The sequence below is a fragment of the Stigmatopora nigra genome, chromosome 10, assembly GCF_051989575.1.
Source record: "Stigmatopora nigra isolate UIUO_SnigA chromosome 10, RoL_Snig_1.1, whole genome shotgun sequence".
In the NCBI taxonomy this organism is placed as follows: domain Eukaryota; kingdom Metazoa; phylum Chordata; class Actinopteri; order Syngnathiformes; family Syngnathidae; genus Stigmatopora; species Stigmatopora nigra.
In genome coordinates, this window is record NC_135517.1 from 4,354,561 (window position 1) to 4,633,707 (window position 279,147).

Below are 279,147 nucleotides of genomic sequence, written 5' to 3' on the forward strand. Positions count from 1 at the left end.
GTTTCGTCATACACCTGTGTTAGGAGTTAAGATCTATTTTTAGTTGTTGTTGAAATGGGCCTCCATTGTAGTTGGAAATGAACTTGGACTTGTATAGTGCTTTGTAAGGAGGAATGTGGGGTTCAATATCTAGCCTAAGGATGCTTGGATGAGGTCTTTAGGTTGGGGAATCAAACACACAACCTACCGGGGAAGTCACCTGACTCACAAAAAGTCATATGTTATACAGTACTAGGGGTGTACAAAGTATGAGTCCGCTTTCCAGTTTTTTTTTTTATTGGATTGCGGATAGTGGTGGAAATGTTATGAAACATGTTCTACAAAGAAGCTGGAATTCAGCCTTGATTCTTTTGTACTGCTCAGTTTAAACATGTGTCAAAGTGGCGGCTCGGGGGCCATATCTGGCCCACCGCATCATTTTGTGTGGCCCGGGAAAGGACATCATGAGTGCCGACTTTCTGTTTTAGGATCAAATTAAAATGAAGAGTATAGATGCATATTAAATTTCCTGATTTTCCCCCTTTTAATTTAATAATTGTCATTTTTTAATCAATTTTTTTCTGTGTTTTGAGTTCAATTGTCTTAGGGGTCAAAAGCTAAAAATTAGATTTTTAGTAGTATATATTTGGTTTGACATCAACAAATATACAGGTAAAAACAATATGATAAATTGAGCTTTGTTGTGATTTTCATTATTTTTGCTTCTCTTAATTCTAAAAGTTAGTTCAATTAGTATACATTTAAATATATGTAGTTTATTGCAATATGTTTATACCTTTTGTCTTGGGTCTGACTGCTTCTCATTTAAGCAGCAGTTTGTTAAAACTACACATTTGATAATGTGGCAAGCCTAAAGGGACACCTGTAAAATAATCTTGCTGTCTAATCGGCATATGCGAGTTGGAATTGACCATCTGGACAAATGTTGACAAAATTCAAGGCATGTTTGTGGACAAGTGGCACATTCTGTGTATACCTGTCCTGTCGTGCAGTCTCTTTCGGGGCAATTTCACATTGCAATAGCATCCCTGCGTTGTCCCGCAATGACGTTGCTACGCCATTCACCTTGGGCCGCCACGTGATGCCCCTCCTGCCTACCCTCACAACCATACCCATACCGACTCACGTGCGCTCATGCATTCTGCATCAGCACCGCCTCATCCGCCCAGTACTTTTCCTTCACTCTGGTCTCATTTAAATTCCTCTCTCCCTCCCTCCATACTTGCTGTGTTTCTTCTCATGTGTTTGCACTGTCTGGGTCAATCTCAGCGGCTAAAAATAAGACTCCAGCCCATTTGTGCTATTATTACTTTATCGGATGTATTATTTTTCTTTATTAACTCTTAAGTATTCATAATTACAGCAAGGGATGGGCACATAGGAGTGATTTTGTTTATGGGGGCCATGTTTTTAATGCTGTTTCATAGATGTAGGCTACTTTTATTACATTTTTCTTCCTATATGCATGTCTGTAGGCTACTTTAATCTCATTTTTCTTCCTATAAGCATTTTTTTATTGATACGATGTAGAGTATTTAATCTTGGTTCGATTTTACTTTTGCAGTTTGCTATTAAATGGAGTTACCACGGCGAAAATGTTTATTTTCAGAGTTTTTGACATGTTTTAATACTAGTGGCAGATTGCCTCCACCATAAGAACATGTGATCCATAGAGGAACGTCACCAGATGGTCTCTCAAAGAGGGGCCAACTCATAGGGCGGAGGGCAAAGCTGCTGTCCCCATTTTTTTGGACACTATAATCCGCTGACACCACCGCGCAGCAAATGATACTGCATGGTCTTCTTAGTGATGCAACAAGCTACTGGTTTGGATTGACTTTGCAGAAAATCTGGGATTTAATTGAGGAAAATGTTCACAATATCTGCATGAATTGTCCACTTTTTTCATTTTGTTTTTAATAACTGCATGGATATTTCTGTCCTTGCTTTAATCCCTGTGTGGGAGCGCCCTACATACATGCCTCAATGTTTAACCCTTAAATAATCATAATAAAAACAACACAGGAGCTTGAATGTGAGAAAGTACAAAATAATCCTGCTGCAAAATAAGAACAATATTGACTCACTAAAAATGAATGAGTAAATAAGATGCCCAATCCAAATTTTTAGGGGTGGGCAGAGATTAAACGATTGTCGCCATCAATGGCAGTCAATAAGTTAATACTAAAAATGAAATACATTTGAAAACATGTTTTTTAACCCCAATATGTTTAAAAAAAGTGGAAGGATTTAAAGTTGGCTCTTGAATTGGCTAGTTATTACACAGAACTGTTGAGGGTTCCAACCATTAAGAAAAATAATACAAACAATAAATGGGTTGATGATTAGTTCGTTGTTGTTGGTTTATATCACAAAACTTAGAAAAACATTGGAATATTAAAATTGAATGGGAGTATATATGTACGTATTTATCAGATGCTGCCCTCTTGTGGTCATAGTGTTGTTACAACATTAGCCCTTGAGTACGTAATGTACTCTCGCTGACGACCCTTCCCAGTCAAAATGAATTGGACATCTTTCCCCGTCAAAGGCAACCAATGGTTCATGACTGTTCAAAGAAACATAACTTGATAACTATTACAAACATACACATGTTTCATGAATTATATAGTGTAGTAAATACGTAATTTATTTGAATTTTGGAATTTGCCTGAAAATAGGCCACCACATGACTTAAAACCTAGATTTTGTGGCAAAAACCCCAAAACAAAACAAAAAAACTGCAGTCCCGCTGTTTGAAGTCCTTGGGACATCACAAAGGAACGTTAGAGCGTGTGCCTCGTGTCACAATCGTTATCTTTTGTGCTATTTTCAAATATTATTTGCAGGCGACGTCTCAGCCTCTCCCTTGTTTGCGATAGGCGGACTCACTTCCGTTCCTTTTCAGCAAGCCCACTATTCATCCAATCAGAACGCACCACAGACAAAGGAGGCGGAACCTCCGGTACAGTAGTAAAGTATTCCAACATGGCGCTCGCATATCTGGAGTGAGGAGTCTCCTTTGGCCTAGTTTTGAGTTGAAAACTTTCGTTTGATTTCTGATCGTAAAAGGATTTTTTTTCTGCCCACGCGTATCCACTTGGCTCGGACTGGCTTTCGGAAATGAAGGAGAAAGACCGCTCGCCAGTGAGGAAACGCTCTCGGATGGCAGATGACGGCAAAGATCGAAGAGGAAGTCTCCCTAGCAGGCGGACGGGGGAATTGCTGACCGTCGCTAGCAACAACGGCAACAGCTACGTCCCCTGTGGCGCCTCATCCAGGAGAAGCTTACCGGGTGAAAAAAGAGACAGTTATTCGGACATCCGACCTGGTAATGGCTACGACTACGGAGCTCCGCCCGCCGCCGTCGCTTCACGGGGCGACCCGCGCTCCCCCGAAAGTGAGTACAAGACTCTTAAAATTAGCGATCTGGGTTCGCACGTCAACGACGAAGACATCGAAGATGGACTATTTCACGAGTTTAAGAAATTTGGAAACGTGAGCGTTAAAATGAGTCGGGAAAACAATGAGAAGGTGGCGTTCGTCAACTTCCGGAAGCCCGAAGACGCACGAGCGGCTAAGCACGCTCGCGGCCGCCTGGTACTCTTCGATCGGCCTCTCAAAGTCGACTTGGTGTGCAACAACCGGCGCAGGAGCCGATCGCCTCCATCTAAAGACAGTTTCCCACCAGGACAAAGACACGTGCCCCCGCAGAGAACACTCTCGCCGACCTCTATGGGCTACAGGGATTTCCGATTACAGCAAATGGCGCTGAGCAACCTTCCTCCTCCTCCACTGCCTCACCTCACCGATGTTGAAAGAGATGCATATTACTCGCTATACGATGCCAGGAATCACGCTGCATTTCTTCCAGAGTTCCACAACGACAACCTGTCGGCAGACGACCAGCGGGCAAACAGGACGTTATTCCTCGGCAACCTGGACGTCAGCCTGACCGAGAGCGACCTGCGGCGAGCGTTTGACCGCTTTGGCACTATAACCGAAGTGGACATCAAACGAGCCGCCCGCGGCCAGAACTGCAATTTTGGATTTGTCAAGTTTGAAAATTTGGACATGGCCCACCGGGCCAAAGTGGCCATGTCGGGGAAAGTCTTGGGCCACAACCCGGTTAAGATCGGATACGGTAAGCCCACGCCCACCACCAGACTGTGGGTGGGAGGCCTGGGCTCGTGGGTGTCCCTCTCTGCGCTGGCCAAAGAGTTTGACCGATTTGGCACCATCAGGACTATAGACTACCGGAAAGGCGAGGCCTGGGCCTACGTTCAGTACGAGAGCTTGGACGCCGCTCAGGCGGCGTGCGCCCACATGCGGGGCTTCCCCCTGGGCAGCCCCGACCGGAGATTGCGAGTAGACTTTGCCGACACCGAGCAGCACTACAACCAACCGCAGCAGTACAACCAGCCCCCCCTGGCGCTCTCTCATTACGAGCCGGCCCCCCCACCGTTCGATCACCGATTCGCCGATCCCATCAGAGAGCGCTCGCCTTTGCTGCCCCCTCGCTTCCGAGAGCGCGACCTTTCCTCCGCGGCGGCCGAGTGGTCCGGCCTGGCCGCCCACGACAGGACGCGGGGCTCCGCCTTCCCGGCTCACCTGGAGAGACTTTCCCGCGAGCACTGGACGTCGGAACGCGAATGGGAGTTGCAAAAAGGCGACGCCAGCCGCCGTAGACGACCCCCAGAGCACGGGTGGCGTCCGGGCGATCGCACGCCCGACAACGACGGCAGCCCCGCCAACGGAGGTGGCGACAGCGACGGCGAACGCTTGCCTCGCTCCGGTCGCCCGTCCCCCACTAGAGGGCGCCCAAACAGTCAAGACCGGAGGAGGAGGCCCCTCAGCCCCACCGCGGGGTCCTCCAACTCCGAGAGGGAGCGGAAGCGCAAACTCGCTGACAAACTGAGGAATCCGGCGGGGAAGGACGATGTCAGCGGACGTCCCGCCGCTCAGAAGCTGGGTCGGGTGTGGCAGGGCGTCCTCCTCCTGAAAAACAGCAGTTTCCCCACAGCGCTGCACCTGTTGGACGGCGACGCGGCGGCCGTCTCCAGACTTCTCCAAGAGGGCTCCAAGGACATCCGAGCGTCGCAGCTGAAAATCAGCCAGCGCCTGCGGATGGACCCGCCCAAGCTGGAAGAAGTCTCCCGGCGGATCAAGGCGGCCGGACCCGGCGGCTACTCGGCGCTCCTGGCCGTCCCCGTCAATTCGGACCACGCGGCTCCGGACGGCAAAGACTCGACGGAGCGCCCGTTGAAGAACCTGGTGTCCTACCTGAAGCAGAAAGAGGCGGCCGGTATTGTCAGCCTCCCAGTGGGCGGAGCCCGAGATAAGGAGCACAGCGGCGTGCTTCATGCTTTCCCTCCATGCGAGTTCTCTATGCAGTTTATGGATGAGTCTGCAAAAGCTTTTGCTAAATCGGAGGAGGACTACATGGTGATGGTGATTATTCAAGGGGCGTCTTGAGAAAGAAAGAGAAAAAAAATCACACAAAAGAGAAAAGCGACATTGTAAATGAGGTTTCCTAAGCTGTCTTTCATTTTGAGTTTCAATCGGAGGAATATACGCTGCCGTTAGCGCTCGCTGTTGTTTACTGCCTTGGATGCTGTTTAAGCATTAATGCAAATTATTGCCTGTCACTTGACATTGACCAAACAGTTAATTGGACATGTTAACATTTACATCAGTTAAATTGAAGAAAACTATCTTCTATTTCATAAATCAAACTTTTTGCTGCCATTAACTATAAAAGATGTCCAGTCTATTTAGACGATTGGACGTCTATTGCCGTTAATGGCAGTTAAACTTTCAATTCAATGCCAGCCATTTCCATTGATTTCATGTATTTTGCTGTTAACGACTCCCTTGGTTTTTGGTGAAAGAAAAATAGTCTTTAAAATGTTTTTAAGTCGACATGATTTTTGCCCCTCCTCCCCCCAAAAAATTACAATACATGAGAATTAGTTCCAAAACAAATCTGATCCTTGGACATTTTGCACAAAAAAAACAGCCATCTTTAGCTAATGAATGCATTGAAAGAAAAAAAACTAGCTAATTATTTGTATTTTCCTGTTACAACATGTGACGTAGCATTTTTGTGAAATGTCTTCTCTAATCATTTATACATTCAATATTTCCCAATAGACAAACGTTGCCTATAATAACATTTAATATTCCCTTCAGAAAAATAGGACAATGTGAAAATTTTTGTCGGATAACATTTAATGAAGTTGAACCACTCGTTTTTTTTTTTTTTTTTTTAATGAACCCTCTAATGTCCAACTTTGTCATTTGGGTGTAATCAGGAATCGACTGTATACTAGTTAGAAGAAGAAAAAAAATGCATTGGTGCATTTGTGAGATTTAAGCATTGCTCGTAGTCTGGCACTCCACCCACAAATCTGGTTCTGTCTTGTTTTATGGTGTTTTTTTTTTTTTGCTTTCAAATGGAAGGTGTGTGCTGTGTACTCAGGAAAAAGTGGACACTCACACAGAGAGCGGCCATGCTCGTGAGGAATAAGCAAAGTGCACTTCGCAGGTTGTGTCTCAATAAATTTGCTCATTCGTGGGAACCTCGAGGAAAGACTACCTTTGTGACCTTTTCTGTTCTCGGATTTGTTTCTCTGACGCTCAAGTCTGATGGGGCTTTTGACAGTGGGAATCTTCCCGGCAACCAGGAGAGGAAGGAAGTGTTCACTTGACCAGGAAATGAAAGCACTCAAATCAGTGTGTTGATTAACAATTGATTGACCTCATTTTCAATGTGGTTTTTCAGCCATGGCCTTTTTTTGTGGGCCTGGGGACGGTCGACCCCCCCGGAGCAATGGCGCAAGTTGACGCTGAGGCGTGTTTGTTGGCGTCGTCGGGTTTCTCGCATCAAGAACATCTTGCGAGGGCTTTATTTGACATTACCTGGAAATGGAGCAAAATGCATATGAGACCTTTTATCTGATGGCATGAGTTACGTACGCTTTTTGGGGGGAGGGGTGGATTTTAAACCAAATCTGTTGCAAATTCTTGGTGATACAACAGTAGGATCAAACTGTGGGACCTGAGAATCTGGACAAGGACCTGAGAACTGATGCTGTGGTTTGGAGATGTCCTCTTTTCTTCCACAGGTAAGGATTCAGAGACTCAACATTGTGAAGAAAAGTTATTTAAGAAAAAAACAGCAACAAAAAGGGTGATAAACATTTTGCAAAAGTCAATATTTGAGCTAGGACATTGGTTTTAAGTGAAAATTGTGCCGGTAGGTTAAAACTAATTAAAAAAATGTCGCTATCGTATTTTAATGAGTCAAAATAAGGCCGTCTTGATATACACAATGCAATACAGTCATTTTGCTAACTATATTTTACTCTGTCAATGAGCAATTTAAAAAAAAAAGGGTTATTATGCCATGAAAATGCATTGTCGTTCAGCCAAAAACATTTTCCTTATAAGTAACTCTTAATACTTTGCATAGGTAGAAAAAATGGATGTAATAGTTTTATGGTCATATAGTAAGTGTCCAAACTATGTATCATGTTTTATTGAGGTTAGTGGGGAGTTATCAGCAATAGCAATCTAATCCATATCTCTGGAAAAACAGACTTAGTTAGTTGGAAACATGTACAATATGATATGTTGTAATGCTCGTATGAGAATGTTTGCCAAGTTGAAATGATGTTCCTGTTTACAGGCCTTAGGAATTTTAAAGCTACGGATGGGATTTTTTTTGGAAACCACAGTGCACAGAGAAGCTGTTCCCAGAGGTAAGACACCGTCTTTCTTTTAATTTCTTTCTGTTTTCATCTTTTTCAGTATATTACATTGGAGAGATGATTCACAGCTGAGGGGACATCGGCAGTTCCGTTGAGGTAAGTGGAATACGTGGTTTGTCCTAGTTAACGTTTGGAGGAGCTGAAAAGTCATTTTTGGATGGTTTGGTGCAATCTACTTAATCTATAGGTCAAATGCTTTGACTGTTGCTGTAACAATGACAATCAGTTTGGATCTAATATCATATTTTGTACTCCTCATGAGTAGTTGTTGATGATACTTGTCTTAAAGTTCAGAGGGGAGTTTTGTTGATTGTAGTTTTTGTAGTTTGGGGTACCTTTTTTGACCTATTCATTGAATTGTGTACAAACTGCCAAACTCAAGATTAGTTTATTAATGTCTTCAATTAATCAGGTGATGACAGTCAAGATTATGTTGTTACTTGTCCGATATATTGTGTTTGTTTTGGGTTTGCTGTTAAATAAAGTCCCATTTAAATGCAAACAAAATGCTGTCTTTTTTGTTTGTTTTGGTGATGATGAAATGCTTATATTCGTCTTTTTTTAATGAATAGAATGAAGGAATGTTTAGAATGGGCAGTGATCTGGAGTCTTTCCATTGGATTTAAGATAAGAGAAAGATTGCATCATGGGTAAGTTGTATTTTAAATCACATTGAAACAGCCAGGGTTGGGTTTTTTAAATGTATACATTATTTTTTAAGTGTTATTATTATTTTTTTTGCTGTTTATGGTGGTGAAATTTCTCAAAAATATTTACATATGCTTCACCTTTAATATACACAGTCATACCTAAACTTACGAAATTAATTGGTTGCCAGACTTTTTTTCATAACTTGAATTGTTTGTAAGTAGAGCAGTACTTTATATGTAAATTTTGTCATTCGTTCCGCGGTCCTGAAAAATCTACTAACTTAAACCATTCAAAAAATGATCAGTGTCCAGCTTTTGTTGCGAGAGAAAGACAAAAAAAAAAGATTTATTAATGCATATGGTTGTCAAAAAACATGAATAATGCAATGGGAGGGTTTTGGTGTAGTTCAAGAGGGTTGCCGCTAGGTGGAAGCATGCACACTGAGGATGCATTTCATCGTTTAAAGTGCCATTCAAGTTTCATGGAAGATTCCCAAAAAGGACCTTAGAGGAAAGGATGAGTCATCTTCCTTTAAATCCAAATTAAATTGTTCACTGACAACATATGCCATTTCTGCCTCAGGCTGTTACATCTTTTTCTAGCTAGTTCATCTGTTCTTTCATATCCAGGGGATTCCTCTTTTTTGTGATCTTAATTCTTATTTTAGTCTGAAACATGACATTGCTGCATATTTGCCGCACTCACCCTTTATAACGTCATAGGTTATTGCTGAAAAGACCCCCCTCCCCACTCCAATCCCCCCAGAGATTTTATAATGGCGCCCCCAGTGGGAGACAAATAAGACCTTTTCTATTTTTAATAGTCTTTAAGGTTAAGTGAATATTTTTGGTCATTAAAAATATGAGTATTCCTCTATTATTTTAATATCTTGATAAATTAATGATGTATTTAGTGTGTTTTCATTGGACTTTTCAGAGTACATTCGTGGCTAGCTATTAATCATAATTATTATGGAACTCAAAATGATATCTGTGCAACATTAGTAACATTAAAAACAACACAATAAACCAAAATATAGAAGTTCTCGGACTTCAAGAGTTTCTGATTGCTTTTAACTGGCCAGTTGACAGCAATTGACGAATAATAACCTGAAATTATGATGTTCATTTCATTTTTGTGGGCCACGCCACATTTAGAATCTCCTTCTGTGGCCTTCTGTGAAGACAATATAACAGCAATATTATATTGATCCAAATAAGGACACTAAAGGAAGCATATTCAGTCATTTGATTGTACTTGGCATTGGTGCGCTATCCAATTTCACAAGTAGTCAAGATAGTCCATATCAACAAAATATAGTAACTTGAGCCAGTCGGCTTCCCGAACACTGCAGACTGAAGCATGAGATACCCGCGCATCAGGTTAGCTTTGCTCATGTGAAACCTGACGCTGTTTATTGTGCTGCTACTTCTGTGCCACTCTGTCAGGATTGTCGACGCACAAAGCGACTTTATGAAATCATTGGCTCATGATTAAACTAATCAATAGACCCAATCATTGCTCACCATAAAATGTAGAGAAGCACAAACTGGAAGAGAAAATTATCTTTTGCTCATGTTCTTTTGCCCAGTGCTATTCTCCAAAATGTTTTTACTATTATGACAAAATCTCACTGTTTTAGATATAATATTTAGATTTTTTTTTTAATAAATGGATTAAAAGAACTGGCTTAAAATCCCTGAATATTCTGTTTTTATAGATCTAAAACAATGTTTATTGAAGCCTTTTTAAAAATATATATTTTTAGATTTTACTAAATGATTTTTGAAATTAAAACACAGAAAAAATTATTAAAAAATTGAAATTATTGATTTGAAAGGGAGAAAATCAGGAAATTTAATATGCATATCTAATCCATTTTAATTTGATCCTAAAACAGAAAGTCGGCACTCATGATTTACTTACTCGGGCCACACAAAATGATGCGGCGGGCCAGATTTGGCCCCCGGGCCGCCACTTTGGCACATGGTTTTAAGATTTGAGGTTGATTTCTTCAATGATTGCATCTAATTCTTCTCGCCTGTGCGGCAAAATGCCAGGAATCATTACTACATACCTGGAAGAGAATTTTCAACGTTTTACAGGGTGACGTTACTCTTTTAATGTAGAATGTCTGAAGTGATCAGTGGGAGTGAAGAGCATTAATGTTGCCAGATAAAATACCACAGCACTGAGCTTCAGCAGGATAATTGTCAGTGACCTCTTAAATATTCTATGCGCTACTTGCCAAGCTTGCGCCCTGTTTCTATTTATACGAGCTTCTATAGCCTTACCCACCAAGGTCACATAATATCACGGGCATTAAATCAGCATTAAAGAGAACTGATGATGTCATCTTATGAGTAAATTGCATTTTATGGCTACTGTCAAGCAAAAGAAGTGAGGTAGTATTTGAAATTTGCTTATAACGTTGATATTATAATGATAAAACAACCTGTACAGTAATTTTCACGACACATATACATTGAGAAGACTTGTTTAGGGCTTTAATATAAGGTTGCTACATTATAATTAGTGCGAGCATAGTTTCAATGTCTTAGTGCTTGGAGTAGACATTGCTGGTGTTTGGGAATTCAACTCATGGAAATGTTACAAAGGAGTATTTAGGGCCACTCTGAAAAAAAAGTACAGACGTAATGTTAGGTTAATGAATGAATTAACATACAAGTTACAGCCTCTATTTAAATGCCATACATTTGTGTATTTAACAAGGTATGTACTTGTGTTAAATATGCCTTTTATTTCCGCAAATAGTACTTCAAATCAATTGTAAACTTCTAACATCTTTTCTAATTATAGTACTGTTATTACCAGTACATATATTGTCCTTTTCAGTGTGGTCCTCACAAAGTGCAAATACAGCAAATTAACATAAAAAAATGCTACATTGCTACCTAGAACATTTTTTTTTAACATGACAGATTTGTTTCTATAGAGTACCTGATAAAGTAAACAAACCACTTCCACAATTTTCACATGACTTTTTAGTTACGAGAAACGTCTTCATTATAGGACGTTATTTGTGTCAGGGTTTACTAATCTACTAATCTGACTGCTTCTAAGTGTATTGTTGTCTGATCTGCTGTATGTGTGTGGACTGCACTAATGTTGTTGTGGATGTCTGCTTTATTCAGGGTTGGGCACTAATGCCCACAACCTTTCAGGTCCTCTCTCTCTTTCTCACTCATGTCCCATGGGCAAAAAAAAAAAAAGCTTCCAGGATGCCATTAAACAGCCCATTGTTCGAAGGATCATCACTCTTAGTTTACGATCCAGTGATGAGAATCCAAGTCTTTTCGTTTAGGTTGATTTGGTCATTGAAAATGCATGCACAGGGCTTATACAAGCTCTCCCCACTAATATTTTACACCATCATAGGAGTGTCTGAGCTAACAGAGGTGACAGATGCCTTCCTTCTTTTGTTCCCCGCTTTTCTATCCTCTTCACATTTGGGGTTCAACTTCCCATTCTGTTCAAGTGAGTCCTTAGTGTCGTATGGGAAGTCCTTGCCGGCCCCTTCACCTCTTTCTGATCCCATTTGCTGGTGGGATTGAGTGATACTGACAGTGGAGGAATGGAAACTGCCTGTTGGGTTGGTCTTTTCCAGGTCTTGACCTGGACAGCAGAAACAGTAGCAAGGTGTCAGGTAAAGATAGATGAAAACCATTACGATACTAATCAGGCATGCTATAAGGGTGGTGTAGGCAGTCTTTAGGTTCTCCAATCCAACGTCTGAAGTGGTGTTAAAGACCACTACGGTGACATAAAGGGTTTCATTCATGGTGTCGCCAACGGCGTAGCAGGTATACACGCCAGAGTCGTCTTCCTTTAAAGGTCCGATCTGTAGATTTCCATCTTTTAGTACGACCGTGCTTTTGTTCGTTGTCGAGATTGGTACGTCGCCCGGCAAAGTCCAGATCTTTATCACGTTTCTCTGCTTGGTGTCGCAGTCTAGCGCCACAACCTGCTCCAGGTAGGCTTGTCTGTCCATGGTTTTGACCTCACTGCAGTTCAAATAGGCTTTGTCCAGGTCCAAAATGGCTACTTTTTGTCTGGGCTGACCCGGAAGGATGCAAGTGTGCTCGTCTTTGAAGTCCACCACTGAGCTTAGATCTTTTAGATTCCAACGTGCCACCACTTGGAAAAGATCACAACTGCATGGAAGAGAGTTGTTGTGGAAGTACAAGCCGTTTTGGATCCAGGCGGGCAGAGCTTGAAGCTCATGGAATGCCAGCGTTTTGATCTTGTTGGACGAGACATCTAGTAGTGTGAGGGTCTCGATTCGGGTTCGCTCCTTCACTAGCTCCAAGGGGAAGCGTGAGATCAGATTCTGGCTCAGGTAGAGCTTCTTCAGGCTGTCCAGACCCGAGAATGCGGCGGATGGGTCTATCTGTGAGATACTGTTCTTGTAAAGCAACAGCACCTCTAAATTCTCCAAAGGTGCGAACATGTCCTCGTCTAACTGGCGTAGCTCATTGGAGGACAAGTCCAAGTAACGCAACTTGGTCACGTGGGCGAAAGCCTCCGAGGAGAGGAAATTGAGCCCGTTGTGGTTGAGCAACAGCGTGTGGAGTCGATTGAGTACAATGGTCGTCCATTCGGCTCGTAGTTTTGTTATGGAGTTGAAGCTGAGGTCTAGTACCGATGTATACTTTGGAAGTGGGATGGGGGGGCTGGTGAGATTGACTTTGGAACAGCCGATGATGTTGCTGGCGCAAACGCATGTTTTTTGACAGTCCAATGGGATTAGCATGAACTGTCCGTCGGTGCATCGCGATAAAAGCAAAGGGAGGAGCAGGAGGAAGATGCTCCTTCTCAATGTTGACGGAGACGGATTGGGAAATCTTTCCATTGTGTCAGCGGTCTTCATTGTGTAGAAGAATCATAGAGCTGAGGAGAAAAGAGGGATGACTGAGTAATGCGTATGAATCTTGTCCACAGATCTATATGTTTGAATATACGTATGCCATTTTGATTGGGAGGGACGTATGCACGTTCATTCATTCGCCCTTGCCGGTCCAAATTGATTGGACGCAGCACTGGAGGAAAAAATATTAGTTATTATAGGGGTGACCTTACTTTTCGATTATTGCGACCATATCTGGTTTACATTAACCGCGATATTTGAGGGATTACTGTATATAACATGATACATATTCAATTCACATTCATTTCAAGGTTAAATTGATTGAATGTTTGGCTTTCAATGGCTTGTACAGGTTAATTATCTTGTGAAATCAAAAACGGATTATAATGCGAGTTGGGGTTGTGACGAGAGTGTATTTTAGTTTTTAATTCATTTAAATTTCATGATTGCTTATTTTTGTTGCTGCTTGGAGTCGTAGAGGGACAATAGCTGGCTCTAGTGTTAATGTTAGGTTTTGTTATGCAGAGTTAGCCCTGATTTTTTTTCAAGAAATTCCCCTAAATTCCAAAGACTGCTTAAATAGATACCAAAATGCTTCAGCAGTTGTCTTTACCTTATTTAGATGGAACTTTTTTTCATGAACAGCAATATTTATTGCCCTAAAATCATGTGGTCATAAGAGAAAACTTGCCCAATAAACAGTCAATCTCTTCAGATTTTCCATATAAGAATAATGATAATAATAACACAGCCTCAAAGTTAAGGTGCCTCAAAACACATGCAACTACACCATCAGTATTGAAGAATATAAATAAAACCACATGCGATTGAAGACTAAAATAAAATAGAAGTGCTCCACCATGCAGCCAGAGCAGATTTTACCATTCCTTGCAGCAAGTAGACCACAATAAAACCCTGGTGCTTCCTTCAATCTTGGGTCCAATCTCCCGTCAAGCACCCGCGCAGGACGGGACCGAGCAGTGGTTCTCCTCCCGTTCGCTGCAGTGAGTCCATCACTGAAAAAGTGAGTCGCTCTCACCGCAGTGGAGCCAATGCACCATGTGATACTGTTGATGCAATGGTGTCGCGTCACCTCCGCTCTCCTCCCTCCCTCTCTCCCTCCCTTCTTCATTCCAGCCTCCTCTACCTCCCTACCTCCCTCCCTCCCCCCTCTCTCCATCCATTTATCTTAATGCAAGTCAAAACCTTGCAAGAATGTCGTCATTGAACTTTACAATGCTTTCATTCAATTATTTTCATAACCGCTTCATCCTCACAAGAGTCGCAGGGGTGACTGGAGCCTATTCCAGTTAACTATGGGCACCAGGTGGGGGGACACCCAGAATCACTGGTCAACATCAACATTTTAGCACCAGTTTAAATTATACAAAGTCGTGATTTCCCGATACTCTATCAATATCACGCCCGGTACGACTATTTTTTGCCTGTATCGGACACCATTGGATTACTGTTATCTATTTAAATTATTGCACGTGTCAAAGTGGTGGGGCGGGGGCCAAATCTGGCCCGCCGCATCATTTTGTGTGGCCCGGGAAAGTAAATCATGAGTGCCGATTATCTGTTTTAGGATCAAATTCAAATGAAGAGTATTGATTTATATTAAATTTCCTGATTTCCCCCTTTTAAATCAATAATTGTCATTTTTATAATGCATTTTCTGCGTTTTTTGTTAAAAAATCATTTTGTGAAATCTAAAAATATATTTAAAAAAGCTGTATTATTGTGTTTGTCTTTGTTGCTCTAGCCAGTGAATTACCCCCATAGGGGATAAATAAAGTATTCTATTCTAATCTATTCTATTCTATCATATTCGACTCTAAGAGTCAGAATTCACCGTATATCAAGGACACCTTTGTAGCACAAGTCGTCATGATCTGTGCAAAAGAGGAGGAATTAATTATTATGGAACGGCATGACGCTGTTATTGCGAAAGGCCCCCCCAAAAAATAATCATGTGTGGGTGGTGGGCAGAGGTCTTTGAATCCTTTTGTACTTCCATTATGTCGTGGGCATTGATGTCAGCCTAATGATGATGAACTTCCCACTGTCCTGTCTTTCAACTGTGGTGAAGGACAGGGCATCTGCAGCAGTCTTTTTGCTGGATGTGATGTGAAATGCATTTATTTGCATAGAATCTAAGCAGTTTTTAACGAGACATAGTCACCAATTGAATGATGGTCAAAGCCTGAAGCCCTGCCGTAATTATAGGAAGAAGGAAAGAAAGTGTCACCATGACTGTTTAGGGAGGAAGGCTCCATGTAGCAAAGTGTTTAATTAATGGATCAAGATGTCTTTCTCACTGTTGCTGGATGTTAATGTAATGAAACAAGCCAATTCAACTCATCATTCAGAAAAAAAAAGCTTTCTTTAGATTGTGTAGTGGGGAAATTAAAATGCTGAATTTTGCTCTTGGTTGAAGATAAGATAATGTGGGGGAATTTAAAATGACTTTTTCAATGAGGGAGTGGGAAATTTAATTAAATAACAACAGACAGGTGATGCTACTTTGTACTGAAGCTGATTGGGACAGATACTGTCTTTCTCATACATTTTTATTATGCAGATTTTCAAATTTAGTCCATTTAATGTGCTTTTTAATCTGTTTTATTCCATGTTAGTTAACAAATATTGAAATACAAGTGGAGACAAACATTTCAAAATACATGTCTTGTCTTAACAAATATGTTAACCATTTTTAAATGATTATTTGATAAATATGTATTTATAATGTCAAGTCATGTATGTGGCAATCTGTATGCAGTGATTAAAAATTATTATTTAATTTATTTAATTTTTTAATCCTTGAAAATTCAACTTAAAAAAACAATGTGTTCCTTTTGAAAAATTCATTGTAGCCTTGGAGTAAACAAATCTCACTTCTTTGTTAATTTGTGACATATACAACCTTTTGATTGTGAACCATGTCTGTCGATGACTTCCGCCACACGGAGACATGTAATGTGTCCTCCCGTGTCGCTGGGTCGATTTAGTCAACGGCCTTGTAGAAGGACACAAGGCTGTCAGGAGATTTATGCTTGTCTCCTCAATTATAAATGAGCTTGGCCAAGAGGGTTAAAGTAATATCAAATGTGGTCGTTGCTGTCAAGGCTTTTTCTCTCTGGATGATCCGCACCCAGATTGCAAGAACTTTACTGGTTTTGACCATTTTTTTAACCAGCTCACTTGCCAATTGAGAGTTAAAGAAAATCCAGATTTTCTATTATTTATTAAATGTTTTTTTTTTATTTGAAATTAATTGAGACCTTCAGTGAATGTAATATACATCATTTCAAATACGATGATCACAAAAAAAAATGAGAAAAGGAACTTTGAATCAAAGTCTCTTTCGGTATTAAATATTCTGAGCGAGCAGGGAGGCTAAATATGATGTTTTAAATAATATTGTGTGGATAAGGATGATTTAAACCTGTAAAAATACAGTTTTAATATACAAATATATACCTTTTTTTCCTCTCAGGTCTTGTGCACTGGGATGGATGTTTGGAAGACCCTTTTTGTATGAATACTACTATATTGGACCAAGGTGAGTGAGTTTTTGGTCGAATTATAATGATTTTATTAAAGTAATTTCTCTGAAATCCTTGTACACCACCAAAAATTGTACCTTTCAATCAAAACTGATTTTCTTATACATGTAACATACTTGTATATATACTATACATATTACTGCAGTTTGTCACTCTGAATATAGAGGAGATACTGCCCCCATACGTTAGGTTAGGGAAGTTTTGCTAATCTTTGCCCAAAAAGGATGTCTTATTTTTCATTTTCTGAACCGTTTGATCCTCACTAGGGTCGCGGGGGGTGCTAGAGCCTGCCATCCACACTCATACTCATACCTACGGGCAATTAAGAGTGTCCAATCAGCCTACCATGCATGTCTTTGGAATGTGGGAGGAAATTGGAGTACCCGAATTTAAACCCAGGACCCCAGAGCTGTGAGGCCAACATGCTAACCACTCATCCACTGAGCAGCCCTCCAATAAGGATGTATGGTATGAAATTTTCATCTTTTTCAATAAGAAAGTTCAAAAAGTAAAAGTAGACTCCCTTTTGTATGCATACACTTATTGATTAGAAACAGCATAACAATGTTAGAAGAATTTGGGAAATATTTGTACTTTAAATGTTGAAATGGCCAAAAAAGCACACATTTATTTGGACATTTGAATTCTGAGTATGGATCTACTGGAATAACATTTAAAAATATGAATTGTTCCTAGCTCAATCTGTCAAAAAAGCTTCCAAAACTCCTGCAACAAAGCATAACATTCATCTTTGTGACTACTATTTAGCCAGTTTTGGGTCTATGTCCCATTTATTAAACCACCCACATAATAATCACCCCAGTTGAGGTCCCCCCAATTGACTGACACTATCATCAGGTCAACATTATCCCACTCAGGGGCACCTTTCCCGCATCAAGGCTGACTATTTGTTTATGTAGGCGTCAATAAATCTGTTTTGGTAAAAATGCAATGGCACAGGCTCGCTCAGACGTAAGTGCAGCTGATACGGGATTGAGAGTAACGGCACTCTGGCGTCCTTTATTTTTTGCTATTTTTGAGCACGAGCGTAGAGTCTCGCTTGTCGGTTGCCATGGTAACCATTGTATTTTGTCGTAGCCGTGATGAGTGCTGCCATGGGAGCTAGGGATCTAACTGCTATTTTGGTCAGGAGTCAACAGTGCACGCCTCGCACTCACTCACGTGCGGTCGTATACTGAGGCTTAAGCATTGTATCACTAATATTGGGAGCGTTGGTGGCTAGAAAAATGATTTTTATGTGAATATGAGTTAGTTTCATGTTAGATGTTATGTGCAGCTCATTGTCACAGCAGTGGCTGATGTCATAATGCTCCCAATAGTAATTATCGTCATAAAAAATGGATAAAAGCAGCATTTTGGGACTCTTTTCTTTAGTCCAGGGGTCGGGGAACCTTTTTTTGACGAAGAGAGCCACAAATAATTCATATTTTCCAATGTTATTCCTTGTGAGCCATACTATGAATTTAAAAGTCAAAATATATTCATGTAAATGAGTGTCTTTTCAATTTTTTTTTGTAATTTCACCTTTTCTAAAGTGGAATTATTATTATTTTTTAAAAAAGATATGTTATGCTGTTGTCAATCAATGAGGATGTATTCCAGGAGATTCTACAGTAAAGATTAAAGTAGTTCTAGATGTAATATCTCAGTTCTGCAGTTTCCATATTTTAGCTCGCAGGTTAGGAAAGAGCCAGATTCACTCATCAAAAGAGCCACATGTGGCTTCCGAGCCTTAGGTTCCCTACCCCTGCTTTAGTCTATTGCAAATTTAGACCAACGTACGCAGGGGCATTTCAAGTAGAATAGTTTAACTAAAGATGCTAGTATCAGTCACAACTAATCAAAGTGGTCCTTCTCATCCCCTTTAAATGTGGTGCATTCACATGTTGCTTCAGTCATGGAAAAAATAGCACAGGTTCTGCAGATGACTAACAATCAATGGAAAGGAGATACTCCTCATAAACATGAATAACATTAAATTAACTCATGCAACATCAAGTTTTTAAATCTGAGACTAAATGCTTAAATAGTTGATCCTTTTGAGATATTGCAAACTTTGACTGCTGTTTATTCCGAGCTAAGAAAGTATACCGGATTTGAACCTTTAGTGTGCAGTTGTCAGTCTGAGATTATTCTAATGAACCTATTAGTGATTTAGATTAATCATTCCTTGCATGTGAAGTGTTACATGCATGGTTAAAGAGGTGCAATTATCATTAAATGCAAATGCTTTGGTGATCTTACAAATGCAAATAGAGTTGGTAGGACGATTGTTGTATCCACATTCGCTCAGATTTCATTGTCCCTTTGAAAAAAAAGGAAGTAGATGGACTCTATATGAGAAAGATCACCGTGGCAACAAGAGCCCCACTTTGAGAAGGTAGGATGGTGGAGAATGAAGGCTGATCTCATGACTTCCCTTATTCACCCCCTTTTTTGAAGGTTTTGTTGAGCAAACCACCTGTAAATGACAAGAATGGAAATAAACATGTAGAAAAGTGAGAAAATGAGGGGTTTTAATATGTTTGGCTACAGATTTAGGAGGTTTATTTTTAACTTTGCTGCCAAAAAATCTGCAGTGTTTACATTTTACCTCTAGGACAGGACTCATTCTGGTGAATGAATGAATCAATTGTGATTTTTTTTCATATTTCCATATTTTTTTAAGTTAGTATTATATACAAAATATTTTTTGCAACAAGAAACACACTTAGTCAAACTTGCATGTTTGTTTTTTTAGTTATTTTCACAGTTATATCCTATAAATCAAGTATTTCTAGTAATTATATTTTTTTAATACACAAATGATGGATAAATTAGTGTTCAACAAAGAGTTTTACTTAATCAACCACTAGAAGGCAGCATGAAGACAAATAAAGATTTAACTATTATAAATCATTGGATTAAATAGTTCAACTGTCTATTAGTGCCCAGTTTGTGTATCACTCTGGATTCAATTCACTACCACTTGACATAATGTCTCACCATGAATCTATCTGAAAGACATTGTAATTACAATTAAGAATTTCTAATTCCTCTCCTTTCATATTACAATTTAAAGAACCAGTGTATACTCACCTGTAGAGACAGAGTTTCTGTCTTAACTGTTTAAATACAAACACTACGGAAACTGAGACCCTGTGGAGACACAACACTGAAGTCCTCCCTGCAACCATGGGAAGGAGGAAAGGAGGGAGAGGGAGGAGAGTGGGTTGCCTGCCTGATATCTTTGCACACATTCCCATCAGCATCTTTTTGGACGGAACCACATCTGTAGTCAAGCAGGATGGACTTAGCTAAAGAAAGGCCGGGAAGACCAGCAAAGTGGGCCGTATTCATTGCAGGGACATGATGCAACTTGAAGGAGAGATGCACCAAATTCTCGTCCAAACCCAAAGCAGCAGTAAGAGTAAATATTCTTATTCAGGTATATGATGCTCTAAAGACCCCCCTTTTGCCGCCCCCTTTTCCCTTTACACCCTCGTTTGTTCCCCCCAGCTCTGATATTAAAAAATGATGGCCGGGAGAGAATAAATTAAATTGACGATGACAAAAATAGTGCCTTTGCTTCATACTGTGGGTGTAATGTATTAATGATTAACATAAATGAGTGGGTGGTAAGACATGACTAAACCTGGCAGGAGGGTAAAACTGAATTGGGGCATCATGTTGTTTCATACTGTATAGTGAGTGGTTAGGGGAGGCAATTTAGGGACATATTTTTTTCATTTGATTCCTGTTAAAACATAAACCGGCCAACATTTTTTTCCCCTACCACACACTAGTATGTCGTTGTATGTCCTTGTACTCGCTAAGTTGGGGACAGATCTGTCTTGGTATGTAATAGAAAGTGGTTCCAATCCAGACTAGATACAGTATTAGACACTTTCTAATAGGATGCTATGCAGGAGGCATATTATGCCTTTACAACCAGGACATTGTTAACAGCTCCCTAGGGATCATTTAACAATATTGTGTTCCTCATTGTGCCTTTAGTTTGGATTGGTCTTTGCGGAACTGTATCTGGTTTTTAGTTATTGCAAATGCCATGGTGACCAGATATTTGAAATACTACTTCACTACCCCCCAAAAAAATGGTTGCGCCTCATTTGTGGATGGATAGTATAAAGGTTAAATGGATGGCCTTAGCTTTATAAAATGAACCAATGTGGTTTGGTGCAGAACTCCATGGAAATGTACCGTATATTTGTGCCACCTGAGAACTATATCGATGAGAAAGATGGTCTCCAAGTGCCGAGTTGAGTCTGCAGATCTCCATTGGGAGGTCTGTGGTACTTTCTTATGCAAAGACGGTCTAAAACTTCCAGTAGGCCAAATACTTCAGGTGAAAGGTGAGTCTTTCCACCATTAAAGGGAATTGAAGACACCTTGCTGATTGTTTTCAGAAGGAGTGGGTAGAGTACATTCCCATAACCGGTACAATCTGCCCTCTTTCCAAATCCCAGGCTAGAGGCTTTGCAGGCAATTACCAATGTCTCATCTAAAATTTCCTCTCTCCCGCTGGTCTAAATTTAGACAGAGTATGAAAATAGGGCTCGGTGTGTGTTTACAATGATCAACGGCAAAATGAATGGGGGGAGAAGTGAGCCCCCCCCCCAAAAAAAATGTGAATAGATAAGTGAGTCAACGTGAAATGTGTGATTCATTCTCACTGCTATTGTGTCACTAAAATGAGATCTCTGGAAAATTGCTGGTTCATTTGAGGATTGACTTTGATTTTACTCTCTTTCCTCAGGGGGATCTGATGATTGACAGGAGAAGTCAGGATTCTGTAAATGAAACACATTGATAAAATCTTCCTGTTTGTCTAACTTGCAGGGCATCTCCCTACCTATTTTGTCGCCTCTGACCTCTGGCTGTACTTCCTGGCCGTGAAGAATGGGTGATGGGCCAGTGACGGACCCCGCCTACCCACCTCGTCCCACCCTTCAATGGAGCCAGCATGGAACTCCTCCCACACGCCTCCACGGCTCCCATCTAACACGTCTACCTCCATTCTGGCCGAGAGCTGGCCTCCATCCCAGTGGCTCGCCTTGACGGCCATGCTACTCATGGATCTGTTGGCCGTGGTGGGCAACGTGGCCGTCATGGCGGTCATCGCAAAAGTCCCGCAACTCCACAAGTTTGCCTTCGTCTTCCACCTGTGTTTGGTGGACCTACTGGCAGCCTTGGTCCTGATGCCCCTCGGTATGGTCTCCAGTCGGGCTTTCTTCGGAGAGGCCATGTGCCGGAGTTACTTGTTCCTCAGCGTATTCCTGGTCAGCGCCGCCATCCTCTCCATCTCGGTCATCAACGTGGAGCGCTATTATTACATCATACACCCCATGCGCTACGAGGTGAAGATGACAGTTGGCTTGGTAGCGTCTGTGCTAGTGGGGATATGGGTGAAAGCCTTGGCTATGTCTGCTTTACCGCTACTTGCCTGGGTCCTACAAGGCGCCAGGGCACCCCTCTTGGAGGGTAGTGGAGGAGGTGGGGGGGTATCATCTCCCCCAACTCAGGGTCAGAGGCGCTGCTCACTGCACTGGACAGGAGGCGGCTCTAACCGATTGGCATTCATGATCTTTTTTACGTTACTTTACTTTCTATGTCCGTTACTGGTCATTTTTGTCGTGTACTGCAACATGTTTAAAGTAGCTCGAGTGGCCGCCATGCACCACGGACCCTTACCCACTTGGACGGATACCCCCCGTCGCCGTAGATCCGAGTCTCTCAGTAGCCGCTCGACTATGGTTACCAGTTCCGGGACGGGTACCGGGACAGGGAGGGAGACCCCGGGAAGGCCATTGGGCGGAGGGAAAGCGGCGGCCGTGCTAGCTGGTGTTGGCGGGCAATTTCTTTGTTGCTGGCTGCCCTACTTTTCTTTCCACTTGTATTCGGCTCTGGCTGCCAGCCCTCCGGCCGCTTTGGCATCTCTGGAGGAGGCGGTCACCTGGATTGGCTACTTCTGCTTCACCTCTAACCCTTTCTTCTATGGATGTCTCAATAGACAGATCCGGGAGGAGTTGGGCAAACATCTGCCGTGTTTGTTTCGTCGAGCGGGGCTGGAGGTTGAGGATAGGCTGCCTAGCCGTGAAGGCTCCATTGAGGAAAATTTCCTCCAGTTTCTTCAGGGCACCGGCTGTAACTTGGAACCTCAGAACTCGCACAGTACCTCCAGTCCCAAAGGGGAATCCTGCCGCCCAACGCCTCAGTCGCCTGAGCCAGCACATTCACTACCTGCCGATTTTCGTATACCCGGACAAATTGCAGAGGAGACTATCGAGTTTATTGAGACGGAACAGGCAAAAAATAACCATGTAGATACAAATGATTAACTCTTAATATCATGATATCATCGTCATTTAAGCATTCAGGGGTAAATAGTTTTCAACACAGTATTATTGTTAAATAAGTGCAAGTGCAAGACTATGTTTTGCATAGTTTAACATTGAAGCCAATGTTTAGTTTTGACCATTGTTAGTGAGGTTTGACTTGTATTTTGGTTTGGTATAATGTAGTGAAACACAGAGAATTACAACATAAGGTATTGTGACATAAATACTTTAATAATAGTTTCACTTAAAGTTGATTTTATTGAAAAGACAGACTTTTTTTAAACAGCTCTTACATCATCAGTACCCGTAAAGTCCTTGTAAAGTGAAAATGTCCAAACTAATTTAATTCAATGTAAACAAGAATATTAAAAAAATGGAAAGTGTTAAAAAGCAAGGAATTATCCCAGTCAAATCTCAATTATCAATCACCAGAACTGCAGTTTTGTCCAAATTATTTTGTTTAATTTATCCGACAACTAAATTGGTGTGTATTAGTTGAAGTTGCTTTTTTGGGGGGAGCAAGACAGTGCCTATTAGTGAAAATAAGTCACTCAAACTCTTAATAAATGTACAGTTAAATGTACTTGGATATAAAAGCAGTATTCACTTTACTGGGTCTTTTTAACTTGTGTCTTGTAGCTCTCTATTTGTATCAATTTGGTTCATTATTGTTTTCTGAATATATGTGAAAATTAGGTTATATTAGAAAATGAGTTAGACAAAAACTCATCATTTTTAAAATGTGTCTAAGGATAGGGAATTAGAAGTTTCAGCTCTGTACAGTGAAATGATGTTATTATTTCAATTTTTATCTCATGCTGGTATATAAAAAGCAGAGATATTTTGCCTTTGTTTACTAACTTTTAACAGATTCCTCAACTATTGTGCAGTGATCTTCTGCCTTTGGAAATTGCGTATGAAAACAACACGCTTTGTTCAAAATGTAGTATTTGTTTCTCTCAATGATGAGTTTGACAGTTGCGTTTTCATAAATAATAAAGCCTGTCTAAACTCATCAAGTCATTTTGACACCCATTGTGTAACCTATTTCTCATGGAAATTCTACAGTGGACTTTTTTACTTTATTTGATTCAACATTGAGCCAGAAAGACAACTTTTTATGTACCTTAAAGATAGAAATTGAACATTTGATCAGTATGCTTACATTTTTTTTTAATTGCTAAATTATGTAATTGGTAGACTTGTAAGTGTGCTGTGTGTGTACTGTACTGTTTAAACTGCTGTTTTTTTTGTTTTTTTAATTTAATCTGTGGGTGTCCACTACATGTTTTATACTTTATTGCTGCCTTTTTTTGTAAATCGTGGAGATTATCATCATGGATGACAAATATATTTAGTTTTTTTTTGTCTCATCAGGTTTTATGTACATGATAAACTTTGATAACTACTACATGAAGAAATGATCTAGATTGCAGGTGCTTTAATACTACGGACACAGGGTTATTAAAAAGGTTATGTTGTTTTAAAGTGAGAGATCTAAAAATTGAGAATGAGCTTAAGTATAAATATCCTAAATGGTGGATGATGTGGAGCTTTTGAAACAGTATTTCATTGATTTTTTTTAAATATTGTCCTCAAAATGAAAAATGGCTTGCACGTGTGTAGAACATAAAAAGCTAAAGGTTCCTTCAGAACTGTGGTTGTAATAAAGCGTTTCTATGTTTTTAAAAGAACTACTTGCGTTTAATCATATGTGTATATTTTTGCCTTCGTTGGTCTTTTTTGGTGCTTTACAGCCCCTCTATCTTTTTTTAAATGACATTTTAATATTTTGCAAAACATTCCTTTTTTACTTTACTTTGTACTTAATACTTTTTACTTTAATGATGAGTGATGAGTATGTTAATACTTTAGTCCTTTTTTTCTGTTTATGTTTCATATGTACTGTTAACCAATGTACTTTTTTATATGTATCGTATCTTATGCTGACCTGGCCCATCTGGCAAATTTTTAAAGTCAATGTAGCCCCTGGGCCTAAAAGTTTGCGCACCCATGTTATATATAGACTGAACAGTTTTACTGACACAACTGGGAATTTGATGTGGTTGTTCATAATGTTGTATTTATTAGGCCAAAGCAGCTGATAATTTTACATCCTTCATTTTGCTAACTGATCCCTACACAATCTGATTTACTTTTATGTACTTACTAATATAAGAATTGATATTTGCCCATTCACTTCCTCCTGTACTTAAGTGAAGGAGCAGGAAAAGCTTCTTTCTTTTACAGATTCACCTCCACCAGCAAAACACTCAGACCACACGAACTACCAAGTGTCTTTATCTGCATGAGACCCCTAATTCAACATAACCAGAAAATGCCATTACTATACTGATCCACCTATATTGGTCTCTTGACACTTCTTGAAAAAGATACACAAGGTTCCACAACCTTGAGGTTGTAATCCAATGAAGGTTACAGCCCAAGGTATAGAAATTTTACCCATAATGCACAACACAAACAGCGAGCAAAGGTCAGGATTGCTGACATCTGTTCCCAATGCGTTTAAATGTTTCATGTGCTTTGGAAAAAGAAACTCATGGTTTCCACTGATGTAACTTTCTAGTTGGTTTATGAGTCAGGGTCAGTTCTCAAGAGGGGGAAGCGTTCCAAAACAAACCATCATACTGCTGTGACGTTTTCTCCCAAGTACTTCAGATCTAAAGGAGCCTTGCAAATAACCATGGTTGCTCCTTTTGTCTGAAGATTTCTATTATATGACAGGTTATATAGCCAGTTTTAAAGTGCGTACACCACAATTACATGACTTCAACATATAAAGTAGCTCCCTGCAGTTTATAAAAGATGTGTCACCAGTATATAATTTATACTCCAGTGTGATTTATGTGTTCAATTATTCACAGATTATCATACTATTTCATAATGTATTTTTTTCACAGAACCACAAGAGGATATTTTAGGTGTGTTAATAATTGTCGGTGGGTAGACTTTTGACCCTGGTATCATTCAAGGAATATTTTTTCACTCTTTCTCTGCGTCTTGAAGACAAATAAATGTAAAACACAATATTTATGATTGATGAAAGTAGGAAAACTGTCAGATTAGTGAGATTTTATTTAGATTAAAACCCTAAAGATGATCAATACTATGAAGTTTTCAGTGCAAATAATGACTTATTATCTGGGACACATATTGCTGATTATTCTATACATATATACTAAGCAGTTTCAAAAGCACACTGCTTTCAATTGTATAAATTAGTTAATGGGTGACAGTTTATAGTGATGGACTTCAATCACCCAAAGAACAATGTGTCAGCAATTCTTTATATTTTTATTGTCATCATCCTTTTTAAAGTTATTTTATGATTATTATCAGCACCATTATTATTAATATTATTATTATGTTGGTGTCATCGTTGCCTCAATGTCAGCTTCTATTATTTGTATTATTATTTTTTTAATCATCCACTTGTGGATGATGACGTCAAGCAACAAAGTACAAGTGACTTTTGGGAAAAGATAAGAGCGTTACAACAGGAAACACCTAACAGTAACTTCTCGATGGCATCCGTTTAAGTTTATCTACGCAAAGTGAGACTTTCTTTACACATTCAAGGTAAAAGATAAAAAGAAACGATGTGCGTTAGAATTTATTCCAGCGTTATTGTAACATTTGTTTGGACGGTGCAGTCACCATTAGTCACGTGCGAACTCTAGCCGATGGATAATTAAAAAAAAACAAAGCTAAACTATTGCATCTAATGTTTTGAGCATACTTCAAAGTATTTGACTTGTTTACACGGGATTGTGTTATATTTATGTGTTTTAAACAATCAGATCAAACATTGTTTCGCCGTGTTTTGACAGAGACTTCCTGCTTTAGTCAACTGTTTCCCAGACCGTCGATTCATTTGCAACTATGTCCGGGCCAGGGGGTGGTAAGTCACAATATTCTCATACTTTTTACATAAACTAAGAATACTGTGTTATGTATGCTTTAAAGTTGTTTCCGGATCACATCTTTATCGGTCTGTGTTTGCGTTTACATTAGTGTTATGATGTCACGTGACTCATCCATTGTACGCACGCACAAACACACGCGCAAATGTCCATTCATTTTTATTTATTCATTTTTCTATACCATTTACGATCATCAATGTGTGATGGAACGGTCAAATCACAGTTGACTTTGAATGAGAAATAATTTGGATCCCACAGATAACTTATTGTTTAATTTCTCATATTGATCTTGGTCAGGTAGTGCAGTAAATGCAGTAAATGTACTTTGATTGGTAGTATTGAAAACTGCATTGCTCAATATTGTGCATGTTTTACCATAGTTTAAACAAATAGCTTGATATTGATTCTTATGAGGCACACAGAGGTTTAGAGTAATTATAAAACCATCTTTTCCACAAAAATCCTGTTTACCAGGACAGGGTTTTTTTTTCTTCCTTCTTATTAAAACTTCAATTTCAACGTACATCCTCTTGAACATTTACTTCCATACATTTTTCTCATCACTAGATGGTGTGGTTGACTGTGGTTCTTGTTTCAATCTGAGTAGAAAAGCAGTTGACCTTTCAAAATATAATTAATACAATTTTCATCTTTTAAAAATCAGTTTTTGTTTAATTTATAGGTGTTTTTTTGCTCAGATTGTGACCTTTCCTTAGTGCTATTTAAACCTGGATCTATTTCATCAAGAAACACAAGCTAAGACAACTCAAAAACATAAGCGAGCTTCAATAAACCTCATGTAATTTATCCCATTTTACTCAATAATGCAGTAGTATCTGCGGTCTTGGGGTCTGCTTGTGTATAGCTGCTATTTTTAGACCAATGAGGGGTGGGGGGGGGACAACTATTGTCCTTCGGTCACCTTCCTGCTCAGGCCATCTAGTGGTTTTCCAGCTGTCACACACTAGCCACACTCCCCATATCTATGGTGTCCTCTCGGGGCTGGATCCCCTTACATTAGCTCTTTGAAGCATCTTTTCTAGTTGCCAGGACAACCAAGGAGGATGGCCATTAGTAAGAGCTGGGTTATCCGTGCTTTTAGCTCGCCGTTACGTAGCGTTGCTCCTAACCTGCAGCTGGCTAGGAGGAGGAGCCAATTCTGCAGAGGAGCATCTCGTAGCCTCGCGTGGGTCCTGCTACCTCGCTGCCCCAATGTAAGGCAAAACTCCAGTGTCGGAGCTTCTCCTCCTCCCTCTCTTTTTTGGCCACTGCGCAGCTCTGGCTGGATTTTTTTTACAAGCTACGTAAGTGCAGGTTGCAAGATGTCGGCATCTTTTTCCACCAACGATAATTCGGGGAAGCCCAAATCCTCGTTTTGCAAGAGGGGGAGTCTGCAGAGTACTACAAGCCCTGGTGAGTGACTTTGAGGGAGGGAGCTTTTAGGGAAAATAAGAATGGCTAAATAGTTAGTGTTGTTGTTGTTCAGGACTGTTTGCTGATGCAAGAAGATGTCAAAAGTTTGTAGGAATGTTGTTTGTCTATTGATATGTGGGAAGTATTTTTTTTTTTAGCTGTGGTTGATTAATTGTGTTGGATTTTTTTTAAAGAGGAGCTATTTGGACACCTATTCTGGGCTTGTAGTGATGATATTTTTATCTTGAGGGAAAGGATAAGTCCTTATCTTTGTTTACACTTTTGCACAGCTGTGTAAGTAGTCTATCTTGTCCATTTACTTGTCAATGTGTCGACATGAAGGGATGATATTTTCTTCAATTTCAGTCCATTTTTAAGGGAAATTTGCAATTCTTTCAGGTATTGTTTATTATTATTCATCACATTTTATTACATTTTTAACACGCTGTAATTATTTTCTCATGAATAACAAATATTCCTAAATATATGAATATACAACCTTCATTTTTAAATGAATACTATTAGTTGACGTTAAAATGTTATAAATAGCATCATCTTCTTGTTTAAAATCTTCGTTCCAAATATTCTAGCTTCCCATATTTAAAAAAACGATGCATTTTAAGTCATATTAAAAGTCTAAAATGTAAATTATTTAGGCTACAAATACAAGACACTGCATGCCTTTTTAATTAGTTACCACTATTAGTTTATCATAGATCAAATGGAGGCATGACAACACTATGGATAAGTAATGTTTATTGATTTAATTATGCAACCCTATCCTCGCATTGTCTGCTTTAGCCAAGCGCAAATATGTATTTACATGTCTGCTGCAGTAGGTACTGTACAATATTTGCCAAGGAAGCCCATCTTTGCTGCAGTAATAAATAACTTAGAGGTCTCTGCAGCCATTTCCATGCTCTCAATTAGTCGCTTGGCTGAACCGTCTGAATCCCGGCCGGCCGGGTCCGTCATAAGAGCCACATGTGGAGAATTAAAAAAAGTCCTGCTTTACTTTTGGAGGGGAAAAAATGACTACCATTGAAAACATCTTAAGCATTATCTCTTGATAAGCTTATTTTTCAAATTTCAAACTAGTATCAAAATAAAGTCCCCATGGAGAAAACCTAAGCACCTCCTATCTTGGATGAAATGAAATATCTATTGTCTATAGTATTCTTAATTCTGTATAATCTGACCATGGTTGGTTAATTCGGTTGGTAATGGTGGTCTATGGCTTAGAGTACATGATCTTTTCCTTGTTTATATGGGAAATTCAATGCCTTTCTCTGGCTATGGATACTTTGTGTATAACTGAAGAGGTCTGTCAGTGGTGGAAAAGGGATTTAAGGAGGGCCTCAAGTGCAATTACCCTAACAGGTGGAAGAGTGGGATTCAAGGTCGAGTAGATTCTCTGCACATCCATGCTATGCATCTTTTTACCAGTCCTGCAGTTCCAACACAGTTAAAACATATGATCAAATTCATGGCCATTTACTATTATCACGTTGTAGTCAGTGAAAATCATGCCTTTCCATTGTTGTAAATAGTTTTATTGGACAGAATGTCACACGTCAAAACAAACGGGAACATTCATTCACCACTGGCCCCACGAGTGACTCACCGTACAAATCAGGTCATGTCACAGAGTTCTTTTTCAACACGCATGAATATGATTGATTGCCTTGTATTGCTTAAGTGTGGTTAAGCCCAATACTTTGCTTGGTTTGATCCCCTTGGAGATCAATTTTCAGTTTACTGGCATATCGTTTAATCCCAAATGAAGCCGCCGTGTCAGTTGAAGGATGCCCTTTTATCTCACCTTTGCAGGTTGAAGAATGTCCGACAACACCACTCTATTTATTACAAACACATACTTGACTCAATAGTCCTGCAAATGCTGTAAAATGTCCCCTTCAAGGCATAATTAGCTTCAATTTCATTAACTGTCTAATTTAAAAAGAGCATAAAATGTACAAAACATTCATTCTAAATTATTTGTGGAGATAAACATGAAATGTAAAAATATTTCAAGGATATATAATGAAGGAGCCATTTATAGAGTTCCTTTTGGGTATTTAAATTCAATTACTGACAGTTTTGTTAGACGTTTTGCAACTGAAGCGATCGATTATTTAAGGGTAGACAAGTTATGGGATATTCACTGTTGCCACCAGAGCGCAGTGTATACTCCAAAAACAAAATACAACACTTTCAAAGCAAACCATTACGGCATAAAAAACATACAAAAAAAACCTGAAATAGAATTCCTCTTAAACCTGGGATGGTGCATTAAAAATAACTCAAAAGTAAAAGTAAATATTCGATATAAATAGCTGCTATGCCTAAAATATCCTCGTTAGATTATAACCATAATCAATGGGGCACTTAAACCATGAGCTAAATTATTTAAACGTAACTTCAACAAACTTCATTGATATTAATTACTATTTTCTTATTAACTAAGGGTTAGAAAGAACGTCTAATTGGGGAGCCTAATGGATGTGTTGGATCCAAAATTTTAAATACAAACTGCACATTTTAGGAAAGAATGTGTATAATTTGGTCGCAAATTCATCCAGATTTTTTGGTATAGTTTTCAGATTAGCTCACTGCTGCAATGCCTGTTTTTATTCCTTGTATTGGAAGACGAAGTACAACAGCTATATTCCCATGTGCCACTGATTAGCTCTCTGGAAGAACAAGGTCGAGATTAGTGTTTCCCAACCTTATCTGAACCAAGGCTAGCTTTGAAAATTCTCATGGAACAAGACAAAATAAAAAAATGGCACCAAATGAAGATTTTTCACATTTTCTCGCATTTATTTATTCATGAGATGAACTCTAAGCTAAAGGTATGATGTTAAATTCATCTTATTTCATCCAGTGTAAGACAATTAACCTATTTTGTTGACTATTATACATCAAGAGTATAGATAATTCAACAAATATGCATTTTCTGCAGGTAAGCATATGAAATACAGCACTGAGGACCCGTAAAAATGAATAATTTGTAAGATAGTTTAGCAATATGTCTAACTTTAATAGTCTTTTGTTATATTTTGGCTACAATTGTATGTAACAGTTGATGTATTTTAGTGTTACATGGTTTAGGTTGCAAAGTTAAGGCTATTCAAATATTTGTTCCTCTAATGTGCAAAGAAGCAGTGCGTGTTTATTGACTATATGCTATTTTCAGTTCCATGGCATGTTTTTAAACCTTGACATCAATAATTCAATTGAACTTTGGAGGTCTGAAATATTCGTTTTACTGGATACATGCAAAGGAAAATACAATTCTTGTCTAATCATTCAAGTAATGAAAATAATTGGCATGTATCTAAATATTGGTTTGGATTATAAATGCATGCTTGGTTGCATTATGTTTGCAACGGCAGCCAATCACAAGGCACTTATTGACAAACAAGTTTGGACATTTTAGGACAAATGATAGCCTCAAATGAACTTGACATGAATATTTTTGGAATGTGGGAGGAGAACAAAGACAATGCTAGAAAACAAGCACGAATGGGAGAACATATTAATGCAATGTAATGATAAAAACACCTTTTCAGAAAATGCAATTTTTTAGAGGAATTGCATGGGAACACTTCAATTCTGTCCATAAACTGTGGGTGATTTTTTTGGGGTGTTTAATGGTCACCTATTTATTTTTAATCACTTCCTGATTTTAAGGTGATTAAGGGTCCCTTAGTGTTGATTAATTTTGGAGTAAAAATAATAATTGCCTATGGCGATGTTTTTTTTCGGAATCCGAGAAGCTCAAGATGAATTTGGAACAGTGGAAATCAATCAAAAAATATATTTGGATGGCAGAAAAACAAATCTTGGTTACTAGTGAAATGCAGCAGGAAAGTAAACTTCTTGATTGGATGAATAAAATAAGTTCTTGAATGTTTTTGCCGCAAGAAAGAAAATGCAATACAATCATGAGGCAACTTTGTTATGGGGGGAGGGGCTAGGAAGTGGAGGAAAGTAGGAGTGGCTACATGACTAGGACCGCCTCCATTTTAATGCACAATGAAGCCTGGTTTGCTTGCTCTGGGTCCCTCACCCTCCCCTTTTTTTATGCCACGTGGTATATATTCCAGCCCAGTATTTAAATGCAGTAGCTTCAAGACAGTCCTGTTTGTGATCCACTAACCGGTATGATCCGGGAAGCAGCTGAGGGACTCACAGAAGCAAGAGAGAGAGAGCGTGAGAGAGCGAGAGAGCGAGAGGACTGAAAGGAGGGGAATGCCCAGTCCAACTCCATACTGAGAGCATCACAAGAGAAGGAAAAAGAGGGCACATTTTGCAATCCCAGTTCTACAGCAGCACACGATCTGGCAAAGAAAATATCCCGTCTCTCCTCTTCTGACGCTCTCTATCCGCTGTCATTCTCTTGTTGTGCATCGGACCAGCGGGGGGAGGGTACATCGACCGTCCCAGGCCTAGTTAAATGTCCCGGCATCCTGCAGGAGCTCAGACCAGGCCACTGCGACAGTAACTGTGAGAGAGAGAGAGAGAGCAGGACAAGACAGAGCAGAGGAGGTACCGTAACTTACACCACTCGATCATGACCACTGCTCGGTTGACTGTTCTACAAGTTTAAACACCTTCTTTATGGTTGACACAGAAGGTTTTTTGGACTCAAGAAATGTTACACAAGACCCAGATCAGGTGTTAGGAAACTCTTCTGGGTGTATAATATGCTGACAATCTGTTTTCCGTATGGAGAAGGACAGGGAAGAGGTGGCTGCGTCATGCATTTGCTCAACCGCTCTGTTGCTATGATGCTGATCGAAGCAAAGCTGGATGGGGCTTCAGTTTATTGCAGTGGGTGGTGGACATTATAAGGGCATCTGCTTATGGTGGTGTAGTTTCTTTCCTCTCAGTACCACTTTAGAGTGTGGTGAACACACATGCCAGACACCAATGTTGGCATCATTGCTTGAGATTTTGCAGTGTTTTTGTCTGAGCAGTTTGTCATGTGATTTGTATTTGGTAGTCTGATAAAATCAGGCAGACTACTGTGGTCTACTGTTTCCTCGCGGTGGCTGTGGCAATGCCAAACTCCCAAGGACTGGGAACAAAATTACTATGAACAAATTTCAGTTTTGGAAAGACATTTTAGGCAAGTGCACATCTATTTGTTCGGCTGTAGGATTAAGGTTCAAGACGAAGAGCTAAAGTGGAGGTTTATTCTCATCTTTGGTTGTTAAGAAGCATCCATAACTATCCTTGGCCTTATGCCAGAAAAGAGAAATCTCTCACGGGGAAAAAAATAACAATCATAGTATATGTTCCTCTTTTTTTATCTAGTTAAAATTTAACAGTCGATACCATATTGAAAAAGGCCAATTGAACTTTTCCTTTTGTTTTTACACCCTTTTCCATTTTGTAGGGAAGTATTTGTACAGCATTTTAATTTGCTTTGTGTAAAGAAAAAACAACCAGTTTCACATTTTCACTTTAGTTTCTTCCTTGTCCTGATGTGCATTTGACAATAATAATTTGGCAAAGGCGATAATGATATATTTTGCTCTCCACATTTTAACGTATTATTGCAAAACAGGCTGTCAGTGCAAGGGTGTGATAATAATATCTAGTATGTGCCAAGATGCTCTATGATGCATGTGTATAGGAGAATATTTTCTCACTCTAATTAACATCATTAAAAGCATTGGGCTGCTTTTTCTTTTTATGGGACTGTGTGAATTAATTAATGTAAAAAAAAGGTCAGATCATAGCCATTGGCTGCTTTCTATCTATAGTTCCTTGACTTGTTGGTGCAACATTAAAAGCTCCATTTGCGGTTGTACCTTTTCAACAAAAGCCTTGCGTAAAATGTTGCTCCCTTGATAATCATTGATTTGAATACGTTGCCATAAACTAATCACTCAAAAAAAAAGATAACTGAGACCGTAGTGGAAACATTGCTCTTCTCTATAGTGGCCTTTACCCTCTGTAAATAATGATTTTCTCATCGTAGCAAAAGGCAGAACCGCTAGATTTTTTGATAAGATTTTGACGTATATTTGACATCTTGAGTAAGAGTGTACTTTTTGTCCTAGCAATTTGGAGCATGCTTCATTTATACAATACCAAGTTGAACAGTTTCTCATACAATAGCATTAGGAAAGGGTGTCCAGTAGTAGTGTTTTGCATTGATATTGTAAAATGTGGTTTGACAATATTCATTTAATAATTTCCTAGTTTATAACAAAACAAAATTGCTGCTACAATTTGGTAGACAGGGCCTTTCAGTTTGAGCATTAGATGGGTTAAAATGGGCCAGAACAGCACTTAAAATGACGGAACTGGATCATTTTGTTGGAAAATACAAGCTTTTTAAAGAATCAACAACATTCTTGAGGCAAGAACCTTCCTCGAACTGTAACAGCCGATTCATATGAACACCCCAAAAAAGGACCTCGCCAAAAGGAGGAACCAAAAACAATTGGACAACTCTGTTGAATGGCATGAATGGAACTGCTGCCAAGAATATCTGACATGAGTTGTTTACAAATCGCGCAACTTGATTTTCAATGCAAAATTCAACCAGTCCTGCAAAAATACCAAAATAAATTGTTGTTTTTATTTAGTTAGTCTGCCTGTTGCTGGGATGGATGTGTCCTACTGGTACAGTAACATGATGTGACAAAGATAAATAGTGTTGCGGTTACTGGATTAAGAGTCATCTGTGGTAGGCAGGCTGGGGATTACTAGATGCTAAACTGAGGACGACTATCTGTGTGTTGACATGTTTTACGATGTCACTGTCCTCTATTCATCTTTTTAGACAGTAGCTATACACAGTAACATACTAGTTATCTGAGGATGAACTTTCCTTGAAATTCTCTTGAATTGCAAAGACCAAAATAGGAAGACATTTACTAGTTTTTCCTTTAGTTGTGTTGACATTAGTCGAGTAGAGTGCACTCCGTCATCTGTTTTCAGCAGTTCTCCATAATGGAAAACTCCTCTGTGTCAGCTTCAGCCTCACTTTTCGTTTTTTAAGTGTGGACTATACAGTCTAATAAGTGCCGTTTAGGTCACTTTATATGGATTTTCTTGCTGTATTGTAGTGGCTCTTGGTGTCTTGTAGTAGGGCACTTTTTGAAATTCTGTTAGAAGTACACTAGGAAATATAATTGCATATTTGAGCATGAACATTGTTCATATATCGATTACTGCAGGCAGTTTTCAGGCAAAAAATAAATAAAAATACAGCTCTTTCATAGACACATGTAAAAGAAACTATTTTTTGTAGCTCGAAGATATAAGTAAGGCCTGCAAATGAGTGGTTAGCGCGTCTGCCTCACAGTCCTTGGGCCTTGGGTTCAAATCCTGGTTGGCTGGTTGAACACTGTCAATTGATTGTCCGTTTCAGCTGTTTTAACTTCAAACTGACACGGTTTAACTGATTGAAGTCGTTGTGAAGGATTTGGCAGTATCTGGAACACACCATGTGCTTTTACACTCCATTAGTCCACTCAGTTTTATTTATGTTCACTGACCAAAACATTAGTTATTCAAGATACACATTCTCAGCTGATCCAACCCTATCCATCAAGATTCCTTCTTTTACAAAGATTATAATCCTCAAGTCTTTGGATAATAACATCACAAATATAACATTACCAAAGAAAGTATTGCTATTTAAAAGCAGTCTACTTAATCAACTTTTATTTGAATTTTTTCAGATCTTTTTGGTGTGTCTGGGTCCAAACCCCTCAAGCCTCAGCGTTCCCTCCCAGGGACACCTGTCTCTTTGAAACAGTTGCCAGTTGACCTACGAACCTCCATGGAAGAGAAATACAAAGAGATTGCAGAGGTGAGAATCCAACTCTGTTATGTAAAGGTACATTAAATTGTAATGCATTTGATGTCTTTCAAACTTGGGTGGCATTGAATGAGTTAACATTGCTTTGTTTATACTACTTTAAAAAAGACTGTTTTATGTGGTCTATTTTTCAATGATGCCAATAAAGTCTGAAAATTACAGGAATATCATTGGAAGTCAATAATAATAATTAAAATTGGCAGAAAAGTAAACATTTCATTTTCTGAGGATCATGTTACAATATTTTTCTAAGTTATCCTCTGACTAACATGAGACTGCAGCTAAAACTAGTTTAGAAGATCGTAATAAAAATGGGAGTTATTTTAGTGTCTTTTATTCAAGGGAAAGAAATAATTAAGACAATACGGATCCAAGTTAGGACCCTGTTTTTTTAGGGCATCCTGATATTTATATGAATCCAGTTTAGTGAAAAGTAATTGAAAAGAATAAAGTTGTTTTCGTGGTATTATCAAGTATGGCATTTTTATATGTATGTGTAATGTCAATATTTTTGTCGGCAACAACCTTTAATTTTGTTCACGTGTGAATCAAGTTTAAAAAAAAAAGTGAAAACTTTACAAAAAGAACATCTACGCCTTCAAGAAAAAAAATATTAGAAATGCAGTCATGCCAATAACTTCACAAAATATTATGATAAAGATTTGCAAGATACTCTAATGACAATTTTAAAGGATAAATGTGTAAATTTCACCAACAAGTTATATGCTCCTGTTGAACTGTGCCCATTTTGAGAGAAAATGTATGAAATCGCATCACATCATCTTCATCATATTGTGAAATTCTACATCTAGATGATAACTTTAAAATATGCACTTCTTGGACTCTGAGCAATATCAACACGGCCAGTGACAGATGATTCAACCTTTGCCAGAGATCTGGTTTATTTTTCACCGTTCTTCCTCCCATTGACGACTGCATTTTCCTACTGTTGACGTCAGGAACTGTTCACGCGCAGCATGGCGGAAAGCGAGATGCGCAGCGCCCCCTATGAGTTCCCAGAGAACAGCCCCATCGAGCAACTGGAGGAGCGCCGGCACCGTCTCGAGAGGCAGATCAGCCAAGACATTAAGTGAGGAACTTAAAACATGCATACAAAAGCGCAGTACTACTATATCACATCCTTCAGTATAGCAGACGAGTGTTGGCTCCCACTCGTGCTTGCTTTACTCGCTTGAACGTAAACACAATGAGATGACTTGGCGCTGTTTGCATTTCCACCGCTAATCTGATGATTTGGGTCATTATGTTTCTGAAAATCACCTTGATTACTTCAAAATGCTAAAAATGCTTTAAGCAGAAGGCGTGTGCTTGTTTCTATGTGGTTATGGGTGTCCTATGTATAGCAGTATTTAGTCAGTGAGCTTAACTTTTCATCTGCTCCTTGTCCCTCGCCGTCCTTTCCTCCACGCTTCCCTGCGCCGCTGCCTCGCACGCCGCCAAGGCTTGAGCCCGAGATCTTGGTCCGCGCCAAACAGGACCTCCTGAAAATCGACAGTGCTACAGACATCGAGTGAGTGCGCTCTGCTTTACTTTGTGATTTTGCTCGATCATTGACCTGCTATGATTGTAGGTCATATGAGGGATAATCAGGTAAGATGTGGGTTGGAAAAATTGTAGAGTATGGCCAATGTCTGCCTTCTGGAGTCAAGTAAAGATAGTGTTTTAAAATTTATAATAAGATTAAATAGTCACCATGAAAACACTGTCCCTACATCACAAATATTCACCTATTGTAGAGGGTCTTGGAACCTATTAATCATGACAAATTAGGTCAGGGGTGGGCAAATTTTTCGGCCGAGGGGTCACATTGACATTAAAAATTTGCCAGATGGGCTGGGTCCGCACAAGATACGATACATATAAAAAAAGTGCATCCGTTAACGGTAAATATGGAACATAAACAGAAAAAAAGGACTAAAGTATTAACATACTCATCACTCATCATTAAAGTAAAAAGGAATGCATTAAGAAATAAAATAAAAAACATTATTTGGACAATGTCGGCGGGCCGGATTGAAAGGCCTAGCAATAAATTCAGAGTGGCATAGCGATAAATAACTTCTATGATAGTAAAAGGAGATATGCCGGAATATACTTTACTTACAAAGCTCAGTGTTTGACCACTGGAGGACATTTTAAACGTATAATGCCTTAGACCTCCTATTGCCCTTCACTAGGAAGTTGATAGATGGTATTTATTACTCGCTGTAAGGGTACACTCTGTTTATGCGACTTGAAATATTATAATCTGATGAGATAAGGGGAAAAAGGCTTCTGTTAGAGATTAATTCAACAAAGTTCTTAATATGGAATCGACTCATTAATATGTTTGAACTCAGAACTGCCCTTTCTGACTCTATTAAGGTTAATGAAGGAGAAGAGTGTTGATGTTGGTGATCATGGCTTTAAAGCACGGGAAATGCCAATGGAGAGAGAGTATCAGCGGGTCTCAATATCTGGAGAAGAAAAATGTGGGGTGAGGAGGAGGGCTTTGTTTGCAGCATTACATTTTTTAAAGAAATCGACCACCATGGTTTTTCCAGCTAACCTTTATGCTCCTAAATATTTTTTCCCTTCCTTCAGGTGCCTTTCACTGACTTGGTTGATGCTGCCAAATGCGTGGTGAAGGCTTTGTTCATTCGGGAGAAATACATCAACAGATCCTTGCAGTCCTTTTGCAAGACCACAGCTCACGCCTTGCAAGATCTCGGCTTGAAGCCGCTGGACATGGGAATCTACGACAGATTTCCCGAGACTCCCGTCGATGCCGGTAAGTATCACATAAATACTTTAAAACTCATCAATGAGGTTTTAGTTTTGACACTGTGGCAGTAAATCTGGGAAGTCATATTTCAGTGAACTCCTCTATACTAAACTCCAATGCATGGAAATGTGTGTCATTTTAGGAGATCATTTATAATCAAGTCATCTGCCCTCATTTCTTGCTGCCAAATCTGTATTCATCACACCGCATGATTGCCTTCTTCTAACAAAGAATAGTCTTTCTCCATTCAGTTTAAAAAATGTTTTCTTTTATATTTCTTCTATATATCTTGCAAGCCATCCTAATTTCTTACAGTTCTATTCTGCTTTATTTTAAAAGGGTTGTTAAAAATAGTAGTCGTTTCTAATGCAAAAGGAAATACTATATCACCTATTTTTGTAAATGACATTATTGCTATTTGGGAGCACTAAGAAATAACGTGCTATTTTTTCTTTCTTACAGATGCTCCTGTCCACCCTCCCGTTTCTGAGACACACCCTTACGACAATCTGGACCCCAAAAATCTGCCTTCAGATATGGGATATGGTTGCAAAATGATCGATGGGATAATGCATGTCTACACTAAAAAGAACAACATGGAAAAGTAGGTTTTATTTAATATGGGAGGTGAACTTGCAATTGTGGGTTTGAAATTTAATGGACCTCTTTATTTTTAGAGGGACATTATTAGATCTTCCGTATCCTGACTTGAAGGAATATATCGCAGATATGAATGTAATGATGGCTCTCATCATAAATGGCCCAGTGTAAGTATTAGTTGAATGTGTTATTTTTTCAATTCAGTATAGTGTTAAAATTTAGGGTTTATATGTGTACGTTTGCCTTTTTTTGTCAGCAAGTTTTTATTAGATTGTACTATGTAATTTCATTCTAATAAGGGAGTTCTAAATTCTTTACATTATGACGAATTAATGTTTTAATCTTCCATAAAAAGTAATATTTAAATATTTCAAGAATAGTATATCCATTCATAATATAAATACAATATAATATCTGACAGTACCTGCATCATTATGATCATTTTGTACTTTTTGTGTTTATTCATATTTATATTTTTGTTTTTATGTCTTTGCCTCATAATACTGATATTTTATCCTCTATGTTGGTAATGTGACATTTTGGTATTAATATTTCATGATCAGAAACAGTGTAAAATAGAATTTATATTAAGTAACTTAATGATATCATTACACAAATTATATTAAAAATATTGACGTCTGTTTGAACTTTTGATTTGTCCATTTCAGGAAGTCTTTTTGCTACCGTCGCTTACAATATCTAAGCTCCAAATTTCAAATGCACATCCTCCTTAATGAGATGAAAGAACTGGCTGCCCAAAAGAAAGTTCCTCACAGAGACTTTTACAACATACGCAAGGTAACATGAGTACTACAATCCACAATCCGCATAACCAAATGACTCTTCTACTAGAATTGATTCTTTGTCCATATTGAATAAATTCCATCTGAATGTAACTTCAGGTAGACACACACATACATGCATCCTCCTGCATGAACCAGAAGCACCTGTTGCGCTTTATCAAGAGGGCCATGAAGAAATACCCTCAGGAGATTGTTCACATTGAGCACGGACGGGGTCAAACTCTCAAGGAGGTGTTCGAGACCATGAACTTGACGGCCTTTGACCTGAGCGTCGACACGCTGGACATGCATGCGGTGAAAAATTAAGAAAATTAAGACAATATCAGTTTATGAGAGTATAATAATTGTCTGACTGATTTTGTTGTTTTTTCTTTTTCAGGACCGCAACACATTCCATCGCTTTGACAAGTTCAATGCCAAATACAACCCTATTGGAGAGTCCATTCTTAGAGAGATATTCATCAAAACTGACAATCATGTTGAAGGGAAATATTTTGCACATATAGTCAAGGTTTGGAAGAAGTTTCTTACTGCATGTTTTATTTAAAAGTGCTATGAAATAATTACCATGTAAAAAAAAAAAGGAAAATTCCTGCACTTATGTAATTTTACATGTTTTATATTTAGTTATTTATGAGTAATTCAATGAAAACATTGTTTATATGCCTTTAGTGGTGAATGAGTTAACTATATAGTAATCTTCCTTTTCAGTAGTATGTTCAATTTTTTTTTTTTTATCGTGTCAACATCCAATTTAATGTTTATTTGGAATCTCAGACTTTAGCTAATAATACTTTTTTTAAGAACTTTCAATGCAAACATGAACATTTTGGTATTTTTTTGCAGGAGGTTATGTACGACCTGGAGGAGAGCAAGTACCAAAATTCTGAGCTGCGGCTGTCCATCTATGGTCGCTCCAGGGATGAATGGGATAAGCTGGCACAGTGGGCTATAAAACACCGGGTGTATTCCGATAACGTGCGCTGGCTAGTTCAGGTGCCACGCCTTTTGTAAGTCTGACTTTAATGGAAAACCCAATTCACATATTCTTGCTACTGCATATATATCTATTTTAGTGCTGATCTGGTACACAAAATGTGGTACGTTACCATTGAAACTGTCAAACTGTTAATGTTGTTACTGTTGCTGTTACTTGGAGGGTCAAGTGTTCTTTCTATTCTTCTCTCACACTTCAGTGACGTGTATCACACAAAGAAGCAGCTGGCTAACTTCCAGGAGATGCTAGAGAACATCTTTGTGCCGCTGTTTGAAGTCACCATCGACCCCCAGAGTCATCCCGAGCTGCATCTCTTCTTGGAGCATGTGAGCGTCCATTTTTTAGACCTAACTCTTAGTTTGCCAGGCTAATTGCCTTTCCCCATTCTCCAGGTGGTGGGCTTTGATAGTGTGGATGATGAGTCCAAACCTGAGCACCACATTTTCAATCTAGACAGTCCTTTACCAGCCAATTGGAGAGAGGAGGACAACCCGCCCTACTCTTACTACCTCTATTACACCTTCGCCAATATGACTGTGCTTAATCATCTGCGCCGGTGACATTTTGACTCCATGTTGCAATTTAAACCGACTTTCCTGTGTTGATTTAATTTCTATGAATCCGTCTACCACAGGAGACGAAACTTTCATACGTTTGTGCTGCGACCTCACTGCGGGGAGGCGGGGCCGATCCATCACCTGGTGTCGGGTTTCATTCTGTCGGAGAACATCTCTCATGGTCTGCTGCTCAGAAAGGTCAGTTGCACAACAGTATACTAGTGTATCGATGATGTCATTGCAATGTGAGAAAGTCGACATTTTTATTTTTTTATATCTCAATGCACTTGAGGTATCAAACTCAAGGACTCCGGGGGCCAGATTCGGCCTACCACGTCACTTTCTGTGGACCGGGAAAGTTAATCATTGGCATAGACTTCTTTTTTTTTTAGCTAGAATAAAAATATAGTCTGTAGTCTTCAATAAAGGGTCGTAACCTACAGATATATGCAAATATTTACATGTTTCAATTGAAAAAATAAGAATATTTGCTGTTTTCAACCTTAATTTTGAAATAAAATGATGAATTCATCAAAAGAATATTCAGTTACAGCTTGTTTTTAATTAAAAAAATAATACATTACCAACAAGCATTTACAAGTGTTTTTTTCTGAAAAAGAATGCAATTTGAAATAAGAAGAGTATTTATTGTTGTTTGTTGTAGTTGTAGTTATTTGTATTATTATTATTTTTTATGATAAGACAATTGTTAGCAAGCTGAGCATGTGTTGCAAAACTGTGTGACAGCTGCTGCAAAAAAAGTGAAAAATGGTTGAACAGCTGTATTAACAAACGTTTTTGACCCCGCAGGCCCCTGTACTGCAGTATTTGTACTATCTAGCCCAGATTGGCATCGCCATGTCTCCTCTGAGCAACAACAGCCTGTTCCTGAGCTACCACCGTAATCCGTTGCCAGAGTATCTGTCAAGAGGTCTTATGGTATCCCTGTCCACCGATGACCCTCTCCAGTTCCACTTTACCAAGGTCAGCGCCAGTATATAGTTGGCGCAGGAAATGAGCAGGATGAACCAACAGTGTTTGCATGTGTGTGTTTGCCCAGGAGCCTCTCATGGAAGAGTACAGCATTGCCACTCAAGTATGGAAGCTAAGCTCCTGCGACATGTGTGAACTGGCAAGAAACAGTGTTCTCATGAGTGGCTTTTCACACAAAGTAAATGATTCTGAAAATCTGCTTCCGTACGTTCCAGAAAGTTTTGTTTTTTAAAAAAGTACTGTTTCTCCCTTAGGCCAAAAGCTACTGGCTGGGTCCCAGCTATTACAGAGAAGGTCCGGAAAGCAACGACATCCGCCGCACCAATCTCCCCGACATTCGGGTGGCGTACCGTGCCGAGACGCTCTCCGAGGAGTTGCAGCTCATCACGCACGCCGTGCGGACCGAGGAACTGGAGCCCATCAGCGAGGAAGATTCCTTATGCATGGGGCCTTTGCCCAAGTGACGTGCCAGCTTGTCGTAAGGAACTCGTCCTAACCCGCCCACCCGCAACATCCATCCATTGATCCATCCACGCTTATATCGCGCTTTTAGTACTTCTACCTTTTGCGTCAATGTCGGACACGCTGCACAAGCAAAGGTTTTGCGGCTGAAAGCACACAGTCACAATTTACGATTCCTTTGGCACTTCTGGCAGAATTCCTCTAAACATTCCACTGCGAGAGAAGAATGCTCATTCCACATTGACTAGGATTTTGTTTAGTTTTTTTTCTTAAAGATCTATTATTATTCCTTTTGCATGCGTCGATTGAGCTGCCCATAATAAGCACCACGAGTTCAGTGCCTTGTTTGTAGACAGCGAGCTGGTTGTTCAAACTGAAGCCAACTAGTGACATGCAACCATCTGAAGCAGATATTTTACTTCTTTGCATGCTTGCACGTTGACGCAACCACTTGTTTGTTTACAAGATGTAACCTAAACAGAGGTCTCTCTCTTTCTCTGTCTAAAGTTTGGACTCTCAACTCAAAGTTATTTTTGAAGGAAAATTACTGTTTTCAAACGCTGCTGTGGGTCCTGGTTTTTGTTATGACCCAAGGGTGGGAAAACTATTCCAGAAAGAGCCCCAGTGGGTGCAGGTTTTCCATTCTAACCCACTGAAAAGGTAAAAGAAAAATATGTTGGTGAAGTGGACCTGGAGGCTGTGGTTTATAGACTGGGACACCACGAACAACATTGACCGTGTAATAAGTATCCCGCACCAACTCGTAACCCTAATCATGCTCAGTGTTATTCAAGCTATTTGAAGGATGAAAAGCAACTGCAGCAATGCCATGAGATACGAGTGACCTGACTTTGACGTTTTTAGAAGAGGCAAGCACTTCTTTGGAGGTATAACAAATAAGTCGAAAGGCTATTTTATTAATACTTTCACAACCAAAATGATGGGGCTTCCATTTCGTCTTCACTAGCATTTGAGCTATGACGTCATTGACATTTAAACCAATAGCATCAATGTAGCTGTGTTGTAATGCTTCACACTACTGATATTTGAAAAAAACTAAATGCACAATTTATTGATCTGACTTCTAGTCAAAGATAATTAATTCACTGGCTGACATTCACGGTAATGCATGTCTAATCCAATCATCATTAAGTTGAGAAACATTCAGTATTAAGTAAATAATTATTGGATCCTTCATTTTCCAAACTGCAAGAATTCTTGGGGGGTGCTGGAGCCTACCCCAGCTAACTATAGGCACCTGGTGGGGGACACACCCTGAATTGGTGGGCAGCCAATTGCAGGGCACAAGATGGATTACCATTTACGTTTTATATCTTGGGTCAATTTATACCACTCCCTATCCACTGGACCAATAGAGTGAAATTAGATAATCATTACATTACCCCTATAAAAAACATTGAAATAATATATTTTAAGATGCTGATAGAACATATTTTTTGTGTTTTTGAATAATAGTTTTGGGGGGCTGGCCAGTTCTCTTAAAAAAAGTATTAGTTGGCGCTATACATGCACTTGTTTTACACGGCCTGTGAGTTCTAACTGACTCGTTCACTCCGTGTGTAGTTGGAATAATGAAAATCACCCACACTGTGGTATCCTTGCTTAGAAACTCTTGAAACTAGTTCTGGCTTGTTCAGATTCATCTGTGAGATAGATTAAAGGGAAATATTATATTGAAGAATCCATCCAAATGATATTTGTAATATTACATGATTTTTTTGTTTTACTTTAGTTTTCTGTTGGTTTAACCTCCTATGACCTTTTTGGGTTGTCAAACACTACAATGTTACATTTTGGACTACAAAAGCCTGGCGTCTATTTATGATATGGACATCATTTTTCTCAGAAACTTTATTTAAAAAGATAATTCTTTGGTTTTACACTCATCAGGTCCCAATTAGCCTAAATATCAGAGATAAAATAAAAATCTGGGTCTTAGGAGGTTAAAGAAAAAAAATGTCATGAATTTATCGCTCATTTTTAATTGTCAGTGTCCATCTTTTTCTTATTTTTAACAAACATTCTAATTTGATTGGTTATTGTCTGACATACAGAAAACTGTAGCACACCCTACCTCATATGGCTAAATCCTGGAGCTGTGTTTATTGCTCTTGTCACATAAATCATATTCAAATGTCAAAATAGTATCACAATACAACAATTAATTCTGAGGAACTAGTACTGGGATCTAGTGAGATAATCAGAATGAAAGATTAATACGTCTTTGGTGAGAGTTGTCTGAACAGTTTAAATAAAGCACGTTTATTCATGAACTAATGTGACCGGCAATATTTTTATTTATAGGATACATTACAATCATTTTTACTGATAGTTATCAGAAAGGTAACCTTTGTGGTTGAACTTTACTGTAGTAATTAACATTCTTGTGTGGTGCTGATGTTTTTTAGGAATGTAAAACATGTGTATGTAGACACACACATTTCTATTTATTTATAGTCAAGACCTTACAATAATGACAAAGGAAAGTTGTAGTCAGTTTGTGGCGCAGAGGTTTGTTCACCGGACTCCTGTGTGGGAGATTTGGGTTCAAATCCCGGTTGAGACACTTTTTCACTTAATTGTTTCTATGGACTTCTTGTCAAGAAACTCAAATGATTACAAAGAAAAGTGTAGTCACTTGGTTGGCGCAGAGGTTAGATCACTGGACTCCCGTCTGGGAGACCTGGGTTCGATTCTCGGTCGAGACACTTTTTCACTTAGTTGTTTCTGTGGACTTCTTGGAAAGACACTCAAATGATTACAATGAGAAGTGTAGTCACTTGGTTGGCGCAGAGGTTAGATCACAGGACTCCCGTGTGGGAGACCTGGGTTCGATTCCCGCTGCCGTCGTTTGGCTGAAAATACTTGGAAAGAAGAATTGGTCAATGGAATAAGAAGAAGGAAAAAAAAAAAAGAAAAAACTTTTTAATTTATATGAAACACTTAGTCATACTTTTCAGTAAAAGGTTAAATTCCGAACTGCCTTCGGCAGTTCGGAAGACAGTTGAAGGACCTGTCTGTGCGAAAGGCGTTCTCGGGTCGGCCTTCGGCCGACCCTCGACCGCTTGCTTGGTCAGTGAACCGCCGACACCGGGAAGCGAACTCACGTTCTCTCGGTGCAAAGGCGAGTGTGCAACCCACTACACCAACTCGTGCCCCACTTATACATAGGTGTTGAAACGTTTTATCCAAGGAAATGGGGTGAAACACTTAGTTATTTTTTGGACAAAATGCTTCATCCACCATTGAAGACTTATTAAGTTAAACACTTAGGCATTTTAACTTATTATTTTAACTGAATATTTGGAAAATCTTTGCCGGCACTGGGAATTGAGCCCAGGACCACATCGGTGGCAGACTGATGACTTAGCCACTGGGCCACCAAGCTGTAAGGGAAAGCAGTAGTACTTATAGTTTTATCCAAGGAAATGGGGTGAAACACTTAGTCATTTTTTGGACAAAATGTTTCATTCACTACTGAACACTTATACACTTAAACACTTAAACACTTAAACACTTAGGCATTAGAACTTATTCTTTTAACTGAATAATATTTGGAAAATCTTTGCCTGCACTGGGATTTGAACCCAGGACCACACCATAGGCAGACTGATGACTTAGCCACTGGGCCACCAACCTGTAAGAGAAAGCAGTAGTACTTATAGTTTTATCCAAGGAAATGGAGTGAAACACTCAGTCATTTTTTGGACAAAATGTTTCATCCACCACTGAAGACTTAAACACTTTGGCATTAGAACTTATTCTTTTAACTGAATAATATTCGGAAAATCTTTGCCTGCACTGAGATTTGAACCCAGGACTACAGAGGTGGCAGACTGATGACTTATCCACTGGGCCACCACCCCGTGAGAGATAGCAGTAGTACTTGTACTTTTACCTCAATCATTTACCTGAATAATATTGGGAAAATCTTTGCAAGCACTAGGATTTGAACCCAAGACCACAGAGGTGGTAGACTGATGACTTATCCACTGCGCCACCACTCTACAGGATTAGATTGTGGTATTTGTTGTTTTGTCTCTTTTCACTCTCAGATCACACTTTGTACTTTATGACTTATTCACTGGACTACAGGCTCCCAAAAGTAAGCAGTAGTATTTATTGTTTACCCAAATAATATATACATGATATATACATATATATACATATATATACATATATACATATATACATATATACATATATACATATATACATATATACATATATACATATATACATATATACATATATACATATATACATATATACATATATACATATATACATATATACATATATACATTATACATATATACATATATACATATATACTTATATTCATATATACTTATATACTTATATTCATATATATACTTATATACTTATATTCATATATACTTATGTACTTATATTCATATATACTTTTATTCACATTTATACATATATACTTATATTCATATATACTTATATACTTGTATACTTATATCCATATATACTTATATTCATATATACTTATATACTTATATTCATATATACTTATATACTTATATTCATATATACTTATATTCATATATACTTATATACTTATATTCATATATACTTATATACTTATATTCATATATACTTATATACTTTTATTCATATATTCTTATATTCATATATACTTATATACTTTTATTCATATATTCTTATATTCATATATACTTATATACTTTTATTCATATATTCTTATATTCATATATACTTATATACTTATATACACAAGAAATGGACCCTCCTTTCTGTTGATGTTGTTCTCCATGCTTAGATGGGCTTCTGAGGTTAGGTTGGAGCCTACAGTAAAAAGTAATATAGTAAAAAGAACACCTAGTATTACTTTGGAGGTGGCTTCCATGGAAACAGATGGAGGAGTTGTCACTTACAGTAAGGGAGCCGGAGCGAACGGCTTTTAGCTGGAAGAAGACTCTCCCGCCTTCTTCTGGACACACCATCTTCAGTTCCTCTCGGCTCATGCTCAGGAGCATGGAGCCACTCAACACACCCAGACAGCGCACCGTACTGCAAGCACGCAGGAAAGCGTGTGGAAAATCATATCATAGACATTCAACATTGAAATGCCAAACGGTTGCAAATGATGAATTCAAGCAGAAAATAAAAAGCAGTTTCTTGGAAATACAATTGCCTTTGTTATTGTGTGTGGGGGTTTGCTCACATCTTTGTGAAGCCCATGTGTTCAAGCCAGGCTTTGACTTCTGCCGGTTTGGACTTCTTGCTTAAGAAAGGCGAGTCAATACACTGGCAAAGAAGAGAGAGCAAATCGTTATTGAATTCTTGAATTGATGAATTATTTTTATTTTTATTAAAGTGTATACAATATCACTTTAAATCAATCAGACTCTTGAATCTGATCATGGCAGACTTGATAATATCAGCAGATTTAATCTCTTTCTCCAAATAATTAATCCTTTTGTGAGGAAATTTGTCATTATTATTATCTGTACTTTTATGCAGAACATGTTAGGCAAGTTTTTTTTTTTTTTGCCTTGACATGCTGATGTGAAATATGAAATGATAAAAAAATGATCACCTCCATTTGAGCCGGCAACGTAGCATCAGCATTTTCCTTTTCCATGAGTACGTTGTTGGGGACAAAGCCTTCTTCTCCTTGACTGTTCCTCACTTTCCACCACAGCTTTTTCATATCCAACAACTGGATCATGGATAGAACATGTTTTATTATATGATATTTCAAATATTTAGTCAAAATGTTGTGTTTGGATCAAATGAGACGTGAAATACCGCCACGATTTCGCCTTTCTTGATGGTCAGCTCCCTGCTGTTTCTGGAAGTGAAGTTGTGCGTGACACTCATGCGACGTAGATTCTTCTCAGGTATCCTGGGTTGTGGTGATCATATAAGAATCATGAATTCCTCCACACATTATTTTTAGCACACATTAAAGACTTGATCATGATCTAAACTTGTGTACAGGACCATAACAGCCAAGACAAACAGACTCAAGGACAGTTTCCAAACTAAACTCGAGATCTGCACCTAGGAGGACCTATCTTGTAGACTTATTTTGTACTTGCACTAAAACTTGCTCCTAACCACTTTAGCCGCTTTTGTACCAACTTATTTATCTCACCACTTACTCGTGGTTACTACTACTTATATATTTTGTTGACTAGTTATATATTTATCATTATCTGTTCATTTGTTTGTTGTTGTTATTTATGCAATTCCCTTCTTATTTATGTTATTGACTACTTATCAATTCTCAATGAGATTATTTATTGTTGTTTGTTTGTTGTTATTTGTGAACTTTGTGGTGAAGTTTTAAATCTCATTATACAATTTAATGAAAATAAAAGCATTTAATTCAATTCAATTTGAATATCCAATTTTTACCAACTCCTATTTTGGCATGATTGGCAAAATGTACTATATTTAATTGGAAACTTGCAAATGGCTAACCTTGTAGGTATCCTTGGGTTTTGTGTTACTGGAGGAGAATACGGTGTCTTGATGGTGGTGGTAGAGGTACTGGGCTGCACACAGAAAAAGCCAATGACCTCTTGCTGTTTTTTCACATAATTATTTACTAAGACGGGACGGACCTTGCTTGGGAGGGGCTGTCGAACCTCTTGCAAACGGACCGGGGTCTTGGCGTTGGCTGCAGGGTTATCCCTCAGCTCAGATGGCTGCCAGCCATCAAAAAACTCCAGGGTATAGGTCGGAATGTCTTCGTCGTCTTCAGGCCATTTGGTGCTGTGCAAAAGCAAGAAATGCCCAACAATTTAATTTTGCTAATGATAAAAACAGCAAAACCATGAATTGTATGTAAAAGTGTCAGGAAATCGAAGAAAAAATGAGTGGAAACAATCAAATGTGCAGTAAATTCTGGGAAGGTAGCCCAAATATTTGGTTGCCATTGACGTTCAATCACTTTCCGCCCTTCCCAGTTAAAATAGATTGCTATCAATAGCTATTTTAAATATAAATTTGGCTAACTACCACAACACAAGATGTCCCTGAAAGATTTAATATTGTAAGAGAAGTTAGTCCCTCACCTGGGGATATTCCAAGCATCTCCCAAAGACTGCCAAAGCTTGTCCTCCTCCTCGGATGCTTCCTCACTCATTAGGCAGATGCACTGGGGGGTGAATAGGGGAGCCACGATGCTCGGGGGTACATCTTCGGGACACTGGGAGACAACCTGGGAAGACCATGTAAATCAGTGGTGTAAAACCTTTGGTCTGTGGGCCGAATACAGCTTAATTTGAGATCAAGCGGGCCGGACCAGTAAACTCATTGCAAAATTACATAGAACTAACAATAAGCCCACTTTTTCCCTTCCTTTGTATTAGTCACTAATACTAATAATTAGTGCAAAGAATGAGTAAATTATCAAAATGTTTATTAACAGAATTGTCCTTTTACATTGTGAATAATTAATTATGAACAAGAGAATAACATAAGAACATAAATAAAGTATGTGCAATTTTAACAACACTTTTACACAGTTAAACATATATTTATTGTGCTCTGATGCCTAAATGTATTTGATTGAAGCAGAATTTTGGAAAAAAAATTAGGAAATGTGAAGAATTTCCCTTAAAACAATATTGGAATGAGGAAAATATGAACTTTTTTCTTTTAAATGATTTGAGGATAAAGATGATTTGATTTTTTGAAAATTCATGGTCATAAATCATTTAAAAAATCTACTTTTTTTTGTTCAATACTTTTACTTACAAATTGTAATGCAGAGAACAAGGAGTGCACAAATTCGGACACCCCAGGGTTGTCAATCTTCCCCACTAGATTGACCTGTGGAGACAAAAAAAACAAGCTTTAGTCAAGTAAAACATAGCTGGAATTATAGATAATTAAGGAATAATGTTATCAAGGAGACACACCAGATGATTGAAACCATATTTAATCTTTTGAAGACACTCTGCAAACTCTGTCGTTGGAGGCATTCCGGCCAGTGCTGCTGACAAGCAAAATCAAAAAGTCTTTAAGAAATGTCACAACTGAAACGGAACTGGGTCATGTCTGCATTGACTTACGTTTCCCTTTTTTCTTTTTCTTGTTTTTCTTTGCATTTTTCGCTAATGAAGCAGCCACCTTTCCCATGAAGATCTCAACGTCCATGACAATGTGATTTAAAATGTCCTGTTGAGGAGTATGCACAATTTGAATACATCCATTTTTGAAATCAAGGTCCATACTTGTCTATTCCTTTGACTTCAGTCTTTCTACACATTAAAGATAATGAAACTGCAAAAACTGAAAGTAGCCCAAAATATTGTGGTCCACAATGCTTGTCTGACCCATTTTTACATACCACATTTCTGTCCAACTCGGTGTAAGGTCGTGGAAGTTGCAAAGGTCCCTCTATAACTGAAACCTTCTCCTCCTCTTCCTCCTGATCCTCCACTTCCACCTGATTCTCCTCTTCCACCTGATCCTCCTCTTCCACCTGATCCTCCTCTTCCACCTGATCCTGCTCCTGATCTTCCTCCTGATCTTCAATCAGGTTTGGTTCTTCTACATGGGCTACGAAAGCAGGTTTCAACAAATTACTTGCTCCTATTGTGGGTCCTGAGTCTCACCATTGTCATCAGGAGGGTCCCATTCAAGAGGTTTCTCCTTGGCTCCTATTTGACTTGAGGTTGCCACTTCTTTATGAGCTGCACTGTTGTGTTAAATGTGTCACAATCAATTCAAATCCAAAGGACGAACAGAGTGTTCAAATATACTCCAATTAAAAATTGTTTTCACAATTTGTAATGGAATTAAAAAATTCTTGTCATATCGTGTATCCAACTACTCAAATACCAAGTGTATCATATCTTTCACTATGAGATATGAGTATATAAATATATACATGAATATAAAAAAAAATAAAACATAAAAAAATATATAATATATATATATATTTTTTCTTTCTTTTCTTTGTATTTATTTGTATTTTCTATTTTTTTTATTAATGTTTATAACAACTTCCCAGCTTCATTGAAATTGTATTTTAATACATAGATCCAGGTTGTGTATTTTGTAGTATGCTTTGACACAAATACCAACGACTACTACTTGATTTTTTATTGTGTTTGGAAATACTACTATATGATATATAATTTTTGCCTATCATGGTGAACAGGTACATGTGGCTTGGTGTTCCTACCTTAGACGTGCTAATGAGAGACCCTTTTGGACATAATCAGCCTGCAAACAAATCAGGAGATTTTATTATCGAGCTCATCGCATTCATTACCATTGACGGCAATGGATGAACGCTATTTTCACCCTGACGTCCTCGCAGTGGAACAGGTAGATGCTGGTGGTGTGTTTCCTGCTGGATTTGACTCCCACGGCCAGGAGCGAGTTTGATGCTGGAGTATTCAACACAGCTTTCAGATCCAAGACGTCACACAGACGGATGGACTCCAGCACGTCCTTAAAAGAAGACTTACATCATGAGTAATTGTATGGCAGCGCAGACAATGTTGAATTCCCTTGACTCTATATATTGTGATGTAGTGACTGACCCTGCTTTCTATGTCGGTGAGTAGTAGGTCGGGCCCGTTGACCTCCAGCAGCATGTTCTGACCCCACACTCGACCCATCTTGTCGAGCAAATCGAGCCTCTCCAGGCAATCGGCGAGGCTCTGCAGCTCCTGGCTGTCCAAGTCGCATGTAAGGAGATGCTGTCACACAACAACAACAATAAAACCATCAGGACTTCAGATTTATTTTATTCCCCTTTCAGAGACTGATTTATAATCTATTTGTCCATAGGTTAAACATTAATGAATTATCATAATTACATCTTTCCATCTTTTATTCATCCAATAATTGGAAGATACTTTGACTTCAACTACACTTTTCTGTTTTATAGTCATTAACAATAGTTAAGACAATAACATTTTCATGACATGATGTGTGTGTATTTACAATATTTGACATAATTATCACATTGGCCCGAATATAAGACGACCCCTTCTTTTTCAAGAATCAAGTTTGAAAAAATGACTTTTTGGACACCAAATGTAATTATTATACACAAAATAATGATTTATGTTTGCATTTCATGGTGTAGCTTTAAATCTAATTATGACAATAAAGACTTTCAATAAATTTTTTTTAAAGGTATCTGGCTCAATATAGTGTTTTAAATGGGTACAATGTCTACACCCCCCATTTTATCAATAAAGTACAGTAACAGTGGTTGTTAGCTCGTGTACACACTGAATCAATTTTATTCAGATTGTATCACCTACTTGAAATAAAGTCTATATGCAATTAAAACTGTTCGCTATACTAGATCCTAACTTTCTTATAATTTTAAGAGAATAGAACCCAAAGTAACCATTGTGACTCTGCATGAATGACATTTTAGAATCTTACTTCTACTCTGTAATGGAAATATTTGATGGCCTTGTTCATCGAGGTGGCATACTCCTTCCTCCGCACTGTTGAAACATCACACTGTGGTTCATGAAGCAGAAATATGACATCATTTTAAATCCTATGGTAATGTTACTTACAGTAAATTGACTTTGCGCTGGGCTTTGACATGGACGACACCTGTGATGACGCTTCATCTGTGACCGAGAAACTGCCGACACAAGAAATGTTAGAACATGACAGGAGGCCAAAAAAATTCAGAAAAAAACCTGACAAAACACAATACATGAACATCTTTTCTTAGCTGGAATGAGGGTAAAGAAAAATGTCAGTTTTATGCAATACTATTTAAAAAACAAACCTTACTGCATAGAAAAGTAGGCATCAGGAAGTACAAATACTACCAACATTTTTTTAAAGGAATTGAGTAGTAACTGTAAAAAATATGATTTACATCAAAGGAAGTATAAATGTTTCAGTATTGTATAACTTGAATGTTGTGACTTTTTATGAATACTTGATGATTTGTCTGTGAGTGTGTTATGATAAATAAAGTAAAGAATTATTGATTTAGGACAACTGACGTACTTGGATCCGGCATAACTGCTGTTGTCATTCACCAGTGGACTGTCACTCCTCAACATTGCTACACACTTGCTTCTGTTTTTCATAAATTGAATCATAAAAAAAACAATTCAGCAGATAATTTGTACCTTTTTCAACATTGCACAAAATCAATATAATCATAAGTTGTTATTGGCTAAAGAGCTAATACTAAAATAATATCAAAATGTGGAAATAACAGGTTGACAGCTTAAATGATAAATGTATATATCATTTTAGAATGCAAACAAATTGGCTTTCCAACAATTTATCAGTACAGTTGACATGGAAAATAAGATCAATATAAATGTATTCAAGTTTTAACACTTTCAATTCATAACGGGGAAATCATGTTACATCTAGAGCCTAAACAAAACAAAAAATAAAGTGAATTTACAAGCAGCTTACCTTTTTTATTCTAGTTTAAGAAGTGCCTTCCAGGATCTTTAAATTCCAAAATGAATTCAAGTTATAGCCAAAATGAAAACACTTAAGAAAAGACGGAGGACAAAGTCCGGGATACAATAAATGGAAGGACTGACATATGACGCTTGGTGTGGCATCCCACCCGTGCAAAGGTCGCCCGCCTGTTGGATACGGAAAAGATATTGCAAGTTGCAACGTTGCCATGGCAATATCAATGAACTGGTGTGCACAGACACTTTAGCCAATGAGATTTCTGCAAGAAAACAAGAAGCACCTGACAGAAATCCACTGATTGCACTTGTAAAACAGCAGATTGGTGGAAAGATGTCCTATTTATGGATTGGAATGAAAACATGCACCCACTGTGGCCCTTTGTGGAATAATTTAATGAATTAACTGCCTTAAAGAATTTTAGCACCAACAGGACAAGCCTTTTTAGAAGCTTACCATATTTTCACGACTATAAGGCGCACTTAAGTCTTGAATTTTCTCCAAAATAGACAGTGCGCCTTATAATACAGTGCGCCTTATATATATGGAAAAAGTCATTCATTGAGGTGCGCCTTATAGTGGTGAAAATACGGTAATTTCTTGTATTCATTTTTGTAATTCAATTACATCTGTTAGGGTTGTCTAAACAGTCTTTACTTTCAACCAATTCAAAAAAATGTATACATTTTTTTACTTTAATCTTACATGATCTTTAATTTTCCCATCTTTATAAAAAAAATATATATTATTTTTTAATATTATTATAAATATTTTATTATTATTTTTTTACTTGCAACTACATAATGCAGCCACAAGAGAGTAACCGCATGACACCACCAAAACTAGTAGCTGTGTAGTATTAGTCAACTTTCACACAGTAAACGAATATAATATTTAAGTATTCCACACATTTAAAGCTTGTGTGACATTTTATTGTACACAAAATAGGATAAAAGGCGCCACGAAACACCCTAACATAATGTATATAAAATTGAAAGCTGTATTCTAAAAGATTTGCATACAATTTGTAGATTAAAAATCATGTATTTACAGTCAGACTAAATTTTAAAATATATTGTCTGACAAATCCCAACCGCAATATCAGTTTTTGGGTATCTGTACAATAGAAAAAATCTCCTAAAACTTTTTTATATGTTTTATGTGCTGCTTTTAAACTGTGGGGTGGAAAAAAAAATGGAAACGCTGCCATGTTTAGGATTAACAAGGCGATATCTGTTAGTCATTAACTAAATTTAACCAGTCCTGATGGCAAGCAGGACTTTGGCCCATCAATGTTGTGCAATTGCAAACACTAACTGTCCAGAGTAGTGCCCACCCAAAAAAAAAAAATCTATGAGATACTTTTAAATAGGACAGAAACCTTAAAAAAAGCAAGCTGTGTGGAAAAACCTGAATATTGGTCCTCAAAAGGTGCTGCTCACTGGCCTTGAAGGGCCTGGACAAGGTTCAAACCTGTGCCAGGAGGCAAAACCCAACCTTCCTGAGGGCCTTGGTTTGTGTGTAACAGGCAGTAAAGTTGCTTCAGATGGGCCACTATGTTGTCTTTGATATCGGGGATGGAGATTTGAAGTCGCACGCTGCCGCTGTCAAAGGATCTTGTGTTGTCTCCGGAAAACATTTCGGTGATCATGCGAGCAACCACTGGAATGATCTGCAACAAGATGATGTGACTCAAAGCATGACGAGCAATGTAACTTTAGCGGAAAAAGCGCAAATCATAGAAACGTTTCATAAATTTGGCACATTTATAGTCATTTTATATTTCCCATTAATTAGTCTTTTACATAGGGTAGGAAATATATGTATGCAATAAACATTTTGTGCGTTATTTGCTAAGATATTTGGTTTCAAAGGGTTTTAATATCAGTTTTATTTAAAAAAAATATTCTATTGCACCCATACCAAAAATTAAAATGAATCTGTTTAGCAGGAAAAAAATGTAAGGTAAGGTAATACTACTTTTAAATCCCTTATGTAATACAAATTAGCTTAGTCAATAAATTATAAAGCAGAAGTAATACAGACAAAGCGGCTGCTACAGTAGCAAAATTACACTAAATTCAAGAGTCTCGTGTTTATAATTAACATTAGTGCCACATGATGGTAGCAAACCACTAATTTCTTAGAAATTAAATCATTCCTTCACCTAAACATTGATTCCTTGGCTTTAAAAAAAATAAAGTAGCATTTATTATATTCAACAGTAACAGTAAAATATCAAGATTTCAACTCTCACCTGCACCATGATTAGTTTCCTCTCAGTTGGCCTCCCATCAGGCCACTCCTCTCCAAAACAAAGGCTGATTTCAAAATGTGGAGGATTTGGGGTTTGACCACGTTGGTGGGCAATCACACCTGGATAGAAATGAAAATCAATCCAATTTTCAAACGAAGGATGCATCCCATCCTAACAGCAGAAAACAAAACTTACCACTAAGAAAAGACTCCAGGCAAAACAATTTGACTTTTGTCTGTCGCTCGATAGGATTTGGCGTGGAGGGATTGGGCGCGCAGGGGCCTGACCAGTACACCTTGCATTGGCACAGCCGCACGGCGTAGATATCGTGGCCGCTGACCTCCAAAATCAGACCTCGGTCCATCACATCCAGCAGGCGGTTGGTGAAGAGTCTCTGCTTGTCATTGGTGATGTTCTCTGTAGTCGGGAATCGCAACTGCTCCAGGCTGACCGGTCCAAATAGCTCCTCTTGATTGACCATTGGGCCCAGATCACCATAGAAGAGCCTGCAGCCCTGTGGGTTGCTAACGGTGACGGTGGGACACATATCCCTCCCTCTGTACAGGAACCGGACCTCCAGGTCGGTCACTGGGTTACAAACACATGACATTAGGGAAGTTAGAATACTTAGAAGCTGTAAATCTGACACGGACAGTTTTTTTCCCGCATAGGTCAGGACTCTAAACTTGCGGTAACACGACACACAATCCCTTCTGTGTAATAAATTCGGGGTGAGATAATATGAAAAAACGTTAGGGGGTGATCTGCCTCCTACTGGCTGACTGTAGGTAAGTGAAAGACAGTAAGAGGTAAGTGATCCGCTCAAGGGGGGGGGGGTGAGATGTATCCATAACAGCAGAATGCCAAATTACCAGTCTGAAATTATCACTTATTTTGGTCTTTGGCTAAGAAAACACACCTTTATGGAGAAGCACTAATAATTTCATCATACGCAGTTCTGGGTATGATGACAATTAGGCTTTTGTTGTTGATGATGATGATGACGACATATTTTTGATTATTATTATTATGAATCAGAAGCGATGTGGAATTAGTAAAAGGTCACAAGGAAGTGATCCAACTGCAGAAATGTAGTACATTTTTAGTCTGAGTACAAGGTATACATACTTGGGAGGGAGCTGATCCACATCTCCGGAGAGGCAAATAAAGTATCAGGAAGGGAAGGCGCCAACATAGAGGGATCAGCAAGCGGGGCAGAGGATATTTCAGTCATGGGTGTGGGAGTCATCTCCACATCAACAGGCTCCTGTTTTGGCCAGGGTTTAATGGGTTCTGACTGGGGGCAACTTGATGGAGGTGGCATGGAAGACTCTGGGCCCATAGGAGACCATAAGAGGTGAGGAGAGGGACTTGTGCCTGGTTGGGGGGGAAATTTGAGACAGCAGTGAGAATCAAACTCAATTCAACCTAGGTCAGGGGTGTCAAACTCCCTTTGGTCTACGGGCCAGACCAGTAAACTCATTGCAAAATTACATCGAACAAACAATAAGCCCACTTTTTTCCTTTGTATTAGTCACTAATACTAATAATTAGTGCAAAGAATGAGTAAATTATCAAAATGTTTATTAACAGAATTTTCCTTTTACATTATGAACAATATATTATGAACAAGAGAATAACATAAGAACATAAATAAATGTCAATTCATGTTCTCTGCACGTACTAAAACACTACGCTCCCTAGCGGATAATACAAGAACTACACATTTTAAAGAAAATTCATATTTTTTTATACAATGCAGCTTTCTTCCCCGGGCCGTACCAAACCACCAGACGGGCCAGATCCGGCCCGTGGGCTATATGTTTGACACCGCATGACCTAGGTCATTATTTTTACCAATTTATTCATGGATTCAAACAAAAGGACAATTAGCATTGAGTATTTACCATTAGATGGGTACGGAGGAAGAGATTCTGGCGTATCTGGAACATCTTCCTCGGCAACATCTTCCTCACCAGGAGTCCAAGAACCAGCATCTGAAGATGCTGTGATTTCATACAATAAATGGGGATGTTAAACTATATCCTCTGGATATATTTGGTTGCATTCACAAGTGTTTGTCCCCTGGCCAAAAACTCAATAAATACATTAGTATGAGGGACACATTAATGATTTACCTGGGTTACTTGGGGGTTGCAGGATGTCACAGACGTCATATATCTTCAAGGGATCCATGGGGATCTCTTTAGTACCATCGTAAATGAGGTTGAATTCCCGACTTTTGTTGAGGGCACATCGGAGCTGAGCTTTCCATTTGGCAGGATCAGGTTCATCCGAGCCCTCTTGGAATTTCCCCGTCTCCACGGCCCATGCCTGGAGGAATATGTCAATACGTGCTAGTAAATATACCCCATCAAATCCCACAAATAGATAGTGAGAAGTGCAGGAATGGCAAAGAATATTGAGAATGATGAACATCAATGACATTCCAGATTTCAGTATTTTTGTTGTTGTCTCACCAGTGCAGTGAATACTAACAATAAGTTATAAAAACCCATGATTTCCATGTTTTCTTCCTTAATAGTCATTGAATTATGCGATTTCAATAATGAACTGTTGAGTTTAGGAAGATTTATTTATGTATTTATTTATTTTAAAGTCCTGCATGACCAAAGTTGAGCTGTTTCTGGAAATATATTCAAATCATATTATTAAACAGATAATACATGATTTTCTATTTTCATTTTCAATGAATATAGTCAATATTGCCAGGCAATTGCAAACTTTTAAGGGCGGAGGCGCCCATAGTTTGATCATTGCATCTTGTTTTAAGCAGATCTTTCTTTACCTTGAATATGGTATCCTCGTCCTCGTGTTGTGGTGTGTGTCGAGTGGCGTGTTTCCACGGGATCCTGAAACGCATGGCGTCCCGATCGATCCATTCCAGGCCGGGATACCTTCCGTTGTCCACCTGGGCGACCAGCCACGGCTTCAAACGGACACGTCGTGGCGTGACCGACATGGCGACGGTGACGCTCAATCGCCTGTAAATGTTAATCGGAATGATGTTTGACAACCTATGATTTGGCGATCTTCACTTGGGAGGCATATGTTCCGCACGAGCGCATCGATACAAAGTCACGTACCTGATCGAACCCGGAAATCGCGGTTCCTTTTATTTTTTACCGGTCGATCTCTTATATATTTCCTTCTTTGTCCAAAATAACTCACACTGCGGGAGAGCAAACCGATGTTTCAAGTCGGTAAATCGCAACGGGAAGCTCAAAATGTGACCACAACAAAGTTTGACGCGTTCAACTCGGCTGTTTTTGCCTCGATTTCCTCACTGGCCCCACCCACTTACTTCCTTGAACCGAAACTCAGGTAGGTCTCTGACGTCACAACAATGACACACCTTTTCCATGATCCATCTAAGGGCGTCTTGCATGCCACCCACCAAATCATTTACATGTCAATGAAAAAAAGGGATTCCTATCTTTTTGAAAGTGTAGCCACGCATTTTGCTTTGGCAAGTAGCCTTTTTGGGTCATGAATTAAAGAGGGGGGCGTTGGCTTCACAGTTCTGAGGTCGAGGGTTCATAGGTCGGTCAGCACTGTGTGGAGTTTGTATGTTCTCTCAGGGCTTGCATGGGTTTTCTCCGGGTACTCCAGTTTCCTCTCACATCCCCAAAACAAGCATGGTAGGCTGATTGATAACTTTGAATAGCCGACAGTCAGTCGTAGGGCACATAAAGACAAACAACCACTCACAATTACGCCATTACCGAAGAAACATCAGCAACAATGTCAAAATGGTCCTTATGACATGTTGCTCCAATTTTGTTGTACTTGTAAAATGTGTTTTTTTCTTAGCTAAGCGTATAAACAATATGTGCACTGCAAAATGTAAACCACACCACTAATGTTGATAATTAAGTAGACAGTGCTATATTGACCACACACATCTTTTACGACATTTTATAAGGACAGATATCTAAAATACTTTTGCACTTATTCAAGTGTTTTGATTCTTCAATCATCTAACTACATTAGTAAATCGCAAAAAATAAAAGACTTAGTAACAAAAAACATGATACACCTTATGTAAGTGTTCATTGACCATTGCAAGGTCATAAGATCCCCAAAAAAGTGATCTTTAAGCAGACTTCTCAAGCACTTTCCTGAACCCCTCCTGAAAAGCACTTCCTCTTGTTTCCCAGAAAGCCATAAATAATATTTAGGATGAATGAATCCTCTATTGCTGGTACATTTGTATGAAAACCCTTCCAGCATTTGTGACTTCTGCAGCCATATGGTAGATGTTGATAGTCCATGGCGTTAGAAATCTAGGTGTCATCCATCATCTCTCCTTGTATTTTCTCAACAATATGCGAAATGTCCAAACTTTCGGTGAGCATCTTAAGCAACATCTGGTCATGTTGAACTCCATCCATGAACTCTTCAAAGGACAGTTCACCTTTGTGGAAGACAAAATTAAAAACAATGATTTCATTTCTCATGATTGTATTAATATTTTTATTATTATTAAAGATTCAACTAAATGTAATTCTTTACAACCAGTTCAGGGCCCAAAGATCAACTGGAATAGGCACCATGACCTTGTGCCCCAGACCCTGCTAAATTAAAAATGGCTGGAGGGCAGGAACAGTAGTAGATGTTAATTTATGTTGAAATACTCACCATCTCCATTAATGTCAATCTTGTCAAATACCATGTTGGTAAACTCTTGCGTTTTGGTGTCATCATGAACTCCGTTGATTGCGTCAACAGACTAGAGTAGAACAAAAAAAATATCAATGAAGTGTATACTGTATGTACTGCATGTATACCTCTTATTCCTCACATTGCATAACCAGTAGATGTCGCCTAAGTGTCAACTATCAGTTCACACAAAAGTGCTATGCTTCAACTGCTTTGGTAGTCTTCTAAATACTTCAGGCCTGGTTTGCTCAGCCCGAAAGGATCAGTACTACTAAACCATTTACAAGCATATTTGCAGCAGTAGCTTGACTTAAAGGCTGACTGGGTGGTACCTTAAAGATCAGAAGCAGCTCATCACGGTCAATGCAGCCACTCCCATCTATATCGTAGAGTTTGAAGTACCAGCGAAGTTTTTGATGTACTGCACCTTGAAGAACCAGGCTGAGTGCAGCTACATATTCCATAAAATCAATGAACCCATCCTAAAATACACAAACACACAAGAGCTATTTTATACCTTAAATTTATAAATAATCTAGTCCTCTGTGTATTGTCTTTTCTAGAAAATGAAAAATGTCCAGTGTCCGGATAATGAAATAACTTTGGCTAATGAATAATAATATGTACAGATATTATGTACATATGTAGGTGTTTCCTTAGAACTTGTTAAATGTACTTCTAAACAAGTCAGTTTAAAGTTTCATGCAAGCAATTAGTCACATTCTCAAGTGAATTAGTACTATAAACTATAAACCCTTAGTCTAATAACCATTAAAGAATGCAATAAGACAATATATTAGAACAATAGAAATATGTTAAAGATGAATGAATACATTTCCTTACATCATTCAGATCAAAAGTTGTAAACAAAGCCTGCACATAGGCATTTGACGTCTCCGACAGGTTCCTTAAGCCGAAAAACTTCTTGAATTCATAGAACGAAAGAAGTCCAGACGGGCACTCTGTCATGAATTTTCTATACCACTGATGACTCTCACAAGATTTTAAATCTTCAACAGTTGAATCATTGTTTCCCATGATAGGTTTCTTCATCCAAAAAGTCTTTGGTAATATCCTTTAAAAAGATTTTTGAGTGGATGTCACTGTGCCAAAATGTCCGTCCATTCACCTGGGAGCATGCTAGTTTTTCTACGTCATGATATATTTGTTGTGAGTGAGCTTTACATCCTCCAAAGCATTTACGAAAAGCTCTGAACTAGTAATCTACTTTGCTTACACATGAGACTTAACCATCTACGGCGCTTATGTTTGTAGACAAGAGTTCCTTAGTGATGCAAGTTGATCTATGTACATGATAGGTACCAACATTCAAAAATATATCACATCATCCTTAAAGTTATTTCAACACCACCAAACATTGGATTCAAATCACCAATCTGCATTGAATTTGTACCATTGACAAAACATATTACAGGTTGAAAACCTTATAATAGAATAAATTAGTTAAATGGGATGACTCAAGGGACATAAATGAACTGTATAACACACATTGAGGAAGAAAAAAAAGACATAAGAATATACGAGTTTGGGTTTCTTATGCCAGAAGTTGGCAATAAGTTTTCTTCAGATTTTATATGGCTTTATGAATTCCAACTGTTGAACTGGATAAACCGGTCGGTCTCACTTGTTTCCATAGATTTAAGGTGTGATAGAAAATTGCTGTCAAACTTCACAGGGTAAAAGAAATAGCTGAAATAAATGTGTTTTATAATCATTTGAAAATATAATGACCTTTTAAATGTACTGTATTAAAAATCCTACTCTGCCTGAAATATAAGATATATTGATATTGTAAATGAAAACTATGTATATTTAAATAAAATCATTATTATCAAAACACTGCTTAGGATAGACATAAGTTATTTGTGTATATCTCATTGTTCCTATGCTACTTTCTTATCTTTTGTCTGGTGTATTTTTCTTCCTACTGATTTTATCTTGTTTTTAACATCAACAAAACCAAGGGACTATATAGATGGAAATTAACCTTTGGCTATAATCTTGCATATTGACATTGTTCATTAATGTGTTATACCTTTCTTAAATAAATCAAACTAAACTCAGTTATATCCTTTAGAGAAATAAAAAACATAACACTGGTTCTGGTGCATGCAATTCTAAAGACAGGTTGTTGTGAGGGGTCAGCTCAATCTGGCCTTTAGTGGATTATCAATCCTCTTTAAACTAATCGTCATCTTTATATTTATCCCCCCTAACTGGAGCATTACGGCAAACTGGGAATCTGGGGCACAAAACAGTGATGATGTTTACATACAGTTAATATTTGGGTTAAATAAAATATAAAGAATTCACGTTCATTAGAATATATAAACGAAGTATTGGAAATTAAATGATTTGTATAGGGTTAAATGCGAAATTGAATTGAATCCTTTTATTGTCATTATAGAAGTATAATGAGTTTAAGAGTCAATTCTTAATCTATTTCCACTTGTGTACATTTATAGATTACAAAAAAAAAGAATAGTGTATGGATTATTTTCTAATCATTCTATTCTTGTTTCCCTTTAAAAAAATACCTCTCAACACATAAGATTAGTTATGACAATATACAATTGAGCCAAAAAAATGTATTAATTATATACTATAGTTAGACAATGTGACCTATGGATAAAAAAAAAAATATTTAAATGACCAAAAGTTTGATTTTATTTTATAATGATTACATTTCAAGGGAAGAAAAAGAGCAATAGACAAAAAATAAAGATGTCAATATTTCATATTGTGAATTGTGTAGGCCGTAGAATTTCAGGTTAAGGGCCACACCTTGTAAAAATAAAATAAAAAAACAAAAATGTCAGGTGGCTGCAATAGATCCATGCAAAAACAACAGAATGATGGTATGCTGAAGAAGGAAATAATTTTCTATATAGTAGAACTGATAAACATCAAGCAGCATTAACACATTTTTGCAGTTCATCCTGATTGGCTCGACTATTAACTGTTTAATATTTCTTCCATGCGTCTTAACTTGTGTTGAAAATTAAGAATCCTTTGTTCCAAGGAGATAAATAGACTTCTTTCTCCATATGTGTCTTCGTGGTTTGTTTCTTTGACTTTCATTGTAAAAAAGTCATCTTTCATATAAAGGACAACCATTCCAGGTTCCTCAATTTGACGCGGATGATCCTTGAATCCTCCTGTTTTCAAGGAGGGTGTCATTGTTTTGCTCTGTTGATCTCCAACGTTATGGTCTCCAAGCTCCAAACTGACGAAATCATTCTTTTTGAGAAGAATATCCTTTTCATCAATGTCCCGTGAAGTGTTGTTCAATTTTAAGACCTCAATTGTATCTTTTTTGCCACCATTTTCCACCTGATTCTTCAGATCACCTTGATCGGGCAATTCAACCAATGTATCTATTCTCAATGGAGGAATCTCAATCGTATTATCCATTTGAGATTCAACATGGCGGCACACATCGTAAACAATAGTTTTTGTCTCCTCTTTAAAGAGGTTTTCAATTTCTTTAGGGTTTCCAATTTGTAGGTTCAAATCCCCATTGTTTGCATCCAACTTCACGCAGGATTCAAGGTAAGTCATCTTTTCTTGAAGTTGACTATTCATCTCAGTCATTCTGGCTAAATTTTCTTTAAGTTCCTTAAACTGTGTCCTCAATTCTTCATTCTCTGCTTCTAGTTTCAGATTTGAAGGGTCACACAAAGCTAACGTATGCCTAAAAACCCTTTTCTGTTCAAATAACAGGTCCTTTTTCTGATGAAGAGCTTTCATTTTTGTCTGCATCTTTTCTCCCCCCGTCTTAAAATTCAACTGATTTTCATTGACATGCTCCTCTTTGTGAACAGTCTCTGCAAGAATTATTTGTTCCATCTGCCTAAGTCCCAGATCATTTATTGTTTGTCTCAAATTGATAATAAGAGAGTTTAGACCCAGTATGACTTCATTTTGATATTCCATTTCTTTCTTTTGCTTTGCTAACAACTCATCTTTACGGTAAATGACGACCTGATCCATGTCATATTGTTTTTTCAAGTGATTTTTCTCCTCCTGAACGTCACGTAGTTGATTGCCCAACAAGTCATTTTCTGCTCGTGCCTTTTCTAAGCAAGATTCAACCTGGTTCGTCCTCTTTGATAGTTCATCCTGATCTTGTAATTGACAACTTACTGTCTTATGTCTTATGTCAGCTTTATCCTTATCCCGCTGTGTTTCAGTCTGACTCAAATTATCTGTTATGGTTTCCATCATTGCATTCATAATATCTTGATCCTCTTTCAGAACATTTAACCGAGCCTGAGCGTTTTCATTTTGTTTCTTCATGATTCCACCCCAGTTTTCAAGTTGAGCCACTTCATTATTAAGAGAGTCGTTCTGTTTAATCAGCATATCTTTGTTGTCTAGAAGAAATTGAACTTGCGCCCCTAAGTATGTCTCCATCTTCTCACTCCAGGATTCAAGGTGAGCAAGCTTTTCACAGATGACCACCTTCTGTTGGGTAAATGCGTCTTTGTTTTCTTTGAGGACTTTCACTTGTTCCTGCAAGTTTTCATTTTCCGTCTTCTCCATATTCAAAGTCCCACTCATCTTGTGGTTAAAAAGCTCATTCTGTTCAGACAGTGTTACCTTCTGATTGGTATTTTCTACTCTTTTTGGCATTGTGACATTTAGGGAATTAGATTGCATCAATGAATCTTCATGAAGGAAATCCTTTTTCTCTGTAGATAAGATCTTCTGATGATCCTTAAGTTGGGCCCTTAAATCCTTTGCCTCGCTTTCCATTTTGAAACTCTGACTTTCTAGAAAAGCCAACCTGTCATCAAGGAGTCTTTTTCGTTGAGTGAGTTCCAACTTTTTTTTTTCAAGATCGTTATAATGACCCATTAGATCGTCATTTTCTGATCGCTGCTCTTCTATCCAGTCTATCATTTGTTCTGAATTCATCTTTTCGTTGACAAATTGGAAACCGTTAGATCACTGCTTGAGGTTTTTAAAAAAAAGTATTTTTACCAGGCCCCTCCCTCTGTTGGTATTTCTCATTTTTTCCATCCAACATTTCAAGAAAAATGAATCAAACCCTTTAACCTTTGTGATCCAATATAACAGATGAAAGTAATGCAGATGATGACAAGTATTTTTGAGGAATTGCATCATTATTGTGCGGCTAAGTATGTTAATTAAATGCTCTGCTTACCCAGACAGTAGTCAAAACATCATGATGACATCTGCCTTACAAAGGCAACTTTGGCAGGCAGTTAAAAATGATGACCAGCTTCCACTGTGGGAAAACATTTTCCTATATGATGTAAACAAAGGCATTAAAGCCCCACCCCTTCACATTTGGCATCATATGATTATTGTCTATACAGCAAAATCAGTTAGTGTCCTCTATAGAGGATGAATTTGAACTTATGGAGGGGAGTACGATAAAAATGGTACAAAAATCCTGTATTTTTACCAGCTCATTAACTATTTCTTCAATGGACAACAATAGAAGTCAAATCCATCTAAAGTGAACTTTCTAGAAGTGACTGATCGTGTCAAAAAGGTAATTCTAACCGGTAGTTTACAGTCGATTACTGCTGTTGTATGTTTGACAAAGTTCAGGTTAGAGTGGGTGTACTAAAATTATGACTTGATGTTGTAATGTGGCCAAATGACTGTCATCTTCCAAATATACCAGATGATTTAATCTAGATTATGTTCATTTGCTTTTCCCTTGGAAGATTGAACTCACTCAGTTGGTGTCAAGAATTAGATCATCTCCAGATTTCAGTGAGTTGAATGAACAAATGAATAAAATATACCATTGTGAGTGCAAAATGTTTATGTAGATTGCATAGATTATTCCTCGAGGTGAGGGTCAATATTATACATCTGTCCATGTTTAAAAAAAAAACAGAAAACAGATTGATTTCAAGATAACAATTTTATGCCAGTTTTAAAAAACTTTATGGGGAAAAATATTAACAAAAGCCTACCATGTAAACAATCTAAAAAAAAAGTCATATCGTGAAACTAAAAGACAGTGAATCTTAAAAGTATATAAAAAAGAGTCATATATGACCCAAAATAAGACTTTCCAAAGACAAGGAACTATGGAAATAAAAAAAACTTAACAGCCGTGATGCATGTATTGATCTACAATATCGGCGAAATCATCAGGAAATAAAATCAAGGGTCCAAGTAGGAGCAAACCTACAAAAAGTCCTGCAGTGAAACATAGCTTAGGATTCCTAAAAAGCGTTTTGAAACGCCATTGATTGTAAAGTCTGTCCAGTTTGCAAGATGCAGACTTCAAGTGTGCCTCAATGGGCTCAATTGCAGGTGATCGGTTAAGGGAACAAATGTCAACAGGAATCTCCTTATCTGCAGTTTGACTGAGCTCTGGTAGCCCTTGAAGATTATTTTCTTTTAAACTGGCAATTAGAGTCTTGCTCTCTTCACTCATTTCCTTGAGCTTTTCCAACTCTTTCTCTTTGCTTCTCAGGAGAAATTTGGGCTCCTCAACTTGGAACTCGTGAAATTTTGATGCTGCATTTGCTATTTGTTGGTTTTGTTGATCTCTGACGTTTGAGTTTTGTGCTTCACTTTCCTGTTGAACAAGGTCATGTTGCGTTTTGTGATAGGCGTCGTTTTCCTCAAGCTCGAGCAACTTGTTCCTCAATTTTTCGTTATCTGTCAAATACTTCTTCGCCTGAGATTCAGCAAGATCCACCCTTCTCCTAAGGTCACTTTGATCAGACAGTTGAGACGTAAGTGTCTCACTGTATGTCTTCAATTGGTTATTCTCCATTTTGTACGTGTCCCTTTCGTCCATGAGGGTCTCTGTCCTCTGTTTTAAAAGTTTTTCATTGTCTTTTAGATCTTGAACTTGCACCCTTAAATCTCCATTCTCTGTCTTCAGCTTCAAACTCAAATTGTCATCGTGGAGATGACTCTGCCCGGGTAGCAAGTCGTCGTTTTCTTGAAGATCTTCGAGCGCTAAATCTCCATTCCGTGTACTCCAGGATTTGAGATGAGCCACTTTTTCTTTGAGGTAGCTGTTTAGTTCAGTCAATCTTGCCTCATTTTCTTGAAGCTCTTGAAGCTTTGACCTCAATTCTTCATTTTCTGTTTCCATCATCAGATTCGGGGATTCCCGCAAAGTCAAGAAGCTATTGGGCTCCAAGAATTGGTCGTTTTGATGAAGATCTCGTACTTGCATATCCACATCCCACATCTCTTTTCTGAATCCTAGTAGGTTTTCACGACTTGGATGACGCCCAAGTGGCGTGGAGTCCGGCAGGCTTTTACCAAGGTCATTGGCGGTTAAAATCTCATCCATCTGTTTGAGTTCCAGCTGGCATTGAAGTTCATGCATTTGTTGCTTGAAACTGGTGACAAGAGACTGCAGCTCTTCTGTGTTTTCATTTTGATACATAATTTTCTTGTTTTGCTTTTCTATCTCATCATCCTTACTATAGATTAAAAATTGGCAGTCCTCAAGTTTGAGTTTATGCTCTTTTAATGCTTCCTTCAGTTGAGCAATCAGCTCACTCTGATGTTCTTGAACAAATTTATTGTTCTCCAACTCGATTCTGGCGTCATCATTTTGTCTTTTCATAAAATTGTCCTCTTCCTCAAGTTCGACTAGTTTGATACTCAGTCTCTCCTTCTCGGCCCACTCTTTCTCCATAAGACATTCGGCATGGTTTATCCTCCGTAATAGTTCGTCTTGATCTTGTAACTGACAACGGAGTGTTTGCAGTTCTGTACGTAGACTATAAATCTTAGCTTGATCCTTTTCCCGCTGGATTTCAAAATGAGACAAATCAGTCATGAGGGTTTCTGTCTTCTCACTTAAGATATTCTCATTTTCTTTGAGCGCCTTCACCCGCGTCCTCAAGTTTTCGTTCTTTTTATCCGTTCTCACGTTGCTTCTTTCAAGACGAGTCACCTCTTCATTGAGCGCCTCATTCTGCTTGATCAAAATATCCTCGTTCTCATGAAAAGCTTTAATTTGTGCCCTCAAGTCATTGTTCTGTACTTCCATCTTTTTTCTCTGCGACTGAAGCACAGCCACTTGATCACTAAGAGACTTAATGTCATCCTGAAGTTGGTTCTTATTTTCATGAAGGGCTTTGACTTTTCCCTTCACTTCGGAATTCTGCGTTTCCATCTTGGCACTCTGAGATTGGACTCGAACCAAGGCATCATTCAGGGTTCTCAAATCATCCTCCAGGCAGTTCTTGTTTTCTTGAAGACGTTTCACTTTTTCCCTTAAGTCCGAATTTTGTTTTTCCATATGCACACTCTGTGGCTGAAGCAGCGCTAACTTGTCAGTGAGGGATTTTATTTCGTCACATTGTTGGTTCTTGTTCTCTTCAAGGACTTTTACTTTTGCCCTCAAGTCCTCTTTCTCCCTGTCTTTCTTTTTACTGCTAGTATCTTTAGTCGCCTCTGAAATTCCTGACTGGAACTGAGTTTTTGCTTTTTCTTGCCGCAATTCGCCATTCTGTTTCTCCAGTTTTGCATTTTGAGATTGAAGCTGAGTGAGCTCATCTTTGATGGACTTTATCTGATCTTTGAGGTGGATTTCGTTGTCTGGAAAAACAACACCCTGTGTTTTTCTACTTCCATTGGTGCTGTTTATTTTCGATATCTGCGATTGAAGCTCGGCCACCTTACTTGTAAGGAAATCATTCTGTCTAATTAACACATCTTCGCTTTCCTGATGGTTTTTAAGTTGCATGTTTAGATCTGTAATTTGATCTTTAAAAAGCTTGTATTTCTCATCCAAATTGTTGTTACATGCAGGAACTAAAACTGGTTTGTTTGGGAACAAATTCCCCTTTTGAGAACCAAGAGCTAACTCCTGAATGCCAATACTGTTAAGGGATTTCGGCATCTTTTCCAGTTGCAAGCGTAAATCTTTGTTTTCCTCTTTTACCTTTTCAAGTTGAGTTCGATTGTGAGCCAACTGCGTTTTGGCGTCGTCATTCCGCGTTTCCATCTCCAGGCAGCGACTTTCAAGCAGTGCCATCCCATACTTTCCAGTCCCTTTTTGAACCTTCTCAGTACGAGAGTCATGCCAAATCAGGTTAAAATTGAAAAGCTGATTCTGCTCATTGAGAATGTCATCTTTTTGGCCAAAATCAAAGGTGTTCACGTCCTGGTTTGGCATCTCCTTCATGAAACTTGCATACCGAAGGGAACCCAATGTTTTTGCCAAGTCATTTTTCTGTGTTTCCACGGAGATATTCTCAGACTCCAGAAGAGCAAGGTCTTCATTGTTGCGCCTTTTTTCCTCAATCAACATGGTTTCTTTATTTTCCAGATCTTTAACATGTTCCCTTAAAAAATCATCAGTTACGTGTGGCCTGTTTATCCAGGACATCCTTTAATGCTTTTTAAAAAAATTGGAGATTTTGGATTATCCTCATGTTTTGTTGCGTGGCTCCTAACGGGTGTCTTTCCCGTTAAAACAGAAGACATCGCTTCTGAGAATATGCGTTAAAGAAAAGGAGCACTTGATCCTTAGGGAGGCCGTCAAAATGCCATGGTTCAACATGTTTGTTTAACTTTTTCCAAATACAACATTCTTTTGCCTTTTTGAGCGTCATGTTCTGCTGATTTGTCAAGTGTGTTGAGCATGGCACCTTTCAGCTTTTATGACATATGACTTGAGTTGGCAATTGTTTTTTTACGGGATACAACTAGAAGTATAATAGAGGTTGACGGGGGTAAAAAAAAATATCGCATCAAAATAACATTATTTGCTGGTGAAAATAGTGATGAAGTCATTTTGCATTGATAAGCTTTAATGCAAAGATGACATCGAGGGTGACCATGACACGTCCATGACAGAGAGCTGAAATTGTGACATCATCAAAGTTCCTGGTTCGAAGTATGTAGAGAACTTTATAGCATTCAAATTTGCAACCAGACCAGGTTGCCACCAGATGACAGTTGGTCGGAATACTCAGTCTGATTGGAATGGCTATTTCAAACCAGGTTTAGGATTTTTGAGAAGTTAGTAAAGGCTTAACAAGTGAAAATTGTCACATTCATTTCTAACACTGCTCATCCTTGTCAGGTTCGTGAGGGGGGTGGAGCCTATCCTAGTTTACTTGGTTGCCAGTCAGTCGTAGACTACTAATCTAAGAACATGAAAATTGGGATTGCATGAAAGTGGCCCGGACGGGGGTTGAGTGGTTAACACTTTGGCCTCACAGTTCTTGGGTCGTGTGTTCGATCCCAGATCTTCCTGCGTGGAGTTTGCTTGTTCTCCCTGAGCTTGCGTGGGTTTTCTCCAGGTACTCTGGTTTCCACCCACATCCCCAAAACATGCTTGGTAAGCTGGTTGAAAACTCTAAATTGCCCCTAAGTATGAGTGAGAGAGTGAATGGTTGCCTGTCTCCTTATGCCCTTCGATTGGCTGCCTACTGATTTTGGTTGTCTCCTGCCTGATGACTGGAGTTAGCTGGGATAGGCTCCAGCACCCCCCAAGAATTCCTACGACCCTTCTGAGAGGGTAAGCGGTTTAGAATATGAATGAATAACCTTGTCAGGTTTGTGGAGGGGGCTGGAGCCTTTCCCAGTTTACCCAAGTTGAAAGACTACACCCTAAAATAGTTGCCAGTCAGTTGAAGACCACTAACACAAGAATATCAAAAATGGGATTGCATGAAAGTTAAACATTAAAAAACTAATGGCAGATTCCTTCTGCGCAATCATTACGTGAAATCTGTCATAGTGTGGGTGTGTAATTAAAGAGCCTGAGATTAGCGAGTACCGGAATGTCAGTGGGGAGTGACGAGCAGGTTACTTGGGCCTCACCTGTTGTTGAAAAGTGTAACTTGAGCACGGGAGGCGGAGTTTATGCCAGTTCTTTCCACGACTTTCCCCACTAAGTTTGCAGTAGTTGGCCTGAGTGCGCCGTAGTTGTCCCACCACCACGGAGTTACGTAGTAGCATCTTGTTTAAATGTGTGACTAATGGTCCTACACTCAAACGCGCAAACAACGCCACTCAAGATGAAGAGGGGAGCCCTGACCCTTTTGGGTCGGAAGGAACCGTCTCTTTTCGATACCAACGTCAAAATGAGGGATATGGGTGAGTACATAAAGTGTCAGGCAGGTGTATAAGAAACGTGTAGCTAAGGTATTATCTGGGAGGAAGACGGCTATGCGACCTTTGTACTTGGTGAATGAAATCCACTACATGGGTGGTGGCAATGACAAATCCATGCATCGATATTTTGTCAAAATGAAATGTAACCTTTCTAACGATATTGAACAAAAATAGATGGACATACCACACTAAGAAATAATTATTAGTACTATAGTATGATTGTGTGTAAAAGAAAGAATACTCATTAACTCTGAGGAACAGCTTTAAGACCTATGACTCTGACAATTTGTTTAAATTAGTATAGTTTTTTTTGTGTCCAATTAAGAACTTTAACCATTCATATGGCTAGTGACTAATTTTAGGTCATTTAAAAAAAAGTACACATTAGTAATTGTTACAAAAACTACAAGTGTGGAAGGTGAACGTTTTTTTTTGTTTTAATTTAATACATTTTGTATATAAAGGCAGAATTAAGGTTAATTTTTTTTGTACACTATAAAAAAGTTTTCACCAAAGTCTGGGTTAACAAAAACTTAAGTGCTAAAATAGTAAATAACCTAACTCGTCATATACCAATTTTCATATTTTCTTTATAAAAAAAAACACCAGAAACCTAAACAATTAGTGATAACATTCTATAATGTGCACAACAAATAAAAAATAACAATGAAAGTGGTTGAAGAAATGAATCACTAATATTTGCTCTATGGAAATTTGTTATTAAAAGTGTGTACTTTGATGGGTAATATTTTGATTTCTAAATCTATTTGATTTGTTCCTGTTTATGTCCCAATTAACTATGCTTGTGCCAAGCATCACAGAAGTTAAAAATAAATTGCAAGCCTAATATTTAATTGATAATAATATTGGCCAAGGCATCTTTTGTTACCTTGTTGTTTCTCTCACACTTCATCATAGCAACAAGCAACATGGCCACAGTATGAATCACTCATTGCTAATCTATTAATGCATGTTCCCAGTTAGGAAATAAGCCAAACCATTGTCATACTATTGTAAAAAAAAAAAAAAAAAAAAAACAGACATTCCAGATAAAATTTCTCTACATCTTGATAAGAGTTTAATCCTCTGTTGTATTCCTTTGTGTTAGGATTATGTTCTCTTGTTGTTTATTATGAGTAATTCTAATTCTTTTTCTTTTTCTCTTTGTGTGACTTTCTCTGCTTGTTTTGTTAACCTCTGTCTAGCTATTTAAAGCTTTTGTCAGAGGCTTATATTTCTATTAAAATAAGGCAGATTTGTTTTAAGAAAACAATAGGCTAGACTGGTTCTAACAACTCATTTACAGGAATTCCCTTTTGGTTTGTTTAATGAGAATGTATGAAGAAAATTTCTGTCATTCTTTGACATGAATATACTGTTTGGTATGTCTTCTTGTCTAGTCTTTCTTCAGCTTCACAAGAAAATTGTTAAGTTAAATGTTTGACATTCACTTTTGTCCTGGGCTTGTTTAAGGGAGTGGAAACAAAAAAAACAAAACAAAAAAAACTGAAAGATGTCATGACTTTGAGATGATTTATCTCTCCCCGTCACAAATAGTTATTTCTCTCTCTCCCAGTTAGGCAACAAGATTTCTTTTAATATCAAGCTCCACCTAGTTTAAGACAGTCTTGCTTTTCCTGAATCATTTCTATTTGTAATGTAATGTTATCATAACATTTCCAGAGATTATTTCCATAAAAATAATCCAGAATACGATCAGAATCTAAACATTGGACATAAATTGATCCACTCATTGCTAAAAATACTGCAAATTGTGGGATTAATTACTATTACAGACTAGCACTATGGCTTCATGATCTTGCTCATTTTACTAAAATATTATAGACGGGTTCACATTATTCATCAGTTCTGTGATCTATTATTGCTAAACTAAAAGGAAAAAAGATTAGGAAATTGGTGATACTTTCTGAAGTGTTTTCCCAACTAAAAATGTTTCTTTTCTGTACAGATGATGTGGAGCTTGTGTTAAATTCGCCAACCTCCCCAGAATCGGGTACTGCCAGCGTTCGGGCCCGACCCACAGTCAAACATTATACTGTGAGTATGACGCACAAGCTGCTTAATACATATTTTGTTTTCTTTGCATGTGTCAGTCACTTGCTTTTCTGGATTGAGGAATGTGCTTTCAAGTTACATAAAAGACTGTGTTGTGTTGTAGCCTTTACTTACAGTAGCGATGTTGAATACCTTTACTTTCCGTTCCATTCAGTGACTTGGGAACATTTAAACTGGTATTGACAAAGGCAAATGGATTATTTGTCAAAATGTTTTTGTTATATCAGAAAGAAAATTGAGTGTTTTAAATTATGACTTAATAAGGAATGTTATACAGTTATTTTCTTTTAATTACTATAAACTTTTAGTCAGACTGGCGGTTATTCATAGGACGATGTCAATTATTTCATGTTTTGCGGTGAACAAAAATATTACAAGTTGAAGCAAAATATTAATAAATACAACAATTGTTGATAGTTATACTATGGTATTGTTTTACTCAAGTGTTTCAAGTTTATATTTTTGTTCACCGAGGCTTTTTATAATCATAACTGCTGATCTTTTGATAACAGTGTGTATATATAGAGCAATTTATTGATTTATTTTTCCTATTTGAAGATATCGCAGTACTACTTATCTTATCACTCAAAGAAGAACTTATGAACCTATTAGAGCATGTTTTTTTTAAATAACTAAACCCCAGCAGCAACATTGATTAGCATTGCTTTAGATGCCAAATTGAGTTTGATTTATTTAATAAAAGTATGATTAATGAACATGTATACCTATTCAATAATAATGGACATCTCATTTACAGTAAACACTTTTTTTGGATATTGTATGGAGCATATTGGACGGATCAATATATCAACATCTTACCTTAATTGAATTGGTTTTCTCTTTATTAATACTGCCACCCAACGGTGTAGTGGTTCTTCTGCCTTTTGGTGTGGGTTCTGGGTTCGATTCCTACTCGTTGGCAACCCTTTTTGAGGATGGATGGTATGGAAGATGAATGAAATGAATGAATAATTAATACTTTAGCTACTATTTACATTGTCATTTAATGAGAAAATAATAATTCCAAAGCAGTTCTACAGTTTGTGACTGACTGAGATGCAAAGTACAGAAATAAAATAAAAGTAACTTAAAAAATAAGTAAAAATAGCTCACAATGTGTTATTAAACTGCATTGTTCTACTTGTTTCACAAGATTCCCTTATCTGAAGCTGTCAAAGCACTTAGTAAGTGCTAGCAATTTGTCAATGTGTTTCCAATTGCATTTCTAAAAACGTCATTTGCATCCAAAATGTCATAATCCAAAATGATCAGTCTTTTAAAAAAAAATAATCTGAAAAACGCATTCTTTAAAAACACAATCTAAAAAGGATACTGTTTTTTTTCATTTCCTTATTGCAATCATGTCTAAATGTTTTAACAGCCATGTTAATTTCCATCAAGACGTGAGGACACACATACCACCAGCATATATATATCTGTTCACAGTACTTAATTCTCTGTAATGTTCAAAACAATCCTGCTCACACCTGATTGCGTGGGAGTGGTGTGCGTATATTGGTGTGGCATGTCGGATGTGGCACACCCAGCAAGCAGCACACGGGAATGGCGAAAGCAAGAATAGTACAGCAAAGAGAACAAACAAGCAAAGCAACCGCAGGCCACTTTCTTATCTTGTTTATTAAAATTTTGTATTAAAGGCATTCTTAGAGGCAGCACTGTAATACTTTATAAACCAGGAATAGGAATGAATTGAACTATTTCAGTCATCCCACAAGAACTGAATATATTAACCCCTTTCAAGGAAAGTAACCTTTTTCACACTAGAGAATATTCCCTGTGTTTACACTTTTATGCACTTTATGGATTTGTGCAATGATGTGCTTCCCTCTTTCATAGACATCTGAACATTTTCAAGCTTTTGCTGTTCCAACTCCCAGAGTTCCAGTCCTCCCCACTACTCCCAGTGGTCCAAAGATCAATGGAGCAAGTGAGTACCCTAATGGCCTCTTCCTGTACCCCAGAATTGTATTAATACTTCTCTTTCTTTTTCATAGGCTATGGAGATCACTTTTTTAATGGGTCAGAAGAGGAAGAAATATTGGTCCCCCCTCCTCCTTCCACAGCTCCTCCTCCACCTCCCCCAGAGACATTTGTCCTCCCTCCACCAGACTTCATGGGTTACCTAAGCAGCTCAGAGATGATGGCCCTGCAGCCTCCCTCTAAATCTGCACCAAAGCCACAACCAAAAGAAGAAAGAAATCGGCGAATCATAAAACCCCCACCAATAGCCCCACCAAAACCTCCAACTTCAGGTTCAAGTGACTGCCCACCTTCCAAACCATCGCCAGCTAAAGTTCCCAAACACCCAAATTACGCCCCACCGCTTCCCCCCAACAAAGGGCTGCAAAAAGCTCCCCCTCCAAAACCCATTAGACAGTCATCAATGGCTATCGCTGACTCTCCACCAACAATTCCTGCCCCTTCTCCTCCTGTGAAAAGCCCCACACAATCAACCTTCAATCCCCAAAACACAGCAAAGGTTAACTACGTGTCCAACGCATCAGTTCTCAGTGGCTATGAGGAACAAGACCCAAGACCTAAGCAGAAGCTACTCTTTGACGATATCGGGTCCCCTAATCCAGCGTCAATGACGGTCCCAATGAATGGGAATGTCCTCAAAGAGACACCAAACAAGCCAGTTCGTAAAGATCCACTTCATCACAAAGAGAATTTACAAAGTACACGTAACGCTCAAACACCTGAGTCACATATACTTGAAGAAAATGTACAAAATATTGAGCCCTCTTGGTCAAATATACCTGAAGTGACCCCAAAGACAAATACAGAGAAAATATTAGCCCAGAATGAAACAATCAAACCACAAAGGCTGTCATACCAGATTCCAAGAAAACTTCAGACATGGAACAGAGGTGTCCTAACTGCCGAGGATATCAAAGGCAAACTTTCCAAACCAGCTAGTAGATTTAGTTCATTGTTCGATCATACACCACAAAACTTAAAGAATGGTGAAAGCAGTGGTGCTCCTGTTGCCTCTCCTCTGTCTCTTCTACTTGCAGCTCAGGAAAGAGATAGATACAAGGACAATCAGTCTCGTGAAAACGGGACCATGAACAATGAGCGCCGGGGAAGTATTCAGGACTATAATTCCATTCCCAAAACTCTCACTACATCACAAAGGGCCCTTTCAAGCTCTTCTCTCTGGGCTCCCGACAACGTACAATTAAGTCCAACATATGTCAAGCCTGTGCAGTATGTGGAACCAAAACTGTCAACTATGTCACGTTTGAGTACTTCCACATCCTCCAGGCCAGCTGAGAGTTTGACAACACCAGCATCATCATCCGTAGACATGAGCAGCCGACTTGTGGTGAGGAAAGATTCCAATGTTAAAACTATAGCGAACACAGGATACTCTGTTTTACGTATACTCCCCCCACCTCCTGAATTCGATGATTTTGATGGCGTTACAAGGCCCTCTCCTTACATCAATCCTCCTGATCCCCCATTGATTAGGATGTCACCAACACACAAACCACCAGACCCTCTTCGACCAGCTCACATTCCCCCATCACCGTTACCCAAAGCATCAAAAGAACCAACTCCATATATCAATGTCCAACCTCAGTCAAAGTTCCAAACAAATTCCAAGGCAGACCCCACACTGCAGCCACCTTCTCACAATCCACCTTCACCGTTATCTAAACCCTCTAAACACCCAACCCTAAATGTCATTCAACCTAACTCTCAGTACCAGATCAATTCCAAGACAGACAACAATGCACAGCGGGGAGCAAATACATTGCCAAATAAAACCACAATTGTGAGCATCTTACAAAAAAAGATGCTGGAGATGGACCACAAAATCACTACCCCAATAGAGGCAGACTATGACGCCGATGACTGGGGTGTCCCACTTTCCGAGGACATCAAAGTCCCTGTTATCACAAAGGCCACGCCACAAGTTAAGAGTGTTTCAACTGGGAAAAACCAATCACCCACCCAGCACAAGCAGGGAAGCAAAGTGGCAAAAAAACATCCGGACATAAATGAGTAAGACATTACATTTTTCTTAGTTTACCATATTTTTTTGGCTAGCTAACCCAGTCCAATAATCAACGTGTCTTTCTTTATCTTTCAGCAATGAACCACTATCAAACTATCAGTATGGTATGACCTACCGAGTTCGGCCTGGAAGCAAACAACCCATTACTCTCATTAGAAAAGGACTATCATGAGTAAACAGGATTGAAACTCTATATTTTTAATTAAGGATTTACACCTAATGTACATAGAGAATACTATACAGTAGGCCTGGCTGATAAATTAGTTTTAAATATTTTTTTAATTGCAGATGATTTGAATATACTTTTTTTGACACAACCAATTAATGAACATGTTTTTTTTCATTGTTAAGTTACTATTTGAAGGTTGCTAGCACAAATGAGGTGGAGGGTGTATTTAAGACAGTTTTGCACTTTATTTATGTTACTTTTGTTCATGTCTTAACTTTTTTAAACCCTTTATCGGGACTAGTCTATTTTTGGTAATTAAAGAAAAAAAGAATTCATCCCACAAGACATGGACATCACATTAGAAATACTCTGGTTACACTCTATAAAGTTTTTTTCCATAGTATTCAACTTGTTGCTTACCATTGACAGCGATAGACATCAATTTCATATAAACTGGGAAGAGCTGGTCATGAATCCTCATCTGTTAGTGCCATAGGGTGCTGAAGATGTTATTTTGAGGCAGTATTACCCAGGTACACTTTGTAGAAGGAAGGAAATGGAAAAATAATATACACATGTAATAAAATACTGTTTACCCATCAACTTTAAGGGAAATTTGACTCCAAGCCACAGTTTTAATCACAAAGCTGCTGGTGAGACGGAAAAAACAATAGGTTGGGTCGTTCTATTCAATAGCATCGAGCTCAATGACAAAATATACCATTTCCCACTGACACTAGTGCCAACATTTTATTCTAGGCTAGTGGAGTTTTTCTAGTGTCAGGGCAATGAAATATTTATTACAGTTCATAAACTATTTTAAAGCTGTTACAGATTATTTGTGATTATATGATTGGCATTTGTTTGTTTGCCCTCCGTACCAAGATCAAACCACCCACTCTCGGACAGATTGGCACTGACTTTGATTTATTTACTTTACTCCCTACTATAAATATAATAAGTCAATTGTTGTTTTTTTTCTCCCTCAATTTACTTAAAACAATTATTTCCGCTTGGCTGTTAGTGATGGTGTTGTCACCATTGAGTTGGAATTTTTATTTTGTATTTTTTTTCCATGGAAGCAATCGCAACATTGACACAAAAAAGCGTACATTTGGAACCATTTATTTTCTAAACACGTGTGCTTATATTTCCCTAGACTACAGAATTGCAACACTATGCAAAATTCTAAACATTAACATAGCTTTCAAAGTGCACCTGGTTCTAAGATGATCTAGGGGCGCCTCCTATCTGCTCCACTGTATGGTGTAGCACCAGGTGATCCCATCCCACAGTGGTGAGTTTATCCGAGCCTTCGTGAAGCCAGCTCACGCCCTTGACAAAATCTTGATGGCGCCGATCTCTAAATCTGGAGATGGCGAGGAACAATATTAAAGAAATTATCTTAAATTAGGGATGATGACCACCAACACTTACATTTCCTGCATTTCAGGATTTAAAACCGCAAGGGAGCAATCGTTACTAATGGAGGCCAGCAAAGAGTTACTGCAATGAGAAGAAAGTATGTCACAATACAAAGTATGAATTTTAGAGGACTAGGTAGGATTCAAGTGTACCGGTGTGTAGAAAATGCCAGGCCATTCACTCTCCGGCTATGGACGCTTACTACCCGGGCAGGCTCTTTGCCTAGAAAATCCTTCAAGCTAACTTTGCCAACTTCATCACCTGAAGCAAAAGGAATGAATATGTCTTAGGATAGAAAACAGACAGCAAAAACTCCAATGGAATCATAAGTAAAGGCTATAGTTTTTACCCAAAGCAATAGTGCTCTTGTCCTGAGGGTGCCAAGCGACTGCAGTGGGCAAACATTGTGGATCTTCTAATTCTATGAAGGGAATAAAATGCAGAAAATGACATAAATCTTGTAAATTTACAACTTCTACTGCATATATTACTTCAATTTTCTAAGATTACATAAAAAGCAGTTTTGACAAAAGTTGAAGCCTGTAAAGCCAAACAAGTTCTGGTTCACATTACAGAAAAATAAGCAACAAAACGATTGTTTTACAATCTAAATCTTGTAACAGTACAATTTATGATTCAGTGTTTGTCATAATATGAATTATTTGAATAGTTCAATTTAAATTTCGTAATAAGATTTTTTTTCTAAAAATATTACAATGCATAACTACCAATTCTCAATTCTACCATCCTTTTAACCGAAACTAAATTGCAATAGCTAGAAAACAAACGATGTAAAACAATATTCATAACCTTTAAACCCCACTTGTTATATTTACTTCCTCCTAGAAATTTTCTCATGGTATTCCATTAAAATCAAAAGAGATGACAACATCAATGAGGACAAACTAGTGAGTTTTTTTGCACACCTATTTTTGTGGCTGGTTTATCTGGCTTCCTTTTGTCCCACATGAGCACACGGCCATCCTAAGAAGCAAGAAAAGACACCTTATTAGGAAAAGTCTAAATACTCCTCACTCAAATCTCAAATTGGCAGACTACCTCATCATTTTATCAAGCCCATAAATGCAAGTCACATGCATCAACTTGATGTTTTTCCACTAAAAGAAAACACATTTCTCTAGTCCAAAAATCTGAATGTTTTTTGTCTCCTATTTTAATGAAATAAAAGAAAAGTGTCGTTTTTCCTGTTTTCAAAATACTAAGTAAAACATTGAGGGACCACAAACAAATGATGATTATAGAGACTCAGAAATAAACATCTTACTTGACCACAGGAGATGAAAAGAGAATCGTCTGTAGGACTGCAGGCAACACAAGTGACTGGTTGTGTGTGTGCTGGAGAATGGGAAACAAGAACATTTCTCTATTAGAAGGAGCTGTATATATATATATATATATATATATATATATATATATATATATATATAAAAACACCGTATTTTCACAACTATAAGGCGCACCGCATTATAAGGCGCACCCTCAATGAATGACGCATTTTAATTTTTTCCACATATAAAGCACACTGAATTATAAGGCGCTCTGTCTATTTTGGAGAAAATGTAAGACTTTTAAGTGTGCCTCATAGTCATGAAAATACGGTATATAAAATTTGAGACAAACATTTGGAACAAAAACTGCAGAATTAGATTGTGAATACAATAGTCTTACCATGGTATGAAGCGACAGCAGTCTCCTGACTCAGGTCCCACACTTTAATTCTATTGTAAAATGAGAAACAATCTTGGTAGCAAACAGAAACTTGTGCTCCGTATGTGTCCATGTAATAGCATCATCTTACCTGCAATCCATGCTCCCAGTCACTGCACTATTTCCTGTAAATACGGGGCTCACACTAGTCACAATGTGATCATGCTCGTGTTTGGTGAAGCGGTTGACCAGAAGGCGCTCGTCTTCAGCCAGCTCCCACAACTCCAAGGCACCTTCCAGATTGAAATCGTTAGAGATCCATTGAATTCTCAGAGTAAAAACTCCTTTGTGAGGAGCTGGTGTTACCTGAATCTGATGCCACAACCACACTCTTTTCCGACATCCATTTGACATCCGCGATTCCGGTCTCAGTCTGAACGCCAGCTTTGCAGAAACCCTCGTTGGGGGCCTGATCGGGGTTGCTGTAGATCCACAATGAGCCCTGCCAACTCCTGCCAGCGAGACTGGAAGCTCCTAGCAACAGGGTGCCATCTGGAAGGGGAATATGATGAAATTCTTAGCATCATTTTCATGCATTTCATGCACTATAATCCAATCCGATTTCCTCAAGATGTCAATCAATAATTTCAAAAAAAGTAGACAAACTGATATTTTTGCTTATTATTTTGATTTGCAGCCAAAGATCACAATAGTATTAAAACACGCAACAACTCTCGATCTTATAACCAATTGCGATATACACTCCAAAAATAATCGTATCGGAACAACACTAATTTGAACCTAGAAGCCAAAACCTGCGATGTAATAATGAATTCTACACATTTGAATGCCATGTTAAGGCGATCTAACACCAGATGGTCGTGTTTACCGGCGTTATGACCTCAGATGCGTTTATATTAGCACGTGGGACGCATCTTGTCCTATTATTATTAGAATTGGCACGCGTGTTTGGGCTCTACCCCATCATAAACGGACATTACCTGCTCTGTACTGCGCCCCGCAAAGATGCTTCTCCATGCAGGCTGGAGCATTAGGAGGAATATTCCAAGGATTCTCCTTTGTCATTGTATTCTCTATTCCTGCACCCCTCATCCAAATGAACACAAGTAAAGTTTGTACTGAGGTTTGATTATCCAGGCAAACAACAACGCAAAATCGCAATGTGAAAGACTGATTAAAAAAACAAAAGAGAAATCAAAAGTAACACATTTTAGACAATGCGTCCAGTGAAGGTGGTACTATAACCTGATTTATTATAAACGTCAGTTTAGCAATAAACAACGTTTATTACTGTGGTTGCCTAGTCTTGAGTGAAAGCAGAATTAACACGCGGGCATTGAACGCAATGGCTCCGTCTTCTTCGTTGCTTTTACTTCCTACATTTCTCGAGTGTAAGGTTTTGCTATACTGCCACCATCGGGACAAATACTGTATGTCAGTCAGTGAATGCAACAGACGTTAACAAAGAACCACTGCACCATCGCTGGCATAATATAAATAAATTAATACAATAAAGCCTCTGAATATTGTCACCCAACCAGGCCAATGTGGCCATTAAATCAATTAGACTGTTCTGGTTACCATAGATTCAACACGCCTGGTTTAACCAGATTTTATCTATTTTACTTGTACTTTTTAAGCAAGTTGAATCAAGCATTCTGTTATATATTTCATGTTGTATTCTTAAAAAAAATATGTACCAGCGCTTCTACGCCCAGACAGCACTTGTTTTGAAGGCGACAGGTGGCGGAAACAGAACTAAAACGTTAGCGCGGCTTTACACTGCTGTCTGCGTATTTGAAATCGATGAGTGATTGGCTGTCCTCTCGGTCAAGAATCTGTGGGTCTATTAACGCGAAAGGTAAACAGCAATCGCGGTTCAAGTCCATTTACGTTGTTGTCAAAACATAATAAAGAGCCATCTTCGGCTCTGCTCGTTGCGGTTATGTGACGTTAACATTCACGGTTGGCGTGTTTGTCGCGGTTTATGGTGATTTTGGTCATTTGGATGGCGAACACTGAAATGTCCGCACCGTAACTGGCTTGTTTGTGTCCGTGAAGGGGCCATCGCTGCACAGGTGTACGGTCAGCCGCCGTATAGGCAGCCGAGCTGGGGCCTGGTGTTGGGGGGTGGGGGTGCGAACATCAGTCTAGTTATTCTAAAATGTCATAAATAAATCCCAAATAATAAATACATATTGCAAAAAGGGGGAAATATGCATGACAACGGACATTAGGTTAACAACATCCAAATGATATATAATTGCATGTGTGCTACAAGCTGGATACTCAACTTCCTGTTAGTTTGTTTGCAGGTGTCAAAATAATTGAACAATTGATTTGTTAGTTTTCTCTGCAAAATCTGAATAGCATGACTGTTTAGATTATCCATTGCAATTCGTCCAGGAAATATGTAGTTGTGGAATTGTGGATTAATTTACTGTGATGTGCAATTTAGAGAATAAGCAAGCAATCCAAGCAACAGTTGTGGACATCTGTTATTAAGTGAATTAAGGTCACCAGTCAAGTTTGCTTTGCTTAAAATTTCCCAGGAAACAATTCATCCTTCACTTTTTCAGTTAATTGTACTTAAAGAAAATCATCTACGTGCGTTAATTTGAATTATACGATTGTATAAATGCAACAGGTGGAAAGGAGTGTACTTTTTGCCATCAAGATATGTCTGTTTTATTTGATCAATGTGTCACTACATAACACCAAATACAAAGATGGGTATGGTAAATAAATAAAACAAAATAAGGTTCTGCTATAGAAATGTTTTGGATAATTGTGTGATAAATTTCACACCACATCAACATCTCTTGTATGTTTGGGAATCATTCCCCATATTTCATTGAAATAAATGTCCAACAAGTAAGATATATTGGATGAAATACATTATTGTCATCTGGAAATATTAACATTTTACCTTAAGACAAGTGGTGGGCTTTGTGGTCAGCAGTGGGGAAAAAGCCTGTGTTCTAATGATATTGAAAAAGCCAAAGAAAATGAAAAAAAAATTAAAAAATGTGTGATATTAAACACATCCTCACCACATTGAGACATTGAGTAAATTATGTAACACTGAGAAGTTCAATTCTGCTAAGTTATGATTGTTTCTTGCTGTGGAATTTAGGGTATATGAAGTAAAACTGAGTTTACGATTCAACCCATGTTCTCCAGGGGTTCGTCATGGCTTTGAAAAGAAGAAGAGCGACATCCCCCTCCAGTAGTGTGAGCGGAGGAGATTTTGATGATAGCCAACATTCATCATTAGCATCTTCAAGTGGAAGAAAGCGGAGAAGGATCACCAACATTCCAACTGTAGATCCTGTACTGGTCAAACATGATCTTATCTAACATACAATTCCAATTATTTCATCATAGATAAACATGATGTCATAGTTACATGTGAGTTTTGACATTTTGTCTTCAGATTGCTGTATGTCATGAACTTTACAACACAGTCAGAGACTACAAGGATGACCAAGGCAGGATGCTGTGTGAGCTGTTTATCAGAGCTCCTAAACGAAGGTGAGGCCTATAGGCTAGGTTATATTTAAATGAACCTTAAATTCACCCATGTTTCATTTCAAGGAACCAGCCAGATTATTACCACGTGGTGTCACAACCTATTGATATGATGAAAATACAGCAGAAATTAAAAATGGAAGAATATGATGATGTGGAACAGCTGACCAGTGACTTTCGCCTTTTGTTTCATAATGCCAAGACATATTACAAGGTCCTAACCTATTATGATATGTCAATCTTTGCTATTAATTTTGCCTTGCCTGCGTAAAATCATTCATAAAAAGATTAATAGTGAACTTGTCGCATGCAGTCTGACAGTCCTGAGTTTCGAGCAGCCTGTAAACTGTGGGATCTTTACCAACGTACCAAGAATGAGTTTGTTCAGCCATGTGATGATGATGAAGAGGATGAAGCTGATGATGCACAAGACTTTCCCAGTGGGTCGACTGAGGATGAGGTGTGTTGAATACTATTGACAGCAATAGACATCAAATCTATTTTAACTGGCATAGATAGCATTGAATGATCATGTTTTTGACTGTTTGTTGTTTGTTTATCTTACAAAAAGAACTGACTATAGCAGAGGGAAGGAACTTATGGCTCAGGAGCCATATGTGGCTCTTTTGATGGGTGTATATGGCTCTCTGCCTTTTTAAATCATAATTTTTCTTCATTAGACTCTTCTGCATGCATGCTCTCATTGATACTCATTAATTAGCAACAGTGAAATATTGTTCTGAAAATAATTCAGCCTTTATTTTTACTTTCAAAGTGGCGAAATGAATAATAAATGCTGACATTTTCATGTATTTTTACTTTTAAATTCTGAGTATGGCTCTCAAAGGAATAATGTTTGAAAATATGAATTGTTTATGGCTCTCTTTGTCAAAAAGGTTCCCGAAAGTCCAAGCTGAACCCCTGAAACCTATTAAAATATATATATATTTTTTTTTTACTTCACATGTTAACAGAGTCCACCAGCAAGCTTACGAGATATCCTTGAGCAACTCCTTGATTCTGTGGTGACATATGCTGAACCTTCGGGACGACTTGTCAGCGATCTTTTTCAAAGGTTGCCCTCCAAAACGGTATAAAACTCTTCATTATTATTTCTAATAAAATTAATAACTCTGATTTAATGTACAATGTTCCCTTTTTTATTTAGCAATATCCAGATTATTATGCAATCATCAAAGAGCCCATAGATCTGAAACTCGTCGCTCAAAAGATTCAGGTAGCATTTATTTCATCAGTTAGACATAAACCAGATTTTTTTTAATATCATTGTATATTTTCTCTTTTCAAAAAAGATGGGCCACTACAGGAGTATTAATGCTATGGCTAAAGATATAGATTTATTGGTCAAAAATGCCAAAACTTATAATGAACCTGGATCACAAGTCTTTAAGGTAAGTGTATATCCAAGACTATTATTTGGTATACATTTTTTTTCTCCATTTTTTTTCCTGCATTGCATTTGTGTTCAGGATGCAACCACCATTAAAAAGATTTTTGCTCAAAAGAAATCAGAGACTGAACATGGAGAACTACTCAAGTCCAGTAGTCGTGTCAGGTACTGAGCAAAAACTTATTATTTTTTGGGGTATATACACAATTTATTATATTATTCTACAGGAATAGGAGGTGTATTCGGGGTGAGCGTGTCCCCCCAATTAGTATGGCTCTGCAGTATGAAAGTGACGAGGACGGAATACTTTTTGGTACGTTAACTTTATTTACAAGTACAGAGGCACATTATTTTGACATTGATTACATTTAGACAATTGTTATAATCTATTTTTTAGGGTCTGTCCACTATGATGAGGGAGAGTCTGAAGCTGAGAGTTTAACCACTAACATCGACATGACCAACCCCATCTTCCAGCTGTATGAAGCTGTACGTGGTGCCAGGAATAGCCAGGGCCTCCTTTTATCAGAACCTTTCCATCAACTGCCTTTACGGAAGGACTACCCCGACTACTACCAGCAGATCACTCAGCCATTGTGTCTCCATCAGATTAAGTATGCCATGTGATGATACATGATTGCTATTTGTTTAACTTGACTTGAATGTTGCTCTTTAAAAACATGTAAGGAGCTAAAAAGTACTCTATTTTCCACACTATCTTAAAAATTGTTTCATATACTACAAGGCGCACTAGTTTATTAGATGCAGTAGTAATAGTGGTGCTAAAAAAGGTATACTGTATTTTCACGACTATAAGGCGCACAGCATTATAAGGCGCACCCTCAATGAATGACATTTTTTTCCATATATAAGGCGCACTGTATTATAAGGTGCACTGTATTATAAGGCGCACTGTCTATTTTGGAGAAAATTTAAGACTTTTAAGTGCGCCTGATAGTCGTGAAAATACGGTAATTGCGATTTTTCAATTATCGCGGCCATGTCTGGTCTACATTAACTGCGATATTTGAAGGATTACTGTATTATACCATGATCAACCAATATTGATCCATGTATAAGTTGTGCTGCCAGCTTTTGACAAAATTGACCATTAAAATCTTTTAGTTGGACTTTACAGTGTGGAAAATATGCCAATTGGTAGATTAACTACAACTGGGTTTTACTTTGGATATAGAAACACTTAAAATAAATACACTGTGGAAGAATTTAGGTTAAACACCATTCCTTACTTTATCTTCTTCCGACTAACATACCCCTTTAATTTATACAGTATTTGACTATCTGTGCAATACAGTATTTCTGTGCCCCCCCCTTCCCAAATATAAGAGGCTGTAATGCCCAACAGGAGCAAGTTGAAGAACAATGAGTACGATTCTATGGAGCATATGGACTCTGATCTAACTCTGATGTTTGAGAACGCCAAGCGTTACAATGTTCCTCACTCCTCCATCTACAAGCGTGCACTCAAACTGCAGAACATTCAGCAGGTCAGTCTCGTTGTCTGATTTCACATTTTGATGAGTTGATTTTAAAATGCGAGTTGTGATTGACTGGCTAGGTAAAGCGAAAGGAGCTTTTACAGCAGCAAGATGACGACGATGGAGATAGTATGCTGTCTTCTGCCACCTCTGACACCAGTAGCAATAAAAGAAAGAGGTACTAATTGTCACCCTCTCGTTAGTTATTATTCTAATTTGCAAGTTCTTGATAGTGCTTTGTGGCCCTTGTTTCAGTCACAAGAAGAACACTAAGAAAAAACGAATGAAAGCTCTTTTTGCTTCTGTAACGGACGCACGGGAGGCGAGTACTGGCAGGCGTTTGTGTGACCTCTTCATGGTCAAACCCTCCAAGAAGGACTACGCTGATTACTATAAGGTCATCCTGGAGCCAATGGATTTGAAGACCATAGAACTCAACATCCGTTCAGATAAGTACACCAGTGAAGATGCTATGGTGGGAGATATGAAGCTGATGTTTCGCAATGCTCGACACTACAATGAAGAGGGCTCACAGGTTACGTTGGTTAATACTTTAATTTCTTTGTCTGTCATTTGTATGTGAAAAGCTTATTCTTGATTTGCAGGTTTTTAATGATGCTGACGTCCTTGAGAAGATAATGACAGATAGACGCAGAGATCTTGGACCAGTAACAGATGATGCCACGGTGTCCTCAAAAATGAAAATAAGTAGGTGGACTTTGCATGAATTGATTACTAAAAATGCCAATTTAAGATCTGTAGGGAAAAAATGACCATAATTAACCCAAGTGTCTACCAATGTTCCCTCCAAGCTATTGCACACGACTCTCGTCTTCCCTGCGCAGCAGCAATCATATGTTGCGCAGTAAATAAAATCCAAACTTTTTCTTTTCTTTTTTTACTCCTTTCCCCATGTTGGCGCCATTTACACGGTAGCCAGTAGCAGTAGCTCTGTCCACTCTTATGTTTTTCATGTTTTACAGCATGTTTTTCATGAAAAATTAGAGGGAACATTGGTGTCTACTCCATCATGCATTATTAGAACATTCTTCACTTAACAATTTTTCTTTTTTTTAAGGAAAGACAAACGTAACACTGAAGAAATCCAAGTATCTGACACCCTTGCAACAGAAACTGAATGAACTGTACGAAGCTGTCAAAAACTACACAGACAAACGAGGCAGGCGCCTCAGCACTATTTTTCTGCGTCTTCCATCTCGTGCCGAGTTGCCAGATTACTACTTAGCTATCAAGAAACCAGTAGACATGGAGAAAATCAAGAGCCACATGTTGGCCAATAAATATCAAGATGTAGATGTACTAGTGGAGGACTTTGTACTCATGTTCAACAATGCATGTACATACAATGAGCCAGAATCTCTTATTTACCGGGATGCGCTAGTCCTGCATCGGGTTTTGCTGGAGACGAGGCGCACATTGGAAGGGGCAGAGGACGCTTATGTCCCCGATGTGTCTCGCCTTATCCAGGAACTCATTCGTAGCCTTTTTGTCTCAGTGCTTGGCCATCAAGATGATGAGGGACGTTGTTACAGTGATTCACTGGCTGAGATACCTGCCAGTGACCCAGCACACCCAGAGAAGCCCCCTCTTAATTTTGAAATTATACGAAAGAATGTAGATGGAGGATGCTATAAGAGGCTGGATGTGTTTCAGGACCAGATGTTTGAAGTGTTGGAAAAGGCAAGACACCTGAATAGGTGGGATATATACTTCTGCACATTGTATAAATATCTGTTGTGTGGATTGAGTGTTTTTTTGTGTTGTTTGTACTTTTAGGACAGATTCTGAAATCTTTGAAGATGCAGTTGAGTTACAGCACTTCCTCATCAGGATTCGAGATGAGTTGTGTAAGAATGGCGAGATTTTAATGTCTCCTGCTCTAAGTTATACATCCAAAAATCTGCATAATGATGTGGATAAAGAGAAGAAGCGAAAACTGCCTAAAGAAATGGAGGAGGACAAGATCAAGAGAGAAGAAGAGAAAATGGGTATTTTTTTTAAACTTTCCTTGAAACCTCTTATGTTTTGGTCACTGATTCCCAAAATATATTGAGCTAATTCACTCTTTCAACTTTAAAAAAAATATCACAGCACACAACAAAACAACATTTTAACCTATAGTCTATATACTAAAATTATAATGATTGTTTTTGTGTAAGAAAAAACTGATATTTTAAGTGTTTGTTTACAGTAGTGTTGTTAAAGAGCATTCTCCGACTTCCCAGAAGCAGAAAAGAGGGAAGAATCAGTCGGGATTCCGGTCCAGAACACACAACGCACTTATAGTCAAGACTGCAGCTTCAAGGACAACATGTATTGTGTTGGAGATTATGTTTATGTAGAGCCTGCTCAGCCGAACCTACAGCCTCACATTATCTACATTGAGCGCCTGTGGCAAGATGACACTGGTCAGTCTCTGGAATATGAAAAAGAATCATGCAAAAAATGTCATTCTGCTCTTGATTGTCATTATTCAATCATTTCAGGTGAGAAATGGCTTTATGGATGTTGGTTCTACAGACCAAATGAGACATTCCATGTTGCTACACGGAAGTTCTTGGAGAAGGAAGTTTTCAAGAGTGACTATTACAACAAGGCTCGCGTCAGCAAGATTTTAGGAAAATGTGTGGTTATGTTTGTTAAGGTAATAGTTTTATTCCATCCTTAATCTGAATATCAGCTGTCATAGATATTATAGATGCATGTACTTGATAGTTTTTATATGGTCTATGATTTCAGGAATACTTTAAACTCTCCCCAGAAGGATTCAGATCAGATGATGTCCATGTCTGTGAGTCACGTTATTCTGCAAAGTCCAAGTCCTTCAAGAAGATCAAGTTATGGACCATGCCCTTAAATTCAGTTCGCTTTGTCCCAAGAGAAGTTCCTCTGCCTGTTGTAAGGGTTGCATCCATATTTGCCCCAAAAGAAGAGAAATTAACAGAAGTCACTGATGAAGCCAAAGTTGTAGAATGTAGCAACTTGGAAAAGGTAAACTTTTTTTCCCCTGTGTTTTGGTGGTTGATGTTTTCACATGATACTTTATGTTTTATCTCCAGGAGAAGGAAGATGTACCAATAGAGATGACCAATGGGGAGGCAGGATGCCAATACTATGAACAGCTCTGCTACAACAATCAGTGGCTAAAAGTGGGAGACTGTGTCTATATTGGGTCTCATGGACTTGTACGCCATCGAGTGGGCAGGTGTAGTAAATGTGTTAGTGCATGCTTAAATCAATAACCTTTAGAAATAAGTACTGTATTAACCACTTTAATTTTCTCAAAAGCCAGCAGTGCGCCGTATAATGCAAAGTGCCTTTTAAATGGATCAAAATTGGATAATAATTGTATAAAATTACCTTTAGCACAGCTTCATTTAGTAGTTGTTTTTTTAACCCAACTCAAAGCACTTCTACTATTACCAGTACTATATCTTCATCTAGTGGATGTGTAACACAACTGTATCATCTAATAAGCTGTCATTTGTGAGTTCTTGATTAATGTTGATAAATATTGCCTACTTTATTAACTAAATCTTAAATTTTATTGTGCAGGATTGAAAAGATGTGGATGCGAGATGGAGCTGGATACTTTTTTGGCCCAATTTTCATCCACCCGGAGGAAACGGAGCATGAGCCTACTAAAATGTTTTATAAAAAGGAAGTTTTCTTGAGTAACCTTGAAGAGGCTTGTCCCATGACTTGTATCATAGGTAACCTTTATGTCACCAGCAAATTCAACACACTGAATGCACAACATAATTTGGCTAATGTATTGTTTTTTGACAGGAAAGTGTATGGTGTCATCCTTCAAAGAGTATCTATCCTGTCGCCCAACCGAAGTCGCTGAAGAAAATGTTTTGCTCTGCGAGAGTCGCTACATAGAAAGTGAGAAGCAAATGAAGCGGTTCAAAGGACTCAAGCGCTTTTCTTTATCCGGAAAGGTGGTGGAGGATGAAATCTATTACTTTAGGTAAAAACATTGATTGTATCCATATGAGATTTACTGCTTTTAGTCTATGAAGAAGCATTCATATACACCAATTGCGCACTACTCTCGTCTTCTCTGCGCAGCAGCAATCATATGGCTCGCAGTAAATAAAATCCAAACTTTTTATTTTTGGACGTCTGTTGACCTATTTTTTTTTCTAATTTAGGAAGCTTATAGTTCCCCAAAAGGAGCCATCGCCTTTGCTAGATAGAAAAATCGAGGAGCTGGAGGCTAAATTTGCTGATATGACTGATGAAGAGTTGGAAGAACTTGGAGATGAGGACAGTGAACTTGATCATTCTCTTCCTCGAATGCATTCATCCATGTGTGGTGACATGGATCTCATGACTTACAATCCCACACAGGTAAGCCTTCCTATGAAGGATTTAAATATGTCAAGGAACTAAACAGTTTAATCTTTACCCAGTGGTATTTTTAATTTTGTTATTCATTCTATTCACAGTCAACAAAATCAGTAAAGGGGCTTTCTAAGAAGGAGGGCTCGAAGCGAAAGATCAACATGAGCGGGTACATCCTTTTCAGCAGTGAAATGCGTGCCGTCATTAAAGCTCGTCACCCGGATTTTTCCTTTGGCGAGCTGAGCCGTCTTGTGGGAACAGAGTGGAGAAACTTGGAAAGTTCAAGAAAAGCAGAGTATGAAGGTAAAGAGAAATATTTTTTAGGTAATGCTGGTGAACAAAATCTCTCATTTTTCCTTGTTTTGTTGCAGAACGAGCAGCTAAAGTGGCAGAACAACAAGAGCGTGATCGGACACACTACACATCCTCTCGAGCAGGTACCCCAGTAGGGGCAATGATAGGAGTGGTGCCTGCTCCAATCCCCATGGGGATGCTAAATCCAAGCATGACGCCTGTGTCAGGTAACCCCTCAAAGTTGTACAGTGATTCCCAGTGTATCATTCAGGGCACTACTAATATCCTCCCTGCTTGATAAACTCAAAAAAAAATATCACATCCGCATGTATGTGTTGTAATCATTTATTCATTCATTTTCGGAACCACTTATCCTCACAAGGGGGTACTGAAGCCTATTCCTTGTGAGGACCGAGCCCTGGTTCTTCCGCCATGTTATTTTTAGCATGGTTGAAACCATTAATCTGTTTATTTTATGTGTGGTATGGTATGTGAGTACCCATTAATTACTAACTTGGAATGTATGCGTGCAGTTATGGGTGAGTAACTAATGCATGTTGCTGTGTTTTGTGTTGCTGCTTTTTTATTTTGAAGAAGGTATTATGGATGCATGTAGATCATCAATGATGCCTCTAGGAAAGGTTAATATGACTGACATTCCACCTCATCATCACATGGGACAGCCATTTCACCATCAACATACTCAACTCCCTATGACTGGGTTCCCTGGAATGAGATATTTTGGTAAGAATGCCATTAAGTGACCTTGCCTGCCATAGGGTCTCCCGATCTGATTTGCTGGAGGGGCTACCTGTACCAAAAGGCTGTGATTTTTCATTGATGACAATTGATTTAGGATTGATTAAAAATAAAGTAATCTTAGTTCAGGAAAAAATGCCTTGTAAACATATTAACTGTTGCTAAAGTGATAGCGTTTGAATTGCAGTAATAGGTTGTGTGAGTTGTTCTCCTTGTTCTGAATATCCCAGGCATTAACGGTTTGGGGATTGAAACTGGAGCAGGCAGCATTCTCGGATCCCAGGTAAGTTAAACCTCAATTGTCGTATTTATTTGATTCAGCTTCATATTTGCAATTAATACTTCAAAAAATGAGCATTTTTTTAAACACAATTGTTTAAAGTAAAAAAAAACAACAACACAATGAAAGCATTCAATTCAATTCACATACTACAATGTCCTCTATGTTTATCATGCATTATCTATAGATGGGTTTGATGATATCTGGACAACAGACTCCCCCACAATTCCAAGGACAAGGCCTTCATCAGCAACCCTCCAGCCCACTGTTTGTGTCACCTCCTGTCAAGTCTCAGAGGCTCCTCCACTCTGATGCATACCTTAGCTACATAGAGGGTCTAACAGCCGAGTCATCTAACATCAGCAAGTGGAACCAAACACTTTCAGGTCAATAACTCATTAAAAAAACATCCCTAGATAAATAGGTATAATAAACCTATGACTTTAAAGTGTATTATTGCCTTTCAGCTAAAAAACAAGATGTTCGCCTTACAAAAGAGCAAGAAAGTCGACTACCATCCCATTGGTTAAAGAGTAAAGGTGCCCACAAGACAATGGCTGATGCCTTATGGCGTCTGCGTGACCTCATGTTAAGAGATACCCTGAACATTCGCTACTCACATCATCTGTAGCCTGGTCAAGATCTGAGTCTTCAGTTTCAGAGAGGAACAGGTTCATGCATGATAAAAGTGTGAAACTTTGTGTTGTTGTTGTTACTAAGATTGTGTTCACGTTAAAAGAAGTTGCTTATTGGAGCAACGTTTCATTTGTTAAACATTTCAGATGTACTGTTTCAAGTGCAATATTGTGAAAATGATCATTCTATGAAATAATTGTAAAGCATTTCATTTTTTTTCATTTCATACTTGTTTAATGGAAGTTTATTAAAAGACAATGTTGCCTGATTGACACCAAGTTGCATTTTTTCGTCTGTGTAAGTGTTTTTATTTGTATTGTATACATTTCCAATAAAGATGATCACTTTTGAAAAATAACTGAACTTTAATATTACAGTGCTCTATAATACTAAAACAACTAGAAACTATATATTTTGCTATACTACTACAGATTCAAATGTTTTAATTATTGCATTTAGGCCAAGGAAAGGGATAAAATGTAAATATTACAAAAGTAAAATAATAAACAATTGAGTCATCAAATAAAATGTTGAATGAAGAGACAAAACAACTGCAAAAACATGCAAGAACATCATGTTTTTGGAGTACATTTGAAGTTGTGGACGCGAGGTTTATTTGCCTAATTATGATTATGGAATTATGGATTTTGACAGGAACTGGCTATGACATTGCTTAAGGGCGGAGCTTTCCGTGGTGCTGTTACAAGTGCGCACGCGCAAATGTGTGACCGCGCAGTTCCTTTTGCTCAAGACGTTTGAAAGCTTGCACGGCGATCGCGAACGTGCACTGACTGATTTCTACTGTTGCATCTTGTCAACACTGACAGATCACCATCTCCGCCACGGTAAGAATGTCTGCTATTATTTTCAATACCTGGGATATCAAAATCGCACACAGATCTCACCGCCAATAAGAGGAATGCGCTGACTTTATCCTTACATTAGCAGGGTAGCGCTAAGGCTAGCCTATGTTCTATTACTAGGTGTTGACTCCTTATTTTTCTTCCGATCGCGCCTTTAGAGATGGGATACAATAATGACACAATAAAAAGTTGTTTATTTTTTATTGTTAATTTAGTTTTAATTGTTTTTTTGACGCGATACCGATCACTTTTCCTGTGGTTTTAGCTGATCTGGAATCAGCCCTATCGCTGAGGCAATGGAGGATTGTAGCGTGTGTGGCTAACTTAGCTGCTACGAGCTAACGTCAATGCTGGGCTTAATATTTAATTTATTAGGATCTAATGTTTAAATCATCGAGTGACAGCAGGACAGTACAGTGATGACCTCATCGTTTGTATTTTTAAAAACTATTTATACAGATCAACTTGACTGCATTGTGAATTCACAACACATTTTGAACGAGCCTTTTTGGTATTTTGAATGGCAGGGATTCTGTTTCCATGGCCTGTGAGGGTCCTGGGGGAACTGGACCCACCCGATTTTGGGCAAATACGCACCCTAGACTGACCATCGCATGGCAGATACAGACAAAACAACCACTAATATGTCACCCACTTGTAGAAAAAATAATCACAGTAAAATGAGTGATGAAAATGTATAAGGAATCCAGCATAGTATTGTGGCTTTTTAACTTTTGAGAATGTAGTAGTGTAGCTATAGCAACCATGGCAATGGGTCATCTGTCAATTAAAGTTTACAAATATACATTTTGGCAGTGGTGTTTAAAACTATTATTTTCCTTCATCAAGCAATCATGGCATTGAATGATGCCAACCTACAAATCCTCACAGAGTTCCTGAGGAAAACACTAAACCCAGATCCGACTGTCAGACGTCCAGGTAAGATGAGCAGGACTAAAAAAAATAATAAACAAACATTTATTTTGTCATGCATTTTCATACACATTTGGAAAAAACATTAAATCTACATGCATTTGCATACTTAATGTATTGTACTGTAAATAACCTGCTTTTTATTCTTTGTGTCATAGCTGAAAAGTCTCTTGAATCCGTGGAGGGAAATCAGAACTACCCTTTACTACTCCTTACTTTGCTCGAAAAGTCCCAAGACAATGTTATTCGGGTCTGTGCAGCTGTTACATTTAAAAACTATATCAAAAGGAACTGGCGAATTGTGAGTATTGCCTACTTCATTATATCTATTTTGTCATGGATTGTACACATCATTTTATAACTGTCATGATTTATGATGTTTCGCTAAAAGATTGAAGATGAGCCCAACAAAATTTCGGAAGAAGACCGGACAGCAGTCAAAGCAAATATTATTAATCTGATGCTTAGCAGTCCAGAACAGATTCAGAAACAGGTAAACCATCTTATTTAAACTGTTTCACTTCTTGTTGTTATCTGTTTTTTGAGCCTCTCTTTATTGGTCTTTTCAGTTAAGTGACGCTATTAGCATCATTGGAAGGGAAGACTTCCCTCAGAAATGGCCAGACCTTCTAACTGAGATGGTGACGCGCTTTAGAAGTGGAGACTTCCATATTATCAATGGAGTACTCCGCACTGCACACTCTCTATTCAAGAGGTAAAGCTAATTTCTGGAAAAGTCTTGTATACATTCTAACCCCGTATATGCACTAAGTATAATACTACATTACACAATACAATCCTCTATAATAACCTTTAAACTGATTGATTCTTGCTTCATTTCATGTTTGTTTGTCTTCTCCAGGTATCGTCATGAATTTAAGTCAAATGAGCTTTGGTCGGAGATCAAACTAGTTCTTGAAACCTTTGCTTCACCATTGACTGAGTTGTTCAAGGTTTGTCTTGAATATTTCTCTTGTAGTAACCCTTCCAGCAATTCAAGTACTTTTTTGCAGCAACATTGTCAATAGTTACTGTGAGTATTGTTCTTGTTGCAGGCCACTATTGAGTTATGTCAAACTCATGCCACTGATGTCAATGCCTTGAAAGTTCTCTTCTCCTCACTTGCACTGATCTCCAAGCTTTTCTACAGTCTTAACTTTCAGGTTTGTTCTGCTCTCCAAATTTTCCAATAAAACAAAAAAAAGTCCACAATTTGTCCAGGTTAGCCATAAAAATGTTGGTCAAAAGGACCTGATTTTTCCATCTCAAGAGCAATATGCCTAAGTCAGGGAATGACATAAATAGATCACATGACTAACTTTAAGCCATTGACTTCCTTGATTATGTATTCATTTTGTCCAAAATATGTTCCTCAGGACCTTCCTGAGTTTTTTGAGGATAACATGGAAACTTGGATGACTAATTTCCATGCGCTTCTTACTTTGGATAATAAACTTTTACAAACGGATGTAAGTGTACTTGCTTCAAGAAAAATACTATATACTTTAATGTCCATGAAGAAAATTTTAAGTGTTTTAAATGGTTGTTTTGATGACTTAGGATGAGGAGGAAGCAGGTCTCCTTGAGCTTTTGAAGTCACAAATCTGTGACAACGCTGCACTTTATGCTCAAAAGTATGACGAAGAGTTTCAACCATATCTTCCTCGATTTGTCACTGCCATCTGGAACCTTTTAGTTTCTACAGGACAGGAAGTTAAATATGACCTGGTAAGGTTAAGCATTGATTTCAATTTTCTCTTAAGGCTGGCATTTAACCTCTTTTTTTGTTTGATAACAGCTTGTGAGTAATGCCATCCAATTTTTGGCTTCAGTCTGTGAGAGACCACATTACAAAAATCTATTTGAGGACCAGAATACACTAACGAGCATTTGTGAAAAGGTCATTGTACCCAATATGGAGTTCAGAAGTAAGTATTTTTTTATTTATTTTGATGCTGTCTAGGAATGTGCTTATAACATTCAGTGACCTTTGACCTTGTCTTCTTTGTATTATAAGGTGCGGATGAGGAGGCTTTTGAAGATAACTCTGAAGAATACATCCGGAGGGATCTAGAAGGCTCTGGTAAATATGACATCATTGTTTTGTGATGCCGTACTTATTTTTGAGGGATTGATTCAACTGGTTGAATTTTCAAATTAGATGAATTTTTCTCATTAAATATAATATTTATTGGTTTCTAACGTGTTTGAATGTTAGTGGCGAGCAACGCTGCAATCTTAAGTCTCCCCCTCTTCTTCTTTCAGATATCGATACTCGTCGTAGGGCAGCCTGTGACTTGGTAAGGGGTCTCTGTAAATTTTTTGAGGGGCCAGTCACAGCCATATTCTCTGGATACGTGAACTCCATGCTGGGTGAATATGCAAAGAACCCTAGCGCCAACTGGAAACACAAAGATGCCGCTATCTATTTAGTTACGTCCCTGGCATCCAAGGCACAGACGCAAAAGGTGATGACTTTTTGTTTAGCGCATTTATAGTATGATGATTACATTTGCATATAATTGGTTCTTTATTTTTTATCTCAAAGCATGGAATTACTCAAGCCAATGAACTGGTGAATTTGACAGAATTCTTTGTCAATCACATTCTCACAGACCTCAAATCTGCTAATGGTAAGATACCTTAGTTTTATATGTGATTGGAATATTTTTTTCTTATTTTTGGGGGAGAATTTGTCTGTCACTTCGTCAGAATATAAAATATAAATGTTCCTGCTTTGTGCGAAGTTTGGTGAAGGCCCTTTTCCCTGTTCCAAAATGTTTATTATTATGTATTCTGTATCTAACTTTGATATTAATTAATATGCCCGGCCTTAATGTCATTGCAGTCAATGAATTCCCCGTATTAAAATCAGATGCCATCAAATATGTGATGATCTTTAGAAGCCAGGTATGCTGAAATCTTAAGTGTCCTCGTCGCATAATTATCTGAATTCAAAATAATTGTTAAAAACCTTTTGCTCTTGTCTTTCAGCTTCCTAAGGAGCAACTTCTGCAAGCTGTTCCTCTCTTAATCGCTCACTTGCAAGCTGAGAGCACTGTCGAACACACGTATGCTGCCCATGCATTGGAGAGACTGTTTACTATGAGAGGCCCAAATAATACAACCCTGTAAGTATCAGATTATCAAATTTTTATATGTGCTGAAAGACCCTTATTCAGCTTTAAAATGGTCATTGGCAGAACACTTAGAAATAATGCATTATGCTCAAGCTTGCACTTTCAGAAATGGCTATATGTAGTGCATTCTGGATTTAATATTAAAATCTTGCTATTCAATAAGTCACCATTGGGACATAGCTACTTTTATGTTGACTCTGCTGTGAAAGTCCTATTTTGTCTGTTTGTCAGCATCACTCCAGCAGAGATGGCACCTTTTACTGAAATGCTCCTCACCAACCTCTTCAAGGCAATGGCACTTCCTGGTTCATCAGAGAATGAATACATCATGAAAGGTGCACTACAATACTAAATATTCTTTAGTTCTTTAGTTAATATTGCCTTTTCCTTTTTTTTCCTCCCCTAAGCCATCATGCGGAGCTTTTCACTGCTCCAGGAATCCATTGTTCTTTACATCCCCACTCTAATTGATCAGCTCACTCAGAAGCTTCTTTTAGTCAGCAAGGTAACACACACACACTTTTGGCATCAGCACCACATCTTTAGATCTATTTGTCTTGTCACTTAGTCTTGTTGTATGTCACTTTCAGAACCCCAGCAAGCCTCACTTTAATCACTACCTATTTGAGTCCCTTTGCCTGTCTGTCCGGATCACCTGCAAAGCTAACCCCGCCACTGTTGGCAGCTTTGAGGAAGCACTCTTCCCCGTTTTCACAGAGATCCTCCAGAACGATGTCCAGGGTAAGTGTTTTCTATCTATAGTTTCGATAAATGCTTGCCAGCTGATGCCTTGTTATCCTCTCCATTGTTTTTTGCCGCAGAGTTTCTCCCATACGTATTTCAAGTGATGTCTCTCCTCTTGGAGATGCATTCCAACTCCATTCCCTCATCCTACATGGCGTTATTCCCTCACCTACTGCAGCCTGTGCTCTGGGAACGCACGGGGAATATCCCCCCTCTAGTGCGCCTCCTTCAGGCCTACATGGAAAAGGGGGGAGCTACTATTGCTGCGTCAGCTGCTGACAAAATTGTATGTGATGGCACTTTGGAAAACACAAAGGATAAAAAACAATGTAGCTGTTCACACTTATTTTTTTTCTTTTTCTCATCAGCCTGGACTACTTGGTGTTTTTCAAAAGCTAATCGCCTCCAAAGCCAATGACCATCAAGGATTTTACTTGCTCAACAGCATCATCGAACACATGCCCCCGTAAGTCAGCCAACAACATCAGCATCTTTAAACAGAGTGGCTGTCTTGAACTTGTTTTCTTGTTGCTGTTTTGTCAGAGAATCACTCACGCAGTACATGAAACATATCTTCATTTTGCTGTTCCAAAGACTCCAAAGCTCCAAAACCACAAAGTTTATCAAAAGTACGTACATTTGTTTAGCTTTGTCTATTAACTTATGGCTTTTTAATGCTTCCTTTATTGTATCACTCGCATAGGTTTCCTGGTATTTATCAACCTCTATTGTGTCAAGTACGGAGCTATTGCACTACAGGAGATATTTGACAGCATCCAACCAAAGTAAGTGTAATTTGTATTGATCCACTCTAATTGCACTGTAAAGTCAACCTGACCACTTAATATTATACATTCCTCCAAAGTGACATTTTGAACACGTTGAACTCAATTTCAACTTTTTATACCAAGTAAAAGTTTAACCAATGTGTCATCCTAAATCCCCACCCTTTGTTTTCTTCGACAGAATGTTTGGGATGGTTTTGGAGAAAATCATTATTCCAGAGGTTCAGAAAGTGTCTGGATCAGTTGAGAAAAAGATCTGCGCTGTGGGCATAACAAAGATTCTCACTGAATGTCCTGCCATGATGGATACAGAATATACTAAGCTATGGTAAGCAAATAACCCCACCTATATTTATTTAGTAACTGGATGGTCAGTCTTAAAAGGCATTGAATTCATTATTTTCAAAATAAAGCCGTAGTTTGCATTGAGCCCTTCAATACAAACACTTATAAATTAAGATTTTAAAACCTTGTGTTATAGCTTCCAACTTGATACCAAGTGAAGTTGAGAAAGTAGAGCTATATGCACCATCAGAAGAGCCACATATGGCTCCCAAGCCATTGGTTCTCTATCTCTGCACTAGACCATACTACTTGATACACTAATGTTTTTCAATTGCAAACCCCATTAAAATTGAATGTAATTTGTCTTGACCATGCAGTATTTTGCACCATTCCAAATTTAAAATTCACTAAATGTACAACATGATGAACTCCGAATGTTTTTGGTCAGGACCCCACTGCTTCAAGCCCTCATCGGTCTCTTCGAGCTGCCTGAAGATGACAGTATCCCAGATGACGAGCATTTTATTGACATCGAAGACACACCCGGGTATCAAACCGCATTCTCGCAGTTGGCCTTTGCTGGGAAGAAAGAACACGATCCCATCGGCGAAGCTGTCGGCAATCCTAGAGTATTGTTGGCTCATTCGCTACACAAGCTTTCCACAGCTTGTCCTGGAAGGGTATGTTTTCAGAGGCTATTAAGCGAATGCTAAATTTCTGGAACTATTTCTAAAATGACATATTTGGTGTAGGTTCCATCGATGCTGAGTAGCAGTCTGAATGCTGACGCCCTACGGTTCCTGCAGGCTTATTTACAAGGAGCCAATGTACAACTGGTCTGAATGCCAATGTGGTTCAGTTCAAAAGGACACAATGGAAACTCCTCAGAAGTTCTTTTTTGGCTCATTAGTTTTTAAATGTTTTAAAGACCATGACCAAACGCCAGAATAACACAATATTGGTTTTTGAGCAATGGCGTTTGTTGTAAACCAAATCTTGGAAAAGGAAACAAGTAAGATGTCATCACTTGGTCCTACAGCAGCTGCAGAAAAAGGATAAGAATACTTTTTTTTTTTTTTTTTTTTGGATCTTTGAATCTTGTGTTGCATGTTTTCTGTAGCCTTGTCTGTTTAGACACTGATTTTCATGTGAATAAAAAGAGGCACGTGTATAGATTGGTTATGGCCTCTGCATTACTTTGGATATGTGCAGTCTTTTCCAATTATTTTACATTCTATAAATTTGGCCTACTCCAATTTCAGGAATTTGCAATCTTCCCTCTGATGATGTGTCATTGACTAGTTTACTGTTTCAAATCTTGGCCAAAAATGGAGACTATCAGATCACTGTTTTATTGCTATTATCATGTCCTGAGATTTCTTGTAAAAATAAATAGCTCCCACTGAAATCTGTCGTAATTGTACATTCCATTTCATTGAAAAATTTACTTTTGTATTAATACTGAGAACAGATTTCAGTGAGATTTAACATGGCCGTTAGATGTCCTCTGTTCAACATTCTTGATAAAAGGTAGCATGCATTTGTCTCCTCCCATGAAGCGGTATGTTGCAACATTTGCATCCCAGGGTAGTAAACTACAAAGGAAAAAGTACAAAATTAGTCTCTACCTTGGCCTGAACATGTCAATACTACTTTGGACTTACGCTCGAGTCACAAATGGGATGTACATAAGTCGAGGGATGCAGATCATTTGCTGTTCTGCTAAAATGGCTGTCATGGACTGCTGAACAGTGTACAGAGGCTCCAATGGTGGGATGAGACTACGAAGCTCCTTCCTGGAAAAAAATATTGTTTTCTTTAAGAAGGAAAGGGGCTCATGATCTGTGACCCAATTGAAACATGTCAATGAAAGAACAGAATGATGTACTACAGAATGTCACCTTATCTCGCAGCCTGCAAACATCCCCGTGTCCACAATGTATGGGCAGACTAGAGTGGTTTTTATTCCATTCAGTTCCTCTGCTAATAACTCATGGGTCAGCGATTCGTGGAAGCCGACTGCTCCAAATTTACTGGCACAGTAATCCTGCATGAACAGGGTCAATATTAGCATTTTGTACAAAAAAATTGGACACTGATAGTGTTTAAAATGAGAACAATGATAACCAATAATTAGGTTATGTACAGTTATGGATGCACTTAGTTTTTTTATCCTCAAATTGCATTACAATAGTACCAAAGATAAAATTAAGTTTGTGTTTCATGCACTGCTTGAGTGACCTTGCATAGGAATTTGTTGTAGGCAAACTATCCATGAGAGAAAAACTTATCTTACCTCCACACATGCTGTGCTAAAGAGGCCAAGGGCACTGGCAACGGTTATGATGTGACCGTGATTCTTTGCCTTCATCTGTGGCAGGAAGGCCTTGGTCATCTAAATTTAGAAATAAATTTAGAATGATGGATCACTTTGAAAGTACATTGTTCTTGAAATATGCAGTTTAACTTTTTTTTTTGTTAAGGACTTTGGAAAACATCTCAAAACTTGTCCTGTTATGAACATAGCACGAGAGGAACCAAATATTAGACTTCTTTGGAATATTGTAGACTCTTGTAGGTGTACCTAATGTTGTGACTTGGAATTTACTATGAAAATATGTTGTGCTCTTATAATGAGCTTTCATATTTTAGCACAAGACCGATATAATAGGATCAACATTTGAATCACATGCCTTAACTGCTTGTTATGTATGCTGTGAGAACTCCTTTACAGCAGGGGTGGGCAAAATATACATTTCCCGAGGTCTGTCCAGCTCTATTGGAAATTCAGTGCCCATACACATCGACTATGAAGGCTTCCTTCACACTCCAATGCACAAATACCGACTGAATAGATGTTGCATAATGTGTGTCAGGCGATTGGATGGGTGCATGTGGTTCCCCCATCTGTGTGATACAAATACACAAAGAGGAATTCTTTCAGGTACTATGTAGCACCCTTTCTTTCGTCGTGAAGTATTATCGTTAATATCACTTTTGGCGTCTGTATCAGGAGTATAAATCACAAATTCCATGACGATAAAGTACTTGCTGAAATTATAAAGTGTGAAATGTACTACGATTTAATTCAAGGCCCTTGAATAATACAATATAGGCCAACATTTTGATACTAATTAACACGGTGTCCAATTCTTTTTCAAGGGCCGCTTTAAATACAAACAAACAAACAATTCAAAGGCCAACTTGAAATCCCTCCACTTTTATTTATCAAACTGAGGATCAGGATAAGCTAGAAACACTTTTTCAACAATACATTCAATCCAAATTAGATTGACTTAACAGCAATGAAACATAATCAGACAATAACTGCCTCCCATTTAATATGTATAACTGTCAATGTCATGCAAACTCCACAAAGTGAGGACTGACCTGAGATGGAAACCTCAACCCCAGAAATGTATGTACATATAGATGTATGAATCATTCCACCCATCATTTGTCTGTTTTTCTCATTCTTTACTCCTAAGGAGCATCTTCCACTATTAAATAGTTTGCTTCTCACCCAAAATAAAGCATGGCAGTTGACAAGTAGAGTGCGCTCCAAAAGCTCATCGGGACACTCCAACAATCTCCTCCCGGCCACCACACCCGCGTTGTTGACCAGCATGGAGACATCTCCAACCTCCGTCCTTACCCGCCCCGCCGCCTCATAGATGCTCTGCCGCCGGGACAGGTCGACCGTGTAGGCGTGCACTTTGACGCCGAGTTCCCGGGCCAGTTGCGCGGTGCGCTCGTTGGCCGGCCCGTTACAGTCCCACAGCACCAACTCGGCGCCCTCCTTGGCGAACTCCAGGGCGAAGAGGCGACCCAGAGCACCCCCAGCCCCGGTGATCAGGCACAACTCCCCATCGATGCTCTTGAGTCTCGGCCGTAGAAAAGTCTGCACTACGGCGGCTAGAATGGCATAAGTCAGGTCGATGAGCATCAGCAGCAGATCCACGAGGATGATCATGGTGGTGCTGCCTGCTGCCAAGGAGAACTTTGTCGTGCGCTGCCGATGCGGATTGGATGAACATTTTATATAACCGGATTAGGATTTTCACTTGACGCTTGGCGGCACCAACAGAACAAGCCTTTTTTTTTCGTCCGATGTCAGAAAGTGAGTGACAAAGCAAGCCCCTGAGCTTTCATAACTCCCCTCAGGCGGAGATTTATGGTTTGCACACAATCCTTTATTTATTACTTCAGAATATTTGTGACAACCCATGACTGTTAGACTTCTCCGCCCCCCAAAATATGTATAATTCCTTGGATTATTATTGCTGTTGTCAATTGTAAACCTGTAGAACATGATTACAGTTTTTGAACCGTTTATCCTCACAAGGTTCACGGAGGGTGCTGGAGCCTATCCCAGATGACTTCAGGCATCAGGTGGGGGACACCCTGAATTGGTGGCCAGCCAATCACAGGGCACGAGGAGACGTACAGCCATTCACGCTCACGTTCATAGCAATGGGCAATTTACAGTGTCCAACCTGCCTACCATGCATGTTTTTGGGATGTGGGAGTACCTAGAGAAAACCCACACAGGTCCGAACCTTAGATAAGCAGAATTCATTCTTATTAAACCACTAAACAACAATTTTGTATGACCTAAATCACATTTATTTTGATGAACATCTCTCAGTCAGTTACAATTATTTTATTTTCATCTACAAGCATTACTTCTGCAGTCCATGTGTAAGTAAACATTGTAGTATTATGAGTTATGAATGAAGTAATGATGTAAAGTGGATTATCCTTATCAGACTGCAATGCTAAGGTGATAAACGTCTTAACACGTGGACACAAATCCTAAATATGTAGAATTTTTCTCATGCATAATGAGGAAAACGTGGACTTAAAAAGAAAAGACAAACAACAGCAGTTGTATGTAGTGTGTTATTTAAAGGGTACTTTTGTAATCTTTGGCAAAGTCTGAAGTTGTGACTGGAGTGGACTGTTTATTCTTGGAATGTGGCTTACAACAATATATATATACTATATGTATGTATTTTTTTAGGCAGCCAAAAATATATAATAATATATACTGCACATTATATTCAGGTAATTTTCTTATTTTTGCCACCAAGTTAAAACTTGAGGTTAAAAGTCTGTCTGCCCATCCATTATTTATACATCCAATAATGCATCCAGCAGTCATATATATATTAGTCGACCTAAAAAGGATTTGAGTGTATACTCATGTAAGACCACATGAGGGTACTGCAGTTTAAAAGTTGGTCATGAGTTGCAACCACAATCACTACAATCTTCCTTCCAATTTTGTGCTTTAAACTTCTTATTTGTAGTGTGTTTTTGGTTTTTTTTTGCATTGGAAATACAAGATGCCAGAAAGTGAGACTCATAGAACTTAGTCTGGAATATCTCCTTTATTAATCACCTGTCAAAATGTGACAATTGCTTTAAAATTGCTCACCATCCCACAATTTAAGACTACATCATTGACTGTATTTACAAGGTCAGTCTGTCAGGCAGCGCTACATGCGATGTTAACATTCTACAAAGGTAACTGGTATAATGTTTTTTTGTTTTTTTTTTTGTTGAAAGAAAACAATTACAACAAATATTTTTTGACAGACATTAAAACTGCCAATACAGATCAAGACAATTAGGACTGAAGAGGTTACATTCACCCTCAAAGTGCCGTAATATTGGTTTAACTGAGCCATATGGTTGCATTTATTTGTCTTAAACTGCTAGTGTGGCTTGTTGTGTTTGAATAATAAGTCATTAAATGACCATCTCTTTGTTTTTAGACAACAAAAATAGGATTTAACAACAAGGATCCTATTAATAATGACTACCAACAGGGCATAAAGGTATAAAAATGAGCAAGGATACTAGAAATTAATCTATAAAAGAACCAAATGATCATTTAAATAGATTATGCCTTGTGTAAAAAGAAACTCTTTTGCTGAGAAGCTCATCTCCACTCAGATTTGCGACTATGTAAAGTATGTGTGATTGTGTGATGAATACTAATCGCCTTTCTCTGTGTGTCAGAACAACCTTTTCTCATTACAACTTGACATGTAGACTGTAGTGGAATGGCTTTTTATTCCTCCTACGGGAAGTGGAGGAAAAATATTTAAATATATGTATTCTGCTACGGTAAATATATTAAAAAAAAAAGTCGACATAAGCCCTGTTTTCTTACCCCAAAACAGATAAATAAATAATTTAAAAACCGAGAATATGAGAAGGGACAGTAAAAAAGAAATGGCTGATATCCTTGGTGCAAAAGTGTACAGGTCCTATTGATATAATATATTTTTCAAGGTTTTAAAAAGTATGATAAAACACAGTTCATGATTATCAATTAGAAAATATGGAACAAATGACAATATTAAGATTTGGATGTCATTCATATATATATATATATCACTCTGTTTTCCATATTTACTTTCTCTAATACACCTGAATTAAATAATCAAGATTTTTTTAGGCTTCTAGAGACATGTAAAACAGAGCAGAGCTGCTTCTCCCCTGATTTATTGTGCTGTTTATCCTCACAAGGGTAACTGGGGTGCGAGAACAAAAATAAACAAAAATACACATTGGCTACACTACCCTTTATTACCAGCTGTTTTAGCTTCAAGTTTAATTAGTGAATAATTAAACCCAAATAATTATTTATATTTCTTACCACTCAATGCTGTTTAAAATTATTATGTATTAAATAGTTTTACCCCAAATTTAGGTCCTTATTTAATCATTTTAGTTAGAATTATTTATTTTAGCCTCACAAAATACATATGGGCCATACTAACACTACAACTTCACAAGTTTGACACCATAAAAGCCTTAATTTCATGCTTATTTGTCGTCTTTCGAAAAGCTTCAACATTTTTTAAAGTCAATTCCTACTTTTTTTGGGTCCTATTCTAGATGGAATTCAAAAGATTGTTGTCATGTAATCGTGTCATGAATTTCAGAGTGCTATATCCCAAGGCTTTTAACTATTATGTGCATTGAATACTGAGTTCCCTTGGTTAGTTTGTTCATTTGTCCAAAGGCATTGGTGTAACCGAGCCTCCTCTGCTATCCCAAAATGTCCAGTTGCATGCCTACCATGATATTTATAGAATGATCACACATCCTTACAAAGGATGTCTCGACCCTCAGGCAATTTTTTGCATCGTTATTCTGCTCAACGGACCCGGGTGGGTTTCGATAATAAAGAATAGAGTGCGTGAGTGCTGTGTGTATTATTGAGCTATACTTCAACGTTGACAGCGCATTGGCCCGCGTCTTTGTTTCCAAAAGGGCACGAGAAGTGCAAGTAATGGCCTCATGATTCAAAAACGACTATGCGGCACTCATCACCGATGTCAATCTTAATCAGAATGACAGCTTCACTTGCTCTAACCCTGTTCCCATTTCACCTTCAGTACCCACATGTGGATAGGTAAACATTGCTACATTGCTTTTTGGCTGAATGTGCTGTAATCATTCTTTTGTTTTATTTTGCCGCATTTTAATTTGATAAAGGTTGTGAAAAATGGACTTGAATCACAAAAAACATTAAAAAAAACATGTGCTTTTGCCCAAGGCTCATGTAAAACATCTTTGTCAGTCTAAATTAGATCTCTTCTTGCATCAATTAAGTGCTATTTAGTCACCATGGAAACAGCGATTGTCCACTTTACTGAGTGTGTATGCACCTGTTTGCAATTGCGGCTACTTTCATTTTACTGTGAGAATGTTAAAATACTGGATGGTTCTCAATAAAAATAGTGTAACTAAACTCTCAAATGGGATCATTTGCTCTTAATTTTTATGCCCAAAATATTTCTGGATGTTGACAACTGTCATGGAAATGAAAAAAAGTGCAATGACATTAATTAAAGGGCAGAGTTCCTCCAATAAATGAGCTCCCTGAAATTAGTCATACATTTATTCTAACTTCTGTTGCAAACAAAGTCATCACCTTTATGAGCTATTAGAGAGGAGTTGTCTTTGGTTCTTCATATTGCACAAAAGATAAAGTGGAAAACGATTGGGTTAAAAGAGCAAACATTACAAAGGAATCTACTGCTTAACATTGTTAAATAAATGCAAGTGCAAAATAATATACAACTATCAGGATAGGATATTATTAAATGTAAGAGTCCATTCTTTTATAAAATCTCTTAAAAATATAAATGATTTTTTTTCCTTGTACAATAAACATGTATTCATATAATATCCTAATTTTTGAAGTATTACATTTTACAATTTGCTCACAACATAATTTTAATGTTGCCTAGAGATGCCCTTGGCTACTATTGAAAACACAAACAGTGGAAACGGTGGCATAAACGCTAGTAAACTTCCATTTGCACCACACGCTGAAAACAACAAGAACAAAACAAGTAAATAGATATATTTCTTTTCTATGTTAAGGTGCTGTCTTTCAGGGGAAAGAAGGGAAGTCCAGCAGCCTTTTGTTTATGTCTGCTTGTCCAAAAACAAACACAAAAGGGACAAAAACACTGCTTAACACGACACTAAAGAGGCCGGGAACAATATGCCAACTATAACATTGTTTATGAAAGAAACATTATGCAAACATTTGTTATGTTGCATCTGTTTAACTTACACAAAAGACAAATCTTAGGACACGATCAACTAAGGCCAGTTTTCAGGAAGGTGGCTGAAAGAGACAAACTATACTGTACATTTTAAGAAACTAATAGCACATTTCAACCTTTCTTTAACTTAGTCATTAATATAATACTCTGCTACAATGGAATTTTGGCACACTGTCCAAAAATAATATAAAATAATATAAATATTATATATATGTATATGGACAGTGAACTCAGTTGAAGATGTTATGTTGTTCCATTTGAGACTTTAAAGGGAATTTCCTGGCTTTTTTGGATAAACTTTCCATTAAGAAGTGGATGATAATCTAGGCGCAAACAGTATTACAAAATGTACGCATTCAAATGGGCCTTCACTGCCTTTTAGCATTCTCTCGTTAGAATTTAGTGGAAAATGGTAGAAAACGTAATGCACTATGCCTGGTTTAAGCTTTTAGGGTGCAAGAAAATTGCCTTACATCTTATGTTATAAAGATTTATGCATCTTATTCTGATAACTTCCTTGAATTAAAAGTTTAACTCATTATATAACCAGAAGTATAAATATTTCCGGTTATTAATTTCGTCTTCACCTTCTGATGTGTGTGGGTTGGCCACAAGAGGGTAGCGCAATGCAGTCATAGATAGTACACAAAGTAAAGTTTCCATAAAATAACTCCCAAATGGTCTTCTACAAATCTCAGTGCATTACCTTTCCTACAACATTCTACTGAAGTTTTATAAGAACACTGTGAGCCTCAACCAAATGACTAATAGAACCGGAGCATTAAAAAAAACGTCCCATTATCTTCAATCCGTTTTTTAGAGAGATATGTCGTGTTGTATCTTTTTCGCCTACTCCTCAGCGTACTCTGTGCTTTTGCACCATCGTCTCTTCCCCATGCGTGTCGTCTCATATCAATTTTACGTTTTTGAATGACTATTATCTCCCTGGAGTTGCCGTACTTCAGCCGTGTGGTTTTCCTGCCTATCTCGCTTACGTGTGCTATTACTTCCCAACTTCCTCTGGAGGCCCTCCATGTGATTGGCTCCCTGACGCCCAAATCCAGTACCGGTTCTGTCCAGGAGTGTTTTCGCAGGATTGACAACCGATCCGTCGTGTAAATGCTCCTCCTCGTCCGTGTCGGCGTCGATAAACTTGTGTATGGAAGCGTCGTGGAATGTGAAGATATGTGTGGGTATGTTTTCCGGGCTCTTGCTGGGTGTCCTGCTGCTTGCGGAAGTGTAGACTGAAACCTCTGGGCTCTGGAGTGAAGGGCCGTCTGAGATTAACCGCACCCCTGAATTCCGCTCTCCTCCAAAAGTAACCCTGACTGAAGCGCCCTTGAGTGGATTGCCACATTGCAATACTTTGGGGCCGCTTCCATGAACGGGCATGCTATTACCTTCATTCTCGTTCTCCAAGGTGGGTTCCAAGCGGGGGTTTGTGCTCACCTTGCCGTGAATGTTAAAACGAGAGCTTTCGGGGAAGTCTGTGGCGCAGGTGATGAAGCTGTCGATGCTGGACATGCTCCTCACATCCGTACCGACTCCCATCTCAAATTCCGCTTTGTGCTTCCCAGATTTAGACAGATGGCTCTTTTCCTTGCTGTTGAGATCCGGTTGGGATTGAGTCTTGGCAATGTTGTCGTACATCTCCTCGAGGGTGTGAGCACTGAGATGTTGAGGGCTTCCCGAAGGCTTCGCCTGAGACGATTCCAAGTTGTGCTTGGGACTATCAGGACTGATTTCCAACTTAACTTGAGGCTTTCCTTTCTGCGGGCTTAGAGGGACATGATTCACTCGGACTTTTTTTCCTGTTTTGTCTTCTGTTTTTTCCACCATGATGTCCATGAGTACTATGTCATGGCCAAAGGCGTCCTTCATGTTCATGGAGATAATACTGCCATTTCTTTTTGCTCTTTCCAGGGCCTCTCTCCTTTTGATCGCCTTCTCCTGCCTTTTTTGTTCTTTATAGAACTCTGAGAAATTGTTGACAATGATGGGGATTGGCAAGGCAATTACCAACACGCCTGCAATACAGCACAAACCACCTACTATCTTTCCCAAGAGGGTTTTAGGATAAATATCTCCATATCCTACTGTTGTCATTGTAATCGTCGCCCACCAGAAAGAAGCTGGGATGCTTTTGAACTTGGTATCTTCTTCATCCTTCTCTGCAAAGAAGACCAGACTGGAGAAGATCATAATACCCATGGCTAGGAAAAGGATCAGCAAGCCTAGCTCATTGTAGCTCCTGCGTAGTGTGAAACCTAGTGACTGAAGACCCGTGGAATGGCGAGCTAGCTTCAAAATACGCAAAATACGCATGATCCGGAAAATCTGCACCACCCGACGAACATTCTGGAACTGCAGTACGCTCTTGTTGGACTCTGTCAAAAAGATGGTGACGTAGTAGGGTAGGATGGCCAGTAGATCAATGATATTGAGGGGACCTTTAAAGAACTTCCATTTATTAGGAGAGGAAAGAAAGCGGAGGAGATACTCCATGGTAAACCAAGCGATGCAGATGGCCTCTACATGGGCCAATTCAGGGTTATCTGTGGGTTGACCAAACTCATCGGTACCCTGTAGATTTGGTAGTGTGTTTAGAGACAAGGCGATGGTGGACAGTACGATGAAGAGGATGGAGATAATGGCCAGGATCTGGAAGTAAACACAGACAATCAAATTAAATGAGAAAGAAGCCAGATGTATTCCTGTTTGTCAAACATGGAAGCTAACTCCTTGGTCCGTAATATAATAATATTAGATTACATGGGTGTATCACTGTTATGAGTAAATTTAACCCATTTTAATGATGTTAGCTGAGTAGTATTTTTATGGGTTTTCTGGCTTTTAAAGCTCAGACTTTCAGCATTCATATAATATTCGTCCAAGTTTCACAGAAGAATACATTTAAAAAAAGCTTTTTCCAATGTTATCAGTGAAGAATAAAAAGAGGGGGTCTGTTATGCAAATTCAATACTTAAGAATACAAATCTGATGGTTTCATTGGACTAAAAAACTCTTTGATGTGAAAGAAAGGCTCATTAAAATTCTAGAACGGACCATAGTAGTGTAAATATAATTCTATTTTTAGAAAAGGGGTGACATAAATCATGCTTTATATTTTTTTGCCTCTAATCAGGGCCACTGAACAGTATACTATCAACTCAATTGTAATTGATCACTACATTAAACCAATTTGCTCTTATTAAACAGTATGCTATCATGATTCCTGCATTTTCAATTTGACTGGTTAAAGTCACTAAATCATCTATTCATGTCATTACTTTAGAGCTTTGAACCCTTGACCCCAAAGCTGCGAGGCTCCCACACTAGTGTACACATCCCCATCACCATCAACATGGGCAGTGACTTCAGCTTGTAAAAAAAAAGTATTTATAAAGGGAGCCTCTCTGCCATCTGTGTTCAGATTGTCCTTCGCCAAACCTTGACCCAGTGCTCGGCAAGGCTTCATTTTGAAGGCCATATTTATCATCAACATAAAACAAACAAGTACATTTGAGCCAAAAACTGCATCATATTTGATAATAAAGTTGCCATTGACATGTCATGGGACACGTCTGGTACCCCTCAACTAGAAAGAAGCATCTGGAACAGATGGGGACCTACATTTCACCCTTTAGAATTGCACTTGTGTCAGTCAACTCATTTGATATGACATCTAATAAAATTTCTTATCAGTTCATGTATTTCAAATACATTTCTCTTCCAAAAGCAGTGATTAAACCTGAAATAAGACCAAAGCATGTAGTATACTGTATTTTTCTTCCTATTTACTCAAGGACGAGGATAGCAAGCATAGAGAAACAAAATTAATATTTTATAGGGTTGTCATCAAACATGCTACATGAAGTATTTTACTGGAATTCTTTCATGGAAATTGTTTCCACTTTTTTGCACACAATCGGTGCTACCTAAAGTTGGATGGGTTAGGCTCCAGCACCCCCACAACCCCTTGTGAAGAACTAGTAGGATGGAAAATGAATAAATGATTGTCAATATGGCAACACAAGACATATTTACGATAGTCCTGGCGTGGAAATAAGTTGGGCAAAACCCACTACAGTACAAATTAATTCCTAAATTGTGTGGAGTGAGTAGCAAAAAAAACCCTTTGAGTCATCGTCGTGTAATGATCTAATCTGCTGAGCACAATACCCAGTGAAGGTACGAGAGGTTAAGGAGTTTATTGATGCAACCTGGGCCACGCCCATCAGTCCTGTCCTCAGACGGTAGTGTGAAATCTAGTACAAGGTCAATAAGGATGGCTTCATACCACGACAATGTCGGGCAGGATTATTTTCCCCTCATCAGTGTTCACAAACATTAATTAATCTTGACAGGTGAATGTTCCTGCACCCACCTTGACCTTTGTATGTAGTGGACCTAAAAGCACGGGTGACTTGTCTCACATGGGTAAAGACTTGTGCTACTAAAATGACCATTAAATGAATGGCCCGCGGAAGAATTTAAACCCATTTGTTGAAAATAGTTGGATTTAGATCCCAAGAGAAACGAGTGATGGATGAAAAGATTCACATTTGACTCATTAGAGAGGTTCTTCTCAAGCCACTGAGTAACCACACAATAAAACAAGTTAATGTGACACATTAACAACACCCTGAAGGGTGACAGGCCAGACTCGGAGTCATCGCGTTAGGGCAATCTGTGCGGCGGTAGAAGTCCGAAATCCCTATAAATCCCAAAGGAATATGGAATGCAGTATTTTGTGAGTATAAACAACAACAAACAGGCTAGTTTCCCCCCCTCTTCTAATGTGGGCTTTGCAGCAGGAAGCTTGGTCATCCCGTTGGGTCTAATCAAGCTGAACGCACGGTGTAGGCTGCCATGCTAATGAATCACGTTGAATGCAAACGACAGCGGTGAGACTGAACAGAAGAAACGTGTTTTGTTCACAGAAGCAACACCTGAATATTCACCTTTTCTTTTCATCACCACACCTCTCACGTCTACATACTTGGATTAGACATGTTAAGGTGAGATGAAGCAATGACACATTTAAAGATGGATACAAAAGGTTTCTTCTTAAAGTCTTTGTCTTTCATTTCATGTGTGTGGCATTGGTGTATTATTCATAAAGAAATTGCATAATATTTGTAATTTTGCTGGCTTTGTTGTGGTTGAAAAAAAGAGTACAAAGGAAATTAAAATACTTCCTTTAGACATTTTGGATATTCCGTTTTTATAGATCTAAAAAAATGTTTATTTTAGCTTTTTTAAATATATTTTTTGAGTTTACAAAATGATTTTTGAACTAAAAACAGAAAAAATGGATTAAAAATGACAATTATTGATTTAAAAGGGGGAAATCTAGGAAATTTAATATACATATATACTTTTTATTTTAATTTAATCCTAAAACAGAAAGTCAGCACTCATGATTTACTTTCCCGGGCCACACAAAATGATGTGCCGGGCCAGATTTGGCCCCTGGGCCGCCACTTTGACCCAATGGCAAGTTACAACCAAGAACAGAGGAGAAAAAGCAAATTCCATCCAAGTCAAAATTCAAATCTCACACCAGGAAATAGCAATTTGAAGCTGTGGGCATCATGTTGAGTCACACATCATTGACTCTTTTCGGCCTTTGTCTTTCATTGCTTCATTAGCTTTTAATGATAACTTCCACATGCCTGCCTCGCTTCCTGTTGACATAATCTGTACAGTTAGATATCTCGCCAACACTGATAACAAATGACAAACGCACAGCAACATTCCCTCCCGTGTTCATTTAACTCTGGACAGAGCCAGAGAGCCGGAGAGTTAAGATTTAATATCCTCCCACTTGATATCCTGTCCTGAAAAAGGTGTAAATGAGCAGACCTCCCTTATTTTTATTAAACATGTAGGAAAGGGAGATAGACAAATAGAGAGAGGATAATATCCAAACATTATGACAGGATAAACATTCTTCTAGTTGCCTATTTTCTCATGTGTATGTTGAATATGTAATATAATTTATTTTTATTGGCTCAATTGCAATAAAACACATTAAAAGGTTTGGAATTATTTCAGAGAAATCATGATTTTCATACATCCTTGTTTTTGAGGATGTTTTTTGGGGGGGCAAAACATTTTTCCAGGAAATATTTGTAATAGGAAACGGAAAAAAATTGAGGACATGACGTGAAAGTTCATTGAATTTAGCTACTTAATTTTCCTAGAAATGATCTTTCGACTTTATTCTCATTAAAAATGATGACATTTCTTTCCTTTGAAGGCTGCCTTTTAATGCGGCCTTGATTTCAACATCAAATGGATCATCATGTACATTTTATCATTAGAGATAATCATAAAACATCAAACTTACATTCTAAGAAATTAAATAGAGTAGTTATCACTCTCACAGACCTTGAAATTACATAAAGTTTCCTGCTCTTGGCTCATTCCATTTTCCATTCAATTGCCTCGTTGCTTTGCATATAGTCATGCGGCTATCAAAAAAAAGTGTGATGAAAATATAATGTTCCCTACTGGAGGTAATTATAATTAAGAGTAACATGAACCAAGGTTTTAGTTTGCATTTCTGTGGCAGCTGCAGCTTTCAGACCAATTTCCGCCTAGCAAAATGCTGTTCTACTTAATCCAAATGTATATCAGGATGAGCAATAGGTATTACAGATACTATTATCACATTAAAAATTTCCTCAAGGTTATTGCATGAAATGAATACAAATGTGAAGAAAATGAGTCCAATTCGGTACCGTATTTTCACGACTATAAGGCGCACCACATTATAAGGCGCACCCTCAATGAATGGCATATTTTCCATATATAAGGCGCACTGTCTATTTTGGAGAAAATTTAAGACTTGAGTGCGCCTTATAGTCGTGAAAATATGGTAATTGCTATTGACTTCCATGTATGAAGCACTCACTACACAGTCACCTCTAGAGCCAGCCATTGTTGATGTTTTTGATTTTTTTGTATAAAATTTTGCAGTGGAGGAGGAGCTATGTGATGGAAGATTTTGTAAACTAAGATAGCATCTGCATATTTAACTGTATTGTTTCAGTTCAGGCGTTTTTTGCATATATAAGGCGCACTGGATTATAAGGAGCACTGTCTATTTTGGAGAAAATTGAAGACTTTTAAGTGCGCCTTATAGTCGTGAAAATACGGTAGTTGAGATAAAGCTAACATTAATTGATAGGAAGATTACCTGTGCGATGACTTTTTGGTGTCGCAAGAAAATAAAAAATCAGTTTGCTACCTTTTGGATTTTCCATTACGACACACTAGCAAGACGCCAATTCATGTCTGCACAGAGTCACACTTTGCGCAACAAGAGCTGAATCAATAAAATGATTCTATCACTTTGTGGCTCGCCTTTTATTTTCTTTTGAGTGCAAGGTAGAGTGTCTAATCTTCAAACTGTGCTATATCTTTCCTAATAAATGTTTTGTGCCATTGTGTGCTAAAGGCTGACCTTTCTCCCATTGGAAGGTTTGTTGCCTCAGAGGGAGTTTCCCCTGTGGAATATAATATCTGGGTTTTATTCAAGGAGGAACATAGACAGAATTACACCATCGGTAGACAAATGGAAATTGCAGTGTGATCATAACCCTCGTGTTCTAATCTTCTGGCACGTTTCCACTCTGGGCTTCAAATTGTTCTCTTCTCTTCCACCATTATTTTGCTACAGGATAAGAAGGGTTTTATCACATAACAAACAGCATGAACCTCATGGGGAATCTTGTCCAAGGACTAACTATTCTCAATAATACATTATTTTGTTCCTAAAGCATCATGTTGCAACGTGTGTGTGTGTGTGTGTGTGTATGTGTGTGTGTGTGTGACTGACTCACTGGAAAAAGAATGTGCATTTAAGCCCAAAATTATTCATACCTGTGGCCAATTGTATTTGTTTGGGTTGCTTCTAGCTGGAAATGATGCAAAATAGTGTAAGACGGTTCAGTGAGTGAATAAAAAAATGGATTAGTAATGAATTTTAAGGATATGCAGTGTTTGCAGTTGGAGACATGAACTGATTCATGGCCTCACTTGTAACTTCATCTTCAAGATCGCAAAGGGTGCTTGAGTCTATCCTAGCTGACTTCGGGATAAGGGAAACTACACCCTAGACAAAACATGGGCAAACTATGGCAAGTATGTTAATACTTTAGTCCTTTTTTTCTGTTCATGTTTCATATGTACTGGTAACGGATGCACTTTTTTATATGTATCGTATCTTGTGCTGACCCGGCCCATCTGTCAAATTTTTAAAGTCAATGTGGCCCCCGGGCCGAAAAGTTTGCCCACCCCTGCCCAAGACTGGTCGCCAGACAGTCGCAAGGCACACATAGAAACTTTGTTTCCAACCTAAACAAGGCATAGCATGTCACCAATGGACACTGGCTTCAGTGACCCACACAGATGTGTCTTCCTCTTCCCTGGTTCTTTTTTTCACCCTGGTCGTCCCTTCTCGCTGTCCCACACACGACACCCGTGCACTGTGGTCCTCATGTCTTTCGGAGGTGACGAGGAGATGGATGACTGAGCTGCAGGCTGTGCACGCAATGCACACCATGTGTCCTTTTACAAGTGTGAAGGTGGTGTTAAAATGATGCGGTGTTAGGGTGTTTTTGTGTGTCTGATTTGGGTAAGATGTCGGGTGTGAAGCTAAAAATATTCTGTCAAAAGAACTTTATCAGTACAAGGAATCTCAACCAATTATCAAAATGTTTTTTTACATATAGTATAACTTTGGAAACAATGTTTTTTGGCAGTTTAAAGTGTCGATTTGCAGTTGTCTCATGTCGTCTGTGGTCTCAGCCTGGAAATGGCAGCAGTACTGGGAACCATGGTAGCAGAAGTGATAAGTCACCGTTAAATCTGTCCAAAACCCAATTGTTGGCAACATTCGACTTTGACTATTCATTTGTTTTATTGAGCTCATTTTTTTGTTTATGAAGTCCCGCCGAATGACAACAGCAGGACCAACAAATCTCACATGAGGAAACACTTTGGCCAGAAACAGAAATAGTCCCCAACAGGAAGATGCCTTGAGTGAAATGGTGAGTCACGAGGGCCATCTGCCTCCAGTTTTTAGGTTTCTTAGGGTTACCACACATTATCTTTTCAACTGATATCGTCTTCCCAGTTCACTCTGGATTATTTGACATATAATCTGAGCCCTCATAGGGACAAACAAGTGTTTATGCCAACATTTGTAGCTACTACAGTAATGCAGGTTTTTCATTAAACCTAAAATGCATGTTTTTGGAGCATTTGTGAGAACAATATAGTAACTAAAGAATCCATGCAATTGAGAACATTCAAATTCTACAATAAAAAGGACGTAGGAGACCGTGAATGTCAGATTTGTGCCCCAGTCCATCCTTTTCATTAATTTTAAACCACATACATGACAAAAAGTAGACCCCATTTGATTACTTTAATGTTATTTTCATTTCTTCCTCATCATTTTCTATTGTTTCTGAATATCAAATAGAGGGCTTTGATGATTGTTACCATTTATCCAAAATAGCCATTCGACTTGTAATCATTGCACAAGAAGGAGACTAAAGAGGGTTTCTTAAGGATGCCAACAAACGTATTCATTAGTATGTTGTTGTGAGTTTAATTCCAGTGAGCAGCAGATTAGAATGTCAAGAGCAGTGCTTCAAGATTAAATCAGACAACAGAGTTCATGACCACAGAAAATAAAGTGGTTTGCCACATTCAGTGATTAAACAAAAGACCTTAATGCCATAGCCGTATTGTTTGATTTGTGTAATTTTTGGACCTTAAATCGCAGGAGCCAAACAATGGACAATAAAACGAAAAAAATATAACTTCCACTAAAGTATAAATCACATTTTTATTTTATAAGAGATCAAGAATGAACATTTGTCAAAGTAATAATAGTAAAATTGAGAACAACAGGCTAAATAAGCATCTGTTATCACAACAAAATATAAATAAAGGCCGGTTGGACACTCTAAATTGCCCCTTGATATGAATGTGAGCATGAATGATTTTCAAACTGTGATTGGCTGGAAAAAAATGTGACCTATAGTCCCAAAAATACAGTAATTAGAAAGGTTTTCCACTATATTTACATGGGTCACCCCATTACCTGAAGCTTGATTGAAATTAGAGGCATCTGGTGTATGTCGATGTCTAATTAACATTGAGTAAATTTGTCTATGGTGATACCGTCTTTCTGCTATGGTGGCCATCATGAAGCATTAACGTCATATATTTCCCGTGACGAGATTAGAAGCCTCTCACTACGAAAAAGGCTACATGGACATTTTAGGATGTGCGTAATGGGAGAGACATTAGTGTTCCCCTTCCTGTAATGGAAAGTCATGCTTATCTTCAATGTGTGATCATGCTGAATATTAAGCAGCTCTCTCATCACATGTGAAAGCCCGAGAGAGAAGACTCAAGTGTATCCCATCATAAGGGATCTTGTTTAAAATAGAATAAACACTTAGTAATTTCATTTTGACAAATTTACCACGCAGTGTATTGTGTGGCAAAGAATCACAAAGAGTGGCGAACAGTTAGTAAAATATTTGACTTATAAATACTTTAACATAGACCCAACAAAAAAGGTTAATATTGTATATTTTCATTTAATTTTAAATAGTTTAATTAGATAAATTTACATCACTTATCAGTCATACTATGTATGTGTAAGCCCCTCCCCAAACATTTCCTTCAGGATTCAACCCAAAATAAAGCAAAAAAGCCAAAATATTAATCAGAAATAAGCGGGAATTCTAGGAAGTATTTTGAGTTACAAAAATATCAAATGAATGTGAAATTTTATATAATAATAAATGGGTTCTTTGCTAATTTTAATACTCTGCAATGCCATATAAAAGTCAAATGAACTCTGCAGCACTCTAGAGTACATCACTCACTGTCGCCATGACAACCAATTCACCATGTAGTAGTTACAATGCTGTCTCTCGGTGAGCCTGACAGTCTATTCTGCAGCTTTTCTTTCTTTCTTTAATGCTTCACAATAGTCTATGCATGAACATGTTGGTTCCTTCTCTATTAGGCTATGATTAGCGAGTGGTGGGAGACTCGCAGCCAGATGGCCACAAACTGCACTCCAATCTGAGTTCTCTAACGAGCAGTCACAACAAGCAAGTACAAAGCGATTGTGTTTTAAGAGCTTTCGTCTGTGTCTTACCCTCAGAAGGCCAATCTTTCTTTAGTTTATCATTGCACAAAAAAAACAGAGCAGGCAGACACACAAACAAAAGAAATTGTCTATACTGTGTGCTTGCTTACAAGTTCTCTTTCAATAGACTGAACTGATGTGTGTGCTTAACCATGACATTTTATTTAGAAAAAAAGACTGTACGATTTTAATGAGGGTGTTCAAAAGGAGGTATAGTACAGTAGTAGAGCAAGATATATGCTCATTTTCATTTATCTGTACTTTTTGGCATAAGACTTTAACGTCAACTTGATTTCACGTGGGCCAGACCATTTTAGATCTAATATTTAGATTTTTTTTTATTTTTTATAAATGGATTAAAAGAACTGGATTAAAAGCGCTGAATATTCAGTTTAATAGATCTAAAACAATGTTTATTGTAGCTTTTTTATACATTTTTAGATTTTACAAAACGATTTTTGAACAAAAAACACAGAAAAAAATGATTAAATCATTACAATTATTGATTTAAAATGGGGAAAATCAGGAAATCTAATATACATCTATACTCTTCATTTGAATTTGATCCTAAAACAGAAAGTCAGCCCCCATGATTTACTTTCTCGGGCCGCACAAAATGATGTGGCGGGCCTGATTTGGCCCCCGGGCCGCCACTTTGACACAGGTGCTTTAGGTGATTGGTGAAAACAGCATACGAGTTAGAATCAAATCCACTTTGGTAAATTTCTGGTCCATAGTGAACACATACATACTATGTTGAGTGTAACGTCAAAGCATCTATTTTATCATCCCCCAGAAGCAAATCACCTGCTGTGTTCTTAGGCCTCCGTATGCATCATTCAATAGGCGTAGAAGGCCAAGAAACCCACCTGACCACTGAAAACATCTTTCATGTACATGTGCCTGTGTAGATGAAAGAGTAGTAGTACATTATCTCTTCACCATCAATGTCATATGTCATATTCTTGAATGTCCAGCTCATTACTGAGTGGACAACCCTGGAGACCACTGCATGCGGAAAAAGTCTGGGTGGTGAAGTGAGGTCACAGATTATGCATAATGTAGGGAGGTACAGAGAGACACATCATAGCGACTAAAGTATGCAGCTGAGGTACGCAACCACTCAAAGAGCCCATGGCAACTGACATGGAAAAATGACCTATTTTTCATGACACACCTCAATGAAATGCTAAAATGAGGTACCCCAGTGTATTTCGCACTAACTTTCAATGAAATGCCGAAGTAAAACAAGAGCAGTGGAGTAATTTTGACCTTTTAAAAGATGAACGTTTGTGGTGAATTGGCAAAATGGTGTTGGCTGAACTTGAAACATGCAATACAGCATCACAAATTTGACATGTTACAGAAAGGATTATGTACCACTATATTGGATACACATTTGCAATCTAACAAGAGCGCTCTGTTGAACATTTTTAGATATAATGAATGAAACTCAGACTTCCACCGAGGCCAAACTGGATCAGCAACACAGTGTAAATGGATCAAGGTTCTCGTTTGAAGATGTGAAGTGAAAACAAACAAAAGACAGAAATGGATAGCAAATTTTCCCACAGGCTCAGGAGATTTTGTTATGTTTCTGATTAAAAGCAAAAACCAAATGAACCAGAAACTGACTATATGGGTCTAATCGGATATACAAAAAGTGGCAGTAGTGCACTGACTTCTATTTATCATGCAAAACATCTTGAGAAAAAAGCTCTATTGGATTGGGAATCAAGCATTCAGTATTGTGACATACCTAATCTTGATCTAATCAGATTGTATCCAGGTTTAGCTAATGAGGTGAAAATACCACAAAATCATACAAGGTTTTAAACATTGCATATCAGCACACGTACACAACGCAAGCCCTTTTCATGGGTAGACTGCAGTGTAACACAGCTGATAGTTTCCATGGCAATGGGAGGTTGTTTAGCATTTGCGAAGTGCAGCAAAGCATTGAAAAAAAAAAAAACGAGGAAGCAGCCAGCTAGAGAAGGCGGTGACAAGTGAGGGGCGCTCGCAGGAGCAGATACCGCGTCAAAACACACACGCACACGTCAGTGCAATTTCCTCAGGCTTCACGGAGCCAATTTAGCATTTGTACCTGCCACTTTTTAAATATCAGTAAAACTCTAGTCTGTCAGGTTCCTTCCTATTCTATATTTGAGAGACTTTTAAAGCTTTTTTTTCTTTTATATTGAATTCATTTGGGCATTGTAGCTGATTTGAAAATTTGAGGCGATTTGAAGAAAAGCCACTACAGTAAATAATTGCATGTAGTCTTAGTGAGATTTTCAATTGCTAAACTACACTTGCATTTTAGTATGTAGTATTTTGCCTATGTTTTTGATATGTCACTCATACAGTACTCCCGCATCAAAACTTCAATATTTTGTCCCTTAACAAGCACTATAAATACTGTAAATAACTAATGTCATTTAAATTATGGAAAATTTACAACCTAATAAGATTTGAGACTTTATATACAAAATTTAACAACATCTGTCATGTTAACTGTTTATTTGAATGAACTGTTAAATTGCAGTTCAGCTGCAATAAAATGCACACATTGTTTATTTCTTTAACATTTTTTACATACTACATTTGGACCTAAAAACTGTAGTCAGCGATTTCCTCTACTAAGATTTAAATAGCATCAGTGATGAAAAAAAAAAAATCAGCTATGGAAGCATAAAGATGTGTCGGGTTGCATGGTTGAAAGAAGAATAAAAAATTTATTATGAGACGAACTGACTTTGCTTGCTCTGCAGTCGCTTCCAACCAAAGTGCTGAGCAAAAGAGTGGAAGGACCAAAGATCCCCAGTTGTGTATAAAGGGAATGACACTCACAGTAATTTGTGGTTGGAACAAAACCAACATGTGCCACAGGGGGAAAATTAACAGTTCCACAACATCATATCAACAGTGTAACAAAAACGGCAGGAATAAAGACACATGAAGAACTTCAATTGGTACAATTCAATTGTGCCTGGACTACATATACAAATGATAATAATTATGGACTTTTCTTAAGTCTCCCCAGGCAAAAGATTACCATGAGAAGAACTAAAGAGCAAGTCAACCCATGCCAGGTTGTCATTTGATGCTGTGCACATCGCTTCTATTCATTCAGGATGCTGTAAACTGGCTGACAGTCAAACATGTTTGCAGCCAATCACAGCCATACATGGACAAGTAGACCCCATATTTAAACACACACTAGTGGAACTGCTCTGGATCACATTGTTCTCCTAAATGCCACCACGTGTCTTCCATTATAATGAGTGTATTATCCCACATAGGCGCCTCGTAATCTCCAGTCACTGGAGACTAGAAACAAAAAAAAAAGTAATTTCATTATTGCGTTTAATTGTAGTCTTCATTCAAGGTTTGTAGGCGCTTTACCAGGTCTGTACAAGATTTGTTATTCACAGTATAAGCAGAAAAAAAAATATATAAAGCAAAACATCCTGTTGGGTAGCCTTGGTACATTTGTTTTACTATTTTAAATGCCGGATACCTTCTACAAGCATCTACATGCCAAAGTTTTGTAAAACTTCCCCATTGAGGAGGATAATAACAGGTTTCAAATCTTTTGATGTGCCCATAAGGGATGCGCCAAGAATTTTTGTTTTATGAGCAGAGAGAAAAGGAATTCTGTTGCTCTACGGGACCATATTTTTTGACATTGTGTCATTAATCCAATGGTCTCAACCAAAACTGTCAAAAATGTGGAAAAAAAGAAGATTAAAGCAGTTCTAGATTTAATATCTTAGTTCTGTCACCAATAATTTCCATATTTTAGCTCACAGGTTAGCAAAGAGCCAAATGCACTTTTCAAAAGAGTCAGATGTGGCTCCCGAGCCATAGATTCCCTACTCCTGCTATAAAGGAAAGTCAATGTAGCAATTCAGTGTTTTATTTTTCCTCTCACTGCTATTCCTCCTCTCTTTTCCAAGCAAGTGCTGTACATCTGCTGTCCTTCCGCTGTGATAAACTGAAGAAGAGCCGCTGAGAGCGAGAGATGGTCTTTCCCCACTTTGAGCATTAGCAGCATGTTTATGTGCCAGCTCCACGCTTTTCTCCTGCTTCAACACCACACATGGGCATCAGAGCTAGACTACTAATGAAGGAAGAATTTTGTTCAATAAGCTCACCACTTAAGTGACCTCCCATATTGCTATACTACATTCTCCATAAGTAGTCAACAGCAATGTTTTTGGGAGTTTTGTCATGACACCCCGTCTTATATTACATAAAATCTTAATCATTAAACAAATGGGCTTTTATCATTTGTTGTCTATAAAGCTACCCTGACTGCATTTCCATTACAGGTTTCAATTGAAATCCAGAAGGGGGATTTTTTAATAATAATGAAAAAAATGAAGCAAATACTTTAATTTCCCTTCACTTTGTAAATGAAAAAATCAACATTTTCTATCATATTCTTGATAGAACTAAAATTCCATGGAACTCATCCTAAATTTCAAACTGAATAACCCGGCTTAACTCTGCTGACCTCACTTGGACTACTTATTTATTCATTTCTTATTTATTGATTATTTATTTGTCTGTCTGTTGTTATTTGTGCACTATGTGGTGGACGCTTTAAATCTTATTATCTTGTATAAAAAGCATTCAATTCAATTCAATTATTTATGTTTGCTATGTTATGTTTTTTTCTTGAGACAGCTTGCTATCAATAATATAACATTATTCATAAAAAAATGGGTTAATTCTGTCACTTTTGTTGAAAAGTTAACATTGTTTCCATCATACCATTAGGACACTTAATGACATTTGTCATAAAGATTAATACTGTTCATTATGGATGATAATGATAATTTCCAGTACATATTTAGTCAGTGAAATTATCTCACAGTTGCCAAAATGGCATAAACCAATACTTATGAGAATTAGTGACATAGACGAAGATTGAATGAATGACTTGACACACAAAAACAGAAGCCAACCACTCACATGTCACGTCTGTAAGAAAAGATGTCAATCTGTCTCTCCACTGCTCAATGCCACTTCCTAAAGTATTCCACCTCACCAAAGTACACGTGTACAGAGTCCGATTTCTCACAGACCTATGAGTAAACCCTTTCAGTGTGCATTACTGTGCTCTCACTTTACACACAATCCATCCAAAGGCCGACGTCACCTCAAAGTATCATGCAGACATCGTATACTTTTCCAGTTGCTTTAAATGCTTCTCACACTTAAACATTCAAAGCAACACACCTATTATCTCAGTGGCCTAAATGTATCCCACAGCCTACAGAGGAAAGCTGATTAGTTGGTGTGTGGCGGGCAAACGAAATGCAGAAATGAGAGCAGCGGGTGTCCTTCGACGGTAGACCGGGGAGAAAAAAGGCTCCCAAGGCCCACCACCGTCTGGAGATTAATGTTAACCCGATTGAAATTTTCTCAGTCCCACTATGTTCTTCCATAACAGTATTTCCATACCACAGGATATGTGATGATTCATTGTGTACGCTTGCAAAATCTCAAGAGATCTAACATCCAAAATATCTAAGTACTACTCAAGGGAACTGCAGACCTCTACCAGATGGAGTGCTGTAATATTTGCATTTTGTTGTTTGACCACATTCCTGAAAAAGGCAATGTAGGACAGTATAATGTATTACTAGATAAAAATAGGGATATCCATACAGAAGACACCAGTTTAACTCCGATTGTGAGTACACACATAAATTCAAATTCTTAGTCAAACCATCATTCTGTCCTAAAATGAATGGAAATACTGTTTATAATCAAAACAGCCCACCTACAAAGAAAAGGAATTTACAGTATTGTGCTACATGACTACTCAGTTAAATAGAATGCAGTGTATCAAACAGTTTGTTCATTATTTTTAATTTATTCTTCTTGCCACCGGGGGACAGTAGGATACTTTCATGTAGACGCAAATGAAGTTGTATTAGTCATTTTTCACAGGGGCTATAGAATACTATCTGCAAACAGTGACTAGTATTATTTATAATACTATATATTAAAAAAAACACTGTGCCTATTTACACTGAATCTATTTGTCGGATTATACCAGCCAAACCTGCCCACCGAAAAAGAAGAGGTGGTATTTCATTGCAGCATTGTTTGCTTCTTTTCTCAATACAAATACTACATTAAACATATTTTAGTTTGTGGAACAGATGACTTGTATCTTAATTCTTCTCTGTAGAAATTTGTTTTGAGTTCGAGTTTCGCAAATGAGTCATTTCATATCTTTGTGCCACAATATCAACACTCTTATCAGGGAAGTTTTGCTCAAACATGTTAGTATGCGTCATTGCACGGCCATATTAAGATCTTTTCATAGATGGGGTCTTAGGCCAAGTACATTCATAGAAGTACCCTAAAAGCCACCTAATTGATACTTTGGCTGAACATATTTCCTTTTTTTGCTGTGAAAATATTTTTTCTCTTATAAAATGCCCATTATGCAATCAAAATATTGTTAATTGAAGTTAAAAGCACATTCTAATGAGTCCTTTTTGATACTATGTTTAAGTATTTTAATCTTACAGGATATGTGGTAAGTTTGTTGTTTTTCTTTAATTATCTTATCTTTCTTTTATCTATAGATTCTCATTTTGTGGAGTAGGGAAAGTGGTTTACTTAACTTGCAGCCGCAGTTGATCTGTAACATTTCTGCTGACTCCTTGGTGCCTCGGTGGATAAAATGATGTGTCTGGGAAGTTTCAGAAGTCCATTTGCCGTGTTTTATCGAAAGAAGCTCACATAGCTATTAGATGAAAGCTCAGCAGCTCTTTAGTAGCAATTAAAATGGGTTCATGAAGAATATTTGAGCCATATTGGACAGTACATTCTAACCGATATGATTAAAGTACAAGTTAATTTGGTAGAACATTATTTTTTTTACTGTTACTAACGCAGATTTTGTCCTACTTGCTAACCCATAATACATTATACTCTGTAATGTGACTAGGGAAGTGCATAATTATCTTCATAAAGGGAAAACTATAAATACTGAGTTAAAATGGAATAATAAATGAGAAAATCAGCGCCCATTTAATTACACAAAAAAACATTTATAAAGATTCCACTCGTTACACCCATTGAGCTCAATTCTATCATTGTTTGTGAGTCTATATAAGGATGGAAAAGGAGAATGAGTGGAAATATTATAGACTGCTTGTTTGAAAGGAAGCCAGAGACAGGGTGGTGAGATAAAAAAAAAGGATGTCTGTGTATATATGTGTGAGAAAGTATATTTATTTATAGAAGGCCCTTGGGAAAGACGTGCTAAGGTAAAGAGAATGTCTGGGTTGTGCTGCTTGCCACACTGAGGTGCCTCTTTAGGATGAGAAACATCCTCATCGATATGGACAGTCATGCTTTCAAACCTTGCCAAATTAAAAACAAGTTTCAGATAGTGTTATTGTTATGTTTGGTTGGGGATTTGTGATTTGGGCCAATTATTTTGTTTCTAATTGTCTTGTCAAATCCATGTCGGTGTATTGCTTGAGGTTATATTTGAATTACGGCAATTTATGTTGGTATGTTTCGTCCTTGTAAGTATATTTTCTCGTTTTTCTTGCTTCTTTGTGAATAAAAATAAAAAGCATTCAATTCCTTTGCCAAGATACATATATAATAGTTATAGGTTACTACTTCATAGGCTACTGTAGCTGATTGACTATGCCATTTAATAAAAATACAACTAAATATATTTGAAAATGACATTTCTTTTCATTTAACAAAAAAAACTACATTTTTCTCTCAATAACAAGTTTGTTTTTGTCTGTAACAACTGAATACTACATATAAATCACTAAAATTGTGGTGTAATCCAAACATATATTTAGACAATTCCTTTATCATTGCATATAGATGCCACAAGATGGCTGTAAAACACTTAATTCTGTCAAAAAAAAAAAAAAAAACACCTCAACTGATCCATTTTCAACAAAGCCTATCTTGGATGATGTGAGCCTATCCCAGTTTATATTAGACTTAAAGTAAGCTACACCCTGAAACAGTCACCAGTTAATCATAGGGCATATGCCTCAACTCACTTCCACATAGCATCTTCACACCAAGATGGCCCGAGAACAAAAACAGCAAATAGATGAGTAGAAAAAAATATAACTTAATAAAAAAAAGATCTTACATTACCCCTGCAAAGAAATGGTAAGATAAAGCGATCCAAATCTAAAAGCCCAAGGCAGGATTTAGCTTCACTCTGACACCACTCTGACAACATAATATTATAAAATACCACACTTTGTACCAATTGCTACTGTCCTATTTTCTAAGGCATGGGTTCTATCTTGTGACAGTGCATGAATATGTGATGTTTATAGCATATATTCAACATTTCTAAAGGAAAAAACATACAAGACATTTGCTTTTGGTTAGTCTTTTTGTGCTCTCTCCTTATTGATTGACTGACTTTGGCCATGTCATTCACTTCTTTGGAGTTAGAAAGCGTGGGTGGACATGTTGATACAGAAATCAAACTGAATTCCCCAATGGCGGTTCCTCATTATAGTTAGAAGCATTGCTCCCATTTTAGTTTTTTTGATCTTCTCCCCACTATACAATGAGTCTGTGCTAATCACTAGAGGTGAGAATACCACTAGATTGAAACTCTCACTTTACTTCTCCTTAAAGAACAAAATTCAGCACTTATGTGAGAATGGAAACTTTTCCAGTTACACATACCTGTCAATGTATGGGGTTTCCCCATTTTCATCATTTCATATTGTCTACGCAGTATAACAACTTTTGTACAGGATTTTTTTTTAAGTATTTTTTTTGTAAAACCGATCTCGATTTATTCATTTTGGCTCTAATCCAGATCGGATCAGACAAAAACATCATCGTCAATTGCTAATATTGTCATTTTTTACGCATGATATGCACACATGGGCTAGTCCTGTCCGCCTTTTTTCACCATATAAATAAAGCGCATCAGCAAGCAATGTATCCCTAGACAGTGAAGCTGTCAGCTTCATACAGTGATCTACAAAGTCTTGAATTTAGTGTATATAAAAGGCCCATTGACTGATTGGGCACTATGCCCACATTGGGGGAAATTTTAGACTTGATTTCCTCAAGCACGTTTTTGCAGAACATTGTACAACAAATCTTGTCAGGACAGGTGAAAGGTTTCTAACAAACACGCCATGTAGACAGCTCCTTACAAGATGTCAGCACCTTTGCTCAGGTGACGTAAGTTGAGATGTAAGCAAGTGTAAGGTGACACTTGATTTGATTGAGGCCTTCTAACGTGTCTGAGTCTGGTGTTAAATGAACCCTCTTGTCGTTCATGGACATTTTTGGATATTAGGTTCCTGATTGAGTTCAGAAGGTAATTATGGCTTGTCAGTCTGACAGTAAGGACATTGATGTGAAAATAACTCTTAATTAAAGACCAGTGTTTGTTAAAGAAACGATGATACTAATGTAAGCTTTAGATAACACAATCAAAATCAATGTGAAGTACATAAACAGACCGGGACTGTCACAATGACTTTCACGGTGGTATTTATCATTGGGGAGAACAGCAAGGATACCTCAGTAGGTATGCGAACATCAGGGTGATGTAATACTGTTGGCAGTAACTTTATTTCTTGGTTTTTGTCTTGTTAAGGAGAAAAATGTGACAGACATTAATTTCACAATCAGTCACTCACAAGTCAAAACTTGAAATGATCATGGTAACAACTAAACTTTTCATTTTTTTTGAAGTGCTTATTCCCATAAAGGTTGTGGGGGGTGCTGGAGGTTATCCCAGGCACCAGGCAGAGGACCCCTTGGTCCATTGGTGGCAGGTTAATTTGAAATACAATTGAAAGAAGAGCTTAGTATGAATCATTTGTCTGACATTCCTATTTGGTGATGTGTTGTTTGATTTTTTGAATCATGTACTTTAGCTCAATAAATCTTTGGAAACACAAGTATGGACATCACAAAACAAACCTCCTTTTTCAAACATGAATACTCTGTCTGTCATCCATTGAAATATTACAGCTAAAGTGAGCACATCACACTGAAAAAGTAAAGAGGATGAAGGGCAGGCAAGTGGAGGCAGCTCCAATGTCTGCTTTAAAAAGCCAAACAAAACAAAACCACTCTTGACTCTGATAGTCGGATTCCATTTGTTAGGTGATGACTAGAGTGCTTAAAAAAATAAATAAATAAACCTTTTGTTAACTTGCCATTGACTAATTTAGAGCATGTTAAAGCATGTTTTACATTAGTTATGAAAAGAAAGCAGAGAGATCATGATATATGTTTTGTCTGTGAAATATTTGCAATAGGTGGCAGAATGTCATGGAATACCTTTGCGGTATTCAATCATGCCTAAAAGAGAAATACAGCTGTTTTTACAATGTTTAGTGACTTACACCAACATAAGCGTGCTTTATCTTGCAATTCCTTCTGCAGACCTTTATGGAAACCTTCCTTTTCTACTGACCACGTCACCCTACTTCCTACAAAGTGATGCTCTCTCTCTCTCTCTGACAGCCACGTCTAAATAATGAATGTAGTTTCATAACAAAAAAAAGCTATGTCTTCATCCTACCATCTTTGTATGACCTTTCACCTTTCTAAAATGTCACCCGCCCAAATCAAAGAACCCTAACCCCAACCCTCTGAGACACAAGAAATCAGATAAGACTAAATGTTAAATGTAGAATATGGATTTGGCTGTCTGTGAAAAAGATATATTGAACTGGGGAGGAAAGGTGTGCTTGTTCGTCCGAGTGTGTGCGTGGGTGTTTTTTCCCCCAGCTGGCTCACACGATAAGGTAATGGGTTGTTGTACATAACCACTCTCCATGGCAACCGTGGAGCAAATGCAGGTCACAGAGGGGAAGAGTTGTGTCTCCTTGCAATAAGTGCTTCCAATAGAGCTCCATTAAAAATCATTTATAGGGTAAGGACTTTTGACAACTTTAGTCTGCCAGCCAATCATAGAGCACGTCAGTACAAACAACCTAAAAAATAACTGGAATTCATAATTGTGGATAGTTTAGTATGTTCATTTCACCTCCTAAATCTCAAGTGAGGTGGAAAATTTATGAAATTTTACACAGTCTTGGTAAAGGAAAACATTCTAGAGCCATTTTTTCAAGAGAATTGCTGAAAAAGTGTAAAAAAAGGTGACTATGTCATACTAAAGCCTGGTAGGTTATGTATGCTTCCTTTCTTCTTTTACAATTGGAGAAGATAGTTATCATTTTACTTCTAAAATTGTATGTTAACATAAAAGATACACATCAATAATTTGATAGTGTGCAAGTGTGTGTGTGTGTTTTTTGATGTGCACAGTCTCTTTCTAAAGTGACTTTCCATTCCAGTGTTTCTTCACGCTGATCAAACACCATGAGAGACAGGCTTGCAATCAATAATGGTAATGTCTCAGTTTAGTGCACTGCTCCATTAGTCCATGCATTTGACAGTTCACACTGCTTATTGCTTTCAGTAGTAGTTGAGTAATTATGAAGGGGGAAAAAAACAACACAGGTTGCAAAATAAGGCTATTATTAAAAACGCCAATGTCAATTTGGAAAGATTATTTAAAACAAATTATTAGAACACCAAACATGTATGCTACTGTTATCCTAAAACTTGAATTACCTCAGAATTTGAGAATACATTTTATATTTTAAAGCTAAATTACTCTAATGATTTTCTCAGCATTAAATATTGTTTAAAAAAGAAAAAATATGTGACTCGGTTATTTACAAGAACAGAATAAACAGTATACTTTGTCGAATAGAACAACATTTCTCTTTAAATATTCTCTCCAATGCAGTCATAAACATTCATTTTTGTATATTCACCATCCATGTTAAAATCTGATGTGAGGTTCATCATGGTTGGTAGTGAAAGAGTTAAAATTGGCAACACTTTTCATCTTCACCAAAACTGTCTGCATCTAATTATTGCATTATACTGTATGGTCTGTTTTGGACACAGTGGTGGTCTAATAAATTTGAAAATCACCCTGACAAAACAAATCCAAGTGAGCGGTAAAAAGTGCGGACAAAATCGAAAAAATAGAATGATGGAAAAATGAAAAAGTTGTTCCTTGCATCTTTTCACAAGTGTACTAAGCAAACACGTAATCCAGACAGCAGTGGGCCCGGCTATAGAGTCAGCGGTGTGTCATTGATTGATGCTATTTAAAGGCAAGTGATGATGTCGCCCGGCAACATGCTCATGAGGTACACCGTGACCCATGTCTGCATATAAACGGGGCCAACTGGCGAAAAAACGTAAAGATTGCCATCTTACATTGGGAAATCTATGAGGTACATCCCCATTTTACTCTTCTTCCTTTACGACTTAATGCCTTTGTCATCGATTTCCATTCACACCCAAAAAGGTTGATGGGTTAAGGAGTGAATGGGAGGCAATGAGCAGTATGCAGTGGTTTGGTCAAAGACATCTCAAACTATACAAACTACAAAGTGCTCAGAGTGCAGTCAATCGGGCATAGCTGATGTGCGGTGAGAAGTGCAGGAAACGGCCTGCGGTCGTGGCTAACTTCCCGAGAAGCTTCCCTGGCAATTAGTAAAAGAATGTCAGGTTTTACAGTTCGCTTTTTCTGTTCTGGTATAACAATTGAGGGGAAAAAAAGGGAGCACTGTAAGGCTTCCTGGAAACATCAACTGGAAACCTCAAAAGAAAAAAAGTCACCAAAGTCTCACCAAGTTTAAAATGTGCAAGAAAGCGTAATTAAACGGTGCATTTAAAAATAAATAAAACTTCTCCCAGAGTGGAACCCAGGAATCACTTTATCAATGCATAGATACGAGTACTCATTATTGAGTCTATCAGTGTGCATTGGTGTGCGTAAAAATGCATACTTTAATATATAATGAAGAAAGATTATGTATGAATTTTCTTTTATTTTAGAATACGTATTCACTATTTAATTTTTCCTTATTCTAGGGATATGATTAACAAATTTGAGCACCTTCATTCACATCAGCAACTTTAAGTGGAACTTGTGTGATGACATTTAAAATAGCCCATAATAATAATAGATTAACCCTTTCATGGTTTAGTGTGTTAATGAATAAAAAGTCGATAGATATATGTATATGTGGGGAAAAGAAATATTGGAAAAAAGCAGTAACTTGCCCTATTCCAGTTTTCAATGGCTGGACCATGTATCAATTATTACACAAAGTGTCACTCATGGCATAAAAGGTGACTCAGTTATGGCGAAATTAGCACACCTGCCATCACAGAAGCACAATGTGACTCAACATACTAATGGCGTACTATAAGTTGCACTACAAATAAATCATGTGGGTCAAAAGACATCTACTGGGGAAATTTCCGCAGAGAATTGCAAGGGAAAAATTCTTCAAAATTATTATTATTATTTTTAAAAAAGGTCAAACATAGAGCAAAACTTGACTTGTGCCAAGTATTCATTCTCACGGGTAACACAAGCCGATCTCACACTGCAGAGAAATGTTCTATTCCGTTCAGTGTGAACTGGAGAAAAACAGACATTTGGGAGCCATGTTCAAGTTTTTGGGACTGGAAGTGTTCAATTCAGAGGAGTGAAAGAAAACTTCTCCCGTCTTTGCAACAGAACTCCTTCCAATCAAACTCAGTCCTGTGCATATTGTCCTCCCTAAGAAATACCATGTACAGTAACCCATCAACAAGAGCTTATCTTTTATTGATGCACTGATTACCTGCAAGTTTTCCTGAAGCTCATATTGTTTGTTGAATAATTTAGCAAGGAGGCCCATTGTGGATCAGGAGACTCAAGTGGGCCTAAAACTTTTCAATAACGCCTCAACACTTCAAAGCAAGGAAGTCATGCGATCAAATTCGCCATCCGTGGCATCCTTTGATGCTGCATTGGGGTGAGAATGGCTCATCTAAGTGAGAATGCTCCTGTCACTTTATATCATGTATTGTATCAGGTTGACGAGACACGTGGGCTAAGTTTGGGGGAAGCTGGGAAATATACATTCCGCATTGCGAAGTTTTTCCCCTTCTGGAAGCAAGTGAGGTTTTATTAATGGGAGATAAAAATTTTATTGCTACTGAAAAATAAATGAGGTACAAACGGTGTTTGGGAACATGTCATTTCAACGATGCAACACTCCAATTAAATAATATCACCTTTGTGGGTTAAGGTGTAACCTCGGTTTGATACTGGTTTTTTTTAGTGCTTAACAGAAAAGAAAACTATGAGGCTTAGTTCATTGAGCATGTCATGATCTCCACGAATAGTGGATTTGCAATCCAAACAGAGAATGAATTTGCTCAAATACTGCCAGTGGGATATTGTTGGTGTTGAAAAGACTACTCTACTAAGTCTAAAGTGTAAAGAATACCTTATAGAAAAGACTGTAAAAACACATTCACTGCTACAATTATTCCTGAAGTCATATTTCATGTTCATACACACCAACATATCAAGAGTCTATAATGTTGTTTCTGGGAGTTAAAAGGCAGTCATTGGCGCTACCTTAAAATTGATTTGGTCTTTTGTAGACTTTATAAGATCAAATATTTCAATCTATGCCCTTCCTGAGTTTGCATCACCACCCACCCCCCCACCCCCATTTTCTGGTATAAGTGGTTGTAAAAACAACAATTATCAGCTATATATTTTAAATATGTATATTTTTTATTACCTGAATAAGATAAACATGAGTTGTGTGTGTGTTTTGGCCATTTAATATTTTTTATTTTATCTCTATGTACATTTTAAAAATGTTTATCTTTTCATTATCTGCACCAATTATCCTCATATGGTTTGCAAGTGTGGTTTAGGGGTGCTTGACCCTATTCCCAGGCAACCACTCATATGTAAGGGTTAATATCAAAGTGTTAAACCAGCATATTATGCATGTTTTTTTTAATATGTGCAATGATGTTATGTATATTTTTAACCATCTACCACAAAAGGCAATGTTTTGTTATCATAAATATACATATAGCCTTTGAAAAGATAATCAATTCAACTAAAAATAAAGTATTCAAATTACAGACATTTCTACAGCTTCCCTGCAATGTAAAATCACCACTTGCAAATAATTACAAGTCTGCTCTGTAACTAAAATTAAATACATCAGACATCTCCGGGGAGTGCTGAGGGGCAGCAAACGTGTCCCCCGACTAAGCAAAGTGATCTATTTTAGAAATCATAATTAGGAGCTATTCAAGGTCAGAGATGGAGCAGATCATTTCAATAAATGAGCAAGATAAATTATGCAAGAACCTCCTGCATGTCCACAGAGGTGTTTGAAGCATCTTTTACTCTTGTTTTGACCACAGTGTCTTGTTTCAAGCATACTGAGAAGCTCTACTGTCTTGCCAACATATTTCAAAGTGCGGTGCAGCCACTGATACAAGGTCCAACTATCAGTCCAAGTTAGACTGCGAGAGAAATCAAAGGTTGACAGGCTGACTAGAGAAGCGTTGCACCGAATATATAAAAATCTTCCCCTATACTAACTCTCCCTGTTGAATGTGGTGTACAGTAATGAAAAGGCCAACTTATGTGAATGTCCACACTCCCCCTGAGCTACTGCTCTAATGGTAATATGCAGCTGGGCTCTAGTGAGTCCACGTTTTAATTGAAAACGGCTTCATCTACTCTGTTAAGTATGTTCGTGTCCATTGATCCCTCAGTGGAGTGCGGCAATGTGTGGGTTGTGAGTGTGTTAATGAGCAGGATGATTGAGTAGAGGATAGAAAAGACGTTGGTGTAATGAAGACATGCGCGTCTATAAATATGTGACATTCAACAAAAGGTACGAGTCAGTCAGTGATGACAAATAAGTATTCATAATAACCCCATGAGATATTCACATACAATGATGAGGAAGAGACAATAGCAGCTGTCATATATTCATCTAAAAATAAGCAATATTAATAAAGAGATTTTAATTGACTTCCAAAAGTTGGCTTGTTCTATGAGGAAGCTAGTAGACATTGTTGATTATCCATAGAACTAAATTAGTTCCCAAAGTTCAATTTTAAACCAAATAAATTGTATTTTAAAGGAACATTTTCTTGTTTTTTAGTTTGAAGTGTAACATTTCTTCTTTTTTTCATTACTTCTCCCTCCTGCAGCTCAAAGAATCAGATGAAAAGCACCAATTGGGGCAAATGGAACGTCAGACTGTTCGTCAAACTAGAGAGATTTATAGCCTCTAGATGTAAACAGAAATACAACTCCCCCCTTTTAGGGGGGGTTTAACATTAGATACCTTTATTCCACATGATGGAAAATCAGTATACCCGCCAGCTACTTTATTGGATACATTTATATCCAATACAAGAATTAATGGGCATTTAATTCCAATTAATTGAAAAACAATAGTCAATTATTCTAATACGTGTTATTTTTCTGCCATTTTCTGTTGGCTATTCCAGATGACCTTTGATATAAATTACCCTAATGTGAAAAATGGTCATTATTATTATTATCATTAGTATTCCTCTTCTTATTATTACTATTATTATTATTTCAGTGTGTATTGTAAATACTTTGTGTTTCTGTTTGACAGTGTGCCACATTCAGTATGAAATATGAGCATTGACTATATAAAGGTAACAGTATGGTAGAAAAATCTAATGTTTATTTTCTTCAATATATGCCACAGCATTATCTGTATTTTGGTCATCTTATTGCACATCAGTGAAAAGGTTGGGCATAGATCCCTGTCATGAATTGCAAAAATCTGCTAGTAATGGCATCTGGGCACCTAAAAGCACCTTTTGATATCATCATTGATCAGAAAATACGTTTCTGGCTTGCATCCTTCGTTAAAAATGAACAGGTAGGAAAGCTTATGCGATTTCACTGCCAAAATAATAATAGTAGGACACTATGTAAAACAATATATGTGTAGTATGTGAGGGTCATTTTCATGTCCCTGTAAAATGGCAGGTGACCGAAATGAGCATTGCTGTGTGCCACTTATGCCACCATTTTCCTAATGATACCATCCTCTGGGAATAAATGTTTTTAGAAGGGTGATTTTATGTGGTATTTGGGTTTAAAGCTCCTTCTACCCTTAGCTGCATTTCATCCTTTCCAAAATGTTTGCTTCATAACTGTGTTTTCTGAATAAGAACATTTACCTCCGTTTTTTTATATTGCGTATCCACTGAGCTTGAAGAATAGAGTCTTTAGGAAAGATGGAGGAGGTCAAGCAGAAATTCACATTTGAGCCTCCCACTGTATTCTGAACATTGAAGGAACCACTCACATTACATTTTTGTGAGAGTTCAAGTGCTTGACTTTTACTTTTGTTCACTTTGACCTGAAGCGGACCAAAAAATACTTGAAAATCATTGCTTCATTTTACTACAATATCATTTCTTGATGCTGAAAAAGACAATTTTGTCTAATTGATGCTGCTATATAAGGTAAACATTAAAAAAAACTTTTTTTGCTTGATTGGAGCTCCTCAACTAAGTTCAACATTGATAAATAGAGGCAAAACATTCATTAATATTTTTATATATATACATATATATACATATATATATAGAACAATAGGCCTTTTTTAATGTGTACATATGGGGTTTTGAGATCATTCTAATGCAGTTCTGCACCAGAATTACTTGAAGCCACAACAATAAAGAGAATGTTAAGTGTGTTAAGCTTGACAAAGCTGTTATGATGTAGTCATCAGAATAGATAATGCCAACTAACTAAAATACTACCACTTGGGTTGACTGGTACTTTACCTTGGCAGCGAAAGATGAGCTGGGCTTCTCCAGAAGGTCCCATAGCTTTTTTCTTTTCTCGGAGCAGCACGTGGTGGTAAACTCCTCGCCTTCCCGCTCCCTCATGTTCTCCGCCTCCCGTTTGAGCTCTTCGTTCATCTGCTCCTTCTTCTGGTGATACCTGGCCTGGCAACAGGATTCCAGGTAGATCTCATCGATGCCCCAGAAGTCCAGCTCTTGGCTGAAGGACAGTGCACACATCTCCTCCATCATATGCAACTTTCCCGTACGATAAAAGTTGAGAATGGACGTGAAGGCGCCGGGGTGTCTGTCAAAGAAATACTCGTTGCTGTCCAAAGCGTAGTCGTCACAAATCTCCATGATGGAGTCATGGGTGTTGCAGTCCTGTAGTTTGCCCAGTCTCGTGCGGGGCAGCCGGTCCAGCGTCCTCCATAGGACCTCATGGAGAAGACCACCCACATTGAGCCTCACCCGGCGGGTATGCTTGCTTCGAATGATGTCCAGCGTGTCCGGCGGCTGTGCGCTAGATGACTTGGACGCCACTTTGATCATCTTTGCTTGTGTCGCTCAGTCACTGACAAAGATGGGATGGTGGTGGTTAAGAAGACATGCTCCTTTGAGTGACCTCATCAGGGTTTGCGCTCTTTTCCAGCAGCTGCAATGACAACAATACAATGACTGCTTTTGTAGAAAGATAACGCAAAAGAAATTGCTACCGAAGGACAAAGACAATCAAAACAAGTCAAGAATGTCTCCCCAGAAGAAGTCAATTCAAATTCTAGGATGATTCTCATTTTCACATTATGCCCTTCTGCACAGCATGTTGACTTATACAATTTGTCTCTGACCAAAATAAATAAACAGAGGAGAAATGGACCACATGCAAGAAAAAAAAGAGTAAAATATTGAAGAGTTGCCACTTAGATTTGTGTTTCTTTTTGGATTTAGTCACAGAAATAACCATATAGACATAGAAAATGACAAACTGTTGTCATCAGAATTTCAGAAAATATATACAAATCTCTATATTTATATCTCTATATCCCTAACAAAATTATTATAATCAAATTCAGCATTATATGAGTATTTTGTTTTAGAATACTATGTTTCATTTGTTATTTTGTGGGTCCATTTTAAAGCAAATACCAACAAAAAGCTAAAAACAAATATGAATTGTCTCCTATTTGGAGAACTGTGATTAAGCCTATTCAGGTTCTAAAAGTGGTGGTGTCTGGGATGCTTTTAAAAGTGTGTATTAGGTACATTTGAAAACATTCAAAGTATGTGAGACCAGTGACTGAAAAATAAATATAATGGTCAGTATTACACAGACTTTGCAACTAATGACTTTCATCATATAACCAGTTCCCTTACGAGCTGAAGTATCTCCAGCAGTGTCCTACAGCAGTAATGTCAGGAGGTTTATCCAGTCATCATTGAACAGAATAGATATTTAATCTGCTTTAGATGGCATTGACACTATTCTTGCTGACAGAGATGGACGGGGGGGATCCCAGTGATAAACTGGATTTACATGACCGCACTTGCACTGACTTGCAAATGTGACTACTGTAATATTAATGGACACACGGAATTCTAAATTCATTACGGTCCAGTACAGAAGTCAGCCTTGATACATTTCTTGGGTTTTTCTTTCTTTCTGAGAATTGATATGAATTATTTTAGTCATGCCATTTTCAATTTTCTTTCATTAGGTAGTGTTTCTGTGGTCTTTTTGATTTGGATGACAGTGAATGTGCTATTATCTGTATGAATTGTCTTCTACATTATATATATAGTCAGAGTACAGACAATTGATGGAGCTACTGCACCACATTTATGTGAATTTTACAGAAAGAAAATCAACCTTTTGTATCCCAAATGCCGGATATTATATCACGATGATTCAATAATATTCCACTTAATTTATCATTTCTCGTATGTGCATTTTTGGATGTTCAGAATTCGGACAACATAATTGTTTACCTGTCATTTCTTCTCTGCATAAAAGGGTCTAAATTGAAAATGACTTTAGCTTCACTACATTTCTACATAGAATTGTCCACTCTTTAATTTTTGTTTAGAAAATAATCCCTTACCAAGTGAAATAAAATACAGAGAATAGGTTGTGTCTAAAATCACATTACATTGTACAATGAGCAATCATGTGCAATTGTAATACTATACCGCAACATTTTGAAGTGTTACTGCCTTTTTTGACAGTTAGTGAGCTGTCCGGTGCTGATTATCATGTCGCTGTCTGGTACTGAAACTTTAACAATAACGAACTCTAAGCAGTGATGTATGTCGTCTTCATAAAGTTGCATGCACATTTGGCTCATACAGGATGAGTAAGGTGTTCCAAAAATATAGAAGCAAGTAAATAAAGTGTTCCATACGTGTGTCTCGAGCGTTCCGGATCATGCCATGGATGTGCGGTGGCTTCATTCCAATCAGACCCACGCGGAAAGGTGGCGAACCCGTCCGGATTTGCTGCCCTGGTCTCGGAGGTGCTGACAGCATCATGAGCAGCGTGGAGACATGATGATTAAGGCGATTCCTTCTTCTTGCACTCTCACGGAAACAGAGACGTCCTGCCAGCCGCCCCCCACCTGGTAAGACTCAACAAGTAGACAGGGGGAATACTGTGGGCTCGGTTCGGGTCCTCCCTCTCGGAGTGGACTGCATCCAGCTGGACGCCGCACCGTGTGGGAGTGTGGACTGCTCTCGCTGCCAGGCTTTATTTCTCTCAGCCTCCTCCAGCTCCCTTTAACCCTCGCTGCACCAGACAAGTGCAATAGCAAAGGAAATGCACAGTACGGCAAGGGAGGGCATACCAGCCAAACAGCCCACCAGCTTTGTTTGGGAAAATGGGTTTGATTTTTTACCTTTTCATTCACGGATTTTTGGGACAGCTGGAGTTGGTGGCCAGCCAATTGCAGGGCACAATGAAACAGACCTTCTCCCGAGTGGGAATCGAACTCAGACTGCAATACAAAAAGGAACAATTAATAATAATGAAGTAATTGAAAAACAGGCATGAAGTCCCAATGCAGAAATAATCAGGTCCTACCTTATGTATGAAAATAAACTCATTCATATATTGTTTGCCTGGTAGTCCAAAAAATACCCGAGTTAGTTTGCATCTGTATATAGTAGTCAATTAAATATGACATAGCTGATCACATAGAAAATTGCACAGCTCTAACCGTGATATATAAGAAATGCAAACACATCTCATGTTTATCCACTAATTTATTTCTGGTTTAGTATGTACTACTTTTCCATTAGCAGTACAGAGCCTCACAATTACATTACCCAGTACAGAGTGAGCCGCAGCTGCCAGGAAGTGTTCATCAGCTTCCTGGATGATATACAAATCCAAACTTTCCATTCGTTCTGCAAACAGTAAGCATGTGTATCCCTGTGACACATTTGTTCTACGATGTTTAAATTCCACACATTTTCCTCTGTACCCAAACTTCTCACCTGTTAGAAAATGACATCACATGGGAGACTTACTATATTTTCATTCAATGTGTTGTAATAGTTATAATCCCTGAGCAAAAAAGTTTGAATGGAACAATATGAACTTTTAAAATGTTTGTATTAGTTATTTATATTACTTGAAAATTAACCCCAAAATATTTTGAGTTGTACTGAATTCATTTTAACTGATTCATTTCATTGCAAGTAGATATACTGATAAATACGAGGACTGGGATCATGTGTTCTTTTTGTTAATTTTCCTTACTGCTAATGCAGTAATAAGGGTTCCGGGGGGATTCTTTCACTGTGTCATTATGTGCTGTTGTGTCTTGAAATAATTAGAGACAAGGATGTAAAAAGATGTGGAACAAGTAAAATGACGTGAATACTTAGATTTTGTATCAATCCAGATTAGCACACAAACGAGCTAGTGTCTGAAATAACAAATCAATTCAAGTTAATTTATTTTTGAATAAGAAAATACAATATATAAAAATCCACAATATAAATATAAAATACAACATCTATAAAGGGCGTATATTATAGTACAGTACATTATAGTACATAATATAGTCTGATATACACATGTTAATGTACATTTAGATTAGGCAGGGTAGGGCAAACTATTCCACAAAGGACAACAATGGGTGGAGGTTTTAGTTCCAACCAATTAAGAGGCTATCTTTTCACCAATTTGGTGAACTACAACTGCAACCAGAGGCAGTCAGTTACTTCTTGTTACCATACAAAGCTCATTGGTTAAACTATGCTGGATTAATTGGGGGAAAAATGTTTTTTCTACCCTTGACCTAATGCACCTTTCTGGGTTTAATGCGCACCAACAAGTCTCCTTTAGGCTGGAGCATCCCAAATCCATAACGGCTAGGGTTTATCCCAGGCATCTGAGCATTTCTGTCACACAATTCCAAATCCATTGCCAACATTAAGTGCACAAATCTGAACAGGAGAAGAAAAGACAAGACACAAAGTTAGCTCCAGAGTCTAATAATGGCAAATCTCAATGTGCTGCACTAATTCCAAGACACTCACCGCCTGATGGTATTGATGGCAAAATGCTTTCCTACACAGCCATTGGTCCCTGCACCCCATGGCATGGTATAATATTTCAGTCTTCTGCCTCCTTTGTAAAAATCCCTTTTAGTGGTTCCGTCTTTATTCAGGAAGCGGTCAAACTGGAACTTCTGCAAACACATTTAGGAGTTGCGACGTGTCAGATTTGTTTAGAGGATTTGTTTTCTGTGCAACCTATAAAAAGTGACCTTGCAATGCCCTTCCCACGCCAATTAGCAGTGATTTTGTTTCATTGGCATGATAATCCCTCAAAGACTTGTAGCTGACCTCTTATTGGGAAGAAAAATAAACCCATTCTGATTTATGTGGGATTTTACTCCAACTCCAATTGAATTGCTTTGAATAATTACATTTCCGATGTCTTTATTTACCAAAACTATGCTGAATGCTTTTGAGGGAATTAATGGTGATTCAGTTATTAACCTTGCTTTACAAATTGAAAGAACATTTACCTGACAGATTTACCCGAGCGCCACTTTTCTTTATTTATTCATTCATTATCTGCACTGCTTATCCTCACAAGGGTTGCTGGAGCCAATCCCAGCCAATTAATGGCAACAAGTGGGGAAGAATGGTTGCTATGCAATTGCAGGGCATTTCATTTTTGGTGAAACAATGGCAGAATAGATTTTGATTAATTTGCTGATGAATTAGTCGAAATACTTCATTCGTACAACTTATCATGAATGAGGGCTCAAGGGATGGGTGTGTTGGAGCCTATGCAGGCTAACTGAAAATCAATAATTTGAAAACCTTTTTAAGGTCATGTCAGATGGAGTTGGAATCTCACCTCGGGTTCTGAGTAAATCTCAGGGTCCATTTGTGGGCTGGTGAAAGGGAACAAGCACACCCGATCTCCTTTTCGTAGAATGTACTCTTGACCAGTAGACATTTGAATGGTCTTCTCTTGCATTACCTCTCTGGTGATGAAAGGGGCAGCTGTGAGTCTGAGGGTCTCTTTCAAGGCACTATCTGCAATGCATATGAATGGTAAACATTTGCATGATGATACTGCACAATTACCATATTTTCACGACTGTAAGGTGCACCGCATTAAGAGGCGCACCCCCAATGAATGACATTTTTTCCATATACAAGGTGCACTGTATTATAGGGCGCACTGTATTATAAGGCGCACTGTATTATAAGGCGCACTGTATTATAAGGCGCACTGTATTATAAGGCGCACTGTATTATAAGGCGCACTGTATTATAAGGCGCACTGTATTATAAGGCGCACTGTCTATTTTGGAGAAAATTTAAGACTTTTAAGTGCGCTTTATAGTCGTGAAAATACTGTACTGTAAAAAATACTGTGAAAAAGTTGTACTTTAAAAATAAACTTGACGTCAAACATCAATCAATAACACAATGTCAGTTGGAGCTTTCAACCCACCTAAGACTGGGGTGTTTTCATGAGAGTTGAACTGGGAAGCACTTGATGTTTCTATCTGGGAAATGTGTTTCAACTCGTTTCTCACGGCAGTCATTGCTTCAGGATTTGTCAACAAGAATCCCAAAAGCCAAAATGCAGCCGGACCGACGTTACCCTGCGAGCAAACAAAAAGAGGACAGTGATCAAATTGCCCTTTCCATCTCACTCTGCGGTTGCATGGCGACAGCACAGATGCTTATTTGGCAAAGGCAAATATGAATACAATGCGATGACTAAGAACAAAAATATTTCTTTAAAAGGAGTTCACGAAAAAAGTCTAGAAATGTTTTCAGTGAACCTGAAAGGCCAGTTAAAACCTGATGTGGGCTTAAATGTGTTGACAGAGCGATAATGAAGTGATAAAAATAGTTCAGTATTTTGGGTAGGAATTGACTTTTAAATTAGATCGGGTTATGGTAAACCTGAGTTTCATGTTAGTTTGCTAAATTTAAATTGAAGTATTTGAATATTTCACAAAAAAAGAAGGAAATCGTGTGTCGTGTCACAGAATTTTGAATTATAAATTTGATATTAGTTCAAAATCTTTTGGTAAAGCAAGTCATTTTGATAAATATTTTGTTTTTCTTTCTGCGAATGCTGCAGTCGCTCAAATGTGACTCAGCGCCACTTCGAAGTTGTTGATTCAAAAGTTGGAAACAAAACAAAGGCGACGAGTGATGAACAAAATGATGAGTAAGCTGCTTAGGGCGAAGATGACATCTGATCAACACGTTGAATACAAAGGAGGCCCCCAGCAGGGCTATAGGCAAGATAGAATGAAATGGAATGTACTTCTGAACAATCTGAGAGGAACTATTAGCCAAAGCTTACAAAAGCTTGATTGTGTTTTCATTTAAACATTAAAAAACATTATATTAATGATAATTATGAGAGTCCAATGCACTTGGTTTTCTTGTCTGAAAATGCAAATGACAATATATACTTTACATAAATGCAGTTTTAAAAGGTATGACAGTTACATAAACAGTACAAATATTTCGTTTTTTAAATTTAAGTATGCTATATATTTTTGGGGGGGAATTTTGGGGAAATTTGTGAAGATATTTTAAATTTTATTAAGTCATAATAGTAAAATATTTTAAAATTTTAGCATTTATGTCTTTTACTTAATCACAAGAGTGGAATCTTATTTATACATAAGCATCCTCACCTATATTTGAATATATGGGTGAGAATAGTAAACAGTACCCTCTTATGGAGTATTGAAGAGTAATACAGTTTAAGTTCATATAAATGAAACAACTTTAAAAATAACTTTGTCTCATCTCTATCAGTTTTCCAATACTTCCTAAGTACATAAACAGCTGCATCCTGACCTCCCGCTCACCTGAGTAGCCCACAGTTGCAGCAATATAGCCCGCCTTTGCATTTCTTCATCCGCTCCCTCCATTTGCAGCAGTCGCCGATACGCACAAATCCAGGCGTTTGAACCCGACTCCCCAGTCTGACCCACTGGAGCTAAAAGTTCACACAATCTGTGACGAGCATTTTGGGCTGTCCTCTTCTCCTCTGTTTGATAAAAAAATATAAAAAAAAATCAAACACATAAACACACATTTACATATATAATAACTTATTTGGGTGTCGATTATTAGGTAGAGTCGCCATGGGAACCACAAAACAAGTGCAATGGTAATGTCAGGAAGCAAATTAGAGGTTGGTGGTTAGTAAGCGCACTTTATGACTCATACAATAAAATAGAAGAGAAGACACGTGCTGTGCTTAATTGTCAAAGGCCAGTTAATGATTCATCACCTGGGTTTAGCGTGCTTCTTGCCATCTTGGTTAGAAGGTTGTCAAACTTTCGATACTCGTCATAAACGCTCGAAGGATCAGCGCTGTTATTATTTTGTTCCCCTCCAAAGAGTGTCAGGTAACCTGCCCTGCAGATGAAAAAGTCAAAACATGTAGATATCTTTGTGTGGGTGATTTCAGGTATTTTTCCATTCGCCCACACAATACTTTTACAGACGGGTTTTCCTAAAGCGTGATGTCACACGTTTGCCCCCTTTTTTTTCTTTTTAATCTTTTATCAGCAAAGTTCTATTTTAATGCAGGCGAGCACAAAGAAGTCTATAATCCTGTCAAAGTGTGGAGTCATCCAAAGTCAATCATAGACTGTTTACAAACAGAAATAAAGGATGGAATGAAAGCAGCTGCATTTGAATGTCTCCTTGTAAAGTGAATTCAGATAGTTGTTTATCCATAAAAGGATACATGTTTGAATGTAATTCCGCAATGAAGGGAGACTTTGTTATTAGTTTAATTCTGCATTTTCAAGACTGACTTGTGTGTGGGGAATATGTGTGCATATAGAGATACAAAAGTGTATGAAACTGATTTGCCCCATGTTGGTGGTAGTCCCACCAAAACCTGATACTTGCATCCAATCTCCTGCTCTGCTATTTAATTATCTGACTTTCGGTGATAAGTGGAATCAATTGCTCACTTGACTACTGTAAGGCGTTCACTGCTGCTAAGGCAAGTTGAAGCTTGTTACTAGAAGTAATGTTATTGATAAACTGGTTGGTTCGTCATTGCAAAGTCGTCTGTATCTTCGTCTCGTTTTACTGGTAAACATTTATTGGGGCATTACTGCCACCTACTGGCGTTTAGACATTGACAAAATAGTGGAGCAGTCTTAAGATTTCCGCTCTGATAAAACTAGATTTTTCCTGTTTTAGTTTCTTGAAACACTGCCTCAATCCAAAGAATATAAATGTAATTTAAATGAGATTCTTACATTTCTGGTATATTCTAGTAGGTTTATGGCTCAGTTGAAACGTTATCTAGATATTCATACACCCTAAAAAGTGCATTTTAGTTGTTCTGCTTTAGAGTGAGTGCCTCTTTTTCAGCTGCAAGTGTAGTTAAAGTGAAGAAGTAAAGGATTGTTCAAATTTAGGAGGGTTCTTAAAAGCAGTAATCTGTAGTCTGACATTTGTTCACATTATGGGTAATTTAGGGTTTCCCCCCAGTCATTTTCCTCTTGTCATTGTGAGGCGTGGGAGGGTGAAAGCATTTACTTACTTGAAGAGAAGGCCGTATGAAAAGTCGAAAAGTTCTGTCTGTTTCCAGTATTTCTGGTTCGGAGGAATCTCTGCTTTCAGCATGTCTTCCAGGTGTCTGCTCATGTTGGCGTTTAAGGTGGACAAATTCATTCCCTGGAAGTGCCTGTGTAGGTGAGTGGGGTAAAAGTCAGGTGAAAAAGTGGAATTATTCCATCTTAAAAATGTGGCTCAACTTATTAACTTTTCCCAACCTACATTTAACAGATGAAGTAACATTATAGTTGATTATTTACATCTCTGCAACTATAAAAATCAGTCTTAAATGTCTTCAATAACTGTTTCTGACTACATCCCAGCTCATTTTTCATTACCTGCGGTTCCACAAATACCAATATGATTATTTGAATGAGCCCTGAGACCCCCCCTTACAATAAAGATATCATTGTGTGCACCTTTAGTGTTACTTCACAATATATCATGACATGCAGGACAACACTGAGGTCTAGTGTAGTTAAAAGGCAAGTTTTGGTTAAGCTATTTAACTTTTCAAAGCGAAAAAAAAGCTCTAAAAATAGATCTATTTGAATGGGAACCACAGGGGGAGTGTTTATAGGAAACAACATGTTTAGATTTGGAAATAAAAACCAAAAACGATGTGACCTCAGGCTCTAAGGGTGGAGCTGGATGTAATAAGGACATAAGGACGTACTGTTTCATCAGTGCTTTTGTGTGGACGGGTTGACGATGCGGGATGTGCAGTTTAAAGATCTTCTCCATGAGGACATCTGCATAGTGCTCAAAGTCCAGCGAGTCACTATCGCTGATTACACTGTCATATGAGTGAGGATCTAGCAGCACGGTTACATAGCGTCCAACAACACGCACCTGGATAGAGAAAAAATATTTCTTTATGAGCTGAAAAAAAGGAGATGTAGAATTCTAACTCATTAACTGCCATTGATGATCACAGATTGGCTTTAAAAATGTAGTTTTTGCATTTACTACATAGCAACGTTGGCATTATACGATTGACAACAGACAATCTAAGCAAAGCTGATAACCTTCCTACCGTTTTAAATGGTATTTGACTTTGGTTTTCCATTGACATAGATTGACGCCCAGTTTTCCAGATGAGACGCCGATTTCTTGTCACCATGCTAGTTAAAATGGGTTTTATATCTATGTCTGTCAAAGTCTACGGTAGTGAATAAGTTCATGACTAAGCTGATCTTTGTCTATGATCTTGGCAATGATAACATTCATTGTCCTTTTCCTCTTTGGCCCAGAAGACTTTACGTCTAGAATTTTCTAAAACAATTTCAAAAAGGTGCAAAGTACAAGTTTCAATTTTGCTAGAGCCCATGCAGAAATGTCTTATTATTTTTAAAAACTTAACTTCTCTATCCCAGTAAATTATTTTCTTTGTCAGGCACTAACCTGAATGAATTTATAACAGCTTGAAAAGGAATTCCAACTACTGGTAATTGAGACAAAATTTTAACCACAGCTTTTAATGAAGATGCAGTGAGGTTTTGCCTTGCTTCAATTATAACCACAATAATTATGACATTGTCTATCAAAATTATAAAATGTACAATGTTTATGGGAAGTGCATTCTGCTGCGTTGTTATTATAATATTCAGTAAATTCCTGGGGTTAAAAATACCATCTAAGGCAGAGGTCAAGAATGTTTTTGACAAAGAGAGCCAGAAACAATTCATATTTTTAAATGTTATTCCATAATAGCCATACCCATAATTTAAAAGTCAAAAATATATTTTAAAAAGTTTGCTTTTTTGGTCATTTTAGAAACCATATGCCATTTTAAAACTGATATTAATGGAATCTAATAATAATAATAAATTAATTCCTTATATACAATGTAAAGCATTTTTTTCTAATTCTACATGTGTACACCTCGTTTTCTTTATTTATTTGTGATAAAAGGTCTTTTTCTTCTTCCATATCAGCATTCTAAAAAAAAAATACAGTAATCCTGAATCAAAATTTGATGAAATTATAGTAATTCTATTAATGATAGTATATCACTTCAAATATTTCCCATTTTGGAAACTATTTTATTTATAGTAGTAGTTAAACGTGTTTCTTTTTATTATTTTGTTTTGAAAATGACTCACAGTGAAGATGTCGCCGTGCTTCTCCTTCATTCGATTCAAGAACTTGGCAGCATCTTTCCCAAATTCAATTGCGTGGCCCAGCCACGGGATTAAGCCTTTGTCGAGAGGGGGATCACTTTTGCACCTAAAACACAATATTAAATCAGATCGCCGTTAAAATAAAAATAAAATAAAAACCTCATTGATATTCTTCTTATTTTTGCAATAAACAAACCTTGATCTCTGCGTGAGGAGGCAGTAGAGCAGCACCACTTGGACCAGTAAGAAAACAGTCCAGATCATTTCGTGTGTGTACTTCCTCGTCCTTGAGGCGTGATTTTGTACTCCGTGCCGTGGGTGTTCCTTGCCTGAACATTTCCGCCCCCGGTGGCCTCATCCCAAAACGTCACGACCATTGAGTCATGCTCAATATTCTAAGTGTAAATGATTAAATGACATCTTTACACACACCTTTTGTTCAAAGCCAATGTTTACTGTGCATAGCAACGTCTGACAATTGACTCAACTGCAATCAATAAAGAATTCACCCTCAATAACCCTTTTATTCACTGTACTGGTCATCATTTTTTGCTTATATTCTCAGTATATTTCTTCTTTCATTGTTGACCAATTTTTCAACAGTTGCATGACAGCAACTTTTTCATTCAATCATTTTCCAGACCGCTGATCCTCACTGGTTTTGCATAGGGAGGGTGCTGGAGCCTGTCCTAGCACCAGGCAGGGGAAACCCTGAATCAGTGGCCAGCCAATCGCAGGGCACAAAGACAAAGGACAACCATTTACGCCCACAATGATATCTAGTGTCAATTTACTATGTTCAACCAGCCAACTCTGCATGTTTTTGGCATGTGGGAGGAACCCAGACTACCCTGAGAAAACCCACACAAGCCCGGAAAGATCATGCAAACTCCCCACAATGAGGACCGACCTGGGATTGAACCCTCAACCTGAGAACTGCGAGACGTGCACACTAACCTAACCACTCGCACACCGGGGCCATCTTGCAGCAACATTTGCAACATAAATTTGATACGAAGAAAAAATTGCACTGCACAACTGCATTGCGACAGTTATTGTGGTGAGACAATCTTAATTGAAGTGACATCTCCAGAGTGATAATTTAATTGCCTGAGTAATTAAACATACGGGAAACAACCTGAATTAGTTGCCAGCCAATTCCAGGGCACAAGGAAATGGGTAACCATGTTTTTGGGAAGTGGGAGGAGTACCCAGGAAAAACGGAGTAGTATTTAACTTCCTGGTTCAAATTATTAAATAATTTACTGAGTCACACTGACACACTACTTGTCAATATATACTGGATATTGCCATTGACTAGTATTGTATAACATAAAACTAATTTCATGCCATCTTAGTTGTTTTTTTTTTGAACTTTTATTGTTCCACAAAAAGAGGGCTACAATATCGCTTGTTTGTGTCATGAAATCATCTTAACATTGGCCATAAAAAAAGACAATGTCCAATGGAAGACTTAAAAAGACAAATCGTAATTAAAGTTTTGGTATTTTCTGCTGTTTCACAAAATAAAACTTGGCCACTTGATTTGAAAGCTGAATGAAAATAAAAAACAGCGATGAATATATAAATTATGTTGATCCTACATTTAAGTAAGGAATCTAAGATAGCTGGCCATCATCCTGATTTACTTGTGTATGCGCCATCACTTGCGATTCATAGATATCTTCGGGAGTTGTTCCAAACTCGGCTGCAGTCCGCCTGAGTAGGAACACTCCAGCGTGTAAACCACCAACATTTACCCAAACAGTGTGCTGCTTCCTCCACAACCCCCCCATCCTGGACAGCACCTACGGAGTACATAAATCTTGATGAAAAATCTTCACATTAAACAATATAAGACAAATACAGCTGGCAAATAAAAAGGATTATTTACAATTGTAAAATTCCAGCAGCCAAAGTTTGAAAACAACAATTTAATGTACAAATATTAGATGAGGACCTGATTTGAAGACCAGTGGAATAAATGTACCTATCTTAATGTTAAATACAACTGAACTGTGAAATATTTTTGGAGTAGTGATCTTTTTTTGCAGTGTTAAAAGGAACAAAATACAAGTAGTGGTACCAAACTTAGGTAACTTTTGCTTCCATATTAAAATATACTCTATTCTTTGCTTAGGTTGTTACGGGAATAGTATTTGCATGAGCCAAGTCCAGTCACTTAAATCTGCATGATTAGGAACAGGATCCTTAGGACAGTACCTTGGAAAAGCATTTCTTGTCTTGGGTCAACAACACAGCCTTCCCAGAGGCCGGTCTACACACACGTGCCATTTCTCTCAAGCAGGAAGGGTAAAGGTCCCAGTTCTTCTTTCGGGAGCCCATCCTTCAGAATAAAACATACCATGTAGTACCTTATTATTCATAAGCTTGACCTTTGACATAACTTTAGAACAATATATGGCTTGATTTGGTACCTTTTCCCAAAGGGCATGTCAGTGATGACAATGTCAACTGAACTGGATCTCATGGGTAAACTGCACAAATCCCAACGTATTGTGTCAATGGGAAGTCCAGGAGTACTGTTTACAAACACAGATGGTAAAACATTACAGTATGTTCCAGGACTTTTGAGATCAACAAGCTTTGGGAAAAATATTTACACAAATAATAAACATTGAATGCTTAAATGCTTAAAATGAATGCTTTGGTTTGTGCTAGAATAACCGATGTGGACTCACGCAAGGAAATTAAATGTCAGTACCTGCCTAGAAACTGCAGCATCAACAATGTAAAAGGTATACACACCCAGTTATTAACAGGATCATTAAGTACAGAGTCTGACATGTTTAAAAGCTGCTATTTTTGCCACCGGTTTGTGATGGAAAATCTCACAAATTACATTAAATAAACCAAAAGACCTTTAAGAAACATGCTTACTTCATGCATTGTTGTTATTAACTTCCCTCAAGCTTCCTATGCTACTGCATTTTTATTTATTTTTTGATTGAGAAGAATTTACACAGAATTGATACTCTACTCCTAAACCTGAAACCAGATTATATCGGATCTCAAATTCCCCAACTTGATTTTTACAAGGCTACCTACCACAGTGTAAATATATCTTCCCTTCATTCCCTGTAGGACACAAAACCACCTATCTACTTCCATTAGGTCTGATTCTTTGCAGCATGATGTGCCTTGGCCCATGTTTAATTTAAAATATTCTGTTCCGAGGTCACTGTTTTCCGCCATGTTGTTTTTAGCCTTCATTGCTGTCTCTTGCCAAGTGAAGTCCATCACAAGGCTACTTTGGGAATGTACTTCTAGTTCTTTGGGAGGACATGTCCGAGTCATCTGAGTTGGTGATTATTTTTTTGCCGCAGTGTGCGTTGCCAAGTGTGTAATGTTATAAAGTTCTGGGCTGCCTTTCCCTTAGAATTAAAACCTTAGGTGTCAAATGGAGATATAACATTTGAATGATGCGTACCTGCCCTTGTCTTCCTTCCTTTTCTGAATGTGACACACATTGTTGACTGTACGGTTGACGGCTATATCATTGTTGTCCCCAGCAATGTGGAAAGATGATGGGAATTCTAAAGCCCCCTGAGGATGCATTCAAACATAGGAGGACAGAGAAAACATTAAGAGAAAGCAATATGCGCTCTTGAGTCTTTTTTTTTTCTCCAAACTGTCATCTTACCTCCAAAGGTATTGCTCCTGTTCCACACATTGGATCGAGTATAATATCAGATGGTTGAGGTTTACACAGCCTGTCAGCACAGAAACAGACATTAATATAAATAGCAAAATTTAAACTACCTTAAAAACAAGTAGTATGTACATGGGTTTACAAACTATTTTATAAAAATCACACATTATACTCTATGTGTACGAACATAAAGTAACAGATATTCCCTTCATAAAATATCACAAAAAACAGCAGATATGGCAACATCAATCTCATCAGTAGTTGTACTAGTGAGTAAAAAGTTAACTTCTACCAACTTGTGACACCAAAAATGAATAAATTACCATTCATACTGCCTCTACTGCACAATAATGCATTATATTCCTTCACACATTAACAAATTGATGCTATATTTTACCTTCATTGCCATAGACATGAAACTAAATTTGAACTCAGGTAAAATGACGATGTAAAAACGTCATATAAACTAGAGTGGAAACATTTTACAAGTGCACTCTATAGAAGAAGCTTGATTACAAAACGTATCCCACTCATGTTCAAGTGCATGCCATCAAGTGAAATTAAATGTGGTGTGGAGAATATTTGACATCCTTGCAGCATATAAATAATATTTGAATAATAACAATATCAGTTAAGATGACCGCCTGCACCTGAGCATGCCATAGCACAAAGTGGAACGCAGTGTGGTTGGTCCAAAGTGGCTGATGTTTCTTCTATGAAGACTCTCTTCAGTGAGTGCTATGCCGATCACCATCTCCGTGTTGTGTATATTTAAGAGTACCTACAAAAGAAAACAGTGGATCAACAATCAATAACAACAGACGGCAACCAATTCAACACAGAAAGACACAATAAAAACTTTGCCTTATGCCCAAACTTCATAAACAGTTATTTAACAATAGTATTAGAATTCAAATTCTCAGTGTTACTTTTGCAATGCATTATAAGCCTCTTCTAATACTTTTCTCATGTTGTGTGACTAAAATAACAATCATACACCAATGAACTTGCTAACATGCAAGGCTGCCATGCCAAGCCACTGGGAGAAAATGAGGGTTCAAAGCCTTGCTCAAGGGTACGTCAAAAGTGGGCAGTCTTTGCCTGGAATTAAACCGCTGATCCACATTCCTAGGACAACTTGAACTATAGAACGTGCCAATGTCAGGTGCGGTGCATTTATGGGTTTTTCACAAATTCTGTGAAAATTAGTCAATAGTGCAGAAATGTAGATAAGACACTTGTACAAGTAACAAGATAAAGCAGTAAATCTCTGTAACCAAAGTCAACACATCCAAATTAACTTGGGAAAATATTTGCTTCCTTAGCTCACTTGCAATTAAACAGTGTAAATTATCTGACATTGCAGTGCATTTCTTGGCTGCTGAGGCTACAATGGTATTGAGTAGGTGTTGGTAAGCATATCAAAGATGTTTACCTCAATGTCAAACTTGGTCATGTCAGCTTTCCACTGAAAGAACTCTTGTACAGCACCGCCAAAATCTCTGGCTGCCTCATTTGAGGAAAAGCTGTGCTTGTCGCCAGCTCGGTTGCACGTTACACGGAACTTGGTTACTTTTGCATTTGGTGTGGCTTCTTCGGAGTCTTGAATATTGATCTCAGGCGCCTCTTCAGTCTCGTTTTGGTCTTCAGCTGCAGCTGGTTCCTCAGTTTGGTCTGGCGATTCACCGTCAACCACGGTTGTGTCTCCGACTTCATTGCTGGGTTTGACCTTGGTACTGTTGGTGCCTTTACGGTGGCTTTTTCTCTTTTTGAAAGTGCGGTTTAGTTTCCAAACCTCTAAGGCGTTAGTCCAAGGGAGCTTGGAGGCGAGCTGCTGCAGCTCCTCTAACGTCTCCTCCTTGATAAGAAAAATTAATGCAAAGTTAATACATTTTATTTATCAAAGGAATATAATAAGAACACCAAAGGACATGAATAGGTTGGTAAAATTGATTCCATGATTATATAAGTAATCTAATGGAATTTCTTTGTATTTAACTTAAGTTAATGTAATGGTTATCCTTATACTTAATATTATTTATATATTTTTCCTACTTGTGTTAGTGAATATATAAGGTATTTCCCTTCCCAACATTCTGGTAGCGTCAATGCACTATTTTTGTATTAGAAGGATCTCTGGCACCATCTTGTGACGCATTAACCATAATTAACCAAAGTATTTCATTTCATATTCACCGTGAAACAGCACTTTGCACAGGTTAACTTTACCTTGGATTCTTTAAATTGGTACTGATCAAATTCATCCACAACCACAAAAAGGTTATCAACAGACCTCAGCTGGTGAACCTATGGACACAGGTAATCCACAGTTAGCCATTAAAAGACCTTTATGGAGATGATATTAGCAACATGAAGCTTCTATCTTACCTGGAAGAGCTTGTCGGTAGTAGTTGTAAAGTAAATACGACCACGGTCTTTGCTTATGCGTGCTTCGATGCCAATCTTTTCGTGGACCTCCTCTGCAGCAGTGTGTTCAAACCCTGTGGGCACCGTCGCCCCAATGGTAACGCTGATGATGGACTCAAGCCCAGGGGTGCCCTGCTCAACATCTTCTAGGGAGGACATGCCTGTTGGTCTTCTGTCATGATAGATGAGACATTATTACTATAAAGTAGAAGGTAAGATCTTGAGCCCGATCTGAAATTCTAATCAAGTGTCCTTCCATCCATCAAGCTGTTCTACAGACATGCCTATCATGTTTTATTAATCCCAGTCAAATATTAGGTGTTGTTTAAAAATCTAAGATGCTTTTATTATATTCGATTAAATAGTGCATGGTAAGTTCTAAAGACATCCATTCATTTTCTGAACCGACCTGCGTTCAAATCCAGGTCGGTACACCCGTGTGGAGTTTGCATGTTCTACCTGCGTGGGTTTTCTCCGGGTACTTTAGTTTCTTCCCACATTCCAAAGACATGCATGGTAGAATGATTAGACACTAAGTTGCTCGTGGGTATGAGTGTGAGCGTTTGTCTCACTGTGCCCTGCGATTGGCTGGCCACCGCATCTGGCCCAAAGTCAGCTGGGATCGGCTCCAGCACCCCCCGCGAACCCAGTGAGGACAAAGTGGTTCAGAAAATGAGATGCAATTAGATTTTCTGAACCCTTATCCTCAGGTTTTTCGCGGGTTCACTGGAACCTATCCCAGTTAACTACGGAATCCAGACGGGAGACACAGTGGATCGGAGGACAGACGATCGCAGACATTCAATGGTATATTTCTAGCGTAAATCCATAACAGGTAATGTTAGAATTATGCTTTTATGCGTTTCGCATTTACCCAACGAGGATCTTGGCTAAGCTAAGGCTAGTATTGACACACGAGAAGGAAGTTGTAGCGAGTAAATCAAGACGCCGATCCTTTGAATGAAACGTTTAGTTTGATCAGCAAGCGTGTCACTGACATACATTTACCGGCTTAATCGTCGATAATGTTGAAAACAATCAAGCGTGGTGCGGGTAAACTTGCCAGATTTGCAGTCATTCACGAGAAAACGTGTTTATGTGTCCAATGACAGAAGGCAAGCAATTCCGGTCTTATCAGTTTGCTATGAAAACCACACAATCACAAAACGACGTCATTTATTGTTATTTTGTCCGAATTGCACCTTAGATTTATTTCTAAATTTAATCTATGCATAATAACACCATAAATTGTGTATTAAAATAAGGCGATTTACAACTCTGAAGAGATGTTATTTTCTTTTACTTTGAAATGTAAAACAGCAGAAAGGAAAATAGGACTGGAGGACTGTTGTTGAGTTTCTGTAAAGAATCAACAGGGGGCGACAAAACATTATTCTTATAAAAAATGTTAAATACATAATAGGAAAGCGTTCAAACGCATGGTAGCATAAAGAACATTCATTCTTAATTCAGTTATATTCCCTGAACAGTTTATCCTCACAATGGTTTCCATTTGCATCGCTCTCCAGTGTTATTTAGCTACTACCCATGATAAAAAGTCAAATTATTCATGTTATCGCCTGCTCAACTTTGTTGTTCATCATCAGTCATTCCAACTGTTTAATGTGAGATATAAAAGACAAGGGTCATCCTTTTATGATGGCATGATGGAATGAAAACCTTCAAACAGCAGACTAAAGTCAGTGATTCGGCTAATGGGGAGGGTGACAACGTAAAACAAAATGTGTGCCAGTGGTGTCGGTGCACAAACTCTCATTTCAAGTAGGAGGGCAAGATTGAAAACATTAATATTGATTCCTCTGACAGCCCACTCCTGGTCCACGGACCGGTGATTGGGGACCCTTGCTTTAAATGACAAGTACATCTCATTTGACAATAGTTTATGGCTCTTGCAGAATGGATACATACATAAAAACGTTACATACTGTGACAGTGCACCTAACGACTAGTTTAGATGATTATATGATTCAGAAGATATGATGTTTTGCAGCAGGAAGTCGACAGGTGCGGTATGACAGTAATACGCAATTTGATGAACAGCGTGCGCGTGCACGTGGAATGCACGTGCACGTGACTCTCTCTCTATTGCTCTATCCTTTCCCATATATTCTTTTTCCCCTTCTTCATCGCCTGCGGCTCAATTAGTCAGACAGCCAAGCGGCTTCTGATCAGCCAAGGCTAACACAGTAACACCCAGGGAACACGGAACTGACTCTTCATTCTTCCTTCCTTCTCCCCCCATAGCCAACATGTCCACTTTAGAGCTCCTTTGTAGCTTTTGTTTCTCCCGTTAACTCCCCTTCCTACCAGCTTAAAAAAACAACAACAAACAAACCTCCAAAAAGCGCAATGCAACATCGAACCCAAGTGTTCACCTCCCATTGATTGCAACGATTTTGGCCAATTGCTCGCTGCTTTTGTTTGGCGAAAAAAAACGTCGCAAAGCTCTGCAGTCTCTGCAAGAAAGGAGTCACTGGAGCGCTCGAATTTCAGGCTCTCTCAACCATACCAGCAGGAGAACCATGTCCTCGTCCAGGTTCAAGAAGGATAAGGAAATTATCGCAGACTACGAGACCCAAGTCAAAGGTAGGCGCGTCATGTTCATTCAGGTTAAAAAAAAACGCACCTAACTAATCTCTTGTCATGACTTTGACGTGGACTCCTTGTCCTAATCAACTAAACATGATAAACTGCAAATCGTTGACAATTGCATAGATGTACTTCTTATCAGATCCTTAAATCGGAAAATGTGTTGCAAATAAATGCATGTTCTCACGCAATCTTCCACAGGCATTTTGGATTTTTGTGGCGGAGGATGATGACAATGTGGTTAGAATCCTGCCTCTGCACGCTTGTGTTGCCGGGTAAAATAATCTGTGTTGAAATGAGTGTGTATGAGATAGAATGGCTGCATGGTTGCACCTTGAACTCAACATTTTAAGGTGTCTTTTTTTGCTTAGAGCACTGATTCAGGCAATGTTGATGAAATGTTTGTTAATGAGCAGTCAAATGTTCAGTGACTAATTTTATTTATTTATGTATTTAGTCATTTCATTTGAACTCTTGGATGGTTTCAGGTGAAAATAAATCAAACTCTGATCACGTTTTGACTTGTGAAATGAAAATTGGGGCGTTAGTTGATTTAATTCTGAGGTCCATAACTTGAAATAAGTGTGAGATGTGTATAACTTGTGTGTTCTATAAGAAATGTGTTTAAAATTGTGATTGAGTTTGATTTATTTAATAAAAACAATGAACATGCAAACTCCACACAGGTGGACCGACCTGGATTTAAACCCAGGACCCTTAAACTGTGAGTTTAACACGCTAACCACTCATCTGCCGGGCCACCCAAAATAAAATCAATAAGGTTAACATGGAAGCTGTCTATGATTTACATTGCCAAATTAAAATCATTCTAGACTCCAGTAATTCACAGTATTTTATATAATTTAATCCATTTACAGATGCTGAAAATATAGTGGTTGCAACACATCCTTGAAGTACAGTTGAGCCAAAATCACAATCTGTTTTAGTCCTCAACAAAGGTGTTGATGATGGTGGTCCCAGAAAAAGATAAGTGCCCGGAAAGGGGGGTTTGCTTGGGAGGTCGTTCTTCGCCTAGGGCTACTGCTACCATGACCAGGACTGCTGTCGCCTCTGCCTAGAGCACCCCGTTTTTAGCTCCAGCTCGCTGCCTTCTCCTCTGTCTTACACGGTGGCCACTACGCCACTTGGACGGCTCTAACGTACGCCAAGTCACGTTAACTTCAGTTCATGGAGCTTTCTTCTAGCCAATTGGAGGCCAGTGAGGTGTTGGGAGATAGCCAATGGGAAACTCCCTTTACCTAATAATTAAAAAAAACATCATATACACAAAGTATATTTATGTTGTGTGTAGGATGTTTGTTTACCTAATTTTGATTTTTTTGTATTTTAGAACAAAATGTTTCCCATCTCTCTCTATATATGTGTGTGGATTTATGTGTTTACATAATATATATCTTTTTCAATAAGGTATGAATCACCACCACCACAAATGATCAATTGTGGTTTGTCCCCTCTCCAAACTGCTAGCATTACACCAGCTGGCAAGATTGAAATTGATATGGTATAGTTGCTTTATTTGATGCCCATCACATGTAAAGGGAAAATGGTGTAATTGTGGAGACTATATATACAGTGCAATTGTGAATGCACTGATCTTGAGCCAGCTTTCCCCCTGAGTGGTGTTTGGCTTGAATTTCTAGGCTCTGGTTCCTTTAATAAAATCCAATAATTCCATTTTATGCAATGCCAGAACCAGCTTCATATTTATGAGCTTAAAGTGTGAGAATTTAGATATTTTCTTTCAAAAAGTGAAACCATGTCAATGTCCATCTTATTTTCCTTTTCAGTACTTTACCAGACGGCAGTTTTTATGATTTTTGCATCAATTATTCGGCTCTGATTCCACCATGTTTGGGATGTACTTGTTTCATGCCATTCCATGTTTGGCCCAATTTGCATTAGCAATGATCCTTGAATGGCAAGAGGGAAGAGGGATGCTAATTTATGGATAATTTGTCATTTACCACTCGCGTTTTGCATCGACTACATGCATAGAGGACTTTCTACCTTCTCGCAACAATGGCTCCGTTTGAGATGAACCAGCAAGCGAATGAACGCTAATGAAATTCATCTAGGAAATTGCAACTGTCGTATTGTGACTTATGACTTAATTGTTCATGTAGACACGACAGAAGGGGCCCTTGTCATTAGAGTGTCATTGATTGGGTCATTTCAAGATCACAGGGTCACTATATTATGTACAAGGACTATTTATTGAGCAACATGGATGAATAATCAGTAGGGTGATAGCAAAACAAGATGTGTCAAAAAAACTGAACACCCTGAAGTGAACCCTATCTAAGACAACAAAGTGAAATCCATCTTCATTCAAGAAAATCCATTGGTTTCAATGTCTGTGCTGGATTGGTTGGAACAAAAACTTGCACCCACAGCTCCTTAGACTGTGATTCAAATTTTGAACTGGTGCCAAACAAGTTGCTAGTACTCTGCTTCTGTTGCCTACTGTGCAAAAATTCAGTTTCTTTCACACTGCTCTTGGTGCTTTGGTCCTATGTCGCGGGCAGCTGCCTCTATTTGACTGGTTAGTTGACCCACACATAATCAGCCTTTTACATTACATGACAAACATTAGCTTTTCACAAAGCCTCAATCATTTTTGAGTTTGTGTGCAACTATATTCATAAAATGGACACAAGTTAACTTAAAAGTGGTTTCAATTGTTTTCTCAATTTTTGTGGCAGTTTCTTACAATTTCACATAAACACAGAATTGTTTATGTTGCATTAATGGTTAAAACACTGTCTTAATTTGCATTTTATTCCTCCTACAATGTAACTCTTATAATACTAAAGTTTCATGTCATCATACATTATACAAAGATAACACAATCATAAAATATATCTAGTTCCTCAAAAATACTTCTGTCAGATTATGCATTCCTTCAGATGTTAAAAAATGTTTCATGGCAATTATCTTGTTGAAAATACACTGTTTTATACACAGATTACTTGAGAAGTGGCATATAATATGTAAAAGGGACACTAAACAGAAATCAGACTAACAACTTCTCAAATCTCTTCATAATTAGTGAAGTTGACTCACATCTGTCAGATTTGGGACCTTTGAGATTTATGTTATTGGGAAGCGTAAGCCTCCACCTCAGCCCTCTAAAGATAAGTAAAATAGGGCAACTATTTGCAGATGACAAACGTCAATCAACCACCGTTCACGGCGCAGGCATATTTGGAGCAGACTTTCATCTGAAGTACATCTTTTTTTCACAAGGTTTCAGACAGTTATTAAAGACTACCAGAATTACAATATGAATCATGTCCGGGTGTTTACTGCAATTAAAATGTGTTAATGGTGGGGATGAATAAGCAATTTAATTATAAACTCGAATTATAATTGCAAACAATTCGACTTCAAATACAGTCATACCTTGAGATACGAGCTTAATGCGTTCCGGGACTGAGCTCGGATGTCGATTTACTCAGTATGCACATATAAACATGTCTATTCTTCAAGAATTGTATACACAATGATATATGTAGTGCACTGGAAAAGTAACATTTGAAGTACTATAGTACAGTAACACTCTAACATCCCTCCGCCTTTGGTCTTGTATATAAAGTACACACCCTGAGTTTGATGTGGGACAGGTTAATACATGTCTTCAAAACTAAATTCCATGGACTTGCCTTTTTAACTCTTTAGGGTATAAGTGCTGGTTGTTCTTTTTTAATTTTTTTTAAATGCACTTCTCCCATGGAGAATGTACTATATTTACCAAGGGTTAAATCCCAGGTTCGAATAAGGGCTGCAGATCTTTACAGTGGTAATGATTAATGAAACGTCCTGTTAATTAAGGATTTGCTTGTTTCTATAATAATTGACTATTCAGTTCTCTAATTGAGTTGCTGAAGTGTGTTAGGGCAGCCTTTTAGTAACTACATGTTGCACAGGGAATTCTTTACTAAATTTTCATTAATGGTTTAGTTTCACAGAGTAGTCTAGTTTTACAATTGTATTTCAATCACCTTAAAGGACAAGTAGTTACTTTTTCCAACTACTGCTATTGTACTTTTCATTCTATCATAGGCATCATTTGATACATTTTAAGTCATTTTCACTGCTAGACTCATGTAATGTTTCATCCCTTACTGCCACTTCTCCTTATAATACACATCCTTTCTCCAATAAGATGCTCCAGAGGCGACTAGTGCACACCCATGTTGCCATGGAGACATGTCGCCTGGCCCCTACAAAACTGCATCATGGATACAGTGGTGATGAAGCAGGTTGAAGCTCACATTCAGGCTTCCCTGAAGCGTCAGTCTCATATAACATGCTAACGCATTGATGTTTGTTATGATAAATGCATTTGAGAGAAAATCAATGCGAGATGGGCCAAGTAGAAAACCAAAGCAGATTCTTCTGGACTTGTATCGCTAAAATGAACAATTCCAGGATGTATTGGGGGATTGCTAGGAATGGAATTTCTGCAATTTTTTTAAAGATAATATGTTGACCAAGCCAACAAGGAATGACTAATGGCCACAGTCTTAACATCACCTCTCGTCGTCTATTGATTTGCTCTCGTCTTATCTATGAGAGCACGTGCTGTGGCCCTCCCTAGTTAATGATTGGAGCAGGCGAGATGGAATGACATCAATGTGCATGCCTTTGTGAATGCAACATTGCCTTTATCATTGGGGACTGAAACAGACCTAGAGAAGTGGAGGATTAGCACCAAAGTCATTTAATGTCAGGCTGGTTAGAAGCGGTGCAGAAAGTGAATTAAAGGTTTGGATAAAAGGTTGCTTTTGCATGTGTGTCTTTCATTTGAATTTAGTACTGCAGTGTACAGCTCAGATACTGTGGAGACTGGTTGGGGATTAAGCTTTTGAATTTGGCTTAATGTTGCTCGTCTCATGTGTATATGTATTTATAATATGCACATTTTTCAAGTCTTTCCTCAATTTTTTTTGTAGGTGTTGAGGATCATACAATTGAACATTTAAGGTTTAGTGCATTTGTGTTTTAGAAGGATTTCTCACATGGACACTGTTTTAATTAAAGACATTTTTACTTTTTTAACTGCCTTTTGTGTGGGGTGCACAAAAGTCAGGTGAATGTATCATTACAGCATCAGTGAACACTTTAATTGCATCAAATTAATATTGTGAATGAAAGAAGTCATTGCCTTCACAACAGTCTTGCATAAATTATGTTGACACACTTGGAAATGAGTGACAGGTCACAACTCCAATGTGATGGAATGGTGGCTATGAATTGTGTCACAATGCAGTTCTACATTGAAGATGCTTTGAAGCACTTAGTGGGATTACAATGATGTGCTTTTATTACTAGTACACCAATGTACAACATGCCACAGTGACTATAGTAAAATCACAGTTGGCCTTGGTTTAGTAGCATGTTTTTGGAATGTGGGAGGAAATCGTAGTACCCGGAGGAAACCCACGCAGGCCCGGGGAGAATATGCAAACTCCTCACAGATGGACATGACCTGGATTTGAACCCAGAGCCCCAGAGCTGTATACATTTTGTAAACTTTAGCTTAAGCAAATGACACAATATCAATGCACTTTACTAAATGGCTTACTATTCGTCATTCATCATTTTTGTTGTCTGTTTCTCATTATATAGCAGTTTTGAATTATTTTGTTCCACGACAATGATTCATCGTTAAAGCTGTGTATGTGATCGTCTTCCTGACATTTGATCGTATCAAAAAACTGCCACTTCATTATCATTGAAATGACTTCAAAGATTTTCTGATAAGCAGACCACTCTAGCATTTTATCTTTTCTTTTGACAGCTAACCGAATAAATAAAACAATCCAAACACAAAGCCATTCACTGATGGATTACATTTGGTCAAAAGGCCACTACACTATGATGCAGCGGTTAGTACAGGATTCTCTTCTTTGAGTGTCAAAGGTCATGGAATTGATACTTTATACTTTATTTCAAGAGGTCTTCCCATTCTGCAAAGACAACAGTGACCACCATGTCACTTCCTGTATAAAATCACTGTCAAGGTCACAATGCTGAAGAGCAGGTGGTCTATGCAGGGTGCAGGTCACTTTTAATAATGATGCACTGCCTAAGGCAGAGGTGGGCAATTATTCCACAAAGGGCCGCAGTGGGTCCTGTCCTTTGTTACAACCAATGCCACACAGACCATTTAACCAATGAGGTTTCTCGGTAAGACGGTAAGATACAGGTTTGGTGTTGTATATAAATCTTAACCCACTAATTGCACACTCTTGGCTTAAGGGCTGTTAGATACTCATTGACATTAAATATACTACCAGCCCTCTTAATGCATTATGATGAGCCTTTAGCAATCACTAATTTAGAGCTGCAGTAATTGGTTTGACATTGAACAGATGAGACATTACATAACAAACTACTACAAATAATTAAAGAATAACGACACATAGGGTATTGAGCTAGTGTAATAATAAAAACAAACATCCCTTAACTACATTTATGCAGCTGAGGCTGGAGAGAACATGCAAACAATAAGCAGTAAGGACCTACTTGGGATCAAACCCTTGACCCAAGAACTGCGAGGCTGGCATGCTGAGGCTTCTCATTATAAACATGTTCAATGGTTGAACTGCACTGTTTGATTTTTCTTGTGTTGGTCCCCATTTTTGAGACTGTATTGTACAAAAGGACTCACCATAAGACGAATATAGACATGAACTTTTTTTATTCACAACAATATGGTAATGGAAACTTTTCATCTCACTATCTCACTCCCCTTTTACCCTACAAACAGATAGCAGATGGTTCCATCTCTAAACAGAAACAGAAGTCTGCCAGATATGCCACATCTTAGTCAACAACTTAAAATGTTTGTTGTCTTTGAATTAACTCTTCTGCTCATATGGTGTAAACTTAAAATATTAATTCACAAATGAACATATTCTATTGCTTTTTCCATTTGGAATTTCAATGTACATTTTTAATGGAATTCACAATCTATATTGAATAAAACTATATAACTTCACTATATATGGCCCTTAAACAGACATGAATAACACATCAACGAAGTGTAATATTTCAGTATCTTCTTCCTATTAATTGCTAACATTCATACATATTAATTATTGCAAACCACACTTTCAGTACTACTAACCAGCATCTGTCACTTTATAGAAATCATAGTTTAAAAAAAAAGCTCTCTAAGATATGGGAATGATTCTTCACAGTGGCTCAGAATTTCTCCACACACTTTTCGTGTGGGTGACCTATTTTTCCAATCTCATGTTGAATGAAGCGCTGGAGCTTGTAGTTCAGAATTCCTCCTTTTCATGCATATTCCCCTACACCACTGTCCCATTTTTTTTCTTCCCTTTTCGCCTCGCCTGCTGTGATTTGCTTTTTTCCAGAACTGAAACACAAAAGTGGGGAATGGCACACTTGTATGAATAGAAAGCATTCCTGCGTAGCTGTGAAGCTGTATCCCCATTCGCTTTCATTGCTGAAGTTGTACACACTTTAAAAGCAAAACTGTGAAAGGAAAGGGAGGCCCCCGTATTAAAGGGAGGGCTTGGGATGGTGGTTAACCACAGGGTTGAACCAGGGCTGCCCCGAGCTGAACATCACAGGCAGTGAAGGGGAAGGCTCCCCTGCACAACATCACTGTTGCACCTCAAATGACAAGCTTCCTCCTAACCTGGGTTTATCTACATGGAGGGCTAGGCTGACCAAAATGACAGCCTCAGCAGTGTGGATATCTCGCCTGCTGTGTCATTGCTGCCATGTCGCTTACCCGTCAGCAACATGTCTTGTTGTCTGAGAAAAATCCAAAAGATTTATAGCGGTTTGCAAATGTTTTTAGCCACGGACTTAAGTCTTTTTTTTAATAGGTGTGAACACATAGGCAGATCAAAGGAAATATAATATTACTGGCAGCAGCTATTAAACTATTTGAAAGAACACTTAAATATATTAGGTTTTTTCTTGGTACTTGATTTCACTTTCTTGCCTTAAGCGTCAAATTAAAGCTTATTATTTTGTCTATTGAATGCCTGCTATTCTAATGTTAACACAAAAAGAGGCAGATTTTTATAGTAATTTTAAACGTTACATATATTACCATTACTTATATCTATAATGTAGTGGAATACAAAGCTTAAACTATTAAAAATATTGATAAATACAGCTTGATTGCTATTTTCAACATTCATGATGCAATTATAATGTATATACACTTTAAAACATTCACATCCAAACTCAATTCAAATATAAATCAATTTAATTTCTCTTAGAATGTTTGCAGTTGTCGTTGCCATGCCAATATTCTATTAAGCAGATTAATGCTGTCCTGAGGAGTACATAATCCATAATGTGGATGTCATTTAACTTTCGGTAGTTGCCTCAAGTTGCTATAACTTAAAATTAATGATTGTAAATAAACTTGTAGTCCTCTAATTAGTCATTTTTTAAATGGATCCCTGTCTTGTTCCCTGTTCTGGCTGACTATCATATCCTCTCCTTAAATTTATAGTCTTAATGTGGTGAGAATGGGTGGAGATTTTGTAGTCGAATTATAAATCCGTATTTATTCACCAAAGTATTCCTCACGTCAAGTACATACTTCACATTTTTCCTCATCTATTTTCCATAAGGCGCAAAGGATTAGAAAACAGACCATCAATGAGCAGTATTGTATGCAATACAAGTGTCTGTATGTGTGGGCTTTAGCTCATTTGCATGGAGGAATTCATTTAACGGAAATGTCACTAGTCTTGAAAAGGACAAGATATTAGCACATCACAATAACTAATAGAATGTGAGTTCCCTTAAGATTTTCTTTTCACATAAAGGTACTCAAGAGATATGGATACACATGCTTTTCATCCTACAATATCATTACATGATCAGAAAATGCTGGCATTTAATAAGGACTACCCATAAGTTCCTAGAGACATGTTTGAACCACTCGTTATTATTACTGTGGTTCATCTTGGCCTCCAAGCAAATTTAAGATTTCTCATTTTCTTGGACTGGGTCAGTGATTGTGGCTGATGACAGCCCAACAAAGAAGGGTCAGGTTGCTCTGTTGGGTTCCCACTGGCATCAGTAGTTACAGTAGAAATTTTACTCCACCATCAGCAAATGCTTCTCATTATTTCCTTTCTCTCTCACATATTCAATATCTAAAGTCAATTTTATTTTCAGTTATGCATGAAAAGATATTGTATAACATATATTACTGCTTAAAATAGAGGTGTTACTTAATAAATACATTATAGCCATCCTCCTTGAAACACAATTTCAATTTTATGCATTAATTCCTTTTTATTTAAAGTCTGATACATTGAATTGTTATAAATCTGGCCCACGGCCATTAACTATATATGCTCCGTCTCTTGGGAAAGGCCATATCATTTATAATCCATTTTCTACACCGCTTATCCACATTAGGGTCACACAGGTGCTGGAGCAAGTCCAAGCTCACTTCTGGCAGCGGATGTGGGTGCACCTTGGTCTGGACACAGCCAAATGGATGGAAATTAAATACTACTACTCACCTTTACATAGAATTTAGTGACTTCAATGAACTGAAAATGCATATTTTTTGTATTACAACTACCTTAATCTGTTTAGAAACATGGATGAGAGACTTATAAACAACTGAACTGAAATTCGGGTAATGAAAATTAGCCTTTGGTTGAAAATTTAATCTTTATTTTTGCTTCTTTTGCACAGAAATCCGTAACCAGTTGGTGGAACAGTTCAAATGCTTGGAACAACAATCAGAATCTCGCATCCAGTTACTGCAAGACTTGCAGGAGTTTTTCCGTCGAAAGGCAGAGATTGAACTGGAATACTCTCGTAGTTTAGACAAACTCTCTGAGAGGTTTTCTTCGAAGATCCGCAGCTCTCGGGAACATCAGCAGTTCAAGTAAGTGCGCCCTTGCATTTCACCTCAGTACTTCTACGGATCATTGGACTTATGACTTGTTTTATTACAGCACAGCAAAGAAAATATTAAATCATGATCAAGTTCTGGAGTGCAATATCTGTTATGATAATTCACATATTTACAAGTCTGGTTTACTGGGCGTATTAAGGAGATGAAGACTTTAAAAGATGCTAATGGTGGGAAACACAAAGTGTGCTTCAGTTTAGCAACATTCACTCTATGCTGTATGGAATCATATTGTAAAAATATTGACTTTTACCAAATACAAAATTATGATAGACCTAATCCATTACAACTCACTATACATTGACTTAAAAAAAACATGTCTACAGGATTTTTTCCCTTACATAATATGTTTTTATGTCAATGTATAGTTAAGCAATGATGGAGCATGAAGCATCCGACCTCATGGGCAAATCCTACTTAGCATATCCTTCAGTTAAAAATGCTCTGTCATATTATCATGAGCTTGTTTGCATACTGTGTCAAGAATGGTATGATTGCTAAACCATGTAGTGTAACTAATGGAATCCATCTATTTATTGGAATATAAACTCAGTAATAGGATTTGAAGGTGTGCTTGATACACTAATGAATATTGCTATTTCAAGGTAAAAGTATGTTTGAGTGTATGTAAGTCCTTTAAATAAGAAGGTTTGTACAAATGAATCATTGAGATAATGGAAGTTAGTTGTGGGTGTGATCATCATGACAAACCATGTGCAAGTTTCTTCACAGGGAGCCTTAGCAACACATTGTCACTCGACTCACGCAGGGCATGAAATTAAGCTCTGCCACTCCCAGAATCAAGCACTTCGGGGCATGTTGATGTTCTTTTCTCTGAAAATTCGAGCAACAAGCCAGTTGATATTTGGCAGGAGATCTCTAACCTTTCATTAAGACAACATAGCAACCTGAACATCGTCATACAATATACTGTATCATGTATCCATCAATCTAAATAATTCAAAATAAAAGACTGAAAACATCAAATGAAAGGCAAAGAAAACAAATATTTTTCCATCCCATTTGAGCTTCAACAGTGCTCTGAGAAAGGCAGCCCATTGTTTGAGATTTTACAACTAAATAAACGTCATAAATTTTAAACTGCATGAGTAACTTGTGATAGGGAGCCAGAATCAAAAGGATGTCTGTGTCCTCATTTGTCATCAGCAGAATTTAGTCAAGCTGAGTCAGTGGTTTGTCAAGCACACCTTTTATGAAAGAAAATTGCCCTTTTATTTTTCCAGGTAAGATAAGTGTTTTCTGATGTGTTTTCCAATACCAACCAGGCTTCTTTGACGTCTGCTTGGAAAAAAAAAACATCGGAATTTGACACAAGTTCACCTTAAATGTACAAAAGAAATATTGTTCCGTTCTGCTCGAATGTGAGATTTTGGCATACTTTGGCACTCCATATTTGTGAAATTGGCGCACAATGTGAGTGTTTGTTTAGCAGGGAAAGGATATGACTGGATAATTGAATCCAGCTGTTCCGCATATTAAATTCTGGAATCTTAAGAATCTTGTCTCTGTTGACGATACTCTTTTAGTTCAATTTAAATGGGTTAACTTCAACTGTACATTGAATGTGTGTGGGAGGGGTCTTGGGGTATAGTATAAATTGCGGGTATATATGAACAAGTGCAGTTTTCATGGCCTATTGTCAAGCAATCCACCGATTTCACTTGTCAGACACTGGATTCGTAAATAGGTGTTCTCTTGATTGGTTGGAACAAAATCTTCGTGATGGTTTTTGCCATAGTTGCACGTTGTATTTATTGTACAAAGCAATCCTATGAGAGAGTTATGCCAGGGTAGGCCTGGGCAGTATGACAATTGTTAAAAAAAAAACAGTCTATAAATAACAATAACTATATTTAATATTGATCTCACGCAATTACCGCTAGTTTATTTGGTTTTGCAGGCAGCTTTCAATAGGTCATCCTTATCCTCCAAAATGCACCTGGTGGAAGTCTCTGCATGTCATGCATCAATAGATTAGCTGCTTCACAGTGTGTGGCTTTTGCAGTTTTATGCCAAAGCTCAAGGCCCCTGTCTGGATACAGCTGTGCATTAGCATACATTGGCAGTCTTCCTTCACTGTGCAAAACAGTTAAATAAAAATAAATCTACAGGATGTGGCTCACAAAACAGTCTTGCCTTTTGAAATGGTTCTTGTTGTCTGGACTGTTTGGTCGATAAGCAGCAGGCATACACTGTATGCAGAGGATTAAGAGCATCAAATAAGACATATTTGGCTTGATGGATACATATTACCTTGTGGGAATCCTGGCTAGGACACATCGGAGGATCTGAGTGATTAAGATGATGCTATTCGAGCATAAATAGTGGGTGCATAATACTGTCTGTTGTACCCGATGCATACATATGTAACAGTGACATCATGAAATGGGTTTATCTTTGAATCAAATTACTCCCACACAAACAGTTTCACATTAGATTTTTTTCTAAATAACATGTGTGTCAGACAGAAAATAGAGATGTAGCACAATCATGGGTTTGACAGTGCATCACCTTCTCCATGTTAATGATATCTTCTGTACATAAATACCCACGACAGCATGCCATTTAATACTGACCCCACCCGTTGTTTTCTATAGAACCACAAACAACTTCCCAGGACCAATTGGAAGAAGAGCTGCAGGAAGATCTTTGATGTTAGATATATTCCCCTATATAGAGTATCAAGTCCAACCTATTAATGATGGAAAATACAGAATAGCCTGTATATCAAAAGGTTGAAATTTTACCAGACATGTGGGTCACACACTAATTAGTGGCCTCCTGCTAGTGTGAAATGAGGGCAATGGCAAAGGAAAATATGGTCGTCTTGTGTTGCTTATACGTACATTGCCAAAGTATGAATCTAATAATGTCTTACTGTGCTCGTAAGTTGCATACGGCTTATGTGATAAGGCCGATTTGTTATGTTTTGGTACTAGTCTTGATATTTGGCCTCCTTAAGATTCTCAATTGCAAATAAAATTAATTATATATATCCTGCAGACAGGGCCCAGTGTTAGTTCCATTAAGTATTTAAATTTTGAATTATAAATAATTAAAGACTAATAAACAACCCAAAAACATAGCAAATATGTGAAAATTGCCAGAGATAAAAGGCCAAAATAAAAGTTTATGTGGTACACAAAATTCTAGCCCTATTGTCACCTTTATCCAAATCTTCACTAACATTTTGTTCTTTCCCATAGATGGCAGGTTCTAAAATTTAGTGTGTGATATTTCCGCCTATAATCCGACTCCCTAACAAGCACCACCACCGCTGATGGCTCGAACGTGACACTCATGTTAATGTGGGTTTAAATATTATGCTGATTTTGTAGTGTGAGTTACACTATGAGTCCCAGGACTAGTAATTGGATATCAGCCTCCTAAAACGTGATTAGCTTTAACATCATCTCCAGAGGGTCTACTTTGATAATGCAGATACTAACCCCCCCCCAAGCCCCCCCCCCCCCCCCCCCAAAAAAAAAAAAAAAAAAAAAACACAGCCATGAAAACATAGCATTCTAGTTCTGATTTGCATTGATTTTCTTCCCTCTTTTTGTCCTCTCAGGGTTTCTTGAACATTGAACACCAATAGAATTAACACAAGTGGCAATTGCAATTTCTCGTGTATTATACAATATGACCAGAAATGGCATGTAATTTCAAAATATAACAAATATTTATGTGACCCTGTTTTGCTGTCCCATTTTCTTAGAAAAGACCAGCATCTGCTATCTTCTGTGAACTGTTGGTATCTGGTTCTGAACCAGACAAGACGGGAAAGTCGTGACCATGCCACGCTTAGTGACATCTACACCAACAACGTCATCCTCCGCTTGGCTCAAATAAGTGAAGATGTCATCCGCCTCTTTAAAAAGGTCAGTGGGATTATTCACATCTACACACAGTGGTTTAGCCTTACATTTCATTGAGAATAGTGTCCCGTAAGCGCTTTACTAGTTCCACAATGGTGGGATTGCATGTGTCTCACAATGATATGCCCTCGTAATTTGCACAAGATCAGCAGCTATTTCATATCCTGCTCTAGAATATTATATTTCCAATGTTTACAGATAGATTACTGTAGGCTTTGCAGGTAACTAAATCCACTATAGACTTTTTTTTTCTAAGGAGGAGATGACCTCCATGAAAGCACCTTATTGTGCAGCTTTAATTGACATTGGTGTTCAGTTAGGATGCTCTGATTCTCATCAATTATTTAGTTTTATTGATAGAAGAATTTGGTTTCCTGTCAAATCAAAATGATTAATCAATTTTTTAGGGAAATGCTGGAAAAAAAACATTATGAAATTCCTGGACTCACATCTGTTAAGTCAAAAAGAGTGTTGTAGTATACATGAAGAGATTGAACAAATTAATACTTAATGACTGTCGTCTCCGAACCTTTTTATCTTATGCGATGAAGAATCACATGATAAGCTTCACAGCAGTATAATGACTCATGGGATTTAATGTCAGTTAATTGTATGGGGAAAAAATAGAAGAAAAGGAAAGTGCTCATTTTTTGGCTTTGCCCTCAGTACATTTATACAGCATGCTTCTTGAAAAAAAAAAAAACATACTGCTGATGCGAAAGTACACCTATTGTCTGAAAACACATTGATTTACAATCATGAATTGTTAATGCCGACTCATAATTTTCGCCTTAGGGGCGTTGTGGTTGTGGTAGAAAGATAGACTGGATATAAGGTGTTTAACTTTGGAATGCTGACTACTACTACATTACACTTTACATTATACTGTATAATATATTGACCCTTTTTACGGTATATTGTTTGTGTTAAGTTATATGTTATAGATGATGTTTTTTGCTTTCCCCTTTGGCATTGCTAGAGGAAGGGGTTGACATTACATTCATATTAAGACGATTATGATGAAAGACTTGAAGATTATGTAAATTACATCTCATCAGTTGATGTTTTATTCAGCCAAGAAAGGTACATACAGCATTACAGTTCAGTATTTATACTGTAAAATATTTGCTGTACTATTTGATATTATTGATATGCAATTAATAAACTAATAGGTATGAATATATTCACTATGAAGATAAAACAAAACAATTTTCAGATTTTTACTACACATGAAAAATTGCCAATTAAAAGCATGTTTACTATTTATTGCCCTGGGGGAGTATGGGTGCCTGTTAAAATGTAAGATGTTTACTAGTAGGGAGGCTTTGCAAACAGCTTACAGATGCCATGTTTGTCATTTCTTAAAATAGTGGAAAAATGAAAACCATTTGAGATTTGATATTTATCGTTCCCTACAGATACATTTAAAGAATAGTGAATTGTAGATGATGAATTACTTGGATCCCTTCCAAATGATTGCAGTTCTTGCATTGTGTTGCATCAACATTTATCCAATGCTTACTGGCCCCCCCCACCTCACCCCAAGCCTCTGCAGTACACGTAGTCTGTCTCACTTCAGAGCTACTGTTGCACACTGATGCCATTCACCAGCTGCACCAAACCCTTATGGGATTTTAAGCATTTATCACATCTATTTTGACGTTTGTGTGAGTGGGAACTAAGGCTTGAGCTTCACTCAAAACCACCACTGCCTTTTTGTTTAAACACTTGTGCACAGTAATTTTAGTTTTACTCTCTTCCTTCCATTTTTTTGGTATGTTTTTTCCATAAAAGTCCAAATAATGTTAAATAGACATCATAAAATCAATGTCCCTACATTGCTGTTATTCACATATTGTGGCAGGTCTTGGAACCTATTTATCACGATAAATGAGGTATTATTGTTTATGATGACTGTATTTGTATCCTTTTTAGATTCTGGATGTTCATTTTTTTCCATTTTTGAAAGATAAATAGCTTTTTTTGTTGTATTGTTGTCTTTTAGAGCAAGGATATTGGAATCCAGATGCACGAGGAGCTGGTAAAGGTCACCAATGAACTCTATACTGTGAGTAAAACACTTATCTTATTTAATTGCGGCTATTTATCATATTCTCTTATTTTTTCCTCTATTTTTCCCCCCTCTTAATTTTTTTTTCACCCCCAAGGGCTATTGTACTAGTAATTCTAAGCTAGAAAAAACATATCTTGTCTTTATAGAACAAGATTTTCTCTAATAAAAAGTGAAATATTTGCATCACATTATGCCTGTGTGGATTAAAAAGTTGCTTAAGTGTCATTCTGTCATATAACATCATTTTATTGATCTGTAAAATCCTGCTGCAATGGAAGCTTGTAAAAAAGAAAAAGAAACAACCTTTTTTCTTAGACAATGCACTTTTCTTTCCTTATTATTCTTTCCTCAATGCAGCATTTTTTTCTCTCCACATATTACATCTTCTTTACTCAGCCCTGTCAGGAACATCTTTTATATGAATTTTTATGAGACTTTCAGCAAATTTTCTTCTGTTACTTTTTTTGATGTTTCACATAAAGTGTACTCTAAATTACATAAGCAAAGTGTTTAACACATTTATTAGAGCACCTGTAATGTAAAGTGGAAAATTTGGAGTATGGTAAAATTATTTAATAGACTTAATTAAATTCAGTGATCTCTTGATTTTCTTGAAAAGAAACCAAGACTTGCCTTTGCCCCTGCGATTCTTGTGAGGATAAGTAGTTCAGAAAATGAATGAATTAATCAAAACACCCACACATCATTCTATATTCATAGGTACATCTTTTTTAAGCGTTATATGATTTTTTCTCTCCATCTGAACCCTTGTTAGAGTATCCTTTCTTTCATAAATAGCCAGATTAATATTGTAGTCTCTTTGTATGTAACGCATGGTGATTTTTTCTAACACTTTACATGGGTAGCCAAAAAATATGAAATCCCCAGCTCAGGGGACAGATATGAAAGGCTGTAAGATAATATGTATCATCTTAAAAGTCTGCTAAGGTGTGCAAAGACTTTAAAGTTTCCTGTTGATGTTTTCAGTCACAATTTTTCTTTTTTTTTTTGCTTCATTTTGTGTTAATTTCCGGCTTCTCAAACTTAATATCCACAGCTAGATCAATAAGGTTGCTGTTATCTTTTTGATGGACCGTCTGTGTCTGTTGGCTGCTTTCTTGTTCTCACAGATTTGCTCGTTTTTTTTTCTATCATTGCCTTGCTCTGTCATTCATAAATATGTTGACTTTTATTTCGATTCACAGGCAGTAAGAAGACAGCCCCTTTAAAATATACAGATTAATATCTTTTAGAACAAATAAGCATAGAATAAATAATAATATTAGCTGAAAATATCTGGTGTTATAATATTTTTCTTGTTTTTTTTTTTCTAGACTGTTGTTTGTGGAGGCCATACTAGTGATTATCATGTTCTTTTATTTTTTATTAGAGTTTGAGTTTGATTTATTGAGACATCCTTACACTTGCATTCAGGTCAGAATGTTTTACAAGGAGGGACTTTACACTTGAACGCACATTAACCTCTCAAAAATCCTGCTTCACAACTCTACTCTTCTGCTGACCAAATATAAGCTGTCATGGCGTCACGGATAAAAAGTTCCACTGAGCTTTTTTAAATGAACTTTAATTCTATAAGTGGGATATGAACACATTTGGATGCAATTGATCTTAATAAACCACACTCGTTTTTTTCAGATGACCACTTGAGGTACATTTAAATGATCTGATCCATTTTCTATATATATACTTGACCTTATTTGAGTTGTGAGGAAATTCAAGTCTGTTCCAGCTGGCGTTAGGCAAAAGAGATTTCAAACTACTTATAAGAATGTTTTTTTTGTATATGTCTCAGTTTTTGTGCCAGTAATTCACATACTTTATTGCTAATAGATATATTTTTGTTAAGTCTAGCCACTTGAGAGGTTTAAACAAAATTAAGATACCTGTTTGTAATGCTTCTGCATTAATTAACAGCAGATTTGCATCATTTGCATTTCCATTTGTTTACTAGTATATGGAGTTAAGGACATTCAAAAATATGTTTGCACTCAATTCTGTACTTCCAAAACGTTTTCAGTTCTTTACCCCTCATTTACTGTCATTCCCATTCTTCCTGGGGCATGGCGTACAATAATGGGACTAAATAGAGCTTCTTCAAAGTCAAGCAATGGAAAATATTGCTATCAGAGGCAGTTTTTAAGGAGACAAAATGACCTGTAGTGCCTAAGTGTATATTATTTAGTAAATCACAGGAAGCCTGCTGTAGGAAACAAATGCTTCACACTGTTTATGTTGCCTGTCCAACATCCTGAGGGTCAAAATGCTTTCGGGATGTTTGATGATGCTACTGACATCTGGAGGCCAGTTTACAAGAGTGATAAAGACGCATATGGTTAAATTTAAACAAGGATGAAGACTGCTTTATCAGCCTACTGTCACCAACACCAACCTGTTGTCACCTTAGATACTGTTAAAGTATCTCAGTACTACTACTAGGAGCGATTGCAAAGAGATAGATATGATAAGATAGCAAGATTACTGAAGAGGCTGGATAGAAGGTTGCATTGGAAGTATGACTTCCTGTATTCTGTTGAGAGTTTCCATCTGTGGTGACGTGTATTGCTGCCATATATTTTAGCCTGATTGATGCACCAGGCCACCGTGAAAGAGAAAAGAAAAGCAGGTACTGGAAAGAACTGAAGAATTTGGAGGATGACAGCTCTCAGGGACCCGTTCTGTTCTGTAAATCATTGGTTTGTCTCTTTTAAAAAAAATGCTTCTTCATACTAATAGAGTCAAACTACAACACACTAGTTATAAGTCAAAACACCTCCCCGTTAAACAACATATTTGAATGGATAAATAATATTTAGGGGACTAAAAAGGTCTACTACGAAATAAAACTGCTATAATTTTACCAGGTAAAATGTCAAATAAGAAGTTACATTAAATAATATGATTTATTTAAGTGATTGATTGGAAAATGTATCAGCTGTATTCTTCTCTCAATATGTACCACAAGTCTTTTACTTTTGAATGTACTCTAATTTAAGACGCTCCCACTAAATAGAAAATCAATAGTATTTGGCCTTGATATATAGGGCGAGTACCTTTGCATCCTGACTGGAATCACTATAATCCTTATCTTATACTTTTAACACTTTAAACCATCTGCAAAGGCAGTTGAGTCTGTCCATTGGGATGATGGTACAAGCATAATGACATCCATTGTTGAACGCCTACAGGTGATGAAGACGTACCACATGTACCACACGGAAAGCATCAGTGCCGAGAGCAAGCTGAAGGATGCGGAGAAACAAGAGGAGAAACAGTTTAGCAAGTCGGGAGATCTCAACGTCAACCTTCTGCGCCACGAAGACCGCCAGTCCCGGCGCAGCTCTGTAAGAAAGATAGAGAAAATGAAAGAGAAGGTTGGTATCTTCAGGCCTTTTTAAAAATACAATAAATTAAAATGTTGGGGGTATCTCGGTTTAACCGTTGAAAACTGTAGCAAAATTAATATTTCTTTAATGTCTATTGAAAGATTACGCCCATTATTGAGTTATTGAACTGCAAATCTTATGTAATGTTCCTTTAAAACCTATTAATTGACCAATTTCCCCCTGTAATTTAACCATTAGTTGCTTTCATGCATTCGGAAGTGTAAATGCAAAATGGCACTCACATATTTAAATTGATTGGACAGTTAAATTAACAACTGGCCATCGAGTAGTAATTTGTACACCACTGCTTTCGAGGTGTATGGTCTATTTTTGCTTTGTATTAAATTTAGCCATCAAGATAAATGGGAAAATTCAAGGAGTATAAAGCATTACCTTCATGGCTTAGGCATTAATATATATAGATATATGTATATATAAAATATATGAGAGTGATAAAGAGCAGCAAACTATAGCACCGACTAAATTCTCTAAGGAGACTCCAAACTGAGGAAAAATTCTACTGCAGGAGAAAAAAAAATTACCATCAACAGTTTTCACTCAGGAGTTTCCTCTGGAATTTCCTCATGCAAATGAAATTCCCTTGATATATCAGGTGCAGGAAATCAAAAGGCTCAAAGGATGACACTTTCTGATTTATATAGGATGGTGCAGGTTTAGGAATTGAGCACTTTTTTTTATAAAGCAGTGCAGCAATGAATATTCCACCTTTCTAGTCCTCAGTTTCTCAGCTATTGATGTTTTCTTTGCACCAGACTTTGAATTGAAAATATAGCTTACTTGGCTACCAACCTATTGGTACGGTAGTTTCCTTTAAAGTCGCTTAATGATGTATATAAAGACCACAAGTGTACACGGTTAAAAAGAGAGCGATCAATGTACTATAAAGGGCAATTTCTTCTTGTTAGCCAAACAGTATTTTGTGTTTTGCATCTTTTGTCTCAAATTAAATAATGTCCTAGTATAAATGACTTGCTTAAAACAAATCACAGCACCTTTTTAGACTCAAACACAGTTACAAAGAAGCAAAAAAAAATTAATATTTAAAGTTAAAATCACTATACTTGGTCTAGTCTTCTTTTTGTGTCACATTTTGTCTTAGGTGAATTGGAACTGTCCTTCTTGAATGTGTTTTACAACAAAAAATTAAAAGAAAAGGATTATACACTAAAGATTATGATTGCTGCAGCTCTTGTTTTGTCTTCTACGCACTGACTGCAGTAACTGGTAAAGTCGCAGCCCTTTTTTATCAGCATTGTACAGTCTCTTGAGTCCTGAGAAACACATTGATGACTAAACACAGGCCTGCCTGCTCCGCTTAACACATGACTAATGTAGATGCATCTTCCCTGGAGTGTTTCCAAACTTTCTGCTCCCATCTCAGTCTCTTTGAGGGTCCCAGAGCTTCAGCTGCCTGCGAACACACGCACACACACACACACATCTGCCACGATTTACCCAACTGATGTGTGTTTTTTCTTCATCTCTTCTCTCCTCTTCAGAGGCAAGCCAAGTACTCTGAGAATAAACTGAAGTGTACCAAAGCCCGCAATGACTATTTGTTGAATCTGGCTGCAACGAACGCTGTAGTGGCCAAATATTACATTCACGATGTTGCTGATATGATCGATGTAAGTATGTGACACATTTGTTAATTTGTCTTATATAAGAGTTATAATTGTCAGCATGATGGCCACGTTGTAAATTCTTTTATCCTTTACCATTGGTGTTAAACAAAAACTCTTAATCAATCGCATTAAGGGCTTATGATAATTAATTTGAGTGAATCAATGTTTTTACTCCACATTATTGCCTTAGGCTCTCTGGCAACAGCATTGGAAACATCAGTAGACTTTGTTGCATCCATTCCTCAGCTGAAAAAAAAATGTAAAAATGGTTGTAGGTGACTAGATCGATGAGGATTTCTGTATGGTTGAAATCATTTGATAGAAACCTTTTTCTGTCTAAATGCTATAGTTGCAGTGGCAACTACATTCATCCATCCATTTTCTGTGCATCTGGTCCTCATTATGGTCGTGGATGAGTTGCAGTCGATCCCATCGCATTTTGAGTTAGAGAAAGATTGCCGCTTCAAATGGAGGGCACATATTATTGATGAATAATTCTTGAATGGATGAAAATCACAAGGAAAGTTATCAATTCAAATACTAACAAACCCCTAAACAGAAATGTCACAAAGACCCTAACCCGAACCTTAAGCAAAAGATATACAAATTGCATCCAAATGAACTGAACTTGCAAAATCAAAATGTTTCAATTAAACCACATACATTTTCACACCCCTAGTTTTAACATAATATGCTTAGGGAAAAACTAAGCGAAAACTGTAAATTTAATTTCCCCGAGTCAGTTTCTACTTTCATTTGAGTATCCTATTTGGGCTACATCAAAGTAAAGAGAGTTCCCTCATGTTAACGAGCGTTAAATAGGGTTTGCTTAGTGATTTATACACAACTAACCACCCCAGACCCCAGCTCTCTTTAAAACTCCTCCAAAACATCATTTTGCTTAATTGGACTACTTCATACTGCTCAGTGTAATATGTCTCTGTAAATATCCCTAGTGTCCTACTAGGCTAATTCTGATAGGGATGTGAACTACTTTTTTTTGGAATATCAACTTGGGACCAAATGTAAATCTGGCATTGAAATGCTTCCCTATTTCTTTTTCATATTTACCTGCGAGCAGATCTGTCATAATTTTCGATACCACATGCAACATTTCCTCCGAAGGCCCCACGGGGTCTGACCCGGATTAAGAGTGTCGAAAAATGAATAAAGGAATGGATAAAGTTTATTTTTTTAATATTTGTGTGTACAGTGCTGCGACATGGGATACCATGCTAGCTTGGCTAGGACATTTAGGACCTATTTGTCCGCGGAGTACAACCTAGAGACATCTCGACATGAGGGACTGGATGTCATCGAGAATGCAGTGGACAACATGGACTCTCGTAGTGACAAGCACAAGCTCATGGATATGCATAACCAAGTGTTCTGTCCTCCAATGCGCTTCGAATACCTGCCACACATGGGTGATGAGGTAAGATAATCACAGTACTTTGTTTTAATTTATACCAAAATAAATATCCCTTACTCATTAGGAAAATGAAATCTCATTTTATTAGTCGTTGGTGCCCAGCCAATACCAGGGTACAAGCAGACGGACAACCATTCACACTCATATCAATGCGGTAATTTAGTGGCCAACCACCCTAACATGCATGTTTTTACCCGGAGAAAACCTACGTAAGCCTGGGTAGAATATGAAAACTCCCCATAGCAAAGGTTAACTTTAACTGTTGACAGCACTGTCAACTTTAAATACTCTTTTTGAAATTCTGTCAACATGTATTTTATTTATAGGCAGAGAGTTGGATATTGAGATCTGTAATATAGTAACTCTCACCCAACAGTACTTAGATATTAAACAATACTTACATATTAAACAGTACTTGGATATTAAACAGTACTTAGATATTAAACAGTACTTAGATATTAAACTCTAATATAATTTCACCATTTGACCAGCGACCAAACGTCTGAGCACCCAACCTCCAAGCCATCTGCTGAAATAATTTATCCATTTTCATTTAACAAATAGTAACACAATCTTTTTTTTACTTAGTTAGTAACCATAACCAGACTGGTACTCACTTGCTGTGAGCTTAAAACACTTGCTCTGACACTTTCACTGACCAGCACGGTGATTAACGTCCATCTGTTAACGCATGCTTTGCTGCTGCTTCTACTAGGTGTGCCAGGTGAGTGCCCAGCAACCCGTCCAGACTGAGCTCTTGATGCGCTATCATCAACTACAATCTCGCTTGGCTACACTGAAGATTGAAAATGAGGAGGTGAGGATTTACGACATGCTTTGTGTGTCTCTATCAGCCATCCTTTTCCAACACCACCTTCCCCCTGACAGTGAAAGGTCTGCCTGCTTTTCCCTTGAGTCACCAAGCTAAACCACATCACCATCTGTCCTCATTGCAATTACTTTTCGCTGACCCTCCCACAACTGAGAATTTATTTAGTGCCTTGTCACAGTGCCATTGTTGTTTTCTCTATGAAAATATGCGTTATAATGATGAAGAGGGCTTTCTCATCAAAATGTGACAGACACAAAGGTGCAAATGGAGGTGATAATAAACTGTTCTTGTGCCAATTGCTATGGCTTTCTCCCTTTCCCGTGTATTGTTAAATGCAATAATAGATGAGGTGTGCCATTACTGGAAATAAGCTTTATCAATCTGCACTCTGCTCAAAAAAATTGTGTGGATATGCACTCATCCATTTGAACCATTTCCTATTTTTCTGCAGATGTAAATTGCTATTCATTTCACTGCAATGCAAATCTATTTCATCTCACCCTTGGAAAATAAATTCACTTCTTATGTTGTCTTCTTTTCTTCTTATCAGAGGCTAATCTTGCATGTCTATTTTCTTTTTTCATTCCCTCTTTTTGGTGCAGGTAAGAAAAACCTTGGATGCCACCATGCAAACGCTACAAGACATGTTGACGGTGGAAGATTTCGACGTGTCAGAAGCCTTCCAACATAGCCGATCTACTGAATCCATCAAATCCCTGGCCTCTGAATCCTATATGAGCAAGACAAATGTTGCAAAGAGGAGGTCTAACCAACAGGAGACTGAAATGTTTTACCTCTCAGTGAGTTCATATCATCCTTTTACAGCATCACGTTTCATTTAAACACAAAAAAAGATAAAACTATCCTGGTTCTATTTGCATTTCCGTTGGCTGACTAGTGTTTTGTGCGATTAAAGGGCCCGTTTTGATTATTTTCCTTTTAATCTCTCTCCTTAGAAATTCAAGGAGTACCTGAATGGTAGTAACCTCATCATTAAACTGCAGGCCAAGCATGACTTACTAAAGCAGACTCTTGGTGAAGGTAAGTGACCCTCACTATCGCTACAATTGCTGCCTTCAGGGTTAATGTGGGTGCAGGTTTTATCTAATCAGGGAATTTAGAAACAGATTATTATTGCAGCAAGACAAAATTTGGATGCAATAATATTATTATCATGAGTCACGGTTTATTGATCCCATTTTAAAAATACACCTCAATATTACATCTTTACTTCTTTAAAAGACACTTAAAAATAGAAGATCCATCCAGTTTGAAAAGACTAATCCTTATACATGAACATTCATTGTTAGCATTGGCTTAATAAAGTGAGAGGTCATTTTTTAATGCCCAGAGTAAGACATGTGACCTCCTGTGCGATTCTAAATGTGATCTAGTAGCAAATTTTAATGCAGGTGGAATACATTTTAACAGTATAACAGCACATTCACAGAATAGTGTGACACAAGAAACAGGAGAACATTAAACAAATTGAAAAATAAACATAAATGTGTTTGACAATGTGACTTGAAAAAAACAACAACTTTTTTTTCTGTTTTCATTGCTTTAAAATACAAAAGATCAGACTGGGATTGGTTCTTTTGTTCCTTTCCACTCCCATGGGTGCTCAGTTCAACTCAGCCATGAGTGTTTTATGCCTAATCAATCAGAGGGTCTAGCGCCATCTCTGCAGCTGCTCTTGCATTAGGCTCTTCCCTAATAGACCAGCATGTCAAACAGCTGATGATGCATTTAATTACTTGATAACAAATTCTTTCCTTCTGCTACTTTAGCTCTACTGCAAACACCCAACCCACACACTATATAGTAGTTCCCATCCAACTTTGCGCAGATTTGCGTTTGTTTACCTCTGTGGCGAAGCAGCAGAGAGCACATGAACCCGGCATATGGTGTCTCTAGGTACCACCCACGTTTAATTATTCACGTCATCAATCAGTACTGCGATGTGCTCATTAGCTCGCCGCTTCTTGTCCAAACTGTCGCATCTGTGCAAGGGCTGTTTGTATGTATATCAGGGGGTACAAGATGAAACTGCATGCTATACGGATACTAATAAAGACATCGTGTCACAGAATCATGCACCTGTGGTTTTATTAACTCACTTCATTGTGTTATGAGTAAAAAATTATCATTACTATCCTCAGATTATTTTCATGTAAATGAGATTTGAAACCCTAACTGGCACATAGGGGAGCCAAGGATGTCTGTACTATAGTATAAGGATGTTTACAATATGTAAGCGCCGTTGATCAGGGATAAACATGGTAATCAGGCAGTTGAATAATGTGTAGGAATTGTGTTACTGTTTGGCCAAGTATGCCACAATGATATATAGAGAAGTGACTTAGTCCTTTGTGTAAAGAGAACATGTTGAAGTACTCTGCCATTGTTGCTTTTGTTTTGGATGGACTCAAGAGAAACCACTTTAATGTTGGTACATAAAAAACCTATATACATCTGATTTTTTTTAAATTTTCCTGCACTTTAACAAAACAAGAACATTCACAAGTTTCTTAGAGCAGATATAGAAACACACAATATAAATATGAAGTGGTTATAACAAAGGAATCAATGAAGCAGCAGAGTCATTGTTCAGTGTCACTATGAGTAGACCCCCTTCCGTTGCCGATGTGACCGCCTCCCCCCTACATCCTCCACGTCCCCTGAGGCTTTATCGTCTATTTCTCAATAGCATTGGCCACAACTGATGGCCCTTTTGGTGCTCCATTTGTCCTTCTCAGGTTGGACACTGCAGTTTCTTTAATATATTCACTTCCTGCACTAATATAAAACATTTGCCTCTTGTGTGTGTCTTTTCCTTAGGGGAAAGAGCTGAATGCGGAACTACAAGGTAAATTCAGATCAGTTTTCAAAGATTTGGTTTATTTCATTATTCCTGGGAGTGTTAAGAATATTTAGTGGTTCCAAAGACAAATAATTATTCTTCCATTTTAAAAGATCCCTTTGGTTTTTTTAATTGTTTAAAAAACATATTTAAGTATACCTGCACAAACAGACCTATTTCAAAAGTTCTGCCTGACAATATTTTTATTTTTGTGGTATGTTGTGGTCTAGAAGAAACTAAACTGCTTCAACTTATTAAGTGTTTTTATGATATTTTTTCCTCCCTCAAGATTTGGTTGAGTTTTAAAAATCATTTTCAATAGCAGTGAAGTATTTGTACATTTTTAGTTTTGGCTCGGCCCCTATCCCTTTGAGTAGTTGGGGACTCCTGTAATCTATATGTAAATTATATTAAAAGAGTGTGTCATAATAGTCCTCCTGTTTCTCCCTAATACAGCCAGGAGCACTGATGTAAATCATTCAGCCAATTTTTGTATTTTTCCCCCCACATCCCTGACACAATCCCTTTTTCGTCCAGTGGGATGCCCTATATTTCCATTTTAAGGATCATTGATTTGCTCATTAATTTTTTTTTTTTTTTTTTTTTTCAAAATCACACATTCTTTTGTATGGCTATATCTTGGCATATTTCCATTTTTACACTTATTCTAAATGAAACCTTTTATTTTGTGTTTACTAAGTTAAATACTGTAGCTCTTCTTCTTTATGCTACAATAGACATATTTCAGATTGCCGTTTCTAACTATTATTGCGATGATATTCCTTTTGTCCATGGTTTCCCAGGCCCCCCACCCTCCCCCCTAAACCCCAGAAAATGCGGAAGCCTAGACCGCGCTCCGTCTATAACCATAAGATGTTTAATGGCAATTTGGAGACCTTCGTCAAGGTACCCTCTTATGGTGGTATAGTGTATGCCTGAACAGCCCCCGAGGGGGTGGTGGGTGGTGGTCTCATCTTCTTTCTCTTCCTCATTTTGGCCTTTTGTTCCAGCGTTTTATCGCCGCTCTTTGTCATGACGTAACCTTTGATTAACCTCTAATCCTCTTCCTCCCTTCTGTGGTGCAGGAGGAGCGGCAGTTGGCTGTCTCTTTATTCACACACAATTTACTGTCTATGCCTCACAAATCCAGTCACTTATTTGCTTGGAAGGAGACATCTTGCTTTGTCCCTCACTGCACATGTGGCTTCTTCCCTGTTGTTCAGTTCCTTGCACTTCGCCTCAATTACCTCGCAAGCTACTTCCTGTTCTAACTATTTGCTCTAACTTTGTCCTTTTTGCCCTCCTTTTTCTGCTTTATCTCAATATGCTATGTGGCTCTTCTCAGAGGGAGACGGAATGCCCGTGCTCGTATCCAGGTACCTCTCTTGGAATATGCACTTACTTAGCTACTCCATTAGGCACACGTCCAATCAGATTTAGAGCTGTATAAACACTTACAAAGATGATGTTTCATTTAACTAAACATTTTCATGTAAATGTGTCTATGGTAAGAAGCATATAACTGCACACCTAGGTGTTTTTTCCTCATTACCAGTTTTAAGTGCTGTAGTAAACAAAAACTAATGAAACTTGCATAAAAATATGAGATTGTAATGGCACATCATTGCTCAATCTCCTTGGTTGCAGAGAGATTTAAATTCCAGCGACACACCACATAGAATAGAACCCTCAATCACTTACTTGTTAGTTATCATGAATAAAACAATCAGGGAAAAAAAATGTAACTCCACTATAGCTCCCATTTAAGTTTTCTAAATATTAGAATTGTGTCCTGGAATCAATTAGCGCACATTTGCAAACTGTAGCCACCATAATTGTTTTGCTACGTATTTTTTTCCACATTAATATTATATAATCTACTACTATAAAGAATACACTATAACAGAAGTAGAAAATGAAGAATACTTCTTACTCCTTACTAACCTACTTGCTGCACTTTGCTTTTTTTTTTTTTTTAAGCCAACATGTTTATTTCCTTCCAAATATGCCAATCCTCAAAATGCAGTAAAATCTATATTTTTATTCCAGGATTCAGGTCAACCTATTCCACTTGTGGTAGAGAGCTGTGTCAGATACATCAACCTTTACGGTAATACGTCATACTACTATTTCTCTTGGGCTAAATTACAAATGATAATACTGAAAGAGTTTGTTTGGTGAACTATTGGATGGAGCAGTTTAGTGTTTGTAGATTCACAAATAGCTGCCGGCACACAGACCTGGCCTGCTCTGCTGGGATTTGACACGCTTGTAACATTGGATCACACATACGCACACACACACAGAATGCACAAGAAAACCAACTCCCACTCTGCTCCTTTTAAAGCCCCAGCCAGTTTACCTTCACATCTGTCTTCTGCTCATTGCTCTAGCCTGCAGGCCTCTCTCCCCTGGATCTGGACCTAATGAAACTCCAGAAAACTGATTAGTAGTCCTCTAAGTGGAACCACATGCTAGTAGTCCCTCACGAGGGGCCTCATGCTGGAGAAACAAATAAATAAATGAAATGAAAGATCTCCCGACATGTTCAGATTATGATGCTCGCTCTCCATGTTGTGAGTTGAATGGGAAATGGCACTTTGCATAATTCTATCTGCATTGGATTTCTTCTAGGCCTGCAGCAGCAAGGCATCTTTAGAGTTCCGGGATCACAGGTGGAAGTCAACGATATTAAAAATTCATTTGAAAGAGGTGAGTCACTTCTCAGTGTCACGTCACGTATCATTTAACTGTTTCCGCAACCCTATCAAATGTCAGCACTGAATCTCCATTTATTCCTTTCCAACAGGAGAAGATCCCTTAATAGATGACCACAATGAGCATGACATCAACTCAGTGGCTGGGGTGCTTAAACTCTATTTCCGAGGTTTGGAGAACTCCCTCTTTCCAAAAGAGCGTTTCCTGGACTTCATCTCGACCATCAGTGAGTCACAAAACATTCAAAGCCATGGCGGCTGTATACATGTGTGAGTCTGTGTTTGTGTGCAATCAAAATAGCCAAAACGAAAAGCACAATGTTTCCAAGAATCTCAGTTAGTGCAAAAAAATGAGAAGTCAACACATGGAAGCAATCTGAACACCAGTGCTCCCTACGTGAAACTTCGTAGAGAGCCAGTAGGAAGAGAGAAATGTAATGAATGTATCACAAGTTGGAAGGCAGAATGGTGTGTCTATTTAAATGCTAAACAGCCAAGCTATAATAGAGTGGCACTCAGTATAAACAGTAATGACAGATTGTATTTACTGCTTTGTTATTTTGCAGACACACTTTAACTGTATTGTATGAATTGTACAATAATCAAATGTGGGATAGAACAAATATATCTACCAAGAAGCTAAATAAAGTAATCAACTCAACTGTCATTATGATAAAGTTCAATATAATCGCAATTCTAAACATGGTGTTGGTAAGGTCATCTATATGGACTTTAGTTTTTGGGAACATGTGGTTATCATAATTAAGGGATGAAAGAGAAAAAATATTAGAATATGTTTTGATTTATAGGCTAATGAATTGGTATAAGTATATATTTTAATTTGAATAGAATTAATCTGTGGTGATATGTTTTAATAAGTGTGACAAAAGCTTGAAATGCACAGATTTTTTAGTCCTCTTTTTGAAGGCAATGCTACAGTTAAGTATTGGAAATTTCTGGGAATATTTGGCAAATTTCAACTCCATAAGCATTAATATCGCTCTATTTTTCAGAGTTGGAGTCAGGAGCAGAGAGAGCACATCACATCCAGCAAATTGTTGTGACGCTGCCTCGAACCATCATCATTGTCATGAGATACCTTTTCGCTTTTCTTAATCAGTAAGTTTTTTTCCCCCATTTCTTTCTGGCACAAGTCTCTTCTTTGCATTCTAACCCTTTGGCAGTTAAATATCTATTTTTGACCATACACAAGACGATCTGGGTTAATAGAGTGTGTTTGTTAGTCTATCCCAATATAGTGATGAGAACATGATGGATCCATACAACTTGGCCATTTGCTTTGGTCCTACGCTGATGCCCATTCCTGACAGCCAGGACCCAGTGTCATGCCAGGCGCATGTAAATGAGGTCATCAAGACTATCATTATCCATAATGAAGTCATCTTTCCCAGTCTACGTGAACTGGACGGCCCAGTCTATGAAAAATGCATGACTGGGGGAGAGGAATACTGGTCAGTCAACATCATAAACAAACTAAAATCTACTTTTAACACCTAATTTCACTGGTTAGCTCCTAATTTACATATAATTAACGAATTAACCTATTAGTTAAGCCTTTTGTTTTCTTCAATTGCAGTGACAGCCCTCACAGTGAGCCTGGAACTCTTGATGAAATTGACAATGGAACTGAACCACACACAAGTGATGAAGGTCAGCACCATTACAACACTAATCCTAGTAGTCATTTAATCTAATCAGAAACAGTTTTTTTACTGAAGTTGCACAATATCATGCATATACTCACCAACCTACCTACCTAAATCTTTCTACACTTATACCTAGGGACAATTTAGAGTGTTCAACCAGCATACACTGCATTTTTTGGGATGTCAAATATTACATTACTTAACTATTGCTGACCTCTTCTGGTGGGGATAAGAATATGAGTTCACTTACACTTCATATCTGTAATTCTACATTGAGATTCAATGGAATATTTGGAAACTTTTTGTGTATTTTTCAAAAAATGTATTTTCAGAAGTTGAACAAATTGAGGCCATTGCAAAATTTGACTACGTGGGCCGCAGTCCTAGAGAACTGTCCTTTAAGAAAGGAGCATCACTGCTTCTCTATCATCGTGCATCTGAGGACTGGTGGGAGGGTCGACACAATGGTGTGGATGGTCTGATCCCTCATCAGTACATAGTGGTGCAAGACATGTAAGTGACTTTTATTGCCTACACTCTCAAAGATGAATTCAAATGCCATAATAACTTAGTGCATGTGCCTGAATTTAGATACTGGCCATGTTTCATTTATAAATGTCACTGTCCATTTGCATTTATTTTTTTATTATGACGCATTTCAACTCGAGCAGTAGTCCTAGTACCAATAGTAACCATTCACAGCTAAAGACATGTTTGCACTGCATTTCAACCTATACTGACTCCCGTGTTGCTACTCCTTCAGGGATGACGCATTCTCAGACAGCCTCAGTCAAAAAGCAGATAGTGAAGCCAGCAGTGGGCCAATCATAGATGAAAAAGGTTCATCCAGAAATGATGGTCCCTCACCATGCGATCAATCACCAGATTATAGCTTTGGAGTCATGGGCAGGTCAGTAGAATCAATGTTGTCTTGTCAAGTCATTGGTTTCCTATATGGCAATATCTGTGGTTGATACCTCGCCATAGGGTCCGATTGCGTTCCGACGGAGCAGCAATTCCACGGCGCCGTAGTGGTACAGACACTCAGAGTCCAACCAGAGTGCCTGACACTCCACCGCGGGCTACTGCCTGTCCCAGCAGCCCCCGTAAAATGTCCATCAACAAGGCACACATTGAAAGCCCAGAAAAAAGACGACTTGGGACCTTTGGCAGTGCAGGAAGTATAAACTATCCTGACAGGAAAGCCTATCCTGAGGGTCATCCGTTGAGGCCTTTGTCAGGGGCCACTCGTCACAGCAGCCTTGGTGACCACAAAGCTCTGGAAGCTGAGGCGCTAGATGAGGTGAGACTCACATTTCTGGTGTTTATTGTCAGTTTATGTTCTATCTATGTAATGCTCACTCTATAATTGGGTCACTTTTTGCTGATTTCAACCATTACATTCCTTGATAAATTCATATTGTTAACTCGATAATTAGTTGTTTTCCTGCTTATAGCTGTTCTTTTCTCATATAGGACATAGAGAAGACCATGACCACAGCACTACATGAGCTTCGTGAGCTAGAGCGACAAAACTCTGCCAAACAGGCACCAGATGTGGTCCTGGACACCCTGGAACCCATGAAGAACCCAGTAAGCTCCGAGCCAGCCAGCCCCTTGCACACTATAATGATCCGTGACCCAGACGCAGCCATGCGGCGAAGCAGCAGTTCCACATCAGAGATGATGACAACCTTTAAGCCGGCGCTCTCAGCCCGGATCGCCGCCGGAACTCAGTTGCGCCCCCCGCCACTGAGGCCGGTGTGGCCTCCACCCACTCAGCATCGCACAAGTAGTTCCAGTTCTTCTGGGGTGGGCAGTCCAGCTGTAACACCCACTGATAAAATGTTCCCCAGTAATACAGCGGGTGGTTCTGGCATGAATTTGTCCACTGATAGTGCTGACAAATCTGGTACCATGTAGCAAAGGTTAAATAAGATGGGCTCGAAATAAGCCTGCAAATCATTGGGTAAGATATTGGCTATTGATTTAATTTGGATAACACAAGAGAATGCTGAGTGAACACAGACATTTCCTACAGCTCAGGGAGATGACAGTCCAAATGATAAAAACTGTTTGATTGGAAAGTTCACGGTGAGTAAACGCTGGCAGATAAGTCATGCCTCAATCAGCAACTCTTTAGTTTCCACTGTTAAGTTTAGCTTTACAGATGTCATGGCTGCTCTTCAGGTAATGTTTACTGCTCCATATGAAATGTCAGGGTGGGAGATGTAATTACTTTTCACTGTTAAGTTGTTGACAAAATAGTGGAGCTGGTGCAGTATAATATCAGAATTTTCAAATTACTATATATATGGGGGGGTAAAAATAAGGTGCAGATGAAATTCCTGTAAAAACAGCCTATTGTCGCTCATATCGTTTAGCTTTCCAAACGCTCTGGGCAATATGCCACAAACTGTTTTTTTTTTTCCTATCTGTTTTCTGCCTGACTTCACTCGAATCTGTAGGAACTCCCTGAAGTGAAGGGTTGCTATGGCGATGCAGATGGGGAAAAAGGCTGCAGAGGTGCGATAGTTTCATGCTTTGCCTTCTCTGGAACTATTTCTAACCACAATTCATTTGCATAACATTGTATCACTTTTTACCTCAAGGTCATATTACAAAATCTGTTACCAATGAGTCAAATTCTGGACATTTGGACTTTGAATCTTAACCAGTGCACTTTTAATGCATTAAGTGGACTGGTATAGGCAGGGTTAGGGTTAGAATATGCGGCCTAAATATGAGAGATCCAAGGAATGCTTCCAGTAATTGTTAAAATCCTGTAGTATTTGTGTAAATAGTGTGGGTGTTTTATTTTGCTCGGTGTTTTAATTTTGTATACACTTAATACATAAGATTTGTTGACAAAAGGGTACTTGTAAATGTCAACCACAAAGACCTACAAAGAAGTTCAGTATATTTGGTAAAGTGCATCCAGAAAATAGGATACACAAAGGGGCAATAGGCACCAAGTCTTGCTATAAACTACAATATAATGTGCCATTTATTTGCTGCTGTGAGGAGGGACATTAAGCCCTTCATCCTACATGGCCAATTGGGGATAAGATGCCGAGGTTTGTGACATTAAACTTATAATTGGGACTTAATGCTCCATGGAATCGAAAGTTTCCTGCTCCTTTCCTTTTATACATTTTATTATGTTACAGCCCTATCAAAGATTTGTAAAAGCAACCGTATTAAAATGATGAAAAAAATGTTTATATATTATTTTTCAAATCCACTATTTATGGGGACATACGTCATATAAAACAATTCATGTACACAAGTATTCATAACCTTTCACTCATAGATTAAGTCTTTTTTTTAACATGTCATGAGGTTGGCTCGCCTCTTTTTAGACAATTTCTACCTTTTTGGAACATGTAATAATATGAGCAAAAGCAGTACAGAAAATCAATGGCATCCTACTGCTTGATTTATAAACAACAAATTAACTTTTAAAAAAGGAGTCACATTGCCATACTGGCATTTAAGTTGGATTTATTTATAACGTCACTACAAAGATATTCTGAAGCACCATTTATTAATGAAGTTGTTATGCTTCCTTTGGAGTGTAATGACTTTTTTTTTCCCATCTTGTCATTATACATCTCTAGCATCAGCATCCTAATGAGCCTGTCTGTTGTGCATGCCGTCTGCTGTAATATCAGCGCTAATTAAAAATAAAAGCTTTTATGATTGGCTTTTGCAGATGTAAACAACATTCATTTTACTCAAAATGTTTTGATTTTCTCCAGGCTTATTATTGTAGGCTTAAAAAAATAAAAATATCCGCTTCTAGCAGTTCTCAAATAAGTAAATATGAAATACTCAAGCATGTAAGTCAGGACAGGTAAAATCCATCTCCAGTTATCTCTTGTTATGGTACCCTCAGCCCATTTATAAAAAAAATATTCCATTCTGAACTGTACAAGACTTTGCACCTATTAAATTGTATATACAAAATATGCGAACTTTCCTAAGGGAACATAAACATGACAAGAAAATCATGTTAGACTGTTTTATTTATACAGTTATTTGCAAATGGGAGCTGGACAGCTTGAGTGCCTTTTGTGCACCACGTTTTTTTTTTTTTAATTTTGGAGTTACATTTTTTTAATACGTTGTCTATTAGTTGTCATATTTATTATGAATGCTACTTTTCTATTAGAACTTTGTATTGCTGGTTCTGCAATAATTTCTCCAGGGTCATTATGAACTAGTACTTTTCAGTGCAGGGTCAGAAGGGTGGAAAAAAAGGAGATTTTAACCACTATGCACCTAAACTATTGGTTTCCAAGGCCAGTAAGTTCTTCTCCGAATATTTATTGCATCTTATTGTTTTCTGGTGATGTGTCTGTGCTGTGCCTGAGCCATCAACTCATATTATTTCCCTTTTCATACAAAACAAACTAATTTTAGGAGTATTGATGGCAAGCAAATGCATTAAATGAGGGATACTACTTGTAGAGCTTAAGGCACATTTGTTCCTCTGTTTTCCTTCCATGTCATGTAAAAGGTCATTTTCTCGACAGATATGGTTGCTGAGCAGTTGCATTATTATGCTGATATGATATTAAAAGATGAAATGCTAAATATACAAAACATTGCTGTAAGAGAGACGAATGTTTTTGTGTAGTTGTGATGGCGGTGTGTGAGTTGTCAATTATCTCTTTTATCTGTTTGTCTTGTGGTGAGTGTCTGGTCAGTTAGATGAAGCCTGTGATATACCTTACAACTAAATAGATGGATGTTAAAAATATGTGCATCCAAATAAAACCATTATTGTTCATGGTTTTGCTTTGGGAATTTTTTTTATCGGATTTTAACTTCATTAAATAAAACAAGATTATAAATAAAACCTAAACAGTGCACAATGCCACTTTAAGATGATTTTGTTGCAGATTTTGTATATCATTTTGGAGGGAAAACAACTAATTATAATGAACAAAAGTACATATATATCAAGTCTGGAGGATTAGTATGCAAATAGTATATAAATAAAATACTTGTGTGACAATAAAAGATTGACCAGTGATGCCTGAATACATGATCTTAATATAATAGGCAAGGTAACATCAGATATTTTTTCCACAGATTTTTTTGAATAACTATTTTTCTGCAAGTCAAAAATTGCCACTGATTTTATAAAAAATGTAATTTGTTCCTATGAAAACTGCACTTTGCGATTTTTTTACTGGTGTGGCAATTGAACAAAGTTATGCAATGTATCCATTCAGGAAACCTATTTTTTTTAAGTACAATTTATCATAATATACTGTGTGTTATTAAGAAAAAGTTGGCCTTAAATCTCAAAAGTTTTCCAAATATTATCCAATGTCAGACATTCATCAGAAAATGCATAGACAGCCAACAGTTAATATTGTAGCCACAAGGTGGAGAAATTGAATAATTGTAGTGTATCTTTTATTAAAGCTTGCCCCACAGCTTACTCACCTACTGAACTGAATGCACTTTGCTACCAAGAAGATGACAAACCAGTGTTCAGAAAACTGTAATCCTCCATAAATGTGTTCAATTACATCTCGCTCAGTCATGTTTATGTTTGGGAAACCTCAGAAATTGGTATTGTTGCTGATGAATGAATTAACGTCACCCCCAAAATGATCATTCAAAATGGTTGAACACGGCCTCGGAGGTGGCTCTATTTGCGCCATCTTAATTATAACATTAACCAGTGCAAAGGCAACATTAATGTAGTGCAAGTCACAGCGGAACAAAATGATCATAAATGTATTTCCTGCCTTTACCTTCACCTTCTTGGCCTCATCAACATGGAAGCTCTCTTCAATTATGTCTTCCCTTGGGGGGTTATTGGTGAGGTTGGCGAACATTCATTTTCCTAATCACGGTGAAATCATGTAAACAAGTAGAAGTCATGTTTAATTTATCTCATTTCCGTACACATGTTTGCATGGTAAGTAGTGCATTGTATTTTCAGGTGAATCCCATTAAATGATAGACTGTGATGATGAAAGTGATGTGAGAGAAGCATTTTAATCATAAGAAATGAAGGTTCAGTTAACATAATTACACCATCTGTAGCTCCTAATTCCTACGTGACAATAGCATACTTCAATTGTTTTTCTACTTTGTCATTTTCAATGTGAAACAAAGGAGATCTGATAAAAACATTTGCCTCAAAGTTAACCGTGACTGCATTTTTAAACATTTTTCAACAGATTTAAAAACATAAGTTACTTTCATAGAGGCCAATACATTTTATATTAGGGTTGAAATTGACACAGGAAAAAGCCAGGCTTTAAGGCCTTGTTATAAATCAGCTGGGATAGACCCATGACCCCAGTGCCAATAACCTGTATAAAACGAATGAATAATATATTAGGGATATTGATCGATTTAATATTTGACATTTCATCAATATAAATGCTACAAAAAAGATGAATACATTGTGTTAAGGTGAACGTGGTGTACATTTTTTGTGTCTGTTGTTATACAAGTACAGCTCACATCTAAATGATGTATGGTCATTGTACTTTGATGCAATTTCTACTATTGTCTTCTCTGCGCAGTAGCAATCATATGGCGCGCAGTAAATAAAATCCAAACTTTTTTTTTTACCCCTTCCCTCTATGATGGCACCGTTCACGCGGCAGCCAGTGGCAGTAGCTCTTCCACTCATGTTTTTTTGTGTTTTACAGCATGTTTTACATGAAAAACAAGAGTGAACATTGCACATAGGCTCATTTTTGTTTTCAAATGTTCAAACGCAGTACACAGGCAAGCTAGAGAATAGTATTGCTTTCAAAGAGCAGATGAAAAAACTCATTAAACTTTGAAACAACATCTTTAAAATCATACAATCAGAACGAGATGGGGCACTTTTGAAAGGTCACAGGTTTTATAGGTGTCATTTATTTCAGATGTTAAACATCTTGCACACATTAAAAGCTTCATGATCTAATCAGCACACAGTGCAATATAGCCATCCTGCATGTTATTTCATTCCAGATTCATTTGGTACTTTGTTTGTTGCAGTAGTTGTTCCAGCCAAATCCAATACACGGCACCTGTATCTGCATACAATAATAACCCCCGGATCACAAAAATATTTGTGCGTGACTTCAAAGTAATCTCCTTATTAGGACTGAGTTTGTAGTTTTATGATGTGGCCAACTATGTTTTTCACTTGTCGCTACTTTACATTTTGAAGACTGCCAATGATAATCTAATGTTGTCTGGACTTGGTTTCACAGGAAGGGTTACGTTCCTTTGGGCATAAGAAAGTTAATGAATTTGTTCCACTGATCCATGGCGTGCCGCTAAAACTTGCTTAGGGTGTACATTTAAGTAAAAACTCATTGTCTGACCCCATTTGACCCCCCTTCAAGACCCTCAACAATTCATAAAGCTGCAAGAAATCAAGAACTTTAGAGGTCTTTAGAGATGAGATTTATTGGTTATTTATTTGTTTCTTTGTTGTTGTTATTTGTGCACTTCATGGTGAAGCTTTAAATCTCATTTTGCTTATAATAATATAATTGGATACCATTTTAAAAAGAAACAGGATCATCTAAAACAGGGATCGAAGAGAGCCATAAACAATTCATATTTTCAAACATTATTCCTTGAGAGCCATACTCAGAATTTAAAAGTAAAAACACTTGTGAAATGTGAGCATTTATTAGTCATTTCACCACTTTGAAAGAGCTTAATAAAGAAAAAGTATTATTTAAAAAGGCGTAGAATCATATACACCCATCAAAAGAGCCACATATGGCTTCCGAGCCATAGGTTCCCCATCCCTGATCTAAATGTAGTAAAATATTTTAACAGAATAAACAAAACATTTCATCAAAACGCAGTCTGCTTGATACAAGGCAATTATACACCACTTCATACAACCGCCATACATAATCTTATATTTAATACGTACTTTACACGCCTGTGACACAAAGTCGCATTTCAGAAACTGCGACGTGACGGAAGTCGTCAAATGACGTGCGTGTTTTTTTTTCGATTTCGGCGGGTGAAGCTGTTGTGAAAGCTATTGGTGCCCTAAAGTTTACCGGCAACTATAAGCATTATTCACCTTTTATTATTTATCGATCATGGCCTCCCAAGCGGACGCAGATCTCCCACCAGCTCTTGTGCATGTGAAAGTAAGTTAGATGTTTTAAACATCATGATTTTGCGCTAAAATTCTTGACGACATGTTGTGGATCCACATAACACTAAAATGAGCGCACATAAAATTAAGATTAATAAGCAGATCAACATTGTGATCCATGTTTTTTTATTGCTAAATCAGGATTCTCATCCGTAAAATTGACAAAATTAAAACAGCATGCTGATTAGAGTGTCATTTTGCATTGATTTGATCACGTTGTACTTTTCACTTCTGAGATCCACTACTAGGTTATATTCTTTGCAGTTTATGACAATCCGATTTGCACCAAGAGTCAAATATTTAATGTTTTGCTTTTTGCTTTGTACAGCAAGTTGATGCCATGTTGCGGTGTCCCATTTGTTTTGACTTTCTCAACGTTTCAATGATGACAAAGTGCTCCCACAACTGTAAGTACTGATGTCGAATCAGTTGTTTGGCCTTCTTTTTAAAATTTATATTTATTTATCGGCTTCGCAGTTCTGAGATCGAGGGTTCAATCCCAGATTCAGACCTTTCTGTGTGGAGTTTGCACGTTCTAACCTGGGCTTGTGTGGGTTTTCCTTGGGTAAACCGGTTTCCCCCCACCATCCCTTAAACTTGAGTAGTAGGCCCGTTGAACACTCTAAATTGCCCCTAGATATGAGTGTGTACATCATAGTTCGTCTCCTTGTGCCTTGTGATTGGCTGGCAAACATTTCGGGTAGTGCCCATCACCCTCCGTGACCCTTGTGAGGATAAGTGGTATGAAAAAATGAATGGAAATTGTCAGGGCTGTTAACACTTGTCTTTACTTTTGCCCTATTTTAGAGTGTATACATTTTTTTATTTTGATTTTCTAGCATATTTAAGTGACAGTTATAAAAAATTGTAAAAAATAGAAAAAAATTGACACTATTTTGGTTTAATGGTTTAATTTTTGTGTTGTTTTTCATTTGACAGTTTGCTCCTTGTGCATCCGGAAATTCTTTTCCTATAAGCTTCTGTGTCCAGTATGCAATGCAGTAAGTCTGAATCATTACATAATGTTGCCTTAGAGAAGTCTCATTAATCAATTTGAGCTTGTTTCAAAGGTTTCTTTTATTTTTTTTAACGTTTGTTTTTTCATTCTAGCAAGCAACAGAACAAGATTTACGAAACAACCGTTTGCTGGATGAATTGGTTGTAAACTTTCGTGCTGCAAGGTAAGAAGGCTTTATTTGTCCTATTTACTTGTTTTCCCTGCACTATCTAGCGTAGAGTGAAAAAAATATGCAATGCAAAGCATGTTTGTGCACCCTGAAATGCATCCAATGCACGATTAGTACAGCGGTACATCGGTTATTTAATGCCGGTGGCTTCGAACGAAAACTTCAAGGTTTTTTTTGCATCTTAATTTTGAATGAAAATCTCGCCTACTCTATTATTAAGGCATGCATTTTAAGGAACCCAAAAATTACATATTTCTTCAATTATTTCATTAAATAAAGTATCCATTCACATTACTATTGATATAATCTATTGTAATTTTACATAGTGCCCAGCAGAGGGACCTGGTTTGACATGCATACTGCATAGTGCTAATTTGCCACTAATGTTATGATAAATAAAAAGAATAAATGTTTTTCATCAGTCAGAAGTAACTGTACTATTTGTATTCTTAGTAGTCCCCAGGTAATTCGTTCTTTTGTCAGTAAAACATTTATATATCATCCAAATTGCCTGCTCTGCAGATGAGAATAATCCTTTTAAATAGTCGACGTTTTCTTCAGCAACCATGTAAACAACAAATCAAAATGAAATAGAGCTGGTATCACCATTGTAATTTATCTGTTTTACCAGTGGCAAGTTAGAATTTGTTCATCAATCACCTCAAGGTTATCAGTACTGTGAAAGATCTCACTTCACACTGTTGACATTCTGAATGAACAAACGGCCTCATGACGCAACTGCTCCTTTTAATTTCCTGTCATCTTGAGTGCCAGAAAATGTATTTCCGCCAGGAGAAAAAAAAGGCCATGAACTATAGAACAATGATGTATATGGTGATTTATCCAATGAAAGATCCTGTGTTTTGAATTCTCTTTTCCTCCAAAACTTTTTATTTAAAGGGACACTCTAGGAATCTAAGTACCCATATCCGGCAAATACATGGTCTGCAAAAAACATTCACATCTTGGGAGACCTCAAAATGCATAAAAATAACAGCCTAACCGGTATTTTGCGGTATTTTTACCCTTCTCTTATATAGACGTCACTATTTTGGAGAACAGTGCATGAACATGTATAAATCTCCAATTCCCTAACATACTTCTACCTTAAAACATCTTGTTTAAATACTAAAACAGCAATAATTTATAGAATATTCATCCATGTCATATTAGTTTTCATTTTACTGCCTGGAATTTTGGTCCAAAACGGATAATGATCCTGATCTACATCCTGCCACTGACGAATGACCTGTTGATAGAATCTGCTTTAAATCTGGTTATCTTCATCTGACTGGATATTTAAAGTGAGTGGAGACTGATTGCACTACTGCAGCTTTTGAGGAATTTAGTGCTGAATGGCATTTAGCTAGAAACTTTTTTTTTTATATCTGCAGACGGCAGGATTTTTTTTGTGTGTGTGGAGCTAATCAGGTTCTTTGTAGGATGTTAACTATTGCCTTGCTTTCCGGGACACCAGATAATACTTTTTTGGGTTTTGCAGCATGTCTCAGCTTATTTTTGATCCTAGTCACTTAGTATTCTATTTTTTAGTAGCATCTGAAAGAATAGAATCATTTATTTAATTTTGGTTATCTTACTATATTAAGTAGAATGAAGTTTCCTAGCACAATTACTTTACAGTTTTTACAGTAAGGATCCCGTTTTAGACATCACTCATATTTTTCTTTGGTGGTGGCTTTAGAAATTGATAAAGAAAAAGTAGAGCACTCCTACATTAAGTTCAAAGCTGAAGTCTCACAGGATTTGGACATCAAACACATTTTTGTTTAACTTCTGAAATTCATTATCGGACATTTTTTCTACAATTTATTGCCCAACTTTGAAGCCCTTTGATTTTTTAAAATTTATTTATTCTTTTATACATTATAAAGATAGTAAAATATGTAAAAACTCATAAATATTAGCCATGTTCTCTTATTCGTCTAGAGAGATTTGCAAAAGAGTGCATATAATGTGTGTGAAATGAACAGTATGGAGCCAAAGCTAATGGGTACACTGAGTTCAAGTATAAAGTTTTAAATATGGAAAGCAAAGTGTTGCACACCCCATTGGTTTAATTTTATTGCTACATAATGGACCTGCTGCCATTTATTTGTCTCTCACATATTCAAGACTCTAGACAAACTGTCGCCTTTTTCATGGTCTTGTTTAAAAAGGGTCACATCACTTGGGCTAGTAGATATTGTAGATAAAGGTCTTGACTCATTGATTATAACTATTATGCGTTATATCAACTGACAAACTGTGATTTTGTCACCCTGAATTTTTGCAATGTCATACAAAAAAATGCACTTACTGCTCTTTAACATTCTAGAGGTAATATCTCCTTGTTATAATTCCATGCACACACTCTTGCTCTGTTTTTTTTTGCAGACAACAATTGTCAAAAGCGTATTTTGACTCTTCACCTATATCTCCAAAGTACACGGTATCAGTCAAACCCAAAGCACCGAGATCCAGAAGCCAGACGTGCAAAAACTCTCTTGTGAGTCGCTTTTTCCAAAAAAGGCCCAGAAAGTCTCCTGCCAAAGCTGAAAATACAGAAGATACTTTCAATGCAAATGACACTGACCTGCACTCAACCTCTATGGAAGAAGAGGCAATGGATGTGGGAGAAATATCCCAGCAGGATGTTCTAGCTGTCAAACTAGAGGACACAGAATTACAAAGTGTCAACACTGAGGAAGAGTTGCCACATACTTCTTCATCACCGCCAACAGATACAAAGCCTGTAATCAAAGGTTAGGATACCTCTACTTGCTACTAACAATTGGATAAAACTATGCATGACAGTTTTTCAGAAGCTATATTGTAGTGACTCCCGTCTTTATTGTAATGCTAAAAAAATATTCATATAATTTCATAGGGGATTTAGATAACCATATTTTACACAAAGGCTATTTATTCTAAATCAGGGGTAGGGAACCTATGGCTCGGAAGCCATATGTGGGTCTTTTGATGGGTGTATATGGCTCTGTGCCTTTTTATATCATATTTTTTCTTCATTAGTTTCTACTGCATGAATTTTCTCATTCATACTCATTGATTGGCAACAGTAAAATAAGGTTCTCAAATTAATTCAGACTTTTTTTTACTTTCAAAGTGGTGAGATGAATAATAAATGCTCAGATTTTCATGTATTTTGACTTTTAAATTTGGAGTATGGCTCTCAAAGAATAACATTAGAAAATATAAATTGTTTATGGCTCTCTTTGTCAAAAAGGTTCCCGACCCCTGTTCTAAATTGCTTCAAATAACTTTACAGATGTTATGGTGCTAAGTGCTCACAGTTAAAGATAACTTTCTGAAGATTTCATTTATTATATATGGAAAAAAAACATTTAAAAACATTTAACATTGTTAACATTTTCTTTGGTTGTAATCTATGTATATTAAAGCTAATAAGTCTGTCTTTTTGTAGTGGAGTGCCCGGTGTGCTCTGTACGTGTATCTCAGATGTTCATCAACAAACATCTGGACATGTGTCTCACTAGTGGAGAGAAGAAGGATAGCCTAAGGAGGTAAAGTAACTACAATTAAATAGAAAAATTACAATGCACATTCACATTGTATAAAAAACAGTGAGAAAAAAAAGCCAAGTTTACAACACCCATCTAAAGTCATTTAATAATAACCACATTTTAATGAATGAATAAATACATTTCTGCTCTTTTGTCTTTACAACATATTTCATACAAAATTTGTATAGTTTTATTATCCTTAAAGGGTAGTGGGTATTGGAAACTTTGGGATGAATTAAGGCAGGCAAAAATGTAAGTTATGAAACCACTTTAGGAATGAATGAATATTTTAAGTAGAGGTGCTACTGTAATGGTTAAAAAAATGCTTGTGTCTTGCAGCTCTTTTGGAAAGACAAGGCACCCAATGGGGAAGCTTGTGTACAATCTACTTTCCCAGCAGGAATTGAAAAGGAGGCTGAAGGAATGCCACCTATCTGTGCAAGGCTCCCGAGATCAACTGATTAAAAGGCACAAGGAGTTTGTGCATATTTATAATGCACAGTGTGACTCACTCAACCCGAAATCAGGTAAAGCAGTACTACAAAGCTACCTTTTTGTTTTCTGTTAGATATTTGTTCATTATTTTCCTTTTTTTTCTGTTATAACATTGTTTTTCCACAGCTGAAGAAATTGTGAAAGAGGTGGAAGCCAATGAGAAGATAAAAAATCAGCTGCAGGATAAAGCCAAGCCTGTGAGTTGGAAGTGGATTTTTTTTGTGTTATTGGGAGGTTGTGGAAGTGATTTATTCATTTCATTGTAATTTTTCTGATCTGTTTTTTTAGATTACTAATGCTGATATTAAATGTGCAGGTTATGGTTTTCTCAAAAAAACACTCTGAGGAGGAAATTGATGAGGTTCATTCAATATATAGTAAGTGGCTTTGTTTATATTTGGATTATTTACAGTGATTTTTTTCTACTTTTATCATCAGATGTTATTCCTGTCAAGGTATTAATTTCCTTGGATTGCATTGTTGTTTAACAGGGATTATATTTCCATCTCTTTTAATTTCAGCATCATTTTGTTTTTTACAATTTTGACTTAACCAGTAAAGCCATTTTGTTCCTCAAATTTTAAGATATTTCTCATCCATGTTCTCCTGTTTTTTTTTTAATCTCGAGTTTCAATTTTGGGAGAAAATGTCAAACATGGATTATACAAAAGAATTTGTAGTAAACTTTCATGTTAACAAGATCATTGAAGAAATTGTTTTGAAAATTATTGAAAAGTGAATGACTCATAAGAGGAAGCTTCTAATAATAGCTCCACCATTGTGGTAACCTCTTTATTTTGCACAGGAAGATGTGGATGAGTCACACTGCAAGCCAACAGATAGGAAATTATGTTGCCATCACGTGCACAGGCCCTCTTTTGTCATAACATGCCATTTATCCTTTATATCAGAGCTAGCCAACACGTGGCTTTTAACCCACATGCGGCTCCCAGCCAAGCTTTTTGGTTCTTAGCCTATTTTGTCTGGACTATGCCTCTTTGTTTAATTTCATAGTTCTCTTTTTTTGCGACGCAAAAACAATAATTTATATTTTAAAAATGGCAGATTGGATTTTTTAAAAGCTGCTTCTTGCTTAATATAATCAACAACTGCTTATTGGACACCATGAATACATTTGAAAGTAGAATAAGTAGAATAAGTGAATGTAAATTTCACCCACAATTATAAAAATAGTTAACACATCCTTTTTACAGTTTCAAACATTTATTTTTCAATTCAAGGGATTTATTTTAACTCTTCTACATTGTTTAAAAAGTGTCTGAAAGTGTCTAATTCATGATGTAGGTGTAAGCACTTAAATATTCAGAAGTCCACTTTAATGGTACTTTAGCTTAGAAAAGATTGACCATACAGCCTTTTAAGTACACTATGCCATCCAATCAAATTGACCTCATGCGTCATTATCTTCACAGGAAAGAAGCACAGCACTGACTTTTCTCGACTGGTTGCCCAGGTTCGCGGTCGCCTAGATACAACTAGGAAGACTAGCATAAAGCAGGAGGTACCTGCAGGAGGCGAGCAGGCGGAACAAACACCTTCAGCAGGTATTGTGACTCTAAAGATATTTATTCTCTTGCATCAGGGAGTTTTTAAACCCTCAAGCTCAAAGTCCTAACAAGTGACAGCTTGCTGTGACATTGATGCTGATTTTCCAAACCATCCCCTTCAGAAGCACATTTCTCATGTAGTTGGGTTTATGGATTTATTGTGACTTTTGTTTGGTTCAGCCTGGGGTGAAAAATGCATATTGCTATATTCACCTAGTATATTAAATACATTGTCACAACTGCTTTTCTTGCATTATATCATCTTCAGTTTTCATCATCCTAAAATAGCAGTGCAAACGTGACAGAAAAATAGAATCCTGCAAAATTTCAACTTGTAATTTCATTAAATCTAATAAAATCTTAAAATTATTTTTTTTATCGCTTACTAAGACGTTAATGCTATAAATATTTGGACATTTCTCCTGTAATATTACAATATATGATTTAATTCTCGTAATGTTGCGATTTAATTCTCGGAATATTGCGATTTAATTCTCTTAATATTGCGATTTAATTCTCGTAATATTGTGATTTAATTCTCCTAATATTTTGAATCTTATTAGTCCTATGTTCCCTCTTTGTTTGGACTTTTCTTAACTGGAGGCTGATGTATATTATAGCATGGCCAACTGAAATCACATGAATAAGTAAACATATTTGATTGGCTGCCTTCTCATTGTTGTTAAAACCTGTCGCTGAAAGATCAACTTAGCCTTCGTCTCTGCGGTGCAGAACCTCAATGCATAAAATGACGTTGTTGGACACAGCCTATTTGATTAAACTGGCAGGATTACATGTTGCCAGTCATTTGGCTCTCTGCCATCCTTCCTGGCGCCCATCTTTCATTAAGAGGAAGAAAAAAAAAATAACGAGGCTGGTCTGATGCAGCATTAGAAATAAATTATTGACTTGCATGACATGTCATTGAGGACATTTATATTAATGTCATAAAAATATATTTGAACCATTCCAGATCAAGTTACGGAATCAAGAAATTCCGTGGATATCAAGCCGGAAAGCGAGGACGAAAGAGAACCAGCTACGAGAGACATTCTTTTGTCTAACAGCCCATCTTACAGTGATGTGTCTGTCAGCAGGTGAGGTTTTCCTAAGGTACTTTTGAGAATTTAGCACCCAACGCTTTATTGTGAGGCTTCTTTGAAGCCCAAATGCCTCGCTAGCCTCAAAGCCACTAAGTAAACTTAAGATCTACTTGAGGACATTGCTGGCTGTCTGTACTATGAGAGATGTGTGGCATGCCTGGCAGAATGCTTTTGTGGAGTTTTTGCACTGAGGTACAAAACCACAAATGAACTCCAAAAGAGATGTTTACTTTGCGGATAGTACTCACCATGTGCTGCATATCATAAAAAAATTGTTTAAGCAGGGATTTTTTTTATAGCAGTCTTTCAAATGCACAAAACATTTAACTGTACTGGATTTGAGTGTAATTGCACATCCACTACAGGAGGTGGCATTGGTGTTGTCGTCTTAATAGTGTTTTTTTTCCACCAAGTAAATGATATGAAGAGAATGGACAAAATTAAAGGCAATATTTTGCATAGGGATGGAAATAATGGCTCCAAGATAGTTAGAAAAAAGAAAGGTATTAGAACAATGAGATGCTGAAATAAGACAGTGTATTTAGTACTTGGTTTTCAATTTAAATAAAGATGAGATGAGAGATGAGATGGCAGGTGAGACAAAATGTTTTATTTGATGTTCCAATGGAAATCTGTCAAATTAGAGGTTAATTGCTTTACACTCACATTTGCGCTTGTCAGATTATTGCATTTTTTTCTGTGTCATTATTGATCTCCTAATGTGCCGTGAAATTTAAGGTCCAGACTATAAAGTTTACTAAAACCTTATGCTTACGGTAGTATTACACGATCACTATAATTAACTGTTTTACTTTCTTGTTTTTTTTTCTTTCCGCTTTCAGTTCAATTCCGGACATCTTTGCACCAGAACCGTCCACAAATTAGTAAGTCACAGCTCTTGTTTCAAGAAATAAATTAATTATAAATCACAATCATTATTTCATGCTTTTTTCGTGGCTGCATCTTGTTCCCCAAAGTTATAGGCTGAATGAGGATTTATGCTTTTTTCCCCTTTTTATTTTGTGCGTTTAAATGGGCTGCATAGTTGAATTGGCCCTGTATGGAGAGAACAGACTTTAGCACCATCTCATGATACCTTAAGTTGTCTTTTCAGCTTGTTGATTAATGACCTTACCTTGAAAGCAGGCTAGTTTCTGAGATTAGAGCTGTATTTATTCTCTTCTTTCAATTTAAATGTCATTTTTTGCAAAGTTCTCAATAGGATGTCAATTCAAGTGCGTGTGCTCGAGCTGGACAGCATATTGGCCTGCTGAGCTTGTAGGCTTTCAGTCTTTTGTGTTGAAGATAAACATTCAAAAATAACATGCACAGACTTAGTGGAGACTTGGAGTTTGGATGTTTAAGTGCCCATCATTTGCATGGAAGGAAGTGGGAAAGAAAGAGGCCTAATCTCTAACTTGCAGAATAATAGTTGGCAACCTAGGTGTTTGTTTTTGTCCTTTTAAATATGCAGTGTATACATGTGTGTATGAATCTGTATATTTATGTTTACTTATGTATATATTGTGAGCTTATTTGTATGTGTACCGTATTTTCACGACTAAAAGTCGCACCGCATTATAAGGCACACCCTCAATGGATGACATTTTTTCCATATATAAGGCGCACTGTAGTGTAAGGCGCACTGTCTATTTTGGAGACAATTTAAGACTTTTAAGTGTGCCCTATAGTCGTGAAAATACGGTAATTGCTATTGACTTCCAGGTATGAAGCGCTCACTACACAGTCACCTCTAGAGCCAGCCATTGTTGATGTTGTGGATTTTTTGTATATTTAACAGTATTGTTTCAGTTCAGGCGTTTGTGTTTTTTTAATATCCGACAGTGGTTTTTCGTTTTTGGTTTTCTGTTTTTTCTATATATAAGGCGCACTAGATTATAAGGCGCACTGTCTATTTTGGAGATAATTTAAGACTTAAGCGCGCCTTATAGTCGTGAAAATACGGTAATATAATATATTTCTCATGCACATAGGTCCACCATTGCACACTCACTCACCAGCGCACTGTCTGTGATCTCTTAGGCTTTCACTTGGCTATGTGTGGATTTGTGACCCAAATTCCAGTGGTGGAATGTTATTTTTCTTGCCAATACATTCAGGATGAAGAGACATGAGACACCTTGTCACAGGCCATGAGCTGATATCAATCTTTTACTCCTGCATGTGATCTTTTAAGGGTTTCCACATGTGGCCTTTGCAGCTCCTTGGTGGTTGTCTCACAGACACGACCATCCCTGGGCGACAGTACTTTGTCCCCAAGGTGATGTCAGAAAACACGTTCGTACTGCTGGAACCTTTTAGAAGAAATGTTGCCTTTTATAGTGAAATACTGTAGTATTTTTGACCCAATAGCATAACCCAAGCAGGCATGGGAAAATGCAAACAGGAAGCTCAGTGATTTAACCGATGATCACCGAACTGTTTGGCAGACATACTAATTACGCGCTACTTAAAAGGTTTTTAATTCTCTAAATATATTTTCATTTATAGCTTCACTTGTGTGGTACAATAAAAGGATAGATATCATGCAATAATGGCTAAATAAATGTCATAACATCAGTGAAATTAATGCAAACTATTTGTAAATAGATATTAATTTCAAAAGAAAATTAACTTGTTTTAGTTTGACATACTTTACAGAAGAGAGGTTTTGTGTATTTGTTGTTGTAGTGTTAGGAATATTTATTGAGTCCAAGTCTTTTGGACAATTCTGTTTAATTGACCTAATTTAAATTAAATAAAAAGAATCAATTCGACACTACTTTAACAAAATAATTCAACATGATAGTGAGAAATAGTTCCCAGAGGACACATTTATTAATTTGTATCTTGTGTCAACAAAAGAACAAGAAATATTCGATTAGAAGAATTATATGTGAATCTATCATGGAAATAATGTGATTGGTAATTGTCATTTAATTAGATGCATGGCCTATTGTTTTGCTAGAAATAATTTGAATTGTAATGAATATGCTGGTGGCAAAATTTGGAGGCCGTTTGTTGAGATATACTATCTGAAATAATTGTCCCTCATCCCCCGCTTATTAATCAAATACTAATTCACTTAGACCGAGAAGATCCTTAGTTTTTTTTCCTTATGAAATTAATTAGGAAATATTTCTCTCCTCATTGTGTTTCTAAACTTTGGTTTAATATAGAGTAAAATACATCTTATTTAAAATAGTCCACAGGTGAGCGTCGGGCTCACAGTCTTGGGCTCGAGGGTCGATTCCAAGTTGGTCTACAGTGTGTGGAGTTTTCATGTTCTCTCTGGGATTTTTGTGGGTTATCTCCAGGCTGGTTGAACAGTCTAAATTGCCCCTAGTTATGAGTGTGAGTGGTTGTCCGTCTCCCTGTGCCCTGTGATTGGCTGGCCACAGATTCAGGGGTGCCTGGTGGTCGTAGTTAGCTTGGATAGGCTTGAACAGCATCACTGTTGACCCTGCTGAGGATAAGAGGTTCAGAAAATGAATGAATGAACTTGTAGATTTAAACCACATCTTCGCATAGCGCTCAGATTAAAGATTCAGTCATGTTTTGCTCAGGTGTATACTTTGTATATTTTCCCCCTGTCTGGCTTTTAAATGTGTTCTCTGGCTTACTGCCACAATGCTAGATTTTTCCCCTCATCAATGTGATTGTGGGGTGTGAAAAGTTGTTTGTCTCATCGTACCCTGCAATTGCCTGGCAAGCAGTTCAGGATTGTGTACTGAACCCCATATTCTTTGCTATCTGGACTTGTTAAATAGTAGAATGTTTAAAAAAAATTAGGCAGTTTTATGCACCGTGAAAAAATTGTTTTGTTCTCTATCCACTGAGGCCTAATATAAATTCCAAAACTATTGTGTCACTTAGTTGCAGCAATATTAGTTGTTATAATAGATCCCAGTAAGCAGGCACAAATATTTTGTAAATGTCAACCAACATTACAGCAGATTTTTGCAATTAAAGCCACTATTTAACCCACAACTATTAACCATCTGCTCTGTTTAACCGATACAGCAATAAAAGTTTCCATTTTAGGCAATGTCTTTTAAAATAGATGTTCAATCTCGACCTAACAATTCCTAAATTAACCAAAATGTTCTTGTGAACAGTGTTACAGAGACCAGAAGTGTCAAAAGGCAGAAATCTTGCTCCCAGATTACTGGATCTTCAACCGCTTTGGGTAAGCGACGACGTAAAACGTGACAAAGGACTTACTGAACATGGAGATTCCAGACTACAAATTCACCATGATAAAAATGGAACAATTCTGATTGTCATGTTTTTGTCCATTTGTATTTACCTCCTTTATTTAGTCTGCTTCGATGACAGGTATTTCAACTCTGTCCCTCTTTTATTACATTGGACGTCATTTTTTTAACATCCTAGGCTCTATGTTAACACACTTATGGATAAAGTACAATTTATTGATTCATTTTAATTATACGGCACTTTTGCCATAATTTGGAAATGATTTAGTATCTGTATTTGCACCATTTTGAATGGCATGTGCAGATCTAAACTTTGGAACTGGTCTAGGTATTGCATCTTGAAGCTGTTTTTGTAATACTTATAATAAAGACAAGACAGTGTTGCCATGTTTTGGTTATTGTCTGGCCAAGTTATGAAAGTTCACTCATTTTCAAAGCAGATGAAGGAACTCAATTGAATTTGATACTTCTTGATGGAAAAATGACTGAGGTAACTGTAATTTAATCAACTCAACACTGATAGAAAGCCGGGTCAAAGCAAGTGTGTCCACACTTTTCTGCGATGTGAAGTTTATGAAAATATGAATAAAAAACGGGGAATTTAATCTTGATTGGAAACAGTTTGCTTCAATAGACAGCAGTACTGGAGACTTTCTATGCCATCAGACAGAGTTGATGAACAAAAGCTTGGATCATAATTGCACTTTCCATCTCAACTCTGATCTGGTCTCCTTTGACTTTCCCATCACTGCACCGTTATTTGTCTTTTTTCTAATTAACATTGGTTTTACTCCCACTTGGAGCCGCATTCAGGTCCCATCTGGCTCCTAATTCTGACCTCATTTAACTCGATCGAAAGGCCAAACGAGAATTCTATGTCCCTTTTTGGAAAGTCCTGCAAAAACTACAATTTAACAGGATTTGTAGCCACTTCTGGCTTCTCAAGTCTGACCCGTTTCTAAGAGTTATAATCTTTGAAAATCTTGTAACTATGTGAGAATTATATATCATGTCTTTCTGAAATGCCCTACACACTTGTGATGGCCTGTGCTTTTTTTTTTTTTGGCTTCTTACCCTCATTCTTTTAGTCTGGCGGAATAGGAAAGAAATCAATTCAAAGTCACGGCGTGGACTCTTGTCGCCGGTAACACACATTGCATCTACCTTGTCAACAGGGATCATTACAATAAGTCAAGTAGTATTGGCATAATCCTGTTATGAAAACAGCTCATGAGGTGAAAGTCATTAAAGCATAGGACGTGCTTAAGTTTAATTGTGTTGGTAAAAGACATGGTTGCGAAAGATAATTGTTTAAAAGGGTGTGCAGGCTACTTGTTGAAACTGCTAAATCCTATTTTCCTTTGTTTAAAACACATGTTTTTCATTCAAATGTTTTGAAAAACTTCATTTGTAATTTTTTTGTGGAATTGAGGATTTTCGACAAATTTATTATACGCTCTGTGTGGTCCAGATAAAATGTGGTAAATCTCATTTCTTTTGATGAGCCAAATACTGATTGCTTCATCTTACCAGACAATGTTGACAATAATACATGAGGGATGGGTTATCTGAATCGAAATGATCTGCTTACATTCCTTCGTGCTGACACATTTTGGTTGACATTTTTTTGGATTTGTCCCCTTGCAGAAATATTCTTGCATGCTGACTTTGGCCGGGTCATTTTTGACCGGATTGACTTCTCTCACCCTTCATGAGGTCTGAAAAAATATGTTTATACTACAAAGATGATCTTTTTGGACAGCCATTCTTGAAACACTTAGTTTTGGTTCCACAGAATTTAATTTTTTTATTTTTTTTCTCCCTTAAGTTAGTTCAAGGGTTAATTCCTATGGAATGCATAGGAAAAACAATACATTATTTTCCTGTGGATACTGGTGAGACTCCTTATCTACAGATTAAAAGATTGAGTACTAATAATAAAGTTAAATATTCAAATTGGTTGACTAAACTAACACTCTCTTTGTAACAACTCTTGCTTCAACAAAGAAATGTACATTCTGTAAAATCTAAACATTTTTTAAGGCCCCAAAAAGCGTATTGATATGATTTGTGTCAGTAGTGGTTAGTGTAAGTTGGTCAGAATGAATAATAATACTAAAACCATTCCATTGTGATTTCATATGCACTTGTTTTTTAGCAAAGTTATGTTTTCTCGACTTTTCCTCTTTTTTTGTCTTCCAAGTGAGTCCTCAAAATGCAATTACAGTTCAGGGAGTTCAAACATGTTTTTCTTTAACAGCAGTCATCTTTCTTAATGTTTCATTTACCTTATTCCGTGACATCCCTGTGAGGAATAGAAAGAAGTAGCAGACAAACCGAAGATCAATAAATGTCCACACGTACACAATACACACAGGGACTTTAGTCTTTTTTTTTTTTTTTAAGACTGTGCTTTTCTTTTAGCAAAACACAGTAACAAGTGACACGTGTTCTGCTTTTTAACAAAAAGCCAATGTTAAATCTGTGGGATTATCAAAAAAAAAATTGTGGTGTAGTGGTTTGTTCACCGGACTCCCGTGTGGGAGATCTGAGTTTGAGTCCCGGTTGGGAAACATTTTCCCATAGTTGTTTCTGTGTACTTGTCAAGACTTTCAAATGACAATAAAGGAAAGTGTTGCCATGTTGTGGCGTAGTGGTTAACTCACTGGACTCCTGTCTGGGAGACCTGGGTTCAAATCCCGGTCGTGATACTTTTTCACTTAGTTATTTCTATGGACTTCTTCTCAAGACACTCAAATGATTACAAAGAAAGGTGTAGTCACTTGGTTGGCGCAGAGGTTAACTCACTGGACTCCCGTCTGGGAGACCTGGGTTCGAATCCCGATCGTCACACTTTTTCACTTAGTTATTTCTGTGGACTTCTTCTCAAGACACTCAAATGATTAGAAAGAAAGGTGTAGTCACTTGGTTGGCGCAGAGGTTAACTCACTGGACTCCCGTCTGGGAGACCTGGGTTCGAATCCCGGTCGTGACACTTTTTCACTTAGTTATTTCTGTGGACTTCTTCTCAAGACACTCAAATGATTACAAAGAAAAGTGTGGTCACTTGAGTGGCGCAGAGGTTAGATCACAGGACTCCCGTGTGGGAGACCTGGGTTCGATTCCCGCTGCCGTCGTTTGGCTGAAAATACTTGGAAAGAAGAATTGGTCAATGGAATAAGAAGAAGGAAAAAAAAAAAAGAAAAAACTTTTTAATTTATATGAAACACTTAGTCATACTTTTCAGTAAAAGGTTAAATTCCGAACTGCCTTCGGCAGTTCGGAAGACACTTGATGGACCAGTCTGTGCGAAAGGCGTTCTCGGGTCGGCCTTCGGCCGACCCTCGACCGCTTGCTTGGTCAGTGAACCGCCGACACCGGGAAGCGAACTCACGTTCTCTCGGTGCAAAGGCGAGTGTGCAACCCACTACACCAACTCGTGCCCCACTTATACATAGGTGTTGAAACGTTTTATCCAAGGAAATGGGGTGAAACACTTAGTTATTTTTTGGACAAAATGCTTCATCCACCATTGAAGACTTATTAAGTTAAACACTTAGGCATTTTAACTTATTCTTTTAACTGAATATTTGGAAAATCTTTGCCGGCACTGGGAATTGAACCCAGGACCACACCGGTAGCAGACTGATGACTTAGCCACTGGGCCACCAACCTGTATGAGAAAGCAGTAGTACTTATAGTTTTATCCAAGGAAATGGGGTGAAACACTTAGTCATTTTTTGGACAAAATGTTTCATCCACCACTGAAGACTTATACACTTAAACACTTTGGCATTAAAACTTATTCTTTTAACTGAATAATATTTGGAAAATCTTTGCCTGCACTGGGATTTGAACCCAGGACCACATAGGTGGCAGACTGATGACTTATCCACTGGGCCACCACCCAGTGAGAGAAAGTGGTAGTACTTATACTTCTACCTCTTTCATTTACCTGAATAATAGTGGGAAAATCTTTGCATGTGCTGGGATTTTAACCCAGGACCACAGAGGTGGGAGACTAATGATTTATCCACTGGGCCACCACCCTGTGAGTGAAAGCAGTAGTACTTGCACTTGTATCTTTTTCATTTACCTGAATAATAGTGGGAAAATCTTTGCAAGCACTAGGATTTGAACCCACGACCATAGAGTTCAAAAACTGATGACTTATCCACTGGGCCACCACTCCACAGTGTTGAGTAGTAGTATTTTTTATTTTGTCCCTTTTCACTCCCAGATCATACTTAGTACTTTACTAATACTTTGTAATATAAGAATTTAAAGCAGTTGGTATACACAGGCTTGGATTTGAACCAGGACACATTTGTTCACAGGCTGATGCTCTAACCCCTTATCCACAGTACAGAAATGGTATTGTGAGCACTATACCACTAGAGCTCATCCCCTCATCATCACATGCACAAGTCCGTATGTGAGTGGATATAACATCGACTTTACAAAATGGATGGGTCATGTTTTGTTTTGAAACATTTTCTCCAGTATCAAAAGCCACACAAATGTACTCTCCGCCCACTTAGATAATTTGAGCAAACCTCTTTTACATGGACGTTGTTTGTACTGCCATGTCTTCAAGTATTGTTGTAAAACACAGCACTTGCATGTACATATGTACTATTTGTTTGCCATAATGATGGCATGTTACCGCCTAGGTTTTGTTAAGTGAAACCTGTCATGTGTATAAGCAGATGTGCATTTTCATTGGGTCTAATCTGCAAAACCAGTGGTTGGCTGATTGGCAACTCATGAGACTAATTGCTTTGCCCTGCACGCTAATTAAAACCGAATGCTACAAAAGATGGCACAAAACCCCAATTTTTTTCTTGGAATCTGTGTTTCACAGTGTTTCAATAAGACAAAGCACATTTTCTAAATTAGAAAAATATTCATGCAACCCCAATAAACAACAAAGCCTCTAAAACGTGGATGCACGAACGTGTACATTCTTTGATTTATTGGGAGAGCGGTTAGTTGTTCTGCTTGTCATTATATTTTGCTGGAATAGATGAAATAGGTTAAAAGGGTAAGAAAAACGCCCCATGAGCAAGTGTTCTCTATGCAACCATTGTCTGCTTCCTGGAGCGCTTTATTTCATTCTCAAAACCATGTAACGAGCCTCATTGTCTTTTGCTTCTGGCCTTGTCATTATCGACATTTTAGTAAGGAAGAAGTACTTTCATCTTATTTTTCTAAACAATGTTTAAAGAGACGGCACAATTACCTGGTTATTTCATTAGAGGTAACATGGCTTGGTACAGTTGCCATAGAACCATAAAAGAAAGTGAAGTAGCTCTTACATTTGGTAAATGGAATGTCAAACTGATGGAAAGCCAATGGAGGTTGAAGTGGTTTTGTAGAATATGAACGAGTCCTTGTTTTTTTTCTTGAATTGGGAAATGTTTTGTGTTTTATATGGTAAAGTTGCTATCAAAGTTAGTATATTATCATAAGGCTGTTGAACATCTGCACCAGGTTTTCCCCTTGAGGTTCTACAGGAAGGATTTGAAAGAGAATATGGAAGTGGATAGTAGCTTTATTTACTTTATTCCTTTAGTGTACCATCCAGATTCTTGGATGCTTTCTGGCTGTTGTTCAAGTGGACATTAATATTTTTTTTGAAGTCTATTTGTAGTACAGTGGAGGACCTAATGCAAGATTGATTATTATACCAAAGTTGTTTTCACATTTTTAATGTATTTTTGAGAGTAAGAAAGTCTACTTTATAGTCTGAAAAATACTGTAATTTGGATTGGACGAGAAAGTTTTCCAAGTACTACCAAAGCACCATACTTTTTATTTATACTACAAAGGAAATAAATATTTTTTGCAAATATATTTGAAAATGAATTTTGAGCACATTTTGAAATTTGATGCCCCTTTTTTGTATATATTTCTTATTACATTTTCATGGAAGTTAATCTGTAAATCTGATTTTCACTTCAATTTTGTTCTTTGTGCTTTAAAACAAAAGAAAAAAAAGCTCAAGATTATATAAACTTATGTTTTGGAATGTCCTGAAATGATCCTGCAAAAAAAGATCACTTAATTATGGGTAATTATGTGGTATATTAAGGCCAAGACTATTTAATCTTGTGTTGGATTACTCCTGAAGTAATTCAAGAAAGAAGCTCAGAAAGAACAGTATTCAATGTCATTTTGTGTGTTTTAGAAGGTGAAGTGTAGAGCCTGAAAAGAGAGTTAGATTACATTTTTCTCGTCTGGATTGTTAGTCATAATATTATGCTAACTAGTAAGTTTGACACTTTTAGATGAAGAGATTTAATGTTGCAGTTATACTTTCAGAGCTGCACTTATCTTGAATTCCATTTTGCCGACCCTGGAGTTGCTCACTTTGGCAGGACTTGGCTTTTACAAGTAGGTCTGGTTGTCCACTGATTGTATGATAAAGGGGGATCTTGCAAAAAGTAATTTCCTAACAGTTGTTTTAATTTGACAATAGTACATGAAACGTATTTTAATTGGGAGGAAAATAATTCAGTTGTGACTTCAGGGTCATTCTTTTAGGGGGGGTTTACAGTGATATTTTTAATATATCAAAATTTGTGGGACAAGTGCCGAAAGTTGATTTTGAGTTGAACACAAATCATATTTAATGATCCTAAAGTGTCAAGTTAGTCATTTAAAAAGAGTGATTTTCTGTTGGAAACGTTTTTTTCCCCAAAAAACTACACATTTCAAATTGTCATTTGCTACCAATTAAGTTAAAGTAATTATGCAACAAGGGATTTCTATAAAGCTGTTTGAAGTGCTAAAACAGGGCTCTAGGAACAACATTGATTTTTAAATCACATTCAAGTAAAGCTTCTATATTCCTTTTGTGCTGTTTTTTTTTCTATACCAGTGAATGATGTAAAGGTGTAGAAATGAGTTCTGTTTCAAACTGATGGGCTTTGACAAAGACCTTTACTCTCATTTCACCGGGTTTTATCTCTGCTCTTTCAAAATTCAGTCCTAAGATTCCTGTCTCTGATTGAATTAGAGTGAATCCAGGCATGAGTTTCAACTACAAATCCTTCCCAATAAGAAGAAAGACAGCCTTCCATGCCATAGCTTTGATTAAATTTGCTTTCTTGTTTGCCAAAGTGTCAATAAATGAATGGTCTCTCCTCAGTCTTTCATGGCTCTGCAGGGTGCAGGTGGGTTCTATCACTTTGTTGCCATGCAACGATCTTGCAGAACATTAGGGCTGATTGTGTTTGATGAATAGAAAAAAATGCTCATAATGCCCGTGAGCTGTTCTCCAGGTTTGTTTTGGGAAATCTAAATGAAGCATATTTCTGTACCAGCATATTTATTGATTTAATTTTCAAACTCCTGCACCAATGAGGCCTTATTGTGTATTTTTGAATGATGGCTGTCATGGAGGGGAAAGCTCAACAAGGGCTGATTTAATAGAGATGAATCCTAGTACTTTGAACTATAAAGACAAATATCCCAACATGAACAAAACAACAGTACCTTCATTTACTGCAATCATTGTGTTATGGAATTGAAAGTGCTACACAGGGACATTTCTCAGCAAGTTGTCATAAATTATTGTTCTGGGAAATTCTACACTACAAATGTCAATGTTTAGTTAAGAAATGTAGTTTGTTAATACAATGAAACATTATGAATTAAATTCGCCTTCCGAAATAAAGTTTTAGCTAATAGTAATTGTATTATGGCATGCAAAGCAAAGACTGGTAGCATCTGACCTAGGAAGGCAAAAACATACTTTTTACAAGAAAATGGGTGGCAAACACATGGCTCTCAAGGCGCATGCGGCTTTGCTTCTTATCATATTTCACATATTACTCTTTGCCTGATTTCATATTTCTCTTATTTTTATTCTCTTAAAACACACATTCATTAAGGCCCATTAAAAACAAATATTATATTTAAAAATAATTTGGCAATTTGATTTTTTAAGCTGCTTGAGACAAGGCTGCAAACCCCACCTTGTGCCTAAGGTCAGCTAGGATAGGCTCCAGCACCCCTTGTGACCATTGTGAGGATAGAGTGGTTCAGAAAATGAATGAATGAATAATAGTTACTACAAAATAAGTGAGCATTCTTACTCAAACAAAAGAAAATGTGACTCATCATTGCACCAAGAGTATCATGCTGTGACCCGTGGCCTAGAGTAACAAACAATCAATGAACGGACCTGTTTTTTTCCTTGGCAGAAGTAATTAAGTCCAGCCACTCTGAGGCCATTCATCAAACATCAACCTATTATTAGGAGTGTAGAAAAATTACAGAGAACTGGAAGAGCACATGACCATAAAAATAACAGTTTTTTTTAACTCAGGTGAAATTGCAAATGTGTTCACACCAAAATGAAATATAGAAACAATGTTATCCATTTGTTGTTGTCATGCAGAAACCTTTTGCACTGAGGATAAAGTGTAAATGTGGAAATAAAAATGAAAAATGAGACCAAGTTCAACAATTTATAGAGCCTAATTTGGCTCACTAAAAAAAATCAGCGTTATCAATGTGTCAATGGGTAAAAAAAATAATCACATTTCCACTCCTGCAACTTCTTTTTGAAATAAAATAAGTGTTCATCAATTAATCTGTGAGCCTCTTTGAGTACAGACAACATTTTGATGACTTCTAATTTATGCCCAAGAGCCTAATATATGCAACTCAAATGTTAATATACTGGATCTCACCTTTTTTATGACCAGTGAGATCCCAGGAGGTGATATTTTGCATGGAGTTCAACTCCAACTGAGATCGACCACATTCATGTTTAGCTTCTTTTTGGACCTTTTCTCACCAAACTGCTTGGCAATCTCTCCCTTGTCCCTTTCCAGCCTTGTGGAGGCATATAATTTTGTCTTAGGTGTCTTTGGACAGCTCTTTGGTCTTGACCATGTTTCAAGCTTGAGTCCTACTCATTGAATGGGCTGGACTGGTGTATTTATGCAGTTAACGACCTCAAACAGCTGCATCTGATTCAGGATAATACATGGAGTGGTAGTCGACATTTAAAGGTGTACTACCAGGTCTTTGAGGGTCACAATTCCATTGAATTGCATTGAAATGAATTGAATTGAATGAAATTGAATTGAATTGAATTGAATTGAATGCTTTTATTGTCATTGTGCAAGTATAAGGAGATTTAAAGTGTTCAACACATAGTACACAAATAACAACACACAAAAAATAAATGAATTAATAAGAGATACCCCGGTGGGTGAGTGGTTAGTGTGCTGGCCTCACAGTGGGGGATCTGGGTTCAAATCCAGGTTGGTCCACTGATGTGTGCTTTGCATGTTTTCTGATTTGGCCTCCTTGCATTGATTTTTTTAGCCCCACATTTTGCTGCAATTACAGCTGCAAGTCGCCCGAGGTGCCCAGTTTTTCTTGCAAAACAGCTTGAGCTCAGTGTGATCTGATGGAGAGTGTTTGTGAACAGCACTGCTGGCAGCTGTTGTTCTGCCTACATGCTTCATTGCAGCTTCGGGGGTGGCCATGGCAGGGCTTCAATGTCACAGTCAGGGTGGAAATGCTTCGCACTTAATAGCTCGTTGTCAACTTGTCTTTAGTCGTAACTCAGATGGTTGGATGTAAAGGAAGTTGTAAGTTTGGAAATGGGGTGCTGTCTTTAAACAGACTTGTCAAGGTGTGTACTACTCCCACCTGGACTTAGAATTTCTGTGCCTGAGAAAAGGTATATAAAAATATGAATGCATTGTTATTATTACACAAATTATGCCCAACATCCCCAAAAACTTTGTGAGTTTACATGTTAAAATGTGCAACCACTATCACTTTAAATGGAATTTAGCACAATACAATGAGAAATGGACTCTTTGTCCTGTTAACCTTTTTCTTAACTCTCCTCTCAAGGAGAATAGTAAATTGTTTTTTATTATTGGATGGATTTTGCTGACCTCAGAGCGGGGAATGTGGGGTCAGACTGAGTGAGAAGGTGAAGTGAAGGTGTGAATGAGTGCCAATATTTAAAAATGGACTGTAGCCATCTGGTAACTAGCTCAGGCTGTAGTCTGTCTGTAGTTTTACTCAATGTCACCTGAAATAGACCCTAGCCAAAATGATGAATATCTGTAAATTGCTCCATTTGTCTATATGTAAAAATAGAATCTTTCAAAATGTATATTTTTTGCCATATACAGATACACATATATAAAAGGATTCTAATGTATGAATGATGTGGCCTATTTTCCTACTGCTTTACAAGTAAATTTATGACTTCTATGAGCCCATGTCTTATAATTTTATCACAATGCAGAAATGTGGATCACCATAATCGATGTTAGTGCTGAGAATGATGAAGTGTTAGCAAATTGCTTTGTCATTCCTCTTAAAGTGCTGACAGAATTCACTGACTCATAGAGGAAAACGCAAGTTTCCCTTTGCTAAAAGGATTATGTTAGACCAAATTGGGGATTGTTTTTTACCACTGATTTGATTCCCTTTTGTTGTTTGAATGGATGGGTGATCTTAAAGTTATATTTAATAACATTCTCACCAAAAAAGAGCTGATTGTATACTTATGTAAAAGGAAATTTCATCGTCAATCAGATCTTTTGCATTAAATTTAACTAAATGACTCTATTGACATCCAATCCATTTTTACTGGGATTTCTGGCAGCGATTTTTTTTTCTGCCAGCAATCCCAATCAAAATGGATTAAATTTCTAACATAGTGAATGCCACTTAATCATAAGTATTCCCTGCCAGTCCTCCCAGTACAAATAAATTGCAGGTCTAGAGCAGTCACCGGCAATAAAAGAGTAAAATATAATTTATGGTAAACCCAAGCAGTTTACTGACTGGAATTATTCTCCTCCACTAATTCCTCTGTGCTCTTTAATTCTGAATGTCCTCTGATGAACTTGTTGAATTACAATTCTTTGTTGGTTTTGAAACACACTGTTTAATTGCTAAATGCCACAAGCCATAATTATGTTGGGTCAAAAAACAGCTACAGTCACGTAACAATAAACCGGCTTGACTGTGCTGCGTGTCATCAATTCACAATGTTCCACACCACAGGGAAACTATACATATAAATCGAAGATATAATACGATTGCTGTTTTGCGTAATGATCAGACTACCTGTTGTTTTATAGTTATTTGAATTCTAAATGATTCATATTATGTTTTTATAAGAGACCACCAGTGTGAGAGGAAATTGTTCATGTATTGACTCGTTTGCACAGATTTGCTATTCTTTCTACATGCATGCCTGAATGTATTTGCCCTAACTTATTTCCATTCCAAGTGACATGTATAACACAATTGAAATTCATATATGGGGATGTTCAGACACTTTTTCCAAACTATAATTTTACTTGGGTAGAGCATGCAAACTAGTTTAAAAAGCTGTCATATACAAAGTCCAAAAATGTCCCCTGTTTAGGGTTCCCTATACTTTACTAATGCACTGGAACATATTGGAGTTATTAAAAATCCTTTCAGAAAACAAATTCAATGCTAAATGCGTTAAGCACATTCCTAAAATGTGTGATAAATTGATTAATCTGTCTTGTTAAAATACTGAAATACAATATTCAATATGGAGGAAATGTATGCCCTTCTATGCTGGACCACATTGACTGGCCATTAGAGGAATTTGATTTACTGCCATTTTCTACAGTTCGATGATAATGTTATTGAGATCAAATAAAAGCAGGGATTAGATTTATTAAAATAAATCTGATCACCAGTTAGCCTTGGTTAAAGGTTCTTTTAATTTTAGGTATAGTTTGTAAACAGAACTGTACACTGCAGATGTTTGTAATAATATTTATCTTCACAAGAAGAACATTATAGGTGTCATAAACTTATCACAAAACTGTCCTCAGGTCCCAGAACAGCACGCTTAGTGGTAAAAATGGTCTAATGGCCTGCAGTTAACTGGACGATACGATGTTAATGGCCCGAGAGAAGCCAGTGTCTGAGAGCATACTGATTATCCTCCATCATGAGCAGTAGACAGGTCTAGTAGATGTACAGGATTTCCTTCATTTCTCTAAAATAGAAAATAAGTTAAATTAGTCAAGTTGATTGTAATCACCAAATTTAAGTAAAACAAATTGAGCATGACTCAATGGATAAATAAATGGACTGAGTCATACTTAACATAATTTCCCTACTTTTAATATAACTGGACAACATGATCTGATAACATTTCATAGTTTTAATTCATGATACTAATAATATCCCTGTTCTGCTTATCAAATGAAGTTCAAGGACAAGGTCAGCCAAAATGAGCAATAACTGACAAGAATAGTTTTATCATAGAGGCAAGAGTTGGACATATTCCATGTTTTTTTTTTTGTCATGCTGTTGCTAGGCAGTAGAGTTTATTAGTTACATCCATGTATACTGTTTACTTAGTGTTAAGTACATGTCAAATGCAACATCAGCGTGTATGTCAGCACATAGGGATTTTCATTAAATACATCCTTAACATCTACACAAGTTTGTGTAAAGGTGACTAGAAGGTGACTCCCTTGCTCCACTATAGTTGAAAAATTCTGAATAAAGTCCCATTGGGACTCCTGATATATTATTCCTGGGTAGTGCAGTCTGAGGAGTACCCACTGGACATCAATACCACTTAGTCACGGTTAGTGTGAGCTTAAATTGCAATGGTGAAGAAGAATGCCTGAAAGGGCTCTAGCTCTGGCTTCAAATATGACACAAGCTAAATTTGTGTGCCTGTCATTTTCTGTTGTCTGCAATCACTCTGTGTTTGTTCAGCAGCAGTTTAAGCCAAAAGGACAAGTTTGTGCAATGTACCAGCGGGATAACTGTTACAATCAGCTGATTATTGGACAATTTCTTGCTTACCTGCTGTGTGGGACTGACATCTTTTCTGAGGTCGGCTGCCGGTGTATGGTTGGATTTTCTCGTGATTATTTTGCTACTTTGCACCTTTAGTTTATTCGCCAACTTGATCATATTTACTGTTTTTGTTGTACCTTTTGAATTTTTACTTTTTGGGCCGTTTGTGCGCTTTCCTTAGTTTACTCACCGATTTGGTTGAGCTACTTTGATATGCAGTTAGGCCATATTTTGGTGAAAAGAAGTTTTTGCCTTATACTTCTTACTTGTGCCTGTCTATGAAGTTAACAAAAACCTTGTTTAAAACTTCTAGAATGATACTAGTCTAAATTTATGCATATGTAGTGTGGAAAACAAGGTCCCAAAGAGTTTGTTTACCCATTTGCTTGTGTGGGATTTTCTTCAGGTACTCCAGACATCTTTTCACATTTCTCCTGTTAAATGATGACAAAACAAACTTAGGATGGATGTCCTGTGGTTTATAGGTAAATTGCTCCATCTACCCAAAAGCAGAGAATAAATGGATCAATGGATTTATGCTTTGCTACCCAAAAGGCAAACTTTTTAAAATAATAAATCAACGACAAGTAGCACATACTTTTGGAATTGTTAATACCACTTTGTGGCCACTGCAGAAGAAGTGCCTGTAAATCTTTTGTCCCATTCTTCAGGAAACTGGGCCAATTTTTTAAAAACTTGGCTGTGACTATGGTGAGTTAACATGGCCCGATGACAAAACCATTACGTTTTATGTAGATGTATTTAAAATGCCAAGTAATGTGTTGTTGTTTTTTTGTAAATACACAACAGATAAGTCACTGATGTAAGATTTAATTAAATTAACTGTGGTTATATTTTACTTGACATTAAAATATAAAAAAATAAAAAATAAAGTGAAAAAATAAGTGTTAGTGCCTGAAAAAATGTGTAATTTGACTATCTGACCACCCCTTTCAGCCTACCAGGAGTGCCGTAGGGTCCATCGATCCATCCAGAAAGAGCAACAACCCCTCACCAGACCACCGAGAGCAGCACAGGTGAGGTTTAATGTAGGTATTATTGTGCTGCGCTGCTTGTGGCACAAACACAGTTGACCTCTTTCACAACAATAACCATGCTTATTTCTTTAAAGGGCAGCATGCTTGTAGCACTATGAGATCTGTAACTACCCCAACCCCCTCTGCTTGGGGAAGGTCAACACCCATCCAGTGCTTCAGCATGTCTTTTTGGTAGGCGTCATTGCTTGTATTTCAAATTTTTTTCTCATTAGAGTTCAACCTTATTAATGTTACATCACATAGGAACCAAATCCTGGTGAATACCGAAATTCCACAAGTTTGTTTAGAAGTAGGGATATTCTACCTGACAGCAACAATATAAAAATCTGAGTTGTGGACGGTATATTTCAGTGGTTTCCTGACTTCTACTTACTACTGCCCTGAGTATAGTCAAAGCCTTTAATAGTAAAGCACCCTAGGGGGTGTTATCCTGTTATTGTTTTGTAAGCTGATGCTTTTGGATCCTGTGCAAAAACCACAGGAAACTGGTAAATTCTCTAAGAAGTAAAGCCTACCTAAAGAACTGAAAAGAAGATTGAGATATTGCTCACGTCGAAACTTGTAGCTCAAAGAGTGGGTGAGATATGTGGCGAGTTAGTGCGATGTGCGACTTACATTTTTGTTTTGACTCATCATGCAAGGCTCTTAAAGTGCACCGCTATCATGCGGGAAATGGCCCCCTTTTCTAAAAAAAAAAGTGATGTTTGCATGGATAATGCGTCACCCGCCGAGATTTAATTGACAACCGTACTTTGCACCCTGCTGTGCGTTGATTCAGTTTATATGTGCACCTCCTGATACTAAATGACATGAGAAAACTGCAGGCTGAAAATGTGCAATTATGTAAGAAGCATGCGAGTATCATCTCTCACTTTATCAAGGGTTTAAGCCTGGATCTTGTCTCTAATTAGGTCTGTCAACTAAAAGCTCACCAAATCTGTAGGAACTGTAACAAGAACTGCTGAGCCGTTGGAACCATTTGGGATTGACAGGAAAAAGGATCAATTCTATAACTTTTTAAAAATGAAAACATGTCCATGATATTTGAAACTGGAGTTCATTAAGTTTAAACTTGATTTTTCAATAGGAAATCGTGTTGCCATCTCACTGTGCATCGTATTGGAGAAAATTGATGGAAAAATTGCCTTTACACAATTAAAAAATGGTTTAAAAAATAAAAACATCACTTTTGGTCATTTTGGTGAACTTTTCCTTTCGACCTGACTGTGGTTAATGAGTAAATTGTAAAAATCAATCCTGTCTGTCGCCATTATGAAACCCCAAATTTAATAGACAATGTCTTTAGGGAAAATAACTAATCAGGGACAAAAGAGGTGAGTAATGAACTGTCATCAATTTTCAATGCATTCACAAGCGCAATCACAGCCGACATTTAGACCTACCAGGGTCTTTATTTTTATTCTCATGACACCAATAAAATCAAGGGCTCAGGCGGAATCTTCCCAAGTGCTTCCTGTAGCTTTTTCTGTTGATTCTCACCACAAATAAGTTGAAAGTCTCTAAAATCAATTTCCCAAGCCTGTCCGCTCATGCTTTCAAGCACCCTCGGCTCATGCCTTCACACCATTTCACATCCTTTTGCATAATTTGATGCTTTTCGGACCTTCCTTGAACTCACCAAACGTGTGCATTGAAAAACAAGTTGAAGAATGTTTTTAAACAGGAACTTTGCCATTTTTGTTGCGTTGTTAAGGATTTTATGTTGATATAATTTAGCCTGTTCATTAGGCCTGACCATGATTCTATTTTTAGACTCTAAATAAAGAAATTAATGTTACTATTTATTAATATTTTCCTCATTAACATAAAATATTTGGGGTTTGTTTTCAATTATCACTTTGTATTGAACCAAATTAGTTGAAATTGTTGACTATTTTTCATCAATCGTCCCTGAATTTTGCTGTACATTGAATAAAAATATAAATAATACTGTTCTTTTTCACTCCCCTAGTTGTGACTTGTTATATTGTAACAGTTTAACTGATTTCTGTCAATCTCCAACAATGAATGTGTATTTTTTTACATTCAATATAGCCCACACGCTAACATTCCAACGTAGTATCCTTTAGATTAGTGCACAACGTAGACACTGAGTCCTTGAGATGGCCTTCAGGCTATGCTCATTGAGCATCTCCTCTCCAAATGAGACCTTGAGCCTTACACAGCCCAGAACTAATTATTTCCACATCTCCTTAAAAAATTGAAAACAAGAAGAAATCCATATTTATCCCTGAGACGTTTTGCCCTCCAACCATTAAGTGGCTGCACATATCAGGTAATTCTAAGATGACTGTAGTGCATAGAAGCCAATTGTTAGTCTTTTTCCGTCTTTAGCGAGACAATTAGGCGCTACTTTCCATCCTCTGCTTTGAAATATCCTGCTCATAGTCTAGTGCGTTTTATTTGTGTAATTTTTGTTTCATTAAATGCTAATGAGTTTCATGTGTTCTGATATAAATATTCCATAATTCAGTGTGGGCAACTGGAACTTATTCCAGTAGGGCGCCTATAGAAATTTTGGTGGGTGTGCCGCCTCATGCCGTCAGATGGGATAGGCTCCAGCACCCTCTGTAACCCTAGTGAGGATAAAGTGGTTCAGAAAATGAATAATATTCTTAGATCTTCTGTTAGGGTAATATGCAAATTAAGTCATAACATTGCAAGAAAAAGTGGAAAATGAACTAATAGTCTTCATATTCAAAACGAACAACAATATTGAAATAATGCCGATAATTCAAATTTATCTTGTGAAATATTTATTATCTATGCTTTTATAGTAAGAAAACGGTGCCCGTGTAAATGTACTCATAGATTGACTAGTCAACTTTGAGATATCATGTGGTAAAAAGTAAGTAAGGACAATTAAAGTGTTCTAAAAAGATCTTAGTGTGATGCAACCAGAATGACTTTTTCTCAGAACTGGGCTCATTTTTAATTTCTTTGGCATTTAAAGTTACACCATGTACTTAATTTAATTGGACTTAGGATCATGAAGTAATCCTTGGAAAATATCTTCCTCTGTAAAAGGGATATGTGACCTAAAAAGATTCAAAACGTATCTTTTCACAGTCTTACTCCGTGTTTTTTGGAATGTGGAAGGAAGCTCGGCTCGGGTACCAGGAAAAAACACACAGACGAGCAAAGGAGAGAAATTACAAATTCCACAGCAGGGCCTGAACCAACATTGGATATCAGAATATCTCAACAGTTTGCCAAACATGCTAACTAACATTTCAGTACACAGCAAAGATAAATAAGAAATTGAAGAGTAAAAAGCCATTGAAATGAATAAGTGAAATACCATTGATCTGTTCCATCCTCATAAGAAATAGAAGTATTTTTCAAGGGATTTTATACGGCACTGTGTTATAAAATCAAAATAAATATGTATATATGTATATATACATATATATACATGTAAATTGAGGTACACTTGTCCCCCAGGATAACTGCATTGCCTCTGTTTCCTATTTTTCCAGTAGCTAATCAGAAGAACGTACTTCTTGATGTCAAAATTATATTTTATTCATTCAATTTCAAAACCACTTGTTCTTGGCAGGTTCGCAGTGTGCTTTCTCAGCTGACTTCAGAAAAAAAAGCCAGACTACACCTGGTCAGCAGTCAGTAATAGAGCCCAATATAAAGACAACTGATAGGTTCATTAAAATTACCCTTCTTTGTAATTATCAATAACTGCAGGCAGACATCTTATTCAATTATTGACATTTAATAAATAGATTGGATCACGGATAAGAAACCTTAAGGGAGGAGATCTTCAAAAGTATCCTCCCGAACCGTATTTCGCGTACAGCTTTAAGGCATTTTGAATAAAAACAATCACGCCTTCATTTGACCTAACAATCATATAACAATTACATAAAGAAGCCCGAAATGTCCCGAGTGTTATGGAAGTGGCAGATATCCGTATCTGTTGTTAGACCTTGGCGTCTCTTTGCCTTGGATAAGTCCATGTGAGAGTTGACTAGGCGGCAGTGTATGACCTCGAGCCGAACAATAAAAAGACTTTTAATGATTTAACAAAGAAATGAATTACTACACATATGTATAACAGTAATACAGAATAAACCCAACAACAACTTATCACAAATAAACCGCCAACAAGTCGGAATTGATCCTATATTGCCCACATCACCAAAGTTAGGCAAAAGAACCACTTCACTATCAGGTGGCCGCAATATTTTGTTTTTTCCCAAATTCATTCTTCTTTGGATTTGATACAATCAGTCATGAATTCTTTTTTTCCTTTGCCCTTTTACTTTCCAGGTAGCAATACATCAGAATCACTCTTCCCATTCCTCCTCTTACTAATTTGCAGTCAATCCACTGTTTTCCAGACTCAAAGCCACAGAGAAACGGATTCCGGAGGGAGGAATGATGGTGTCTGAAAATGCATACTACTGGAAAAGACAAATAAATGATACTTTAGCAACTCTTTTTGTTCTTCCTTCTAATACATCAGGTATATTTCTTAAGATTGTTTTGTAACTATAACTTATTGTTTCATTTCATGAATCCAATCTTCTTACTGACAATTTAAATTACCACATGGCTCAATTTTAAGAGTTCTTTTTCTAAAGTCGAGAATCTAAAAACAATTTCAGCTCTGGGGAGCCAGTCTGAATGTCTCCAAATATACATAAACTCGTGTATAAAGTGAGGAAAAAAAATCTGACATGCAATAGATGAACGAATTATAACATTGTAGAATATAATTTCGCCTCTTTAGATGTTTTTTTAATAAAAAAAAGTTTATTTTCAGTTGAGATGCCCTTTTAATCAACAACAGTCAATGAATTATCATTTTCAGTTCTTAACAACTAAATATTTTGAAACATCATCATTAGGAAGTTTGTCAAAAAATATACTCAGCTTGGCAATGGCTTGTAAATTAAGATGAATATCATTTGCAGTTATTATATTTGCTGCATTCAGTTTATTATCTTGGCAAATGAGAGTAAATTATAATTTGCATTTTAATATGGGACACAGTTTTATGAATATACAGACATTTTAATGACATAAGTGGAAAACCTCATAGATAAAGGCAATGGCATGCCAAGATTTATGGCTCTCCATAAGGGGTGTTTGCCAGCTGTCTTGTTTATGACATGCAGTTATATCGAGTTACCCTGACAAGTCAAAATTATGAACTTTTTCAAAACCAGGGCACCCATGCAAACTCCACAGAGAAAAGTTTGAACCTGCTAACCTCTCGAACAACCTGCCACCTAATAATGATAAAGAAATCGCTAATAATTTAATAGTTTAAACTCTTAAGTGTCAAAAAAGACTTGAAATTGACATTTGTCACTTGCCTATAAAGGTTTAAAAGGTCAAATATGTCCACTGTGCTGACTACTATCCCTACAGGGGTTAATAAAACAATGATTCAATCATTCATTCATTTTCTGAACCGCTTATCCTCACAAGGGTCGTGTGGGGTGCTGGAGCAAATCCCAGATGACACCTTGGATTGGTGGCCAGCCAATCGCACGGCACGAGGAGACGGACAACCATTCATGCTCAGATTCACAAACTTGGAGTAATTTAGAGTGTTTGGTGGCCATCCATGCATGTTTTTGGCACTTGGGAGAAAACCAGAGTACCCGGAGAAATCCCACGCAAGCCTACGGAAAACATGCAAACTCCACTCCATAAAGACCCATCTGAGAACGAACCCTCGACCCCAAAACAGTGCAGCCGACGCATTATCCACTCCTGCACCGGATCACCTAACAATTACATTATATTTTTTAAGCACTCTATAATTGTACGTAAGCAACACAGCACTATACTGCTATTAATGACTTCATCTTCCCATTCTGCAAAGAAGTATGAAGTCTTCAGATTTAATGATGGCTTTTATGTGGGTGTGGTGCGCGCAATTGACCGTGAGTTTGCGCACCCTTGCAATTGGTACGTGGCGCCCCCTAGTGACTGTGATGTTGGTGTCTGCTCGGGGATACGCGTCGTCTTCTCCAACACAAAAGCACTTCTATGCTGCTGTGCTGCCCATTGCCAGTCTTCTGGAGGAGGATGTCAGAGCTCCTCATATTTTTTTTGCATCACTTTCCCCCACTTTTCCCCCAGAATTTGGATTTGCGCTCGTGGTTTATGGGAAGGATATCACTTCAACTACAAGTGACTTTTTAAAACGATTTCTTATTCACCTTTAGCGAAAAAGGCAGTTTGGCATACCAATCGATGCCCGCAAATCGCACTTATTTACCCGAGATGTTGTTTGGAGGACCTTCGGCTTGACGCACCAGCCGAGCCAATGGAGATCTTTCATTCGAATCTAAGTGACTCATGGCCACAGAACGAGTCGTGGTCATCAGTTCCCAACCAGACGAACCCCTTGAAGAGGAACGAGGAGGTAGCCAAGGTGGAGGTGAGCGTCCTGGCTTTGATTCTCTTCCTGGCACTTGCGGGGAACCTGTGCGTCCTAGCGGCCATCCACAGTGCCAAACACAGCCAGTCGCGCATGTACTACTTCATGAAGCACCTGAGCATCGCTGACCTGGTAGTAGCCATCTTCCAGGTCTTGCCTCAACTCATCTGGGACATCACTTTCCGCTTCTACGGTCCGGACTTACTGTGTCGACTGGTCAAGTATCTTCAGGTGGTGGGCATGTTCGCCTCCACCTATATGTTGGTGCTCATGTCCGTGGATAGATGCCTGGCCATATGCCAGCCTCTACGCTCCCTGCATAGGAGGAAGGACCGGTTCTATGTGGTTCTCTCCTGGAGCCTGAGCGTACTCTTCAGCGCGCCACAGATGTTTATCTTCTCCCTCCGGGATCTGGGTTCCGGGGTACATGACTGCTGGGCTGACTTCATCCAGCCGTGGGGGGCTAAAGTATACATCACGTGGATCAGCTTGACCATCTATATCATCCCGGTGGGAATCCTAAGCATCTGCTATGGCCTGATTAGCTTCAAAATATGGCAGAACTTTAAGCTGAAGACCCGGCGAGACCAGTGCATCAGTTTGACGCCCAAAAGTGGGAAGGGGGTCAGCACGTTGGCAAGGGTGAGCAGCGTCAAACTCATCTCCAAAGCCAAGATGACCACCGTCAAGATGACTTTTGTCATCGTGCTGGCTTACATCGTGTGCTGGACACCCTTCTTCTCCGTGCAGATGTGGTCCGCTTGGGACCCCGCCGCCCCACGCGAGGGTGAGTGCCAATCATTTCACTTCCATTGGCTCCAATGTGCCCCTAAACTTTCCTCCGATTCCATGGGAGAATAAATGCCTATTAAAAATTGCAAAATTCATTTTTATTTACTAAAATACCTGATTTTAGGGGGGTTGTCCAGCACTGGACTCACAGGTCAACTCTTGCTCCTGCCATCTAGTGGGAGAGCTTTATTGCTTCCTCAACAACTTAAAAAAAAAGATTATTGGATCTTAAAATTACAGTTTGAAGTGCCACAAACGTCTCTTGGCCTTTCTAAATTCGGGGGTTCGTGTTTTAGGTCTCCAAATCCATCCAGAATGGATTGTGATGTTTTTTTTGCTTGGATTTAAGAGTTTTTTTTTGTCCGTAGCTGTAAATGTTATTGTGACCGATTGTTTGTTTACATGTGCCATCTGATTGTTGGCAATCAGTGCTAGTATATGGCGTAGTTTGTTATTTAATTAGTTTTAAATGATAAAAAGAAACGGTTGAGTACACTGTTTACGGAGTACACTATTTGCTTTCTGGTCCCTTCAATATGCAAATTGTGTATTCTGCTCAGACTCATTTCCTTCTACTCATTTTTGCATTATGTGTAATAGTCATTTGTCAGGCAATTATGTGCTGCTTAATGTCCCGGTCATGAAATAATTCTTTCCACTACATCACAGGACTTGATTGAAATACAGCCAATTGGTGCGGTTAAAAAGACTGATGTGATTGACAATGACAACACTACAAGCAGAAAAACAGGACTCCAACAGAAAAATGAGCAGCTCTCAGCCACCGAAATGGAAACATATTATAGAGTACAAAAATCGAGCACTGTAAGGCGCGTGACTAATATGACGTATATCCGGGGTAAAAATATTTCTCTGGTGAGTCTCAAAATAATCACAGAATTCATTCTTTAAACTACATAATCCTATCATAGTTTTTTTTAATCCATAATACTATATTTTTTTAAATGCAGTTTTGTCATATTACTTTAAATCACAGTATATCTGCATTTGTTCTTTATTCTAAAACAGTTTGTTTTCCAAAACATGCATTTTTAATTGACTTTTAAATGCAGTACATTTTCATTAAATTATTATTTTTTATTTGTATAAACAATCTGTGATTCCCAATTACTGGGAATTATAGACTGTGATAGATCAGCAGGTGTGCAGTAGTAAATTACAATTTCTCAAAACTACTCTTATGCATATAGTCCTAAAAATATATAATTTTTCACTTATCTATGCTAATTGTGTATATTATTATTTCACTAGATACCAGATGAAATACATTTTTAGAAATAGACAGGTTGATTAGTTGTCTAATTCTGTACAATGGGTAGGTGCTGTATAAAATACACAATTGTTTTCAATACAAAGTGCCCACTCTTTGATTTAGGAGTAAATTTAGACAGATTTTCCTAAATTCACAATTTGTATTTTTTTCTTCTATATTTTGTACTTTTTCTGTTGGAATACGATAACATTGTTCAAATACAAAATCCACAAATATACCTCAGCTGAGTAATGACAGAGAAAATAGGTAAACTATAACTTATACCAACTACAACCACAACACTTGATTAAGTTCACTTCCACAATTTGATAAGATCCAATGCACAAACATTGTCATGAATCACAATTAGGAGCAGTACCCCTGGTACAAAAAGCAAGGTCAACAAAAGGGAGATTTGGATGACTTTTACCTGTCTGGCTGTCTCCATGCACACTTAAATATATTTGTTTTGATTTCCAAAATGCACTAAGTGTTCCTCTTAGAATGCACAAGACAAGGCTTTCCCTTGTGTCCTTTGTCACCCCTTGCACTGCACATTGTCAGACAGCTAATCATTAATCAAATTAGCGTGTGCAACTGCACACCCACCAGCTTTATGTTTGGCCTCTGGGGCTACACTGGAGCACCTCGTTGACATTTAACAGCCATAAGCTGTGAAGCATGACATGCAGCATAAAAACTCAATGGTCACAAGCCACACCCATAGCTGCCTTCTTATTTGCATATTGTCAAAAGTTGTCCCTTAGGTTATATTAATGCAGGGGTCAGGAACCTTTTTGACAAAGAGAGCCATAAACAATTCATATTTTTTAATGTTATTCTTTGAGAGCATACTCTGAATTTAAAAGTCAAAATACATGTAAATGGTTGTCTTTTATTTGAGTAATTTCACTACTTTTAAAGTGGAAAAAAATGAATACTTTTGACATCATTCTTATGCAGTTGTTAATTAATGAGTGTGTATTCTAGCAGTCTAATGCAAAAAAGAAGAAGAAGATTAAAGCAGCACTTTTTATACATAAAAATGAGTAACACATTTAAAATATTATTAATATCTTCATATTCCCTTTATTTTAATTAGCAAATCAATAAATTTCCTCTCAACTGTGAACATGTCTTGTGTAAAGGTCACATCAGCAATAAAAGAGTGACTAGCCTGAACTGAAAGCATATTATCCAATCAAAAGTGTCATCCTCAATGACAAACTGGCTCATTTATTACTTAGGACTGGTTCGGAGGGTGATGGGTGAATCAATTCGTCATTTTATTTTAAAGTAGGCATGAACCACCCCTATGGAAGGTGATGTGGTAATTGGGAAAATCTAAAATATTTTTCTATCAAAGTGTGGTAGACATTTTGTTAGACACCACAAATTGCACAACTTTAAAAGGGACTAGATACATATGTACCACCACCAAAATAAAAGAACAATAATCAGCATTATTTTACGATTTTAATTTATTTTATTGCTGCTTTGTGTTAATGAACAAAATACTAATTTGTCCTTTGTGTGTAGTTAAGTAACAAAACATGTTTGATTGCCTATTTGTTTGTTTTTATGCAACGACAAAGAATATTTTTCTTCATCACAGGGATTCACTTAAGAGGCTAAAAAGAGGTTTTGAATACTGTTTAGTCAAACCAAACAAAAGACTTGGGCTGTATCGTAGCAAAGCAGATGTAAACATACTTTGATTGAGGAAATTATTCTCTTTTTTTTGGTTTCTGCTTCCTCTGTAATAGGTTTAAAGTGACCGAATGCATAAATGCCGTCTTTGAATATCATGCCACATTATTTCCTGGCGACCTGAGGACATTTTATAGGGCCAAAATGGCAAAAAGCCTATCCTTTTTTCCCCTCACGTTTTATTTGGTCGTCTGCATCTGTGCAGAAAAGAGATTGATTGCCTTTTTACACGTGAAGAACCTTCAGAAAGGCCACAATCGTCTAATCCACGTGCCGGTGTTTGTGTACTATGGATAGGCGTGAGTGCCTGTTGCCTGTGTAGAGATCATTATCCATTAGACTGACACTAATGTCAATTCAGACAGACAGCATTGAACAGCAAACAGAATATATCCTATTAAGGTTTATCGCAACCATTAAAACTGGGGTGTCCAAACTTTCCCAAAAATCAAAGGACTTGAAATCCTTTGACATTTAAACAGAGGATCGGAATCAATTTAAAATAATATTTTGATTTACCAAATACTGTAATACTATATATACACTTAACTGTGGAAGCCACGTTGTCAAATTCCAACCTTAAACTAACAAAGTGACTATCTACATCTAGTGTGACGAATAACAATTGCAAAAGAATGTCAACCAAAAGACAAGTTCAATGTGTGTCTGTGTAATGTAAATGTATTTCCTTTGATTCATTGTGTTGGTCTAATGTAAATTCTTCCAATTTTTTTTTCATGAGATGAGGAACCCATTTTACATATCAGAAGCGTGACTACTGAATTTGCCTATTTCAATATGTAGTCGCTGTGAAATTGGTCCTGTTCAACTGAACAAAGACTTAAAATAAAGGCAACAAGTGCAAGTTAATTGTACTTCCTGCCAACAAGTAAGGAATATTAAACACAACTTTAAGATATAAACTATGCATTAAGTTTTTTGCTCTCCACGGTATGCAAAGGTAATTGAATATTTTTTGCTTAGTTTGCTATGGAAGAATTGAACGCCCACATTTGGTATGACAGAGAGAGTTCATAAACATGACATCTGCTTTACAGCTGTGAAGGTGGAATAGCTTCATATTTTCATCTACACATTTCTCCCCCACTGTCGTAAAGAACCCCCCAAAACTTTTTTTATTTGGCATTACAATTGCATCCAGCTGGCAAGCAACATGGTGCATTTCATAAGTGACTCTTAACTCAATTTTGTGGTGTCCTATTTCAATTCGGTCCAACTGTTAAGTGCTGAAATGGAGAGTGAAAATGGCCTCTCACCTTCACGTTGTCTGTATTCATCTATTGGCGAACATGCAGGAAGATTACAATTTCAGACAATGATCAGCCGGTCGTAATTGTAACCACCAAAAAAAAAAAAATAATAATAATAGGCCATTAGCTGACACCTGTGATTTCACATTTAGCTTGCAGAAAAAAAGGCTTGAATGCGAACACCTGGTTCAAACACACAATATCGAAATGAAATCCTCAAAAATATTCTCCCCCATTGAGCCCACTGACTCTCCCTGCATGGATGTGCTATTTATTTACGTTTTGCACTTAATGGCCATAAATCCCAGATAGTTCGAAATTGGAAGACTTCTAAAAGGTCAACTCCTTTATTGTTTTATTTCTTTCCCCAACCTTTTGACACCAGTGACCAATAGGCATTATTTTTTACACATTGGCATTCAGGGAATGACAACAAATATAACATTTATTTTCAGTATTTTTTTCAGTATCATAAGGATTATGGAGTTGGTGTCAGAATCCAATAATGTCAGTTGTATAAGGAACCTTTATGAGGGAGATATTTTTATATTTTTCATAGTAGATTAATTTGACTGAGAAACTGGTTAATTCAAATGAGAGTACAATGGACCCTTATGTTTAAATTACTATATTCAGTTCACTAGTTGTATTTTTTATATGAAAGAAGCCACCCAGACAGATATAAATCATTCAGAATTTAATCAACCACAGCATCGGGTCAAATGTTCATCACCTTTCAGATGCAGCAGACTAAAGCCATTCTCAATATGCCACATTTCCTACTCGTTGCTAAATTCCGTGACTGCAATAGCCCATTGAAAATCTTGACAAATGACAAATGAGGTTCTCTTTCGTTCTAAAAGTTAATAGGAACAGAACAACCTAAGAAAATAACATAGCACTGGTGTTGGGTTGGAATGAGCATCAGGGATCCCAGAGCTGACATGTGACACTGTAGCTGGTGATATGGAAAATGTTTTTGGAACTGGTTGATGGGAGAAAGCAGCCAGTCGTAACAGGAAAGATGAAAGTGGCAAGCAAAGCTGGGCTGTGGTATGAAATGGAATTAAAGCCCAAAAGAGTTATTTTGTTGGGCTTCAATAGTAATGATGTTTTCTTTTATTTAGAAAAATATTGGAAAATTTATCATATGTCAGCTATTCATTTATTTTCTGAACCACTTATCCTCACAAGGGGTGCAGGGAGTGTGTGTGTTTACAGTATTTAGAGAGAAAAAGATGACGCGACCTTTATATACAGATTACAAGACAATAATGGGCATCCTGAATATATTGAAAATATATTCAATATATATATGGAAAATGCCATATGGGAAAGACAGAATTGACAATGCAAATGTCACATATGTCGTACCCCTGCATTTGCTGTATTTAATATAATAGGTCCATCAATTATGTATAGTTTACTTTATGTGATTGACAAATTGAAATTATTATAATTGCAAGTCATTTGTAGTCAATGCCATCCTCAAATCTGGAACACCAACAACAGATGCTGGATTTTGTCCCCTGTGTTTCTTAGCCATATGATATACTCAGCCTGTACTACAACAGTCATTCAGTCTTTATTTTGTGCATGTACTTGGGGCATTTCTTTTCCCTGGGTGAGTTATATACAAATTCAGATTCATATCAGGTGATTGGCTTGGCTTTTGCATAATAATTCATTTATTCATTCCCCTTCCATACCAGACATCCTCGTAAGGGTTGCCTACTTTGTGTTATGTATGCAGTGTAGTACCCAAATGCAGGGAAGTGAGGGTATACTAACAAAACTTTAATGACTGGGGAATGTTTTCAAAAAACAAGAAAAACTTAAAAAACAATCGACAAGTGAACTTTGTGAGGATAAATGGTTCAAAAAATGAATGAATGCAATTGAAAGTAAAACTGTAAACATGATGCTTACCAGATTTATGACCAGGAGATTGGCAAAACACTTCAGCCGTCAGGTTAGTCCACTAAATTAAGTCTTTGACTTGCAGAACTCATACAAGCTTAGAGAAAGGCGGACGGTAAAAAGTCAAAAGACTTCCAAGCGGTTCAGAAAACGAATAAATGAAAAAATCAAATAGTCTTAAATTGCTTTTGCAATATTCTTCAGGTTATTGTATCTCTGCACTGTGAAATGCTGTCCAGCTGAGTTCTGAAGCCTCTAATGGAAATACCATCTTAAACATAGATAAGCAGAGGTTGAGCAGCACATCGTATGTTTGCAGGGTGCCATTCGGGCTTTTAGCCAATGGAATCACATTTCCTTTAGCTGACTACTAATAGATTCAATATTAGAACTCGGCATTCTTTTATCCTCCTAACTGATCGCTCCTTTCTTGTTCTTTCTTGCAGCCATGCCTTTCATCATCTCCATGTTGCTGGCCAGCCTCAACAGCTGTTGTAACCCGTGGATCTACATGTGCTTCGCGGGACATCTTTTCCACGACTTGCGACAGAACTTCTTGTGCTGCTCCGCTCGTTACCTCAAGTCTTCGAAGGGTCAATGTGATCGTGACTTGGACTCCAGCCATAAGAGTATCTCCTCCACCTTTGTTATCAAGAGCACCAGCAGTCAGAGGAGCATCACTCAAACATCCAGCTCGTGAGTGCTAAACTGTAAAATATCCAAAAGCCCACTTCAGACTCTTTTTGACCCAGAAAAACATTGATGAAAAGGAAATATTTATGATTATATTCAGCCATCTGTGGTGTAAATAGAGAATTCATTTGGTCTGAGAGGAATTTTTGAATTCAAGGAATATGCCCGAGATAATTAAGGACTAACCTAGATATTATACCGCTTGCATCTTAGATACGTCACCAGCACAAAAATATTTCGTTTCGGCCTAAGAATAACTGGGTTAATTAGACGGATGACGTCATGAGGGCTCTCACAAGAATGCGTGAATTTCGACGCAATCGCGCGACATTGTGTGAGACTTCTACAGAAACCTGCAGATGGTATGGAAGTAGCATTGTGACTACTTTTTTGCCAACCACTTGTGACTAAACGATGGTTAAGAGCAACTTTTGTGTTGCTATATCTCATCACCAAACAAATAAGAACATTAAAATCACATTTGTCATGTTTCTGCATGACGTCTGTGTAATTTACCCTTAAATCATCCTTTTTTTGTAAATCATAAAGGTTTTTTTGTAACATTTCCTATTGAGCTCCTTAGAATGGTGAAGTTGAGTGTCTTTAAAGGCTGTAAGACGATGTACCACATAGAAAAATAGTGGTACAAGAACCATAATATAATATATATGCTACCTAACATTTATAGCATTACTATCTTGATTTTACTAAGGCTATTAAGGAAAGGGGACACAAAAGAATGATCGAAAAACAGAAGATAAGTCAAATAAGAGCGTAATGGGGTAAAGTAAGTGCACAAGACCTGTGGGCATTAGTAAATCAGCATCCTAGTTGTCTTTCTTTAATTAGTAACAAGAATTGTATATACTACTAGTGGTTTTTGCACCTAGTCATGCGAGTACTATTACAGCTTATGTGCTCATCACGCAGAGAATGAAACTGCTGTACGGAAGTCGTCGGGGAGAAGCAGGTTCAGTGTGTCCTCTCCAACCGCAGTCATAGCCGGTGGAACGCCATCATGCCTACTTGTTTTTGTTTGTTCATCCTGGGATTTACATCACAAACTTGGCAACGCGCTCAGGATCTTCCCCGCCTCCTGACTTTAGTTAGCCAGGTTGGGATACAGCACACCAGCATAAGAAAGAGCGGTACGACCAATACATGAAATATATTCGAAGGTGTGTAACAATTTATGTTAATAATGGTTTTAAATTGAATTGGAATTTGTTGTTATGATCCAATTCAGAGACAATATTGGTCATTTTACAACTTGTGGTTGATTTTAGTGTCTACAAATCAATTCTGTCACTTTTTTGTTGGTTATTTTATCATGTAAGACCCTAGTGATGATAAAACGGTTCCAAAAAATATATATTTTGTACAGAAAATTAATTACAATACAATTAATATATTCTATTCAATTAATATTTGAAGTGCAAATCTTACTTATTGCTCCTTTAGATTAATTACAAATGTAATGTCAATATATTAAGTTTTTAAAGACATGCACTCATACACTTATGACTTGTAAAATTTCATAATTTTAAAATGTAATAATGATTTCTTTGTGACAGAACAACTTATTTAAGGTCATTTTTATTTAAAGTAATTCAGAGCACCATCCCATAAACATAATTTATATGCAAAATGTGCATACCTTTCAATAAGAAGAATAGTTGCTTGTAGTTTTCGTGCTGTTGAATTTGAACTCTTCTGGCTTTTTGTTAGTTTATTGCTGCTGAACTTGCGATAAACTTGCACCGGGAATTGAATTATTTTGAGTTTGATGTATTTTCAATATTATGGTGTACTGATATATCATGTATGATTAAAATGAAAAATAAAATATTGAAAAAACCTTCCACTGTGATGCTATGGAATTCTCGACTGCATCCACAATCATTAATTAGATTTTATTCTAATTTAACATGTGCCCAAGTATATACTGTGCATGTTTGATGTTTGGCCAATGTAAAACAGAAGCATGTATGCGTGTTTCCCAGTACTACACGTGTGCCATATTGTCGTTAACCTTGTTGCATCAGCAGTTGATTACATGGCTGTCAATTATTTACATACTATAATTGTAAAATGTGAAAACTCATTTGTAAATGCTCATGTAAAAACAATAAAATTACTTTGGATCTTTATTCTGTTTGCAAATGTTGCTCATTATTGTTGTCTGCAGGATAGGAATAGACACTAATCATAATATATATCACACAGATCATTAATCATAATGATATTTAGCCATTTTTGGCATTTAACTTTCTACTCCATCCACATTGTAACAGGAAACTATAAGGAGTTTTTCCCCAAACTTTTTTTATCAGGGTTTTATCTTCAGACCGACCTAATGACAACAAAAGTGGATGTCTGGGGACCCCAAACAACTTCAAGTTTGAGTGATGTAGAAATAACTGACATAACGTTTTTAAATCTCATAATTTACTTATGCATTGAGAACCCACTGTGTCACAAACACTTTGAATGCTCCAATCTCTTCCCTTTGAAGCTTTATGTCAGACTTTAATTCAATAAAACCTTAAGCACCGTATACGGAACATCCTAGTATAAAGACCATAGGATAGTCATGTGATTGACAGGGAGTGATCTCTCCAAAATGGTGATTTAGTTGATGTGCTAAATTCAAGGAAGCAGCCAATAGCAAAAAAAAGCTCTTATTTGATAAAACAGGCAGTTTCAAACTCAATTGACAGTTCTAATGCTTTGTTACCATGTCCAATGCTATATTCTCAACTTTCATGTTAGATAAAAATAAGCAACAAAACTGACTTTAATCTCATGATTTTACCATTTGAATCTTGTAATTGTACAATTTAGGATATTTTGATTTTAATCTTGTAATAGTTTGATTTCTATCTGAAAATGTGAAGATTTTTCTCTCAAAATATTGCATAGTATGATTTGTAATTTGCACAGGGGTTGTGAAATACTGCTAGAATGTATTGACTGAAATTAAGTGACTGTGGGGTCAGAAATAATAGCCCTTCATGCAATCATTTCCAACATTGTGTGGCGGCACATCAGCATGAGGCGAGGAGAAGCATTATCAGCATGGAGAAAATGACCCAATTGTATTTAATTGGCCGCAAAATAATTATTTGCTGCAATTACTGTATCTCCATTCATCCATCTATGCCAATGTTGTATAGTTACAAGCAAAAACAAATTAAATGCTCTCCCTAACCATGCTTGTTACCATTCATTCAACAAACAAAATCAACTGACTATGACATAATTTCACACCAAGTGAATGGATGTAATTTTTAGGTTAAATATTTTTTGTGACACTTCCAGTCTATCTTTATTGTGGAAATGGGAACTTCTCTCTCACTGCTACAAGATTTGAGCCAATGTCAATGAATTGTGGGGTGTTTACTAGGTTTCGTGATTTGGTAAATTATAAAAATTCAGTCCCAATCGATGTTATGGAGTATTTGACTTTAATCCGCATCTAATTATGCAATCAACCAAATCTAATCATGATTAGTTTCAACAAATGTAATATCGCTATAGGGCAACATTTGCCACTATAACATAATGCAACGTTTTCAAGCCGGAAAAGCATATGAGATAGTTGAACACGTGTCACGCTTGCATGCACGTTTTTCGACAACAGCAGTGATGAGCAATTCACTCCACCTGACGTGAATTATTGATATGCATCCTTGTGAACCTCACCGACCCTATCTGATAAAAAATAAAAAATACCGCACCTGACAACAGCTTCCATGGATACATTCCGTCTCCTAAGGTTCTCTTTGGGCTTCTTCGGTGAATGCACAATGAGCTCAAGCTTGATATTGAGTAAAAAACAACAACCAAAATGATTTTAGTAAACAGCGACCTGAAAAAGAATTGTGAAAAACTGCTATTTTTATATTTTATTAGTCATTTCTTGGTGTTTTTACTGGAAAACAATTCTAACAATGTCAAATTCCTGCTACTTTTTGTCCTTTTGTGTACAAATACAGTAAATGACAGCAAAGTGGATGACATTTTACTGCAAATATGTCAGTTTTCTACTACTACTGTACTTATATGTATAAAATCAATCTAAAATCTGATAATAATGGACCCATAGCAGCAAGTTGGAGCAAATATTCAATTAATGACATTTGTTTTCCGACAAAAGTGATGTAACAGTATACATTTTTGCTATTTTTGGTTTTTAAAAAAATCCTTCTAAAGCATTGTAATGATGCGAGTTGATGATGAAAAGATACCAGACCTCATCTGATTGCACTTTTAACAGCAATGTCATGTATGTTTTTAGACTTCCTTGCGCAGTGCCACACGGACATTGCTAAAGATCTTGCCCAAGGCATCAAACACAGGATCGCAGAAGGTCTGAATGCACAGCAGGTAGATGCGGCTAATACACTGTGACTCAATCAAACAGCTCTTGATGCAAGGCATCACCGCCCAGATATGACAGAAGGAGATACAGGCGAAGAGGAAACCCCAGATCAGAGCCACGGGGATGCCGAAGAGCGCGGACAGAATGCGGTAACACCAGTACTTGGATACGGTGAAGGTTGTGTAGCTCAGCTTCCATACGCCGTCCAGACTGTGTGTGCCATCTGGCTCTGCGATGACATCCTCAAATTCCACCTGGTGAGCAATTCAAGTCAGCTGTTAATTCATCAGGTTTAATCAATGAATAAAATCCGATAGGACATAATGCAGCTCAGTTTCATATTTAAATTTATTCTTTAATATTATTTTTGTGACAAGTGATTGGCTGGCAAATACACTCAAAATTCAATCATTCATTTTCCCTACCAATTATCCTCAGAAGGGGATCGCAGGGGGTGCCGGAGTCTATCCTGGCCAACCATTCACACATGTAAACTCCACACAGTGAGGACCCACATGGGATTGAACCTTCGACCCCAGAACTGTAAGGCCGACACATTATCCACTCATTCACTGGGCTGCCTACTCTCATAATTAATAATGAAAAATAATTGTTTTTATTTTCTATGTATTTATTTGTCCTTTTTTTTATTCATATTGAAACTTTCTCCATTAATGCAGTGGAGTAGTGTCAATATATCATCATATCAATTCATAAGGCCTCCCTGCCTCATGTACAACATACATTTCTTATGTTTTGATAATGAACTCAATACATTCCCAAAGAACTTTGGATTTACAATGCTTGACTGAAGCACCCATGACATTCAGTTAATATCATTCCATAAATAATCCATCAAAATTGCAATTCATCTTCAAACAGATATGTCCCACTTTGAATGGATATGTACTAGCAGTTGGATATATGATATCTAATTACTAGAAGTCCTCTGGGCTCTGTAGGATAGTTTATGTGGAAAAAATCTCGACATATGTTTGAACCACAGACTTTTCGTTGTTGTTCTATTTAGACTTGTCACTTTATAAATTATAGGACGGAGTGATGAACAAAACCAGTGTAGCTTGTTACAGTAGTACTTGACAGACTTGGTATGATAATATCTGAATGTATCCTTCTTTAAATAATAGTTTGAATCCATTGTTTTGCTCAAATAGCTCCTTAGTTAACTCTATGTCTATGAACTGAAGTCCCAAAAGTCGCCATGTCAGTGAGCCATATTAGTATGCACAGTAGTAGAGTACGACGCATGTGGGCAAGGTTACAGTGCGATCCGCCAGTTGGTCTATTGGAAAATCAGTCTGCATTCCCAGCTGAGACTCCAACAGAATGTTAATGAACTTTTCAGACACGCAAGCAGCAAACGCCCCACCACGCTCAGCTAAAACATTTGTCATTGTTTTCCAAACCAGCGAATAGGATCCGGTTGGGCTGATTGTTCATAGAAATCTGAGCTCATCTTTGGAAGAAATTGCTCAATTCTTTTACACTTTGTCAAGGTCTGAAGGCGTTTTGACGGAAGAGAGAATTGCCTAAGTTCTCCGAGATAACACGTTGTCATAAAAGAAAATCATACTGAACAAAAGGGTGAAAACTCATTGATCATGTTAGTCAGGCAGTTATAGTGTATTGTTTGTTCGTTTGAGGGATGGGTTTTGTACAATATTTACACATCATAACTTTGGGGGAGAGGATTTATCATTTTCATGAGAATGTCTGAAAAACTTCTTTTTTTTGCCAATGTTGCACTAAGCTTAAGTTAACATACCTGAGGTCAGATCCTACTTAATGAAACATTGGAGATTGTGACTGAATGTGTCTCAGCTGGTAGTACTCAGTTTTGCCTCCTTCAGAACACAATTAATTAAAATACTTAATCATTCATCAATCTATTGTTGATTGATGCCAATTCTAATTCAGAAAAACTGTGTTTACACGCATTTCTGGATGCCGCTAACAATCAAAGAAATAACAGTTGCCAGATCGAAATAAAACATGATCGCTCTGGGCATCAATTACACATACTCCATGATTCCCTAAATAAACACCATGTTCCAGACAGACGACAAAAATAGTTTTCTGCTCTATTCAAAGAAGTGTTTTCCCCACTACAACTTTTAGCATTTTCTTCCCATTCATATTTTTCAAAGACCATTTCATCATTTTCCATTAATATAGCATTGACGAGGCTTGGTTACAATACAGCACAAACCTTCACCACATCTTCATTGATCTGCTTGGGGTCTCTGTTTATAAGATCGATCTCCTTGGTGTTGCTGTCCTTGATGATCTTCTCCTCAGTGGCGTTGTACTGGTACTGGTCCGCCATGCTTGGGTTCTAGTTGAGGAAGAGGGTAAGGGGAGAGCCGTCAAAGCGCACAGTGCAGACACAGTGGATCCCTTCTGAGCCCCTGCGTGTATTGCACTGACGCTCCCGTTGACATGCCAGTGGACAGCTGCTGCACACCCTGGTAAATTTGGAGGCCTGACCTCCTAACTTGCACACGCACACACAGCACACACAAACACGGGTACAATGAGAGAAGGTATGCCTTAAAGGGGAACCCACATTTGTGTCACATTTCACATGAGCTTGTGGTAGGCCGATTGGGCAAGGTTTGCACTGTGGCACCAACTTCCACCACACACTGACATACAAACACACCCTTCCTGCAAAAGTGTGAAAATTAATTACTGTGTAGTTTCTGAAACTCTTTTCAAGAGTGAATTGACCTGTGTAATTAGGTTTCATGGCACTCATTTACTAATTCATGTTCAGATTAATCTGAGTACCTTTAGTGTCTTTGGGGAAAGAAGTGAGCAGTTAAAAATGAATTGGTAATACCTATATATAGTTAATACACATCATTTTTCAGACTATAAGTTGCATTTTTTTGAAATAGTTTGAAGGAAAGAGCTAGAAAATAGTCTCCAGAATATGAGCATTCCACGATGATGCTGCAGGCTTTCTTTTAAACGTCCTCTAGAGATGGAACACAAATGGATGAAATTGCATTGCCTTGCTTCTGATTGAAATACAATATAAATTGAGCAGCTTGATTCACCACTGCAATGCACCTTCCTCAGCCTAAAGGAGAAGGGGATGTCATACGTTTCAATATTTGGATCCTGTTTGCTGCTCCTATTTTTGGTTATCAATCTTGCATATTAATTCTTTAACAGCAAGCAACATCAGTGGCAGCGGAATGATGAGTCTCAGATCGACATTTTTTTTTGTTATTACATTTTATGCTCAATTTCCAATACAACGGAAGGTTTATCAGCAGGGAGATCATGTTTGGTGCATTGCGTGAGGAGTTCAAGATGATGTACATACAATTCGCCTTGTGATTGGCTTCAATGGAGATGACGCCGTCTGCAGTCAAAAAGCCTTTGACGCCTGCCCTTTTCTAATAAACAAAAAAACATTAATTTTTAATCCATTTTGGTAGAAATTGATTCACTTCTTTAGCCTTAAAAATAAATGAGACTTACCGTTCTCAATGTGTTATGTTGTTGTAAATATATTTTCACTCTACTATGATTATCCCCTCTTCAATATCAAATATATTAATTAATTTTTAACCAAGTTACACTTCCACTGAGCCTGCTATGAAGTCAGTCCAAAAAAAGTGCTTTTTCGGGAAGCATCAAAGATATAATAACAATAAATTGGACTTTTTTTCATAGTTACAGTGTACATTATTTGGCTGAAGCATCGTATAGTTGGAAAAACACTGTAAATAAATGATGATTCAATCCATTGGTTATAGCAAACTTCTTTTTAGAAGTCATCTTGTTGTCTGTCAAACTTATTAGACAAAGAATAGCACAGATTAGTATGGTGGTTATAGTTTTACTGTCATGTTTCCCATATTAGTTGTAATAATCCACCTCAATTATGCAGTTGCTGCCATCAGTCAGTGCTTTCTATAACAGAACACTATATGAAAAAAAAAATCATACAGTGTCCTGCTGCCCAAAAAAGAACAGAAAGGAAGATGAGCCATTCCTATGGAACATAAAAAAAGAACTTAGCTTAGAGATTGTTGATTATTGGATATCAGGTTCAAGCATATGGCATTGAAGTATGCATTAGCATTTTTCTCCTCGTTTCCCTGGTGGCACAAATGGTCTGAGGAAAGCGTGAGGAATGGGAACAGAGTGCATGGATCCAACCCAATTAGACAAGAAGCATTCCTGCTGTGGCAGGTCAGTGAGGAAGGAGATGGACGCAAATAGCTCAGCAGAAAGCAAAGTTGGGAAGGCTTCACCCACTGAGAGTATAGTAACGCCACCCGAACCAAACACGTCATGCAGTGGAGCTAAATTAAGCCTCTGTTTAGTTGTGTGATGGGGCAGGGAGCCGTGAATAATGTGGCTCACTTGCCAAATAAAAGCCTCCTAGGTATAGAAAAGATGAAATGCTTTGTACCTGAGTCAAATTAGTGATTCATACATATTCTCAAATAAGTTTAATTGAAGTGACTTTGCAATTATGACTTTTTTTCAAGCGAGTAGTAAATTCAAGCCTATTCAATTACTTTTATGAGTATTTGGGAATTGCTAAAGGAGGAGTGTGTAATCTTGCCCAGAGCACCACATTGGGTAAGACCAGTTGTTAAGGGATGTTTGAGCCCCTCACCATAGCAAAAATACCATGTATAATGTTTGATTCCTTTGTTTTAGTTGTTACTTTGCCACTTTTCCCTGGGTTTTGTATTGAAGCTTTTATTTTTTTTTAGTTTACATTAGTCCATCCTCATTCTCCATGATTGGCTGCTTCCCCGAAATTGGTTACCAGGTCTCCAATTTAAACTATTAATAATTTGTCACTATTTCAAAAAGATAGACATCTTACTTAACGCTTAACATGCAGTATCTTGACTATGTTAATTGTTTTTATGATGTCTTAAAGTATGTGTCGATTCGATTGACTGATTTTGATACGGGCATCATTTGTTGAGTTCCCATTACTACACACTGACATGACTTTTATAAAGATAACAAGACTCTATTTTGATTGAGATATCTGGTTATTCATTTTACAAAGAAAGACAGAGGCACACTTGGGAAATTATTTCTAACAACGCTATATGAATAATGAGGCTTGCATATCTATACTCTATGGGCTCACTTTTCTCACGCACTGCTGGTGAACCAGTCTTAAACATTTCACATGTGAATTTTCATGTTATAGGAAAGTTTTCTATATGTGTTTCTGTATTTGACATTATAGAAGTGTATGAAAGCTTCGATCCCAGGTGGGCCCTCATTTTGTGGAGTTTACAATGTTCTCCCTGAGCCTGTTTATAATCAAATTCTCCCAATAGGGGGGCTTTGCTTTGGGTGGTATATGGTACCATCTAGTGGGCATACTTTTGATGTGTTGTTTCAATCAAACAAATTCATTATGTTGCCATTCTGACATACCAAAATATTCATTGGTTATGAGTTCCAGCTTCTAGTATCTACAATAATAAACTTCTGTTAGTTACATCGTGCCTCTTTTTTCATTTCATAATTAGATGCTGAGTACTTCATTGAATTTTTGGTATTTTGCCCACTATGTAAATATATAATCATGAAAAAAAGAAGAGAAATCCAACTGTAAAAAATCCCACTACCATAAAAGCAAACTGCATAGTGTACATGACCTTTCCATTATCAAAATCAATGAGTAAGCATTTGTATTTCCAGAAAATAGTGACTTCCTTACTCTGTCGAAAAATGTAATTGGGTAAAGCTGGTCACTATTTTCCAAATTTCCAGATTTTGGAGATCAATTTTTTTGGCATTAATAGTTTAAATTTGGGGCCTGAGTTGCAGGTTAAGCAATTGGTTCAGGGATTAAAATCAAATAAATCCCAATTTGATAAAAGCTGGTAAAACTGTGTGCTCATCTAACTAGCAAAAACAATATTACATAAAATATGTATACATCTTGGTTTAGTAATAATCATGTGTTTGACAACTGTTTGCTATGGTCAGAATTTACTCTCTTCCTTTTATGACAGACTAATACAAACACTAGCAGCCATAAAATAGCACTCTCTGGGCACTTAAGAGCATTATCAATGTCCTGTAGTGATTTCCATTACATATTCACCATTGCGGCATTATACATTTCACCATTATATAATACATCTGTCTCTCTTGCCTACCCTTTCCCCATTTTTATATGTAGATGAGACAATCTGAGCATAAAGTCTGCTTCCAGTCATGCATGTCGATCCAGAATAATTAGACTCCAACTATACATCCAACCGAAATATCCTTGTTATCTGAATCACTGGCTCACTCAATTGCCATGGCAATGGAGGTAGATGACATTCAGTGTCTATCAGCATATCTGTTGCACACAGGAACTCGGACGCATTGGCCCTCAGATTCGTGAGAGCTCTTCCCATTGCCAAGCCTGTTGTGTTTGTCCTGTGCTATGGGATACTTTATTGCTATGTGGTAGTTGTGCTATGCAACCTGTTATCCAGTTACACTATTATTTTCATGGCTACATTAATACACAGTACTTCTTCACCTCAATCACCTTCAGCGATATGGATATGGGGGGAAAAAACATATCGTCAATAATATACTTTTCCATAGAGAATATTGCAATCAATTCTTGAATCATACCGACACTGTACAATAGCTGCATTTCAAGTAAAACATATCGTATTGGCCCGAATATAAGACGACCTCCTCTTTTTCAAGACTAAAATTTGACTTTTTGAACACCAAATTTAATTTTTATAGACAAAATAATTACAGTACATCTGAAAGAAACATATATTCAAGTCGTGATAGCAATCTGAATATGGAAAAACATTGCAATTAAATAAGGCAATCCTATTTAAACTTAAGATTCGCTGAGATATATGTCATGTCAGAACATTATACCATCAAGTGTTGTGAATGAATGCGAGGTCGAGAGTCCAAAATAATACCACTTTTTTTAGTCTTATTGCAATGTAAAAAACATCATCTTATAATAAAAAAAAAACATTTTGCAGAGTCCCTCTATTTATATTAGAAAAGCATTTCTGTCAAAATGTGCATAAAGAAATCCATTAACCTTCAAGTGTTGTTTCTTGAGTCGCAAAATACAAATCTGTATTTCTCCTCCTTTTTCTATCCTTTATTTCTTATTCACGTAATCGACACCACGCAAAAAACAAACACTGCAACCCTAGTATTAAAAGTTTTTCATAGCCAAAGCACCCGGTCTAAAAAGACAAACACTAGCCAGGATGTGAAACAAGTCAAATTGAATTATAATGCAAAATATTTCACTTATAAATTAGGTGAACATCATTTAAGGGTTATCTGGTAGTTGTCCGGGGATTTTAACCCTTTGTTCCATAGTGTTTCTGGGACTAGTCTTGGCACAGCTGGAGCGTGTTTCGGCTGTGCTGGTTGTTCTCTGGATGAACTGGAGGAAGTTTTCTTGGAGGGATCCATCATGGCTAGAAATGGCAAAATCCACCGGCTGGGTCAAGCAGCAGCGCCGGAATTTGACCAGCTCCTCTCTGATCTGCCTATTTAGTAAACCGTAGAAGAACGGGTTAACTGCAAATGAGGAGAAGGCGAGCCAGTTGACTGCCTCTTCCAAGTCTCCTGGGCTTTGCATTGAGCCAGTCAGGGACATTTGCAAGTGGAAGATAAAATAGGGAAGCCAACATATCAAGAACTGACCCACAATGAACACCAAGGTGAGGGCTGCTTTGCCCCCAGTGAACGCCCTCTCTGGGGAAAGTCTCTGAGGTACAGAACGGCTGGTGTGGATGATGGTGGTCTGGCTGCTGATAGAACTGGAGCGATTCTTATCCGGGATTGTGCTGGCCCATGTTGAAACAGCAGGGACTTGTTGCAAGGCGGCCGTACGGGCAACCTTGTAAACCGCGCAGTAAACGGTAAATATAATCACTGAAGGAAGCAGAAAACAAAGGACACTATAGAGTACTGCAAATACTCCTCTAAGGCGGCTATGGCTTGCATGAAGAGAGCAATGGGCTGCTGCAATTGAGCTTTGATTTCCATATGCCGGCCATCCGAACAGAGTGAACAGAGCCAATAGAAGTGACTTGATCCAGATAAGGACCATGACACCAATCGCCAAATGAATGGTCATCTTAACTTCGTAACGCATTGGGTGCACGATGTAAAAGTAGCGCTCTACGCTGATGGCTGTGATGGTGAGAATGGATAAACAGATGAGGAATACATTAAGAAAGAGGTAAACCTGACACTCCAGGACTGTGAATACCACAGTGCCAAAAAAAGGAGAGCTAGATATGATTCCCAGCGGCATGAGGAGGACGGCACAGAGCAGGTCCACGGCACAAAGATGACAAACAAATGCAAACCTCTTCAAGTGCGGCGCTCGGGCAATGGCTACCATTACACCGATGTTGACTAACAAAGCGATGAGATTCAGCGTCACCATACAGAACAAGCCAAAAAGGTCTTTGAGCTGCGATTGGGAGCTTGTGACTATACCCACATTGGAAGGAACTGTTGGATGTTGCTCCCATGGGGTAGTGGTAAGATTTGGCTCTGCTTGGTTGGAGACAGGTAAAATCAGAGGATCAAACTTCTCAGCCATTATTTTTCCATAACTCGTCTTGCTCGTGCTGGGGATCTCCTTACGGTGGGAGGACCTGAGACCAGGAGACAAAGGAGTTTACTAATGCAATCAGAAATTGTTTCGAAACACTATCTTTATGCTTAATCTCAGATTTTTTAAATCACACCCTGATTTGGTCCCATGATTTGGAACCCTAACCCTAAACCTGCATAAAAATACAAACTTTATTAGGTTCACTGTGTTATGAACAGTGCTTTTGTTTAATTATATACATCAATACTTACCATTTTGAGTGTTATTTGTGAAATAAATGATCGACATCTCTGCATAATTAGAAGGCTTATTTTATCAATAAAATTGAATTTCAGTAATGCAAAACCACATCGTGATATAATTGGATAGCCTGAAGCAACCTGCCATGCTGCCTTCAATTTTTCCACAAGTGATTGTGACATTTATTAGATATTAAATGACAATTAGATTATTCCACAGGTGTTTATTCTCAAAGCTAGCCATAACAGTCAAAACTGATGAAAAACAATTTATAATCAAAATAGCAATTCAAAAATACCCACCCATGATCCTCTGCATGTAACTTGGTTAAATTCAGACATCTTAATCAGAACTTTGGATAGTTCCATATTGAAATGCCACGATTCCAAATCAGCACAGTCAAAACCAGATCTTTGAGTTTAGCATCCTAGGTAATAATCTTTGTGTGATCAAGTGCAACAGGTTGATTACTCCCAGGCACTTTGAAGGTTCAGCCAGTCACAGGTGTGTGATATTTCAACTCAGACAGCCTCTAATCTTTGTATCTTTCAATATTCCAGATATCAAATGATGTTTTCTAGCTCCTTGCAGCCCAGCTCCAGTTGATCTTACATTCATGATTCGTGCTGTGCATGGCACAGACTGTCACACATTGTATTGTTGTGTCCCCCCCACTCTTCTCAGAAAAAAAAGACACACACTCCACCTTCTGTCCCCAGTCAAGTCCCAACTACCCTGGGTCCTACTTTCCACCAAATTAAGGCAGGACACATAATCCAACTCAATGCAGACACTTTCCAATCCAAGAAGTATAGCAATGAAGTAGTACACAAACATAACAGAACAAATAGTAAGCGGGGAAATAGATTTATTGGTTGTACCATATAGTGCAAATTATAGCACAGCATGTTGGTCATTCCACAAACACTACGTAGTGTTACAGAAAACTTTTAAATTCAAACACCATCCGTTCAGTGACATTCGTTGACAAAATAAAGTTTCCCATGGGAAACAATATAAAGTGAATCCTTCACTTAGCAGGAGAAAACTTATCTTTGATAACATTCATCATTGTCACTTACGTAAAAAGCTAATATAGTATACTAATGAGGGGGAAATGTTTTCATAAAAACATGTGACAATACAAATTGGGGAGCAATGAGCAGTAAATGATAATACTAATAATAAATGTTGGGTCAGTTTCAATCAAGTTTATACACTTCATGATAAATACACAAGCATCTGCTTGGTAAAATACATTTCTGTGTGAAATTAAGAATTAAATTGCACTGCTTGTATTGCACTAAAAATACAATTGTGTTTTGAACAATTACCCGACTTTTTAGGTTCCACTTCATATATAAACTTTCGTAAACACAAATCTTCCCCCAAGTGTTTCCAACTTAATATTGCATTGCATAATAGACGCATACGATTTCTTAGCAGCTTTAAAATATACACAGTGCTTATGATTGGTAGTAAATCAGTATTTTCAAACATTTATATAATAGAAGAATTTTAACAAGTAGACTTTTAGAATGCATTTCATATAATGCAGAGAGCATAAGCAGGCATTACTATTCGATTTGAGGCCTCTCCCAGAATTACTTATAGCCACCTGCACCATTGATTTACTGTCTTTTATATTACTATTTTTAGTCAAGCCAAGTTTGCGTTAGTGTACTTCAATCCCTCACAATAACTGTAGTAATACAGAAAGTAAAAATACATGAGAACATAACATGTCAGGCATGGTATGGATGAAGTATGTCTTGTCTTACCACCGGGTTACATATTCAGTTCAAGTAGGTAACGCAGGCGACACTGACTCTCTTTGTAGATCAGATATTCACTGTTTTGGAAGTGGCTCTTGGAGTACTGAGACTGCTTTATAGGCTTGCCCTGAGGGACAGCAATCTTCTTATCGTCAAGGGTGATGAAGATGTCTTTAGAAGGATCTGGAGAAGAAGTCTTTTGAATTTAGCAAATTGGAATATACATATGGGCAACACAATATGAACATCTGTTAAAATAATACTGCGAGGACTTAAGGATACCATATTTGAACAGGCTAATTGGGAACAGGTAGGTGTGTCATGATTTGGCAAGAAAAAAAAAATAAAGTTCCGGATGTGTGATGCTCACCTTTTTGTGAACAAGTGCATTATAAAAAATAGTTGCATGATTTAAGGTCAATGTTCCTATATATACAATTGTATCTAAATTTGGAATTTCATCATTTACGGTTCATGATGTCATCAAAAGGTTGAAAGAATTTACAGAAATCCTTGTAGGCAAGCAGCAAGGCCAAAACCCAATATTTAAAAGTGTAAAACTTAGTAAATACTGATTGGGAATATTTCCATAAGTGCAATCAAACTAGTACCTGGTTCCACTTGACCTCTTGCAACTACAGAATCAAAGTTGTCAGGAGCTTTCTTCAAGGAGGAATTGTCTTTGGTGATGGTATGTTCTCTTCCAAGGGCCACTTCACTCAAAAACATCACGCCGGTATTTTTAGATGTGCGCACTAAAAAAAAAAAGAGAGTGAAAAGCCATTTATCATGATTACAACAAACCTAGTTTAACATATTGCCATTAATTTGACCCTACCGTAACATGCTGACTTGTAGTTTTCCGATGCAAAATATATGCCTCGACCAACACGACCCCCTGAATGGGGCATTATCCTCAAACCACTTTTAAGTATAGCAGCCACAACTGCTATGTTTGTACCATGCCAAAGCAGACGGCGGTTCTCCAATGCGTCATTCTCTCCAAATCGTTCTCCCTATAATGTAATGAATGAATCCCATGGTTAATGTTTTTGAATTAAGAACAAAATATCCACTATCTAAGTAAGATTTTTTTTTAAAAAAAAGCAAAGAAATACAAGAACCTACCTCATTTTGTCTGTTCACTTCCCATATATTGACAATTTTTGGCTTCTGGGACCCCTGAGTTTGCTTTAGGTATGTTTCTATGATCTTGAATGTTTCAATACTTTTGTCCATCAGAGTGAGTGTACAGTTGAGGGAATTGTAGTCTTGGTCAAGTTGATGAGGAACAGTCTCTATCATCTCTTCATGTGCCTTTTCTGTCTCTGATTTTAGAGTCTGGGCCAGCTCAATATCAGCCAATACCTAAAAGGGAGGGCACTCATGAAATTGAAGACCATCTGATGTTTAGAGGATAAAGAATAAATAAAGAAATAAACCTTTTACCATGAGCATCTCTTTCTTCTTTTCCACAATGTCAAGGGTTTCAATTGTTGGTGGCCTGTTTCGACCAAAGTTGTGTGGGATTTCTGTGAAGAACTTGGAGGAAAGTTCTTCAAGACGCCGCTTTGTTATCTTTTGGTTCAAAGCTGCTTCAATTTCTTCAAGCACCTCAAAACCTTTTGCAATTTGCAGCTTGCTTAATTTACCCAAAGGCATCTTCTTAATATCTGAATCAAAAGAGTTTTATTGCAAGTTAATATATAAAAATTCTAGACCCCAGTTCTAAAATATTTTGACACAAAGAGACACAAACAGTTCATTTTTTCCAATGTTATTCCTTGTGAGCCATACTATGAATTTAAAACTCAAAATACATACATGTAAACGAGTCCTCATCAATTTTTCTGTAATTTCACCACTTTTAAAGTGGAAAAAAATGAATATTTTTAAAAAATATTCTTATGCTGTTGCTAATCAATGAGAAGATGCATTCCAGAAAAGTCTACTGCAAAAAAAATGAAGATTAAAGCAGTTCTAGATGTAATATCTCAGTTCTGTTATCAGCGGTTTTGATATTTTAGCTCACAGCTTAGCAAAGAGCCAGATGCACACATAAAAAAAAAGCCACATGTGGCTCCTGAGCCATAGGTCCCCTACCCTTGTGGTAGATCATTGATTTCAGAGTGACCCATTGCGGACAAATCACAAACCACATGAGACAAACTTTGGTCACACTTACATAACTCTAGTTTCTAGCCAAAAGCAAAGGTTAAATTTTCATATACTTTTTCTACATGTTCAAATTTCACAACGGGAAAATGACACACCCATTTTTATAGTAGAAAAGCCAGTATTCCTTTCCACTAGATGGTTAAGTCACAACATGGGATGCTAAAACAACAGCAAGGTAAACTCACCTAAATTCATACATTCCATTGCCTCCTTGAACATGTCATTGCTAAAAATCAGCACAATGAGCGCCTTTGTAGCATCATCCAGGCTGCAGGGTTGTATGTTTTTTGTGACCTTGACAACCGTTCCATCGACAGATTCCATCTAATAAATGTAAGAAACAAAACATGTTTTTTTTTTGTAAAGGCAAATCATCAATACGTAGTTAATAACATTACCTCAACTTCTGTGTCTTGCTCTCCATCAACCTCGATTAACGTGTACTTCCCAGAGTGAGAGACAAAATTCATTCGATCATTCCAGTTGTTTTTTGTCTTGTCCTTAAACTTCTTTTCAAAGTCTTTTACAGCACTGTCAACATCTGAAAATGGATTCAGTTTGGTTTGTCCCGTCTCACCCTGAATTTGGATGAAGGGGGATTAATTTATTACCATTGAATATATAAAAAAAATTACCGCATTTATACACATGGCAACTGAAAATATGTATTCAATCTACAACAAACAGTGCAAGTTATGATTTATTGGCTGATTCATGCAGAAATCTAAAAGTATAGCCTTGGATAAGACTTTTTTTTCTGAATATGTAATCCTAAAACTGTCATAATTGTAACAAGTCACCTTTTCTTAAGATAAATACATGTTTACGTCAGATTATCATTCAGGAAATTATATCACATTTGATCCAAGTATGACATAAACAGGTTTAGTGACATTTCAAAGTGGTGCACCTTAAGTTTCGATCATCACTCAATCAACATCAGTTTATACCAAGTGGCAATATGATGCATTTCTAATTTCCCTCACACAAACTCACCACTCTGCCCCATCTGTTCCACGAATAGAATTTGTTGGCTGCTTTTATGACTTGTATGACATAAAACTTATTATTGTTCAATCCAATATTCGTCTGATTAAGCATGCAGTCGTAATCTTCGTGCACCTGGAAGGAAACAGCACATTATTGGTTGGTTTTCAATGTTGTTGTTGTTGATGTTGTGTATATAATGACTGAGCCTTGCTGCCCTTACCTCTCCACTCAGCGAACAGAACTCGTCCACTGTCTTCTTGCATTTGACTTGTGATCCTGCAGCCAGAAGGGCCTCTTTGACGGAGGTAACGACATCTTTAGGTTTAACTAACTCAGGCTCTTCCTTCACCTTTTTGCCCCCTTCTTTGGCAGCCGAAGTAGCGCGTCGTTTTGGTGCCATTCCGACGTCGTTTGAATCGCTGAAAGGCCAACATAGAGTTGCTATACTGCTAAAGTAGCCACGATGCCCGGGCATGTTCAAATGGAAATCGGCTTTACCGATACAGCCATAACAGAAAAAAATATATTAACATGTATTTATCGAGCAATGATGCGCACAAGGATGCATTTCACTCTTCCGCATAAGCGATCTGTTATCATTACATGGTTTATAACGAATCTGCGTCACCGTAAAGGCCCCCTCCGAACTCACCTTTTGACTTTGATTCGAGTCACAAAGATCGGGTGAAGAAAGCACACTGACAACAAATATCGCACCCTGAAAGTTGTCACTTCATCGTATTGAAGGTCTGACTCGGGCTTTTCAGGAAGTTTCTCGGGTATTTACCATGTCAGGAAGAGGCGGAGTTGCCATCCTGTTGTTGGTCGCTAGAGGGCCTCAAAGCACGCCAAGTGGCTGGAGTAAAGAAGTAATATAATGTAGTACTATAGTCATCTATGATAAAACTGTAGTGTAGTACAAATACTACGTATACAAAACGGTATTATATACTATACATGCAAATGATCCACCTGAAAAACAACATGACGTGCACAGGAAAATTTGAGATTGCCTGTAGTTGGCTGCAGATAGGCTACAGCACCCCTGTGACACTTGTGAGGATAAGCGGTAAGAAAATTACTTTTCTGTGTAATGTCTGTCTTTTTTTTCAATAAATGTTGGGAGATACCTTGAACCATGTCTTGACCTGAATCTTACATTTAATGGGGTTGTTTTAGTTGTAAAAGTGTGTAGCAGTTGGAATCTGCAATCATGTTTTAAAATAAATGGCAGTTTGGACACAAGATGGCAGTGTAAAAGTACTCTTGGCAGGTTATAGTTCCTCTGCAATGACTCCATGCTGCAGTGTCTTTGGATAGCAAAGCAGAGGATTGTAATATTTATGCATTTACTCTTAATATTGACACCTTCACAGCAGGGGAAAAAAGATTACCCATATAAAAAATACAAAAATAAAATTATCATTGCATCCTCAAATGGTTTATGTATGCATACTATTTATTTTTGCCCTAAAGCTTGTTGAATGTTAAAATATTCATTCAACCAGAGTATTTTGGCATAAATAAACATAATAAATGCCAAAATATTAATATTTCAAATATTTTTTGGACTTTCAGCCACTTTTATTTAAACAAAAAACGTTTCATATATTAGCTGTATTTAACTGTGTTATGAGATGTTTTTCCACCAAAAAATCAGGCAGCTTACTATCTATAAAAATCCATGAAGTAGCTACACTGGACTATAAATCGCAAGGTTCAACGTGGAAGGGAAAGGTTAGCTGGACAATTATAGTGATTATAGTCAGATTATTACATTGGATCTAAAAAAAGACTGCACGTTCCATTTAGTTTTTGTGCAAGAAAATATTGTACGTGGTAGTAAAACCTTTAGTTTGTTAAAAAATAAAACAGAATATTTTATCCCATAGTTGGACGTTCTAAAAAAAAAAAAAAAAACAGGGAAACAAATCACCCAAAACAGACTCCAAGTGAATATTGATATGAATAAAAAACACATTTTTATTTACATAAATTACAAGAATGCACAAACTTTTCACCAAAACCTACATGAAAAAACATCCTGTATATAATACATTTAACAGATTCACTATCAATGTTTCAGTAAAAACGAGGGAAATACTCTATGTAACCTTTATTGATATTGTAAAACTCTGCAATTGCTTGGAATCGAAGAACAGAGGAAAATAATTGGAACATTGTACTCACAGCACTTTGAGGACAACAAAGTCAGAACAATGGTTCCTCTTTAATATTGGAGACACCTGATTGAGGACTAGTTGTTATATAATTGTGTTGACAACACTCAGTGGAGCTTCTCATCTTATCTTCACAAGGAAGATGTTGTGGAGTCCACCACCTCTCGCCCATTACACACCGTTGGAACAACGTTTGAGGCTGATGCTACAAAAAAAAAAATGACAAAAGTGGATATAGGCATCAAAAAGAAGGAGTGGGATTGTTACTTGCCATCAAGTACACCACCAACCTTGAGAGAAACTGGAGCCCGGACCAGTGGTGACGCTGAAGCGGGTGGTAGCCACCCTGAGAGTGCTTACATTCTTCTGTGGCTGGAACAGAATGATGTGGACTTTTGGGGCAAAGAGGCACCCCAGGACAACCGACCCACTCAAGCTGACCGAGATACACATTGTAGTGGTCTGCACCTGCAAAGACATGTCCAGATCCACTTAGTAAAGTCCCACTAACAATATTGTTAAGTACCCTGCCTGGTGCCCATAGATAGCTGGGATAGGCTCCAACACCTTGAAAGTACAGTGGTGCACGCACACAACTCACAAACAACAGGTTTTGCGGCACCCCTTGTCAAAAAAATGAAAGCATTTAGTCATGAACATGCAGTATTAATGAGATACAAAGTGGCCGTCAGGCAGAACAACCTTTGCGGGCTGGATCGAACTCCCTAGTGGGTCACTTCTGGCCCGCGGGCTGCACCTTTGACACAACTGTTTTAGAGCAAAGTGTAAGTGGTAAATGGTAAATTCAAAAGCTTTGAGTATACCAGTCTACTTAAGTGAATTGGAAAGACTTTTCTGTGCCCTTAATTATTCACAAGTATTGCGTAGGAAGAGGAGAGGACAAGGAATCTGCTTTTGCAGTAGGATTCCTTTTCAGATGCCTTTTGTTTGAAGATAAAGAACAACATGGCAAAGCGTGCCAAGCTAGTTTCACACCTCTAAAAAAGTATGATTTTATTTGACAAAAGCAGGCACTCTTTTGCACAATATAAATCATGTCCTCAAGACAGATTGGTATTTTTACTGTGCTTTACTGGGTTGTTATTGAAAAGTATTTTAGATGAAACATGGAGGCTGCCTCGCAAGCGCCACCATGGACTTTGAATTCATTGATTGTTATGTGGTTGGAATTTTTGACAGGTTGTCATTTCAAGGTCAAAAAACATCTTTCATCAATAATCTCCCTTTCATCAGAAGCCTTGATTTTCTACTTTTATGTTCTGCTTTTTTTCATTCATACATTCTTTAATTCGCAACCAGCTCAATCTGCTTTAGTGCAACAAGATAATGGCTGTGCAGGATTTTTGTTGTCCTGTATTTCCTCCTAAAAAAATCCTGGAAAATGGTTGAAGGCCCATGTTTTTGTAAATGGTTCAGTAATATGTCAGAGGGTGTACTTTTTTGTCTATTTTGGTACCCTGTAGTGTTTTTTTAAGGAGGCAATGTCTGCAACAGTGGGTGTTTAATCATTTCCCTTTGCTTCTAAGATGAGATGACCAAGCCTGGCGTTCAAGGGGGACCTTTCTCCTTCAGGGCACTGAGAGCTGCTTCAATATTTCATATGATAATCAGAGGAGCAATTCACGGCTCAGTGGATTGTATTTAAATTGTCAACATTTCATGACATGATAGACCATTGCATATTTTTCCCCTCCTACTATCCTGAAATTTGCATCAGGAAATGACAACAATTTGAGAGGGGGATTACCTTATAATATCATGAATAATATTTGGATATAGATGACTCCAATGCTTAGATACATATACTTATTGGTGTTTTTGGAGTGTTGCATTCACTCTTGCTACAGGTTCCCCTCATTGCCAATGGGGGCAGAGGGGAGGCTTTATGTGGGCATCTCCACATGTAGTCAGTCCCAGGACAGAAAGCACAGCTGGGATTCTACATTCTTGTCTTTCACACTCCATTCCACACAGTAATGTGCTGGGACATATTGGGACATCCAGTTCTCCCTCTGCTTGTTTCTGTTGTCTTCATTTCGACAGAGGCAATTTTGTCAAGGGGATTCCACGGTCTATATCTTCTTTCTGCCTTCTAAAACTGCAATGTGTTTGAATCCCCGGGGCATAGTCACCTCCAATTTATGTTATAACATTTTTTTGACAGTCTATCAATTTTGACTTCAAAGCGCTTTGTCAAAAATGAGCATTTTAGACAAATTTACAGTCTGGGCTTTGTTAACTTTTCAGTGGTAGGTCCAAATGCTTGTCAAACAGAATAGAAATGTTTCTCTAAAGCAGGGGTGTCAAACTTGATCCTAACACAGAAAGTCGGCATTCATGATTTACTTCCCCGGGCTGCACCAAATGATGTGGCGGGCCAGATTTGGCCCCTGGGCCGCCACTTTGACACCGGTGCTCTAAAGCCTGCTGAATATTGAGTGTTGTAATCTGATTTGGGCCTAAAAGATTTGATCCCTTATTTATAGACCCATCATTTTATTAGATATCAGTCTTGCTTATCATCATCAAGATTGCCGGCTAATGGATTCTGTCCCAGCTGAGTATGGGTAGGGGGCAGGGTAAACTCGTTACAATCGGTACACACTAAATCCGTTGCCAATTAGTCGCAAGGGGAAAGAAAGCCAGCCGTTAATGCTCACATTCACTACTTTAAATAGTGCCTACGTAATAATAATTAATGTTTAGGGTGGGTAGCAGTTTGTTTGTTTGTTTTGGTATGTTTTTACCCCCCACAGTGTAGCATGTGTAAATACGGTAACAAAGTTAACTTACCCTGTAGTCACTGGCCGTGACATAAAAAATGGGCTGAAAAGCCAGCCAGATGATGCAAGTTGTGTACATGGTGAACCCAATAAACTTGGCTTCATTGAAGTTTTCCGGGCACTTGCGGGTCTTGAAAGCGTAAACCGTGCAGAGAATGATGAGGATGCAGTTATAGGTGAGAGACATGAGCATGCTGGAGTCTTTGCTGTTACATTTGAGGGTGACTACATCTCTCTTTTCAGGGCTTACTTCCTTTCTCACCCCTGGGGCTTCTAAGAGCAGCCAGATCAGTACTACGACTAGCTGGCAGGAGATCAGACCCCCACAGATGGCAACCTGTGAGGCCGGGCTGATAAATCGAGGTCGTTGAGCACCACCTTTAACCCCGTTGAAGATCCGAGCAATGCGATTGGTCTTGGTCAGGAGAGCCGAGTAGCAGACGGCAAAGGAGGTTCCTAAGCCTAAGCGGCGCAGTGTACAAACTGCCGTAGAGGGTTTGGCGATGTAGATGAAAGTCATTGTGTAGCACATCAGAACGCCCAGCAGGAGGATGTAAGAGAGCTCACGTCCACTGGCTTTCACCACGGGAGTCTCGTTGTGTTTGAGGAAGAGGCCAATGACGAATAGAGTGCACATCATTCCCAGACAGGAAATGGTAACAGGCCCAATAGCCCAGGCATCTTCCCATCGGATGTACTCCTCAGGTAGATCATAGCAACCTGTCAAATTAGTTAAAGGCCATTGTCCAAAGCTGCAGTCAGCGCATGTGAACTCATCCTGCAAGTACTGGTAAGACTGACAGGGGATGCAGATCCAGCAGCACACGTCTCCAGGTTGCATACTCTTCACTTCATTTTTCTTGCAGGGGTCGCTACATTGAGATGTGGGTGCGGCAGCCCATGGGATGAGGCTGGTGTTTAGGATCAGGCTTTGAGCCCAATAGCCAACTTTGCGATAGATGTAGCGTTCACCTTCTTTGTGATAGTGGAAGATGTTATAGCGTCCAAAGCTGTCTCCATAGGAATCAAAGCGGACGATGTTATCTGTGTCTGGTGGTCGAAATGGTGCTGTTGGAAGTAAAAGAAAAGAATGGTGAAATACAAAAACATGTACATTAATGACAGAACTTGGATTTATACACATTACAACTATGTTTTTCAGCCTTTGTTACATGGTAAATGGAGCATATTCTACATAGCACATTTATATAGTAATTCTTTACCATAACTCAAAGCGCTTTACATTAACATTTACCCTCTCAGGTGCTGCTGCCGTGCAAAATATTGACACTTCTCAATTTAAAGGTGAAGTTATTAAAATGGCAACTGAATCTAATCTGTTTTGCACAGTCACAATGTCATAACAAAACGTATCAAGAAAATAAATAGCATAACTAACAACTAATCAAACAATTGCAACAGTCACTGAAGAATTAGTTAGCTCAGAACATGAAGTATAAACATTAATTATTTATCCTGAGCATATATCCATGAATATTGAGATATTAGTCAGATATTTTTTTACTCACCCTCAAGTTTGGTCTTGAGAATATAGTCCCTGTAAAACTTCCTGCCATTTCCAGGTTTAAGAGCATCACAGACCTTAGTGGAGTTTGGGCACAATGCCTGTCTCATGTTGTGCAAGGCAGTGGCAATTGCATAAACTGCATTTACCACAAACATAATTTTAGATTCAGGTTGAAAGGGGACCTGTTTTAGAGAATGCTTCCCACAGCTTAAATCGTGGAGGCTACACTGGAACTGGTTCTCCCAGAACTCTCTAAACCAAGGGTTCCTGGTATTGTTGTACGGATGGAGAGCTGTGAAGTAGTCATTAAACAGGGGGATCTGATAGGAGGCGAGTTCAATGGTGAACGCACCATCTGCAACGGCCTCGCTCCCCCTCACCACACTCTCTTGTGCGCCCCAACCGTCACTGGCAACCCAAGTGAAGGTGACGTTCATACGGTTGGCGGCTACCAGGAGCTCACGTGCATCTTCACTACGAGTGAATAAGATGACCACCTTGGCGTTGGACTTCTGCTGCAAGGAGCGGATTACGTTCTCATAGCTCCAGCGGCTCATGGAACGGCTCACTTTGGCCGAAGTGGCGATGCAGATGTGGCGAGCTCGGGCTTCCTGCTGAAAGGCATCAATACCGGTCTCGCCGTAATCACCCTCGGATGCCACAGTTGATACATATGTCCAGTTGAAGAAACGTAAAATTTCAGCCATTGCCTTGGCTTGGAAGAAATCGGGGGGTACTGTGCGGGCAAAGTAGTCGTAGCGAGTTTTGTCACTTAGTTTAGCACTGGTGGAGGCATAACTGATTTGAGGGATTTGAAAGAGTCGCAACAAGTTGGCCACCTGGAAAAAAGGGAAAATAATTGTGATAACCTTCATCAGCCTTTATACAATCTGTTTAAAATGTATTTTCAGGGAATGATGTAAAAACATTGAACATTTAAAGTCAAAGTAATGGGAAAATCGACCACCTCACTGGTTTTCTGGTCATCTCAGGTCTCCTATTCTAACAATGACTCCCAAGTCCCAAAGGATAGGTCCTTTCAAAATCTGTGCCACAAGAAATACCAGGAGTGGGGTTCGAACCCACGTGGACAACTGTCCATTGGATCTTAAGTCCAACGCCTTAACCACTCGGCCATCCTGGTTGGAAACAACATCTTTCTGGATGTTATTTCAGAATAAATTGAATGTGTTCTGGTTTTTGTGCAAGAAAATCAAGTGACTTTTTTAGCTACAGGTATAATGTCAACAGGCTGAAGTCTACAGTTGTCTTTCATTAACTGTCAGTCTACAGTTGTCTTGCATTAACTGTCAGTCTACAGTTGTCTTGCATTAACTGTCAGTCTGATATTTTCTGATTTGTGACAGCTTCGTCTAATTGTCAACCGCAGTGAGTGACGGGGGGAACGTAGTGACTAGAAATTTGCTGTAAAAACTGTAAACCCTGTCAGAAAGTTGCTGCTACAGCACATAGATTTAGGATATAGGGGTTTGAGAGTGAAAGAGAATAAAACAATAATGAAACATTGCATTTTCTGACTTCAAGGTACTGTCAGGTATGTGACAGTGGGGACAGTACGCAGAAGTCGTGACAGACTAGTTTTTGCTTCAGGCATTTTGCTGAGTGCCTAAGGCCAGCTTTGACTAATTTTAAAGAAAGGAGCTTTTTCTTGGGATTCATAAAGTCACTCATTTTGGCCTGCAATTATGATCTCAAGTATTTAGACAGACCACTGATAGGATGTACTAGTAAAAGCTTCAAAATTAAATGTCCTTAATGGACCTTTCTGTATATTTTGGTACATGTGTCAATATTACCATTCAAATGAAGCAAAGGGGACAACAACTTTTGTAATAATAGCTAAAAAGAATTGAAGTTCAAACACATAGAGGCAAAAAAGACGAAGAAATAGAAAGATTGCAAGAGTGGACTGTCTGGAACTTGCATTTATCATTGGTGTCCGCAAAATGTGTGATCTTTGTGTTCATGCAGAATCACAAGCATGAATATCAAATGAGTCAATCGAGCAAGGATTCCAGGTAAACCCAGCGAGGTTCTGCACATAATGACCCGAGCATATATATACACACAATCCACACAAAAAAATGTAAAGTCGTGTATTCCAATTTTCCTTTCACTACCCATCATTATCATAACCAATCTAAAGGCTATTTCGGTCTCATCTGAGATGGAAAATCGAGATTGTTGAAACGCACTAGTACTCATTTCATATTAGTTCAAAGGTGAGGGAGCCAGGTCATCTAAGCGATGTGCTTGGCCTAATAATGAGGTTTCCGCGGAAATGGGCATTTTCTAAAAACAGCATTGGCAGTAGTATTTCACAACATGTGGCGAAGCAGCTGGCAGCAACGCGTCTACTATTTTCAGACTCTTATCTGGAGTGGCAAGTCAAACAACATTTTCTTTAACAAAGCAGACTTATTAAAGTCATGAAAAAGTGAAAAAGGCTCTAGCACCCCCAACTCTATAAGAAAATTTGTCATGGTCATAACTAAACCTTTGTGTTAGGTCACATTTATATTGACACTGTAAAAGGTCATTAAAACTAGTACAACAAAGATGCAAATAAAATACTATTATGAACAAATCAAAGGTTTTAAGCAGTGAATTTTCCCCCTCAGCAATCCAAGTCATTTTGAGGCCCTTCCATTTCAAAGAAGGTGGAAAATATAGAAACATTTCTGTGGGGTTTTTATGATCTTTTCAACATGAAAAATCCATCTGCTCTTCCCAGAAGACCCAGTCAGAGCAGCTACACTTAGTTGCACATATAGTGTATATAGTGCACTGTATACGACCCATTGGTGCATTCGGAAACACACATTCCAATGATGAAAAAACGTCATTTGTTTATTTTTATAGCGGTTGCCTGGTTACTGCCAGATCAAGAGAACGAGGATGTTTTTCACCAAATCCTGCCCCCTCATGCTCCCAGATGACGTGTATACTGCTGCCTTCTTTCATATCCCTCATAGAATGCAACAGCCATTCCTACTGCGATACACAAAGGTTTCTGACCAGTTACAAGGTCAGCTATTCAGATTTGACACAATGCTGTGGCCTCATGATTGGACCAAAGTCTAAGACGTGCTCAGCACAACATTTCTTCTGAAGGAAATTTTCAATCAGTACATTGTGAATTGCAACTACACAAAAAGGCAGTTCTGCCAAGCCACTGAATAATCTAATCATATTTTTAATTATTGACCATTTTACAGGCACATTCTTTACTATTTCCTATAAATAAATAATTTACACTGTATGTGTATATTCATATTTTTCATCCTTGTTCTGCCATGTGTGTATCCATGTTTAAATACCTTGCGTTAACAGACTTTTTCAACCTGTCAACCTGCACATGAGAATAACTCTATAAATAGAACTGTTTGTGCATCAAGAAAATGGAAATCCTCGACTCATAAATATATCTTAGTATTCAAAGCATGCCATTTAGGCTAAAAAGAAATGTACGTATTAAAAATATTGTACTAACTCAATTATTCATTGATTCATCGTGCATTCATTTTCCATACTGCGCATCCACATAAGGGGTGCAGAGGGTGCTGTAGCCTATACCCTAGACACAGAGACACTGATGACCATTCGTTGTGTTTGGTTTTGTTCTACAGGTGATTGGAGCTGTGGCTCCACCCCTGAGTCAAAGCCCCGCCCAGGCCAACACAGCTGTGATGATTTCCCACTCATCCCTCCTCCAATCAAGATCCACATCCTGCCCTTATTTAAACTCTCCTATTTATTGTCTTCTGGAAATGACTGTCTGGCATGCAGGTGGTAAGACAGTGGAGTCCTTACTTTTTTTTAAAATTATTTATTTTTATTTTTATAGAAGGGACAAGTTCAGTAAGTTTTGTTTGCCCCAGCTTCACCTGATTTGTGAGTACACCAGTCATTGTTATACTGAATGTTTATGTTGATAAAGTTCATTATTTTAGGTTGCATAGGGGTACTACAGGTAAGTTTAGTGTAAAATCATGTTGACGTTAAAGCGGCCCGCGAACCAACCCGAGTCGGACACCCTTGCCTTATGTCGTCATGTCGTCCAGGTTTTCTATGGACTTGGTTGTTAACAAATTATCATTTAACGTTAATTGCCTTGTGTGTCTGTCTCCTCATTGGCCGGGATTTTCTACTGTGGTAGTTGCGACTCCCTGGTACCTCTTACCACCAGAGTCGTAACACTTGGTGATTATCTTTACATTTTTATTTTTTTTGCCCACTGGCAGTCTTACCAGTGATTCATAGGTAGCACAGATCACTATGCAGGGGGTGGAATAAGTAGAGTAGATTTGCTTTAGTATATGAAAATCAAAAGACAGGCTTTAGGCTAATGTTCCTGGACTGAAATATGAAATTCATCTGAATAGCCCACGTCTTTTGGACAGAGTTCTAAATGTGGAAAATGCTGATGAAATACTGACAATGCGTTGGACAACTTGATAGATGAAAGCAACATTTTTTTATCAGTATACAAACAACCAGCTGTATATTGTGAGCATATCCCTAAAAGAAAAGATTTTTATAGGCATGCCTTGAAAATACATAAGTAGGTGAATCATTAAAAGAGTCCAGATGGCCTCACAGACGTTTTGGGTGGTCAAATGGCTTGATGCCAGCTGACGCCGGGTGACTTTCCCCTCCATCTTCTTTACATCAGCCGTCACTTACTGCGTTTCTGTGAAACGAGAATCTCATTTGAAGCGTCAACATCCTGCAAGTGCATCTCTGCCAAAAGCACCAGACTGCCCACCAAACGTGGCAGATGGGGATGGCAGAAACTAGCTTTCGAGAACTTCGCCTCCACACATTACTTTGTCTCTACTCCTGTAACATGGCGCGGCCTGCAGCCAGTTCCGCCCCCAGATTTGTGATTGTTACACCGCCCCTTGAGCGGCAAAGCAACATGCTCCTTTTATTGTGACTGATTTAGCAAGTGCTCACCACCTGTCACTTCAACGCATCAGACACTTAAAATAAATAAATGAATGAAGGCAAATTTTGATAAAGCAGCCTCATCCTTTTGGAAAATACATTCTCAATTCAGTGGATAGCCTCAATGGGGATAAATCCATGCAGTATCATGATTCTTATGCAATAAGATTGCAATTGACTGGCCACCAATTCAGGATGACCCTTTCCTGGTGCCTATAGATGGCCTAACTTTTCACTCAGTCTGTAATGGAGAGTCTGAACACCCTATGAAAGAAAGTCATTTGAACCGTGGAACCTTTTGCTTTGAGTCACGACTCAGAGATCATGACCATAGGGGAAGGTGGAAATCTAGGCTGGCCAGTAAACAAAGGACTTTCCCTTTTGTTCCTCAGAAGGCAGTCCATCTTTTTTTCTGACGGAGAAACATGTTGAAGGTGCAGTTTCTTAATTCAACTGAATACAAACCGAACATAAAGTCACCAAATTGGCTATTAGATAAATCAAATTGAACTTTTATAACATATTTCAGAACAAAACAATTGAATTCACTTCTTTCACATCAAAAGTTTAAAAAAAACAAGTGTGGGCATACAAAAAAACCCTAAACTAGATCTTTGCCCGCAGGCATTTTTTGGTCCTGTGCTCACAAACCTCATGTAAAGCCACATTAAAATGGAAACAAAGTTTTTGCTTCTGCTTTTCAAAATGTGCGTGTCCACTGACAGCCCATATTGCATGTATAAAAGAAATAATTTACTTAGTTATTCATCTCTTGCGAAGAAACAGAATAGCTAATGTGTTTGGCTGAATGTCCTAATGGTCTGAAATGTCACACACTAGATAGAAGCATCCCCAGCTTAGCTGCAACATTTCCAGGATGTCTCTCCTGTGCATGCCTTGTTTTCAAAGGCCACATTTCAATAACTAATGTGCTCAGACATTACATAAGCCAAATAAAGGAAGAGAGAAAAAGACTTCACAGGACTGAACTTTCTTACAATGAGGAGGGTCATCCATGGGGGTGAGAAAGGGAACAATGTCCTGTAGTATTGCAATCCTGCACTTCAGGAAGATTCACTAGAAAGGTCTTCAGGCTCATAATAGTCCATCCATAAATTACAACAAGACAAGTGCATTCTCTAAGGGGTCTCACTAAAACTCCAGCTCATTCATCAAATCCTGTTTTCCAAACTGTCTTTTACATCAGGAATCCATTTATAGGTGTGCTGGATTCTCTCCGTACAGCATTCCCCAGGAGCTTACAATTTGTATAATGTATCACTCTTCCCTACTCACGGCTATATACATTTGTTTTATGAGTCAAAATATTTGCTCCACAGCAGTTACAAAAAAACAACAACTGTCTTTTACTAAAAGCTAGTGCTGTTTATTTAAGGAAAAAGGGTCAATGGCTGATGCATATTTTCAATGTACTAAATATATGGCCAGTATAGTGTAGATGATCTGATGATGTCTAAAAACCATGAGTAGCAGTATTTTCTTGACCCTTGACTACTAAATTCAGGTCATCTGTGAGTCTAAGAAGGGAAATATCAACATATCAACCATGATTATATCATGGCTGAATAGGCATATGCGAATGCTTAACTAACAAATTGTGTAAGCCCCGAAGGACACCCAGCCTCTATTTTTTTATGGATAGGTTTGGTTGAAGAAACAAATGGCTTATCCCATTTAGACACAAACGTTTCTACTTTTCCGAAAAGAATAATACTACATAAGAGTTGGTGCTAACTAAACCCAATGACACATTCCACCAATGTCATACTTTTGTATTAAAAAGTGAAAAAAAAAATCATATTGTTCAGGAACATGGATCTATAATGTGTAGAAACTAATAAGGAACATTAGGTTCTACATATTACGTGTCACTGCATCTGAATCGTTGAAGGGTCCACAAATAGCAATACTACTTAATGTGAAAAAGCTACTTTAACTCGTGTCATTGAGTGGAAGAAACAATTCTCAGTCAACCAATCATTAGACAATCAGTTATCCCTTAAAACATACACTAACACTTGCATAAATAAAGCCTACACATTCTAAATACATATTGAATTGAATGCTTATATTTTAGATTTAGATTTGAAGCATTCACCACAAAGTGCAAAAATTGCAGCAGACGGACAAAAAAAAAAAAAACGCACATAGAATATGATCCAAAATGAACCGAGCCTGCATCATCATCAGAAGCGACGTACTTGGCCTTCTACTAGCTAAGCCCAGCCATCTATAATTGGGTATATTTACACAGCCAAGATCTACATGACATGCTGTCCTCCCTTACTATGAGTTGAGAATACATACATGTTAGCGTTGAAGACTTGAGACCCAATTAGCAGAGCTTTCATCACATCGTCGCAAGGGAAGCGATCGGTGTGCTGCCGCCTCTGAGAGTAAACCTTCCATCACTAGTCATCCTCTCTGCCAAATCTGTGCAAAACATCTGCAGAGTGTCAACCTCTGACAAGCGTTACTGCTTAAGTGTAAATTACCAGGAAAGAATGAGGCGTGCGCAAATTAGATCAACTAAGCAGGTAAACAGATCCTCTCAGTGAAACCGATAGTCATTACCAACTGGCTTTAACATCTTGCTAGGTGTATTTGTACAGCCTACTTCAGCCCCAAATGGGCAATGTAACAAATATCCATCATGTTACTTTTCCCTACTCTTCTATCCCTATAGAGCCAATGGTAATTAAATGTTGGTTACGCTTTTGAATTGCATCCTATATCATCTGTATTTTTTTTCCTAAACTATCTAGAACCCGGGTGTCAAAGTGCCAGCCCGCAGGCCAAAACTGGTCCGCCGTATCATTTTTTGTGGCCCGAGAAAGTAAATGAGTGCCAACTTTCTATTTTATGATGATATTCAAATGATTGTAGATTATTGCCTGTGTTTCCTCATTTTAAATCAATAATTGCAAACAATTTGTAGTAATTTGAATGTCCAAAAATGATCTATTGATTAGCATGATCGATAAAGCTGTCAATTTATTAATCAATTAATTTTGGCTGACTAGTTAGAAGACATAACGGCTCTCCAGATGTAAGATTGCGCTAGTCCACCCTCATTCCCCCATGTCCACATGCTTCTCTGTGATTGGCTCCCACATTACCTAACCTTAACAGATACAGACAATTGATTTCGAAGTATCTATGTGGTGACAACATTGAAAACGACATTCATGTCTAAACTGTCTGTCATTAATAACAAATACCAAAAACGTAATGCCATTAGTGGTACATACCTGAATGGAAACATCACTGTACGATCCTCCTATGACTCCAGAGATGGCCAATGGGACTTCTTCATGGAGCGCATAGGATCCATCAGGGCAAGTGTACTCACTATCATCTACTTTGGTGAGTGAAGCCCTGACAAATTCGAGAGACTGCTCGAGAGCATAAGTGTCCTTGGAGCATGTGTCCAATATGTGAGCTCCTAAACGAATTCCCGGCAAGATGCGCTCATCCCTGTTGATTTCATCCAGGGCAAGCAACATGGCCTCTAGTCGTTGGATTCCTCGTTGGGCGTTGATCTTCCCGCAATCTTCGGCCGCTTCGCCTTTCTGGTGCACGGGAAAGAGACCGCCGATCATCAAATCTCCGTCTAATGTAATCTCCTTTTTGGAGTCCGTGTTATAACCAACCACAGGCAAACCTTGGGGAGCCTGGCCAAAGAGAGTCACACATATGATCAGGAGGAGGATATTGGACAGAGAGAGGGGTCGGGGCACAGGGCGCACCCCCAACACTGGGGAGTTCCCCAATGACATATCCCTGGCCGAAGCAAAGTCCCAACTCTGCTTTTTTTTAGTCAGCCTGTGATCAGCTTTTAGATGTTGCCACCTCTGGAGAAAAGCAGAGTGAGGCACAGCAGTGGCAGATCTCACAGTACCAATGTTTTCATTCTGACAGAGGCCATTGAAATCATTACTGGGATCCGTTTCTTCGTCCTCCTCTCCTCACTTTTGTAGATTACAGCCTGCAGATCAAATAGAGAGAAAGTCACTCCCAGCCTGGAATGGATCGCCACAATGCTTTGTTTTAATGCGACAGGAGGAAACCAAGTGCAATGGGGCTTATTGATAAGAAAGGCAAAAAAACAGAAGCTGAGAAAAAATACGCTATTGTAAATGTACATATTTAGCCGAAAAAAACTGCACTACCAAAAAAAAAGTTACATTTACAGCAAAATACTAGCAGCTGTGTTCACCAGATTTTTACAGCAAAAAAAACCTAACAAACAGACAAAACTACAAGCATTTAAATACAGCTATAAATGAAATGCTGCTTTGGGTAACATTGCTAACAAACTGAAAATCATGGTAGAAAGTATATAACAAGACAGTCATACAAGAAGAGTAATGCAGTATTTCTTTTCCCCTACAATGCAAAATATAGCTGTTAAATAAAGCAACATGTTGAATCTGGTTCAACATCTCTATCCAGGCTGGTAATTTTTCCCTGAAAAGAGAGCCATATTTAAGATGTTGTTCTATACAACAGTCAAGGTTTATTCTGTTAGTGTTACGTGTAGTAAAAAAAATATATATACATATATATGTATAAAAAAACAGATCCTTTTAAGACACTGCAGAGGGAAAAGGGTTATTGTTCTTATTCTTTGTCTACCATCTTTCGTGCGGTTACTTGGAATCCCTGAGGCTTAATTAAGACCTGTGAGTAAAGTTCTATCAAACTAAATAATTGAGTCAGAAGGATTTGTATCATATCCAGCATCTCAGCACTTCAACTTGACAGACATTCAAATGATTAATGGTGCTCAAATCAGATCATGGCCACTAAAAAGGGGTATAAATCAGGAGCTCATAGAGAATGTGATAGAAAATTGCAAGCTGCCCATTAAAACAACATAAAAACTCTCAACTGGATTCAAGACAGCCAACGAGATTCTTTTGGGGTTTCCTCTGTTTTTCTTGTCTTCCTCCATCTCTCTTTCTCTCTCCTCTCTCTGCTCGTTGTTTCCATGGAAACTTGTCGGTAGATGGAGAGGGTGAAGAGCGAAGTGGAATGCAGACCAAGACAAGTTGGTGTGTCTGGCCATGTATGGTTTCCTCGGTCCTCTGGGAGAACTGGCAAGGATGCAATGTGTGAACTGGCCCCAATCCAGGCAAGCCTTCTTAGTTTTTTTTATTTATTATTAATTGATGCCTCAAACTATCGACAGAATGACAGTTTTTGGAGTTTTTTTTACCTTTATACAATGGAAAGCAGGAAAAATAGCATACTCTTCTTGTCATCTGCTCCTTTTGACAAGTGCAGTTATTTAGTTACAACCTTATTATTTAGCCCTGTGCTGCTTTTCTCTTTGTTAAGACGCTTTTCCCTATTCAAACTAGTCGAGTTAAACAAAAACAACTACTAAACATCAAGTAAAGGACCATTGTATTGTTAAGGGAGAATTTGTAGATATCACATTACATCTCACTCTACATTTAATGAGGAATGAGAGATGACATGTTGCATTAGACAAAGAGTGTGGATGTCAGAGTTTTCATTTGCTCCCTCAGCAACTTGTCAACAAGTGGAAGTTCACAGAGTAAATGGGTCAAGTCACTTCTGCTTCCTTCGAATACAACAGCACCAGCAGACGGAGTGAGAGCAATGTTATACACAAACATACTTTCATGTTTGAAGTGCAGAATGCGCACTGCAGCTTTCCTGAGTATGAGACACATAGCCAATAAAATTAAAACTTGGCATGTTGTCGGTGAAAAAAGTTTATCACAAGATAAAAACAAAAGTTTTTTGTAAGAAACATGCCAAGTGACAACACTGGCAAAAGAATTGTGGTTGTAACATTTACAGCCTTCATCCCAAATGTCCACAGACCCCAGGAGGTCTCCAAGCACTTCACTGTATTCCCTTTATCTTTGCTGTCTTTGTTAGCGGCTTTATTCTGCGCTACTTTGATATTTCTCTTAGCGCTCTTTCAAGGAATGGGCTCTTTTCAGTAACAATCCTGGGCACTCCATAACATTGGTCCGCACTTTGATTAAAATACAGTCAAGCAAAGTACATATTGTATTTTGTTCATTTTATTGTTCAAGGAGATCTGGTGGTCAAGTGGTTTGCGATGTGGATGGAAGGCTCAATCCGTGTATGCACTAAATTGACCATTTTGGATATAATCTTTAGATATTTTTAAATAAATGGATTAAAAGAACTGGATTAAAAGCTCTGAATATTCCCTTTTTTATAGATCTAAAAGAATGTTTATCTTAGCTTTTTAATATATTTTTTAGATTTACAAAATGATTTTTGAACTAAAAACACAGAAAAAAATCTTTTAAAATTACGATTACTGATTTAAAAAGGGGAAAATCAGGAAAGTTAATATACATCTAAACTCTTCATTTTAATTTGATCCTTAAAACACAAAGTTGGCACTCATGATTTACTTTTCCGGGCCACACAAAATGATGCAGCGGGCCAGATTTGACCCCCGGGCCGCCACTTTGACACATGTTCTCTACAGGGTGGTCCAGCTCTCCTTACCTTAAGCAAACTACACATTATGCCAGCAGCGCTGTATTACGCAAAAAAAAAAAAAACACCTTACTGGGACTTGCATTTGCATAACCTGCATATCTTTGTTTTTTTTTTTTTTTAATTCATTTCCATTTAACCTCCCATAGTTACTGACACTGAGTCAGCTGTATGTTTTTATTCCTATAAGCTTAGGAGATACAATAAAATATAGGATACTGGTTGACATATTCATTTAAGATGCAACATCAAACCAAGGACTATATGCGCTTTTTTCCCTCGCTTTTTCCTCCTGTGTGACCGTCTCTACTTTCTGTAGCAGATGGCCTTTTTTAATTCAGGAGCATAAATCCCAGCAGCCTCTTCCACACTTCAAGCTAGGCTGTCTGAAGGAATGGTAAAGGTAGGGGGGAGGAATAAGAAAAAGAGACAGAAACAAAGCAGCAAAAGCGAGTGGGTAGGAAAATGAGACGAAGAAAATTGAGGCAAAGGTTGGAAAAAGCTATTATAAGGTGGCTTTTTACATTCATTCTCATATGGTGAATTTATATCGAAATGGTAGCATTAGGGCAACAAGTAATAGCAATTGTTGAGTTAGATTAAGTCACATAAAACATGACATGCCTTCGCAGTGGAATGACTTGGAAAATAAACGCAAGAACTCCCTAATATCGCGTTGTGAACATGCAGATGAATGTAAATAGTTTGTGGCTCCTTTCTAAATGAAATGAACTGCATAAATCAGGGTTGACCAAACTTTTTTCTCCAAGGGAATCCACCTAAAATCCTTGCACTATAATTTGTTAAATAGAGGACTAGAATCGCGATCTTACAATGTCAATTTGTTTATGACTATAAAATACTACAATTCTACTTTCGATTGTAAAAAAATTGACAGTCACTGTTAAGTGACTTGCTCCACCTAGTGTTAAAGATAAGAAATGCAACAGATTGAATTCAAGATTCTTTTTTGGCCATATTCAATGTCATTTTCATACAGGCCAAATAAAACTGGGCAGTAGTTAGACTCCACGATCCATGAATCATCTTCGAGATATCAAATATGTTTTGTGATTCCTAGAGATACTTCTTGTCCAAACCAGGACAGAAAAAACCTATCGAAAGAAAAGTGTGACCTTTCCTAATCGGGCCAGGGATACAATTAGCGATAAGGATCTTGAAATAGAAAGTGCGCCATTATACAACGTTCATTCCTGTGTTTAAAATGTCAATGTGACTTTAAATAATATTACATATAGTTTTTTTTAAATAAAAATGTTCTGTACATATGTTTTAATGTTGATAATGAACATGGTGTTTGTTAGTTATAGTGGTACTTTGCAAACCATTTTCCTATATCATAATTAATTGTAAAAATGTGACAGTTGCAGGTAGAATGGAATACATTATAAGAAGATTTTGCACAGAGATGATGAAATTTAGTCCCAGAGCTGCGAGCAGGATTGTCACATTGAATGCAGCAGAAGAACTAAGGAAGTATTTTATTTGAAGCATTCTGCACCTTCACACCTCACTTAAGTGTTAGATCACTATTCTCATTTTCCAGTTGGATATTTAGAAGCAGAGTAAGTATTATACTGTATTCATACATTATGTATATTTTATATGTATTTATATAATTTACAGCATGCATATTAGAACATGGCTGAGCAAATCTACACATCAATATGGGCCTGTCATTGACTTCAGCAGATGTTGTGTGGGCATCAGGTGCAAAATAGAGTAATAAACACAAACATGTATAATCATTTATAAACAAGTGGAGCTCACTGAGTATTGTAAGACCACCTTTTTTCAAGTTTCAATCTAAAAATCCCTTCAATCTAAAAAATATCATAGTATATTTTAATCCAACTGTGGTGCAAAGCATGTAGTACATACAAAAATAATATGGGGTGTGATTTTTTTTTTTTTTTTTTTTTTTTTTCAGATTTATGGTGCGTCAAGGCAAAGTACCTTAGCATTCAAGTGTAACAGGTAATGAGAAATGTGATATGGCTTCACATGATGCACTTTTACATATTTCAATCATTCATCGTATTCCACATCTTTTCCACAAAGCTCGACATCATTGCCCATCCTATAGATTGCACTCATTTTTCCAGTTATTGTTTAATATTTATGAATTATATCCTTGTTTTAGCTCAGCACTTGCAGTTTAAACCTGATCAGCCCTTTTTTCATGCATGTGCTAGAATTTATTAAGTAAAGATGAACGTTGGTGAATGTTTATGAGCAATTTTACCCATTATAGCCCGTACTTTTAACTCATTGACTGCCATTGACAGTCCAATCCATATTTACTGGAACGTCAAATCTCCACTTTAGAGTGTTATTTTGGGCCTTATCCACTGTTTTTCTCATTTTATTAATTGAATATTTTTTTTCCATTTGTTTTAAGGAATTCTAATTATGTATTCATAAAAATATATGAAATAAGCTATTTAAAAAGACAACAAATTTTCATTGAAACCTGGGTTCCACATCACATTCTGTGACACATCATATCAACACTTTCATTCATTCGTACATCTTCCGTAGCGAGCATTCTCACTGAGTTTGTGCGAAAGCCAGACTCTGCACCCTAGACTGGTCGCTGCTTGGCCATTGGACGCACAGAGAGACAGACGACTATTCATATCGACACTTTTATACCAAATATTAATACTCTGGTCTACACAACTAAAAATGTCCAGAGTTGCAAACACCATGCATCCATGAGGTAAGTTTTTCTGACTAAAATGTGCTCTGTAAAGGATAACTGTTAAGCATTCAACAACAAACATGATTTGTCATTTTTCCCATTAAAACATTTGCATTGGAAAAACTCCCAAACTGCTTTGTCAGAACAGCTTGCATTATGATAAGCCAAAACAAAAAAATAGGTCTTTCTAATCAACTGTATCTCAATTCATCCTAAATTTTGGGCGTCCTGGTGGTGTAAAGCCACTCCATGCACCAGCAACCCGAATAACAGCAGAAGTTACAAGAATATAGAAGGGAAAAAAGCGCACAATCGCACGCTTCCATAGAGACGCGTTCTTACCTTTGCAAGCTTCCAGCGGGATGGGGGAGAGGCGCTGAGCCGGCTCACATCCTTCGGAGCGCCCCCGGACGTGTGAAGTGAAGGAAAAAGGTGGAAAGTCGGGACGGAGGGGGGCGATTTGACAGCGGAATAGGCACGTCTGGCTGTGCCGCTGTCCGTGGTACTGAAAGCGAGAGCTGCCGAAGCTCCTTCAGCCTCCTCCGAAGTCACATTTCAGCGTCGACGCACAGCGAAATCGACGCCCACTTCATTGATCCGAGGGGATAATAGGGTAAAAAAAAGCCTATTCAAGGGTAGGATAATACAAGTTTAGATATGACCCGATTTATGGCACAAACCCACTACCTGTTACTCCCCAAACTGTTAAAATGATCAGTACGACTCATGTGAGCTGGGCTGCAGATCATCAATGGACGCTTCACATCACAGAACACACCTAGTCTGCTGGCTTTGACAATATGTTGCTTGCAAAGTGAGAAGCTGTTGAAGTACACTCCCCGCCCTCTTTGAACAAGCGGAGCAGAAAATAAGGGCTCCTTGGGGCCTGCTCATAATCACATATTTTTAATTTGATTTCTATAAAATGTGTCGTGACACATCACGGGGAGGGTGTGAGGTCACTCCCAGATGGCCTCGGTGCGGGGCGTGCAGGGGTCGCACGCCTCCCCCTCTTATCCCCAAAAAAGTGGCTTTACACGCGCACTGGTGGACGTCTGAAATGCGCACGTCTTCTCCGTTCTCTTTCTCCACAAGAGATCTAATGAGATTAATATTTAACATAGCAGGGAGGCAATCATCTCTGTGCTCGGGAAGCTAGAAGACAGCCCAGTGGGTTTCACGATTAATTAAATCACTTGTTGGCCCACTATGTCATCACCGCCTTTTCCAGACTGACTTTAATGTTTCGCCCTAGGCCAGACTGGACTCAAGTGTGCAGGACACGCAGTTTGGAGGATATGGAATGAGGACATGTAGTCGAGTGATTCATGAGGACACCAGAGGACATAAAGTGTTATTTAGGGGATATTTAGGGAAGACATTGAGGGACAACTAGGGAGGTGGGAATTGCATCAACAAAACATTTGTTTGTATACATGTACGGCCCGATGGATGGATTGGTTAGTGCTTTGGCCTCACGGGTCTGGGGTGTTGGGTTCAAATCCAGGTGGGTCCACCTGTGTGGACTTTTCTAGTTTCCTCCCACATTCTGAAAACATGGCTTCCACAGCACCTGCCTAAGCTCAAAACTAATGTAATTCTATTAGGGGGCTTTTTAGGAGTACATGCAATATTCAAATTTTATATGAGAGTGAAAATTTGAGATATGAGCGTGCAGCGAACTCAATTCACTTTACGATATGCAACAATGCTTTAATAAAAAAAAACAGGCTAAGCTCTAGTTATCGCTAACAATTTAAATTATCTTACCTTTGGGAAATACTATAAAGCTCATGCAAACAAACATGTTTTAATACATGCTGGTGCCCAAAAAGCACACTGTCACAATAATGTGCAATGACCATTCCATTAAAGGAAACTCTACTGCCTTTTTGAT

The 279,147-nt window shown here is 37.8% G+C and overlaps 22 protein-coding genes, 1 long non-coding RNA gene, 1 other non-coding gene and 1 pseudogene across 41 annotated transcripts; 10 read left to right on the top strand and 15 right to left on the bottom strand.

Moving 5' to 3' along the window:
• Positions 1 to 2,937: 2,937 nt before the first annotated feature.
• Positions 2,938 to 6,597, top strand: LOC144203344 (RNA-binding protein 15 pseudogene; annotated as a pseudogene).
• A 4,470-nt stretch (positions 6,598 to 11,067) lies between these two features.
• On the bottom strand, positions 11,068 to 14,395 carry LOC144203712 (amphoterin-induced protein 1-like). The gene is made up of 2 exons (XM_077727281.1): positions 14,194 to 14,395; positions 11,068 to 13,334 (listed from the first exon to the last, which is right to left on the bottom strand). The coding sequence occupies exon 2, from the start codon at positions 13,312 to 13,314 to the stop codon at positions 11,809 to 11,811; it is 1,506 nt and encodes a 501-aa protein (XP_077583407.1). The 5' UTR covers positions 13,315 to 13,334; positions 14,194 to 14,395; the 3' UTR covers positions 11,068 to 11,808.
• Positions 14,396 to 20,125: 5,730 nt separating this feature from the next.
• On the top strand, positions 20,126 to 23,525 carry LOC144203216 (G-protein coupled receptor 61-like). 2 transcript variants are annotated; one of them, XM_077726572.1, is made up of 2 exons: positions 20,126 to 20,328; positions 21,741 to 23,525. In XM_077726572.1, exon 2 carries the CDS (start codon positions 21,854 to 21,856, stop codon positions 23,237 to 23,239), a length of 1,386 nt encoding a protein of 461 aa, XP_077582698.1. In that variant the 5' UTR covers positions 20,126 to 20,328; positions 21,741 to 21,853; the 3' UTR covers positions 23,240 to 23,525. The 2 variants fall into 2 exon arrangements, with proteins under 2 accessions (XP_077582698.1, XP_077582699.1); XM_077726573.1 differs by having other exon boundaries at positions 20,126 to 20,304.
• Positions 23,526 to 26,712: 3,187 nt separating this feature from the next.
• ampd2a (adenosine monophosphate deaminase 2a) lies at positions 26,713 to 44,276 on the top strand. Of its 5 annotated transcripts, none has more exons than XM_077726857.1 (19): positions 26,713 to 26,839; positions 27,091 to 27,161; positions 36,306 to 36,436; positions 37,405 to 37,535; positions 37,908 to 37,976; positions 38,831 to 38,942; positions 39,050 to 39,236; positions 39,693 to 39,834; positions 39,908 to 39,997; positions 40,499 to 40,628; positions 40,733 to 40,927; positions 41,013 to 41,144; positions 41,480 to 41,643; positions 41,830 to 41,956; positions 42,023 to 42,186; positions 42,265 to 42,385; positions 42,998 to 43,171; positions 43,248 to 43,358; positions 43,435 to 44,276. In XM_077726857.1, the coding sequence occupies exons 2-19, from the start codon at positions 27,143 to 27,145 to the stop codon at positions 43,642 to 43,644; spliced, it is 2,409 nt and encodes an 802-aa protein (XP_077582983.1). In that variant the 5' UTR covers positions 26,713 to 26,839; positions 27,091 to 27,142; the 3' UTR covers positions 43,645 to 44,276. The 5 variants fall into 5 exon arrangements, with proteins under 5 accessions (XP_077582983.1, XP_077582984.1, XP_077582982.1 ...); XM_077726858.1 differs by having other exon boundaries at positions 26,797 to 26,814; XM_077726856.1 differs by lacking the exons at positions 26,713 to 26,839; positions 27,091 to 27,161 and adding an exon at positions 28,148 to 28,596.
• Positions 44,277 to 48,353: 4,077 nt separating this feature from the next.
• On the bottom strand, positions 48,354 to 54,793 carry eps8l3a (EPS8 signaling adaptor L3a). Of its 3 annotated transcripts, XM_077726641.1 has the most exons (20): positions 54,671 to 54,793; positions 54,223 to 54,293; positions 54,083 to 54,147; positions 53,224 to 53,382; positions 52,982 to 53,131; positions 52,860 to 52,900; positions 52,288 to 52,370; positions 52,192 to 52,231; positions 52,020 to 52,161; positions 51,742 to 51,847; positions 51,589 to 51,665; positions 51,425 to 51,499; positions 50,740 to 50,885; positions 50,287 to 50,437; positions 50,144 to 50,217; positions 49,466 to 49,562; positions 49,254 to 49,376; positions 48,879 to 48,961; positions 48,589 to 48,724; positions 48,354 to 48,499 (listed from the first exon to the last, which is right to left on the bottom strand). In XM_077726641.1, the coding sequence occupies exons 1-20, from the start codon at positions 54,763 to 54,765 to the stop codon at positions 48,488 to 48,490; spliced, it is 1,926 nt and encodes a 641-aa protein (XP_077582767.1). In that variant the 5' UTR covers positions 54,766 to 54,793; the 3' UTR covers positions 48,354 to 48,487. The 3 variants fall into 3 exon arrangements, with proteins under 3 accessions (XP_077582767.1, XP_077582766.1, XP_077582765.1); XM_077726640.1 differs by having other exon boundaries at positions 51,589 to 51,662; positions 52,020 to 52,231; XM_077726639.1 differs by having other exon boundaries at positions 52,020 to 52,231.
• Positions 54,794 to 56,012: 1,219 nt separating this feature from the next.
• irf6 (interferon regulatory factor 6) lies at positions 56,013 to 60,692 on the bottom strand. Its single transcript, XM_077726980.1, has 8 exons — positions 60,467 to 60,692; positions 60,169 to 60,364; positions 59,498 to 59,693; positions 59,267 to 59,365; positions 58,488 to 58,736; positions 57,555 to 57,947; positions 57,360 to 57,478; positions 56,013 to 56,774 (listed from the first exon to the last, which is right to left on the bottom strand). Exons 2-8 carry the CDS (start codon positions 60,340 to 60,342, stop codon positions 56,541 to 56,543), a joined length of 1,464 nt encoding a protein of 487 aa, XP_077583106.1. The 5' UTR covers positions 60,343 to 60,364; positions 60,467 to 60,692; the 3' UTR covers positions 56,013 to 56,540.
• Positions 60,693 to 61,284: 592 nt separating this feature from the next.
• Positions 61,285 to 63,976, bottom strand: LOC144202867 (guanylyl cyclase-activating protein 1-like). Its single transcript, XM_077725932.1, has 4 exons — positions 62,886 to 63,976; positions 62,375 to 62,524; positions 62,022 to 62,112; positions 61,285 to 61,797 (listed from the first exon to the last, which is right to left on the bottom strand). Exons 1-4 carry the CDS (start codon positions 63,093 to 63,095, stop codon positions 61,667 to 61,669), a joined length of 582 nt encoding a protein of 193 aa, XP_077582058.1. The 5' UTR covers positions 63,096 to 63,976; the 3' UTR covers positions 61,285 to 61,666.
• Positions 63,977 to 68,154: 4,178 nt separating this feature from the next.
• Positions 68,155 to 72,490, bottom strand: LOC144202659 (uncharacterized). Its single transcript, XM_077725530.1, has one exon. The coding sequence runs from the start codon at positions 71,416 to 71,418 to the stop codon at positions 68,155 to 68,157; it is 3,264 nt and encodes a 1,087-aa protein (XP_077581656.1). The 5' UTR covers positions 71,419 to 72,490.
• A 131-nt stretch (positions 72,491 to 72,621) lies between these two features.
• LOC144202665 (uncharacterized) lies at positions 72,622 to 80,047 on the top strand. Its single transcript, XM_077725535.1, has 5 exons — positions 72,622 to 73,136; positions 75,124 to 75,212; positions 77,088 to 77,178; positions 77,246 to 79,262; positions 79,351 to 80,047. Exons 1-5 carry the CDS (start codon positions 73,019 to 73,021, stop codon positions 79,445 to 79,447), a joined length of 2,412 nt encoding a protein of 803 aa, XP_077581661.1. The 5' UTR covers positions 72,622 to 73,018; the 3' UTR covers positions 79,448 to 80,047.
• Positions 77,858 to 83,941, bottom strand: wdr77 (WD repeat domain 77). Of its 2 annotated transcripts, XM_077725934.1 has the most exons (11): positions 83,539 to 83,941; positions 82,904 to 83,089; positions 82,689 to 82,830; positions 82,559 to 82,608; positions 82,155 to 82,225; positions 81,796 to 81,853; positions 81,219 to 81,290; positions 81,022 to 81,130; positions 80,882 to 80,950; positions 80,663 to 80,813; positions 77,858 to 79,982 (listed from the first exon to the last, which is right to left on the bottom strand). In XM_077725934.1, exons 1-10 carry the CDS (start codon positions 83,648 to 83,650, stop codon positions 80,669 to 80,671), a joined length of 1,014 nt encoding a protein of 337 aa, XP_077582060.1. In that variant the 5' UTR covers positions 83,651 to 83,941; the 3' UTR covers positions 77,858 to 79,982; positions 80,663 to 80,668. The 2 variants fall into 2 exon arrangements, with proteins under 2 accessions (XP_077582060.1, XP_077582059.1); XM_077725933.1 differs by lacking the exon at positions 77,858 to 79,982 and having other exon boundaries at positions 80,554 to 80,813; positions 83,539 to 83,940.
• Positions 83,942 to 84,264: 323 nt separating this feature from the next.
• Positions 84,265 to 95,613, top strand: LOC144202943 (protein polybromo-1-like). The gene is given in 30 exon segments (XM_077726074.1): positions 84,265 to 84,419; positions 85,742 to 85,891; positions 85,995 to 86,092; positions 86,156 to 86,303; positions 86,403 to 86,549; positions 87,064 to 87,180; positions 87,258 to 87,326; positions 87,403 to 87,501; positions 87,580 to 87,667; positions 87,670 to 87,813; positions 87,898 to 88,114; positions 88,867 to 89,008; positions 89,080 to 89,177; positions 89,255 to 89,534; positions 89,605 to 89,707; positions 90,078 to 90,717; positions 90,797 to 91,008; positions 91,246 to 91,428; positions 91,507 to 91,664; positions 91,760 to 92,011; positions 92,080 to 92,225; positions 92,576 to 92,733; positions 92,810 to 92,993; positions 93,178 to 93,376; positions 93,475 to 93,673; positions 93,742 to 93,891; positions 94,259 to 94,408; positions 94,654 to 94,706; positions 94,891 to 95,089; positions 95,171 to 95,613. Coding segments are annotated over 29 exon segments (4,938 nt in total). The 5' UTR covers positions 84,265 to 84,419; positions 85,742 to 85,750; the 3' UTR covers positions 95,335 to 95,613.
• A 415-nt stretch (positions 95,614 to 96,028) lies between these two features.
• Positions 96,029 to 103,292, top strand: cse1l (CSE1 chromosome segregation 1-like (yeast)). Its single transcript, XM_077725623.1, has 25 exons — positions 96,029 to 96,184; positions 97,052 to 97,141; positions 97,294 to 97,436; positions 97,527 to 97,628; positions 97,705 to 97,850; positions 97,998 to 98,088; positions 98,191 to 98,298; positions 98,512 to 98,604; positions 98,696 to 98,863; positions 98,934 to 99,063; positions 99,153 to 99,218; positions 99,401 to 99,603; positions 99,684 to 99,768; positions 99,984 to 100,045; positions 100,130 to 100,266; positions 100,507 to 100,610; positions 100,683 to 100,780; positions 100,866 to 101,016; positions 101,097 to 101,305; positions 101,388 to 101,485; positions 101,563 to 101,648; positions 101,723 to 101,804; positions 101,986 to 102,132; positions 102,538 to 102,769; positions 102,842 to 103,292. Exons 2-25 carry the CDS (start codon positions 97,057 to 97,059, stop codon positions 102,929 to 102,931), a joined length of 2,916 nt encoding a protein of 971 aa, XP_077581749.1. The 5' UTR covers positions 96,029 to 96,184; positions 97,052 to 97,056; the 3' UTR covers positions 102,932 to 103,292.
• Positions 103,293 to 103,418: 126 nt separating this feature from the next.
• On the bottom strand, positions 103,419 to 106,253 carry LOC144202719 (retinol dehydrogenase 10-B-like). The gene is made up of 5 exons (XM_077725625.1): positions 105,613 to 106,253; positions 104,386 to 104,484; positions 103,991 to 104,136; positions 103,754 to 103,885; positions 103,419 to 103,684 (listed from the first exon to the last, which is right to left on the bottom strand). Exons 1-5 carry the CDS (start codon positions 106,060 to 106,062, stop codon positions 103,564 to 103,566), a joined length of 948 nt encoding a protein of 315 aa, XP_077581751.1. The 5' UTR covers positions 106,063 to 106,253; the 3' UTR covers positions 103,419 to 103,563.
• A 1,210-nt stretch (positions 106,254 to 107,463) lies between these two features.
• Positions 107,464 to 142,436, bottom strand: LOC144202718 (potassium voltage-gated channel subfamily B member 1-like). The gene is made up of 3 exons (XM_077725624.1): positions 142,025 to 142,436; positions 139,626 to 140,280; positions 107,464 to 113,347 (listed from the first exon to the last, which is right to left on the bottom strand). The coding sequence occupies exons 2-3, from the start codon at positions 140,175 to 140,177 to the stop codon at positions 111,605 to 111,607; spliced, it is 2,295 nt and encodes a 764-aa protein (XP_077581750.1). The 5' UTR covers positions 140,178 to 140,280; positions 142,025 to 142,436; the 3' UTR covers positions 107,464 to 111,604.
• Positions 142,437 to 143,561: 1,125 nt separating this feature from the next.
• On the bottom strand, positions 143,562 to 151,191 carry LOC144203556 (prostacyclin synthase-like). Its single transcript, XM_077727075.1, has 10 exons — positions 151,026 to 151,191; positions 150,812 to 150,935; positions 149,383 to 149,558; positions 148,693 to 148,836; positions 147,418 to 147,545; positions 146,990 to 147,171; positions 145,603 to 145,756; positions 144,997 to 145,178; positions 144,165 to 144,316; positions 143,562 to 144,071 (listed from the first exon to the last, which is right to left on the bottom strand). Exons 1-10 carry the CDS (start codon positions 151,091 to 151,093, stop codon positions 143,924 to 143,926), a joined length of 1,458 nt encoding a protein of 485 aa, XP_077583201.1. The 5' UTR covers positions 151,094 to 151,191; the 3' UTR covers positions 143,562 to 143,923.
• A 927-nt stretch (positions 151,192 to 152,118) lies between these two features.
• On the bottom strand, positions 152,119 to 159,837 carry thumpd3 (THUMP domain containing 3). 6 transcript variants are annotated; one of them, XM_077725732.1, is made up of 10 exons: positions 159,727 to 159,837; positions 156,891 to 157,101; positions 156,732 to 156,809; positions 155,938 to 156,360; positions 155,153 to 155,283; positions 154,494 to 154,563; positions 154,281 to 154,396; positions 153,268 to 153,372; positions 153,053 to 153,176; positions 152,119 to 152,637 (listed from the first exon to the last, which is right to left on the bottom strand). In XM_077725732.1, the coding sequence occupies exons 2-10, from the start codon at positions 157,086 to 157,088 to the stop codon at positions 152,449 to 152,451; spliced, it is 1,434 nt and encodes a 477-aa protein (XP_077581858.1). In that variant the 5' UTR covers positions 157,089 to 157,101; positions 159,727 to 159,837; the 3' UTR covers positions 152,119 to 152,448. The 6 variants fall into 6 exon arrangements, with proteins under 6 accessions (XP_077581858.1, XP_077581856.1, XP_077581857.1 ...); XM_077725730.1 differs by lacking the exon at positions 159,727 to 159,837 and adding an exon at positions 157,938 to 158,066 and having other exon boundaries at positions 152,168 to 152,637; positions 156,891 to 157,098; XM_077725731.1 differs by lacking the exon at positions 159,727 to 159,837 and adding an exon at positions 157,932 to 158,016 and having other exon boundaries at positions 152,168 to 152,637; positions 156,891 to 157,098.
• Positions 157,673 to 194,826, top strand: srgap3 (SLIT-ROBO Rho GTPase activating protein 3). Of its 3 annotated transcripts, XM_077725724.1 has the most exons (23): positions 157,673 to 157,764; positions 159,444 to 159,536; positions 169,275 to 169,470; positions 173,237 to 173,399; positions 175,402 to 175,464; positions 178,677 to 178,862; positions 180,395 to 180,523; positions 181,734 to 181,955; positions 182,668 to 182,769; positions 183,387 to 183,584; positions 183,741 to 183,825; positions 185,626 to 185,653; positions 186,993 to 187,023; positions 187,697 to 187,757; positions 188,282 to 188,359; positions 188,457 to 188,591; positions 189,378 to 189,483; positions 189,609 to 189,836; positions 189,962 to 190,035; positions 190,364 to 190,544; positions 190,795 to 190,941; positions 191,019 to 191,334; positions 191,508 to 194,826. In XM_077725724.1, the coding sequence occupies exons 2-23, from the start codon at positions 159,473 to 159,475 to the stop codon at positions 191,952 to 191,954; spliced, it is 3,240 nt and encodes a 1,079-aa protein (XP_077581850.1). In that variant the 5' UTR covers positions 157,673 to 157,764; positions 159,444 to 159,472; the 3' UTR covers positions 191,955 to 194,826. The 3 variants fall into 3 exon arrangements, with proteins under 3 accessions (XP_077581850.1, XP_077581851.1, XP_077581849.1); XM_077725725.1 differs by lacking the exons at positions 157,673 to 157,764; positions 186,993 to 187,023 and adding an exon at positions 186,451 to 186,553 and having other exon boundaries at positions 158,693 to 159,536; XM_077725723.1 differs by lacking the exon at positions 157,673 to 157,764 and having other exon boundaries at positions 158,693 to 159,536.
• A 3,163-nt stretch (positions 194,827 to 197,989) lies between these two features.
• rad18 (RAD18 E3 ubiquitin protein ligase) lies at positions 197,990 to 210,681 on the top strand. Its single transcript, XM_077726571.1, has 13 exons — positions 197,990 to 198,178; positions 198,515 to 198,593; positions 199,126 to 199,187; positions 199,297 to 199,367; positions 201,768 to 202,135; positions 202,816 to 202,915; positions 203,255 to 203,442; positions 203,537 to 203,607; positions 203,727 to 203,787; positions 204,844 to 204,975; positions 205,952 to 206,075; positions 206,924 to 206,965; positions 210,200 to 210,681. The coding sequence occupies exons 1-13, from the start codon at positions 198,128 to 198,130 to the stop codon at positions 210,291 to 210,293; spliced, it is 1,443 nt and encodes a 480-aa protein (XP_077582697.1). The 5' UTR covers positions 197,990 to 198,127; the 3' UTR covers positions 210,294 to 210,681.
• A 19,629-nt stretch (positions 210,682 to 230,310) lies between these two features.
• On the top strand, positions 230,311 to 239,381 carry oxtra (oxytocin receptor a). Of its 2 annotated transcripts, XM_077727018.1 has the most exons (3): positions 230,311 to 231,428; positions 238,054 to 238,303; positions 239,231 to 239,378. In XM_077727018.1, the coding sequence occupies exons 1-3, from the start codon at positions 230,528 to 230,530 to the stop codon at positions 239,235 to 239,237; spliced, it is 1,158 nt and encodes a 385-aa protein (XP_077583144.1). In that variant the 5' UTR covers positions 230,311 to 230,527; the 3' UTR covers positions 239,238 to 239,378. The 2 variants fall into 2 exon arrangements, with proteins under 2 accessions (XP_077583144.1, XP_077583145.1); XM_077727019.1 differs by having other exon boundaries at positions 238,054 to 239,381.
• Positions 239,382 to 241,776: 2,395 nt separating this feature from the next.
• On the bottom strand, positions 241,777 to 245,232 carry cav3 (caveolin 3). Its single transcript, XM_077726638.1, has 2 exons — positions 244,915 to 245,232; positions 241,777 to 242,938 (listed from the first exon to the last, which is right to left on the bottom strand). The coding sequence occupies exons 1-2, from the start codon at positions 245,029 to 245,031 to the stop codon at positions 242,597 to 242,599; spliced, it is 459 nt and encodes a 152-aa protein (XP_077582764.1). The 5' UTR covers positions 245,032 to 245,232; the 3' UTR covers positions 241,777 to 242,596.
• Positions 245,233 to 249,709: 4,477 nt separating this feature from the next.
• Positions 249,710 to 252,308, bottom strand: gpr61l (G protein-coupled receptor 61-like). Its single transcript, XM_077725498.1, has 2 exons — positions 251,865 to 252,308; positions 249,710 to 251,362 (listed from the first exon to the last, which is right to left on the bottom strand). The coding sequence occupies exon 2, from the start codon at positions 251,305 to 251,307 to the stop codon at positions 250,018 to 250,020; it is 1,290 nt and encodes a 429-aa protein (XP_077581624.1). The 5' UTR covers positions 251,308 to 251,362; positions 251,865 to 252,308; the 3' UTR covers positions 249,710 to 250,017.
• Positions 252,309 to 252,413: 105 nt separating this feature from the next.
• On the bottom strand, positions 252,414 to 257,327 carry parp3 (poly (ADP-ribose) polymerase family, member 3). Of its 2 annotated transcripts, XM_077725497.1 has the most exons (10): positions 257,158 to 257,327; positions 256,726 to 256,924; positions 256,512 to 256,637; positions 255,914 to 256,093; positions 255,701 to 255,839; positions 254,787 to 255,010; positions 254,466 to 254,705; positions 254,176 to 254,353; positions 253,949 to 254,092; positions 252,414 to 253,520 (listed from the first exon to the last, which is right to left on the bottom strand). In XM_077725497.1, the coding sequence occupies exons 2-10, from the start codon at positions 256,903 to 256,905 to the stop codon at positions 253,351 to 253,353; spliced, it is 1,581 nt and encodes a 526-aa protein (XP_077581623.1). In that variant the 5' UTR covers positions 256,906 to 256,924; positions 257,158 to 257,327; the 3' UTR covers positions 252,414 to 253,350. The 2 variants fall into 2 exon arrangements, with proteins under 2 accessions (XP_077581623.1, XP_077581622.1); XM_077725496.1 differs by lacking the exon at positions 257,158 to 257,327 and having other exon boundaries at positions 256,726 to 257,101.
• LOC144202636 (uncharacterized) lies at positions 256,721 to 268,295 on the top strand. The gene is made up of 4 exons (XR_013327527.1): positions 256,721 to 257,574; positions 258,824 to 259,470; positions 266,668 to 266,932; positions 267,582 to 268,295. It is a non-coding gene; the product is annotated as an uncharacterized LOC144202636 (long non-coding RNA).
• grm2a (glutamate receptor, metabotropic 2a) lies at positions 258,461 to 278,066 on the bottom strand. Its single transcript, XM_077725495.1, has 6 exons — positions 277,593 to 278,066; positions 271,261 to 271,997; positions 263,019 to 263,856; positions 261,500 to 262,557; positions 258,976 to 259,153; positions 258,461 to 258,890 (listed from the first exon to the last, which is right to left on the bottom strand). The coding sequence occupies exons 2-6, from the start codon at positions 271,786 to 271,788 to the stop codon at positions 258,817 to 258,819; spliced, it is 2,676 nt and encodes an 891-aa protein (XP_077581621.1). The 5' UTR covers positions 271,789 to 271,997; positions 277,593 to 278,066; the 3' UTR covers positions 258,461 to 258,816.
• On the bottom strand, positions 264,079 to 264,161 carry trnal-uaa (transfer RNA leucine (anticodon UAA)). Its single transcript has one exon. It is a non-coding gene; the product is annotated as a tRNA-Leu (tRNA).
• Positions 278,067 to 279,147: the final 1,081 nt, after the last annotated feature.

Bases quoted from the DNA above. Each gene is read 5' to 3' on its own strand.
- LOC144203712 (XM_077727281.1), bottom strand. From the start codon at position 13,314: ATGAAGACCGCTGACACAATGGAAAGATTTCCCAATCCGTCTCCGTCA.
- LOC144203216 (XM_077726572.1), top strand. From the start codon at position 21,854: ATGGAGCCAGCATGGAACTCCTCCCACACGCCTCCACGGCTCCCATCT.
- ampd2a (XM_077726856.1), top strand. From the start codon at position 28,248: ATGGCCATTAGTAAGAGCTGGGTTATCCGTGCTTTTAGCTCGCCGTTA. The intron at 39,237-39,692 runs GTAAGTATCACA...TCTTTCTTACAG, and splicing joins CGAGACTCCCGTCGATGCCG to ATGCTCCTGTCCACCCTCCC. The intron at 42,187-42,264 runs GTGACATTTTGA...CGTCTACCACAG, and splicing joins GTGCTTAATCATCTGCGCCG to GAGACGAAACTTTCATACGT.
- eps8l3a (XM_077726639.1), bottom strand. From the start codon at position 54,765: ATGATTCAATTTATGAAAAACAGAAGCAAGTGTGTAGCAATGTTGAGG. The intron at 53,132-53,223 runs GTCAGTCACTAC...TCTTCTTTTAAG, and splicing joins TCACCGACATAGAAAGCAGG to GACGTGCTGGAGTCCATCCG. The intron at 50,218-50,286 runs GTCCGTCCCGTC...TTCTGTGTGCAG, and splicing joins GACAGCCCCTCCCAAGCAAG to CCCAGTACCTCTACCACCAC.
- irf6 (XM_077726980.1), bottom strand. From the start codon at position 60,342: ATGTCGGTCACGCCACGACGTGTCCGTTTGAAGCCGTGGCTGGTCGCC. The intron at 59,366-59,497 runs GTAAATCATTAA...ATGAAATCACAG, and splicing joins GCAACCCCCAAGTAACCCAG to CATCTTCAGATGCTGGTTCT. The intron at 58,737-59,266 runs GTAAATACTCAA...CCCCCCAACCAG, and splicing joins TCCTCCGTACCCATCTAATG to GCACAAGTCCCTCTCCTCAC.
- LOC144202867 (XM_077725932.1), bottom strand. From the start codon at position 63,095: ATGAAGAAACCTATCATGGGAAACAATGATTCAACTGTTGAAGATTTA. The intron at 62,113-62,374 runs GTACCACCCAGT...GTTCTACTCTAG, and splicing joins AGCTGCTTCTGATCTTTAAG to TCTGTTGACGCAATCAACGG. The intron at 61,798-62,021 runs GTGAGTATTTCA...TCTTCCACAAAG, and splicing joins GATTGACATTAATGGAGATG to GTGAACTGTCCTTTGAAGAG.
- LOC144202659 (XM_077725530.1), bottom strand. From the start codon at position 71,418: ATGTCCTGGATAAACAGGCCACACGTAACTGATGATTTTTTAAGGGAA.
- LOC144202665 (XM_077725535.1), top strand. From the start codon at position 73,019: ATGGTCCTACACTCAAACGCGCAAACAACGCCACTCAAGATGAAGAGG. The intron at 73,137-75,123 runs GTGAGTACATAA...TTTTCTGTACAG, and splicing joins CGTCAAAATGAGGGATATGG to ATGATGTGGAGCTTGTGTTA. The intron at 77,179-77,245 runs GTGAGTACCCTA...TCTTTTTCATAG, and splicing joins TCCAAAGATCAATGGAGCAA to GCTATGGAGATCACTTTTTT.
- wdr77 (XM_077725934.1), bottom strand. From the start codon at position 83,650: ATGAGGGGTGCAGGAATAGAGAATACAATGACAAAGGAGAATCCTTGG. The intron at 82,226-82,558 runs GTAAGACTATTG...CCCATTCTCCAG, and splicing joins TGCTGTCGCTTCATACCATG to CACACACACAACCAGTCACT. The intron at 80,814-80,881 runs GTAAGTGTTGGT...CGCCATCTCCAG, and splicing joins AATCCTGAAATGCAGGAAAT to ATTTAGAGATCGGCGCCATC.
- cse1l (XM_077725623.1), top strand. From the start codon at position 97,057: ATGGCATTGAATGATGCCAACCTACAAATCCTCACAGAGTTCCTGAGG. The intron at 97,629-97,704 runs GTAAACCATCTT...TGGTCTTTTCAG, and splicing joins CAGAACAGATTCAGAAACAG to TTAAGTGACGCTATTAGCAT. The intron at 102,770-102,841 runs GTATGTTTTCAG...TATTTGGTGTAG, and splicing joins CCACAGCTTGTCCTGGAAGG to GTTCCATCGATGCTGAGTAG.
- LOC144202719 (XM_077725625.1), bottom strand. From the start codon at position 106,062: ATGATCATCCTCGTGGATCTGCTGCTGATGCTCATCGACCTGACTTAT. The intron at 104,485-105,612 runs GTGAGAAGCAAA...TTCTAAATTTAG, and splicing joins ACTGCCATGCTTTATTTTGG to ATGACCAAGGCCTTCCTGCC. The intron at 104,137-104,385 runs GTAAGATAAGTT...CTGTTCATGCAG, and splicing joins TTAGCACAGCATGTGTGGAG to GATTACTGTGCCAGTAAATT.
- LOC144202718 (XM_077725624.1), bottom strand. From the start codon at position 140,177: ATGATCAAAGTGGCGTCCAAGTCATCTAGCGCACAGCCGCCGGACACG. The intron at 113,348-139,625 runs GTAAAGTACCAG...GTTTACTTCCAG, and splicing joins GCTCATCTTTCGCTGCCAAG to ATCCTGGCCATTATCTCCAT.
- LOC144203556 (XM_077727075.1), bottom strand. From the start codon at position 151,093: ATGATCTGGACTGTTTTCTTACTGGTCCAAGTGGTGCTGCTCTACTGC. The intron at 150,936-151,025 runs GTTTGTTTATTG...ATTGTGTTTTAG, and splicing joins CTCCTCACGCAGAGATCAAG to GTGCAAAAGTGATCCCCCTC. The intron at 148,837-149,382 runs GTACGTCCTTAT...TCACCTACACAG, and splicing joins ACAAAAGCACTGATGAAACA to GCACTTCCAGGGAATGAATT.
- thumpd3 (XM_077725732.1), bottom strand. From the start codon at position 157,088: ATGTCCTCCCTAGAAGATGTTGAGCAGGGCACCCCTGGGCTTGAGTCC. The intron at 155,284-155,937 runs GTAAACATCTTT...TTTCTTTTGTAG, and splicing joins TGACCAAGTTTGACATTGAG to GTACTCTTAAATATACACAA. The intron at 153,177-153,267 runs GTACCAAATCAA...TTTATTCTGAAG, and splicing joins GACATGCCCTTTGGGAAAAG to GATGGGCTCCCGAAAGAAGA.
- srgap3 (XM_077725725.1), top strand. From the start codon at position 159,473: ATGTCCTCGTCCAGGTTCAAGAAGGATAAGGAAATTATCGCAGACTAC. The intron at 178,863-180,394 runs GTTGGTATCTTC...TCTCCTCTTCAG, and splicing joins TAGAGAAAATGAAAGAGAAG to AGGCAAGCCAAGTACTCTGA. The intron at 183,826-185,625 runs GTAAGTGACCCT...TCTTTTCCTTAG, and splicing joins AAAGCAGACTCTTGGTGAAG to GGGAAAGAGCTGAATGCGGA.
- rad18 (XM_077726571.1), top strand. From the start codon at position 198,128: ATGGCCTCCCAAGCGGACGCAGATCTCCCACCAGCTCTTGTGCATGTG. The intron at 198,179-198,514 runs GTAAGTTAGATG...TGCTTTGTACAG, and splicing joins CAGCTCTTGTGCATGTGAAA to CAAGTTGATGCCATGTTGCG. The intron at 206,076-206,923 runs GTGAGGTTTTCC...TTCCGCTTTCAG, and splicing joins AGTGATGTGTCTGTCAGCAG to TTCAATTCCGGACATCTTTG.
- oxtra (XM_077727018.1), top strand. From the start codon at position 230,528: ATGGAGATCTTTCATTCGAATCTAAGTGACTCATGGCCACAGAACGAG. The intron at 231,429-238,053 runs GTGAGTGCCAAT...TCTTTCTTGCAG, and splicing joins CCCCGCCGCCCCACGCGAGG to CCATGCCTTTCATCATCTCC.
- cav3 (XM_077726638.1), bottom strand. From the start codon at position 245,031: ATGGCGGACCAGTACCAGTACAACGCCACTGAGGAGAAGATCATCAAG. The intron at 242,939-244,914 runs GTTTGTGCTGTA...ATTGCTCACCAG, and splicing joins TCAATGAAGATGTGGTGAAG to GTGGAATTTGAGGATGTCAT.
- gpr61l (XM_077725498.1), bottom strand. From the start codon at position 251,307: ATGGCTGAGAAGTTTGATCCTCTGATTTTACCTGTCTCCAACCAAGCA.
- parp3 (XM_077725496.1), bottom strand. From the start codon at position 256,980: ATGCCCGGGCATCGTGGCTACTTTAGCAGTATAGCAACTCTATGTTGG. The intron at 256,094-256,511 runs GTGAGTTTGTGT...ATCCAAATTCAG, and splicing joins GGAACAGATGGGGCAGAGTG to GGTGAGACGGGACAAACCAA. The intron at 254,093-254,175 runs GTAGGGTCAAAT...TTTTTTTTTTAG, and splicing joins CTACAAGTCAGCATGTTACG to TGCGCACATCTAAAAATACC.
- grm2a (XM_077725495.1), bottom strand. From the start codon at position 271,788: ATGTCATTGGGGAACTCCCCAGTGTTGGGGGTGCGCCCTGTGCCCCGA. The intron at 262,558-263,018 runs GTGAGTAAAAAA...TACTTCCAACAG, and splicing joins TCTCAAGACCAAACTTGAGG to CACCATTTCGACCACCAGAC. The intron at 258,891-258,975 runs GTTGGTGGTGTA...TTTTTTTTGTAG, and splicing joins GGGCTCCAGTTTCTCTCAAG to CATCAGCCTCAAACGTTGTT.